Here is a 218,777-nt window from a genome sequence, read left to right as displayed (position 1 = left end):
TTCTGATGCAGCACTGCAATAGTCTTTACTGGTAACACTCAAAGCAAAATCATCCGCATACTGGGATATGAATATGCGTTCGTTAAGACTTTTGCAGATATGGATAGTCGCCACATTAAACAAGAGGGGAGACAGAGGGTCTCCTTGAGCTAAGCCTTGCCCCGTATTTCGACATAACAAATAATTATTATCTACAACAATGTTTAGTCGCCTCTCTTTTAAAAAAATCCATAAATATGTACAGATCTTCGAACCTACTCCTATATTATCTAGTATAGACAAAAGGGCGTTAACATTTACATTATTGTAAGCATCGTTAATATCGATGAAACATCCTAATGTGACAAGACCTTTCGAAAATCCTGTTTGAATCTTTGTTACTAAATTAGATAATCCGTCCAAACAAGATCGACACTTCCGGAAACCAAATGTATTTTGTGACAACATATCGTTCTTTTCTAAATACCACTCCAGTCTCTTGTTCAGAATATTATGGAAGATTTTACAAAAGCAGGACATGAGGGCAATGGGCCGAAGAGATGCGGGAGAATTAAGATCTCGTCCAGGTTTTGGAATTGGGCATATACGAATGTCTCTCCACTGAGTTGGAACAAAACCATGTTTTAAAAAAGAATTATAAAGTGAAACTAAAATATTTTTACCATTATTGGGTAAATTTTTAATCATAGAGAACGATATGTCGTCACAACCGGGTGCCGTGTCAGATTGTTTTATACATTTCTCCATTTCATGTAGCGACATTGGCAACTCCAATTTAAGGTTAAAAGAATTGAATATAGGCTGAGCGGTAATTGCGTGATCTGGAGTTAAATTACGTAATAAATTGTAGGCACTAGTTTTATCCACATGCTTTCTCTGAGCTCTGCGACCTTTCATCCATTTCATGCACTGCCACACTTGACCTGTAGTTGATGCTTTATTTAAAGACGAGCAATAGTTTTTCCATCCTCCCTTTTGAGCAATACGACTTACTCTTTGTGCTTCACTGATTTTTCCTTTGAGAATAGTAAGATTATCCGGCGTTCCATTGCGTCTGAAGTTTCCTAGAGCTAGTCGTCGTTCGGCTACAGCTTTTGAGAGTCTAAAGTTCCAGTAAGGTCTCGGTATAAATTTTGAGCATGGATGGTGGCTAATTTTAATATATGGAATGGATGTACTGGCTGCATTATTTATTTCACTAATAAATGAATCGTAAGCTTCTTGTAGGTTGTCAGATATTATAAAACGTGACAATCTATCCTCGAGTACTTTATAATAAGACTCCCAATCAGCATTTTTCAAATTTCTTTTTTTAATATATGAAGGATTAGAATTAGCAGCGGTAGAGATTTTTAATACAAGATGATCGCTACCAAGGGTATCATTCAAAATGCTCCAATCGTATTCAATTGCCACATCAGATGAAACTACGGTGATATCTGGGGCAGACTGGTGTAAGATACCGTTTACTAATTTGATACGTGTCGGCCGGCCGTCATTTAAGGTAATAAAGTTATAATTAAGCAAGGAATCAAATATTTGGCTGCCTCTGGAGTCTGTTTTATGGGACCAACTACAGTGGTGGCCATTCACGTCTCCAAGTAGGAGGGTTTTTTCCGAGAACATAGAGAAAAGTTCATCCCAATCCTGTTGACAAGTGGTAACGGATGGCGGGCAATAAATTGAAACAATGTTCTCTAAATAATCTAAATTGAATATTTTGACGTAAATTAGTTCGATACCGGTGTTGCGATTTGTTATGTTCTGAACTTGTGCTTTAATTGAATGGTGAGTAATAATTGCAATGCCACCATAACCGTCGCTTCTATCGCTGCGAAATATATTGTACCCTTTAATTCTAAGGTCTGTGTTACTATCCAGCCAGGTTTCGTTAAACGCAGCTATATGGACTTTTTCTATTGTTAATAACTGTTCTAAGGTAATAGTCTTATTTTTTAAACTTTGGCAATTCCATTGGATGATGTTGACTTTTGCTTTTGATAATACTCTATCCATTAACTATTATTGTTAAATATATTTTTAATAAAGTTCAAATCAGGGATAAAGTTAGCAACAAAATCGTACAACCATTTGCAGCACATCTTCAAAACTTCATTAAATTTTTCATGAATGGTACTGTTTTTATTAAGGATGGTATTTCCAATTCTTCTTAGTAATTCATAAAATGAGATATGGCTTTCTTCTCGTTTATGTGTTTTAGAGTTCATATTTCTTGTGCTATTTTCTTCTAGAGATTCTGTATCTGGTACCTGATTTATTACTTCACTCCAGTTAATATCATCATCATCCTCATCTTTGTGTCTCCTTTTATTATTAGATTTCGTAGATTGTTTCTTGCTTACAGGAGTATCTTGTTGCTTACGAGTTAGTTTTGATGCAGTAACAGATGCGTAAGAGGTTGAAATTTTAGGTGAAGTATTCATATTATCACAAATATCTTGACGATCTTCTTGAACTTCGGTGTTAAATTCTTGAGGAGGTGGGGAGTTTGGGGGTACATACATAGTGAGAGCTCTTTTATATGCGCAGTTGAATTCAGCCATTATTTCTCTGATTTTCTTCTCTTTTACGCGTATTGGACAGTCTAAACTCAAGGACATATGGTTACCCCGACAATTCACACATACAAAATTAATTTCAGTAGTCTCACAGTTTTCATGATCTTTGGTACACTTGTTTCTTTCTAGGACAAACTTTTCTAGGATGGCCAAAACGCCAGCAAAAGGAGCATTGAGTTACTGGGAACGTATAAGTTTCAATCTTAGTTCGCACTCCATATACATGAACATACGCAGGTAAAGAGGATCCCTTGAAACACAGACGTATAGTCTCACTTGGTGTCCATCCTTGGATTCCATTGCTGTCTCTGCGGTTAAGCCGTTTTACTGCAATTAACTCAGCCGAGCTAGTAATACTTTCTAAAATATCAGTTTCAGACAAGTCTAATTCCACGTTTTTAATAGTTCCATATGAAACACCAACCTCCAGAGTTCTTTGCAAATTCCATCCCTTATTTTTTATCTCCTGGCATTCCAATAATTTTGTTAGTCCGGATTCATTTTGAAATTGTATTATTAATTTGTAAGCGTTAATATATCTGACTCTAAGGATATTTGGGATATTATTATTCTTAAGTAGACGGGCAAAGGCAAATTGTTTAGGCAAAGGTTCTTTGGATGTGACACTAATCTCAACTTTTTCTTCTGGTATTCTATCATTCTGAGAACTACGAGCGTATCGCTTACCCGATTTGGACACGACGTGCCAAATTTCTGCTTCATCGACATCTCGCATCCTTTTGTTAGAAATGTTAGATTCCCTAGCGCTATAAGACTGCTGTTCATTGATTGGAGGCAAATGAGTAGATTCCAAAATATTCATGTCGAAGTTCTCATTAATAATGTTATTAGGTTGTTCATCGTTTGTAGTAGATGAGTTGATAGGTACATCAGTATTCATATTGAAATTCTCATAAATATCTATATCATCTGACGACGTAGAACGCGCCATACTAAATATATTTCATAGTACGGTCTCGCGTAAGTCACAACTGCGCCGGCGATCGCCAGCCGCACACACACACGCGCGCGCGCGTACGCGCTTATCGATCGCAGGTAAAAAGCAACAACAATAAATCAAGGCGGCACGTCTATCGCACTCAGCGTATGACACTGCACTGTGAATATACTTATTTGCTAAATATTGTTAATAATTTCCAAATCATAACACACTACATCATAAGAACTACTACCAATGAAAATAACCGATTTAAATACTTGAATTTACTCAGTGGTAACTATTGCCGGTACGAGATAACTCCAGATCTTTGGGAGTGCAACTCAGGATAATCACTCGTACCTTCGGAAAATCGTAAAGAAATTGGTACTATGTCTGATTTTTCTCCATTGGTTTGTGATCCCAACAGATTATGAGGATGAGAGATTAGATATGTGCATATGTGTACTACAATCTAGTCTAGTCTCTAAGATCAGAAGTCACGTCAGGGGGATATTGTAATCAAATACGAGCCAGTTCCTTTCACCGTCACTATGGGCACATTTGCGATATAAAGGATAATATTTCTTACTTTACTATTTTACTCTTTAGGGCAAATTTCTATAGTGGTACCAACCAACAGACACTTCATACTTTATTTCCTTATTTTCTTGTACTTACTAAAGTCCAAGGTCCCGTTGTATTAGAAACAAGTGCCATCCCATTTTCCCAAACGCAGTTCTTCTTGTTATTTTTAGCAAAAGCGCAAAAGTAATGTGTAGGTATATTAAGATTGTTTTTAAGCTGAAATATTTAAAAAGAAAAATATTATTGAAATAAAAATAAATTATTTTGATATGAAACCCATATCTTTAGATATCATATCAAGTAATTATAAAATAATAAGCAATCATAATATAATGTAATATATTTTAATTTGGTGACTACGACTATAGTCCGAGAGACAATGACCAAACCTGTGATTGTATTTTTAAGGCACATTATCAACTTCATAGGATATCCACGCAAGTTAGAGTACATATTCGTATTTTACATATTTAATAAATATTAATGCTTCGCATACCCCGATACGATTATAGAACTCATTACATAGTTTCTGCTCAATATATTGTACTTTATAAATTATTTTTTCCAGGAATTGATTTTCTGAAAAAAAATGTTACTGATCAAATATGTAACTTAAATATTTCCACGAAGCATTAACACTTTATTTTGATTTTAAGTATGCACATGAGCTTATCAAATTTATACTGAAATCAAAAAAGTCCCTGAATTAAATAGTCATTTAAAGGTACATTCATACTAGTTCATATTCATATTCTTAATATCTGTTTTGATCTTTTAGTATACATAATTATTAACATAAGAATTAATAACATTAAATGCTTAAAGATATACACATATGAACCTAAACTAGTTACTGAATAAATCTCGGTGGCAAGAATGCTAGCAGCATTTCCCCGTTGAATCGCAATTCCGATACTGGACAAAAAACAAACCAACCCTCCTGTCACCAGTGGAGGCAATGAAGCGAGGTGTTATACTATATATATATTTTATAGATGAATTCGTGAAACATGGTGTATAAATCTACCAAATGTGTCAGCCTGCCATGTCCTAGCCTTGGAATCTTGGTGGAAAACTTCAAACCTTATCGATCCTTACTAAATTTTTTGAAGTCTTTGAAGTGCTCTAGAACAGCATACTAAATATAAAGCAATCAGGACTTACCATCAGTATATCCAACTGCATATAAATTATTTGATGTATTATAATTATATTCAGGCCAGCAGATAGGTTTTAATTCAGCTGAAAAATTAATTCATGCATAATTTGCATTAAGTAAGGTAAATAAATATTTGAATTTATTATAGTACCTTCGTAATGCTCCGCTAATTCTACCAAAGCTATAGTATTGTATGTCGAAAACTCATATTCCGGATGCATCATGTAGCTCAAAACTGCACTGGACCATGTTTCATTATCTTTTATAATAAACATAGCTTTGGTTTCTCTCCTGAAGAAAGAAATAATTTCCTTTTACAATCAGATATCCTCTTATAAAATACTTCTATATTCATTGAGCAAGCCGGCCGTCTGGGTAAGTTCTACCCACTCATCAGATATTTTGACATCAAGCCGCAATACTTGGTATCGTTGGGGTCCGGTTTGAAGAATGAGACAGTTTAACTACAGATACAATTGACATAACATCTTAGTTACCAAAGTTGGTGGTGCATTGGGGAAGTAAGTTATGGTTAATATTTCTAACAGCGCTAATATCTATGGGCGACGGTGACCACTTAATATGAGGTAACCCATTCGCCGGTCCTCATAGAAAAAAAAGTCTCTACAATAGAACGACAACCAAAAAGTTTGGTTAGGAAATGTGATGTATGTATTTAACTTTACCAAATTAAAGACTACAGATGGTCAGGTAAAAATAAACAGCGGTACGATGCTCAATATCAAGATGAAACGTACGTAAACTTTGAATGAGATATCTTGGCGACATCATTAGCGTTGGTTATGCAGTAATTTTCCTTTACCAAAACAATTCCTGTTAGCGCTATTTTAAGGGTATCATCCTCATCTGTAAATATCTTTAATAAGTTTAAAACTTACTCTTATGTAAAATTTATATCTTAAACTAGCTTTTCTCTGCAGTCATTCATTTATTTAAGGAAAATAACTATTAAAATGTGTTGTCATTCAAAATATAATGTATAGAAAATAAAGTGAAATTCTGTCCCCCATTATATTTAATAGTACATGGAAGTAGCAAAATCCTTTCTAAATAATAAAATTACAAAACTATTACAAATAAAAAAAATCCCACTCCCGGACTAAGGCCTCCTCTCCCATTAAGGAGAGGGTTTAGAACATCCATTTCAAATATGAAGCTGTAATGGAAGATATCTAAGACAATAAGATAAATAAGAACTTAAACAAAAAATAACAATAAATTAAATGTATGCATGGACGACGTAGACTATACATATATATCTTACTCTTGGTACGCTTAAAATAAAAAACTGTTACTGTTTTTTATGTTTTAAGTCTTTAATCAAATATAGTATTACTAATTTTTTATCAATCAAAGCAATTTCCGAATATGTGTCTAACATTTAACCGGAGGAAAAATGCTTGAAATATTCAAGAGGCATTTGGAGGAAATTTTCAAATTGTCTCCTGGACTAGAAGCGTACTAATAAAAATGAACCTTACCTTCCTTAACTTACTTACTTGAATATTCTAAATATTCCAGTAAGTAAGGTATAAGGTATAAATAAGATCAGACGTTCATTTGAAAGACTTACGGATATGAAAACGTAGAACGCCTACCCAAGGTAAGGTTTTCTTTTCCCCAACAATGCCTTCTCGTAAATCTGATTTCTTTGTCATGTCACAATGAGACTCTTGTGATGCTTTTCTACCTAAATTAACATTACTGTTTAATAAGTATTTGTTGAATAATACATTGAGGAATATATTACTGTAATTATGTATCTATTGCTTTGATTATTTATTCGTCAAATCTGAGCAATCATCGAAATTAGTAGGGTGCTTGTAAATTAGTGAGGTTTGGTGAGTGTCGAGCATAACTTTCACGCACACTGAGATAAGAAAATAGACTCATTTTTTTTTGATGTGTGAGCTTTATAGATATATATAAGTAATCTAAGACATATTGTTTAATAATAATCTTGATGAAACTAAGTAGTAGATTATGCCCCTTGTGCTTGTTACACTACACTCACCAATCAAACCGGTAAAGTAAAGCAAAGTAACAGCCCGTAAATTTCCCACAGCTGGGCTAAGGCCTCCTCTCCTATTGAGGAGAGAGTTTGGAACATATTTCACCACGCTGTTCCAATGCCTGTTGGTGGAATGAACATGTGGCAGAATTTCGATGAAATTAGAGACATGCCGGTTTCCTCACGATGTTTTCCTTCACCTCCGAGCACGAAATTAATTATAAATACAATTAAGCATATACATATAGTGGTGCTTGCCTGGGTTTGAACCCGAAATCATCGATTATGACGTACGCGTTCAAACCGGCCCACAACAATACTAATTATTGCTATCTGGTGATCAAATACCCAATAAATAGTCCAAAGGGACTAAAGTACCACTTAATATCTACATGGATTTAAAAGTGGCATTGCTTTAAACAACATTTACTATAACACCTCGCCTCATCGCGTCCACTGGTGACAGTTTGGTTCATTTTTTGCCCACAGGAATTACGATTCGAGGGGGTAATGTTGGCAGCATTCTGAACAACATTCCACGCCTTCTTGATTCATACACTAACTATTTTTAAAACACATTTGTATATATTATAGGATTTAATATAAAAAAAATGTAATGTATGTCAACAAACCAGATATAGTTATAAAAAACAAACACAGAACGAAATTAAAAAAAGACATGGCGAGTAATAAAAAGTGATTGAATTAATTATTTTTTTGTTAGTAGCATGAAATACTTAATAATATTTTTGCTACTAAAATCGTCGTAAATGAAATTGATAAAATTTGAATAAGTCTTGGACATTTTATGTGAAATTACTATTAGAAATAACTTCTTTTAAACTTAGTATTAAGCGGACCGTATTTATCAATATATCATTAACCGTTTAAATATGAACTGAGCTAATGAAGTATCTTGTAAATCATAGCCTGGCTGGGTGATAATTAGGTTTGGCGGTCACCTTAACCACGCTAGAAACCCTTGGTTAACCGTTGGTTCCAAAGAGTCCTTGATTCCATTATTTACCGTAAATTCCCACTGCTGGGCAAAAGGCCTCCTCTCCCTTTGAGGAGAAGGTTTGGAACATATTCCACCATGCTGTTCCAATGCGGGTTGGTGGAATATACATGTGGCAGAATTTCTATGAAATTTGTCACATGCAGGTTTCTTCACGATGTTTTCCTTCACCGCTGAGCACGAGATGAATTATAAAGACAAATTAAGCACATGAAACAGCGGTGCTTGCCTGGGTTTGAACCCGCAATCATCGTTTAAGATGCACGCGTTCTAACCACTGGGCCATCTCGACTCTTGTCAATATCCAAATTTAAACATTATAAACTTAATTTTTTTTGAACTTGTAATCTTACTTATAGTGTCGTTTCGGACCGAACTATAAATCACATCAAGATCATAAGAAGAATTGCATGCAAATCGTAGTCTCATAATAAAATTCCACGTTATACGTAACTCAAGGTTAAGAGAGTTTTCTTCGCTCGTAAATCTGTTATTCCCTCAGCGTTGAGCTATAGTTATCTTTATTAATGGCTACGAGTGAAAACAATGCAGGTCCGATTACTAGCACTGAGTTAAAAACTAGAATACGCTCAAAGTGGTATGTTCTACTTACGTTCTTCTAATTTGTTCTTTTTTGTCTCAAAACTTATTTTATAAACATTTTATTTTTACAGCTAGAAATAAAAATATATGATTGTACAAAAGAAATATGTATGTTTATTTACTTGTAAAAAACATTTTGTGGTTTATAAATTTTGCATAAAAATATTGTAAATATTTTTACACGTTGACAGATAAATTAGATCGGTTGTGATTTTTTTTTTTATTTCTTTATTAAAGCTGTTATTATTTTGATATCGACAATACAATTATACAATTTACAAGACAAAAATACAATTATATATGTATTTTATGTATCCTGCCTGGAAGTCAACAGGTTCCACGCTTTTTTATCATATATAAAGTCTTGAATCGAATAATATGCCTTTTTTACCAATGTATTTTTACAAACGATCTGAATTTACGAAGCAGCAAAGTTAAAAATGCCTGTGAAATTTTTTTAGAGAAACGGATGCCCCAAGAAGGTTTTATTGACTTTGCGGAGTCGGGAACTTGGCGTTATAAGCTTATCCATACTTCTTGTACATATTATACAATGATTATCACTGACTTTATAAAAGTGATCAATGTTACTGTGAATATATAGGTATAATATTGTTGTAAGTATATTGCGACGCAACAGTGAGTATTCCTACTTTGTTCAAAACATCCCGAAGAGAGTCTCTACCTCCAAGATTATAAATAGACCGGATTCCTCTATTTTGTAGTTTTGCCAAATACAGAAAATAACATCAGAAACATGAAAACTTAAAGGCATTCACTCCAAAAGAGGTTCTCGGGATACAGAGAACCCAACTAGTCCCAGTAATTGTTACAAAGGGGACAGAGAATATGCCTAGAACTGTCGCACTTGGACCTTCATCCAGCAGTGAACGTGATTAATGCAATACTAGATAATAGGAAATTTCCATCGACTATTTCTACCTTGGCCCCTGAGGTATCCATGTAACATAAAGTGTCAAGCTCTTTTCAGCTGGCCACTGTCACGCTGTCCCGTGCATGTAGTGAACGTCCACAAAAAAGATGAATAATAGCATCCAACCAACTGAAGGTGACGTTACACAAGACTAAACTGAGACCTGACCCTTGCAGGAATCCAGGGTCTAACCGAACCATTTAACCATGTTAGCTATTCTTTGCATGGATTGAAAGGCCTATGGGATCATTTTAACTAACTCTCTACTAAATCTGCTTTTACATATTCAGACATCTGTCTTCCCATCTCCTCCCTGCAGGGAAAAACAAGTAATAATTTATATTGCATAATATGTAATTATTGTTAACATTAAAACGAAGAAAGATAAATCACTTGATTTATGCAAAACAAATATTTAAACTAAATTTACCTCGAGAATAATTATTGTGTAAACAATACATTAAAGACAAGTAATTTATTACTCACGACATTCCCATTAGATAGTCGTAATCAATGTCCAGATTTATTACAATTCGCTGATTACTGACAATCAATACAAAATTACTATAATTATAACAGATATCTGTAAACAGATACATAAATTAAAAATGGTCTTTATTACTTATATGTCATTTATCCTTAAGAAGACATACACCAGACACTAGAATGGCTTGTTCGAGGTACCCCCACTTAGTTGGGCCATACTGGAACATTTAGCGCCGCATTGATGCTGTGGCAATTTTCCACTTATATTTTTTAGAACTTACAGTGAAATTTGTCTTAATAATGAAAGTCAATTAATTCAATTTTGTATGTTATTAATGCATATTACATGTTAAAATAGTCTATATTTCTTGCAGTCCTAACATCTATTTTGGGTATACTAATATGCAGTTAAATGCTTATGATTACGTCATTCTAAATTAGCCTAATTGTTATCATTTCTTAATGTAATAAATTAAATAATTTAATATATTTATTAAAATTGGATTTCTTCTTGTAACATTAAATAATAATAAAAATTATATTAAAATTAAAAAGTAAAACCAAGAATCAAGTAAAAGTTTTTAACTTTTTGTTCATTTTGAATAAAATCCGCAGAATACACTTATTAATTTTTCATAATAAATCAGATACAAAGTGAAATAAACTCTCCCTTATTTCGTCTCTTTCTAACTCAATAAATTGCAAATATGTGACAGAGACAAATATTATTTTATTCATTCGATATCATCACATTTATTAATGAACTAATTTCAAAAGGCGCAAGAAGAACACACATAAGGTCTTATTTACACAATCGGATATCCGATAGTCGCTCGTCGGTACGGACTTGTTTGCATCACGAACTTGTTCAAGCGCGTTATTTGTTTAGTTCGACGAGACAGTGACAAGTGGAACATGCCTTTGTTACTTGAAATTAAAAAAAATAATGTATTTAATTTAATTTTTTGACTATTTTCTTCAAAATTGGAGGTCTCTAGCTCATCCAAGAGTTACTTTTAAATCAATTACTACATTTAATAGACGGGCACTTAATGATTTATTCAAAATCTGAGACGAAATTTATGACGTTATGGAAATAACAGGCCGCTATTTAATTTTCTATGAACATAAAAACTACGTTTTAGAATGAGTTTTATTTCCTAAAATAGTAATTATAGTTATAGACAAATATTAAAATAACATAAAAAATATAATTTAAAAGTTCTGTTCCAAACAAGAGCGAAATTTTACGAACGAATGGTGTTAGGACTTTTTATTAATAGTTAGTATTCCAGTTTGAAGGGTGACTAAGCCAGTGTAACAAAAGGCACAAAGAACGTAACATCTTAGATTAAACTTAAAAAATCGTTTATATTTTGTAAATATCAGTTGTGAGCATTTACCATCAAATAATTATGAATGTGAAATAACTTTGTCTGTCTGTCTGTCTTTTGCTCTTTCACGACCGAACCACTGAACCGAATTTGATGAAATTTGGTGTGAAGCAAACTTGAACTCCAAGGTAAGACATAGGCTACGTTTTTTGCACAACGCATGACAACCAATCTCCTAAAATGCGAACGTAGCCACTGGCAACAACTAGTATCCCATAACATAAAAAAATGTCTTAAAATCTTATTAAAGTATAAAATCTGAATATAATTGTATAGCTATTTAAATTTACGATTCGAAGACTCCCGGGTGTAATATTTTAATATTATATTTATTTCAAATTAATCAATAACAAAATCCCATAACCAATTACCTTTTTTCTCTAATACCTCGAGCGACGCGCCCCCCCGCGTAGTCAACATTTTAATGCAAATACATGTATCCGCGTCAAATTATACCTATTATCAACATCACAAGACACAAAAACCTTACCTTCCACTATATATTTAACACTATAGAAAGCTACCTAAAACTTATAGTCATATAGTTTATTTTACTTTATACTTTATTGTACAGCACACCACAGACAAAATAAATAAATACAACATAGATTTAGCCTTAATAAAAGGGGCGTGCTTTTTATACTTTCATATGTAATTAAATTTGTATATATTTCTAACTTCACTTCAATAATAAATATTTTAATTTTAGAATTTGTTATAAATATAGAATTATATTATATTTTACAAATTAAGCACATATATATGTATAGTGTCGCTTGCCTGGGTTTGAACCCTAAATCATTGGTTAAGATGCACGCGTTCTAACCACTGGGCGATCTCGTCGATATTCTAGTTCTAAGCCAAGAAGGAACCACTTCCTTCTTAGCTTAGAACCCGCATCTACCACTCTAGATACACATTTTCTGGAACTGGACTATCTTAACAATATAAATGAATAAGCGTTAAATATATAGAAATGTTAACTAAGCCTGCGCATAACCACTGGCTATGTACAATCCCAGTACAATGCAGGAGACAGTGCTTGCATTCAGAGGAGTATCGTCCTTATTCAGTTAAGCATGCATTCAACAATATGCAATTTAGTTAAACTCCAAAGATACGCGGGAGATCCTTATCAATAAAGTACGGAGCTAGGAAGTGTCTGACTCTGTTAAAATATAGTATCTTTAATCTATACTGCGATGTCTCAGCTCCACGTAAACTTACAAGTAATTTTATATACAACTAGTGGCCCGCGGATTCGCTCGCTTTTTAGATAAAGTAAAGTAACAGCGTGTACATTTCCCACTGCTGAGATAAGACCTCCTCTTCCTTCCATTAAGGAGAGGGTTTGGATCATATTCTACCACGCTGTTCCAATGCGGGTTGGTGGAATGCACATGTGGCAGAATTTCGATGAAATTAGACACATGCAGGTCTCCTCACGATGTTTTTCTTCACCGCCTAGCACGAGATGAATAAGAAAGACAAATTAAGCACATATATATAGTGGTGCTTGCCTGGTCTTGAACCCGCAATCATCGGTTAAGATGCACGCGTTCTAACCACTGGGCCATCTCAGCTCTCGCTTTTTAGGGATTGGTTGTAATGTGTTAGGCAAAAAAGTAGCCTATGTCCTTTCTTGGAGCTCAAATTTGCTTCATACCAAATTTCATTACTTTCGGTTCAGTATTTTGTTTATGAAAAATCGACAGACATACAGACAAAGTTACTTTCACTTTTATAATATTAATATACAACAGCCTTATACTAAGGATCGTTTTGGTGTTACATTAATATTCTTGTTTAATTAACTTATGTGTCATTTGATTAATGGAAAAGAGTAAAGTCTGCGTTTTTCGTTTATTCTATTTGGTATATTAACTTTAACGTGATGAGTAGTAGTAGCTTAGGTATATATATAATATTGTAAGGCTCCTTATTTATAGGTGGTCGCACAAATGGACCATTTCATAGACATTGGTGCCGTAAGAAATTTTAATCATTCTTTCCTACTCGAATGCACCACATAACATAACTTTGATCGATTTTGATAAAATGGGTAGAGAAACACTTATAATATTAGAAGTTATAAGGTGATGTCTTATATTTTAGGCTTGATTGCACATTGCACCCCTGTAAAGCCGGGGCGGGTTGCTAGTCTATACCTATCTAAACTAATATTATAAATGTAAAAATACCTCTGTCTGTGTGTCGCTCTTTCACGACCAAACCAATGGGCTGAATTTGATGAAATTTGGTGTGACGCAAACTTGAATTTCAATGAAGGACATCGGCTACTTTTTTGCCTGATACTTGACTAACACTATGAAACGCAAGCGAAGCCGAACGCGCCATCTAGTATCACATAAACAAAAATTAAACCACATGAAATCTAGAAATCCGAAATACCTTAGAGCCCAAGAATGGATCATAACTCACGCAATAATGACCACAGTAATCTATTCCCACATAAACCACCATTAAACTCATTACACCGTCTTCGCTTAAACGTTTAGTAGATACGCCCACGAGTGTACATTCATGAGCGATTATCCGGTAATCATTTCTTAGTACACATTATCCTTTCGATAGTTGTAAATAAGAATTTCCCAGTTACATATAAAGTATATTTAATAATATATTCATGTAAGGTATATACAGTATTATCTATGAAATATAAATATAAGAAGTTACAACTTTGGCGTGAGTAATAACTAATTACAATAACAATAATCGACTTCCAATTACATAAATTACAAAATATTCAAAATTAAAATTTTCAGTAAAATAATTAATCGGTGTAATTATTTATTTTGAAATTTTGACATTTCCTTTCACTCGTAATTTTAAAAAATGTAAATTTCATTAAAAAGCAAATGACTACCAAAACACATTCATAGATGCGATGAAATGAAATTAAAAGAAAAGAGTTTGTATATATCTTGAAATAACATCAGCAAGTTACTTGGTGTAATAGGCTCAAGGGACGTAACATCTTGGCACTCAAGGTGGTACACTGGTGATGTATTATTTGGTTAATATTTCTAATTCCGCCAATGTTTGTGAGTTGTGACCTTCTACCAACGTTTTTATAAAAAACATATGTGTACATTGCATGAACAACGTTTAATTTAGAATAATAGAAAATAAAACTTTTTCGTCATTATTATATTTATTTTTGTCATGCTTTAAAATGCTGCAAAATGAATTGTACTGCTGACTTCTGAGTGCTGTAGTGAGGCGATTCGCTTATAGATAAACTTATGTCGACATTATATATATTTTTTATCTTTATCTTTTGTTTAACTGTTTCGGTACATTTAATATAGCTTTTAATTATATCTTGTTTTACAATTAACCTGCATAAAAACCTTTTTCGAGAACCTCTTTGGAAACTGGTTCAAAATACAGTATTCGATACTTGAACATAAAAACAAAGAACCATATAATTCGTACCTATCAAAATATCTAAAAAGCTGTATACAGTTACGAGCTGTCGCAATGCATGTAGGAAAAAAAATGAGGCCTGCTTAAATCATCTTCAAAATTTGTGCTTGTTAAAAGTTTCATATATGGACAGACGGCGCATGCGCGTAACATGCTTACATATACGTGACATCCATCCTAAAACAAAAACGAAATTTATTAAAATATGTTTGAAGTTTTCGGGAACAAATTTTTAAGGTATAATATGAATAACATTAACAAAGCTTACGACAGAGATTTATGTACTGCACTTGAAGTGCTTGCGTTATTTTTTGTGACTTAAATAATTGCATGACAAACGCATACATACATACGCAACTAATTTATCTGTATGGAATTCAAAAAAAGAAACTAAAAATACACAAATAATACATAAAACAAGGCTAAAAAGGTACAGACAATACGATGTCCCTTATAGATCTCTTCACTCAAAAAACTTTTAATTGTTTTTGATTATCGTTGACCTGAGATCCAAATTTGTTTGATTCGATTGTCGCTGTCCTTTTACGCTATGTTGAAACAGTTGATGTAGGTGTTGTTGCTATCTCGTTTGTCTAGAAGGATTACTTAACTTAAGGCTTAGAAGAAGACCAAACCTCGCTATGGAATATGTAGATTTTCTAAAAGCTATATTTATTTAGATGGATGGTCAATTGTTGTCTCATCGTGGCAGAGAGAAGGAGATATTATTTTAGTCTATTAATATGCCGCCATTTTATTACCATTATATTACCGTTGGTTGATTAGCTCAATAGCAAGATGCACCCACCCCGAGGTGCGATCTCTTAGGAGATACTCAGGACGAACGACACTCTCGACCCTGAAAGGGCTGAAACAAAGCTGAGTCTAAATGCTCCAAGGCTCTGGTGACGATGTAAAGGCCAGTAGGGTCAACAGCACAACAACACAAAGATACAAAAAAGTCATTTGGTCGTTAGTCGACTCTCGGTAAGAGTGTGTACCTAAACTAAGTAACAATAAGAAGCAGTTTGTTCCTTTATTATAGTGGGTTTTTGTTTTATTCATGTGTTTTACATTTTGAATATTAATGAAATTAAATTAAATGTTTGTGATAGCTCGAAATTGAATCATAAATTGAATTAATGTTAAAAATTAATATTATTTTTAAATAAGTTAGTTTTTGATTGCTTAAATTGTTTTTTTTTTAAATTATATACTGGTCTTCTTTAAGACTCCCCTGACCGTGGCCAGGCCGACATCGTTATCATCATAACGTATCAATAAATCTTTTGTTTTAGTTAAGTTGCATACTCCGAATGTAACATGGAATTGGAAAGTAACGAAAAATATATCCATGTTATAGATAATGATTTAATACAATGATAAATTAGAGATGATTTTAATGTTGTTTGGTAATGATCTTGAGAGCTCGCAAGATCTGGAGATGGTGTGCTGTGATTAATAACTCTTACAAGGTATTAATAGCCTCGAAGGTAAATACTAATGATAAGGGATTTGTAAAGGAAGGGTCGATTAGGCAGATCAAACTTTGCAAAGAAATGAGCGCTCGTTCGTAAAGGACTTTTTTTAGTATAAAGAAATGAAACATAATAATTGATTTCAACAACAACAGCCTATAAATTTCCCACAGCTGGGTTAAGGCTTCCTCTCCCTTAGAGGAGAAGGTTTGGAAATTATTCCACCACGTTGTTCCAATGCGTGTTGGTGGAATACACATGTGGCTGAATTGATATGAAAGACAAATGCAGGTTTCCTAACGCTGTTTTCCTTCACCGCCGAGCACGGAATGAATTATAAACACAAATTAAGCACATGAATATTCAATGGTGCTTGCCTGGATTTGAACCCGTAATCATCGGTTTTAACCACTGGGTCATCTCGGCGTTTATAAGTATTGATATAAATAAATAAAATTTCAGTGACGTAACCCAACAAGTTAAAATAGGTATCTTATTAAATTACAAAACATTTGTTGAAATGTTTGCCTTCCTTGATTTTCCAATGGTTATTTAAGGAGACTGTGTAGCCGCAAGAAAAGACTAGAAACCTATGATATTAAAATCAAACCGTACATTTGTTATATGTAATATATCCAACCGCAAACATCGACTGATTCTGGTAGAGACCAGTAGAGAGCCTGTGTAAACAGGCTTGAGTTGTTCTAACGCTAATTAGTAACGCATTGTATTATCATTCCGATATCAAGGGTTTACTAATATATACGAGGCTTATAATATTGAATATTAGTTTTTAAACAGCAATTCCACGAGTATTTTTCTTCCTTTCCTCGTTATATGCTAATTTGAAAGTGTTAAATCGATTTAAAATATTATCAAATAAATATTTTTTTTAATTCTTTAAAATTACGAAAGGCTTGTGAGCCAAAATAATATTGTTGTATTTATTTATTTTTTAATATGTCAATATCGCTCGCTTTTTAGATAAAGTAAAGTAACAGCGTGTACATTTCCCACTGCTGAGATAAGACCTCCTCTTCCTTCCATTAAGGAGAGGGTTTGGATCATATTCTACCACGCTGTTCCAATGCGGGTTGGTGGAATGCACATGTGGCAGAATTTCGATGAAATTAGACACATGCAGGTCTCCTCACGATGTTTTTCTTCACCGCCTAGCACGAGATGAATAAGAAAGACAAATTAAGCACATATATATAGTGGTGCTTGCCTGGTCTTGAACCCGCAATCATCGGTTAAGATGCACGCGTTCTAACCACTGGGCCATCTCAGCTCTCGCTTTTTAGGGATTGGTTGTAATGTGTTAGGCAAAAAAGTAGCCTATGTCCTTTCTTGGAGCTCAAATTTGCTTCATACCAAATTTCATTACTTTCGGTTCAGTATTTTGTTTATGAAAAATCGACAGACATACAGACAAAGTTACTTTCACTTTTATAATATTAATATACAACAGCCTTATACTAAGGATCGTTTTGGTGTTACATTAATATTCTTGTTTAATTAACTTATGTGTCATTTGATTAATGGAAAAGAGTAAAGTCTGCGTTTTTCGTTTATTCTATTTGGTATATTAACTTTAACGTGATGAGTAGTAGTAGCTTAGGTATATATATAATATTGTAAGGCTCCTTATTTATAGGTGGTCGCACAAATGGACCATTTCATAGACATTGGTGCCGTAAGAAATTTTAATCATTCTTTCCTACTCGAATGCACCACATAACATAACTTTGATCGATTTTGATAAAATGGGTAGAGAAACACTTATAATATTAGAAGTTATAAGGTGATGTCTTATATTTTAGGCTTGATTGCACATTGCACCCCTGTAAAGCCGGGGCGGGTTGCTAGTCTATACCTATCTAAACTAATATTATAAATGTAAAAATACCTCTGTCTGTGTGTCGCTCTTTCACGACCAAACCAATGGGCTGAATTTGATGAAATTTGGTGTGACGCAAACTTGAATTTCAATGAAGGACATCGGCTACTTTTTTGCCTGATACTTGACTAACACTATGAAACGCAAGCGAAGCCGAACGCGCCATCTAGTATCACATAAACAAAAATTAAACCACATGAAATCTAGAAATCCGAAATACCTTAGAGCCCAAGAATGGATCATAACTCACGCAATAATGACCACAGTAATCTATTCCCACATAAACCACCATTAAACTCATTACACCGTCTTCGCTTAAACGTTTAGTAGATACGCCCACGAGTGTACATTCATGAGCGATTATCCGGTAATCATTTCTTAGTACACATTATCCTTTCGATAGTTGTAAATAAGAATTTCCCAGTTACATATAAAGTATATTTAATAATATATTCATGTAAGGTATATACAGTATTATCTATGAAATATAAATATAAGAAGTTACAACTTTGGCGTGAGTAATAACTAATTACAATAACAATAATCGACTTCCAATTACATAAATTACAAAATATTCAAAATTAAAATTTTCAGTAAAATAATTAATCGGTGTAATTATTTATTTTGAAATTTTGACATTTCCTTTCACTCGTAATTTTAAAAAATGTAAATTTCATTAAAAAGCAAATGACTACCAAAACACATTCATAGATGCGATGAAATGAAATTAAAAGAAAAGAGTTTGTATATATCTTGAAATAACATCAGCAAGTTACTTGGTGTAATAGGCTCAAGGGACGTAACATCTTGGCACTCAAGGTGGTACACTGGTGATGTATTATTTGGTTAATATTTCTAATTCCGCCAATGTTTGTGAGTTGTGACCTTCTACCAACGTTTTTATAAAAAACATATGTGTACATTGCATGAACAACGTTTAATTTAGAATAATAGAAAATAAAACTTTTTCGTCATTATTATATTTATTTTTGTCATGCTTTAAAATGCTGCAAAATGAATTGTACTGCTGACTTCTGAGTGCTGTAGTGAGGCGATTCGCTTATAGATAAACTTATGTCGACATTATATATATTTTTTATCTTTATCTTTTGTTTAACTGTTTCGGTACATTTAATATAGCTTTTAATTATATCTTGTTTTACAATTAACCTGCATAAAAACCTTTTTCGAGAACCTCTTTGGAAACTGGTTCAAAATACAGTATTCGATACTTGAACATAAAAACAAAGAACCATATAATTCGTACCTATCAAAATATCTAAAAAGCTGTATACAGTTACGAGCTGTCGCAATGCATGTAGGAAAAAAAATGAGGCCTGCTTAAATCATCTTCAAAATTTGTGCTTGTTAAAAGTTTCATATATGGACAGACGGCGCATGCGCGTAACATGCTTACATATACGTGACATCCATCCTAAAACAAAAACGAAATTTATTAAAATATGTTTGAAGTTTTCGGGAACAAATTTTTAAGGTATAATATGAATAACATTAACAAAGCTTACGACAGAGATTTATGTACTGCACTTGAAGTGCTTGCGTTATTTTTTGTGACTTAAATAATTGCATGACAAACGCATACATACATACGCAACTAATTTATCTGTATGGAATTCAAAAAAAGAAACTAAAAATACACAAATAATACATAAAACAAGGCTAAAAAGGTACAGACAATACGATGTCCCTTATAGATCTCTTCACTCAAAAAACTTTTAATTGTTTTTGATTATCGTTGACCTGAGATCCAAATTTGTTTGATTCGATTGTCGCTGTCCTTTTACGCTATGTTGAAACAGTTGATGTAGGTGTTGTTGCTATCTCGTTTGTCTAGAAGGATTACTTAACTTAAGGCTTAGAAGAAGACCAAACCTCGCTATGGAATATGTAGATTTTCTAAAAGCTATATTTATTTAGATGGATGGTCAATTGTTGTCTCATCGTGGCAGAGAGAAGGAGATATTATTTTAGTCTATTAATATGCCGCCATTTTATTACCATTATATTACCGTTGGTTGATTAGCTCAATAGCAAGATGCACCCACCCCGAGGTGCGATCTCTTAGGAGATACTCAGGACGAACGACACTCTCGACCCTGAAAGGGCTGAAACAAAGCTGAGTCTAAATGCTCCAAGGCTCTGGTGACGATGTAAAGGCCAGTAGGGTCAACAGCACAACAACACAAAGATACAAAAAAGTCATTTGGTCGTTAGTCGACTCTCGGTAAGAGTGTGTACCTAAACTAAGTAACAATAAGAAGCAGTTTGTTCCTTTATTATAGTGGGTTTTTGTTTTATTCATGTGTTTTACATTTTGAATATTAATGAAATTAAATTAAATGTTTGTGATAGCTCGAAATTGAATCATAAATTGAATTAATGTTAAAAATTAATATTATTTTTAAATAAGTTAGTTTTTGATTGCTTAAATTGTTTTTTTTTTAAATTATATACTGGTCTTCTTTAAGACTCCCCTGACCGTGGCCAGGCCGACATCGTTATCATCATAACGTATCAATAAATCTTTTGTTTTAGTTAAGTTGCATACTCCGAATGTAACATGGAATTGGAAAGTAACGAAAAATATATCCATGTTATAGATAATGATTTAATACAATGATAAATTAGAGATGATTTTAATGTTGTTTGGTAATGATCTTGAGAGCTCGCAAGATCTGGAGATGGTGTGCTGTGATTAATAACTCTTACAAGGTATTAATAGCCTCGAAGGTAAATACTAATGATAAGGGATTTGTAAAGGAAGGGTCGATTAGGCAGATCAAACTTTGCAAAGAAATGAGCGCTCGTTCGTAAAGGACTTTTTTTAGTATAAAGAAATGAAACATAATAATTGATTTCAACAACAACAGCCTATAAATTTCCCACAGCTGGGTTAAGGCTTCCTCTCCCTTAGAGGAGAAGGTTTGGAAATTATTCCACCACGTTGTTCCAATGCGTGTTGGTGGAATACACATGTGGCTGAATTGATATGAAAGACAAATGCAGGTTTCCTAACGCTGTTTTCCTTCACCGCCGAGCACGGAATGAATTATAAACACAAATTAAGCACATGAATATTCAATGGTGCTTGCCTGGATTTGAACCCGTAATCATCGGTTTTAACCACTGGGTCATCTCGGCGTTTATAAGTATTGATATAAATAAATAAAATTTCAGTGACGTAACCCAACAAGTTAAAATAGGTATCTTATTAAATTACAAAACATTTGTTGAAATGTTTGCCTTCCTTGATTTTCCAATGGTTATTTAAGGAGACTGTGTAGCCGCAAGAAAAGACTAGAAACCTATGATATTAAAATCAAACCGTACATTTGTTATATGTAATATATCCAACCGCAAACATCGACTGATTCTGGTAGAGACCAGTAGAGAGCCTGTGTAAACAGGCTTGAGTTGTTCTAACGCTAATTAGTAACGCATTGTATTATCATTCCGATATCAAGGGTTTACTAATATATACGAGGCTTATAATATTGAATATTAGTTTTTAAACAGCAATTCCACGAGTATTTTTCTTCCTTTCCTCGTTATATGCTAATTTGAAAGTGTTAAATCGATTTAAAATATTATCAAATAAATATTTTTTTTAATTCTTTAAAATTACGAAAGGCTTGTGAGCCAAAATAATATTGTTGTATTTATTTATTTTTTAATATGTCAATATCATCAAAAGATATATGAAAAAAGCTAAAACGCCAAGTTAGCACTTTTAAGAAATGACATGATAAAAATTACATTATTCAATAAAAAATAACATATATGTATATGATATGGATACGTCAAATACGTCAAATATTATGAAAATATAAATAATCCTATTTTTAGAATTTATTGTATAGAAATGGGAGCCTAGTTTAATAAAAATAAAACACTTCTTTAAATTCATTCTCTTATGAATCTATACTACTGACATATATATTGGCAAATAAATAATAATGGAAAATAAATTGCCATTTGAGAATGTACGTGTTTTCCCTTTAACAAATAAGTTACATCTAATTATTAAAAAAAATCGTAAAGAACACGGAAATCAATTCAACAAATATCTCATTTCAAATAAAGAACATTAAAATATGAAACAGATCGGCAAAGCGCGAGCTGAACATGATATCATACATTATAGAACACAAAAGATAGACCAACATTCTATTGTGTTGCCATAAATCTCTGTAAATAATATCGAAGCTTTGGGCCGAAGGACGAGCAGGTAGGGTGACCATCGACTAAGCCTATAGTTCGGAGTCGCGTCATGTTAATTGAAGGTCATGAAACTAGACAAATTTTAATTACAAAATAACTTCTACAATATTTGTTAATTTTATTCTATTTTAAAATTATTGAAAGATACTAAAGTGTTTTGCAAAAAAATGTTGGATTCTACATATGACATCTATGATATCTATGACAATATGAAATTTGCAAAGTTTTACGTCGAGTATGCTAGAAAGCGATTGAGGCGGTTCCACTGCATATAAAAAATTGCAACTTTTATAATTTGCAATAGTTTGCTGCAGTTACCAGACACAGTATTTGAATTTGGAATAAGCTATTTATGTTAAAACGTTGTCAATGATCAAGGAATTGTACCTTGATGTTAAAATGTTATATCTTGCTAGCAAGCTAATCCAGTTACGAAAAATATTAATAAAAAAACCGTTATTTTGTGTAAAGTCGTGATACTGGCCACTACTTAGTTTGAATTCCTGCGGTTAGAAATACAGTCCTGAGATATATTTCAAACAAACAGAGCGGTTAGTTTTTATTCTTGTGGTTTTCTACTGTTCTATTCAATTTAATACAGTTTTTAACAAACGATTTTATATTATATTAATAAGTAATCTTTAGCTATATACATTTGTAACCTGATAAAACATTTCGAAGTCAGTACTCCGATATAAGATTAAAAATTAAAGCTTATTATATTTTATTGATTAAAAAGCATTAATAAGCGAGAAATGAAACTATCATATAATCATAAATAAAAATATAAAATACTTTTCAGAATACATCGATTTACATGTAAGAATACAAAACTCATAACGATTTCGTATAAATGAATTCGTCGATATTTATTTCTTTAGAAATTGCGTATACTAGTAAAAGCTGACAGTATAACGGAAAAAAATGTATATGCTGCAATATATTTAATTGCAATTATATTAAAATCAGACAGCTGAAGTTTCTCTCAAATAAATAATTTCAAATAAAATAAATTCGAAATTTCATAAAAACCATCTAATTAATATTTAATACAAAAAAAGTTCTACCATAATAACCCAACAGAGCGCGTAGACATATCTCAAAGAATTATATTTGAGCTACATTACGAATTATAATTATATAAATATAATTAAATTATATTTAATATTCTAGTATTTAAATCGTAAACATGGCAACCCCAGTCGGAATGCTATAATCGGGCCGATGACATGTTTACGAGAGCCGTACCCCCGGATAAGATGTAATAGCCCACGATGCGACAAAAAATAAACCACAAAGACATTTAAATTGTAACCTCCTTAGACTAAGAAGTACTTTGTTCGTGAGATCATAGTCATTTATACGAAGGATTTATCAGAGATCGAACTTCGTTTGTATCCTATTCATAAATCTAAAGGAATTGTAGGTTTTCTTGGTCTGGTAAACCCGTCTGGGTAGGAAACACACACATTCTACCGCGAAACAGCAATAGTTATTATTGTTGTGTTTCGATTTGAAGGATGACTAACTACAAACACAAGGGACATATTAGATCTCAAGGTTGACAGCGCATCGACGTCAGGAATAATTAAACTTTGCATGTCCATGGGATGTGGTATGTACTTACCCAGATGGCCCAACTCCTTGCATATCATAATGCAGATTTACTTCATTACATAGTATTAAATAAAGTCGCTTACCGCTGTCTTTAGATCTTTATAATGATATTTGTTTTTTTTTAATAGAGTGATTTAAGATGAAGGTTTTTGTATATAATACATGGACAATATAGTAAAGAGACAAGAAAAAAATCAGGAGTATATTTAGTATCAGTATTGCAGCCGTGCGAAGCCGGGGTGGCGTTAGTAAAATATATAATCGTTTAGCGGGTGTCTAGTGACATAGTGTTGTCTTCTTCTTTCAAATGTCGAATCAATGATGACAGAAAAAGTGAACTAATTACAACTAATCAGTCGTTACATAAAGTTTTGTGAGCAAGGCCGTTAATATTATCTTCTAAATGAACAGAATGTTACTGATGTTTTTATATCAATTCAATGTGCGATTAAAAGTAGATTACCTGTATTTATTAATGTATGTCATTACTTTCTCATATATATGAGTTTACAAAAAAAACGCTTTCATCGCATTTTTTAAAGTAAATATAACATCTTGTAAATATCCCACGCCTGGGCTAAAGTCGCCTCTCCCTTTACGGAAAAGGTCTCGAGAGAATTCCATAACTTAACTCTAATGCAGATTTGTGGATACCTTTAGCAGAATTTAGTTAAAATAAGACACATGCAGGTTTCCTCACTATTTTCCCTTTCTCTCCAGAGCACAAAATTATTATAATTTATTTCGTGGACTCACACATTAAACACCACCCACTATATTATAGTGATTCTACCGCTTAACAACAGTACGCAGTATTGTTGTGTTCCGGTTTGAAGGGTGAGTGAGCCAGTGTAACTACAGGCACAAGGGACATAGCATTGTTTCCCAAGGTTGGTAGCGCATTGACAATGTAAGGAATAGTTAACATTTCTTACAGCGTCATTGTCTATAGGTGGCCCATACGCTCGTGCGCCAAGCTATTCCATAAAAAAAGCACATGAAAGCTTTGAATTCGCAATCAAAGGTCAAGAAGCACGCTTTCTAACCATTAAATTATATCGACTTACTGGGCCATCTCGGCTCGCATAAACAACAACAATAACCGCCTGTAAATTCCCACTGCTGGGCTAAAGGCCTCCTCTCCCTTTGTGGAGAAGGGATCCTATGTTCCAAAAACATATTCTACGATGTATTCCACCATACACATGTGGCAGAATTTCTATGAAATTTGTCACATGCAGGTTTCCTCACGATGTTTTCCTTCACCGCTGAGCACGAGATGAATTATAAAGACAAATTAAGCACATGAATCAGCGGTGCTTGCCTGGGTTTGAATCCGCAATCATCGGTTAAGATGCACGCGTTCTAACCACTGGGCCATCTCGACTCGGCTCGCATATCTTACGAATAAATAAATCTACTTTTACTGATAAGTATTTGTGCAAAGCCGTCTCACTCCGTACTCAACTCGAATAATTATTTATTCTACTGTGAAATATGTGTTAATAATATAAACGGGTTCTGGTTTCAAGAGTACTCACTGTTACTCCAGAGATATCATATTCACAGGCGTAAGACATATCTCAATAAAAGATCAAATGGTTGGAGCACATTGAAAAATGATTTATATTAAGGTGATGCAACTTACTACGTTACTAAGAGTATATATTTCTTGGGTTTACATCCTTTCGAATGTTATACAGACAATTTTTTGTATGTATCAATTATTCATACAAAAAACAAATTAATATTTGTTACACATTTACGCAACTTATACTGAATGAATATTAGAATACCATATTTTTAATTAATAGAGATATATTATATATTATTTATACATATTTGAAACCCAATAAAATATTTTAAAGTTCTTTCTTGTATATTTTGGTTATAATAAAATCATACATATTTAGTTTTTAAGTAGATTTGCCCGCGATTTCGTGCGTTTGAATTTAACAAAAAGTTATTGTTGTAGCCTAACTTACATAAGTTTTCTACTAGTGAAAGTCCCATCAAAATTGGTCCAACCATTCCAGAGAATAGCTGGAACTAACAGACAGACAAAAATTGAAAAATCTGATATTTTAATATATGTATCGTGTATACATACATGTACTTTTTTAGTGAGAAGCGATTATTTGAATATTACAAACAGACACTCTAATTTTATTATATGTATACGTGTAGAAGCTTAGAAGGTGACAATAGGACTAACAAACAACGTTTCAGATTGACATGATGACATCCATATCGATTTAAGTCACGGCGGCGAATCTCAAGGGAAATCAGCCAATTACGCAGGACATATTATACAACACAAGTGTGTACGAACGGGGAATCCAACCTGACCGGAACCAGGCACAGTACTAAGAGTTTTAAGAGCTTTCCGAGGTGCGAGAGTGTACTAACTTCTATATTCCAGACTTTGGATTGTTGATAAATTATTCGTTAAAAAAATAATAACATTTTTATTTATTAAATAAAAATTTTATTATTTTATAATTACATTAAATGCTTAAATATATACAAATATGAAATAAAACTAGTTACTGTATAAATCTTGACCGCGTGGAATGGTAGCAAGAATGCTAGCAGCATCTTTGCCCTCCTGTCACCAGTGGAGGCAATGAGGCGAGGTGTTATACTTTTGTTGTTATTAATTCTTATTTTAATAAATGTATTATATCTATTTCTATTTAACAATATTTGAACTAATTCTATTTCAGTAAATATATTTTATAGTTGTAAAATTGTATTATTGAAAAACTAGAAGAGATTTGTCTCAGTTAGCTCGTTTTAAAAATATTTTTGTATAATCTGTAATGTTCCGTTTCTAAAATAAAATTTCGCAGACATTTTTAACTTTGTCGTTTCGTAAATTCAAATCGTTTGTAAAAAATACATTGGTAAAAAAGCATATTATTCGATACAAGATTTTATAGATAATAAAAAAACGGGGAGTTAATACCTGTTGACTTCCAAGCAGGATATATAAATTAAAATAAATGTATTAACTAACATGACTTTGTATTTTTTAAATGTTGAAAAAGAGTAACTACTGAGTTTCTTGAGGATTCTCGGTAGAATCTACTTTCCGAACCGGTAGCTTTACTTAATTGTAAAATGACCATCCAAAAGTGCTTGTAAAAGCCTACTTGGATAAAGTTTATTTTGATTTTCGATTTTGTTCAAATCGAGGATGAATAAAAAATTATAATTCGGGGCGGCGACTAGTATATTTATCTATAATGAGGTATGAGTATTATAGAAAGCTTAAAGGGATCACCCATGTGGTTCCAAGTGAACATATTTGTATAGACCATTGTCAAGGTACGAGTGTTTCCATTACACCCTGTATATTTGATATTTAATTAAAATGAAATCGAATGCATTCGAATTTAAATTTTTTAGTCGAATTGGCATTATCAGTCTTTCTGATTTGGTGATAAAGAATTATTAATATATAATAAAATACATTAATTATAGTAGACCGGCTAAATTAACAATGAATAAATATGAAACTGGTGGTAGGGCTTTGTGCAAGGCCGTCTGGGTAGGTACCACCCACTCATCAGTTATTCTACCGCCAAATAACAGTACTCAGTATTGTTGTGTTCCGGTTTGAAGGGTGAGTGAGCCAGTGTAACTACAGGCACAAGGGACATGGCGTCTTAGTTCCCAAGGTTGGTGGCACATTGACGATGTAAGGAATTGTTATATTTCTTACAGCGTCATTGTCTATGGGTGATGGTGACCACTTACCATCAGGTGCTTGTCCGCCAAACTATATCATAAAAAAAATCAACTGAGTAAAAAACTCCGGTTATTATGTAAGGCTTTGAGTGTACGTCAAATCGTGACGTAGAACGTGAAATAATGGAAAAACTCCCAGCGCCCTTCAAACTCGTAACTAATATGTTTGACACTTAATACTTCCTCCGGGTTTTTGAATAATGTGGTAATAATACATTAGTTTGAGTTATCTATTTTTCATGTTTTTTTAAACCGCCTTTGATATCGAACGATGTTTTAATAGTTCTTTGTGGGATTGATGTATGATATCATAATTAACGTGGACAAAAGCTCGGGACCCATTCAAGGTTCTGTATTTAAATTTGTTTTCTTTTTGGCAATACCTGGGTTTTTATGTACACAGGAGATTGGAATGGTTTTTTTTCGCATTAAGGCTTTAGAAAAATGATTTCGAATTGCGGTATTTCTGCAAAGTATATTTGGATTCTTGTTTTAATCGAGTAAGCGAGTTTCGAATTGTTTCATTTACCTAATAGTTGCAATTCAAACTTTTTTTCTGTTATTATGATGATTATATATTATTGAAGTTATTGATTTCGAAATATTTACCATGTTTTTTATTTTTATTCGGTGCAGCTCGATATTTCGACATTATCTACGAATGTCTTGTCACGTTCACAAGATCAATAACTTTAATAATAAAAATAACTTTGCATAATTTACGATCTGAAGGGACCTGCTGAAACCATATTGTTTTGACTTATCTAAACGGGCTCCTCAGCTGGCTCCTATTGCTATACAATAATATATGTGTAATTTAAAATATTCATCATCATCATTATCATCATCATACCGGAAGACCTAAGTATCTCCACATGAACAAATTACTGCGATCGCACCAAATGGAAATTTAAAAAGTAATTTATTTGCATGTGCCAAAAAAGATTTTTTTTTTTAAATGAAAAACACAAACGTAAAAGATATTACAGCCCAAATCACCTGCCTTTGCGGGATTCGAAATAATTGTAATTTATTATAATGTTATGATAATTTTATCCAATGTTTAAAACATACAGAAATCTATATTCAAACGCCCATCATATACAATTCGGTGATAACTTGTCAAGATGACAATAATGGTGCATAATGCGCTTGCGTAGCCAGCCGCTAAATCGCGGAATACTGGCACAGTTGCGATGTTTACGAGACAAAACGCAATAAAAGCAATATTTATACGTGTCTAAAGTGTACACTGTAGTGTTGTGAATGGCAGGCTTTACAGGGATTAGGCGGAAATCGCAAAATTCCGTTTTCCAATAGAATTGTCATGTGGGTAGCACGCTCATGAAAGGCAATCATTTGTTGTAGGTCAGATTTCTTAATCGCAATCAAAAATCAAAATAAACTTTATTCAAGTGGGCTATTACAAGCACTTATGAATCGTCATTTAACAATTAAGTGAAGTTATCACCGTTTCGGAAAGTAGATTCTACCGAGAAGAACCGGCAAAAAATTCAGTAGTTACTCTTCTTCAACATTTAAAAAATACAATCATATTAGTTAAATACAATTGTAATGTATCCTACCTGGAAGTCTACAGGTATTAATTCCAAGCTTTCCTTTCATCTACAAAATCTTATATCGAATAATATGCTTTTTTTAGGAATGTACCTATTTTTTATAAACGATTTGAATTGACGAAACGGTAAAGTTAAAAATGTCTGCGGAATTTTATTACAGAACGGATACCTTGCCCCAAGAAGGATTTAACTTATATCAAGCGAAAAACTTTGATATTTTTATAAAATACTTTTACATAGTATAAAACAAAGTCTATATGTATGCTTGATTTTTTAGTATAGGTTGACGGACGAGCATATGGGCCATCTGATGGTGAGTGGTCACCATTACCCATAGACAATGACGCTGTAAGAAATATTAACTAGTCCTTAAATCGTCAATGCGCCACCAACCTTGGGAACTAAGATATTATGTCCCTTGTGCCTGTAGTTACACTGGCTCACTCACCCTTCAAACCGGAACACAAAAACACTGAATACCGTTGTTTAGCGGTAAAAGTGATTTTAATTATTTTTTTATAGGTAGGTACAATTATTTGGGAGCAAGTTTTTGTATATAAAACATGGACAGTACAGTAAACAAAAGCGGACAATTTTAAAATTCTACAATATGTTTAGTATGAGCATTGCACCCGTGCTAAATCGAAGGAGTCGGTAGTTTTTTTTAACAATTTGCAAAATGATATTTTCATTATTTTCATAACTAACTGACAGTTAAAAAAAATTAATATACACATTCTCTTTTGTTTTTTTTAAATAATCCGTTTGCGCGGGAAAACTTCTTGCATTATTTTATACAGCCATACCAATGACGTTCTAAAATCAATTACACCTTTACGAAAACGGATACACTAAGAAAATATGAGTTTATTAATTATAATATAAATATATTATCTTAAAGAAGTATTTCTAACAATCTTGAACCTGAAACTGCTTGAAATGACAACGTAGTTAGATAATAAATAATCTAAGCGAGTCTTAGTCACGTTGATAATAAGAAACAGTTACATTCTATCGCAATATATTCTCTCGGAAAATGAGTTGGTAGCAACTAAGGGTAAGATCTAGAACCGCGCGGGCTAATTGGTTCATCAAAAGCCCGTGATTTTCAAACTCGTTACACACTTCCGTCCCTTTTTGCAATTACGAGAGAAAGCGAGAGGCAAGATGTTACACGTAAAAAATGTTGATTGTGTGTAGATAATCATACTTGTCACTTGACAGTACTTATTGTAATTATAATATTCGTCCGTATTATTAACAGTTAGAGTTTGTGTTGTTCTTGGTTAAGGTTTAACAAATCGCAAATATGCTAGTCGTTAAAATTTAATTGACCTGTGTCCACAATCGAACCAATCAACCTCTTTCTTGTCTTCTCCATCCTACTTGACATTGACGAAATAGTCTGTTCCCTGTAGGCTCAACTAGAAGTCATTAAACTAAGAATGGAATTGAATAATTATTAATAAAATAATTAATTCGGAGGAACCGAATTATTATTTGTTTGGTTAATTAATATTATGAGATGACTTAACTGATCACCAAAGAAGTTAACATGTATTTTATAAGTATATTTTCTAAAAAAATTTTTAGAGTTTAATACACTATTGTAACTTGTTGTAAGTCACTGCTTTGGTACTGCAGCCTATATCTGTTGTGCTGTTTCTATACCGATCATTTTATTGTGCTCAACCGATCACTGTGGCAATTAATATAAAAACACCTCAATATACAAAATAAATAAGTCTACGTGGATTTTGTTGTAGGTTTATTTTCATAAAAAACAATACAAGGCGAGTAGTTTTTTCAATGACATCTATGAATAAAATTGATTTCGTGTGTTTGTTTGTTGCCCTTACACGTCTTAACTCTTCAATCAAACCTCATGAAATTTTGCGCACACTTCAAGGGTACAAAGGGCTAGAAGGCAGGGCAAAACAAGTTTGTATATAATTTATTGATGAAATAATGTTTAACGTAATATTACGATTTTGCAATCACAATAAAATGTTGCAAACAAATTCCCTTTATTACGTAAATATTTCATTATAAAAGGATTACATTTTAATGGACTGTTTCCAAACAATCCAAATTAATCTCCTTTACTCAATAAATTGTAATCAATTACTTATTTACAGTATTTATATTTACTCGTATTGAAATAAACCGGCACTATGTAATGGTCTTACCTCTAAGCTATTTCAGCTCAGCGAATATGTCTTTTCAAGTGGGCGGTTAATAAAATACCAGCGTTTTATGAGCTTAGTGTTGTTATGATAGAAAAATTGAAAAAAATCGGGACTGATTATTATATTTTAAATTTCGAACTATATTTTTATTTATAACAATAAAGACACCGTCACGATATGACTGATAAGGACTTTGACAATGCCGATATACGATATTGGTCTTAATTATTTTATGTATATCAACTATGCCATTTATTCTGGTAAGTATACTTGTCATTGAGTATTCCACGAATAAGTGGAAGCTTCTCTCATATTTACTTTTTTTTTATGGCATAGGTGGCAAACGAGCAGGAGGCTCACCTGATGGAAAGTGACTACCACCGCCCATGGACATCTGCAACACCAGGGGACTTGCAGGTGCGTTGCCGGCCTTTCAAAAAGGAGTACGCTCTTTTCTTGAAGGTTCCCATGTCGTATCGGTTCGGAAAAACCGAAGGCGAAAGCTGGTTCCACAAAGTGGTTGTGCGAGGCAGAAAATGTCTGAGAAATCGCGCTGTTGTGGATTTTCGGACATCAAGGTGGTGCGGGTGAAACTTAGAATTTTGGCGAGATGTCCGAAGGTGAAATTCAGCAGCCGGGATTAATCCGAACAATTCCTCGGAACATTCCCCGTGAAAAATTCGGTAGAAGATGCAGAGTGATCCGACATCTCTACGCAAAGCCAAAGGATCAAGGAGATCGGAAAGAGCTTGATCGTCGATAACTCGAGCCGCTCTACGTTGGATGCGGTCAAATGGAAGGAGCTGGTACTGGGGAGCACCCGCCCAGAGGTGAGAGCAGTACTCCATGTGAGGCCGAATTTGCGCCTTGTAAAGTTTAAGGCGATGGGCCGACGTGAAATACTGTCTCGCCTTGCTGAGCACGCCCAGCTTTTTTGAAGCCAATTTGGCTTTGCCTTCCAATTTACATATATTTTTAACGATATATATATTTTATATAGAATAGAACGTTATTGCAGATTCTTTTTCGCCATATTTAGTTAGTGACATTACCATGTCGATTTGAGAGATTGAAGAATTAATAACAATTGGCTTATAATAGTTTTAGATAACTTAATAACATGTCAACCTCCATGATAACAAGCAATCAACCATTTATTTTATTCATAAAATAAAAAAACGGGACGCAACTTATCGGGACACAACAATACAGGTACAACACTAAGTTATCGAAGTATTGGTAGAACGGATTGAGACGACTTTATGTTGTTTGACCGATACTTTATATATTTTACTTCTTATTGAAATTAATGGCAGATTGCAGTGATTTAAACTGCAACGGTATTATCTTCATAATTTAGGACTTAGATTGCTCTAGTATTTACATGTTTTGAAATCTCACTTCATTATACAGAGTGTATAAATGTAGAATAATTCTTGTTCATGGAAAGTATTCTTGGTAATGACGTTTCAATTTTATTTCATGTCGTGTTCATTTTTTAATATATATTGTCTTTCCTTCTTTTAGATAACTTAATAAAACATAAGTTAATTTCTGTAATGTTATTTACATTACAGAAATTAACTTATGTTTTCGGTCTGTTTTAATGACTACATAAAACTGTTTTTGATGGATACTATGAACTTAATTGTAATTAGTACATTGGATGTTTCACAAGATCGACAAAAACGCCGGCCAAAGCTGGTTCTACTGAGTGGTGTGTGGTGTGAGGAAGAAAAATTGTTAAATGGCGCCCGTCGTTGTGGATTTTCACATCTAGACAATGCGTGATGATGAAACTTGGAATTTTGACGAGATGTCCGAAGATGAAATTCAGCTGTCCATGCTCCATTCTCCATGAAAAATTTAATATACGATACAATATCTGAAAGTTATTACATCATTTAATAGAAGATTATTAAGGTTTTATAGTCGAATTTTTTTTACAATCAGCCTGGAGAATTGATTTTGGTAGGGTCTATCCCCGTGCCCCGGAGAGCACGTCCAGCTTTTTATATCGAGCCTGAACGTTTTTGTCGTCTCGATATATATCGAGAATGAGGGTATCTCGACTCCACCATAATACAACCTGCCTTGTCTAATCACTTTTGAGATTTATTTATTTATTTAACACTTTTTGTACACCACAATTACAATTACAAACGATTACAGAATACACAAACTAAAAACTAATGGTGAAACAAAGGCGGCCTTATGGCTTACTAGCCATTTCTTCCAGACTACCTTGGGTTAGAAAGTTGTCTGTGGGTCTTCCACAGACAACTTTATAACAAGTATAGGTAAAGTATAGGGTGGTGCAATTATAACAACTCTTAAAATGAATACAAGCTAAACACATACATAAATAAATAACAGTAATAAATATTCAATAATGTGCATACGTACATATATCAATAAATACCTACATACATACTTACATACATACATACATACATACATACATACATACATACATACATACATACATACATACAAGCATACATATAAATAAATACATATATATACATAATACATACATATATGACGTATTAAAATCATGTCGTCATCGTTACTATGATGAGAGATAGTAGTTCTTAACAGCGTTTTTGAATGCATGTAATGTTTTTGACTGTCGAATACTCAATGGCAAGTCGTTCCAAAGAGTTACAGCCTGAACAGTGAACGACTGGCTGTAAAATTTACTGTTATGAGCGGGCATTTTCAGTACGAGCCTACGTGTTGGTCGAATTCTAGGCTGGTCTCCTAAAAATTCAAATTTCTCCTTCAGATAATGAGGAGCCTTTGGATTAAATAACACACAGTACAGAAGAGAAAGAGTATGCAGGTTCCGGCGACGGCGTATAGGAAGCCACTTGAGCTTTGAACGAAACTCTGAAACGTGGTCATACTTTCGGAGGCCGAAAATAAACCGAATAGCTAGATTTTGTAATCGCTCAAGATAATTAAGTTGATCCTCGGTTAGATTAAGATAGCTTGCGTCCGCGTAATCGAGTATTGAAAGAAGGAGAGAGTTTGCAAGCATAGTTTTGGTAGGAATTGGCAGTACATTTTGAAGTCGTCGTAAAGAACTTAAGGAGGCGTATGTTTTTTTTCCAATCTGCTTTAAATGCTCCGACCAGGAGAGAGTACTATCAAGCTGTATGCCAAGGTCTCTAACAGTGGAGCAGTAGGACAAGTTAGTGCCATTGTACACAACACGTGGCATCTCCGCCCAATCAACCCTTGCCATCATGGCCGGACTACCAATAACAATGACCTGTGACTTTGCGGGATTGATGTTGAGCCCATACCGTTGACTCCATTTATGGATAGCCAACAAATCATTGTTAATGGCAGCGACAGCATTTATTTACCACCGTGAACAAATCGACATCATCAGCACAACATAACAGTGAATATGGAATATGTGCTGTGCACACACTTGTGTCTTACAATCATCATCATCATCATCAACAGCCTCTTTTAATTCACTGCTGGACATAGGCCTCTCCAATAGCACGCCACTGTGATCGATCTTCGGCTATTCGCATCCAGCTCCTGTTGCCGCCTTGGGTAAATCGTCACTTTACCGTGCCCGAGGACGTCCTACACTACGTTTGCCGAGACGCAGTCTCCACTCTGGAACACGTTTTACCCGACATTATAATATATTTAATATATTTAACCCTCATGGCAAAATTTCAGTTATGCGAAATCAATATTAATATTATAAATGTGAAAGTAACTCTGTCTGTCTGTCTGTCGATCTTTCAAGAACAAACCAATTGACCGAATTTGATGAAATTTGTTGTGAAAAAGTAGCTATGTATGTATGTACGTATGACCTTCAAGGAAGGGCCGTAAGCTACTTTTTAACCTAACTCATAAAAATCAACCCCCAAAAATGCGAGCAAAGCCGCGCACGATAATAGGTTATCCAATATTTTAACAAAAAGTCCTATTGTAACAACATATTCAAGTAATAATATCCACTAAGGCTTAAGCAATAAAGGTCATAATGCCATGTGGAATATAGTGAACGTCACGTGCAATGGATAAATCGCTGAGTACATGCATGTACTTCTATCAACTCAATAAAGGTTTGAAGCTACTGGCGTTATCTGGTGTATCAAACATAGAACAGTTGTACAGACAACATAAAAAAATTATATAAATTTATTGTATATAAATGATTCATATAAAATAAATTGACTATAGTTGACTTAAATAAATGTTTGCGAAATTATCTGAGTCAGCGCGTATTATCTTAAATTTTGATTTATTAGATAAAGGCTTGTGATATATGATATCAAAAATAAGTAAATTATGAAATATTGATTCTATTTGTTTTAGAATTATAATAGCTAATATTTTGGGGCCGACAAATAACGAACATTAGGTAATGGTTGATATATTGTCGGTTTTCTTCAGTGACGTTTTATCAATTAATTTTAATTTTGTAAAATGGACACACAAAAATGCTTGTCTGTGATTTCTATAATAATATTTAATTAAATTTAATTAAAAATTATATTCGATTATATCAAAACTTAACACTACTTCAAAATGTAATAAAACTTCGATCAAATTAAAGTATAATTAATAGAACGCATTTATTAAAAAAAAAAAAATTATGTAAAAATTATTTTCTAACTGTATTAAACCTCTTTTACAAAATTTTATTGCTACAAAACTATTGACTTGCAGCAAAAACCAATACTCTGATGCGCCGTTAGAAAATAAAAAGTTTTTTGTAGACGTTTTTTGTCGACGGTACCGTATTTTATCGAAGCGGGCTTGGTGTCGAACTTTTTACGATACGTCAAAACATTGCACTGAACTTATTACAAGTGACTGTTTCTTTTTAATGTTTGATACTTATCGAATGCTTTATTTTATACGAACTGACAATGCTTATTAAATTTAACGGCAATAAAAATATGTATTTGAATTTCGAATTTCAATAGAACGAAACAGACTTATATTAAATTGAAATAAAACCTTTTTTGCAAATAACTAAAACCATAATACTAGTAACTCACAATGCTTATTCAAATTAACGCGAATAATATATTTGAATTTAGAATTTGAATAGAACACAACTGATATTTTTTTAAATTATAATAAAACCTATTTTTCAAGAAACTACATAATACTAGAAGCACTATGTAAATACATAATCGTTCGATCGATCGTCTACCACAAATTGATTATGTAAATTAGTCTCTAAATTATAAATCATTCGTTATCTCTCATGTCACGTCTAATTTAAGAAACTATTTGTCGATCTATAACATACACTCAACACTTTAACAAAAAGTATTTCAAAAAGAGTTTTCATGTGAATCAAATAAAATTATCTTTTTAATGACATATGTGTCTAATTAAATCTAATTTAAAGGTTTAGTGGTTAGTTTGTTTGAGGTTACAGATGGTGTGTCTTTACACTGTCTACGAAAGACCTAAATCGCAGTGCATTTCCAAAGGGTTATAAGATTGAGGGAAACTAGAAAGGGATAGATATACATAGATCACTATCGAACTCGTGATAGGCACACACTTGTGCATAACATCCCCTGTACTAGAAGACGTATTCACCCTTCTTCTGCATGTTACTTATTCGTATGCTACCCTCGAAAAGCAAATAATAGTGCAATTTTCACATTTAAGATCGATTTACCAAATAAATTAAATAGATATTATATTTAAATATCAGCTCGCTGTGCACACACACCGTCTTCAACGCGCGGCCATTCTTTTTCAAATCTCTTTTCCCGCGCTTTTGCGATATGTCACTCAAAATGACAGATGCATAATTATACAGATAATATATATATTTATACAAAATATAAACATGTGTACACACGTGTACACTACAATCAATATCTTTTATTTTTTAGTAAATTATTAAACGTAAATATGAATTGTTCAGATTCATTCATACATTAATTCATTCAATTTATATCGTCTCATTTATCGCTTCGAATATTTATGCACTATTTCAACCATTATAAACAATAAAAAACCGGTCTAGCAAAAAAGTGCTAAATACTCGCCATTAAGCGTTCGAAATGTTATCTATTTATTTTATCTTTTAGTTTCAACAAATTAACAATATTGGACATTAAAATTGCATAATGTAGACCCATGCATCAATATAAGCATACGCTTTGCTGTTGAGAGGAGCGATAAGCTGAGCGGAAAATTATAAATTATTGCATAATGTGTAATTTTTTTGTAATAGTCATTAATTGAACTTATACTTATAAACTAATAATGCCTGAGACGTACGAACATACCTAATGGATTCTTGTTAATGATTATGTAATTAATACAAAATATATTTGTACTTCAGGTAACATTTTATTCATTTTAGCGAATTATATTCCTATTGTAGTTCTATATCTATTCGTGTATAAATAAAAACAAAGAGTCGATTTCTTTGTTACAGACCATAAGGTAAGATCAGGATCTCTTATCAGGCGTTATAATTGTCTAACATGATTCGTTTTCTTTTTTACATATTATGTTTACTGACCTATGTTAATTAATTATTTAATTTTTGTAACGTAACAAAAATTCAAAAACAAAAGCTGTAGAAAATCAGTGGATTGTCTAAAATGTCTGTCAATATGTCGAAGTCGATTTTAATGTGACCAACCCCGTTTACAGTCCAACCCCTAGAAAAACTCATCGGCTTTTAAGCGAATTAACGTCGCGCCGAAACCGATAAAACCGTCAGAAGCGATATCGCTCGCAGTAAAGCCTCTGACGGATCGCTACCGTTGACAATGGGGTGACACTATTTTAGAGGTCCGTGGATACAGAACGCGTCTGCATTTGCTAGTTTTGTTAATCTATATTAATATAATATATATGTGTGTGTGTGTGTGTGTGTCTGTAAAGTCTGTCTGTCTGCCGACGTTTCTCGACGAAACCATTGAACCGAATTTCTCCAAGATAGGACATAGGCTACTTTTTTGCCTAACATAAAACCAACTAACCCCAAAAACGGGAAGCAAAGCTGCAGGCGAAGATTGTTGTTATTAATATAATAATGACCAAATATTTTATAGTAGTAGGTATTTTGTGCAAGTAATTCTGCCAAGGTATGGTCCGCTCATATGATATTCCACTGTCATACCGCGTTCCTTAATATTGTTTTATTGTTTATGAACCACAATTAAATGACCCATTTGCCAAAGCTATGTCATCAAAAAATTATATTATTTTTTTTTTTGTTAAAAATGCCGAAACCTGTAAAGCATACATACGTTACAATTACTCTTCAAAATTAATATATTTATTTTTAAATTTATCAGAATTATTCTATTTAATACAGAAAATGGAGGAATGCTACGGACTAAACAAAGACACACTAATTTTACACTCATACATAATATATTGATATTTTTTAAATATCATTGAATGTCAAGATGTAAATATTATTTTATTAATAAATAAATGTATTTATAATATTTATTTTAAAGCTATAATTTTAATGGGCATTCAAAATACATTTTACGATAAGTTATATTTATTGTCAATTCCTAAAATTCTTATCGAAATGGTATATTTTAATGTAATTTTTCAATAAAATACTAAGAAATAAGAAAACAAACTACTCAAATGGTTTAAATATTAATAATATTTAAAACTAAAGATAGAAACGTGACGATATTTATTAAAAAAGGTTATAATATCAGCTCACAAGTTTTTAATGTAGATTCTACACAACAGACAAGACAAGGAACACATTCATAACTTCTAATTAATCATTTACAAAGTACAAAGAAAACTATTTGCTTTTTCAAATATTTGCTAACAATTAATAGGACTATTATATAACTTTAAAATTCATATTTAAGATTAAATACCTTGACCTGAGTTGTACATAATAAACTTTACGACGATTTATGTACTTTTAATATTTTTTTATGTAATTTATAAAAGGAAGTAGTTTCTTCGATTAATACTACTTTATAATTGTAGTGTAGTACTTTTTTTATATACATTTTAAGGTTGTCATGTAACTATATATATTTTATTTTTGTTTATATAAAATTTTATTATGCTAATTACTATTCAGAATTAACGTTTGATAAAGCTTTTTATCAGTTTATAAAATCATAATTTATTTGATACAATACGAATGATTTAAAACTTATAAACTTTTAAGTTTGATTTGATAAGAGCTAATAAATTTTAAGCACGATATTTTAAATAATATGAAATATATTAGTTACACTTTTTTTGTTTTATACATCGTAAATAGATTAATAAGAGATAAATAACAGCTTAGTATTTCAATTTTAATTTTAAATCTCATTTTCCTACTACCAATCCAATTTAAATAGAACAGGGACTCAAACACACAAAAATAATACAGCCATTTAGGAGTTCGCTTACTTATACCCACAAAGAAGAGTTTGTATTCAAAATGTTGATATAAACAAAAATCATTGCGTATAATTCATTCACAGCTACTTTAGCCAATGAAACCTATAGAATGGCAAGCTAAACACAAACAAGTTGTGTGTAAATTGATTATTTTAACATATATTTATATTTATAGAAACATTGATAAATTATTTTATAAATACAAGAAGCAAAACTTCTGTTTCCGCACGTCGACATTCTCTAAAACATATCCTCTTTATAATATAGCAAATACGTTTACCAATTAATAAATTTAATATATAATATTTTTACTAAATGGTAAATGAGTTACTTGATGGTAGGTGGTCACCATCCATAGACATTGGTGCGACCGTCTTTACATGGTCTATCACCAACAGCCTTAAGAATTAAAATGTATTATCCCGTGTGCCTGTAAATAAGTAACAGAACGGTAATACTTGGTGGTCGGGCTTTGTTCAAGCCCGTCTGGGTAGGTACTAGCCACTCATCAGATATTCTACCGCCAAATAACTGTACTCAGTATTGTTATGTTCCGGTTTGAAGGGTGAGTGAGCCAGTGTAACTACAGGCACAAGGGACATAACATCTTAGTTCCCAAGGTTGGTGGCACATTGACGATGTAAGGAATAGTTAATACTTCTTACAGCATCAATGTCTATGGGTGTTGGTGACCACTTACCATTAGTTCATCATAAATAATGGCGTATGTGTCAAAAACAAAATAAAATCTACGGAACCCAATCGCTAGGTGAGAATATAATGCAACAATCGTCACAAAAACGAATCCCATCAGTGCTCTAGTTTTTTAACGGTCGGGTCTTCATTGTTTTTTGGAGACCATTTGTTTACGTATTAATTGGTAACAAGAATCCCTTTGAGTTTTTTTTTATTTGTTGTTTGTCACTGTAACATTAGATCGATCTTAAGATTAATTCCATATTCGAAATTTAAATTCCAAGCTCTTTTAAAGGAAATTCTGTAAACCCAAACAATTTAATAATATATAGTTTTAAAACTGATTATCTCCATTTATTTGACATTCTAGAATAGAAGCATTATTTATAGATATCATTAATTACGAAATCTTACAAACTGCAAGACCTATAAACTTGAAATTTGACAGGTTCCTTATATAAGGCCGGTGTTTTTTTCAATTTAAGTAATTAATACAATCTGAATCAAGTAAATGATTATTTCCATTATTATATTACTTCAATGTTATTAATTGACATTGTGATATTGGTGTATAACTTTCAGTGGCTAGGTCTTATTTGTAAAAAAGGCTTAAAGGATATACGACCCTTTTAAACTTACAACTCTTTAATATTTTTCGTTTACATATTATATCTGGTGCGTAAAATAGTTTTAATTTAATACACTCAAAGGTAACAAACAGTGAAAGTTCCATGTCAATACAAAAAGATTACATCCTTAAATTAAAAAGCAAAGATATTTATTGTGGACCTCTTTATCTACTAAGCTATAAGCGTTAGATCAGCAACATAAGAATAAATAGTATTCTGCCAGAATATCAAGATATCACTTATATTAATTAATGTGTATGTATTTGGTCTTTAGTAGACTGACAGTTGGTATACATATAAATACTTGTAATAATATAATTTTACTTTAAAGAGCTAATTTATATTACAAAACAAACAGCCTGTCAATTTGTCACAGCTGGGCTAAGGCCTTCTCTCCCTTTGAGGAGAAGGTTTGGAACATATTCCACCACGCTGTTCCAATGCGACTTGATGTAATACCCATGTAGCAGTTTTCTATGAAATTAGACACGCAGGACTCTGCAATCAATTAAGCACGCGTTCTAACCACTGGGCCATCTCAGCTTCAATATTTCATATAAAAATACCATTATTTCAATTGAAAGTAAAATAGAGTTGTCAACTGCATTGATAGACACGTGTAATGTAAGAATTATTCAAAAGCACTAGAATTAAATAATAATGACGTCATCAATGTCAACCAAGTACATACGGCTTGTGTTCTACATAATTTACTCTCTTGTCCAGAACATAAAGAACAAAAACATTTTTACCGGCGATAGAATGACCAATACAAGGATAAAACCCAAGAGAATTATTACCAATAACGAGTACAATTATACTGTAAGAACAGACCCAGCTCAACTCGACTCGACTCGGCTCACAGAACACTATCAGATGTCAGAAGACAGTTTATGACATTATACATTGACAATAACATAATTATAGCAAATTCTGTTGATCCTGCTTTTCACCGTGGTTTTTCCGAAAAAATACAAATTTGGAACATTCATTAAAAGAGCGTACATATTTCTTAAAGGCCGGAACAAACATCCAAAACTGGGGGCCTCATCCCCTGTGTTTCAGATAACCATGGATGTTGGTGGACTTTGCATCAAAGGTTATATTTTTTTTATGGTATAGATTGGCGTACGAGCATATGGGCCACCTGATGGTAAGTGGTCACCATCACCCATAGACAATGACGCTGTAAGAAATATTAACTATTCCTTACATCGTCAATGTGCCACCAACCTTGGGAACCAAGATGTTACGTCCCTTGTGCCTGTAGTTACACTGGCTTGCTCACCCTTCAAACCAGAACACAACAATACTGAGTACTGTTATTTGGCGGTAGAATAACTGATGAGTGATGAGTGGGTGGTACCTACTCAGACGGGCTTGCACAAAGCCCTACCACCAAGTGCAATTATATATAGTTATAATTGAGCTTTGTTTGTATTTAGCGTGTAACGATGGGGCCGACATATAGGCTACCTACAAAGGCCCCTGAAAAATACAAGAATAAAAAAAATAGCAACAAAAATGATGCTCATATAAATAAAAAAAAAACGTATCACTCGGTTTTAAACATTACAAATTGGACGAAACGATATAACGAAATGCGTTACGATAACCACTACTAGTCTTGTCCGATTTGAAAGATTTTACTCAAATAGTCAAAATAATTAATTTTATATTCAAATTAATCATTCCATTTTCAGCTATCTCAATAATTTCGCTTAAATGTAATAAAATCCTTGAATCGCTATTAATCAGTCGACCCATTTGGCATCGAATCGTTAACAGTGAGACTCGTAGTATACTTTAATTGAATTAGCCATAAAACCCATCTCGTTAAGGTTCCACTTAAAGGCTTTGACCTAAAATGTTTTAATGTATTAAAAAAACCTTACATTTAATTGAATGGAAAACCATTTTCAGTTTTATCACGTTTTAAATTGATCATGTTGCTTCATATATTTTTATGATGTATATTAAATAATTGGTCTTTGACCAAAATTTCGGTGATACTATTCATATTATCAATACCTTAGCTTACTTGGAATAATAAGTACTCTATTATGTTGATACAGTAGTTATACTAACGTATGTGTGCGTACAAGTTTGTATATGATATAATAGTGCAAAAGTATGTGAACGATCATCGATGTACTCTCAATTTCATAACTAAAGGACAATATTGAAAGACATGAAGAAGATAAAGCAGAAAAGGTAATGTATTATCCTGGTGACTGTACTTTGAATTGTACTGACTTATAATCGGAACTTATTAGGCTTGATATGTTTTATTAGTCCCAGAAGGTATTTCATCAGAGGACTTCACGGTATGCAGCCTTATAATCCATTAGACATTTTTTGTTAATATAGTATGAACTTGTTATAATTTCTGAAGTTCGGACTACTAACAGACTGTAAAATTTTACTTTCACGTACCTGTAGATGAAAAGTCCATTGTAACAGTTTTAGTAGGAATAAGTTCTACCTAATAGGAAATTTCCTAATGGCTAAAAAAAGCAAACATCAACCTTAAGAACCGTTCAAACCTTGAAGTATTACAGCGTTTACAATTCAACTCGTGCTCGATGACAAATAAAAATATTGTAATGCAACGTACATGTATGAAATTATAGTACATTAGTACACATATTATCGGACTAGGCTTATATAATACTTTGAAATTAAATAAAGACTTATTTCTTGATATATAATCAATCGATCTTACAAGCAGATATTGTTATAATCGTTCCAAGAGTTGCGTGCAGACACTTAACAAAACTAAACAAGCTTACAACATAAAATCTTAATGGACGATAATGTCCGTAAGATGTTATAAAAAACAACAATAATGATATGCGTGTTGCTAGCTCATGCCCGCGGCGTTCCCTCTGCCTCATTACGACGCCATTACTGTGTCATTGTATGTCTGGCTGTCACAAAAACATACGTTTAATCGTATCGTTATATGGATGGGAGTTATGATTATTTCTTGTTCCTATGAGAAGTTAAGAATCTTTGAGCCCTCGGGCAGCGAGGCTCTAGGCGAAACGATAATATTTCAATACGACCTTAATAGATTACCGCGTTGAAACCGTTTACCTTATCGATGGATATTTTTTTTAATATCGTTTATATAAACTTTGTTTATGATCTGAATGCTTAATGAATCGTTAGTGATATTAATATTATGTATGTATAAGTTCCACATCTTCGCCTCAAAGGGAGAGGTGGCCTTAGCCCAGTAGTGGGAAATTTAAAAGCTGTTGTTGTTGTTACTGTTGTTGGATGTAATTATATATTGTATGCATTTTGTGATGGTAGCTTTACTTCTATATAATATCTATCTGTCTCTTACGGTTTTACGTCGAAACCGAAGTTAAATTTCTTGAATTTGAGTATGGAACATAAAGCTTGAATCTTATACTATTCTAAATCAATACCCTTCAAACTACCTACCTCTATCTACCCAAAACCGGCAGCCGTGAATGAAATCAAGTTTTATTTAATCCTAGAAATGACATATCATTATTTTAAATAATTTTGGTTGATATCAGACATGAATGTTTTTCATGCGTTATTTTATTTCAAGAATAGTAAATGTATTTTTATAAGACCAAAATCAAAATATTATTTATTCCAATAGGTTTATAAAAGCACTTTTGAATGTTGAATTAAATTTTAAGCTACCTCCGAAAATGACCGGCAAAAAACTCAATAGTTACTGTTTTCCAACATCTTAATTATAGAGTATGTCAATAATATATATTTTTATATATCCTGCTTAGAAATCAATAAATACTAAGTGCACGCATTCTTATCTTTAATGTTATCTTGTATTGAGTAATAATAACATTGATAAATAAGTCATTAGTTATCGATTTTTTTATATGGGATTTAAATTCTTTAATAAGTCAAGTTGATATAAAATTTTATCATACTTTATCTATTTTTGTTTTTTTCAAAGTCAAAAACCTTTATTCAAAAAGAATGGAAGTGTTTACACTTTTTTATTGGTAGTCGAAAATCTACCACCAGTTTGGAGAACAACACCTCAGATCTGAGAAGAACCGGCGAAAGAAACTCAGCGGGATTTATACATATAGTATTTATATATATAAACAGATTCTGTCAGAATGGTTTCTAAATTAAAACATTCTAAATTACAACACAAAACGCAAATGTGTTTATTAAAACTATAAAACAAAACAATGATAGAAGGTATTTCGTAATTTCAAAGTTCAATTTGAGACCGAGCTGCCCGGTTTTGGTTACACACGGTGTAGCTTTGATACATTTCGATAATGTCCGCAAAAACAACAGCATTTAAATATAATTAATTAATTATTTACTAATTAATCTTTTGCTGTTCAAATAAATTATCTAGTTCATATAATATTCACTTGGTGGTAGGGCTTTGTGCAAGCCCGCTTGGGTAAGTACCACCCACTCATCAGATATTCTACCGCTAAGCAACGATACGTAGTATTGTTGTGTTCCGGTTTGAAGGGTGAGTGAGCCAGTGTAACTACAGGCACAAGGGACATAGCATCTTAGTTCCCAAGGTTGGTGGCGCATGACGATGTAAGGAATAGTTAATATTTCTTACAGCGTCATAGTCTATGGGTGATGGTGACCATTTAAATTTATAAAAAAAATTCAACAAACTTCGTCGAAACAAACAAAAGATATAAATATACATATAAATCTAGAAAAAATCGAATTCAAAAGTGACAAACCAAAACAAAGTGATACTTCTTCCATAAGATACTAAAATTACAACAAAAGATTATGAATATAATTGTTACTTTATGTTAATAATAACGGATATTCTCATGAATTAAATTGAATGATTTCAATACATTTCGATAAATAATATTAGTGATTTTTTTATGTTACCTGCCCAATACAGTTAGGCGAAATGAGATGCTAAACTTTGGATGTAATGTTAATATATAGTTAATTAACAAAATATAATAATTACTAGCACCTGTCCCGGCTTCGCACGGGTGGATATATTTTTTTTTAACTTTTATTTATATATTTTTATTGCTTAATTAAACATATTGTAATCATTATCATTGAAATAAAAACTCCCTGGCGGTTTTATTTTTTCCCACATGTTTATCAATTGTTAATAAATAAATTATATACCTAAACCTTTCTCACGCATCACTTTGTCTATTAATGAAAAGCCGCATGAAAATCTGTTCAGTAGTTTTGAAGTTTATCGCGAACATACAGACATACAGACAGACAGACGCGCCCGGGAGACTTTGTTTTATAATACGTAGTGATAATTTAATAAGTGTTCATAATATAAAAATAACTGTATATTTTATAATGTTTTTATTCTTTTGCTGTCCCTACTCTTGATATTAGGGAAATCTGCGGTCTGCGGCTGAAATAGAACCTCACAAGTAACGGGGTGAGCGAGATGAATATATTCATGAGCTCATCGGGACAGACAGACGGATGGCTCCTGTTCATTAACATTTGCATAGATGAATAATTGATACTATTCCATCATACCTCTTATAATATTGGTGTTTATAATTTATAATAATTTTAGTTGTAAATAAATGTGTCGAATGAAAAATTATCTGTGGAAATCAACAACTAAAAGACAGTTCTATTTGTTGATATTGTAATTAGTATATATTTAATTTTTTTATTGCGCTTTCATACTTAATTGTGACATCAGGTTTTATTGATCCCAAATGCTTAATTACTATATACATTTATGTGCCAAACAAGCTTGTTCATATTTTGAGTCATTTGTATATTTTAAAGCTAACACAAATGTATGTTGTCGCCGTATATGTCATTTAATTCAGTTTAAAACAATATATTTTTAACGGTAACGGTGATGAAGCAGTTGTAATATCTTCATTCCTAATTTGTATGTAGGATAGAAAATATATATATAAAAAACAAAATCAATTAAATGTTAAAAAATTCAATGTCTAAGACAAAATTTAAAATAATACAAAATAATTAAGAAATATTAATAATGAAAGTTTTATCATAAATCTGAGAAAGTAAAATATACACTTTATTTCTATGATAAAGAATTATGTTTGATTAATCAAATCTTGTTTTCAAGTAAGACAGCTTACATCACCATCTTTCGAAATTAATAATAGCACAATCATTACGAAATCTGTTATCAAATCAAACAAAATAAATAAATCAGTCACTCGTATATAAATATCAACAAGTACTGTAAGATGAATCGAACCTGCGACCCCCTGTTGTGAAGGAATGCGCTCTGATTACGTTTTACGATTGAACAGTTACAACCAGTTGTAGAAAAGACATCAACGGGCGTCCGTTATTCGCAGGGAGCTATTACTTCAACTTGTTTTCGTTTGTTTTGCTTTTATATTTTTATTTCAACATAACTTTATCAGGAGACACCTTTTAAATGAATATTTTTAATTCCACTTCATATACGAGCAAATTGTACATGTATTTTAAATATTGAAATAAGTGATTATGAAGTTTATTTTTGAGTTTTTCATATTAGAATTTGATGTACCGCTAACTTGGAATGTACATCGAATAAGTTGTATCCTTACAAATTATTTATCATAGATGAAAATTTAAAGACACATTTGAATAAAGCTTTTTTTAAACAGTCAATAAGGTTGGTGGTTGGGCTTTGTGCAAGCCCGTCTGGGTAGGTACCACCCACTCATCAGTTATTCTACCGCCAAATAACTGTACTCAGTATTGTTGTGTTCCGGTTTGAAGGGTGAGTGAGCCAGTGTAACTACAAGGGACATAACATCTTAGTTCCCAAGGTTGGTGGCGCATTGACGATGTAAGGAATAGTTAATATTTCTTACAGCGTTATTGTCTATGGGTGATGGTGACCACTTACCATCGGGTGGCCCATATACTCGTCCACCAATTTATAGAAAGAAGCAAGCAAAGAAGTAACAATCCTAAAATTCTAAAAATATTAATACAACTTTCCCTTTTACATTATGAAATCATATTTCATTGCGTGATAACATTCTTATTATTGAATAAAACAATAATGTGCATATATAATATATATATAATTATATAACTACGGGACTGTAACACTATTTAAGAACCTTTTGAATAACGAGTACATTTTATACCGTAAAGACGATACACACTTGCGTCTCTATAATATAACGCTGAAGTTATGGAGACCACAAACGATGATTACGAGAAAAAAGACGAATTAAAAGACACAATTTTTATCATTGATCATTCCTTATCTATGATCATCTCATTGAAATAAAACTAGTTTTAATGGATTTAAATTTTTACAGCGTTCGTAGTCACGGGTAGACTACCCGTGACCACGAACGCTGTAAAGTGCTCGAAACGTCGGGATGATAAAAATAATTAATATACGCGATTTAAATCCGTTAAAACTAGTTTCATTTCAATGTGTAATAATCGCAATCTAAGACAACATTATATGATCGTCTCCTTTTGAAATACTGGGGTAAGTTCAAAGGAGCTCATTACTTGCAGTCTATTACTTATTGATGCTTTTTGATTTCATTATATTGTTATCGTTGAAAACTGGACTCTTTTTCAGTATCAAATTGGAGGAAATTCTAAGCATTAAACGATAGATTTCTAATAGAATCTGATTCTGTTCATTTGTTTTCAATATATCTTTAAGTCTTAGGAATTAATTCTTGCATTTACATTCGCTATACGATGTTCTGCTAATCGTTGTCTTTATATGGAAAATCATTAACATTTTTAAGCTGTTACTTTATTGTGTCTTAGAAGAAACAACTTTTAAACAAGATTTATAAAAGCTTTATAAGTGGTAACAGCCTTTAAATGTTCCATACATTTGCAAAAGTGTCCTCTTATGTAAAGAAAAGGTTATAGAACTTGCTATGGTATGCTATGGATTAGTACATTGACTGTAATTTGCTTGGCGATTTACCTCGTCTAGTATATAGTGGTTATTTTAGTAATATTATGTCATATGGCATATTAATTTGAAGTCAAGATGCAGATATTGAACCTGTTTTTATTTTACAAAATCAAACAGTCTGATCTATTTATAATCTTGAAGCTAGTGACTCTCTAACGAATTTATTTAACAAAGCAGGATTGCTGACTGTTGCATCACAATATATTTATAACAATATTATGGCATTGTACATACTATCATGGTTTACGGGAACTTTGGCTTTTTGTATCTGTTACTGACTCAGGGCTGGTCCTAAGAATTGCTGTTTAACTTTAAATACGATTTTAAAAGGACCTCAAGCTTAGCTAAGTATGTAGTAAACTAACGTCACAATCAGATCCAGAGACTGTGTTTGGTCAATATTTATGAAGGCATTTCCTACTTACATTAGATTCTATATTCTTGATTTACCTATTAAATATTTATTATATAAGTATTTCATTTTCGTTTGATTTCGACCTCGGCAAGTGGGAGATCAGCCAACTAAGCAGGATATATTATTGTTTAAAAGTGTTTGCGCAACACAAGTGTATTCTATTTCCTCAAGATCGGAATGAGTTCAGGCTTAACATCAACGGTTTTACGTGCTTTCCGAGGCACGGAAGCGTATCCATTTCCTTTCATAATTCGGTTTGTTACTGAGAATATATCAATTCGACCCAACGGATTTAGATTTGAACCTAAAACCTCGGGATTTACGGCCTTATTGAGCCCTACGATTAAGTCAGATGTGGATTCACAAAAGCTACAGTTGTTCTACTTAAAAGGTTATTCAATCGAGCCGCTTCATTATAATTCGATGCCAATATATGTATATGTGTATGGCCAAATTCATTCGACAAAGATAGATTTCCTCACGAACTTTTCGGACGAATACGAGAAAACACAAAACGTATTTTTTCTATATAATTAAAATTAATTTAAAATATATTTCCATAGATATTCCAAGTGTTGAAAAGGACGAATGTTTTATGACCCTTGTGCGTGAACTTCTCAGGGGATAAGCAGCTTATGTAATCGATCACGTGACAACAAAGCATAGAACTCGCTTTCAAGCAACCGTATTTGATTTCTAAGCCACTGAAGGCGCGGATAAATTGTAATTCAATTTTGATTTATGTATAGAAATATATCTCGAACTCTCATCCCTTCATTTTGATATAAAAATCTTAATAAATGTTTAAATTATAACGTAGTATGACGTATTTTAAAAACAAAACAGTCATTGCAACGCAATAAAAAGAAAATTATATAATAATTGTTGATCAATCAAAAGGCCAATCCTATGGATAAAACTACAATATACACAACATAAAACAAAAGAAAAATTATTACAAAGATATAAATATATATGCAAATACAACATATATGTATTTTTTTAATCAAGACTAAATAAACACACCATTAGCATAAATTACACATTCAAAATTTTCAACGCCCTTACAGTAATACCTAGTGCGCTGGCGTACTTCTGGGTACTGTACTAAGCTCAGGGGACCGTTCTCAATCGACGATTCGATTGCGACTATTTCTCACAAAAATAAACCTAGCTTTATATTTAAGGGCACATTCCATTTATTAACTTCAGTCAAATACGATCCTTTTCATATTACGATACAACTTCAGCCGAAAGACTGAAACTGCGTTATTCGAATATGAAAACGGCTGAAGGGCAATGATTTAATTTCGATTCGATTACGATAGCTTCAGTATGTTAATAGAATTGGCTCCCTTTATTTGCTAACTAAAGTCACTCCTACTCTTGGACTCGTATTTATTTTTATACTAGCGACCCGCCTCGGATTAGCACGGGTACTTTGTATGTCAATATATTATAAAAAAAATTACATAAATCATTATAAATAGTAAAGTATAACGGCGTGGTGCAATATGTTCCAAACCTTCTCCTCAAAGGGAGAGAAGGCCTTAGCCCAGCGAGAAAAATTTACAAATTGTTGTTATTATTTTTGTATTATAACTTGTGGGACATGTGTTATTCTGATTTACATATAACCTTTATTACTGTAAAATTTCATCCAAATCTGTAGTAGTGTATGTAAAGAGTAACAAACATAAATACATCTTCAGAAACTTTCGCATTTATAATATTAGTAGGATATTTAGTCTGATCCAAAATAAAAGATAAAAAAAGGAAAATAATCGCATAGAAATTTCCCACTGCTGGGCTAAGGCCTCTTCTCCCATTAAGGACAAGGCTTGGAACATATTCCATCACGCTGTTCCAATACGCGTTGGTGGTATGCATGTGTGGCAGAATTTCTATGAAATTAGACACATGCAGGTTTCCTCACGATGTTTTCCTTCACCGTCGAGCACGAGATGACTTATAACACAAATTAACCACATATGGTATATATGTCAGAGGCACTTGCCTGGATTTGAACCCGAAATCATTGGTTAAGATGCACGCGTCCTAACCACTGCCATCTCTGCTCTCTAAAAAATAATAAGTATTAAAACCTAATTATTTTCCAAATTAATTGGTTGGAAATAACAATTTATCAGTAGTTATTTAATACAACTCGATAATTTCCAACAAATCACATATAGGCTGGACTGTTAAGTCGTACTCGAGCTAAATAATTAGACTTCTGTTTAAGCCGAGCCGCGATCACGTTTACGATGAGAGACTTATTTTCTTGTCGAATAGCGAAATAACTAGATGTTTTTGCGGCTGAGCATTTGTGGAATTATTCTGTCATGCGAATAGTAAAATTATTAGCAACTAAAACAACTTTTCTAGTTGGACAAGATAGTGCAAGTTTATTTAGAACTGTCTATGCCCGCGACATCGTGCGCTTTTGAATTTAATAAAAAGTTATTGTCACAACAATAAGTTACTTTATTACGCTATCTGCCATTGAAATTCTCGTCGAAATTGGTCTATCTGGTTCAGAGATTAGTCAGAACAACAGATAGACAGACAGGCAAAAATTGTTAAAACTCTTATTTTGGTATATATATCATGTACACTTACATACATAGCATTTAGTAAAAAGCATTTATTTTAATATATTTATTTTATGATTGTATAAATTAAATTATAAAGTAGTATGACGTATTTAAAAAACAAAACAATCATTGCAACGCAATAAAAAGGAAATTATATAACAATTGTTGATCAATCAAAAGGCCAATCCTATGGATAATAATACTACAATACACAACATAGATAGTCTTATCTATCGGCCTCTACTTCGCACGAGTAGAGTAAGAGTATATATGTTTGTATCGGTGTAAGTATAACTGGTAACTCCAGTTCGCGTGATTTTCTCTAACTCAACAATCACCATAATTTTTATCCAATGCACTCAAACCTTAATGAATTATAAACCTAAGCCTTCCTTACTAATCAATCCCATGGAAATCCTCTTCAATAGCTTATCAACAGACATACTCTTCCATTTAATATGAAGTCTCGAATTACCTATCTTAATACACGCAGTACAATATCATTTAAAATTTTATACTTGTTTTTCTTTCCAAAAAAAAAATATTGTTATGTATTTATTAATTATGTAACTGTTACTGTAATACTTGGCTGACGCTTGAAGTTATTTTCCATTAATTTATCAATGAATAGACTTAACAAAAATGTCAATTACCAAAAAAAACGGATAGTTTTTAAAATCAACACAATAAAACGTACAAAGTTAGCAATATTAGAACAGACCAGAACATTGATAAACAATTATATTTGAGTATATCAGCAAATAGATCAGTCAGAAATTGCTATACTATTATTTGACAACCCATCATTATATCACAAAAAAAACTTTTACATTTAAAAACACACCTGCTCAGTGTGGATTAATTTACAACCAGTATTTAAAGTATAATGTATAGATACTAACAATATCCCATACAATCAAATTGGTTAAGATGCTTATGAATTAAATAATAAATTCACATACATACATGGACTAAAAACGTTACTCATATTTTGACCATTCGGTTAAAGAAGGATTTTCCTCTGTTCTTAATGTTTTTCTTTTGTTTTCTACTAACTCTAAAATATTAAAGTTACACAACTAATAACTGTACTACTAAATTACCCTTATCTAGACTTCTTGTGTAATAAAGTCTATAAACATACAAGAATTGAATATTTTTAGCTTGAACACAATACTCTGGTTCTGAATTATCAAACAAATAAAACATATTTCTAATTCAAGAACCAACATAGCGAGCAAATGTTAATTATTATCACAAAATCAATTAAAAGAGTAGTCATACATGATACTACTACCAAGATATCAGCATATGACGCCCTAATGAATGCGCGAACTTCATTTAAAATTCACACATGAAAGCCGCCAGCTAAACCATCTCCACATCTCTACTGATGATAATCTTTAACGCCTTGAGCTCATATTTGCATGTAAACTCCTGCAAGAACCAACCAGTTATATTAAATTGATAAGACAAGCTGCTATCCTGTCAGAATCAATCTTGGAATAGAAAAATCAAGCTATTTTAGGATTAATAGCTCATTCTTCATTGTGGTAGTTTTTAAACGATTTCAAAAAAAGAAGGGTTACAAATTTTTTTTATATTTGATACCTCAGTGCTCCGTCATTTATGAACCTTTACTTTTTACTTTACTTTACTTTTTGAAAAAATATTATTTTGTTTGATATTTTTTTTCCCCGATTATATAGTATTATTTTATATTGTGATTATTATATATTTTATTTTACCCGTTTCATCATAGAAGTGCCGAACTACGTCGTTGTCATTTATTTGTACTCCTACGTATAGTTTATTTTATATTTTTAATTTATTAAAAATTATAATTACTCTGTATATTCAATTAACGTGGGCTGATCATTCTGTAAAATGATTTTACAATTATATGAGTGGCATTTAAAAAAAATGTAAATCGATCTGTTGCCATTAAAATAATGCATTATTAAGATAATTATAATATGATTGATTGATGAGCTTAGCGGCGATTTATTAAAATAAACATACATAATATAAACCTAAACGTAGAATTGTTATGAGGCGTAATTTTTGTAGGGTTAACTTTGACAGGCTTGTTGAGGATGTGTCGAATATTGACTGGTCCGGAGTGCTTAATGCTTCATCAATTGATGAGAAATTAAATGCTTTCAATATCCTTTTAACTCAACTTTATGACAAGCATGCTCCTATTCGACCAGTGCTACTGAAGCATCTACCGGCACCATGGTTGACTGACGAAGTGAAATCTTTGCAAAAGAAAAGGGATATAGCCAAAGCTAATTTTAGACTTGATCCCAGTGATGTAAATCGTGAGAAGTACCGGAGAGCTCGGAATCGCTGTAACAGGGTGTGTAGGGATGAACGTCGACGCCACATCTATAAGTCAGTTATTGAGGAAAATGACTCAGCCCGAGTTTGGAATTTCCTCAGATCCCTAGGAGTTGGGAAACAACAACAGGATCTACACTCTGAAAGCATAAATTTAAATCTGCTAAATCAGCATTTTTCCTGCTCTGTCACTATTGATAATACCACAAAATTAAATACAATTTCTCAAATTTCATCTTCCATAACTACTGATCTTCCCTCTTTTCAATTCGGTCAATTCACGTGTAGTGATGTTAAGAAGAATATTCTAGCCGTATCGTCTAACAGTGTTGGTACTGATTGCATTAGTCGTCAAATGGTAATTCCTATTATAGATAATCTAGTCCCTATAATAGCAAATATTTTCAATTCTTCCATTGAGAGTGGCACATTTCCTTCTTGTTGGAAAGATGCTTTAATCATTCCCTTGCCAAAAAAACCCACCTCGACCTCCTTTTCTGATCTACGACCTATTTCTATTCTTCCTTTCCTCTCTAAAGTTCTTGAACGTCTAACTTATAATCAACTTAACCTCTTCCTCTGTAGATACAATCTTTTCAATCCCTTTCAATCCGGATTCCGCTCCGGCCATAGTACGACTACAGCGTTAGTAAAAATCACTGACGATATTCGTATGGCTAAAGACAAGCGCCAACTCACTGTTTTGACGTTACTCGATTTCAGTAATGCTTTCAATAGTGTAGATTTTGACATCTTGCTTGCCGTATTGCGCTCTCTTAACATATCGCCTTTAACGATTGACTGGTTTCATTCTTACTTGCACGGTCGCCGGCATCGAGTGAGACTTAACGATACTTTTTCTGACTGGACTACTGTCAAAGCCGGTGTTCCGCAAGGTGGCGTGATGTCTCCACTCCTATTTTCACTTTTTATCAGATCTATTACTAAACATATTTTTTCTTCCTACCACCTGTATGCTGACGATCTCCAGATTTACATGCACACAAGCTTAGAAGATCTGCCTAGTACAATAGGTACCATAAATAAAGACCTCGAACGTATTAACAGATGGAGCAGAGAGTTTGGTTTGCAGGTTAACCCATCCAAATCGCAAGCTATAATTATCGGAAGTCAACAGCTCAGTTCGCGGATTAATTACTCGAATGTGCCGCAAATTACTTTTGCTGGTGTCATTATCCCCTACAGTGAAACTGTCAAGAACCTGGGTATAATATTTGATAAATTTCTGTCATGGGATCCACAGATATGTGAAGTTAGCAGGAAAATATTTTCATCCATCGGTTCACTACGAAGGTTGCGGAATTTTCTTCCTATTCCTACTAAAGTTGCTCTTGCACGATCTCTTCTTCATCCTATCCTTGATTACGCCGACACCTGCTATCTAGACTTAAGGGAGGATCAGCTGAATAAACTTGAGCGTCTACAAAACCTCTGTATTCGATTCATATTTGGTCTTCGCAAGTATGACCACGTCTCTGAGTTTCGTGAAGGGCTCAAGTGGCTTCCCATACGCCTTCGCAGGAGCACGCACATACTTTCTCTTCTATATTCAATATTATTTAGTCCTATTCTCCCTTCGTATTTGAAGGAAAACTTTGAATTTCTCTGTGACTCCCACAATCGATCGCTTCGTTCCAGTGAACGTCTTACATTGAAAATTCGCAGTCACTCCACTACTTTTTACAGCAAGTCCTTTTGTATTGAAGCAGCACGCTTGTGGAATACCCTTCCGGTTCACATCAGACAAGCGAAATCACTTGAATCTTTTAAAATTAAGGTTAAGCAATACTATTTAGGACTTTAAATGTTCTGTCAATTACATTGCTACTACCTATTCATATGTATTTGTATTCGTCTGTACTCGTACATAAGTTTATGTCATGCTGTCTATATCTGTATGTATGTATGTATGTTTGTATGTATGTATGTATGTATGTATGTATGTATGTATGTATGTATGTATGTATGTATGTATGTATGTATGTATGTTTGTATGTATGTATCTTTATCTTTATTTTTATTTATATATGTTCGGGAGTATTTGTTTATGTATGTATATTTATATGTTTTGATATATATTAAGGTATTTGTGTAGTGTATCTTCCTTGTCTAGTGTAATAATTTGTGTATAAATATAATTTCATATAGTATTTAACCCTGTGCAGTACACCCGCTTTCCGCTTTTTCACATTAACTCCTCCACGCTGGTTGTCTGGAAGAAATCGCTTTTAAGCGATAAGACCGCCTGTTGTACATTTCTTCTTTTTTTCATATATTGTGTTATTGAATGTAAAATTTATTTTTTAGTGTGTGTGTACAATAAAGAGTTATTATTATTATTATTATTATTATACTAAAATCTCCAACATAACTACAGTCCAGCCAGTAATATTACATATAACTTTTTTTAAATAGGAAATTTTTATTTAAAAAATATCGTTCCTATTTTAAATTTTGGAAGAATTTCGTTTTTCGATCAAAAATATTCTTTAAATCAATGTTCTTTATTTAAATAGGCCATTCCATATTTGAATAAGTATGTAATACGATTAAATTGAAGACAATAAAAAGTAGCAGTGAGAATGTCCCAGTGTTGGGCTAAGGAGAAAGTCGGAACTTATTCAGCCCTGCGGTTTCAAAATGGGTTGCTAATTACAAATATTAAAAACAGATACATTCAAGTAACATATTAAAATACAAATTGTATTTGAACCCGCAATCATCGGTTAAAATCCACGCGTTTCAACCATTGGGCCATCGGCTCTTGCATTTAATACTATTACTTTTTATTTATTCTAAAGTTTGATTTATCAAAATGTAGATTATACAGGGAAGAACTATCAAGAAAGTCAATTGTCCTATTTTTCTCAAATGAAATACAAATTCAATATTCAGCTCTCCCTTGGCATTGTAAGCGAGCCATAACTTACGATGTCAATGCGCTGCCAACTATGGAATCTAAGATGTTAAGTCCTTTAAACCGGAATACTATAATACAAACTATTTAAGTTTGGCGGTCGAATAACTCAAGACTGGATGGTTCCAATAATATTGCTTGAAACCAATAGAGCTTAACTTTGTACACATCACAATAAAAATAATTAATTTGCTGGACATGAAACTTTTTTAAAATTAATGTATTGGTGTGTCAAAGAAATAAAATAAGGAGCCTTAAAAATGTCTCAAATATTTTAGAATATAGATTAAGCTATATTCTAAAATATATATTATAAATGTATAAAAAAAATTATATCAAATATTTCATAAAAACATGCTCTGCTCCCGTTAAGGCATTAAACATTTCCCATTCAAAGCAATGGATACCGAAACGTAGTCAGTGGAATGAAATAAATATCGTAGTTCGGTCCATTCCATTTTCCCTTTAGTGGATGCTGAGAAGTCAATCCGAACGCACGTGCAGATGACTCTCCCAAATCCGCGATCGAAATTCGAATCGTGATTTTTATCAAGTGGACGTTTCATATGTGCCAGTGTTAAAAGTGACGTTTGTTTTGGCCAAATAATTAAAAAAGGTTTTATAATATTTGAAAAAAAAAAAAACGATCGACTTTTAAGAAAGTTTACGTAAGTTTTTGGGTAATTTTTTTTTCTGAGAAAATTATTTTTCTTTGTAAGTTTTTTTGTGGTTTGATTTATTAATAAAATAGTAATAAAAACAAATACGTTTAAAATAAACGTTATACTAGAACACATAAAATAAAAATCTAAAAATTCAAAAATAGAAGCTTATTCGAAACGGAATAAAACAATAAAATAAATGCATGACAGATACAAAATACTAGACTATTTATCGCTATCTTATGCATATTTTAAATCGAGAATTAATTTAATAATACGGTAAATTATTTAATGGGTCTATGTTCCAGTTAACACTTCTTTTTCTTTCGATCTGATAAGATATATTTATTGTCAGTTTATCTCACGACATCTTGTTACAAAGAAATACACTTTACCTTATATGGTATTTTTCTAATACTTATACAAAAAAAATGTAAACATTTACGTACTTTAAAAATTAGCGTGAGAGTATTTTATCAAACCATTGAAAGAAATTCGCATTTTTAATCTGTGATACATTATGAACATCTTCTTTTGAATTTTTGAATTTATATTTTCTTTTTCCAATCTGGTGATCAGGCTACGATGTTGAATTTCGAATGCTATTCTAATCGTCGGATCTGTCAGTAGTGCGAGCATCGCTCAAAACTATTGTAAATTTAAAATACTTTTACAATTAAATACGCCATCTTCGCGTAGAGAAATTAAAACAAAATATTTACTCTCATTGAACTATTTATTACCCGCGATTAATTTTCTACTGAAGTCTCTTTAAAGATTTTAATAAATTAATGAAAAAATAAAAAAATAAAAATGACATATAATATTTTTCTTAATCCTTAATATACATAAAAATGTAAGTGACCGCTATTAACCACGCCGTAGTCAAGTTAAACCCCGCAGCTAATCGTCCTATGAGTTTTATATATTAATGATGTTTTATACAAAGTTTGACATAATATTTTATCAACATTAATGATTTGCGAACTCACCATTCTTAGTTACAAATCATGTCTTCCTCGCAAACTTGGTAAGTTATTTAATTAAATATAATTTTAAAAAAATGTTTATACACGAACGTAAATAATTACCGGCGACTTTGAGCAGGATTATCTCTGAGAAACAAAATAAAAATTTCTTCGTTATTTGCATTTGCACGCAGGTAGAAAAACGACAGCTTAAAAAGTATATTTTGTATCTGTAATAAGTCATACGAAGTAGTAATAACTTTTCACGTTTTCGAAGTAAAAATCAAACCGACTTCAATAACATACAGCAATAATATAGCAGAAATAAATATACACAAAAGTTACCATCAGATATTCCTATTCTTTTCATGCTAATAAAAAAATAATTTCGGAACACATATGATAAAGTTATACCCGAACAATCATAAAAATTTTTTTAAATAATAACCTCTTTTGTTGAAATTGGTTAAAAAAAAAACAAAATTAAACGTTTAATAGCTATTTGTATACATGCAAATAGAAATAAATGAATATATTGACATTTTAGTATTTAATTACGTACATAAAACAAAATGATTTTCGACTCTATATTATTTAAATATGTCATGACACGTATTACATATAAGAATTAAAATAATTCAAATCAGTGTTCTAATTATAATGAATTAATTACATAAAACTATTTAAAGTGCAATGGTTTCGTTGTATTTTACATGTGCATAATTAATTTAGAAATAATTTCCAGAGTTATTATAAAATAAGATTTGAATCTATACCCTTAGGGAATCATGTTAAATATAACCTGACAAAGATACTTCCACTATAATACAGATTAATACTAAAATAATAATAATAGGAAAATTGTAATTTAGCAAGTTATTGAGCCGAGATGACCCAGTGGTTAGAACGCGTGCATCTTAACCCATGATTTCGGATTCAAACCCAGGCAAGCACCGCTATATATATATACACTATATTTATAATTCATCTCGTGCTCGGCAGTGTAGGAAAACATCGTGAGGAAACCTGTATGTGTCTAATTTCATTCATCAATGAAATTCTGCCACATGTGCATTCCACCAACCCGCATTGGAACAGCGCGGTGGAATATGTTCCAAACCCTCTCTTTAGTGCGACCTTAGCCCAGCAGTGGGTATTTTACTGTTACTTTACTTTACTTACTTTAAGTTATTGATATTAATTTTGACAAGGGAAACGACATTGATAAAAGTTTTACTGTAACAAAAACTTAAAATATTGCCAGCCTAGATCAAGGTCCAGTGGTTAACGCGTATCTTAATAAAGCATAGTAGGTTTGAGTCCGGATGAACATTTGGTAAAGGGAAATATCATACGGTGAAATTTTGCAACAATCGATCATATGCATCTCAGCAGCATGGTCACAATATATCAAATAATTAAAATAATAAATCTCAATTATAATTAATTATGTAAAATTACTACAATACATCAAATAATTTAAATAAAAAAACTCAATATTAATTAAGCGCCTAAAATAACATTCAAAACATTATAACAATGTTTAAAGTCTTTTGAATATATAATATTTGGATACGTCTTTTCTTTCTAAATTTGTAATTATTCCAAAATTATTTTATACAATACTGATTGTATACACAAAATGACATAATTACATTGATAAGTAATTCACGTCTGATTGTTTATGGATTACACACACAGCCGTACACTCTACACTAACAAGTGTTACCCAAAGAGGTTAAAAAAAAAAGGTTTTATTATATACTATCACGTTGTCCCTTGTGCCCAAGTTACACTAGCTCTCCATTCACAAGAGAACATTATAATAGGTATTGCTGTATAGCGGTAGAATATATGATGAATGAGAAGTACATAGCCAGACGGGCTTGCACGTATTAATACCTCTTAATTTTTTTATGTTAAAACTTGAACTCGTCAATAGCGATCAAATAATAATGGGTAGTCAAACATAAGAAAAAAATTAATTGACTAGTATTCGCCCGCGGCTGCGCTTGCTTTTTTGTGTGCTGGTTGTCATGTCTTAGGCAAATAAATGTCTATGTCCTTTCTTGGAGATCATGTTTGCTATATACCAAATTTCATCAAATTCGGTTCAGGGGTTTGGTCGTGAAAGAGTGATAGAGAAACAAACAGACAGAGTTACTATAAACGTATATAGAAGTATCGGTATAATACATTTTAGTAATTCTATTTCAGATGTTTGTTACAAAATTAAAAAAAAAAAAAACTGACAATTTCAAACTATAAACATAAAACCTTCTTTGTCAAAGAGAACTTTTTTAATAACGTAAATATGCCAAAAATACTGTAACGACGTGTTCTTTACGTCAGATTTTGAAACGGGTTCCGTTAATTAACACCGGCATCTGTCGTCGCGAACTTAATTTTGTTCAATTAACGTTTTTTTTTTTCTTAAATTCCGTTACTTCACGTGAACGAAATGCCGAATTTGTTCACAGTTGCTCCAATAATTGTGAATTTATTATTTTTATTCGATTTCACGATTACGAACAAGATTTAGAAAGTTCAATATTATATAAAGTTTTTTTTATATGTATTTGGAATAAATCTATGTACTAGTGGGTATATCTGATAGTAAGTGATCATCTCGTACAAGATTCATTGGTAATGTATTGAATATTAACTATAGAAACTGTAGTTACATTGGCTTGCATACATAAATAAACTCCTACCTCGAGTATGAAATATATGTAACCAACCGAGCCCCAAGAGGACTAAGATGCTACTAGTGTCTGTAACATCTTAGTTCCCACACTCAACCATCTAACTCGAATTCAACAATAATTAGTATTGCTCTTTTGCGGTAGAATGAGTAAGGGCTAAGGCTTCTTCTCTTTTCGAGGAGAATAATTCCACCACGCTGTTACAATGATGAAACCAATTATGGCATATTTTTATATTATTTCATGTAACTTTAAGTCAGACAAACAGTAAATACTATACACATGAAAAAAAAATGGTATGTCAAAATTGTCTTAAAAATGTTTTACTATTCACAGGTAGTTCACACATAACACAATTTATATTAACAAAATAATTAGATTACATCTATCAAGCACGTTTCAATACATAACTTAGTGAAACCTAAATTAATCACTATTAGTAGTAATAAAAATCTCAATAATATATTATACTACGACACAACTTAGATTTAGCATCGGCAAAGATTTTAAATTAACATGGTTATTTTTATTACTAAAGGTATTAATTTCGGGTTATTTAACATGTTTTTTATTTTTGTTCGGTGGAGCTCGATATTTCGACATTATCTACAAATATCTTGTTCAGTCTCGTGAATCGTCGATGTTAAAAATCCCGAAATCAAAAAGCATCCGCAAAATTCGTAAAACCGATTACACCCGAATTAAGTACGCCATCCCAAATTATCAATATTTGTTTCTTATGTGAATATGATCTTTACACAAACGAAACAACTTGTAATATCATATGACCTAATATACTCGTCAATTTGAAAACAGTTTGAAAAGTTGTGTCGTACTATACGCTATTCTTCAATATTTATATCGCGAATGTGATAAAAATAGACGCAGACAGAAGCTGCCATATTCGTCTAATTGGCGATTAAGAATACACAAAGAATAGCTCATAAAAAATATGTATCGTAAAGTAATAAATCAAGCAAATTAATAATACGAAATCGATTTTACAATCAGACCAAAATAGGTCCATAGGAACATTTTGCCATTTTACCTAATATTTATAAAACTAGCTATCGCTCACAGCTTTACTCGTAGACAGCCATTGCTTTTCTCAAGTCAAGAAAAGTCAAAGTCTTAATCTATACATATGTACATATAATAAATTTGTCTGTTAGCATTATTAAAATAACAGTGTTTTACTATATCTATTTGTTACATTTTTTGTCTGTTTGAATAATCTCTAGAAAGGAAGGATAGAATTTGACAGGACTTTCATTTCACTTTCAGCTATTGTCAGAAGGAGTAACGTAGGCTACAATAATTACTTTTTTGTTAAATTCAAACGCAAAAAAACGCGGGCGCAGCTATATAATAAAACTATATTTAACAGACAACAGCAGTATCTGTATTTTAAATGCTTTATTCAAAACAGATATTAATTGGTAGAACCAGCAAGCAACTCAAATAAGTCACTACATTAATAAAACCATATATTATTTATTAAATTATTACAAACTATTAATAAAATCTTTTGATGCCAAAGACGATTAAAAAACAGCCAAATATGTGGAAAAAAACAATCAATATTTATTATATAATTATTCTTACTTATCAAATATATTTACGATTGAAACAATCTATCGTTAAACGAGGGGGCGTACTAAAGATACAATACTAAATGTATGGGATCGAGAAAGTATGTTATTATATATTTGTCCTTATCCTATCTATAGTGTAAGATAGAGACAATATATTTTTTCCTCTATTTATTGTTTAATTAAAACCGCAGTTACTACTCTTCTAAATGAAATAAACAATTCAATCAATGAATAAATTATATTTTATTTCGTTAAGCAATATTGTATAGATTCAAATGGCGTAAAGAGTGTATTTTTGTCTAATTTTTTTTTCTTATAATCTACATTTCGATGACGGTGTCTCAAATGGTTTTTGTAACAACAGACTAGAATAATACTGATTTAGTAATTTCTAAAAAGTTTATTTGTCTTTCAGGCGTTTTTTCTTCGTCGTCGTACGATACATTATTCCTAAAATTAAACTTTTGATACTTGCAGGAACTTTCCTCATATAGTACCATAAATTTGTAACAGGTGGCGTGCAAGTCATAGCCTTCATCAAAATTAAAAAATTCAAATCATGTTGAGTATAATCTCCACCATCACCCATAGACAATGAAGCTGTAAGAAATAATAACTATTCCTTACATCATCAATGTGCCACCAACCTTGGGAACTAAGATGTTATGACCCTTGTGCCTCTAGTTACACTGGCTCACTCACCCTTCAAAAATTAACAAAGTACAACAAAAATATTTTAATCTTTGATATACAGCACCAATGATAAATTATTTATGTATATAACGTAAATGTTCAGACTATCAATAACATTTATAGAAATAAAAGGATATATTGATTCAAACGATGAATCATTAAACCATCGACGACCATCATTTATGGCACTTCGTTAGACATGGTTGTAAAAACATATCGCCTACTGTGAAACAGACGGATTTATTGTATAAGGAGAAATAAACTTGATTAAAATATTACATATACATATATGCTATAATAAGAATTCTTTAATACTTTGGAAAAAATAAATTGTTAGACATAGAACACATGGCTTTGTATTAACCAAACACTGTGACAAATAATAATAATTGTTATTTGAAATTATATTACTGATAAGAGTCGAGATAGCCCAGTGGTTAGAACGCGTGCATCTTAACCGATGATTGCGGGTTCAAACCCAGGCAAGCACCGCTGATTTATGTGCTTAATTTGTCTTTTTAATTCATCTCGTGCTCAGCGATAAAGGAAAACATAGTGAGGAAACCTGCATGTGACAAAATTTCATAGAAATTCTGCCACATGTGTATTCCACCAACCCGCATTGGAACAACGTGGTGGAATATGTTCCAAACTTTCTCCTCAAAGGGAAAGGAGGCATTTAGCCTAGCAGTGGGAATTTACAGACTGTTGTTGTTGTTGTATTTCAACGATTTTGGAGTAACATACGAGTAGGTATAGCATGAAGAGGTGGCGCCTCCCCTTTGATAATCGTAGACTTACGTCCAATTAAAACATAAAATATACGAAAAAAAAACAAATGAAATATAATGTCATAACATAGACATGTCGTGAACATGTTTAGACATTGTATCTTATATTACTAAGCCGAAATAAGAAAAAAAATAGTATTAAAATATCTTTATAATTGAACAATTAATAGAAGTCATGTAACTTCTTTAGAATTACAAAAAATATTTACGAACACGGATAATTGGATAATAAATCAATCAATTATTTATAAATAAAATCGTTTAAGCATGACTAATGCTTCTCCTTAATGTCTACATTTGATTAATATTGTCGCATACCTAGTAAATAAAAAAATACGTTTGTTGCTCATAATAAATAACTTTAACTAACTGAAATATGGTTAGTGTGAAAGAGGAGACTGCCTACCGCTGCTGTAAGAGAGAAAGGGAAGGAAGATAAGCACAATAACGCGTTACGTAACGCGGTTTATCCTCCCATATGAAGTTATCCCTTTCAAAAACACATGCAACTCAATACATGCTGTCTGTAGGACTGTAGGTAAGTCGTCGGTAGGTACTAGCTAGTCAACGTATTCTACCGATAAATTTAGTATTGTTCTTTTGACTTGAAAGGTGAGAAAGCCAGTGTTACTACGGGCAAAAGGTACATGACATCTCAGTACCCAAAGTTGAAACACATTGATACTATAAAGGATGACTATGTGATATTACTACAGCGCCAATGTCTATGAGAGCTGACCACTTATTATTATTTTTTTTATATATATTTTTATTATTGGCTTTTATTTGTGCCAAGATAGCACAGATTATTTCGCCAATGTCACGTGCAATGGAGAAGACACGATGGAGATTGAACGGTGCGGTCGAGACTGACCACTTATAATCAGATTGTGAAATTTGACAGTTGTAACAGCAGTAATTATTTATCTTGCAATGTTATATACCGATACTTTGCTGTAAATAGGGTCTTGAAATCTTATTTTCTTCAACTCAAATTTTTTTAACTCTAAGCATGAAACTTTAATCGTTTCATTTTTTTAATATTTTTTTTTTAATTTTTTATGAATTTCTTTTAAAGTAATGTATTACGAAAATAATCCTAATCCAAATCCATGGAATATCTGATGATGTCGTCCTGACGAATTTCGACAATGGCAACCTTTCTCAAGGGTGACAAACCTACGAAGATGTACATACTATTCAGTCTCATAATTATGATATAAATATATAGATCCATTAACAAATCTGGCAACGTCAAACAGATTTCCAAGATTCTAAACTCCATACTGCTGTCAAAGTCAAAGTCAAAAACCTTTATTCAAAATAGAAGTGTTTACACTTTCTTATTGATTGTCGAAAATCTACCACCGGTTCGGAATATAATACCTCAGACCTGAGAAGATCCGGCGAAAGAAATTCAGCGGGATTTTTTTTATAATGTCAATTTACAATTTACAGTAATAAACATATTCTTGTTATTTGAAACAGCCAAAAAAAACAGCTGTTGAAAGCTAATCCTAAAAACCAAAGACATATATTGACGTTACCCTGGATTTATGAACCTAGTACCTTGGAATCCTTAGCTTTATATGCCACTAGACCAATGAGCCAGTGATATAAAATCCTTAAAAATTTACATGGAGAAGTTTGCTTACAGTTAAATAAAATGTTTTTCTTAATACCTTTCATAGTTTAAAAAAAAAAGTTGATTTTATTAAAAAAAAAAAAAGGAATCGGTGACTGTGGCTGTGACTCAGTGGGTAACACGTGCTGACTAACCCAGGATTGCGTTTTCAAATCCGGTCGAACAACGTTGAATATTTTATTTATAAATATTTATGAACATTTAATCTTTAATGGTTAATTAAAATCTAAAACTCATTTAATTTTGTGGAACTTTATCATCTGGATTTATTGAAGTTGTTATATCGTTATCTTCTTCTATTATATATCAAATCGCTGATGCTCGAAAGAGAGACCGATACTTTAACTATAATATTAATCCGCAACGTAACGTAAGCCCGTTGGTATGAAAGTACTTGCATGAAAATCTTCCATGTTCTAATAACACTTCTTTCCACAGACACAATGTATTATGTAACTTTGAGTGTTTTGAGTGTTGTGTGAGTCGCCATGTGTTCGACAAAAAAATAGTCTATGTCCATTGTTTGAGTGCAATTTCGCTTCATACCAAATTTCATAAATTCGGTTCAGCGGTTTTATCGCGAAAGAGCGACAGACAGACAGACATACAGAGCTACTTTCACATTTACAATATTAATATAGATATAATTGTACTTGATTCCTATAAAAACAATACGTGTTCCGCTTATTTTTAAATTAAACATACCAGTTTAATATATTGTTGTTTTTTTTAATAAATTTTATCGCAAAGGAAACTCTGACGAATGACACGAGACAAAATAAATTAGCTATAAATAATGAATGAAATATTATAGCGTCAAACATTTATGGCAAGGATTATTATAATTTTGTGAACAGTAATTAATTAATATTGGTAATACTAAATATATTACAATATATTTCCTTAATACCGACGTATGTTATTTTTTATAAATAACAAAATATTCTTCTATCAATCTTTGACATTGCACATATTGATAAAAAAGCTAATAAGTCCATGAAATTTTGAGTATTAAGTTTGGTAGTAATTGTTACATGCTATGATATATTTAATTAGAGTTGGTTCTGTTCAGCTGTGTGGTAGAAGATGCATAGATCAATCAAGTAAAATTCTCCTGAACAATTTCAGATAAGAATGTCTTTTATAATGGAACTGGTGAATTGAAGAGCAGATACTATATCTTCAATGCCATCCCCCGATTGACCGGCAATACGAAACGATCGGTGAGAAATCAGGACCAATTATTTTAAGTGTTTTACGAAGCATGCGATTGTAACACTAACTTCCTGAGTCTCTATTGTAGTTTTTACCGTAGCTGTAATACCCGAAAAATCTAATCTTATTGATATCGTTCAATATTAATCGAGGATATATGAATAGTTTGGTAAGACACAAGAACATTAAAACAGTTTAAAGTTGCAAATACATATATTAGTAATTGATTTGCTTTATATAGGACTTTATGCAGTAGTGCCACAATTTGACTGCCGATTCTCTGATTAATGATGATTCCAGCCGAGACGTGCCAGAACGCAGCATATAACCCACCACTGCCAGTCACCGGACTAGGTCTAACAGCTGGCCTTTTAAACATTGACCCAAATCGATTTATTAACGGTAGCTGTCAAACGGTCGTTATTCCTTGAATATTTTAGTGAACTAAATTTGAAATCTGTCAAAATAAGATAAAATGAAAGCATTTTGCCTGAATCTAGTATTCAAGCAGAGATAAGACTTACAACTGTGAAACAAGTAACCGGTATACGTTGACAGACGGTTGATAATTTATTATACGCAATAATAATGCCAATACCAGACGTTATTACGTTGTTTGATAAAACTTAAGTCGAGACTATTTTTCAAATTGACCGGTTGATATTTGATAGAAGCGATATTATTGGTATACGAGTAGAATAATCTTTCGCCGGTTCTTCTCATAAACAACGAGCTATATTTTTGGAAATATTTACATTTAAAGGCTAATTGTATAATACCTAATAATATATACCAAGTTAAATGAATTATTACAATTTTAATAACCCATACTCAATTGGGCGTAGTTTCTCCACCGCAAAAAGTTAATTTTCAGTTATTCAAGTTTAAAGTTTTACTTGTATTTACTCAGTTTTACTTATTTGTATTTATTCCTTCTTTTGGATGGATTGTTTTTGTTTGCACGTTATCGTGTTGGGCCAGTTACTTCACTGGCTATTTTACAATATGATCCAAATAAAATGATTCTTTTTTTACGAAATTAATATGACTTGGTTGGTTACCTACGTCACATAAATCGTATTTCACTTGAGGTGTTTTTGCTAATCGAAAATACCGACCTTTGCAACTACTGTGGTACACTTAACATATTTTCGATCAGGTTGTGGGTTCGTTGGTCCCTTTTTGAAGCTACCTTAACTACCTAATTTCATTTAAATTGGGCTTAATTTTATTTTAGACGGCAATATTTCCCAAAACGCATTTTCCTTAAGCGATCAAAATTATCATATGAATAATACTCTATCAAATAGATTGCGTCAAATTATACGCAGTGGCGAAACACCGTGACATTATGCTTCTGATTGTAAACGTGCAAGATCATTTACAAGAACAGCTATTTAATAGCTCAATATTAGTTACTTGCAACAGTCACATACGTTAATCTATACTAATATTATAAAGTAACAGCCTGTAAATTTCCCACTGCTGGGATAAGGCCTCCTCTTTCATCAAGGAGAGTTTTTGGAACATATTCCACTACGCTGTTCCAATGCGGGTTGGTGGAATACACATGTGGCAGAATTCTATGAAATTTGTCACATGCAGGTTTCCTCACGATGTTTTCCTTCACCGAGATGAATTATAAAGACAAATTAAGCACATGAAACAGCGGTGCTTGCCTGGTTTTGAACCCGCAATCATCGGTTAAGATGCACGCGTTCCAACCACTGGGCCATCTCGACTCAAAATATTATAAATGTGAAAGTAACTCTGCCTGTCTGTCTGTCGCTCTTTCAAGACCAAACCAATGAACTGAATTTGATGAAATTTGGTATGAAGCTTTTTTTGTCTAACACATGACAATCAACTCTTTAAAATGAGCGAAGCCGAGAGCGACAACTAGAGTAATATAAATTAATCGTAATGATCTAAATTTGCTTTTGTCTCTTTTCCTCAAGTTTCTTACAGTGGGATTTATTTTCTGAAAAGGGACGGAAATATGTAATTCGAAGGTATTGAAGGGTAATAATAATATTCGCTTTCAAAAAGCATGCATCACCCGTGCTGTCCATCAGACGGTAACAACCCAATTTCCGAGAGGATATCCCTTACGTTAACGTTGCTTATTAACAAGGTGATATGTCAAATTACACGTATTATTTGCGACTGTTAGTCTCGTCATTTATTTATTAAAACAGTTCACTAAATATTTACGACTTAGAGTGTTTCTTTGAAGCAAAATCATACGAAAGAAAATCGACAATAAAAAGTGGCTGGGGTTGGAGTAGTAAATAATAAAAATATACATCTATTATATAATTGACTAAAATATATTTAAAAAAAAAACGAATTTAGATGATCCGTCTATTTATTTGATATTCGGCTTCTTATATTCCAGAGAAAACAATATTGGTTTCGATTACAATCTCAAATGGAGCAAAAACTCTTGATAAGAATCGATCCGTATAATTGAGATATCAGTACGTACAATAAGGCACGATTAGTCTGACTGACAGGTAGTCTGGATACACACAATGGTTAGACAACCTTACCTAACATAGGTTCGAACACGAGTTAAAATTCATGAACATTAATCTGTTAACTCGATGTGTGTTGAATAAAAATCTACCAAAACATTTTTGGCGGTATTAACTGCAAACTTTGTCAAAAAGAAGTTGTTACACTCTGACTGCATAATGAAGAATTTATTAAAGAATCAAATCAATGTCTGTTATTATAGGTATACTAGCTATTTATAAATAAATATTTTTATTTTATGGTATAGGTTGGCAGACGAGCCTATGGGCCACCTGATGTTAAGTGGTCACCATCACCGATAGACAATGACGCTGTAAGAAATATTAACTATTCCTTACATCGTCATTGCGCCACCAACCTTGGGAACTAAGATGATATGTCTCTTGTGCCTGTAGTTACACTGGCTCACTCACCCTTCAAACCGGAATAAAACAATACTGAGTATTATTATTTGGCGGTAGAATATCTGATGAGTGGGTGGTACCTACCCAGACGGGCTTGCACAAAGCCCTACCACCAAGTACCTACCAGACTTTACCTCGCAAGGTTAGAATAAATGCTTATTATGCATGCTTATAAAGATTATATTATACACTGTTAATACACTGTTAATGAATTATTCACCTAAACCTTCCTCATGAATCATTACGTTCATTAGTAAAACCATATAAAAATCCATTTGGTGATTTGAGTTGAGTTTATTATAGGCAGGAGGATTTTATTTTATATGTAATGATTTCCTCTTATGACAATTTCTGGAAGCTTTGCCTTAAGGTACAATTTGCTCTGATCCAGTTTCAACCGGTTATTTGTTTTCAAATATAGCGATTTGGCTTCATGACATTTCACGAATTCACTCCTTGTAGTAATATGTGTCATTGTCCTTAATATCCTTACTAATATTATAATTCGCTTGTTGTTCTATAATGCCCAGTAACTGCTTTCGATTCGTTAGGAATATTATGCATGGGACATAACTACCTAAAAGTATAAAAGCTCTATGAACTGTAGTCTATTTTTTTATAATATATCACATTCACACCTTCTCAGAATCATAGAAGATCTGAGCCCAGCATTAGGATATTTACAGAATGTTACTTTACTTATTATTTTAAAGTTAGAAGTTTACTTGGTGGTAATACTTTGTTCAGACCCTGGGTAGGTTGTACCATCTACTTATTATATATTCTACTGCCAAACTTCAATACTGAGTATTGTTGGGTTCCGGTTTGAAGGGTGAAAGAGCCAGTATAACAGGCATTTACATCTTAGTACACGGCGAGGCAATCTACCTACGTCATAAAAAATATGTTCTATTTATATAACGGAGCAAGCACGTCCGAGCGCGTTTTTAAAAAAACATGACGTCAGCATAGCTGACATCACGAGTGTCAGAGTTTCGACCTTTAACCATCTTCGGTGGTATGAAATAAAACTCAGGAAATAATCCTCTCTGATTTATTCCAATATGAGACGGTCCGATCGCTCCGACGGCTCGACCAAGTCTGTCGAAACCGGCGGTCGCTTGATCTTTTATAACAAAAATAGGTGGGTAGACTTATTCACTCAACATAACAATTGTTTACAAACATTAAAATATTTCAGAGTAATTAAACATTTCAAAATTCACTAAAAATTATTCATTTAACAATGAAACAGTTTTAAATTATTAAAATAATTATTTCTGGACACGTGTTTTTCTTAAATTCGTGGTTCCGCGCCGACACGGCCATTCTGACAGGCGGTGCGCGCTCTGCACCTGCCTAACTTGTGCGATTGGAAATCTGTGAATTAAAAATATTTTTGAAGCAGGTATCTGTAAGCAACACATCATGTTGACCTTTGATAATTGTTTTGTAAAACAGTACACAAAGAAATCTCTCATGCACCTTTATTATAATAAATGTGGGCAGATTTTACGCATACTATGCTCATAACTGTTAAAGGTTCTCGTAGATCTGTGGTGTATACATGTCTATACCACGGTCCACAAGGTCTCCCTACGGTATCTCATGGTTCTCTGTGGATACATCAAGGATCCGCGGGTAGCTCGAGGGTAACACGTGGTTAGCTCAGAGGTATCACTCTCCAGATTACGGTACGTAAATGGCTACCAAAGGTTCTCGTAGATCTGTGGTGTATACATGTCTAACCACGGTCCACAAGGTCTCCCTACGGTATCTCATGGTTCTCTGTGGATACATCAAGGATCCGCGGGTAGCTCGAGGGTAACACGTGGTTAGCTCAGAGGTATCACTCTCCAGATTACGGTATATAAATGGCTACCACGGCTCCACAACGCCTCCCAACGGTATCTCATGGTTCACTTTTGGATACATCAAGGATCCGTGAGTAGTACGAGGGTAACACGTGGTTAGCTCAGAGGTATCACTCTCAAACCAGAGTGTACGTGTCTAGTTATGGTTGCATGAGGAATCTCAATGGTAATTCAAATTTTTTTTTTGTTATTGCTCTCTTTTTTATTTATTTTTCTTTTTAGATTTTAAGCTTTTTCTTTTTAGATTATAAGAGGTAAGATAAGTAAATTTTGTCTCACAGTTTTATGCGATGATTAGTTCTCGTCGATGTTGACCACTCGGACTGACTGACCAGCTCGTGATATGGACGGCAACTCCAACTGTCACGGCCATTCTGCGGGACGGTGCGCGCTCTGCACCGGTCGCGTTTCTGGTTGTGGTGCTCGGCGAAGCTGATCACGAGCGCCCTCTGTCGACCACCTTCTCCGCTGTCGTAATTTTTATGAAACCTGTAAATCTCGAAAGGCACACACACTTCATTAGTCATATCAAGTAATAGTGGTTACGTGGACTCTTAATCTTTATGTTGAAAATAATTAATTTTAGTTTTCTGGGAATAGAAAAGATGACTGTTATATTTCGAACAAGAGTCATTCGTTGCTATAGTTGTGTTATTAGTGCCATTCTGCGGGATGGTGCGTGCTCTGCACCAGTCGCATTACTTGGTCGCCCGGCTGCGGTGCACGACGAAGCTGATAACGAGCGCCCTCTGCCGACCACCTTCGCCATGCGATGCGATGTTTTTTTTTTTATGAAACCTGTAAATCTCGAAAGACACAATTAATTAATCACATCAAGTAATGGTGGTTACGTGCACTCTTTAATCTTTATGCTGAAAATAATTAATTTTAGTTTTCTGAGAATAGAAGCGATGACTGTTTTATTCCGCACAAGAGTCACTCGTTGCTGTTGTTGTGTTGTAAGTGTTGCAAAGTCCTCTGGTTATTAATGTCGATCAGGTTTAAGAAGTTCAGGTGGTATGCGATGTTTTCTTTGTTTAATAAGAGAGTGGTGCAACTCCATATACTAGATGCACTGTTCGGTCACGTAGTTCTTGATTATTATTAACTCGTTTTTGAGGGTAGTAATAACTTTTTCCACTTAGCCATATGCTCGGCTGTTTCCTGACGTGTTGATTATCTTAGTGTGTCTCATTTCCCCATGATATCCATGTTTTCCGTGATCCACATGGTCACTTGTTGATTTTTCAGTTAAGATGTTCCACACATATGAACAGCATGGCAAATGAGGATGCCCTTGAAGCGTATTGTTCTTAATTGTAAGAAGTAGCCGCCTCAAGTGTTGACGAAGTGGGTACTCCCGCACGAGTCGTCCTTGGAGCTGATGAATGATTTATTGGATCCACGGTTTGCGGTCCTCCCTCGTAGATGTACCAGGCAGTTAGTATGAAGTGCTTAGAGATCTTCTTATCACTTCGCAATATGGTTATGTCTTGTAGCGATCCTTATGTGACAGGTGGTACCGAAGCTGATGAGGACGTGGCAGAGATCGGAGCTTGTTCCGATCCCGCTTCTGATAACGGAGCAAGCACGTCCGAGCGCGTTTTTAAAAAAACATGACGTCAGCATAGCTGACATCACGAGTGTCAGAGTTTCGACCTTTAACCATCTTCGGTGGTATGAAATAAAACTCAGGAAATAATCCTCTCTGATTTATTCCAATATGAGACGGTCCGATCGCTCCGACGGCTCGACCAAGTCTGTCGAAACCGGCGGTCGCTTGATCTTTTATAACAAAAATAGGTGGGTAGACTTATTCACTCAACATAACAATTGTTTACAAACATTAAAATATTTCAGAGTAATTAAACATTTCAAAATTCACTAAAAATTATTCATTTAACAATGAAACAGTTTTAAATTATTAAAATAATTATTTCTGGACACGTGTTTTTCTTAAATTCGTGGTTCCGCGCCGACATATATCATGTGAATTAAAAATAATTACTATATAAATCTTGACTACGTGGAATGGTGGCAAGAATGCTCGTAACTTTGCCCCGTTGAATCGCAATTCCGATACTCTGGGTAAAAAACGAACCAGCCCTATTACGTATAGATATCATTATTTTCTTAATAAACCAATAAGTTGAAAGAAAGTAATTGCCAGCTCATCAGTTCATTCATCAGTTTTCATTTGATAACTAAAAAAATCTCTGTGTGCACTCTACTTTACAATCTAATAAAATAATTTGCTTACAATCGTTTTCATGTAATACTAACTCCATTATATTGATTTATGTATAATTTATATGAAATGCTTGAACATGTTTAGATTAAATTTAATCATAACAAATGAAAATATCAAATATAATGTAATTTTATATAAACAAAAACAATATTATTTGAATATACCAAAGGTCTATTTATACATTTACTAGAAGGATAATTATAATATTTTGTTAGGATATTTGGTTTAGGAATAATTGGTAGGCAGCCTGGTTAAAATTAAATCCACCTGCAGGTAAATTATTGACTCTGGCCCTGTGATAATTATTAAATATATAACTAGCTAATGAACAACTATGGAAATTCGATGTTATGTCGCTTAAAACTATGAACAAAACACAACAATACTAAAAACTGTTATTCGTAGGTAGATTTTCTAATGAGTAGATGGTACCTACCCAGACGAACGTGTACAAAAGCCTAACAACAAATTCTGTTTCTTTAAGCAACGACATAGGAAAAGATCAACATTTGCTCCATTCAAAATACATTTTATCCCTTCAGCTTCCAGCTGTATTCATGTAACTGAGCCGCATGGGATAGATACACATAAAAAATTAATCAAAATAAATTATAAACAAAAAATTACCACATGCAAACTCATGGGTCCAGTCAAGTTTGTCTAGAACCGACACAACTCAACAAGAATAATCTAACAAGCCCAAACATATATTATTAATAATACGTTATAATCCAATTATAACGATACATTTACTTGATATCAAAATATCTAGGTCCTAGTTTATAAAATGGCAACACAAAAAACCAATCAGCTGTCCATCAGACTTCGGATTAAATAAATTGAACACGCTACTCTGCCATAACTATTTGTATATTACTTTTTGCCTTTATTTCTATTTCATAGGTGGTCTGTATAGAATTGAGTGTGGTTTTAATCCTATTTCAAATGTATGGTAAAGGACTTTTTCATTCTGTCTAGATATTTTTTATGCTGGTATCCCTGTTTTTGATACGTGGCAATAAAGATCACAAATTTAAATTAGCAAAAAATTGCTTGAGATAAATTATTTGAGAGATCTATACAGGCCCGCCGCTAGCTGTTTTGTCGCCCGCGTGCAATACCTATTATACCGCTCTGTTTTTCGCTGCAAAAACGCATACCACTATTCTTCCACATGAGGTGGGGGGCGGGGTATATACCTGCTAAAAAACCAACGTTAGCGACCCACTCTGTCTTTTTGGAGGATGTTACGAAATCTTTTGTGCATACTACCGTGACGTCCTAACGGTAGGCTCACCTCTGCGGAGTTCCACTTCCTAGGGAGTTCTCAGGGTACAGAAACCCTTACCCCGGAACACTTATGGCGGGAGGAGAAGACATCCATAGCGAAGACCCCTTCTACTGGTCTTCTTCGGCGAAGCGGGTCAGGAGCACTGTTACCACGGTCCCGTAAGATAAGAGCCTTGTTACGAGCATTAAGGGAGTCCAACCAAATAGGTGTATTATCCGTCCAAGTACAGAATCAGCAAACAAATCCCATATCATTGCATCAAGGTGTGAGACGAGGGGACGTTATTTCCCCCAAATTGTTTACTAATTCAATGGAGGATATGTTCAAGACGCTGAACTGGAAAGGACATGGCATCAACATTAATGGCGAATACATCTCTCACTTAAGATTTGCAGACGCTTGCTGATTCTTCTATGCGTATCGGCCTACGAATGAACTTGGATAAAACCAAGGTCATGTTCAAGGAACATGTTCTACCGGAACCGATTGCGTTACAAGGTACCGTCCTCGAAGTTTTTCAAAAATATATCTACCATGGGAAGACTTTGCGATTAGGTAGAAACAACCTTGAGGACGAGGTGAATAGAAGAATTCAGCTGGGTTGGGCAGTGTTTGGGAAGTTACGTCGAATCTTTACATCGTCGATCACAGTGCCTTAAGACGAAAGTCTTCAACCAGTGCGTTCTACACGTCATGACATACGAAGCCGAAACGTGGAAACTCACGGCAAGGCCGGTCCACCAGTTTAAAGTCGCTCAGCGTGCTATGGCAAGGGCTATGCTCGGTGTTTCTCTGCGGGATCGCATCAGAAGAAATGAGGCGACAATTGCTCAATTTGCCGCCCCCTGGACGTGCCGCCCGCGTGCGGTGCACGCGTCGCACCCCCGCTTACGGCGGCCCTGGATCTATATTAGTCTTTCGATTAATCTTATTCATTAAAAACTTATATAATATGTCAAGAAATATATATATCAAATATATTTACTTGTTAGAATTAGGAAGAGTTACGTGCAATATTTAATTTATTAATTAAAAAAAAAACATGTATTCAAATAATCTTATCCAAATATTCTTTATTCAAGTAGGCTTTTACCAACACTTTTTAAATGGTCAGTTAACAACTATATTAAGTGAAGCGTTCACCGGTAATAATTAATAAGAATCGGCGAGAAAGTCACTGGTTACTTTTCAATATTTAAAATAACAGTACATGACTGTTATTTTAAATATTTAAAAACAAATAGTTAAAAACAATGATATAAGCATGTGTAGTATTATTTGTTACATAATATGTATTATTTATATTGAATATAATAAAATTTAAAAATAAAAAGCTAGAAATCATATCAATACAGTTTTGACAGCACCAGTTATCCATTATAACGGGCAGTCCCATCAGCGAAATGTATAATTGATTAATACCGTTTATTGACGAAATTGATACGAGCTATCAAAAAAAAACTGTTAAAAATACGCTATAGTATTTAACTACATGAGAACTTATCAATTTGGCTAAAACCTGTTTCAGCGGAGGTATAATAATTATCGTAATTACGATACATATCCGCAATATGAAACGCGCATCCCAAAATATCCTTTACTACCTAGAAAATAAAACTTATAATCCTATAGCCAGATTCGTGTTGTTATTTACCGTATACTGCATTTTTGACTTGTAATATTGTACAGTTTTTTTTTTAAATAGTTATGTATATTTTCGTATCAAATCCTTGGCATTTGGGTCAATCCATAATTACGTGTTATTAAAAGTCCAATTTACATTATTAACTACCCGGTTTTACTCGGAAAGCATTTTGTTACGAAACTGTTACATTGAATGTTATTTTTCTAACATTTCTTAGACCTTACATACTTTTTGATTAGTTGTACGATTTTAACGAATCTTAGCTCTGAGATAGAGTCGAGATGGCTCAGTGGTTGGAAAATGATTCTGCTTAAGTGAGGGTTAGGTGTTGAATCCTGGGCACTTCCGAATTTGTACTTAATTTGGGTTTAGGTATTGTTAATTTAGTGTTGGACCTTGAGGTAAAACATAAAGAATAAGTAACTTTTACGTTCTTATATATTAGCATCGGCCTTTAAACCAACGTATGTTGTCTACATTACTAAGCTTCTTTTTTTATAACCCGAGGAACAGTAAGTTATACTGACAAATTGCAAAGAAAAAAAATATCTTGCCATAAAAAGTAAGGTAAGATAAGGTAAGAAGGTAAGGTGGCAGAATCTCGATGAAATTAGACACATGCAGGTTTCTTCACGATTTTTTCCTTCACCGCCGAGCACGAGATGAAATATAAACACAAATTAAGCACATATGCTTGCTGCACATAAGCCTGGGTTTGAACCCGCCATCATCGGTTAAGATGCACACGTTCTAACAACTGGGCCATCTCGGCTTAAAATCGTCCCATACTCAAATAGATTTGCCTGATGTAGGCTTAAAAACAAATTCACGCGGTCCATTGTACACACTCTTATAGCAATAATCGTACTAAATATAAGCCTTTTTTCAAATCAACTACAAATAATCATCACAACATTTTTTTAAAGCTATTGATTTATTAAACATCCAATAAATTTCGATTTTGCAATCTCACCATCACAAGACTGCTTATTAAGACACGTTAACAAAAATAAAACCTCGTTTAATGTTGATGAAACCCAGAAACAATTTACAGACACGCGTTTCGAATATAAATAAATAAATAATAAAGACGTTAAGATGTTATCTCGAGATACGATTGAAATATTAACCACTTTACAAGTGACTTTTGGCTTGACAAGTGCTACTTAATAGCTAATTAATCCTTTTGATAGCTCACATTCATCTGTCCTATAATTGGCATATTTAGGATTTCACTTGAGTAACGTATAATTAATATAATAATTTAAGCAATAATATTTATTTGATATGTACAGTTTGGCGGTTAGAACTGGTTTCGGAATTCAAATTTGAAAAATAACAATTGAATACTTGGTACCACCAAGGCTTTGTGCACTGGGCTTTGTGCAAGCCCGCCTGGGTAGGTACCACCCACGCGTCAGATATTCTACCGCTAAACAACAGTACGCAGTATTGTTGTGTACCGGTTTGAAGGACGAGTGAGCCAGTGTAACTACAGGCACAAGAGACATAGCATCTTAGTTCTCAAGGTTAGTGGCGCATTGACGATGTAAGGAATAGTTAATATTTCTTACAGCGTCATTGTCTATGGATGATTGTGACCACTTACCATCAGGTGGCCCATATACTCGTCTACCAAGCTATTTCATAAAAAAGTGCCAATACAACTGACAGCTCAGTGATTAGATCACGTGCTTATTAATTGTTGATAGCGCAAGCACAGCTAATTTCAATATGTTTTTTTTTAATTCAACTCTTGATTGGTAGTAAAAGAAAAAATGTTTATCTGCAACGCATTTTATATATCATAAAAATCAAAATCGTGTATCAACATAATAAATAAACTCCATGCCTTTTCTTTAAGACAAGAAGAAGCTTTACTCAAGTAGTAGGATTTTTACTAGTTGTTTATACAACTGTTTGCAAAAAGATCATTTATTTCCTATACGAATTACACACACTAATAAAATTTGTAAAGATTAACGTGAGAAAAATGATGTTAGAAAAGATTATTTTTGACGTATTTAACATTATATTGTTTATTAGCCTTATATTCTCTACTCCAATTTTCATTACTAACCTATATTTATATTATATTATATATTAAATATTTTAAAAAATATATTAGTTTTACTGTTGGTTGGAAAATGTTTGCTCCACAATGTCTAAATATTTTAGGCATTATTCAGTCAACCTCTTTACAGTACTTTAAACACTTTACATTTGCCTAAAGTAAATGGTCATTCGAAATTTAAATACTGGATATAAATTAAAAAAAGTAAAAATATATTGTTACAAAACCGCATTCGCATCCGAAGTTTCGTAGGAACGCGGAAAGTAAAATTACTGAGTTATTATTGAACTGGGTTTATAGTCTGGAAGGTGGTGTTAAAATAGACGCGAAACGGTTTTCGAACGCATATAAATATTATGAATGGACTATGCATCTATGCACGCATAGTCGAAAACAAATTGTATAAATTTCACATATATTTTTCATTCTTAAAGCATAGGTGTCCTGGTAAGTGGTCAACACAGCCCATAGCCATTGGCACTGTACAAAAAAATTAAACATATCTTACATAGTAAATACACGATCAACTTTATTAACTCAGATGTTATATCCATTGTGCCTGTAGTTACACTGGCAAACTTTTTCCTTCAAAACAGAATACAACAGTACAGTAGTATTTCTGTGTGCCAGTAGTATATATGGTATAAATGGTACCACGAAGAATTATTGATATAATGTTTTTAATTTACAATTTCATCTTTACGTTTTGTATATTTTATATAACGAAACAGATTTCACCTACCTTATTATACTAGCCAAAATTATATTTAAATACAAAAGTTTGTTTATTTATTCATTTGTTTCGAACGCTTTAACGTCCCAACTAGTCAAACGGTCATTAAAGAATTAGAGGTACAGAAAAGAAGAGTATGGAGACCAGCTATTGTGATACTATTTAAATACAGCGTTTATTATGTATTATTTATTATAGATTATGTATATATTATTTAATAAAAAAAAGAAAAAACAAGAATGAAATCCAGCAAAGATCTGCCGATGTTTAGTAAAAATATATAATATAAAACGCCAAAATGTAAAAAAAATGGCACGGGCATCTGCGAGCCTGTCGACGTTGTAAACTAAATTTAAAAAAATCAGCGTAACAATATTAAATTAATTTAAAACACGACTTCCGTCTGATGCCATTTTTGAAGTAAACTAAATTCTTTTGAAAAAAATTGGCCTGTCAAAAATTTGACCAATGCTTATAAACTGATCGTTATAGATGGGCAAAGTCGCATTCATGATATAGTCAATATCTATGAACAATCTATAAATAATGATTCCATACGATAAATCCCTCAAAGTCAACAGAACAAAGAAAATAAAGATGTTATCGCTTTGACTGAAAACTTTGTTTCTTTTACGACATAAGATTTCTAAACTTAGATGATAATAACATATCACTTACAGTATATAAAATATTTCCGTAATTCAATAAAACAAACTACAACTTCAATACGAAAATAAACCATAACACATTGTATTACAGTTCAATTTCAAATAACTGTACACCCCACTTATCTTTTGCTCATATGACCATACATAGATGCCAAGTTTTTCTGCGATGTTAAACGAGAATTACTATGGTTTATATGAGCACGTAATACGGGTTCGATTCCCTGTTGAACAACTTAGTTGACGGGTAATTAAACACTAATGATAGCTACGCTATAATTATGTCAGATACTCAGACTCAGTTAATTGAGTGTTTCGTAAAATATTATTTGCGTTATAATAATAAATAACAGCCTAACTAACGTGATACAGAGACGATTAAGTATTGCATTTTCTAATAATATCTAATAGTAAAGTTATTAAGATCTTAAGGGTGTATGTAAAATATATGTACTTGTATAACTTTCGATAAATTTAGAGTATATAATATAATTAATTATAGATATTTGAGTATAAAATCCTCATTTAATTCCGAGTTATTCGTACCGGAAATTGACGAAATCGAACTATATTTTAAAGTATATGTATATCAATGCACGGCAAAAAATTTTTAATTTTTTCACGAAAAATAAACCACTGTTGCCGATGTAGCTATGGAGGTATTTACTCGAGACAGAAATAAATTTATTTGTTTGAATCTTGTACTCAGCCACAAATATCAAATTGCGTATAAATTTGATTGTAAATCATAAATTATATTAATGAAAATAAAGAAAAAATTTCATTGTGATGAACATTACACATTTATTTTTATAATTTGTAAATTATAAAAATGCTAGACATTTAGATGTCTATATGAAAATTAACATTATAAAATAAATAGATGTACTGTGAATTCGACCTTATCCTCAATACATCCTCTCAAATTTTGTGAGAGCAACTTTTAAAAACTAACCAAGCGTGCTATTTTAAATAACTTTATAAGTTAAAAGTCTTTTGTTTTAAGAATTGTTTAAAAAAATCAAATCGCTCTTCAAACATTTCTAATAGACACACTCAAATTAATATTATAATCACAAGACACAAGCCCTTACCATCTGATAAACTCTGAAGAATTGAAGTAATATCTTCACAGTTTTAAGACCAATATAAATTGTACCACAGAGATTATTTGTTTCATTGATCACCTAATCTGTTCGCCTGCTTAATGTAACATTTACTTGGTAATAGGGCTTACTTAACATATGCTGTAACGCAAAACAGCAGTACTTTATATTGTTGTGTTTTCATTTGAACGGTGAATCAGCCAGTATAACTTCAGGTACAAGGGGTCATCTTAATTATCAAGGTTTATCGTACATTGGATATATAAGGGATGTTGCTTATAATACCACTTATTCGGGTAAATCATTCCACAGACAAATAAATAAAAAAAAATGCAAAATAAAATTAATCATAATTCTTTTTGTTTCCCTAATATAAGTCCGTAGCATAATGTGTAACTGCAAATAATTATAGGTTTCATCATTTACTGTACTAAATTTTTAGATTCAATTCCCACTTTATCTCAATCTTAAATCAATTGATAACTACCAAGGAGTTTGTAGTTTGAGGCCAGGAGAATTAAACAATTACACAGTTACTAATTGAATTCAATGAAACGTAGAACGTTTCTGGACGAAAAAAGAGGCGTATAACTAACTCCTAGTATTGCTTCGTAAACGCTGTCTAGAGGAAACTTGTCTGATATTTTATTTCATAATTAAATATATTTATGACGTTCCTTTCAATTTAATTAATGAGAAAGTAAAAAGTAACGTAACAGGCTTTAACCACTCCAATGCAGGCGGTAATTTTTTCTATCATTATATTCTCATACTTTTATCTCCGAGTACAAAATAAACACAAATCAAGTACTTACTTCATCACCTGAAATTGAACTCACATCATCAGGTAAAAATCACCAGAACCACTGAGCCATCTCACTGCTTAATTAAATTAATTTGAATTATCATATCAACAAAAATAATAAATTTTGATAATAAAGATCTGATAGAATAGAATTATGTGGAAGGCGGCTGTCATGGTATGGGCATTTAATGCGGAGGAATGAGGAACACATTGTGACGAAGGCTTTGAGCATGGATGTGGATGGATATAGAGGTAGAGGACGACCAAGGAAACGATGGATGGATTGTGTGAAAGAGGATATGGTTAGAAAGAATGTTACTTGTGAGATGACGTCTGACAGAGAAGTATGGAAGGAGAAGACATGCTGCGCCGACCCCAAATAAAATTGGGATAAGGGCAGGAGGATGATGAATAAAGATCTGAATAGATGCAATATACATATTTATGGAATATAGTAAATACAACATAGTATCAAATATACCGATACCAAAATGTCACACAGTAACACTTACGAAAACATTGTTGAAATGTTATGAATGGTATGTTATGATCGCCTCGTAGGTCTCTGTCTAGTGTGACTGCATGAACTCAACTTCCCACTGTCAAAATTGGAAATAAATTATATTAATTTATATTTCCGACGTTTATTATAAATCAAGATCATTTCTGTGAAATTGACAATAGATTTTGTATTTTTTTTATTTACTTAAGTTTACAACATCCACGCTCACAAATGCCCGAGCCTTTTTTTTACCTCTTTAATACATTTCGACGTTTTCAAGTTTCATTTTATTACTAAATGCATCACAATCGATTTAATATAAATTACTTTTCTTGCTGACTGTACCGAATTCGTCTTCGTCTATTTCAATTACATAAGACAAACCTCAAAACATAGGTAGCATTTGTACAACAATACTAAACTTTCGTTCGATAAACCCAATACTATTTCCAATACGAATCAAAGTTTATTACCCAACAAAATTAAAATGTCACAACAGCTCCGATTGTATTTCAAACCGACGTGCGTATGTAAACTCGTCACCTTATCACGTCCGCATCGGATCTCATAATCACGAACATAACTCAAAGTAAATCCGTATCGACACTTTACTCGACCGGGAAATCGAACCACGAGCTAACGAAGCCAGACCACTATAAATCGGATTAGTATTTATAATCATGGCACTTCTAACGAGATAACGTTGAACGTGATATCTTTGACTTGAAAATAAAGCTATAGGATTACTAATTTAAAAAGCATCTGAGATCATAACATCTGTTTGTTTTCCAATGCGTTTTAATTTTAGTTACTTATTCATTATGACCATTGACGATTTTATGGAAAAGTTGTATTGATATCTGAAATAGTACTGTAATTTTTTTTTATTTTAGTTACAGTCAATCAATATTTCGCCACCATTAATAAGCGTGCATAAATACTTTTTTTCTATTTAACTCTAACAAATATTTAGTAGAGTTCTTCAACGGTATGTTTTTTTACTTTTCTTATACTTATAAAATCGTGTACCGTGACTGTTTATGAACGCATAGCGAAATTTAATAGATATAGATAAAGCATCCTAAAAAACAAATTTTATATAAATCACTAATAATATTTTAGATAATTCAATACATGGTGTGAATTTTACACGTAAGATGTCGGGCGGACTGTTATCCTATTTCACTGATCAGAAAATAGTTCTCAATCAATTGCAAAGCGCGTGCAATTCGGTAAGCGCTGTAATGTCTGTCGTCGTACAACGATAAGATCTACACTAAAGCCGAGTTCAGCCGCTGAAAGGGTTATTCGCTCAGTTATTTATCAGGGTATAAAATTTACGTCTCAAATAAAACGTAGGAGGTTACTTTTACCACGTCTCAGCCCAATTACTCGAACAGCAAATTGAGATACTTAGGCCGTTAATATCGTGGGTGTCAAATTGCGGTAATGAGATGTGCCGTAACATTATAAATTACACGTACTAAATCCCGATCATAGAATAATTCATCGCAAGTAATTCATCAATATCGTACTCGTTACAAACTGCTTAGATTAACAGAGATTGAGTAAATGACAGATTTTAATTAGAAAATCTCGCCTTTCTCTATGTTTCATTTCCCACTATTTATCTACTTTAGCAATCCTGTAATTACAGTAGTATCGTATTATTATATTGGCTGTAAAACGTCACATGACGTCACGACTTCTCTACTCTACCATACACGCTAATCTCTTGTGTGTGTGACGTGTATCTGCACTAATCTGTCTTTGTATGTGTGTGTACTAATCTGAACCTCATTGTGTGTGTGTGTGTGTGTGTGTGTGTGTGTGTGTGTGCGTACCAATCCGTCTCTGCCTGTTACGCTTTCACGATCAAACCACTGAACTTAATTTGATGAAATTTATTTCATACTAAATTTCTTGCTTGGACTCCAAGGAAAGGATAGGATATTATTTTATACTTCCACCTGCACTCCCCGCTATTCATTCAATACGTATTAATTTAGATATTTGTTTTTTTTAAATTTACATTTACCACTTTGGATTCAGTCTAAAATAATTCTGACATTTTCAAAGTTAGTAATAATTGTATTAGCAAATAATTATTATGCTTAGTAGTAATACGAAGTTCCCGAATAGGTTTTGACAATAGTAATACATATTTTTACTTATTTATTTTCATTTTAAAAGTTTAATAAATACTTTTATTACCTGCCTGTTAAATACACTAACAATTGCAAGATTTTCGAAACAATTGAAAGCCTATTTAAACAAAATATAAAGATTATCGATTTCCTTAATATATTATTTTGTATCTATAAAGAATTTAAAACAGCGGCTCCTAAAGCGCTCCAACCTCTGACAGATTGACTGACAGTTCAATAACATAGACAATTCAGATACCATTTATAGTATTAAGTATGTATTATAAAACATATTTTATATTTATAAGATAAATTGCAAAACTATGAACAATAAATAATTAAAGAATGATCTAAGGTCAGGTGCTCACTGTATACTTATTACATATATAAATTTATCGAAACGTGGACACTCAAGACAACGCTGGTCCACCAGTTTAAAGTCGCTCAGCGTGCTATGGAAAGGGCTTTGCTCGGCGTTTCTCTAAAGGATCTCATCAGAAATGAGGTGATCCGTCGAAGAACTAAAGTCATCGACATAGCCCACCGGATTAGTAAGCTGAAGTGGCAGTGGGCTGGTCATATTTGTCGCAGAACCGACAACCGTTGGGGAAAACGCGTTCTAGAGTGGAGACCGCGTCTCGGCAAACGTAGTGTAGGACGTCTTTAGGCACGGTGGAGTGACGACTTACGCAAGGCGGCAGGCAGGAGCTGGATGCGAGTAGCCGGAGAAAGACCACAGTGGCGTGCACTGGGAGAGGCCTATGTCCAGCAGTGGACGGGTACGGGCTGATGATGATGATGATGATGATATAAATTTAACAATATGTGCTCATTGAGCTGAATTTATAAATGTATACTAATATAAAAGTGAAAGTCACTCTGTCTATCTGTCGCCCTTTCACGACCAAGCCAATGAACCGAATTCGATGAAACTTGGTGTGAAGTAAACTTGAACTCCAAAGAAGGACATACTTTTTAGGGTTCCGCAGTCTACTAAGAACCCTTATAGTTTCGTCATGTCTGTCCGTCTGTCTGTCCTGGCTCGTTCTCCGCCGTTTCTGCACCGATTGCCACGAAAATTGTTGGAGAGATGTATACTGATAATCCAAAAATTGGTTTTTAAAATTATCGAAAAATAGTTATTTTTTAAAAAATGTGCTGTGTACCTCCAAATAAGTACTTTCAACGAAAACTATAGTGGACTCTATATCATGCATAGTTATTTTTATACAACTCGACCAAATTATAACGTGCAGTTGCCCTGATTAAATGGTAATGTATGGAAATAACTACCTACAAACTGTGAAAATAAGTAGGAATGTTACATACCTACATACAGAAGTGGGCCAGGGTACAAATAGAGATTGCTAAATTTCTATCTTATGGCTACGGAACCCTTTCATGTGCGTGTCCGACAAGCTCTTGGCCGATTTTTTTGCCTAGCACTTAACAACTAACACCCTAAAACGCGAGCGACAACTAATTAAATACAATTTGAAAAGAAACATTGTGGATTTTACATTTGACTTATAAAAGTCAACAGGTTATTAAGATAAATGCTCGACTTCGCGAACAGAGACATTGCAAGATGTGTAAACCTATCTTTATATCGTAAATACACTGTAAATAATAAATAAATATGAGACAACATCACATACATTGCTCTGATCCCAATGTAAGTAATGTAAATCAAAGTAAGTAAATCAGAAGCAACGACGGTACCACAAACACCCAGACCCAAGACAACATAGAAAACTAATGATAATCTACATTGATTCGGCCGGGAATCGAACCCAGGACCTCGGAGTGGCGTACCCATGAAGACCGGTGTATACACCATTCGACCACGGAGGTCGTCAAACCGTCAACCAAAGGATTAGAGAAATACCCTATAAAGACGAGTAAACTTTAAAGCATTGTACCATCTGTAGTCTTCTTGGAATAGACCACTAAAATGTATTACTATACACGTATGTATGTAGGTATGCATTACTGTATTCAATTAATAATATTATTTAATTTACGTTGATTATCTTATAGAAAATTTAAGCCTAAGCGTAAGTATAGCGGACAAAACGCTGCAGTACTATTCTGTGAAACCTCACTTAGAATCTTACTCGTGTATATTATGATGAGTGTACTATTTAAAATGTAATTAAATTACTATAGACATATTGCATATTACTTTCTTACATGTTACGAACATAAATTGCGAATACTCACAGAATAACTCCTTAATATCATCGTAATATTTTTTTAATACCCAATTAAAAGCTATGGTATTTATTTACACAGCCGCGCTGTATTCATAAATTTATTAACCCGTTTCGACACATCTAGAAACAAGTTACAGATCTCTATCGGTCCCATCACTAAAATTCTAGACTTGAAAAAATGTATATAAAACGTACACGTCAAGATTTATAACTAATGTTCTACTTTTAGTTTTTTTTTTTTTTTTTATTTATAAATTCGAAGTAACTCGTGTAACTGATAATTACTTAAATGATTCGATTTAATAAAAAATGGATTGGTGGATAGAGCGGAAATGGCCAAATTGTTAGCACACGTGAACCATTGATTGCGGGTTAAAACCCAGGCAAGCACCACTGAATATTCATGTGCAGTGAAGAAAAACATCGTGAGGAAACATGCATGTGTCTAATTTCATAGAAATTCTGCCATCTGTGTATTCCACTAACCCGCTTTGGAACAGCGTGGTGGAATATTTTGCAAACCTTCTCCTCAAAGATAGAGCAGACTTTGCCTTTGCCCAGCAGTGGGAAATTTACAGGCTGTTGTTTGTAGATTGGTTTTCGGAAACTGTGCAAACTCGTCTAAGATAACCCATCATCAGGTATTAACCAGACAGAAATACTTTGTATTTTAATGTTCCGGTTTCGAGGATAAGTGAGTTAGTTACAGGCACATCTTAGTTCCCAAGGTCGACGGTTCAATGGCGATGTATGTAATGATTACTATTTCTAACAGTGATAATGTTTATGGTCGTGACCGTTTACCATCAAGCGGACTATTTACATGTCAGCTTAGTATTTTTATAAAACAATATGCCAGTAAACTTACGGCAAGACATTTTAAAACATTAATGATTTATCAAGTCCCATATAACTAAGAATCTTGTACTCAGTTGCCAATAAATATTACCTAGTATCACTACTGATACACAGTATTTTATATACTTCGAATACATAGTATATAAAAATCTGAGAAAAAAATCTGTTTCGCTTAAAAATCTCAGAAAAAAATCAAAAAGTATATGTTTCTCTTTCACAGCTAAGTCACAGAGGCGATTTTGATAAAACGTGATATGAAACAGACTTGAAACTCTAGAGAGGACACTCCTTTTTTATACCTATAAACATTCAACTCCTTATGACATGGACAAAGCTGCAAGCGATAGTGTAATGTAAATATCTTCTATATACCATGACAAAAACACGTCAATTTAAATATTTAAATATTGGACAACATCACATACATTACTCTGATCCCAATGTAAGTAGCTAAAGCACTTGCATTATGGAAAATTAGAAGTAACGACGGTACCACAAACACCCAGACCCATAACGACATAGAAGAATAATAAGCCTTCTACATCGACTCGGAAATCAAACCCGCGACCTCAGAGTGGCGTTCAAATAAATAATATAATTACACCACTCGACCACGGTTGTCGTCTTCGTAATATATGCAAACGTTTATTTTAACGTCCTAAGTAATTTCTTTACTATTAATACAAATCATGAAGTAACTATTGTTCAGAGTTTTATCATCAGACGTCAAAATGTCACTAATCACAGATTTAACGTCTTACTTATACCCACGTTCTGTATATAATTAAATTATCTATAAAGCCTTAATCCTATACTGCATATATCAATGTAAGATGCATTATTACTAAGATAAGCACTATTATACGACTGTGAATATATATTTTAGTATAACTTTCCAGTGGACAAGGAACGCTATGCCAGATATTATCGTCTCTTAAATAATATTAATAGGATTTATCTTGTTAAATTTATGTCAATAATGATTTTGTTCTGTGATAATACCCTTAAAATACATAAATATGGTCATTAGAAGCTGTAATATATATTACGATATATATGTACTTTAGTTATGTTTTATTAAAAAACAATAAATAGCAACTAATATAAACTTCTGCATATATCTTTATTTTGATTGAAAATAATTTGTGGTTTATTTTTTGTATTGTGAATCAAAGTTTTGATTGGCTGAAGATTTTTTTTTTTAATTTTATCATATAATTACAATTAAAATACAATCTGAGTCTTAAACACAGATTCATTAAAAATTTTTGAAGATATCGAGAAACATAAATAACCATAATACAAGGAAAAAATATCTCTAAAATATAAATCATTTGCCACAAAAAAAATAGAGATTAAAAAAAAAAGAAAACCGTACTGTAGCTAAAAGTAAGAACCATTATGTAACACTATGATTAATGTATATACTAAGCTTTATTATTAAGTACGTACATTTGTCTGTTTATTAATAAACGTAATAGTAATATATTAGTTACAGTGCTTAACCTCACACACATGAGGTAATTGATTAAGAGAGAAAAGAACAAAGCCTTAGGTCATATGCCGCACACATATTCTCAGTAATTTGAAATCGTCTTTATATAAACGTAATGGATAGCGCCAAAGTAATTTATTACACGGAAAGACATCATGTATAGTTTATAACTTAACTAACAATATTAAGAAAATATTATTAATTACATTTGTTTATTTGTTTGAAACACCATCGACAATTACAAAACTGTCACACTACAGGTATTTCAACAAATCTTTTTTTTATGGTATATGTTAGCGGACAAGCATATAGGCCACCTGATGTTAAGTAGTCAACATCACCCGTAGACAATGACGCTGTAAGAAATATTAACTATTCCTTACATCGTCAATGTGCCACCAACCTTGGGAACTAAGATGTTATGTCCCTTGTGCCGGTAGTTACACTGACTCACTCACCCTTCAAACCGGAACACAACAATACTGACTACTGTTATTTGGCGGTAGAATAACTGATGAATGGGTGTTACCTACCCAGACGGGCTAGCACAAAGCCAAGTAGAAATTGATCACAATAAAACAGTAATATACTATTAAATAATAACTTAAACTATCATTTAGACAAGGATACAGCTTACACAACAACAAAAACAACAACAACAGCCTGTAAATTCCCACTGCTGGGCTAAAGGCCTCCTCTCCCTTTGAGGACAAGGCTTGGAACATATTCCACCACGCTGTTCCAATGCGGGTTGGTGGAAAGGATACAGCTTAAGGCTTATAAATCTTTACCTTTAGTACACAAAGGATCAATTCTCATTTTACCCCCTATAGTACTAGCCTATGTCATTCTCCTGGACTATATATCATCAAATTAAATCTAAATCGGTTCAGCGCTTTTAGAGTGAAGAGACGACCGACATAGATACTTTCGCATTTACACTCTTAGGATAGAAGTATTAATAAAAATATTTATTTGTATTATAAAACAACATTCCATAATTAAAAATGTTTGTCTTTTAATTATATAATTGAAAAAAAGAATTGCTATATTTCACACATTGATAGTATATGGGTTCTATTTTTAATCAAATGTGACTGTTGTTTACTTCAAATATTTGCCATACGCTCATAAACTATAAATGTTTTTTACCAGTATGTAACAGAAAACAAATATTGGACTACTAGGCTTATTATTTGCATGCATTTTTTTCTTAAAAAATTAAATATTTTGTTAAAAAATTTTATGCGTCAAATGTTTTTGTTTACTTTGTTGAAGCCTTAATACTAATTATAAATAATTATAATTCAGCACGCCTATCTGCTGCGCTGTCACAACCAAACCTTTGAGTCAAATTTGATGAAAGCTAGCTTGGAACCGACCAACGACCAACACTGAATAGAGTATTTTCGTCAGTGTAAAATAAATCATGAATTTTGATAAAAAATAAAACATTTATATAAATATACTTAAGCTTTTTGATTTGGAACCACAAAAGCGCATTATTATTCTATTATATTAAAATCAAAATCAAAATAAACTTTATTCAAGTACGCTTTTACAAGCACTTTTGAATCGTCATTTTACAATTAACTGAAGCTACAATCGGTTCGAAAAGTAGATTCTACCGAAAAGAACCGGCAAGAAACTCAGTAGTTACTATTTTTCAACATTTAAAAAATACAAAGTCATGTTTGGTAATACTATTATTTAAATTAATATATCCTGCTTGGAAGTCAACAGGTATAAGCTAAAATTAAAAGTCGTAATTTTTAAGTCATGTGTGACCTAAAACAAATATTACGTTTGTGACTTTTTATTAGGAAAATCAAAATTTTGAAATACTTCTTTACGGCATAGTTTTACATTAATTAGCGATTAGTAGGTTATAATTTTTATTAAATAAGATGTAGATTAGAGATTAGTTTAATTAGTAATCAATTAATTAAAGATAAAATAAAAATTAATGACGGAAATGACAGCCATTTTAGATTTCTAATGACGTCATAATATAGACTATATTATACATAACATTAAAGTATTTCAATGATCATATCAGTATCTTATTCACTAAGCCGGTTTAAGGGAAAATCTTGGTAGTTAGGTGTAGTAATAAAACTAATTTATTTACTATAATATATTATGTATATAGTAATGCTCCTTCTTCAATTAGAATTATGTATTTTATGATAATAACTAGGTATCTCTTATATAATAAAGGGTCTACATTAAATATATATTTTAACGAACAAATATACAAAGAAAAAAATGACGCGTGGTAATCATCAATGATTACGCAAGTAAATGAAAAACTCATAAATTTATTTCTTAATTATATCGACCACCTAACAGTTAGTGGCATTGTATGAAATTTTAATCATGCCAATGTGCCACCAACCTTGGGTATTATGATGTTATGTCCCTTGTGCCCTTAGTTGTACTGGCTTACTTACTTCAAACCGGAACACAACAATACTAAATATTATTGCTTTGTAGTAGTAGAATATATAAGAAGTGGGTGGTACCGACCCAGACGGGCACATATAAAAGGACCTCGGAACACGTCAATTGTTCAAAACTAAAATTTGAAATATATTGATAAAAAAGCATCTGTTGTAATACCTATTACTATAAGGCTAATATATATTTATATTATAAATGTAAAGTAAACTCCGCCTATCTGTCTGTCTGACGCTCTTTCACGACCAAACCGCTGAACCGAATTTAATGAAATTTGATACGAAGTAAATTTGAACTCCAAGAAAGGACATACATACTTTTTTACCTAAAACATGACAGCAAACATACTAAAAAGCAAGCGAAGCCTCGGGCGACTTCTAGTATGTAATATTTTATTTCCAAGAAGCAAAAGCGAGGTAAGATTTATAAGCACTAGCGCGCACTGGTAACTTTTGTCACGGTGACTGTTTCGTCACTCTTGTCAAATCCGTGAATATGTACAGATGCAGACACAAATGTTACCCAATTGTTACGTCGTAAAGTGCACGCACCCCCATACATATTCATGGACTCGACAAGAGTGACGAAACAGACACCGTGACAAAAGTTACCAGTGCGCGCTAGTTCTAAGAGTATTGAGTCTGAGAGGAGGTTTTTGCCCAGCAGTGGGACTGGCTGTTAACAACGTAAAAAGTGCAAACATAAAATTATATATTTTTCTATAAGATTATTATCAAAACGGCAAATCTCGCTATTCGCCGAATCTAACGGAACGGTGTACAAGCGCGGCCATACTTCAGGTTATAGTTGAAAATGTTTACGAGTATCGTTTGTACGAGGTGATAGTAAGCTGATATACGCGCCGATATACTGTTACCTCACACCAACCGTGTGTCCGTATTTCATTTCAAATATAAACGCGCGAAGTTAGTTTGTTTAAAACCAGTTATTCATTTTTGATGTTTATCTTATATTGGCACTTAGTTGATTTTAATTAAAACAGTGAAATAACTGTCTGAGAACTTCACTTCGAAATAGGAATGTTTACGTAATGAACCTCTTTGATGGAATCTATTTTATTGATGGTATACCATCTAGATTGTTTACACTTAAAGCAAAGAAGTTTAAATATGTATCATCATCATTATCATTACATAGTATAAAACAAAGTCGCTTACCGCAGTCTGTCTATATGTATGCTTAGATCTTTAAAATTACGCAACGAATTTTGATGCGGTTTTTTTTATAGATAGAGCGATTCGAGAGGAATATTTTTGTATATATCACGTGAACAATATAGCAAAGAAACCCTGATAATTTAGACATTCTCTACTATATTTAATATCAGGATTGTGGCCGAGTCGGTATAGTAGGATATATATTTAAACTTCTTTCCACACAAATACAATACAATATAAAAGCACAGATTAAACAGCGGAAAATAAGCGAGCAAGCGCTTATAACGCTATAGCGATTTCGATTAAAATTTGTCCAATGACATTAAAAAAAATTAAGTATATATGATAATGGTGATATTTTTACCCACTTAGGGCACGGCGGGCAATTAAATTTAATGCTATATGGACATAGAAATATTACACTAATGCATGTGTGAATTTCTAACAAATTCCGTGCAATCATATTGTCACTAATTGAATTATAATATCACGACTTTTATTACTTATAAGAAACTTAGATGGATCTCCAATTGAAAGTTATATGTAAAAATCCTTTTTTAAGCGGTTTTATAAAGCAAACGTTAGTTCGAAATTTCTTTCTTAAGTTAGTAGTTTCATTTAGATGTTAATATATATGTATGTATAAGATAAAATACGAGATGGAAAAACTAAATAAATCCATATTATCTGATGGAAAAAAACAGATTAAAATGTTATGGAATTTTTCCTTCAGAAGTTGTATATTATATTTAATTGTTATAACAAATTGATGTTACATAGTTAAGACCTTGATTATAAGATTTAATTTCCATTATATATATTGAGATGTGTATGTCACATGGTTAATCTGGCATACAATAAAAATGAAGTGTCTCTTTGTAATATTAATATTATATACCCATCTTTTACTAAAAGCATATGCTATGTATACGCGGTACAATTACCAAAATCCGTGTGTCTGTCGGTCTTTTTCTTCCGATTCATCTCTGGAACTTCATAAATTATATAAATAATTTATAATTCTAAAAAGCTTACTTCTCATTAAATCAGCTATCTTCCAGTGAAAGTCCTGTCAAAATCGGACCAGCCGTTTCAAAGATTAGCCGAAACACATAGACAGACAGTCCAATTTTATTATACATCTAGATAAAGTACCAAATGTACATAACAATAACTGCGATTTGTTATATTTTGTGTCAGAGAATAATAAATTATACATAAATACATAAATGTATATAATATATAATTGAGTAATTGATAAACAATAGATAGAATGTCATAAAATGTATAAATTATGACAAAATTATACAACAATATTAATGTAAATATACATAAATTGTACAATGTTAGTGGGTGATGATTGTAAATTCTTTATAATAAGACGATTAAGAAACAAAGTGCATATAACAATAACAGCATTTTGTAGTTAACGCTAATATATGACCTATATGTCTGACTGACTGACCTTTAGCTTTAGAGATCCGTAATGAAGTCATAAAAACCTTCTTTCTTAAAAAGAAGAAAGAGGTAAAGTATAACACTGACAAATTAAGATATATGTTATTCTTACTGTCTATTACTTAGACACTGGAGTCCGAACTTAATTAATCGAACTCAATTAAAACAATAAATTGCTTTAAAAACTAGTTTTTATTAATAATTCTAGTAAAATAATTATACATTGTTTCGTTGCAAATAATAGTTAGTAAGTGAATAGAAAAACAAAAGAAGATCACAGAACATTCGATTTTACACACTACTTTTTCTATTTAAATATTGTAAAAAAAAAGGTTTTATATATAATTAAATAATATTAATTAAAATTTAATATATAGATATAGATAGTATTAAAATAAAAATCGCAGGCGCGAACACTTACTTAACATTCTTAATTTGATAGGATTGCTTTATTTGCAATTAATACCTTCATTTTTTTTTAACTTATCATATTACACACACGCTCCATTGGTCAAGGAGCTACTGTATATAGATAGAACTTTGTTTTACTTATTAAGAATCGAAATACATCGGAATTTATTGTCAAATTTTGTAATCTATATACATATAATAGAGCAAAGATATTTGAGTGTCTGTTTGTAATATTAAAATGGCCCTTTTTTACTCAATACATATGTACATATGTATACACGGTACATATACCAAAATTTTTTTTACCATACCATTTTTGTCTGGCTAATCCCTGGAACGGCTGCACCGATTTTGACGGGACTTTCATTGGCAGATAACTGATATAATAAGGAGTAACTTAGGCTACAATAATATTTTTTTTGTTGAATTCAGACGCCTACAAGGTCGGAGGCACGATCGTTAAATTCCCAAGGAATTATTATTCAATGTTTTTTTAATACTGAGTTTTAAATAGTTGATATAAATTATCACATACTCAATATAATATAGAGAAGTTTATGTAAAACAATATATACAGAGCCTTAACCCATATACCATTTTAGTTAATTTGTTTGTAATTTAATTAAAAAAAAAAAAAAAAAAAAAAAAAACAAGTTTTAAAATTACCTTACGTAACTTTTTGTATATTTATATTGGCGACACTGACCATTTAACTCTCTGGTTTTGTATTAAAAAATTAAGACATGACGTATCTTTGACGTTGCACGAGTAACAGAATATAAAACTACTTAGGTTCTATGTGAAAAAAAAAGTCTACTACTAATAAGCCTTCAAATTAAATTGAGCCTGTAATTTTCAAACCGTTCAATCACCATTGCGTGTAACAATAGCGAAATAATCTTTGCCCTCTTTGCACGAATGAAAGCCACATAAAAAAAATATAAAACCTCATTTAAATAAAGAACCATAAACCACAAACTGAAAATCAATTACATTTCACAGTACACGATAATTTTAAACAATTTATGCACTTTAAATACTACGTAACCTTTCCAGACTTACGAGCTTGAGAGTCATGTGTTGACCGCTTCGTATCGCATCGAAACTGATATATCTGTTGTTTATTATACGAGTCCTCTTAATCTTGTATTCGACTATTGATAAGGAGATGTGAACATTTCGACATTGTACAATTAATGAACATACGCGACGGACTGTGGAGGTTTAAGTATTTTGTATTGTATCTTAAGCCATATATAGGATGTTTTGAGAAGAAATCTTTTTTTTTTAGTGGAACAGCTGAGATGGCCCAGTGGTTAGAACGCGTGCATCTTAACCGATGATAGCGGATTAAAACCCTGGCAAGTACAACTATATATATGTGCTTAATTTGTGTTTACAATTCATCTCGAGCTCGGTGAAAGAAAACATCGTAAGGAAACCTGCATGTGTCTAATTTCATCGAAATTCTGCCACATGTGCATTCCACCAAACCGCATTGAAACAGCGTGGTGGAATATGTTCCAAACCCTCTCCTTAATGGAAGACGAGGCCTTATCCCAGCAAAGGGAAATTTACAAGCTGTTACTTTACTTCATTAGAACAAAGCAAAGATATTCTGTTTAAATTATTAATTTATTTAATTAAGTTATCAATACAGAATAAATTAGAATACATTGAATATAATGTTTCTTATTTTATTATACAAATAGGAAGGCTTTGTCCAAGACCGTCTGGATTGGTTACGCCCACTCATCATTAATTATTAAGTTAAGCATCAGCATTGTGTATTATTGTCAGGTTCTGGTCAAGGATTACTGAGTTAAAGTAGTATGAGTTACAAACACAACAGACACATCTTAGATACCGTGACTGACGTTATATATGATGACCTCCATGGTCGAGTGGTATGTACACCGATTTTCATGGGTACGCCACTCTGAGGTCCCGGGTTCGATTCCCGGCCGAGTCGATGTAGATTACCATTAGTTTTCTATGTTGTCTTGGGTCTGGGTGTTTGTGGTACCGTCGTTACTTCTGATTGCCATAACACAAGTGCTTCAGCTACTTACATTGGGATCAGAGTAATGTATGTGATGTTGTCTCATATTTATTTATTTATTTATTTATTTATAGATCACCAACTTTGGTCAAATGATATGCTCTTAGACTCTTAACGGACTAGCGTATACAACCTAACAGTAAATGGTCACTTGATGGCACTTTGTACAAGCCCGTTTGGCTAGATACCACCCACTCATCAGATATTCTACCGCCAACCAGCAGTACTCAGTATTTTTGTGCTCCAGTTTGAAGGGTGAGTGAGCCAGTGTGAATCAAGAACAAGGGACATAACATCTTAGTTCCCATTTATGATGAGCGCTCACCATCTGGTGGCCCATTTGCTCTTTTGTCTACCGGTGTCATATAAAAAAACCAGCCATCATAAACATTAACCAACCAACAAATATTAACCATCCCATATATTAACTTTGGTCTGTAATTAAATTTGAAATATATTTATTTACTTAAAACCAATAAGCATACTAACAATGATGATATATGGTCATCATCAGACACAGACTCTTCAACAAATATTGACAATAGACTATATCGCCAATACGCTGCCAATAACAACTCAGCGGTTATATGTTTGTAGTTACACTCACATACACTTAAAACTAAAATACAACAGTAGTAAATATTGCTCTCTGTAATCTATTCGGAGAGAATTATACAACCCTGTCCAAGTAAAAGATTCTACTGAGAAAGCTGACACTAAACTCGGTAGGATATATTTCACCAATTGTGTTATTTAACTACTACTAACAATTATGTTATTTAACTAATATTTAACTATTACTAGCGACCCGCCACGACTTTACACGAGTGCAATGCTTATACTAAATATACAGAATATCTTAAAACGGTCACAGTTTTCGTAAGTAAAGTTTTAAACAAGAGTAAAAATTGTGTTTATTTATGAAATCTTTTCTAAAATAATCAGTGTTAATCGTCTGTATTATGCGTGTATTACACATATAAACTAAAATCAATCTTACTATTAACAAAAACCGCATAAAAATTAGTTGTGTTATTTTAAAGATCAAAGGAAACATAGACAGCGGTAAGCGACTTTGTTTTATACTATACTAGTAGTCACCCGCGGCTTCGCACGCTATTTAGGTTGTTGGTTCTCACGTGTCAGGCAAAAAAGTAGCCAATGTCCTTTCTCAGAGTTTAAATTTGCTTCATACCAAATTTCATTAAAATCGGTTGAGCAGTTTGAAAGAACGACAAACAGACAGAGTCACTTTCTCATTTACAATAATAATATAGATAATGATATTCACTAGCACGTACGTATTTTTAATCTACTTATTTCATTGGTCAAACAATCTTACGAATGCCTATAATATAGGCCTCAGACAGACCTACGTAACATGACACGCAACTCAGTGCTAACAATCGCTAATAAAATAAGCAAATATTGCACTTAGGACACTACTGTGCTGTAATCTTCAAGTGAAAACTTAATATAATATCCTTCACATAGGTATATTTTGCGATACAAATAAGCAAGTCGAACAGTAACATCATAAGTCACAGCTTACCAAAACGATATTGGACTCTAAAATACTTTTAAACAACGTTCAATTTAGTTTGAATGACAATAAAGATATTTAAGAAATTGATGGCTGATTAATTGTGAAAGATGCAACTGTTCTAACTCTTAGCCCATCTCGTCTCGTGATTAGAACGCTTGCACATAAAATGATGATTGCAGGTTCAATCCCAAGCCAGCACCATTGAATTCTCCTGCTTAATTTCCGTTTATAATTCATCTCTTGCTCAGCAGTAAAGGAAAATCGTGAGGAATCCTGCATATGTCAAATCACAATAAAATTCAGTCACATGTGTATCCACCAACCCGTATAGGAACGGCTTCATGGAACGCTCCAGACATTTTCCTCAAAGTGAGAGGATGCCTTCCTTTACTTTAATTAAGCATTCATTAACAGCTTTTGCCTGATATGTGACAATGTTATCGCCGGCTCAAGGTAGAATTTCACCCTACACATATAGGTTTCCTGACGATATTATCCTTCACCGTTACACACTATTATAAAAACGAAATAGTCACATACAAATCCGTGCTTACCAGATTTGATCCCACAGTGTTCGTTTATATTTTATTATGCTAAAAAAAAAAAAATTATTGTATAGGTTGGCGGACGAACATGATGGTAAGTGGTCACCATCACCCATAGCCAATGACGCTGTAAGAAATATCAACTATTCCTTACATCGTCAATGCGCCACCAATCTTGGGAACGAAGATGTTATGTCCCTTGTGCCTGTAGGTACACTGGCTCACTCACCCTTCAAACCGGAACACAACAATACTGAGTACTGTTATTTGGCGGCAGAATAAATGATGAGTGGGTGGTACCTACCCAGACGGGCTAGCACAAAGCCCTACCACCAAGTAAAAATATATCAGAGATTACTACAGTGTATCCATTTTTTCAACAATGTTCCTAGATTTGTCTTTTTTGTCTAACACGACACAGTATTTTCATCTAATGTTTTTATGAATATTTTTTTAATTAATTTGTAGTAAGTAAGTTTTTGGATCTACGATACACAAATTAATAAAAAGCAAACGCTATTACTGTACAGGAGAACTTTATCAGAAACAAGATCGCGTCATGTAAAAATATAATTTGTTTTAAAACGTTTTTGATTTATGACAAGACCTTACCTTACCAAGAATCACGACTATTACTTTACGACCATTGCTATTAGTATAATAAATAATTTTACAGTCGCCATTCGATACAACATTGTTTCTATTTCAAATGATACTTGACACTCGATATTGTGTTTGTATTATTTAATTTCGAATGAAACTAATAGCAATCATGCTGCAAGTCATGTAAAAGGGACCGCCTTTGAGAGAAAATGACCACGACGAGTAATCGCGTTGTGTTAAATGAAATCAATATTATACTGTCCAATTAAAACGACCTTAAATTTAACATTACAAGTCAGTTTTTCGGTCATCTTTTAATCATTGGGTTAATAAACTACAACAACAACAGCCTGTAATTTCCCACTGCTGGGCTAAGGCCTCCTCTCCTTTAGAGGAGAAAGTTTGGAACATATCCTATCAACCACGCTGCTCCAATGCGGGTTGGTGGAATACACATGTGGCAGAATTTCTATGAAATTTGACACATGCAGGTTTCCTCACGATGTTTTCCTTCACCGCCGAGTACGAGATGAATTATAAAGACAAATTAAGCACATGAATCAGCGGTGCTTGCCTGGGTTTGAACCCGCAATCATCGGTTAAGATGCACGCGTTCTAGCCACTGGGCCATCTCGACTCAATATCTACTGTAGCTACTATTAGTAATTACTCTTTATAACTATAAAGGATAAACTACTAAACATATGAAAGAAAAAATCAAATAATTAATTTTATGTCGAAACCCATAATCCTCTATAAAAGTCACATGTTCTAGCAGCTGGACTGAATCAATAAATGAATAAATCAAAACAATTGTACGGAAAAATTGTAATAATTATAGTCATTACCTGTGATAATACATGCTTTTTCACAGCACGCGTGGGTTTCATAAAACTCGTTTCATTGAGATAAGACCTTAATGCGTCTTAATAACTCAATCTTTGTATCTCACACAGATATCAAATGCAAATCATCAGCGGCGCTTAAGCTTTTCTTTATTTCCGACACAAAATTATCTTTGAATGCTTAGTTACAATATTGGAAGAAATAACAGTTTTGCTTACTCCTTGGTCAATAAGAAGAAAATCAAATAGATAATTCTTCAATTCAATGTGTAGACTAAACGATTTTTTTATATAGAAACTGAAATGTTTACTGTGTAGAAATAACGTCATATTAATGTTAAGTAATAGTATGTACAGTCAAAGTAAGAAAACCTTCGTCAGTTTTCAAATTCATTCCTCTAGCAAGTCTTAAAGTCTTAGTACCTTTTGAATTTAAACATCAAATTATTGCGACGCAATTTGTCGTTTGTCACACGAAAATAAATCTTAAGGTGACGAATCTTTTCTTACCCCGACTGTACATCATCATCATCATCATCATCATCATCATCATCATCATCATTTCAGCCGTGAGACGTCCACTGCTGGACATAGGCCTCCCCCAAAGATCGCCACGACTACCGGTCTCGTGCAGCCCGCAACCAGCGTTTTCCCGCGACCTTCACCAGGTCGTCGGACCACCTCGTGGGGGCCTACCCACGCTGCGTCTTCCGGTCCGTGGTCGCCACTCGCCAGTTAGCTAAGGCCTCCCCTCCCTTAGAGGAGAATGTTTATAACATACTCCATCTGACAGAATTTATATGAAACACACATGCAGGTTTTCTCACTATATTTTCCTTCACCGCCGAGAACTAGAAGAATTATAAACACAAATTAAGTTCACGACTATTCAGTGATGCTTGCCTGGGTTTGAACCCGCAATCTTCGATTAAGATTCACTCGTTCTAACCACATCCACTAACCATATAAAGTTATATTTTATAATTTTAAATGTTAGAAGTAAGTGAAAAAAAGGCTTCGTAAATAATCTTTTTCTGTGTACACATGTATATAATATTAATCAATTATTCAAATCTCTAACTAAATAAGCGCCTAATTATGTACAAATATTAAATCAAACCACAAAGTATTAGCAATCGACTAAGCACTCATTTAAACAAATATATTACTTCTCAGAAAAAAAAAAACAAAACCAGTGTTAAAAAATCAATTAAAACCTTCACAGATAAACCTTTTTCGATTCGCTCAATAAACCACGACAGTGTTTTTGTGAGCGACAAAAAAATAATGTTAAATGCGCAGTGGTTAAAAACAAAAAGGATCTCGACTAAAAAGTGTCAGTGAATATGTGTTTAAGGAGATAAAATCGAAACAAATAATTAGGATGTGAAACCATGTTGGAATGCGTGCGTCGCGCGGGCCCAGTTGTACGCGCGTCGACTAAAACTGGACAAAACTTCCTGATAACAACGAGACTTGTGTTTTTTCTTGTGCCGTTCATTATACTCCTGTCTGTAAGGTAAGTCGATTATTTCTAAGGATAATTAATTATATATTTGGTAAAAACTGCAAGAAATCTTAAATGGTTATGTATTTTGTACTTTAAAACATCTATGACTGCTTTAATATTATCATCGAATACTTTTTAATTTACCACTACTTTAGACGATAGTGGCCAGCGCTACGTAAGATATATAACCATTTCTTACATTACCAATTAGCCAACAGTCAACACCCCTGGGAAGATTCCTTACATCGTCAATGTGCCACCAACCTTGGGAAATAAGATGTAATGTCCCTTGTGCCTGTACACTGGCTTACACACCATTTAAACCAGTACATAGCAATACTGAGTACTATTGTTTGGCGGTACAATAACTGATGAGTGAATAGTACCTACCCAGACTGTCTTGCAAAGCCCTACCTACAAAGTAAGTTAATATTCATATATCATAGATACTAATCAAACAGCAATACTTTGTATTGTATTTTTCCAATTTAAATAATGTTGCCAGTAATTTAAACAATACCTGGAAAGTGAATTTGTTTTGATTTACACGCATTTTTTTTCGACTCCATTTGATTTGGTTTAATCAATTAAAATAAATGTCTGAGATTTGTCTTTTGATATAATAAGATAAGATGTATGTATGTTTGTCCAACTGTTTCCATATTCAATTTTTACACCTTGTTTTGTATCTACATAATTGATGCAAATATATTAACCCAGTAAACCAATCAGGGGGCCATTCTAGTATCAAATTATCTAAACTTTACAGCAATCGAATCAAGATGTAATCCTAGTTGTTCAGTCATTTTCCTATTGTACTAACATTAATCTAGTTGTGTTATCGTAACTGATCGTAGTTGGAATACTCGGGAAGGAAATTAAAAATGTTATATATTAGTCGAATTACCCAGCACTCTGTATTGAGATTTATTTTCAATAAATATTTTACATAAAAAATAGAACCCGTTACGTTCTTTGACTTGAAAAAGTTAACTCGTGTTCTAAAATTACTGTACTCTCATAATTTTCAGAAATGTTAAAAATACGAACTAATTTATACTTACTTAATATATATATATATATATATATATATATATATATATATATATATACATTTTAAATGTATTTGTAATTAAAGATAGTTTATTTTAGATATAAGTAATGATATATATAAAAGTAATATATTGTCAGCGCGTCTTAGAAGATGGACAGACGCACAAAATGTACATAAAAAAACATAAGAATTATAAAGATACAAGTTGCAAATTTTATAATATTTTATGTATACTAGACAGTGTTGCCACCAGCCAAAACTGTGTGCAAAATTTTACCTCAATCGGTCAGGCGGAACGTGTTTAAAAGCATGGTTGCATGACCCACACATACCGAGACGTGAAAATAAATAAATGGTCGTAGTAAACAAATTCAAACAGACGATTAACTGGGTTTACTGGAGAACTATTTAAACACATACTCGAAACTCACCGCTGAACCCAATCTGTTTCGAAATGATATGTGATTTGTGATGATATGCCATTGACTAAAATAACTAAAAAAAAAAAATCATTCCCTGGAATTCGATATTTCACTTATGAGATATGAGAGTAAGTTCAAACGAAGTAACACCGCATTAAATGATTGCAGCGTAGTTAGTATACCAATTCATGAGGAAAATTAATGGAGCATATGTAAAAAATGAATCATATTTTATTAAAACAGCAAACATATCTAAAGCATTAATTGCAATGCCAGTTTAATAAAATGATGCCAGAAATCTTTACGCCAACAATAATTACTGTTTTAAATCAATTCCATAAATTATATCAAAGATATATTGCAATATAGAATATAGAAATAAAAAAATCTCGCTTCTTATCATTTGCCTTTTTGCTCCTCCATTTTCAGAAAAAAACTAATTCCGCGTAAGCGAACATAAATATTTTTTTATTAAAAATGCGAAATAAACTAGTTCTTATCTCATCTCTATAAAATAACTAGCAACAGTAATAGCACATAAAGTTAATATATACATAGGTTTATGCTTAAATTTAGCGAAAAATTTAATATTTATTAAAATAAAATTATCTTTTCCGGGACAGCAGTAGATATCTAGAACTTGATCGAAAATTGTAGATTAAATCTGCACAAGCGCTTTTAAGCATTCATACATCTAATGTTCAGCGCTGACAGAAAACTTGATATAATTCTGCTACATGCTCTAGAAATCCGCAACTTGTGCAAGCATAGTTAGAGCTCAAAATATTTAGTACAGAAGACACAGAAGGTTTTTATCAAGAAGTAAGAATTGAGCTGTCACTTACTTATATAATAATAAATTACAGGTTTATTATTGAGGAAAAAAATATAATGATCATATAATGCAAACATCATTACAAGGAGGAAGGTTGGATCGATATTTCATGTTGAAATTAATGAATGCGCTACCAAAGCACCAATATAATATATTATAGCGTATCAAACATAAATGCCAAATTATCGTACCGTACATCATATTAAAACACGGCGAAGATTGACGCAAAATAAAAATGAGGCGGTTTTTTTTCAACAAGACTTTATGATATGATAATAACAGGTACCCCGTAATTATGTTCAATAAATCGAAAATATAAGGTGAACTGAACAAAACCAATTTTCAATACAAACAAAAAACAAACATGCAATCAAAATGCTTATGAACATCAAAACCTATTAACCTTACATGCGACTTGAATGGTAATAAACGCATTGACGTTCTTAAATGGGCTTAACGTAAACGAGTCGGTTTTTGATTCGCGTTAAGACTTGATACGAGGCGGCCAATTATGATTTTTTATCGACGCTTGAAGGTTCCACGGTCCTGGGTTTAAACACAACATCGAGCCACTAAAAAGTTTTTCTGTGAAGTTCCCAGAAGCTGCCCGAAGCTTAGAAGTTGAACACTCACGAACCTCGACACCATTAAGACATTAGTTCTGCTCATGAACTAGAGTTAGAACTGGTCGTAGCAGATAGTCAATAGGATGATGAAAGTGAAGTGGTGGATTACACTTATGTTACTAAAATACACCTTCATCATTATGAACATACTTCAGATGACTTTTTTTATGGAATAGGTTGGTGGACAAACATATGGACCGCCTGATGGTAGGTAGTCATCACCCATAGACAATGACGCTGTAAGAAATATTAACTATTCCTCACATCGTCCGTGCGCCTCCAACCTTGGGAACTAAGATGCTATGTCCCTTTTGCCTGAGTTACACTGGCTCACTCACCCTTCAAACCGGAACACAACAACACTGATTACTGTTGTTTAACGGTAGAATATCTGATGAGTGGGTGGTATCTACCCAGGCGGGCTTGCACAAAGCCCTACCACCAAGTAAATGACTGTGTATTCTCCGTTTGACTGTGTGATCGAAATCCTTAGGGTCATTATATATATCCAAAAAACATTATTTTGATTTCGAAACCCGTTGCCTATAGATGTATTCCCTAATACGATCAAATTCCATTACAATTTTTATCTAATTTGTGAACTCAGAAAGTACATTCAAATGTTTAAAATTTAATTATTATATTTGTTTTTTAAATTTTCGACAGGTGTTAGGTAAAAATAATCTATATCTTTCGTTGTAGTTCAATCTTACTTTATACCAAATTTGATCTAATTCGGTTGAGTGGTTAAGCTGTGAAAAAGCAAACAGACAAGCGACTTCATTATTATTAAAATTAAAATAGATCTAACGTAGCAATACATAGTAAGAAGTATTTACTTTATTTCACAATATAATCGATGCGTCAATAGCAAAATAAACAGTGATACCGTGTTATTTCTGAACGTAACTTGATGCGATCAAACCCATTATTACTGCCAATCCTTTAAAGCTGCCATAACCACTTAATGTGAAATTACCTTCCATCCTCCTTCACAATACAAATTAAACCCAATACCCTTGACTTAAAGTACAATTTGCAATAACAATCGTTTAGGAAATGACAACTGATCACTTCGATTCGGAACTCAACTCCTCCCATCAACCCACGTCTATAAGTTTATTTTCGGTAAACGTCAGCGTTAACGTTTAATTCAGTACATCATTTATTGACGTGATTAACGTAAACGCGAAGTTATATGTAAATGGATGTTCAGCTTGATTAGTGCTGTCAGTCAAGTATCGATATTGATGGCGTGTGAATGACGCGCTAGATATATCCAGGCATGATAGTTACATTACTATCTGTGATGAAATTCATATGCATCGTAAGTAGGTACTTACGAATATGGAACGCTATTCAATGAATAATTTGAATCGATAATTGTAACTATAAAAAGTATTTTATCATGAATTTAAAATGTTTTCCATAATGTTAAATGCTTGTAACCTGTACAGTGTCCTTTCTTATAGCTTATGCTCTTTTTTTGTCTTTAATAAAAACTAATAAAATACGAATTCGTAAGTACAACCAACAAAATTTTTTTTTAATATTCTAAAAAGATCGGTGAGCAAATAGGTCATTTAATACTTGTAAGATATATGAGATATAAGATCTTCCTAACTTGAGCCTTTTTAGATAAAACTAACCGTAATTTTAAAGAAACGGCGCCATAATATTTAAAAACATCCTTAACCCGACTATTTCTTATTAAAATCTCAGTTTTCTAAGAACCCATTAAACCTTGCCGAGCGAAAAAATAATTTGGACCAAAATTCCTAAAGCTATTCTGACTCATATAACGTAGACAGACATATGTTTATCGTACCTAAATTTTAATATATTATTATTTTATCTACACTTTAAGAAAACAAAGGCTTGTATGGTTTGACTTTTTATTTATTGATTTAAATACTTTATTGATCACCACAAAGTTTATGGGACAAAAGGCGGACTTAATGCCTGAAGGCATTCTCTGCCAGTCAACCTTTAGGTTAATAAGAAAAGCATGAAGGCGGTAATTAATAAAGAATTAACAATATCTGTTTTATATGACTATACTCCTGACTATAGGCAACACAATGGTAAGTGGTCTGCGCTGCCTATACACATTTGGGTCGTATTAAATTTGACCATTCGTGCCAATATGGCCAACCTTGTGAACTAATATGTTAAGTTACCCGTAGTTACACTGGCTCACTCACATTACAATCCAGAACATGACAAAATCAAAATATACTTTACTATAGTAGGTTAGTCTAGTCTTATCATTTAACAAAATCTACAATAAGTTAAGCTGACACAGCAATTCTACTAAAAAAAACGGACAAGAAACACAGTAGTACGTAGTATATTAAGTATTACATTCGTTAATGATTTTTTATGCACCCTTGTTGCCTTACTTCAATTTTTTGTATACTCCATCTGCATTTCGTTTAATTATCTAAGCTTTCAATGACAAAAATAACATAATTATAAAAAAAATATGAAAAATATGATTAAATATCTATATAGGATTTTAAATTAACATGGTTATTTTTATTATTAAAGTTATTAATTTCGGGATATTTACCATGTTTTTTATTTTTGTTCGGTGGAGCTCGATATTTCGACATTGTCTACGAATGTCTTGTTCACGAGACTGAAATATGGTAAATATCCCGAAATTAATAACTTTAATAATAAATATCTATATTAATATTATTAATGTGAAAGTAACTCTGTCTGTCTGTCTGTTGCTCATTCACGACCAAACTGCTAAACCGAATTTGAGTCCAAGAAAGGAGATAGGCTACTTTTTGCCTGATACATGACAACCAACTCCCTAACACGCGCTCGAAGCCACTGGCGACTACTAGTTATATCATAAAAGTGTCACCAACGTAAGTCTCACTACAAAGACATATCACAAGAAGTAACATAAAACATAAAGCACTCATAATCCTGCCCTACATCCTTGAATAGAATAATGATTCCAATATTCGACTTTCTTTAGTTCCTTCCAGTTAAATAAGCTGAGGAGTTCCAGAGTTAATCGGTCGGCACCAACCGTTTGACATTTTACGACGCATTTAAAATAAATTAAACGCGTTCAAATTTAAATGTAAATTTAACCGTAAGCATTGTTAACGCACAGCGTTTAAGCGAAAACGATTAGTTTTACTTTATTGTTTCACAAGCTTATTATCTTAATCTAAATGTTTCTTAACAATATTAAGCGATTTAATAGCGACCATTACAATTATCAAAGCTTATTTGAATGAATGAACGAATGAACGATCATTATTATGGAAAATTAATCCACTAACTTAAACCATTCAAATTTAAAACATGTAAAACTATGTACAGAAAGAAAAGGTTCGGTTCGGGGTAAGAAAAGGTTCGTCACATTAAGATCTATTTTCGTGTGCTCAGTATGAGTGATAATCTGCGTTACCGATCAAGAATGACATATTGTGTCGCAATGATTTGATGTTTAGATGCATGTGGTAACTACCTGTAAATATTAGAACTTTTATTTTGATAATTTTGAAATGTTATTTATTTTTCATGTGATATTGTATTTACTGTTGGTTGTCCTAATAAAAATAAAATAAAATAAATTAATGAATTTGAAAACTAACGAAAGTTTTCTTACTCTGTCTGTACATGTGTAATTTTTGTTTATGTAATATCTATGTATTGGATGTAATTTTTACATATATGGTAGAATAACTTCCGTATAGTACTTACGATATTTCTCCTGTGAGGAGTAAGGTTGGAGCCTCTTCCACCACGCAGCTCCGATAAGGATCACATGGTCACATATGTCGATTACAATTTCATTGAAATTAGACACATGAAGTTTTCCTCACAACCTATTATTTCAACGCACAAATTATAAACACAAATTGAGCGCATGAAAATGGTGATTGTCTGGGTTTCAACCTATAACAATTGGTTAAGTTAAGCTCCCAAGAAGACGACAATAATGAAATCCAGCGAAGATCTGCTGATGTTTAGTAAAAAATATAAAATATAAAACATCAAAATGTTTAGAGCAATTTTTTTTTATTTAATTTACAACTTCCATGAGCCTGTGGATGTTGTAAATTAAATAAAAAATAAATAATTGATTAAGATAGAAGAGGAAGGATCTACATAAAACATATTTCATAATACTCTGTTGGTGTAAGTATATTCATTTATACATATAAATCTTGTTCATGAATCTTTAATCATTGATTACCGTACAATCATTTTTAAGTTTATTCCAACAGAGGCGGAAGATCTCGTTTTATAATTCATAGTAATATATTATTACTGAAATAAAATCACTTAAGTCCCTTCTAAAGTCAAGACATTTTAAAAGTCCATAAACCCAACTGATACAAATGCTTAAACAAAACGGATACTAAAACAAGTAATACAAAACGAAACAAAACAATTAATTATATTTATAGTGATAAATAAAATTATTAAAGCAATTAATCTTACATTTTATTGTCTCTGTATTGGCATTTGATCGCTGAACGTGAGAACAGAATCGTTACAATAATTTACACCTGACGAATATATTAACTTTATTAAAACTATTAATATTGCATGAATTCAATACATCCATTGTTTTGTCTTACTGGCGATATAGATTGCTTAGTTTATTTGAATTATATGTATATATGTATGATTCATATTTCATACAAAGAAGAGTTTTTCTTTAGGGATTTTTTCGTTTAAGAATCTGTCTATTTCCACGCCCTCCGCGATAGTAGCCCCAATTAACCTATATATTTGGGAACAGTGAATGCGCCATTGTAGCACACGCAAGAGATCTGTAAATTTCCCACTGCTGGGCTAAGGCCTCTTTTCACATTAAGGAGAGGGTTTGGAACATATTCCACCGCGCTGTTCTAATGAGGGTTGGTGGAATGCACATGTGGCAGAATTTCGATGAAATAAGACACATGCGGTTTCCTTCGCTGAGCACGAGATGAATTATAAACACAAATTAAGCACATATATATAGTGATGCCAGTCTATTGTATAAAACAGTCGCTTACCGCTGTCTGTCCCTATGTTTGCTTATCTTTAAAATTACGCAATGGATTTTGATGCGGATTTTTTTAATAGGTGTAGTGATTCGAGAGTACGGTTTTTGTATATCATCGACAATATAGTAAAAAGATATTGATAATTTTAGAAGTTTCTAATAAAATAGACAAATTCTGTAGTATTTTTAGTATCAGCATTGGACCAGAGGCGGGTCGCTAGGATATAAATATAAGTATGAATATACATATCTATCTCAGTATGAAAATAAAATATATTTTATTACCAGACGTATTTTTTTATTCTTGTTCTTAATAAAAAAAAATAGTGGATTCAAAATAAGAACTACAGAAACACATATCAAGAACTCTCAGTTAAACTTTGTACTCTATAAAAGAAGTTTAATGTGTCATAAACAGTACGTGCTTATAATAAAAACATTTTTCGGTTCATTAATTTCAAAATAAAGTCATTGATCTTATCAAATGTTATAGCCTGTAATCAACATTACTCTCAGAACAATGCAAGGTCTAGACAAGGCTAACATATAATTACACTTATATAATAAAATAGTTATTTTATTAAACGTCAAATATAACATAACATATGTTGAGTCATACGCTTTACTTAGAATTCAATTCTTTTAAATAATACAAGTATACTTATAATTTTCACTTGTTGGTAGGGCTTCCTCTCATCAGATATTCTACCGCCAAACAACATTACCTAGTATAGTTGTGTTCCGGTTTGAAGGGTGAGTAAGCCAGTGTAACTACAGGCACAGGGGACATAACATCTTAGTTCCTAAGGTTGGCCACCAACCTATAAGCGGTGTAAAGAATAGTATATATTTCTTATTGTTTATAGCCGGTGGTGACCACTTACCGTCAGGTGATCCATATGCTCGTCCGCCAACCTATACCATAAAAATAAAAAATAATTATGTGTGTATGTATATAAATATAAAAATATAAAAAGAATAATATAATAATCATCTTATTTATTCTCAATTAATGCAGTCTTTCGATATTCAAATATATTCGTTAGATCTCAATTTCAATAAAAACAAAAAATAGCGCAAAGACGTAACCATGGAATACCTTAACAACTATATTAATAGAATACCCGGAATATAAATGAACACACCAACTAATCCCTTTTAATATAATAAAATAAATGTCTCGTCTCTGATTCATTAATAAATCCTGTCCTCTGTAATCTTTTCATAATTATCACGCTCTCAAAATCAGAAGCCAACGTTATACTTGGATTCACGTAATAAGCTTAAAACGATTTCAATTTCGTTCCTTTAAAGCACAGATAATAACATGTAATCTTATAAATAATGTCTCAATAGAACCTTTAATTTATATAATCTGTGGAATTTGGATTCAAAAGTTATGTAATACCATTTTTTATCCAGGATGAACGGGTTTTAATTATTAATAAATTTGGAGACTGTTTCGTTAGTTTAATATTAATTTAATAACCTTATGAAAATTAGGTATCATTTCATTGTATACGTAAAAATTATAATTTTAGAAAGTTTTAATTAACGATTGTAACAGACTATGCCCATATTAGACACTGTTTTTTCTCATTCGCCAAGACTATAATGATACCATGACAATTTTTGCCCAGTACCGTAAATGACTTAGTTACAAATTAAAGACAAAATTAAATAAAAAAGTTTGTCTATTAGATAGTATGTTCTGATACAACTTGGTATTTGAGTATTTGAGTGTTTACTTTTTTGGGCATTCTCCTTCATACAAGGAATATAACTTTATGCTTTTCTATACAAATATAATTGAAATAGACAAAAGCACCCCCCTTAACATTATAATACAATATTAATGATAAAAATAAAAATAAATTTTACAATCTTTTTCATCTTCAAATCATCAACATTTTTTTTAACTCATCGTAAAACATTAGTTACTAAGTAACTAGCATTACAGACCTTATAAAAGTATCCGAACTCGTTACAAAATATAAAAAAAAAGTTAACGGTGACATCTGACTGACACGAGTAAAAATGTCGCTTATTACTTTACAAAAAGTAGTCGGTAACTGGATACAAGATAATAGTATATCATTACTGGCCGGATGGACATACGTACAATGCGACACGGTCTGGGGATCGTGGACAGAGCATCATTACGTTATTATATGTGTATTCTTTGTAGTTATGAGGTCGTATATCTTTTCATATGAAAAATTACTTTTATAGACAATTAATTAATTATAATTGTACTCTTTTATACATTTTACACTTAAAAAATAGGTTGAGCATGGAGTTTCTATGTCAAAATATTTGCACTCGTGTGCTTAACAAGTATGGACTGTATAGTATTACTGTTATTGAAACAAAGAAATACTATGCGAACACTATTGATATATCAAATTTTTGGTCTCGTCATTTATATTGCCTTATATTTATTATGAGTAATTGGATTGATTTGGTATTGGTAGAATATCTGATGAGTGGGTAATATCAAAGTCTCTAACATCTATAGTGACTATAGATGTAGAAGCAATGAAGGTACTTAATTATGCTTGCTCGAAATAATAAAAAAGGTCAATCTCTTAACAATTCCTATTAATTAAAATATTTGAAATAAGAAGGCCACTTGTAAATTCTAGACTAAATAACGCAGGGCCATTAAATTTTACGACCACATTATCAAAAAACTGATCTGTCATATGAAAAATACCGTTCGAGATTCCAAATTCAATCGGTTTAGACAAAGAGAATATTTTTATAGTCGTAGTCGTCCAGAAATTCCTCGCGGTCGCCGGGCGTAAGCATGCAAATAATCCAATCTTCAAAGAATTCATCCTTCGATAAATAAAATAAATAAGACGTATTAGCTGGAACGGAGATGCGGTGGTCTCGAATACGAAACACGTGAAAAGAAATTCCTGATAGCATATTACATGAAATAAAAGTTTATTCCACTTTGAAACACACAAATAATAATAATTGCTATTAATGAATAATTTCATGATTATGATACTTTAATTCATTAGAAAATACGTAAAAATGTATGTTTTTTTAATTTATACTAATATTTTGAATGTTATTTTTTTTTTATAAATGTCAAACCACTGAATGGAATACCATCCATCAAAATAAAATTTAATGAAACTCTGTATTAAGCAAGCCTGAATATCAAGAGATAATTTTATGCCTAAAATTCAAGCGAAACCAGTGACAACAATTAATCTTTAATATTATAATATTAACGTTTTTGATTTTATTTTTTGGAGAAAAAATGCTTAAACCTCTTTTATATTTAACCTCACTTAAATATTCAAAAAAGTATGTCGTACTTCATATTTAGCCTATAACCCCATTATTTATTATAAATAATAAATTGGTTAAATAATTAATTTATATATTTAAACAAATTTCAATATAAAACCGCATTCGAATCAAAGAACCAAGTGGAATTATACAATGGAATGTATCTGTTTCGAACGCACGATATATTATCATTAGAACGATATATGGTATTATCGAATCTCATTAAAATAGCTCCCTTGATTTATGTAAACAAGACTTAGGCTTGTAATACTACAAATTACCAGAACATTAGGGTAATTTTACGATAATACAGTCATACTTGTTGTTACGGGCGACTGGAGGCCGTGAATTAATATTGTTAGTCGTCATGACTTATTCAGTTGAGATTATTTGATATAAATTTAGTAATGTATAGATTTAAAACTTATATACGTTATGAAACTTATTCTCTTAGTTATATATAATACTAACTATTGCTCACAACTTCGTCCGCGTATAGGAAATATAGTAATATATATTATTGAGTATGATGTAAATACACCCTTAGGAGATACATCAGTAATAAAATTTCTATTATAAATTCCACCCCCTTTCTGTGATAAAAACTATCTTATATTCCCGGGTTCATTTAAATTGGTTCATCCGTATACCTATTATAACGCCAAATAACAGTACACAGTATTGTTGAGTTCCGGTCTGAAGGGTGAGTGAGCCAGTGTAGCTACAGGCACAAGGGACATAACATCTTAGTTCCCAAGGTTGGTGGCACATTGACGATGTAAAGAATAGTTGAGATTTCTTACAGCGTCATTGTCTATGGATGTGGGTGACCACTTACCATCAGGTGGCCCATATGCTCGTCCGCCAAACTATTCCATAAAAAAAATTAAAAGATCCATATACATAAGTACACTACGCATTCAATAAAGATAAAAAAATGCCAGAGGGCTATGGATATTAGCAATCTCTCTTTATATTATAGCCCTAATATTATGTTGGTGTTATCAGTATTATAGTATATTGTAAAGTTTCATTCAAATCTATTCAGTAGTTTTGGTGTAAAAGACTAAAAAGCCTCCTTAAATAATTTCGCATTTATAATATTAGTTAGATACCTAGTTGTTTTTGTGATCGTAGTCAAAATCAAATAAATCGCATATTTTTTAGCATTGATTTAAATAATATTTTTCCTTGAGTCTCTCTCAAGTGAAGTAGTTTTCTATCAATAAAAAGTACGATATTCTATAAATATATATAGATAGATAATCTTTGCCTCTCGCGTGAGCCTAATCAGAGCTATAACCAGAAATAGTACGGATAAATGTCAGAGTTTTAAGAAATATGAACAGCTCAGCGCTTTTTAACGTGATTTATATATTAATACGCCACCTATGACGAACGCGATCACGATCGTGATTGTAAGGGGAAATTCAACTGATGTCAGCAAATTGTTACCTATAAATGAATAAAAGAAACATCCTACTAAATAAATGCGAAAGGATGGATGTATATTTGCTACTCTTTTACTACAAAAATACTTAACGAATTTGGATGAAATTTGACAGTATCATAGGTATTTCCAAATAATAACTCTCCTTTCAGGGATTTCTACGTGAGAATAATAATAGGAATAGCATCCTGCTCTGTGCAATTTAGAACATGCTTTGTATGCTCTGTTTATGCTATGTTTTTAAAATAATAATCTGCAGAACAAGTTTCATAATGTTGTTTTTATTTTTTTTGCATTTTTAAAATATTAAAAAAAATTACGATCAATTTCGTACAATATTTGATGAATTATTTATATGAATATTATGCAATGACATTAGTTCATATGCTTATACATGTTCTTAATTACTTGACTTCCTCGTTAGTCATGTGACTATTTTAAAGGACGTCGAAACAAAACATTTTTTTAAATCTATTTGTCAAATAAATCTAGTTGCAGTCTGTAACTTAAAGCCATTAGCTCTGCACTTGAACACTCCAATCGCGTCACATCACACTAAGCGCACATTGGAGAAGATTACGAAGATTGTCCGAGCTGAGACTGACTCTGTATTTTTGCACACTCTATGCATTATATACCCTGGATTTAGTATCCTTTTTAACGTTTCGTCAGCAACTACATGACCGAATAGAATCGCATATAATACAGTTTGTTATTCCTAACAACATTTTTAAACCATTTGAAGGATTTATCACAAATGTTTATAGTTACAGTTTCTTTATATATTTAAAATTGTTGTGTGCCAGCCAGTGTAACTACAGGCACAAGGGACATAACATAGTTAGATAGATAGATAAACTTAATAGTTCCCAAGATTGGTGGCACATTGACGATATAAGGAATAGTTACTATATCTTTTAACATCATTGTATTGGGTGATGGTGACCACTTACCATCAGGTACCAAATCCAATACGAAGATTTAACCCAGTCAATATATTTGTTTGATTCGTCATTCGTGGATGGAATAGAGTTATCGTTTATATATTAAAATTTACGCAATAACTAATCAAAGCTGGAACCAATTAAAATTTCCTCTCATAGAAGTTAATTGTGTGTCTGTTTTGCATAAGATAAATCGTCTAAAATCGTATATGATAAATTATGAACATTATTGGAAGATAATTAATTAATGATTTATGGTTATAGTCATTTAGAAATTAGGTCAGGCTGCTTAAGGCAGTGAACTACTATTGGGGTCAGGTAGACCCCCTGCTGGGCATAAAACAGAGGCATAGACAAGGTAGATGAATTTATGTAACGAGGTGTCATGACGAATGTACAGTCAGAATCTATTAATCTAGATTCGAGAAATTAATTTTAGACAATTCACCGATCATTTCACATAAAGTGGTGTCACCACGTGGTGGGGGTTTGTAATAGAGAGATGATGTTACTCGCTACGTATTTAATAAGCTTAATTTTAATGACAAATGACGTATTAAGAAGCTACCTTCGATATATGTATAAGTATGTTTTATTTAACTTTTTTTATATAATTTTTAATGAAAATTTTAATGGAAAAAAGGAAAATTAATGAAGCGATCAGAATAAAAATTTGTAAAAAATATTATAATATAAATTTTAATATTACTTGCTGACGGTACCTTATTGATATATATATTTATTTTTTTAATTTTGACCATTATTCTTAATTAATAGAATGAATTGCGTTTTAACTGTAACATTTAATTTATTTTTCTTAAATAATGAATATGAAATCCAGCGCAATGGCGTTGAGGACGTGTTTTGACCGAAGAATTACAAGTTAAATCGGGACAGTTACCACTGATCCTAAATGTGATAATTTTTTGTGTATAACAAGAACACTTCACATACGTGTAAATATTTTTGTATCACATCCTTGTTCGGCTATTCTTTTAAAATAACGTAAGTAATTTGGAACGCAACACTATTTTTTATTTTAATTAATCTCGTTCGGCTTCAAGGAACCTGTTGACTTCCAGGCAGGATATATTGACTAACAGGACTGTATTTTTTTAAATGTTGAAAAAGAGTAACTACTGAGTTTCTTGCCGGTTCTTCTCGGTAGAATCTACTTTCCGAACCGGTGGTAGCTTCACTTAATTGTTAAATGACGATTCAAAAGTGCTTGTAAAAGCCCATTTGACTAAGTTTATTTTGATTTTGATTTTTGGAAAACATAATAAGGTCTTTTTCGTGAGATGAATTTTCACAATACGAGCCCACCTGCTGCGAAAGTTCGTTGTGAAATAATCTAATTACGCATATAAATATTTAAGCTTGTCTTTATATAGATTAACATTATAAATATGAAAGTAACTAAGTATGTCTGTCGTTCTTTCATGGCCAAACCTCTGAACCAAATTTGGTGAAATTTGATATGAGCCGAGAGCCGAGACGGCCCAGTGGTTAGAACGCGTGCAACTTAACCGATGATTGCGGGTTCGAACCCAGGCAAGCACCGCTGATTCATGTGCTTAATTTGTCTTTATAATTCATCTCGTGCTCAGCGGTGAAGGAAAACATCGTGAGGAAACCTGCACGTGACAAATTTCATAGAAATTCTGCCGCATGAGTATTCCACCAACCCGCATTGGAACAGCGTGGTGGAATATGTTCCATACCTTCTCCTCAAAGGGAGAGGAGGCCTTTAGCCCAGCAGTTGGAATTTACAGGCTGTTGTTGTTGTTGTTGGTATGAAGCAAACTTGAGCTCCAAGAAAGGACATAGGCTACTTTTTTTGCCTGATACATGACCAACGCACTAAATCGCGAGCGCCTACTAGTATTCTATATAACCTCGCATCGTTTGTGACATAATTATATCAACATACAATAAAGTAGATTACGAGCGAGTCATACCAGATGATTGTTTACAAAAAGTTACTTGACATTGCTAAGTCGAAGGGCATTGGTAATATTTTGACCAAATATTTCGGCCATTCAATTACGTACCGAAACCGTAAAGAATTCAACGCGTGTAAAGCTACTACCAAAATAATATTATATGAATTATTGCGAAGATATTATAATCATGCTTATATAATTCTATTCTATAAATCTAAATTAAATATTTGGTCTGTTCACTCTGCCTCATAATCAAAATATACTTTATTTGAGTAAGCAGCGACCACTTGTAAATCGTCATTTTACATGATTCAATCAATTAATTTGATTGAATCATGTAAAATGTCCATGTCATGTAAAATCCACCACCGTTTCAGAATGTACATTCTCTGAGATTTAACGGCTTGAAAATCAGTAGTTACTCTATTCCGAGACATAATCCTTTATGTAATTAGTAATTTACCTTATTAATCAAAATCATTGTAACATGTAATTTAAATTTATTAATTGGCAAAGCTAAAAATATTTGATCAATTTAATTATAAAAAAAATATCTTGACTAATGAAGGATAAATTGACTTTGCGGGTATGTAAGAAATTTGTTAATTTTTCTTTACTTCTCGTGTTTCAACAAAACAATCAGAATTATTATGAACTAGTATAATCTAATTAATATATGCTTAAATATACAAATATGAACTAAAACTAGTTACTGTATAAATCTTGACCGCGTGGAATGGTGGCAAGAATGCTAGCAGCATTTCCCCGTTGAATCGCAATGCCGATCCTCTGGGCAAAAACGAACCAGCCCTCCTGTCACCAGTGGAGGCAATGAGGTATGGTGAGATGTACTTAATTATTATGTTAATAAGAGTTAGTTTAGAAGATTAATATATTTTAATTTTGCTAAACATTAAGTTTCATCATGTTAGATATTTTTTTCTAGTAAATGAGGATACTAATACAACATTTATTACAAGTCCTTCATTATCGAACATTTAAAACTTCGAGATAATTTAAAATCGAAGAACATCGGTTAGAAGTCTTAAGACCACACACAGACATAACGTTAAGAAAACATTTTTTTTTTATTAAAACTTTTTTAAATATCTGTAAAATGTTAAAATATTAAATAATTTAATTCTAATAAGTGCAATAAGATATACGGTACGTTATTCTCTTTTATATTTAAATTTACACCAAATTAGGTATGCAAATATCGTCGAATAACATAACGTATATAATACGAGTATAATTATAGATTTATGAAAAGACTTCCATAACTTCCCTGATTACTAGTGTTTTCTTAGTGTTAGAAATGCATAATATTTATTTTGAATTTCATAATTGTAACAGTAAAACTCGTCATTAAAAAAAGAAAGTCAGTTGACTAACAGTGGACGTAAAATACTGTTATTTTTGTTTATGTAGCTCCGTGACCGTAGTTGTGACTGTCGGTTATCCAAAATAAAACCTATAAATAAAATTTTTGTTATAATTTTGTTTCATTAAGACTTTTTTTCTGTAATAATATACAATAATAGCCAAATAAACAAATACATTCAAATTGCTAACTTATAATTTTTTGAAAATAAAACTATCCGATATCAAATAATACGAAATAATTTCGTTTCCTAAGCCGTATCTGAAACCGGTAAAATGTTATCGTATCCCAACCCACATCCAAAATAAATCCACGAAATCCCTTCTAGCATACATAGTTTGACAAACTTAGAAGCCGTGTGTAGTTCTCGAGAAGATAAATGCGTTATTTAGATCGAGAGTATCTATAGCGCAAGTTGTTTATTGTCAACTATTTGTTTGTCGGTGTGTTTTTAATTGATTTAAATCTAGTAAAGAAGTTTATGGTTGTGTATAAAACTTAAATTAAAAAAACCTGTACTTACGATGTTACGATAATTAATGTCTTTGATTAATTATATTTGTTTATTCAACAAATTAAAAATAGGAAGACAGAAATAAAAGGATTTTTATACTGTTCGATTAGTTTACTTTGGTAGTTTTGTTTTCATAGTATTATGTGTTACGGCGTTTTGCTTTAAAGTAACTAGATTCTACAAAAAAAGAACAATCCGTTCGATTGATCGAAAAAAACTTACTTGAATAAACATTTGAATAGGTAGCGCCTCGAACATCAGATATTTTTATTCTTATCTATTATATAGATAAGATATTATTATCGTTTTTACGCACTCAGCTAATTTTATTAGAGACAGAATGTTCATGTTTAAGATTATATCGTAACTTACATTGTAACGTTGGTCCGAGATGGCCCAGTGGTTTAAACGTACGTACGTACATTTTAACCGATGATCGCGGATTCAAACCCTTTCAAGCACCACTGAATTGTCATCTGCTTAATATTTGTTTAAATTCAACTCGTGCTCGGTGTTGAAGAAAAACAATGAAGACGCATAGCATGTGTCTAATTTCAAAGTAATCCTGCCACTTTTGAATCCACCAACCCTGTTTAATAGTGATATGCTAACCGTCTCCTTAAATGAAAAAGGAGTGATAAATTTACAGGATGTACATGTTACACTGTAACCCTATAAATAAGTTTATATAATTTTTTTGTTCTTCTAGCAGTGTCGTTCTTTAAGGACAACAATTTTCATATCGGTCTTTCAATTTAATAAAAATTCATAGCATCATCAGCTTAACAAAAACATATACAAATTTTGCTACGTACAATTTCTCGCTAAAATTGTAAGGTAATTTAATCAAGTCTACGTAACAAACTGTGCATTAACAATTTAAATATATAAAACAAATTACTAATATTACTGAGTCAATAAAACATGATCTTTTTGATTACACTGTAAGCTATATTTAAGTTAAACATAAATCAAAACAAGTTCGATAAATGATACCAAAGGCTCTTTATTAATTGGAACAAATTTATTAAAGCATATCTTTGGCGTAATCTTTTCTGAAGCAAATATTTTACCATTAATTATTACTAAAAGTTGAACGAACTTATATTAAGACTGCTATTAATATGTATTGTAGAAAATTCGGTTCCGGGATAAAATACTTTTAGTGTAATATTTTTGTAAATAAAATACTTTTAGTGTAATATTTTTTATTGGATTAATATTAATTCTAAAAGAGAACGCTTAAGAGCTTTTAAATTAACATAATATATTAAATATATTATCTTGTGAGTGTATGCAATGTAAAGCATGATAATTAAAAAAAAAATCTAAAGTTGAATATTTTTCAAACTGTTTATTTTTTATTTTATAATGAATTAAGGTGTTTAGTATCTCTTTCGATTATCGTAGTTAACTATATTTATGGTAACTACTACCCTTTGTCCTTTGACGCAATTTGTATACACTGGTAAATTGTTATTAACTATAACTGTTTCTCTTGTTGGTTAGGTTACAGGTAAGGTCCTAAATAAATAAATGGAGGACTCTACCATTCAATTGTATCGCATAATATATTTTCTTTGCCAGCATTAATGAGATTGGCGAAATAATCTGTAATAATCAAGAGTCACAAAAAAAAATTAGATTAATGTAATGATAATATACTAAAATATTAAAATAATCCTAAAAAATAAAAAATATATACGTTTTACAATGGGCCAAAAATTGATTATTTGACTAAAACTATGACTTCTACACATATCATCATCTGCAACTTGATTTCGAAGACCTCATCCACAATTTGGAAGGCTTTGGAATCTTATCTGTGTCGATTCTGCACTAGCCTTAACCAGCTACGGTCTGCAACGTCGACATTGTAAGTGCCGTCTTACACTGGACAATAAACGTTACTGTATCAAGTTCATTGGCGTTTTGCTGTAACTGCCACCTTTTATAAGTACCCAGGCGATATAATAACTTCTTAGATCCTAAAGTTGACACTGTATCGGTTCGTTAAAACTTCTTACTGTCCTAATAATTAATGACCTCCGTCGTCGCGTGGTGTGTACACCGGTTTTCATGGGTACGCCACTCCGAGGTCCCGGGTTCGATTCCCGGCCCAGTCCATGTAGATTATAATTATTTCTCTATATTGTCTTGGGTGTTTGTGGAATCGTCGTTTCTTCTGATTTTCCATAACACAAGTGTAAGTAATGTATATGATGTTATCTCATATTTATTTATTTATTATTTAATGTTCAAAAACCAGGGAACCATCAGGTGACCATTTGCTTCTCAGTCATTTAGAAATATTCAGCCATTTTATAAGTCACATGCTCAACCATTTTATATTGAATAGTCATAACCGCCTTAAATATATATCTATCGGTTAAACGATTCCCAGATCAAAACCATGTACATCCATGGACATTTTATTGAATATTATTCAAAACTAAATTCAATTAAGACTACAAAATATTCAGTACAAACTAAAATGTAAACTTGTCCGGTCTCCTTAACCATTTAATGTTAATGTAATTTTCTAACTTTCGTATCAACAACAATAACCATTCAGCTAGAGCGTTAAGGAGAAGGCTTTTATCCTGGAACATCTTACAAGTTAAATAGGACGTCGGAACGAATAGTCCGTACTATTGTAATGTAACAATGTTATGGTATGGAGTACGCTCATTGTGATAAGCGAAGCGGATAATAGATTACGAATGAATAATTCAATCGCTAACAAGATGAATAAAAATTGTATCGTCTCGAACTGGTGATATTTATTTGTGCACGAATTAAACGCTTAATAGACATGGTACCAAAAATATTGATAATTCTAAAATTTATCATTTAATTTAAAATTAAATTATTAAATTGAAATTTATGCGAAACATCTAAGCAACAATAAACAACTAACTAATATTTTCAAAATGTATTAACGTAACCTCAATCATTAACACAGATTCACCGGATATACTGATGTTTTCAATATAAATATATATATACAATATATTTTATTACTATGAAAAATGCATACAATCGAAATGAAAATTTTAATTTGAGTGCAAAATTTAACATTTTTCTTCGTAGGTATATTTGAACTTATTGATGATTTACTTCATATTCAAAACGTTTTACGTAGACCTCATCTCTATACTTCCGAAGCCGGGACGAATATCCAGTATTATTTCAAACCATTTATCTATAAAACAATCATTTTGCTCCACGAATTTCGCCATTGATGAGAACGACTACAAACAGAACACATCTATTTTGTCAATGAGTATGGCACTCTACTGCTTGCCCTGTTTTTATTATATCAAAATAATGCGTTATGAGCTGTGCAAAGCTTAAAAAAATATTATGCGATATTCTGACATGATCACAGCGTTTTCTTTATTTTATACTCTAATACATAACCCTTAACATGCATTTTGTAAAATGCTTAAAGTATGTACTAGCAATCCTTACGAAGTTCAATATGTCGACATACGTCTTATATAAAAAAACATAGGTTTAACTCCTATTTATAGATACATAAATATGAAAATGTATGTGATTTACTCATAGTAATATTGACTTTAAAATCAAGAGCTGTCATCCAACAATTACAATTCAAATTGAATTAACCTAACTTTGGTCACAATTTCAGCAGTTGAAAGTATACAAATTAGATGGAATAAAATAGATACTCAAAAGCCTATAAATCCAACTCATTACATTCGACCGTCAAGGGTAATTGAGTTGATACACAACGCATATGACAGACAAGACAATTTAGATTCCACGGTTCGTAGATCATTTACAATTGGTGACACAGATAGGTGCTGTTTAAAATCAGGTGGTATTTTCATTAACAAACAATGTTTAATAGGTTAAACCAGATTCCATTTTTTATTAATATTTGGCTCACTCGTTTTGTGTGGAGTCAGTACTTTATTTTACATCGTAGTTTTTATACTTGTGCGTGCGTTTCGTGGGCGTTTGAATTAAAAAAAAAAGTTAATGTTGTAGTCTATGATACCCTGTGTTATCTGACAGTGAAAGTCCCGTCAAATTTTAGATTAGCCGGAACAAACATACGACAGAAAAAATTGTAAAAAAAAATATGTAACGTAACTCTGGAACGGCTGGACCGATTTTGACGGGACTTTCACTGACAGATAACTAATATAATGAGGAGTAACTTAGGCTAAAATGATTTTTTTTTCAACCGACTTCAAAAAGGAGGAGGAGGTTATCAATTCGTCTGTATTTTTGTTTTTTTTATGTTTGTTACCTCATAACTTTTCACTGGGTGGACCAATTTTGATACTTTTTTTTTAGTTTGAAAGGTAGTGCTTCCTGTGGGGTCCCATTTTAATAAACCAAGGTGTAGTTTGGTGAAAGTTTGGTAAGGTTCTGAGTATAGGATCCATGACAAAGTAACGGAACGGAAGGGAACGGAACAATTCTGAGGAGCACGTTAGCGATACTCGGTCGAATCTTTTATTTATAGGTTATTTGGATATTTGAGTCACCTTCCGTAATGTGGTTATGTTTATGTAATTATCATAGTCAAATATTATAATTATCGTATCGCTTCTTTCTTTTGATTGTTGGGGCAAGGGCACCGTGGCTGACACTGGCTCCAAATATACCAATAACTATAACTACGTTATTTATATAAGTTAGTTATATAAGTTAGTTATATAAGTCGTAAATCGACTTTTAAGTAGTCTAATATTTTTATTTCATTTTTCTTAGGAGGACTCTAAAAAATATGTTGAATACGCAATTATTTTTATTACTTTTGAGTGCATATTCATTTGTTTTAAAATTGTGTTTTGTTTGAAGTCGGTTTTTCTTTTTGTTAAAGTTTTATTTATGTTAAATTCAAACGCGTACGAGGTCGCGGGCACAGCTAGTTATTTATAAAAAGTAATGCAAAGTCCAGACATGCAAGTACAAGGGTACTTAAATCATTTTTATAATTTAGTTAATTTCAAAATCTGTGCGTAAAAAATAATTAAATCGATTATGATAACAATAAAAACGCTACAATACCCACTAAGACCACACCCAGCCGCTGTCAAACGGCCACTATCTCCCGCCCAGTAACGACATATTATTTTATAACGTCCAGTTTACCTTTATCGTACACGGATAAACGTAAATTGTAGACCATTAGAGAAATGAATATTAATGTCACAGATTATATTAACTCAATATGTGTCAAAGATGTCGATTAGATTCCGGTATCTCGTCTTTATGGATATTCGTATGAACATCGATGTTAAAATATTTATGTATCCCATCGAGTTGCATAAATGTAATCGTACGTGTAATCTGTGTTATGTATTGTTTATCTCGATTTATTTTAAGACGATATATTGATATCGAAATAACATTTTATTTACATATTATGTTAATTTAAAGTCGGAGATTTTGTTTTGAACTTACTAAAATACTATAATATTATTATTCAATGTAAATTATGAAACTACCTACAATTAGATACTACAGATCAGTGGTACGAAACGGTTGATGAATGGTAACAATGCCCCACATTGATTAATAACTTATTCCTATTTAGACACCCTTCCCTTCCCCTGCACCCCCTTAAGCTTATCACTTGTGTTAGGAATGGGGACGATACTAGACCAAAGAGTTAGGATCGATCCTGTAACATGAACATTACAAGGCGGCCAATGAACACGGCCAGAATATGATTTAAAAGTCCTCATAGAAGCCTTCCTCAAGATGCAGTATTTGATGTAAAACATCGAAAGGTATTTGACATCTATCAATAAATAGCTATTCCGATGTGTCGTGTATGTGATGTGTGTGTGATGTGGGTAGGTACCTCACACTAATCAGATATTCTACCGCTAAACAACAGTACGCAGTATTGTTGTGTTCCGGTTTGAAGGGTGAGTGAACCAGTGTAACTACAGGCACAAGGGACATAGCATAGTTCCCAAGGTTGGTGGCGCATTGACGATGTAAAGAATAGTTAATATTTCTTACAGCGTCTTTGTCTATGGGTGATGGTGACCACTTACCATCAGGTGGGCCAACTCGCAACTCGCCAACCTATCGACATTTGGTTAGCGAAGCGTGTTTGACGTAAAGTCATCAGTAATAAATATGAGATAAAAAATAGACGATGACCACATGGGTATTTGTTGTATCTAATCTATACTAATTTTATAAATACGAATGGGACTTTGTAAGTTTGCTATCTCAAAACGACTTGAGCCACTGAATTAGAACCTAGTTATAAAAAATAAGGTGTATTCAAAACATATACTCATTCTAAAATTTTGTTTCCGACATAAATAAATGTCCTACAAATATCTGAAAAGTACGTCTGTTTTCTTTTACGAACTAATGTATTATAACAATGATGTTTTACTGATCCATTTCGCTTACAAAAGTGTATTTATTTTACTTTTAGGGCTGATTTTTCAATCCTCAGATAAACAGACAGATAGCGTTTATTCGACCGATAGCCAAAAAACCAGTTGTTCAATGGTCAGATAGACTTTATTTGACGAGTAATTCCATTATCGAAGGAATAAATCTATCTGACCCTTTAACGGCCCGATAACCGCTATTCCATAGATAAACGTTGAAAAAGACGTTGATTTTTAATTGTTGAAAGTTTGACGTTAGGTTTTCATATTTTAGAAAAAAGTTACAAATGCAATAATTAAAAATGGATATTTTTGATAGCATGCATTAGAAGAAGCCATAATAAATTTATATATTAACCGTAATTCAAATGAAAGAAAGGAAAGAATTATAAGATTTTTTTAATTTGAATTTGAATTTTAAGGTTTTCCACGAGCGGAAACTTGTTGTAATTCCGCATGAGTTAAAACCATCCTCAATTTTCTTCCATGCGGCCTTTTTATCTTTATTAGAAACTGCATCGGTCTTTTTATTTTCAATTATCACTTTATATTTGTTGACTAAACTTATGAGTAGCTGAACTTCTGCCTCATTATAGTTCACCGAACGCTCTCTTTTTTTAGACTCCATTATATGTACACCAAGTATACCTATTCCAAAAAAAATACTTTTAATTAAACACCACATCCAACCAAACGACAAAACTAAAAATAATAGACACGGCGTGTGACATGACAGTGACGTTATTGATAGAAATTGTGAAAAACATCTGTCTTGCTCTAATGCTTGTCTAAGCAATATATTTGTCTCGCTTCTTTGAAGTTGGCGTTGCCAGAGTTCAATTATTATGTCAGGTAGTTATCAATGGAATAAATAGCAGTCGAAAAACCGGTGAGCATTTATTCATCTGATAAACAGCCAAATAATTTTATTCTTTAGATAGTTATTGCACCTATTAACTGAGGATTGAAAAATCGGCCCTTAATAACTTGAACTTAATAAAAGTAAAGGTAAAGTGACAGCCTGTAAACTTCCCACTGCTGGGATAAGGCCTCCTCTTCCATTAAGGAGAGGGTTTGGAACATATTTCACCACCACGCTGTTCCAATGGTTGGTGAAATGTACATGTGGCAGAATTTCGATGAAATTAGACACATGCAGGTTTCCTCACGATGTTTTCTTTCATCGTCGAGCAAGAGATGAATTAAAAACACAAATTAAACACATATATATAGTGGTGCTTGCCTGGGTTTGAACTCGCAACCATCGGTATAGATGCACGCGTTCTAACCACTGTTTCTGTGAATAATTTTAATCGGTATATAATAAAAAAAATCTCGAAATCGATTAAAATACATTGTTTGTTGCTCATAGTAATAACACGCTGATAGATAAAGCGCTTGATTTGATATTAAAGTTACTAGTATATCACATGCTCATGTCATTATTCAAATTACTTTATTGGTCTAATAACTTGCTTTATGCATCCATAGCTAGACGAGACCAACGAGTACCACCTCACAAAATAAACGGTATTTCCCTCAGTAATACCTCAACGTTCGGAAGTTAGCAGTATTATATGCCTCGGAGAAAAGGCCTGTAACTAAATCTTCAGTAATAAACTTTGCGATTGAGAAGGAGAAAATAGTCACTATCTTTCATCTCTACTACGCCACCAAGCTTGGGAACTAAGTTTTCAACCGACTTCCAAAAGGAGGAGGTTATCAATTCGTCTGTATTTTTTTTTTTTATGTTTGTTACCTCAAAACTTTGCACTGGGTGGACCGATTTTGATAATTTTTTTTTTGTTTGAAAGGTAGTGCTTCCCGTGGGGTCCCATTTTTTTTATTTTTTTTTTCGATGATTTTTTTCCATGTGAAAACGACATAAGTCTTAAATTTGCATTATGTATATGCGCGACAAATAGGTGAATAACTGAAAATCACGTTAACCAATTTTGATAATTCTTTTTTTATTATAAAATATATACTTCAAGGGTAATTTGGTTAAAGTTTGGTAAGGTTCTGAGCACAGGATCCATGACAAAGTAACGGAACGGAACAATTCTGAGGAGCACGTTAGCGATACTCGGTCGAATCTTTTATTTATAGGTTATTTGGATATTTGAGTCACCTTCCGTAATGTGGTTATGTTTATGTGATGATCATAGTCGAATATTATAATCAACTAGCTACCCACCCCGGCTTCGCACGGGTGCAATACTGATACTAAATATACTACAGAATTTGTTTATACACGACATCACATCGCAAACTTCTGAAATTATCAGTGTTTCTTTACTATATTGTTCATGTATTATATACACAAACCTTTCCCTTGAATCACACTATCTTTTAAAAAAAACTGCATCAAAATCCGTGGCGTAGATTTAAAGATATAGGGACAGAGAAAGCGACTTTGTTTTATACTATGTAGTGATGGAACTCCTATACGGCTCGCAGTTAGGGTGCGATATGGGGCAGAATTTCTTACTATCTTTAATCAAATTTTGTATATGTGATGTAATGTCATATGATGTACGAAATATAGTTGGTCTTTTTCAAAGTTTTTTTGCTGAGTTCGATTACAGCTCTTTCGAGGGATCCTTGTAGTTTACGCCGCGTGACGTATTAAATCCGCATTTTCGAAAGTCTATTTTTGCTTTATTCGCAAGTTTCCTTCGAAATTGTCCTCGAAGTAGTTTCTGACTCATATAAATGGAACGCTTAATCTATCCATATTAAAAAAAATTAGTTAGTCAACATCAGCTTCACTTAAAATCAAAAAATAAATAAAATTTTAACAAAAAGAAAAACCGACTTCAAACAAAACACTATTTTAAAACAAATGAATATGCACGAAAAAGTAATTAAAATAATTGCGTATTCAACATATTTTTTAGAGTCTTCCTAAGTTAAATGAAATGAAAAATATAAGACTACTTAAAAGTCGATTAACGATTATATCATGTAGTTATAATTATTGTTATATTTGGAGTCGGTGTCAGCCAATAAAACCCTACAGTATATCTTTCAAAAAACAATACGAGAATACTTTAACAAATATGTTTTTTACAAATTACCTTTTACACAATAATATACTGGATCAATCAATCGTATCGCTTCTTTCTTTTGATTGTTGGGGCAAGGGCACCGTTGCTGACACCGGCTCCAAATATACCAATAACTATAACTACATGATATAATCGTTAATCGACTTTAAAGTAGTCTTATATTTTTCATTTCATTTAACTTAGGAAGACTCTAAAAAATATGTTGAATACGCAATTATTTTTATTACTTTTTCGTGCATATTAATTTGTTTTAAAATAGTGTTTTGTTTGAAGTCGGTTTTTCTTTTTGTTAAAATTTTATACTATGTAGTGATGGAACTCCTATACGGCTCGCAGTTACGGTGCGATATGGGGCAGAATTTCTTACTATCTAACTACTAGAAGTACTAATACAACAAATTTTGTGTATGTGATGTGATGTCATATGATGCACGAAATATAGTTGGTCTTTTTCAAAGTTTTTTTGCTGAGTTCGATTACAGCTCTTTCGAGGGATCCTTGTAGTTTACGCCGCGTGACGTATTAAATCCGCATTTTCGAAAGTCTATTTTTGCTTTATTCGCAAGTTTCCTTTGAAATTGTCCTCGAAGTAGTTTCTGACTCATATAAACGGGACGCTTAATCTATCCATATTAAAAAAAATTAGTTAGTCAACATCAGCTTCACTTAAAATCAAAAAATAAATAAAAATTTTAACAAAAAGAAAAACCGACTTCAAACAAAACACTATTTTAAAAAAAAACAAATGAATATGCACGAAAAAGTAATAAAAATAATTGCGTATTCAACATATTTTTTAGAGTCTTCCTAAGTTAAATGAAATGAAAAATATTAGACTACTTAAAAGTCGATTAACGATTATATCATGTAGGTATAATCATTGTTATATTTGGAGTCGGTGTCAGCCAATAAAACCCTACAGTATATCTATCAAAAAAAAAATCCGAGAATACTTTAACAAATATGTTTTTTACAAATTACCTTTTACACAATAATATACTGGATCAATCAAGGGGCTCGTATCGCTTCTTTCTTTTGATTGTTGGGGCAAGGGCACCGTGGCTGACACCGGCTCCAAATATACCAATAATTATAACTACATGATATAATCGTTAATCGACTTTTAAGTAGTCTTATATTTTTCATTTCATTTAACTTAGGAAGACTCTAAAAAATATGTTGAATACGCAATTATTTTTATTACTTTTTCGTGCATATTCATTTGTTTGTTTTAAAATAGGGTTTTGTTTGAAGTCGGTTTTTCTTTTTGTTAAAATTTTTATTTATTATTTCCCATGTGACTATTTCACTAATCCTTCAAACAGGACAAAACTTAGCTGAGAATAGGTATATAAATTATGTTACCTACCCTACCTGGGAAGATAGCAAGTCTCCAATGAGGCTTTGCGGCTGAAATCAGTCCGGAAGCTGTTAACAAATTTCATTACATATCTATTAAATCCGCCCAACTGGTTGGTACATCACACATATTCTTAAACGAAAAAATGAAATATATATATATGTATATATTTTATTCAAGAACGCTCTTCTGAACACTTTGCATCTATATATTACAAGATAAAATTAAAAAAAACAATAAATAAGTTACATAAGTACAGATATAAAGCTTAGATATAAATAATGAAATACTCAGGCCATATTGATCCGTAATTTTTTTAATCAAATCAATTTAATTATTTGTATTAATAGGAATTGCTTTTAGTTTATAAATATTCAGCTTTCTCATTCAATTTTCACCTTTAATTAAATCGATAAATAAATGAGTCTCTGAGGAATAAATCACAAATTAATTGGCTCGCGTGGGATCAACTTCAGTGTTTTATCTTTAAACCTACATATTATTTATATACGCTTCGATACCAATTTGTTATTACGTAAATGAGAACTATGATCATGTCTAAAGGATATTGTCAAGCTAAAGAGACACGTATTCCTAATAATAACAAAGTATATTTTGCTTAAAACAAAAAGAGGACTAAAAAATGTATGAATACCAATATCTCATCTTGCTTGGAAAAGTAACTCATAAGTCCCTTTTAATAAAATGAAAAATTCACATATCTCATTCAAAATATATCGATTAAACAATAACCTTTCGTGAAATATATAATTGTTGGTAGAATGAAAAGCTTGTTTGGGCTACCACACACTTATCAAATATTCTGTTACCAAACAGCAATACTTAATATTGTTATGTTCCAGTTTAGAGGATGAGGTAGCCTGTGTGTACAGGCACAAAAGCCAAGATTGGTGGGACATTGGTATTGTAAGGAATGGTTAATATTTCTAACAGCACCATTGTCCATTTGCTCGTCCATCAATCTATTAGTTTACTATAAAAAAAAGACTATCAAATCGGGTCGCTTTGTGAACTACGACGGTATTGTTGAGGTGTGCTAATGGAGATTTAAAAGTCAAACTTGAATAAAATAGTATAATACCATCGATCTATACTAATATTTAAATGCGAAAATAAAACTTCCTGTCTAAGTGTGTATCTGCTACGATTACTACCGAACCTAGCTTGATAAAATTTGGTGATGAAACTCCTAAAACACGATCGAAGCTGCATGGAAAACTAGTATAGTATAATATAAATTTAACAAAAGAATAACTTACTTTTACGTTTAAAACATTTAAGTAATAAATTACCAACTTTTAAGGTAAGATTATAAATAAAATTAGAAATACCTTTCGTAAATGATAAAACAACATAATAATGTTTGTCCAATTTATCTAATCCGGTTAAGTGTTCCACAATTCATACAATTATTGCGGACAGACAGACGAGTGGGTAACACCGGTTCGTTATATAGATTTCGTTATGATAGGGAGAAATTATGTTTCCCGCCTCATAATCCATAGTTTTATGATAAGTTGATAAGAGAAATCCAGTCTATAGAGGTGTGGAAAACTTCATTCATATTTATTATATTTTTTTTAAACATCAATGAAGGTAAAGTTGAATAAGGTTTTATATATTTTTAATTTTTTTTAAAAGGTAATACAGTAATAATGTATAGTTAATCTGTTGTCTGTTATTGTTAAATAATAATCATTCAAATATATTATTCTTAGTATCACTATTGAAATCTCGTTATACCTCTCTTTAGCTTTATTAAAATCTGAGTTGACATATCGTAAACAAAAGGCCTTAAGTGTTATAATAATAATTACACTTAAGCCCTTTTGTTAATAAATAAGGCGTAACATCTGATAGTATAAAAGTATAATGCGAATATTTATTATGTCTATTTAAAAACATTATCATATATCCAGACTTATGTTTATAAAATACTAACAGAAACTACTCAATTTATACGGTAATGCAATAAAGAGAAATTAAGCAAGTGTTTTATATTAGACATATATTTACAGAATTATATTAATAAATGATTAGTATGTATACCAGAGTGTATTTATTTACTGATTTATACTTTATGACACTCCAATTAATAAAATATTTACATAATAAATTATTGAATGTTCAAAGTTGTATTCAGTGTAACTGGTGGCCTTATCGCTATAACAGCGATGTGTTCCAGGCAACCTTTGGACAGAAAAAAAACATTCTTGTACTAATCTTTTCTAATGTAGACACTAATCAAAACAAATTCTTGAAGGGCGCTAAAACTACATAATCATATATATTACAGGTAATAGCTAATTAAAAAAATATATAAAACCTTTTTGTAAAAAATAACAAGCTTAGTTTCTTTAACATGTCTCTACTAGTATTGCGATTGAATGATGAATGAATGAAATGAATTTGTTCTTTAGATCAAACATTTTTTTCGTGGCTTGTAAAAGAAAATCTCTTATTCTCTTACTTTTCCTAATGTAAACGATTTTATATAAAATAATTTGAACTTGTTATTGTTAATGTTTTAAGTCACATTAAATTTTTATTAACAAATTGTTTGTAAATATTTGTATTTTCTTTCATTATGTATGTTATTTAGTACATAATATAAAACCAAAGCTAAGTTTCAACCGGATTTCCTCACTCACACACCTAACTTTTTTTTCATTCTATTTAGACTTAATATCAAAGTCTCGCTTACATTTTTGACCTTGTTTTTACTCAACAAAACATAAACATAGATCACGAATTTTACATTTTAGTTCGTTTTCCAACTATAATAACCATCAGAAATGGGACTCGAGCATCGATAGAGTCCATTGTATGCAAATCTGCTCCCTCTAGGATCGATACCGTTTTAGTTTTATTACAATCCTTATCTCGGACACAATTATAAATAACAATATTAAGATTATTAACAAAACTACTTACGAAAGCTAAACTATTCTGAACTCTATTAAATATATTTGTAAGCAATTTGATTAAAATCAAATAAAGAAAAAGAAATAGATTCATTCTTCTGATTCTTGATATAGACATCCGCTAAGAACGGCTTTTACGAAACTACTCCCCTAAGGGGGTAAAACGGGGATTGGAAGTTTCTGTTAGTATCTAGCCGCAGCTTCAGCTAGTATCTATTTAAGACAGATTAAGCACAACAAAAAGTTGTAATAAATAATATAACAAAATATTTGAGAATTATCTTTGGTCCACTAAGATAAAAACCTCGGGCAATTGTTAGTGTAATGGTAAATTAAATTTACAAATTTAGCATACCAATATTTAAAGGTTGCAATTTGAACTCTATTCCTTCAACATAGGATCTATAAATAATGCTTGCTATATTATTGAAATTTGTACCTTAGTTGAGTTAGAAACAGGAGCTATTTTCATATATCTTACAATAGTGGACAGTAAAGCTATCGTCTCATTAATACATCGACGGTAATGACATGTACCAATTAACGGTGAGCCGTGACAGACCGAAAGGCAATTCACAACTCCTACACACTAAGAGATAAAAGGCTAGCCACACAACATTTTACTTGTAAAATAACATTAAATTAAGAGAAGTAAGCTTTATTGATACTAAAAAGGAAATTTTGTTAGTTGTAATTTGTTCATTGGGACAAAACAGTACATTTATATTATACGCTTAAAGTAAAATTGGAAATTCGTTTTAGTAATAGACTATGATTGAATTTATCTGATAACATTCTGCAATATGTTAGCAGCAAAATACTATCGGGCTGATTTAAACAGACGCTTAGACGGTACGCCACAATACTTAGACATTACCTTTTAATGTGAAACACCAATTGGCGCGCTGTGGGAGTTAAACCAACCCATATCCCTTGACAACAAACGACACAGAACCCTCATATGCCATTATTACCCCCACTTCTCTACCACTCTCTATTCCTTAGTGGTAGTACGACATATATACATATACATATTTGTACGGGTTTATATATATTTTATGACCATCATATTTATTATATAAATTCTTACAATTAATATCTATTTTGAAGTATTACATCTGATGAGACAGTTGGTAACTGCCCATTATATATTGAAACTAAATTATTTTAGCAATTTAATCTATTGACAATTTCAGTCCCGTGCCCTTCTTAAAACACGTACATATATTCTGAAGAGTGTGTACTTGTATACGTGCATAAAATTTTGCCTTATAATATATCCAGTGCATTGGTCAGGTCTATTTTGAAGACCCTTACAGTCGAAATCTATGTGGACACCGTAATATGTACGCATGTTTTCAGATGTAATATTACTGTCTTATGTACTTACATGATAATGTATTTTTGATCGAATCTATCACGGTGAATATTCTCAAGAGAATATTCGAATCTATCTTCCAAAAAACTAACATTTTTTTTGTTTTCAACCGGTTATTTTACCATGCATACTTGGACGTTTTAATTTAGCATTAAACAAACGAGGCAAACTTTAAAATACATGTGAATAATGAAGAAATTCTGATAAAACAAGAGCAACAAAATGCACAAGGAAAATAACATCTTAGTTCCTGATATTGGTTATTTAGTGGTCATTAATATTTGAAACATATTCCATAGCAGAACTATCCAAATCAAAGCAAAATAAACTTTATTCATGTGGGCTTTTACAAGCACTTTTGAATCGTCAATTAACAATTAAGTGAAGCTACCACCGGTTCGGAAAGTAGAATCTACTGAGAAGAACCGGCAAGAAACTCAGTAGTTACTCTTTTTCAACATTTAAAAAATACAAAATCATGTTAGTTAATACAATTATTTTAATTAATATATCCTGCGTGGAAGTCAACAGGTATTAATTCCACGCTTTTTTATCATCTACAAAATCTTGTATCGAGTAATACGCCTCCCTACCAATGTATTTTTTATATACCCAAATTAAGCAACTCAAATAGCCTATATTTCACTTGAACCATATACCTAACCAACCGTTTAAATAAGCCAGAGCCTTCCAACCCAATGTATTCTTTAATTTGCCAGTCATTAAACACAATTGTCCGGCAAACAATACTAAACAATCCGTCATAGTTCCGTTGCGCGCTAAATTTTTGTGACAATATGTTTCCCTTCCGTTCATTTTGGGTGCTAATGAATGAAGTTTAATCTTTTTGTTACGTAACTTATGGTGCGTTACCATTGAAATACTTGTTGACACAAGCCATTGGACTTTTCAAAACGTCAACGCATAAAATTAATAAATAGCCAGTGTAACTACCGGCACAAGGGACATAGCATCTTAGTTCCCAAAGTTTGTGGCACATTGACGATGTAAGGAATAGTTAATATTTTTACAGCGTTATTGTCTAGGGATGATGATGACCACTTACCATCAGGTGGCCCATATGCTTGTCCGCCAACCTATACTATAAAAAAAAATCTCCAAGTATTACACAATATTGTTGCACACCTTGTGTTTTCCACTGAAGTAGGTTGCTTATGTGCAACTTCTGTGTGTGCCTGATCACAATTCTCTAGATTTTAACCAACTTCTGTAACTATTTTGGCTTTGCAGCTTAAGATAGTTATCGATCAGTTCCGTGGAGGTTGAGCTGCATAAATTAATTTTGATTTCATAACAAATTATTGCATTACAAGCAATTTGATAATCTTCCACAGCACGCAATATCATTCCTTTCACAGACAGATTATTTTGTTGTGTGTTTCATTTTAATACTGAAATATTTCCCAATTATCAACGACTAAATTAGTTTATAAGGAAGTAATTGCTTTAAATATAGACAGCAAATCAGATAATGATGAATACCATTCTCAAGACAATTTGTCTCAACTGTGTGAATCATACAGTTCACTAGCGTTCTTAATCGACCAGAAGCAGTTCACAACCGACAACCTTTCGTGCTTTTGCCAAGCACAGAAATATAAAAATGATCATTTTCTAGCCTTCGAGCTAGCACAGAGAGCTACGTATAGCCTGAACCAGGTCTCATACGAAGACCTCGGCATCTGCAGTCTGTCAAACTGCCCACTATATCAACAAACAGAAGATATTGACATGAGTTATTAACAAAGTTTGTGAAATTAATACGTCTAATTACTCTCCAATTAGTGGACCGACGTTAAATAAATCCAAGGAAGTGACGTCTTCACAAATGAAAATAATAACAATGACGCAATTTACGTTAATAATGAAAATTTACTTTGTTATTAATAACATTTATTTACATAACTTTGTTGCGTGCATTGTTATATAAGCACGTGGATAATAATATTTACATAATAATACACACTCTATAGATTACATTAACAGCCTGTAAATTTCCCACTGCTGGGCCTGTTTGGAGTTTATTATTGTATTTTTTTTTTATGGTATAGGTTGGCGGACGAGCATATGGGCCACCTGATGGTAAGTGGTCACCATCGCCCATAGACAATGACGCTGTAAGAATTATTAACTATTCCTTACATCGTCAATGTGCCATCAACCTTGGGAACTAAGATGTTATGTCCCTTGTGCCTGTAGTTACACTGGCTCACTCACCCTTCAGACTGGAATACAACAATACTGAGTACTGTTGTTTGGCGGTAGAATAACTGATGAGTGGGTGGTACCTACCCAGACGGGCTTTTGTATATTGTAAATGGACATTATAAGAAAAAGAAAAAGAAATAGATCCTGCTGAGTTTCTTCCGAATATTCTGAACCGGTGGTAGATTTTCGACAATCAATAAGAAAGAGTAAACACTTCCATTTTGAATAAAGATTTTTTACTTTGAGTTTTACTTGACTTTGGATACACATGTGGCAGACTTTCGTTGAAATTAGACACATTTAAGTTTCCATGCGATGTTTTCCTTTAAACCGAGTATGAGATGAATTATAAACGCAAATTAAGCACATGAAAATTTAGTTCTGTTTGCCTGGGAGTGATTTTGCAATAATCGTTTAAGGTGCACGCGTTCGCATATAAGCCATTTATTGACTGGAGCTACTGTAAGCGCTAACTAGCTATCATCAGATGTATCATTTGTCTGCCGCTTATTAATAAAAATAAAAACGTTAGTTGAGACTTCTTTGTGTGCAATGACAACATCTCAAGGTCGAATTTCCTACTATAAATTTTCATGGAAATTGTTACAACAATTGTTGAACATCTGTTATATATCCACGAAAATTTATAGTTTTGCTCGTTACATAAAAGCACTAATTACTGGTGTAATTTCAAATACTATAGATACTAACTAATCAATGACGATTTTATGATATCAATATTCCCAATTTTTAAGTAGTTAAAATTATTCCCAAAATGAAACATCAAACATTGTTATACCGAAAGTAGTTTCACTTCTCCCAAGCTCTTTAATTTATGTATCTATTAAAATCTATTAACCTTACAATTTAAAAGACATAAATACATTATTAAAATTCTTAAATTGGGTAATGCTTTTCTAGGGACAGCGTATCCGGCGCTGTGTCGCTCGGCGCCCACCTCGTGTGCGCACGTGTCGCCGGCCTCACTGACAAGCAACGCGCCATGTGTCGATCGTCGCCCGCCGCTATCGCCGCCGTGGGGGACGGTTTAAGGTAACTTTTTTTTTATGTTATAGATTCACCATCATCACCCATAGACAATGACGCTGTAAGAAATATCAACTATTCCTTACATCGCCAACGTGCCACCAACCTTGGGAACTAAGATGTTATGTCCCTTGTGCCTGTAGTTACACTGGCTCACTCACCCTTCAAACCGGAACACAACAATACTGAGTACTGTTATTTGGCGGTAGAATAACTGATGAGTGGGTGGTACCTACCCAGATGGGCTTGCACAAAGCCCTACGACCAAGTAAACTGTTGCCATATTTACCGACGTTGAATGCACACGTTATTACTCCCTCCAATCCATGGCGTCCTAAGCCGAGGTCCGGCCTCACAGGATCGCCCTTAGGACGCATCTATTCTGAGTCCTTAAGATGGTTCTCATCTCAAGGCTAGATTAACTTAGCTCGCCTACCCTGCCCGGTGACCCTGTAGAGGCCGTTAGAGCCAACAGCAAAAATCAGCCGGAAAAATTTTTCGGTGTCATCACTTTTAAGTATTTTTATTGAAGCCATTTGCAACCATTTTTCATCTACATAATATGAAATCTCATTTCGATTTTTGGATAAAATGTACTGTATATATCCTTGAAAACTATTGGATATAATTATACTTACTTGACCATCAACAACCAATTATTTAATAACTTGTAACACCGCAGATGAAGAATAAATTGTCTATTTTTTTGTCCTTTATACTTCTTCTGAAATTATTTGTAAGATTTAAAATAGTAGAGTCAAGGACTGTATGACGTTAGAAATAGTTATATGACGGATTCATTTATTACAAATGCTCAATGGAATATAATGTAATGTTACGATCAGATTGGCGTACGCTGAATGTCGGACGCAGCTTGGCGGATACAGGTGGAACTGTTCCGGTATTGGTGATGGAAATGATTTTGGACACGTCATGCCATTGGGTGAGTTACCACATATACACACACGCGCACACACACACAGACACGCATACAGAAAGAGATGAAGAGAGACACTGGCGGATAGGCTAGTAGACTATTCAATGTTTGCTAAATTTGGGCTGAATTTGCCACCCCTCTAATTCTGCCGCCCTAGGCTCCTTAGTCTACTCTACTTAGCCTATTGGTAAATCCGCCACGGAAGAGAGAAAGACATAAGCGTTATAGTAGACGAAGCAGTTTTGTGATTCACAAAGTTAATGCTTGTATATCTACGAAAAACCAATACCTTCGAGAGTCTTGAGATTGCTTGAACATGTTACCGTAATGCCCGATTATTAAAACTAATTAAGCCTAAATTCTAATAATGTAAAATCATTATTGTTATTTGATGATTATTGTGATTGTATTGGATTTGATTATATTTTCTTATACACATTTTGATTCGTCAAGAGTGGTCAGTTTTGTAAGACAGGTAAGCTCATGGTTAATTGGGCCACCTAATAATGGGGAGAGGGGAGGTGGTATACTTTTGATGAAGCGTTTTGCACCACTACTCCAAGGGCCAAGCGTTTCTTTTTTTAACCAGGAGTGGTTCATCTCTTGGAAACTAAGATGTGATGTCCCTTGTGTCCGTAGCTACACTGGCTCAATGACCATTCTGACTGGAATACAACAATACTGAGTATTTGTGCTTAGCACTATACATGATTAGTGATACTTATCTATGTGGGCTTGCACAAAGCCCTACCACCATATAAACACAGCGTTGCATTTAGACGTCAAAGCATTTAGACCATCTTGTAAGATATATGTATGTGTATACTAATTGTTAACCTGAAAGATATCTATTATATATTATTATGAACGCCTTTGAACATTTAAAGAGCATATATAACGAACGATATTTCAAATTCATCACAGTTGTAAGAACACATGAATAGATGAATGAATGAATGGTTGTGATTGATTAAATTACTTAATAAATACCAGATTTAAATCATTCTCCTTAGTGTCTTGACATAAAAGTCGTTAATGCTATATGTTCATAAATATCCTTTAATAACTTTTTATATTCAATATGAATATTTTTAAGCAGCGATACTGTTTTACAAATTAGAACTATGTATATGTGATGGAAGACATTTTAAGACTTTAATATATGCATATTTTATTGTTTTTGATCGTCCGTCGTGGGTAGTTCGGCTATTTCCAAAGTCTACATCACATATTATAATTTTACGAGCTTCAAACTCAGTAGGCAATCCCATAATTGATTAAAACGACAGTTAAAATGTTTAAACATATGTAAAGTGCACAATAAAGTATGCATTAAGATAGGGCTGCCACACGGACAAAACATGCCATATTATTATTAAAACACATGCAGAAGAAAAATCGATAGTATTATGAATATATCTTATCTGTGGATTTCTTTTTTAATGGCAATGGTATAAATTTATTCATCCAGAAAACTAATATGAATGTTAGTGAATTCGAATTTCGAACGAATTAAATGTCAGACGTGTCCTGGGATAAAAACATGATTGGTAACCTTACATTAATAAGATGTGGGATAAAAACAATAAATGTTTACCATTCGTGAGCACGGCCCACAAAATCGTGATCGAGTAATAATGTACTGTTGATCTTTGTACAGTGTGATATATATTCTGTATGTTTACAAATATAACAGATAATAAATACGTTAGCATTATTGTGATCGATTTACTGGAAAAGGAAGTAAGACTAACGAATCACTTTCATTTCGCTGATTATTTACAACAGCAACACTATTTAAATAAAAAAATAGCATTTAATTATAGGTTGATACACAACGGTACTAGTATTTTTAATATCTATATAATATATAATTTATTACATATTTAATAATATATGATGCGTTGGGTATAATCCAGTTAATTCGAGATATTTTTTATATATTTTTTTTTAATTTATACACATATAAATTTAAGAAAAATGTAATTTATATTCACTGCAGAATTTATAATATTTTTTTGAAACTAAAACCAACTAAAATTACTTAATAAAAATATTTCATATATTAATATATATCTTTTTTAATCATTCATTTTTTTGCTTACACTGACAATTTCATTCGAAACTGCCTTAGTATCTAATAAAAGCCTTTATACGCTACACAACTAGGTCTACCTTATCAAAAATTTTATCAAGAATTCTACCGATACTTACGCAAATGATAAAATTATTCTGCCTAAAAATATAACCTTATCTAGCTAATAAATATAATTACACCTAATTATTTAATATTAACCAATAACATCCTGTGTATATTCAGTAGCAGGTTTTTATAGAGCGAATGCCAAGGTAAATGACCTTTATAGATTATTTCGTATAGCAATACTTTGTTCTGCATTTTTTTTCTTAATCCGCTAATGGCTGAAACTAATAAATCCTTCACTATTAAATTCGTAAAAAAAAGTATAGTATTATATCACATCTATCATCAATTAGTTAATCATTAAAGATATACATAATATGTATATTTATATTTAATTTGAGTATGAAACAAATGCTTTATAAAATATTATTTGAACATTTGTTCGACTCAATAATAAATTTACATTTCCCATTTATCACTTTTGTATTTAAATAAAAAAAATGTCTTTTTTTATTTCAGAAACACATTTATTGGTGCGTTATTAAAAAAATTGTTTTTTTTATGCGCGGATAGTGTGACATTTAATCTTTTTAATGAAGTTGCTCGCTAAACCGCCATTTAATGTCACTCATTTCAAGTCACTCGAAAAAGACAACTTAACGGCTTATTTTACGTTTAAATATTATGTATTGTGAAATTTAAAGTGTTATTCTTAGTGAGCGGAGGTTCAATTTATTAAATAATTAAAATATACTTATTATTTTATTACTGAATAATAACTAGGTTTCTTTGTAATTGGAATACAGTTAAAATTTAAGGGCGTTAAGCAACTCTTTTAATTCCATTCATATATTGTGACAGATACAATATCGATCAATCAATCAAATAAATCATCCATTCACGTTTCTCGTCATCTAAAAATTCATTCGAATGAATATTTTGTTAGGACCAGTAAAATAGGCATAAACAAAAATAAACCGCATACCAATTGTAGTAATTATCATAATAAATAAAGTGTTTATTGTATATTTATGATATAAAGGTTCCCATACACAGTTATACAAATAGGTAATCAAGAAAAAAGAACGTAATCCGAACATTGGAAAGCAGTATCACACCCACATTGACACCGTGATTTATACTCCACGGCTAATTGACTTGTGTTTGTTTAGTGCTTCGCGCTTCCCATTTATACGTCACGACTTCTTAATAACAAAACAAATTTATTTATATTTATTTATAAATAAATTTTGCTACCTATGAAACAATTCAAATTTTAATAACTACACACTTTTACACGAGGCTTTGCTCGCATAGCGTAACCGCCTGGCCAAGCGTGAACATTGCTATACGTTTGTTTCATTCCCAAGACGCTTCGGCGCCGTTCGCACCGCGCGAATATTCGCGTCCGTGAATTTCCCGTGGCCAGGCGGTTATATCCTTCCTAAGGCTCTAGATTATTGTACAAAATTTCATTTTAATCGATTCAGTAGTTTAGCCGTGAATTTGAGACAGATAGTCAAACAGACAGAGTTACTTTCGCATTTATAATATTAATATGGAAATATCGATAATTAAACTAAGAGAGATGTTTATCAGCAGATATTTATATAATGTTTTTATGTCCTCATTATTTGATGATTTTAATTATTCAATAAATAATCTAATAAATGTTACAGTTCATATTTGGGGATGGAATAACCATCAATCTACCTAAATACTTCATAATAGTGCCAAGAAATTAAAAAATAAATCTCATTTTATAATATACCTTCACAAACAAATTTTATGAACTTTTGACACAATTGGAGTATATGACTTCCTTCTTTTAACTTATATGAAATACTATCTCCCAGGCCTAGCTTTTGTTTTATGTATCACAAAAGCATTTTTGCCATAATGGCTAAGAAGAATGCCCCATATTCGTTACAATAAATACATATTTTAAATAATAAATATACACTCGCATAAAATAGTCACGATCCACTACGAATCCTTAGTAATCCTATCCTTGTTTATTTTCTTTAGTTCATTCAATAATTACCTATTTGCATATAATGTACCAAGAAATTGAAACTGCCACATAAAATCGTGCACTTGTAAAACGACCACGACTACGACACGAGCACGACATCTTTGTCCCCGACCTGTCACGTCATGTTTATTGAAGTTTATTTATTTTATTCATAGCGATGTTAATTGAGAGACAGGTCCGAATGACTTTTGAATGGTCGCCATTTTGTTTACATTCGAACGTTTTACGATGACAGATTGATTTGGCGGCAAATTAATTTGAGGTTATAAAAGTTGAAAATGAAAATGTTTATGTAAATTAATGTCTCAGAATGATTATTTATAACATTTTTATGGTTTTGTTGCAATTAATATGTTGTTTTGTTTTCTCTAGAGACTCATCAAAGTATTTTAGGACATGATAAATTATTTAAATACAAATTATCGTTGATTGTTGATTTCAAAATTTTAAACAGGTAACTGTAACTTTTTTTGATTGCCCGTTTCGTATTTACATTAACAATGAGGAAATTAGTTAAAAAAAAAATCCTTAACAATATACTTTTTAAACCATTCTTTAGTTCATAAATTAGTATGTATAATTATTGTATATATTTGTCTTATTTTATTAACTCTTAATTTTCCTAATTAATAATAAGATTTGATGGACAGATATAAAAGTAAAAACAAATGGAATTACAAACACAGATAATATATTTTTTACAAAATAATGTTTTATAGCATAAAGCTTATCAAGATTTTTTTTAAAGATTGCTGATGATAAATACTTTTGGTGCATTTTTTTTTTTTTGAATTAGAAAAAATTAAATATTATATTTCACAAATCAACTGAAATTATTGTAATTTCATTTAATACTCAAAATATTTAATCAAATCAAAAATGTTGTTAGTTTCAATTTAATAATAGAACAATACAATAATTTCCAAGCATTCCGTTTTTTCAAGGAAACACACAATAAATCGTTCGTACAATAAATATAATTCAGAAACCTTCACATCCCTAATAAGGCGGCTTCTCGTCGTGGTTTTCAATCGAGATAATTTAAATATTAGACATTATCGTCGCTTTGCGGCACGATCGCTAATAGACTTATTAGCCTGACGCGATGGATTTGACACGAGATATATAACAAAACTGAATAAGGTCGCTCTTGTAATGACGCTTGAATAGACAATAACAACATTGTCATTATTTAATGCGCTTTTGATGTGAAATTTCTGACGTTGATATTTTTCAACAATTGAACGCAACGTCTGTTAGTAAGGTAATAAAATTTTTTTAAGTATAGATTTTTGTTGTGTTACATACAAAAATGAATGCATCTTATTTTTCATTAAATATGTATAAGCACTGCTCGCTCTACATATAAAAATGAATGGTTTTGAATGAAAGTCACCAAAACAGTAGACAAGTAATATTAATTATAGTTTTTTCGATATATAGAAATAAAAAAAAAAATGTTTAACATTTTTTATCGTTATTCGGAAATTAGGACTTATGAACCTAACCTTTATATATGTATATAAAAAAAAGTAAAATTTATCAAAATAAACAGAACTCTATGGTAAACACAAATTCCAGTACTAATTAAAATGTTCCCTTATAGTTCTTAAGATGGTTTTCCATTGCAGCTACTCGCGAAGCAGCGTTCACTTACGCGATAACGTCAGCAGGAGTCACGCACGCCCTGAGCACGGCCTGTGCGCGCGGAGACTTACCCGCGTGTGGGTGTTCCTCGAACAGGTAAAGATTCCACACAGATGAATGAATAAAACTTACTTTATTCTTTTTTTAGTACAACAAAATTGTTTTCTTTTTTATTAATTAACATAAGAATTAACAAGTTTTAATGCTTAAATATATAATATATACGAATACGAACTAAAACTAGTTAGGTACTGTATAAATCTTGACCGCGTGGAATGGTGGCAAGAATGCTAGCAGCATTTCACCGTTGAATCGCAATTCCGATCCTCTGGGCAAAAAACGAACCAGCCCTCCTGGAGTGGAGGCAATGAGGCGAGGTGTTATACTTTTGATGAAATAATACAAAAAATAGGTTTAAAATCTAATTCGACCTGAAAAGTTCGACTCAAAAATATGCTTTTTCGATATACAGTGAAACTTGGTTAAGTGGGACCTGGATAAGTGAAATACCTCCATAACTGGAACTCATGCTGCGGTCCCATCACTTTGGCATTGAATTACCTCTGTTAGTGGGACGAAGCAAACCTTTGTTTATCATCACAGTTACCTCTATAAATGAGACAGCAAGTAAATTTTATGTGCATAAACCTCTATAACTGATATAACATCGGTTGTTTGTTCGCTAACTTAGTCTTTTTCTATATTTTCATATCACATTATTTTATTTTATGATCATGCCTCTGTAACTGAGACAGATATTTATTTACACCTGGGTATCTGAGACACCGGGTTAGTGGAATACTCTATAAGTAAAACAGCATTGCAAGTCCCTTTAAGTCTCACTTAACCAGGTTTCACTATTTAAGCAGATAAGTCTTATATTTCAATTTAACAAAGCCGTGGCCTATAGCACTCGTTTCAAACCTTATCCTCAAAGGGAGCGGCCTTAGCCCAGCAGTGAGAAATTTACAGGCTGTTATTGTTGTTGTTGTGACCTTTAGCATCTTGCCTTAAGCTATGTATCTTTAGCACAACAAATTAAAGGTAATTAGAATTATTAGGGCATTATTTCATTCAAACTTCGTCCAGCATTTCTTATTAGTAGTATTTACAAAAATATCAATATACACTACAATACGCTTTAAAGCGGTTTGTAGTAATTGTGTAAGCCCGTGAATGTTGACAAAAGTAAAAGTTTTGAAGTAGAACTGCGAATATTTGACAGAATATGCGATCCTTGCAGATTTTCTCCTACGCAAAGCATGGAATGAATGTCAATCACAAATTAAGCATATTACCTGTTGCAATTCAAACCAATGATCAACGGGTACACCTCGACTTTTGCTAATGTTTGTTTCGCCATGAAACGAAATTAATAAATATCTCATATATTTGGGAGCGTTCAAGTATTACCCCCGATTGTATTAGTCCGGCCGCCATTTTTAAATTGTAATAAATAAACAAAATACGCAGTGTTGATTAAAATCTCTTGTTTTATTTATAATTACTACCGCGAAATCAAATAAAACTGTACCAAAGATAGTAACTGTAAGCGCGCATTGCTATGAAAAAACGTAAAGACGCTGACAGTTTCGTCACGGGCTTGTTCGCCGGTCGGCGGACACAAATGTCACCCAATTGTCACGTTGTAACGTGCACGCAGCTCCATACATATTCACGGACTTGACAAGAGTGACGAAACAGTCACCATGACAAAAATCACCGGTGCGCGCTAGTTCTAACATAACTTTTTGCGACTTTAGGGTAAAAATGGTCATTTGGGTGTTAACATTTAGAGTCGGGTACAGTAAAATGTTGCGGTGCATTAAAAGGGGAAGGGGGTGTCAAAAGTCTTCAAAAATTGCATGACGTAATACTTGAACGCTCCCTTTTCCAATTTATGTGTAGATATATAATTGTATGTAGAGTTGAGATGGCCCAGTGGTTAGAACGCGTGCAATTTAACCGATGATTGCGAGTTCAAACCCCGGCAAGTGCCGCTGATTCATGTGCTTAATTTGTCTTTATAATTCATCTCGTGCTCGGCGGTGAAGGAAAACATCGTGAGGAAACCTGCATGTGACAAATTTCATAGAAATTCTGCCACATGTGTATTCCACCAACCCGCATTGGAACAGCGTGGTGGAATATGTTCCAAATCTTCTCCTCAAAGGGAGAGGAGGCCTTTAGCCCATCAGTGGGAATTTACAGGCTGTTGTTGTTATTTAATTGTATAGTTTTTATTTGGATTTTAAGCAGACGGCGCTCGCCGAGTCCTTCAGAGCAGTTCCAATGGGGCGGCTGCGGGGAGGCGGCTTACGGGGCGAGGTTCGCTCGGCGGTTCCTCGACTCGAGAGAAATGGAAGCTGATGCCAGAAGCCTGATGAATTTGCACAACAATCGAGTGGGGCGGAAGGTGAGCGAGGTATCTACACATGTCCTACGATAGGATCTTAAAATCGTTTAAAATAAGTTACATATTTACTTGGTGGTAGGGTTTTGTGCAAGCCAGTCTGGGTAGGTACCACCCACTCATCAGTTATTCTACCGCCAAATAACAGTACTCAGTATTGTTGTGTTCCGGTCTAAAGGGTGAGTGAGCTAGTGTAACTACAGACACAAGGGACATAACATCTTAGTTCCAAAGGTTGGTGGCACATTGACGATGTAAGGAATAGTTAATATTTCTTACAGCGTCATTGTCTATGGGCGATGGTGACCACTTACCATCAGGTGGCTCATATGCTCGTCCGACAAACTATACTATAAAAAAAAAAAGAATGCACAAACGATCCCGTGATGCCCCCCGTAGAGACGGAGTGGGTACCACAGGTTTTTTAGTGGGTATTCCGGTACCAGCGCCGGTGAGCCCCACATACCCTCCCACAATACAACATAATGTGAGGAAAACGCGTAATGCGTTTTTTCAGCGAAAAAAAAAAGGTTACATATACAATATTTAGTAATGAGTAAGAAGTATTTTCGAATTAACTCATTTTACGAAAATTTAATTCATCCGAATGAATTAATCATTAATCTGAGCTAAAGTATTTTCTTTTCTTGAAAAGAAGGTTTATAGCTTATTTCCTTTAGCTACATTTTATTCTTTAGCAATAAATAATATATTTATACTATTTTTTGTCTTCTGCTTTCGAATATCAAATTATTGATAACAGAAAGAAAGAACTGTCATCAAGTGACTACGCTACAAAATTCATAATATATTCATAGTACCATAATATTAATTAGTAATTTTAATATAGTTATTAAGACACGAACACTACACTACACTCTGCGTGAGTGTCTGTTAGTGTGTTAAAAATGTGTTTTAATTTATATACGTAAATAAAATTACTTTTCTAAGGTTCTGTGATTAATACAATTGACGACCTCCATGGTCGATTAGTGTACACCGGTTTTCTGGGGTTCGATTTCCGGCCGAGTCGATGTAGAAAATTCATTAATTTTCTATGTTGTCTTGGGTCTGGGTGTTTGTGGTACCGTCGTTACTTCCATTTTTGGATTTGATTTTGACATGACATTGACATGATTTTCCATAACAAAAGTGCTTTAGCTCCTTACATTGGGATCTGAGTAATGTATGTGATGTTTTCCAATATTTATTTATTTAAATAAACCAAATTGGCTTTTATTTTAAAAATACAGTACTAAATTAAAATGTATGTTTATAACTGGTTCAATTTAGGCAAAACAATACAATTTTAATTTTGTATCGTACGCGATTTTTGTTTTTTTTTTTATCTTTTAAATATAGAACATGTCAAGTAACGTTAAATCTCGAAGTCCGCCAAAGGATTTCATGACAATTACGATGATGTATCTACTAAGAGAGAATTACTGTCATTTGTTATTATGTCTTCTAACTAAATATAGGTTGCAAGTGCAAGATAAGAATCAAATCTCAGTAAATAGAACATTCTAAGCTTAGATTTCGAATCTAGGCGAGAACCTCTTAGATTGTTTGAGATCAATTTGTTTATAAATCATGACCCGCTCCGAACCAAAAGTAGCGTGGTAAGTTAAACTCTAAAACCTTCCCCTTAAGAGGACAGGACACTTTTCCTTATCAGTAAAACATTTACATATATATTTAAAATGAATACTTACAATACAGCTCATACAAATCCTCTATTTAATATTGATGAGCAATCTTTTCTAACTGAGTAAATTCCAATCGAATGGTAGAGATACAATCATGCATTTCGTATTAGCATAATTTCTAGAGTCGTAATGCTTGGCAATTTCTTCAAATGTATCCTTAATGTTATGTGATTGCTTTAACGTGTATCAGTAATACTGGCAAATCAGCGTGGAGGTACAATTAAGGCATCCATAATATGTCGTACTCGAAAGTAGGTACACATTCATACGTGCAAGTTCGGATTTATTCGGATTTGTTCGGATTTGTTCGGATTTGTTCGGATTAAGCGCACGTTTTTGTTTTATTTTGTAGCGAGTTGTTTTCTTATAAATAGTTTTCTATTTAAAATGCTAAGTGTTTTTTCTTGTTTTGTAGTTGATTTAAAAATAAAGATGTTCCTTACACACATTAGCATGCGTATGTATTAAAATATTGATTATTTTATTAATATATTTGTAACATTGTCAGCGATATGTGTAGTTATTTAAAAAGTACAAAGTGCCAATGGAATTAATTTAATGACTTTAAAAAGGAAATATATATATTCAAAACAGTTAACGTGATGTATGAAATTTAACTTTTTTTATGCAAAAAAATCATGCCCGTTATTAAGCAAAGAGGTTTTATACAATCGCTGAAACCGATCAAATGTGAACAGTCCCTAATCAAACATAATATCTCGTGTTTTCTTCAACTTTCCTCGAAGCGAGCCAGGGGGTCCAATTAGGTATTGTGCGAAACGATAGTCCGCTTTCAAAGGCTACAATTACCCCTCGAGCTAAACCGGCGAACTCGGATACTGTTTCCCATTTTACTCGGATTTTAAAATAACTTAGTAAAATTAAACTAAATTGTATATTATTTTAACGGACTACCGATAAAAATTATTGGGTAATAGGGGTTCCAAATTTAAATGGATATAATTTTAAGACTAAGCTTACGTTCTTATTCGATTTTTAATATTTATAAGCGTTAATAGCTCAACCCATCGTGGTGCCTTTTGTAGTGTTTATGATACGTTCTCGATTCTAATCTGATCCAACAAAATCAAAATCAAAATAAACTTTATTCAATTGGGCTTTAACAACACTTTTGAATCGTCGTTTAACAATTACGTGAAGCTACCACCGGTTCGGAAAGTAGATTCTACCGAGAAGAACCGGCTAGAAACTCAGTAGTTACTCTTTTTCAACATTTTAAAAAATACAAAGTCATGTTATTTTATACAATTATTTAAATTAATATATCCTGCCTGGAAGTCAACAGGTATTAATTCCACGCTTTTTTATTTTCTACAAAATCTTGTATCGAATAATATGCCTTTTTACCAATGTATTTTATAAACGATTTGAACGAAACGGCAAAGTTAAAAATGTCTGCGGAATTTTATTATAAATTTCAATGGAACCCCAACTGAACTGTTTTATTAATAAAAAAGGAAAACTGTAAAATGGCAAAGATTACATATCGATTCGATTGCAATAAACTGACAATACAAAAATAGAATTGAGATCAAATTCATTTATGACAGCTATTCTCAACTGATATATATTGTACATGTGTGCGTGTACCAACACAACTGTAGTCACATACTGTCTTAATCTCTTCGGAAAATAATCCGACACGATTAAAGAGTGAGATTAGGCGTAGGACTATTTTATGATTTCCGGTACACGGGAGTGTAACAATGTCAACTTTCTAACTCTGAAACATAATATCTTGAAAGATAAACTCAATTGTTGCAATCTGGCGAATGGTTTGACCGATGGTCACCACTGTCTATAGACATTTGCACTGTAAGCCATAGCATATCTTATCCGTCTATCAAACAATGTCAATGTGCTGCTAGGCTTAAGAATTTAAAAGTCATCTTGTATAGCTTTTTTTTGGTTACTCATTCAAACTCAAATAACATTATTCAATATAGAAGTATTACACTTTATTGATGGGCAATTGAAACAGTACCACCGGTTCGGAAAAGAAAATACCCTGACCTGAGAAAAACCGTCGAAAGAAACTCAGTGGTTCTTTTTTGTCTCATATAAACAATTTAATATGAAATGAAATAGCCAGGAGTTGATCGTCTCATTCCCAAGGTGTGCTATCGATCATAAACTCATTAACTGTATTATAACCTTTTGCACACAAGCGTTACTTAATATTTTTTTTTTAATTTGGCAACAGTCAATTAGGTCACTTGCCCATCAAATCGAAGCACCGCATTCAATGATATCTTGATATATATTTGTTTGTAACAACTGTTGTATATAAGTTTTAAATAATATTAACAAATTTAAATATTCGATGAATAAAAATAAACATGTCCTTTAGTTAAGTTACAATAATTTAAAAAAATAAATAAATATAAATAATTATTATTTATAAAAATATACGACTACGTTTACTGTTCCAATGGAAGTAGGGAAAAAGATACACAAATCTCAGATTTACGTACTTTATGCGATTTGCTATTAACTCAGCAACATTGTGCATTACTTAGAGTTCATGATATATTTTATTAGTTAAAATACACAAGTATTAACATTTAATTACTTTTTCAACTTTATTTCATTTCTAAAATTCCCTTAACAGTATTGTCAACGCCATTTTTACACAAATCCATAGATTAATCAAGCTTTCAACCAATGCTCTCAAACGTTGCTCATTTTTCCTAATATTGGAACAGATTATATTTACGTATGCAATGCCTAATATTTTGGCGGACAAGTTGTATTACACGTAGTGTATTACGTCTAGCAGTTAAGTCGTGTAGCCTGAAGACAACTTCGCTACACTTACACTATTACTGATCACTAGCACTCATCGCTATGATATATTACAGAAAATACCAGGTACTTTACGTATAAATGCTAAACAATACACGCTATATATATAATCAAATTGACTTTATTATATTATTGTGAATATTTTCAAAAAAAAACGAATGCAATTATAACTATAGTAGGTAGCGGCACGCTATGAGAAGTTTCGTATTTAATAAATAATTACATCAAAGGAGCAAATTGTTGTTCTTTATTGTCAATAGTGACGTGCAGTTAGTCATAAAATTTATCGAATATTATTTCTAAACTATAAATATTAGATTAGAGATTTTTTTTTTTTGCGTAAAGTCACACTCTCACACTCGACCTCGTAGTCGGTGTTATATTTGTGTTGACAGTAAATATTTTATCTATTTTAATTCCAATTTTTGATTTAAATTGATTTCGTTCGAATATATTACTTAAACTTATTTTATATATTTTTTATGAAACCTTTTTAATCAGATACTACTTGCAACAAAAACTTGAATTAAATTACTCGCAGAAAAACAAAGATTTGAAAATATTATATCGATAATACATCTACATTTCACATCACTTTTTTAATGTGTCAAAACGGCCATCGTATCTTGCCGCTAGTATAATAAGTCTCAAAAATTTAAGGAGAATTTAATTCATGAATAGCTTGACAGTTGCCAAAAGTCAGTCAGCAGAATTTATTATTTATTTATTTATAATGCAAAGCTTCATATAATTACAGGACGTTGTCCCAAATCGATATTACCGCACGTTAAACAAATATATTTAATATATCTATCTATAAAATAATACTATCTATGATATTTTATATCTGTGTCCTTCGGTCACGGTCGGTTGAGTCGAGATGGCCCAGTGGTTAGAACGCGTGCATCTTAACCGATGATTGCGGGTTCAAACCCAGGCAAGCACCGCTGATTCATGTGCTTAATTTGTCTTTATAATTCATCTCGTACTCAGCGGTGAAGGAAAACATCGTGAGGAAACCTGCATGTGACAAATTTCATAGAAATTCTGCCACATGTGTATTCCACCAACCCGCATTGGAACAGCGTGGTGGAATATGTTCCAAACCTTCTCCTCAAAGGGAGAGGAGGCCTTTAGCCCAGCAGTGGGAATTTACAGGCTGTTGTTGTTGTGTCCTTCGGTATGACACTACTGGCAGAGAAAAAATAAATTATATAAATAAAATAACGTCAAGTTTCTATTTTAAATCATGAATGATTGTTATTATAAAAAAATAAGCTATTATTAAATACTAGTTAACTTTTGCTTTCACGCGAAAAAACGTGTTTTTCCAAAATATTTTAAAATTTTTAACTTTAACATAAACGATGGTACAGATAAAAAATATATTTAATAAAGCCACGCAGATGCAAAGCCGCACGCAATCCTGACCCTAATAGCAGATAAAAATGGTTGCATTTTAAAATAATTACAACCATTTCCTTTATATTTGCATAATTGCATAATGTTCACATAATCGTCTCAAGTAGCTTGCAATTTGTACTTGACATTCTTGGCAATAAAAAAAATAAAACAAGTTCAATGAACTAATGACGCTTCACCAAACGATGGCTCTCACAGATAATGCAAAAGTTCTTTGCGATGACGCAAGCATCTTATACCTTTTCATAAATAGTAGAAAGGCAAAGGTCACTCAATCATCTGCCTGTATGATGTTATAATAATTACCGTACTTAAGTCCCTAAAATAAATCTTTGTCATGCTTTACCATAGCACAATTCCACAGTGCAGCGTTATCACGACCATACACACAACCTACAAAATAATGGTGGTGCATTTAATGCAATTTAATAGGTAGCGACTGTGAACTCTTTAAATGTATTATAAATAAAAAAAAACATTCAACATTCGGATCTGGGAAAATTATTTTTGAGAATGTCGATAGAACTGTTAAATATAATTATTTAAACATATATACAGCATTCACAAGACCAGTTCAGTTATGTCTTATATTACGTGTTTACAATGATACATTAATTTATATTACCAGGACTACGATATATATAAGCTTAAATAAACTTTTTAATGTCATAATAAAGACGAGTGGCGTCTGGACTGTCTAGGACTAACATACTCTTCTACACCACAGACTAATCCTTGATTTTATCACAACCAACTCAATAAAAAAAACATTTGATAGAATTGTACTGCCACAGATTATAAAATATTATTAAGTAATTTAAAAAAGTAACTAATTTTAATTTAATACTAAATTTTGAAAATGGAAAAAAATTTAATTCTTAAATATACATTTTTAATTGTCTTTCAAGATATAATGATATAATTTAAATACTTACTTTTTATATATTTGATATACAATTATGACTATTAAAAATAATTGTTTAGAAATGGCGCTTATGGCGAAATCTTATTTGAATAATTTTCTGAACCACCAGATAAGATAGTCGTGACCGTTGTACACTGACTTACGAAAATCACGAATTTTATGATATATATGAGTACATTTAAGATTCATTTGTTTCATTTAAATTATATTCTACATATTTATGTAGTAGACACAACAAAACCATATAAAGAATTTTGATAAAATATTTAAGTGAGCCAGACATTATGACAAATTTTATGTTTAGTACAATTTAAAGCTATTTTTTAATATAGGTAGACGAACGAGCAAAAAGGCCTGTAGTCAGTGGTCACCACCACCCAAAGAAATTTTCTGAATAATAAATATTAACCATTCCTTACAACGCCAATACACATACATTGTGCTTTAGTTACACTGGGTCACTGTCCCTACAAAAGTGGACACAACAATACTGGGTACTGCTTTTTAGCGGTAGAATATCTGATGAGTTCCTAAACAAGCTAGAACAAAACCCTAACACTAACTCATCAATAAGAATTTCAATTAACCACTGACTAAGTTTAAGTGAAGGCAACTAACATAACATTGAAAGAATATATTTTCATGAATTTCAACAGGTTGTAAAAGATTTGGTTAGACGCGAATGTAAATGCCACGGCGTGTCCGGTTCCTGCGCCCTCCGCACGTGTTGGCGAGCGCTACCACCCTTCCGAGCGGTAGGTGCTGCCTTACGGGAGAAGTACCACAGAGCTAGACTCGTGGCACCACATCCGCCACCGGCCACGCATGCGCCGCAGACTCATCTTGTTATACGAAGGTGAGTTAATACATTTGTTACCTAAAACTGTTAAAAAGACCAAAAGTGATAGTTTGTCAAAGTAAAAAATCTCTTTGTCTTAGCCTATCAATACCTATATCATAAAAGCGCAAGTAACTTTGCCTAATTGTCTGTTATTATGATAACGCATTTAATTCTGTCTGTCTGACTATCTGCTAATCTTTCACGACAAAACTTTGATATGAAGCAACCTTGAACCTCGAAAAAGGACCACTAACTTATACCTTATACCTAACCTACCCCTAACGCAAGCAAAGCCGGGACCGAACTTATTTATATCCAAGTAAATTACAACTTTATCCATAACGCATAATGTGAGAAATTCGCCACAATCGTAAAGATCATGAATGTTAAATTATTTTGCAACTTTGACCTTAACTCGTAACCGGATGGGGACAGTCTGACTCACATTCTCACCTGTTACCCATTCTGATTATTAATGTATAAACTAGTCATGCGACTTCTCTCACTTTGTAAAATAAAGGCTCTTAATCAAAGATGAAAAACTGCGTTTTGTTTGTTCTCCATAACAACGGAAAAGTAACCAATAATCTCTCACCCTCGCGCTGATAGGACTGACAAAATAAATAGCACAATAGATAGATCTATGGTAACTAATAACGGAAATCTCCGAAACTCGTTTAACTCCTAGATTGCACTAACGATACTTGCGAAAATGACATGCGACGTGACGTTTTAAAAATAAAACTGTAACGCTAATAAGTACTATAAATTCGAAAGTGAAATATAACAATAATTGCAACTACATTATATAATCGAAAATCGACTTTTAAATAGTCTAATATTTTTCATTACTTTTTACCGAGGAGAACTCTAAAAAAATATTGTCTAGCTGTGTAAGCCTAATTTGATGAAAGGTTATGCAAGCAAACTTGAACTATAAAAAAGGACATGGCTACTTTGTATTTATAATTATGTCTAACCCCTTCAAAGACGCACACGATATCTAGTAGATATATTTATATATTCACTTCACATGTAAGACCTCCTTCATTTGTGACCATTTCGTAGAAATATTTATAAATTAAAATATTATTTTTAAGCATTAAAGTTTATTGAATACAATTGTGTAATAATCTTATTCTGCCAATATATTATAAAAAATACAGTTTCTTTCAGTTCAAAAAGAACTCCTATTATGTTCAGATAAAGAACTGAATCGACAATCATTCGTTTTCCTTAACCATTATTAATTATTGAAAAAAAAAAAAAACAAATAAAATTTTTAAAAAGTATTAAAGTCGCCGTGCCATAAAAAAATTAACAAACTGTACCTAAATCAAACTTATAAACCAAAAAAAATTATTTGTTTTCAAACTAAATACAAAAATGTTAACATTATCAACATATTTCTACATATTTCACAATAATTACTATAATTATACTATCCTTAATGATAATTAACTGCCAACGGTTTGATTTTGACGAGTAAGTATGTCTACCAGACAAATGTCAGTGAACAACTTCACAGATAATACATTTTACATAATCTGGGCACAATAAAATTCCAATTACCGTATTACGTACACATTAATTAGCTTTTCTTTTTTATTTGGTTGTGTAATAATTGCTACCTCATGACTATTCAATGCCCCTTGTAGTTGTTAACACCAAACCGCGTAGGACTTGATTTATATCCCTTTTACATAAATAATGCAATTTTGTCTTAAATTAGTATAGTTTGTATTTTATTTGTTTTTTATTACTTTCGTAACAAGTCTTCTTAGACTACGTGAAGTAGATTAAGTTATTAATAATAATTATTAGTTTTTCGTATGAAAAATGATGAACCATTATACATAAAACTTACACCAAAAGATGCAGCGTGCTTCGGAGAAGCTTTTAGAGATAAAAAATGACTGATAAGGTCTGGGAAGTTTTATGTAATTTTACTTAAGAAATTTTTAATTTTGATATTATTAAAAGAATTGTTTCCATATGCCTCAAATCTACGGATTTTAATATTTAAATTTGACTTTAAAACAATATGTCCTAATCCTACAGGTCACGACAGAACGCCGGCGTAGGCAGGCAACCTCGCAAGTCTGAATTAGTTTACCTAGAACCGTCCCCATCTTACTGCGAGGCGGACCCCGCTACTGGTTCTCTGGGAACACACGGACGGCATTGCAACAGAACGTCTAGAGGTAAATAATTTTAATATATTTAATTTTGAATTTCGAATCACGATTTAAGGCGAAACTGTGAGTGTAAGTTAAACACATATATAATATAGAACAAAATACTATTTTAATTTTAGAATAGATTTCCGTATAATGTATTTCAATATCAAATTTCTATTTTTTAAAAAAAGAATGATAATGTTACATCTGCATTAGCTAACTTTATTTTTTATAAGATTCAAGATAGGCAAAGGACGTGTGAGAAACAAACAAGCATAAAACATTTATTATTTTCAGGCGAAGAAGGTTGCGAAACTCTCTGCTGTGGTCGCGGGTACAACACAGTGCGTACGGAGGAAGAGACTAAGTGCAACTGTCGCTTTCACTGGTGCTGCCGTGTGTCCTGCGACAAGTGCGTCACACGCAGTGAAGTCCACATCTGCAAGTGAACGACATCTAGCGAAGAGTAGCGACATTACGTTGTATAATTTTAAATTTGACAAATAAAACTGACGGCAGTATGAATTATGTATCAATTATTGCTTCTTTATTTCGAGTGACTTTTGTTTTGTGAATATATTGTGACTAATTACAAAATTATTATAGTTATTTAATATATCTTATCAAGTGGAATACAAACCATACTATATTTCTTAGTGATTAAAACGAATGATGTAAAATTATATGAATGTAACATATTTTTATTGCATCAAATACATTTCAAAGATCAATACTACTACTGTCTATCAATTCTTAAAAAAATCTGCTGATGACCGAAAACAAATGTCAATTAGCTCAGTTTTATATCAAACATATCAAGTATTTTCAAACAAAAACAAATATTTGTTGATAATAACAATTATTGACCACAGAATTACAAATTCTATTATACATATATATTTATATTCTGTACTCGTTTTGTTTTTTTTTATATTGTGTATTTTTCACCAGTATTTTCCACAATTAACTTTTCTTAATTTTCATTTAGATTTAGATGCAACGGCTTTAAAATTATATATAAGTTACATTAGTGTCTATTTGGATTTATAAAGCGTCATCTAGCGGAGAATAGTGTCAATAAGAGACCATATTATTAAGAAAATAACTGTATGATATTTTGCATTTATTAAGCTTATTTGTATTGGCTTATAGAAATTAATGTTTCTAAAAATGCTTTTTAATAAATCAATTGTAATATAACATGAAACAAGCCTTCTAAAATAAGCCATTGTATTTATAAAGCGTCGAATAAAATGTCTTTCATTTATATTTAGTAAGGCAAAGGCAAATGACTCTACAGCAATTACTTAAAATATAAAATAGATCATTACATAGCGATAATACTAATAAGGTATGCAATAAAATGGACATAAATCATAATATCATAAGTACTTATAAAATCATTCCGTTTAGCTTAAGGTCTAACTTATTCATATCACAATACGATTTTAAATAAACTTTTTTCACGTCTATTTTGTTTTCTTTTTTTTTTTAAATAAATCCTTTTTTGATATAAACCGAACTCATAACAAATATGTGTAACTTATTCCCAGATTCATATCAGTACTTTGTATTAGTACCTATTGGAATTTATGGCACAATAAACTTAATCCGTGATAAATGACGCATTGACTATTGGCAGGAGAGGAAAAATTTGCTCGGTTATTCTTCTTCTGAAAACAATGAAGAATTCTACTGAAAACAGTTAAAAATGATTGTATAGTGTGTAAACGTATTTCATACCCTAGAAATTTAATAAATTGTAAATCTTTTTATTGGTTCTCTTTCATGAAAATCTTGCGCATTTTTCGGGTTTCTTTTGAATTCATGACCGTACCTGTACCGTGTTATAGAAATGTCATTTAATATTCTTCTGGCTTATAGCCACAGATAATAACAGCAACGTTATAATTTAAAAAATAAAATATCCCATAACGTAAGACACTATCGATGGTCCATCTTTTATCCAACTTCTCTACATAACCTTTAAAATAAAGTAGCATCGATGTATCTCTTACACGGATGCGAATAAATACTTATTTGGATCGCATTATGCATCAGAATGATAATATGAATTTTGAAATTATCAAATGAATTTAAAAATTTCGAAACAATCCGTTCAATCTTAAAGATACAAAAATTATCGCCAATCATTTTATGTATGTACACAAACAATGAGTAATTTATACAGAAATGTTGACTTACTGTTAACATAATGAGCATAAACTTATGACTTCTATTACCCGATTACAAAAGGATAGTAACAACAACAAAAAACAACAACAGCCTGTAAATTCCCACTGCTGGGCTAAAGGCCTCCTCTCCCTTTGAGGAGAAGGTTTGGAACATATTCCACCACGCTTTTCCAATGCGGGTTGGTGGAATACACATGTGGCAGAATTTATATGAAATTTGTCACATGCAAGTTTCCTCACGATGTTTTCCTTCAACGCTGAGCACGAGATGAATTATAAAGATAAATTAACATGCTTGCCCGGGTTTGAACTCGCAATCATTGGTTAAGATGCACGCGTTCTAACCACTGGGCCATCATCTTGACTCATAGTAGTAACTATCGTGGAACAAATACAACAGGTTTTAAAAACAATAAAAATATTCAATAATAGTTATGAAACAATAATTAAGGAACGTTTGATTGCCGAAGCAATAACGATGATGATGACCATTTATTTATTTCTGTGTAATAATCACTATAGATTTCTTAGTCTTACTTTATCACTTTTTACACTACACCCTCGAAACGGATCGGAGAGGATGATAATTCGTGCTGATATCTGCAACGACTCCCTTGCAATGCTACGCTGGTGGCTAGGTGGAGGTCACATCCGAGAGATGGTCTCATCCCCCACGTTCCTCGTTAGTGCGTATAAGAGGTCATACCGATTGTCGTCTTCCTCAAGTCTCTCTGAAATACGGCACGCAAGATTCCCACCTCACACGTCCACAACCAAAACATCAATTCTTACCTTTGTCCCGGTCTACATATATTCTTCTGGCGTACTTTCTAATTTAATTTAATTTAAAAGCGTGGAGATAATACCTGTTGACTTCCAAGCAGGATATATTAATTTAAATAATTGTATTTAACTAACATGACTTTGTATATTTTAGATGTTAAAAAGAGTAGGTAACTACTGAGTTTCTTGCCGGTTCTTCTCGGTAGAATCTACTTTCCGAACCGGTGGTAGCTTCACTTAATTGTAAAATCACGATTCAAAAGTGCTTGTAAAAGCCTACTTGAATAAAGTTTATTTTGATTTCATTTCATTTGATACTACTTTTAACTAATAAGTATAATATATTCATAACCGTAAATCAAATAAAAGTTTCATGTATCAATTTTATTAACCTTTTTGTAACGCATATAATTGTTCTAATAATGTTTTAATAATATAATAATTATGGAATCTTGTCTTTACCGGTTGTTCCCAGGTCGGGAGTAATCAAATAGAATCGGCGCAATATTGACTTTAAATAAAGTGACTTGAAAATTGAGTGTAACACTAAATTGAAGTTCTAGATCTAGTCTATAATAACGTAGGCTGTCTTAATATTAAACAACATAACTTCTTGTCTTTCTGGGGGACATGTATTATTCTTTCTTTGTCTTGATTAATTTAAGCTTTGTTAATCTAAAAGAGGTAACTTATCTTTCTAGCATATGAGAGAAACTACTTAGACTGGTACTGTAAGTATACACCATTTTTTTTTAATTAAACGAAGATTGATGGACTCGAACTTTTTTTGAAATTTTTATACAATGTGCGCCAATATATTGTATCAAAATATTAAAAAGCTAGATTTATTTAAATTGCAGTTAACCATGACTAATGTCCCAACTTTATTTGGACACCAAAGTTACACTAGTTCAACAGACCGTAGCTTCGTTATAAGGCTTCGTAGGAAATTTGCTATGAACTTCAATTGTGTCACTAACTTTTAATGATGACATCAGTGTCGCCGAATTATATATGACGTTTATAATCGTCTTCTGGAGAAAGAAAATAAAAGTGTTATTAAAGGTAATTTATATTATTCACGGCATTTCACAACGACTGTTTTTACCTTTGGTGCCTTATATTTCGTTTGACAATCAGCGTTGGTACATAAATTCACGTTGTCCGAAATCATGAAATAAATCTCTACAGCGATAGTTTGTACGTTATAAATTAAACTAGACAACGTCGCCATAAACCATGCGGTAAAATAAATTCACTGGACATGTAATCAGATATAGACCGTAATTTACCAAAACGAGATTTATATGCAAATCAAATGTAAGCTGGGCAGATTTCCGTTGATTTATATTTTTGCTTAATTTCATTGTTAATTACCATTTTTACTACTTGACGCTAGGTGGCGACTGAGTATAAGTTAAAAACACGCAATAATTATTAAGGAATAATGTTGGATTCACAATAATGTAGAAAATTATTCATAAATTTTATCCTAATTCTATGCTTAAAAATTTTAAAGTATTGTCACGTTTAAAAACCACAATCGCAGTGGATAATGTATGTATCTGTCTAACACCTATCTGACAAGTGGATACAACTTCAGATTGTCAAACTCCAAACTTTGACTATATTTTTGTTTATGTCGCTTATTGAATATTTTTAAATTAAAATAATAAAGTTACAGATATCCACTTAGATGAAAATTATCAAAAATGCCAAAGCCGACATGTGTTCAATGCAATACAAACGATTCATTGCTCTGGCGGAGTGCAGAAACCGGTCAAATATGCAACGAATGTCACCTTACAAACACTGCAAATAAGGAAGCTAAAACCGAAGCCAACTTTATTAAAACCGAAGGAGACGATAAGAGGGAGGAGAAAGATGATGTTGATGGTAAAAATGTGAAGACAGAAGGGGAAACAACGCCAGCAAAGGCTACTGGAAAAGGTACTCGAAAAAGTACGCGGTCGACTAGATACAAAGCGAAAACGCCAGCCCCTGCGCCATCAAAGCCCGCAGCGCCCCGCGGACGAGGTCGAAGGAGTATTTTTAAAAGGCAACCATTAAAAGCGCCCACAGCAACAGCTACAGTTGTTACAAGTGAATCTTTATTTTTTAAGGTGAATCTTTTAATAAGTTGTTTGAAACATCTTTTCTGATTAAAAAATTATCTTTAAATTCCAATCTTTTATAGTTATGTAAGTTAAGTGATTTGTGCCATTGTAGATCTGTTAAGCATTTAAATGGACTGTTTTATATATTATATATATTATTAGTTTTTGTAATTATAAAATTAATATCATCCATATAACAATTTTTATTACACTTACACTTTCTTATTGATGGTCAATTGAAACACTACCACTGGTTTTTTTGCTAATATATAATAAAATTAGTAATTTAAACATATCAATTTATATTAAAAAATTTCAGGGTACATATATGCAAGTTGGTGATATTGTGTCAATGATAGATATTGACGGCGGTACATACTATGCTCAAATCCGTGGTTTCCTTACTGACCAGTATTGTGAAAAGAGTGCTGTCGTCACTTGGTTGCTGCCGACAAAAGCAAGTCCACCTCCAGAGAAAGGATTTGATCCGGCTACCTACATTATAGGTACATCTTAGATATTAATTAAACTATTAACATATTGGTTATACATTTTAAGGATACAAACAATATGATTTATTCCATATAATGGAATATCGAAAATTTTAATTTATTTAATGTTAATTGCATAAAAAAAGATTTATGTAAATCTCATACAATATTTAAGGGTAATAATATCAAAAGTTGCTTTGCGATTATACCATCTTTATTATTATTTTAAATTTAATAATCCTGTTTAATAAACAAAACTTCTATTAAAACTTTTTTATTTTCAGGACCTGAGGAAGAGTTGCCTCGCAAATTAGAATACATGGAGTTTGTAATGCATGCCCCATCAGACTACTATAAAGCAAGCAACAGTCCATATCCTTTAACTGACAATGAATTGAACAATTACTCTGGATTTATTTGGACGACGCTTGAGCCTAAAGAAAAAACATAAAAGTTTATATTCTTTATTTAGGGTTATGTAGCCATTTAAGGTGTTTAATAAATGATTGTGTTTATTTTTATTTTTTACCATAGCTGTTAAACCTAATTGATTTTAAATTATGTGTCTGAATTTTTTTTAGCAATTATTACAGTATTTATTTTAGAATTAAACAGACCATTTTTTTATTATTTGTGATAATTTTTCGACAAATATAATTTTAATGAATACTGATTAATACCGGTTGGATATCAAAATTTGTATACTGTTACTGACTATTCTCTAAAGCTCTAGATCAAGAATTTAAATAATTTGTTTATGACATCTGACCTTAGTTATTGGTTAATTCACACAACAGAACAGCATATCTTCACTAAATCAGAATAAACGTCCTGTGTGTTTAAAACATTCTATGAACTTAGTTTTTTGGTTAATGGTATACATTTTATTCTTAAAAGTATTTTTAAATCATATTAAATAGAATCAGATAGTTAATTTCTAACGTTTCGTACGGAACTTCAAAACGAATTGGAATTCATCTGGCAATTCTTAGTTTATTATAACTCAGATTGACATTGACAGATTCATTGTTTATGGCGGTATTTTTATTTTCATTTCATGTTGTGTCGACTATTAAAATAAAAGTAAACAAGTTCCATTAAAAATATTTATATTTAAAAAACAATACAGCAATCTTTCATAAATATGAGTCGTAAAGAAGCACTTTCTTCCTTTATCCAGCAAATCCATGGTCGCCCGGTGGTAGTGAAACTTAACAGCGGCGTCGATTATAGAGGTAATAATTATTGTAACCTCGACTTTGATTGGCTTCCGGTAAAATAATGAATATGATAAATACTAAAATATTAATTTTAATTCTCTTTGTTTATTTTTGCTTACGTTTTTTTTGTTCTCGGACATTACAGGTTAGATTGGTCAAGTGTGTAAATAATCAAAAGTAATTGTTCTCAATGTAACCTCTAAATAACTTCAACTTAAGTAATGATCAAATAATAAGCTAGTTGTTATATCCAAATAATAATCAGTTAAAAAATATCTATATCTTAAAACAGCTATGAGCTAATCTTTGTATTATTATTTGTACGAGTAATACAATCATAGTATAGCTTCTGAGTTAATATAGTATAAGTTTATAGGCAAAATATTGCATCAAAATGCTTGTCAATATTTATTCTGTTCAATGTTGAGTTTACTCATTACTGTAGTAGGAAGGTCATTGTTCATGCCATTTAATTTTATGAGATCGTAAATAACTTCAATGTTGTGTGACAATGGTTGATTTAAATGTAAACATAAGTAAATTTGTAGTACATTACATAATGTGGTTACTCATAATATTATAAAAATAATATAATAAATAATTACTTTAACATATAATTTCCAAACAAAATGGGTAGGTGTATCGTCTGACCATTTTTGTTAAAATTTGTTTTGATTATGATATTAGGTTTTGGAAATTGACAAATCTGAATTATTTGCATTATACTTAAATAAAAATCATCATAAAATATATGTTATGTGTTTTTTATTTGTAGTTTGTATTTTACATCACAAAATAAGTTATAAAGGAATAAAATATTGTTCCCAAAAATTTTTATAATATTTATTTATTTTTCAATGATAATCAAAATCAGTGTTTTGTTACTTGAAAGACTATGTTGTTCTGACATTTCTTTTTTTTAAATATATTTTTAATCCTGAGAAACACTTGGCAGTCAATATGAAATAGGTATTGATGACGAGTGTTAAGTTTTATGAGCATAACAAAAACTAATAAGGCTTTATTCTGATTCCAGGAGTTCTTGCATGTCTGGATGGATACATGAACATAGCATTGGAGCAAACTGAAGAATATGTTAACGGCCAGCTTAAGAACAAATACGGGGATGCTTTCATTAGAGGGAACAATGTTCTTTACATAAGCACACAAAAAAGAAGAATATAGATGTTTTTATTACATAAAAATTATAAATAAGTCTTTATTTTTAAAAAAGCTGCGCTTTGATATTTGAATAAAATATGATGTACAGCAATAACTTTGGCTTTTTTTCATAGTTACTATACAATACAGAATATTTAAACTATACACAAACAAATTATTTTTTTTATCTTGTATCTATATAATACAAAATAATCACCTTATTATATATGTTTTAAATTAAGTTAGCTTAACATATTTTAATTTTCAGAATTTTATTCTAACAGTTATATGTAGTATTTTAACTTCTTCAATATTTTTTATTAGTATCCTTATATGTATAGTAAACCTTCACTTCTCCATAATCCTAAAAAATTTAAACATTTTAATATACATTAGTTATTAATATACATTAATTTTACTTCACCTCAAAACTTACCTTAGAATCTCTCTGTGGTCCATTTCCATTCCCTAAATCAGCTATCAACTTTTCACCGTTAACGCCATATTTGTTTTTATATTCTTCCCTAGCATTTTTTCCTGCTTCTGGATCAAATGGTATATCAACTTTATATCCTAAAATTCGCGGATTAAATAATGGCGCCCAAAAACTCGATTGCAACAAGCACTCGTAACAAAACAATGTAGCCAGGATAAAAAATAATTTTAAATTCATTGTCACCGGAACGGTTTTTCTTTTATGAGAAGCAAAATGCGAATGATTCGATGTAGGAAATATACGCGTAGACGATAAACGTATAATAAGTATATAGTTTACAACGAACAGTTTTGTTGACTGTGCTAACAGATCTCAAGGATTAATTTGAATTTGTCGTTTTAAGGTGAAGCCAATTTATAACGTTATTATCAATTAATTATAATGCCCAACTGCACTGAGTATTTTTATAATCATTACGTAGCATAAAATAAACTCCTATTTGTTTAGATCTTTAAAATTACGCAATGGATCTTGAAGTGGTTTTTTTTTAATATATAGAGTGGTTCGGGAGGATGTTTTTTGTATATAGTACATGGACTAGTAAAGAAACAGAAATAATTTTAGAAGTTTCTAATATGATGTCGTAAATTAACAAATTCTTTAGAATATTTAGTATCAGTATTGCACCCGTGCGAAGCCGGTGTAGGTCGCTAGTTGTTGATATTATGTATTATTTATTAACGTCATTCACCATAGAATATCAGTTTGTAGGTCATTGTTACTACAAAAGTCCTACTGCAAAGTTTGTAGTTCTTTCATTAAACTGGATATATAACTGGTAGAATGTATATCCAAAATATATTTAGGTAGGTTGTCTTACAATGTTTTCCTTCAACACGATAACGGGATGATTTATAAACAAATTAAAAACTATAAAAAATGAATAGTAATATTCTTAATTTAAATATGCAATCTTCGTTTTCTACTGAAAAATTAAGATACAAATTGAACATTCACGTTATATTTCGTTATAAAATATTTTAAGTAACGTGTATTGGCCTTAAGACAAAATAATATACATTTACAAAGGAACAGGAAGACAATTTCATTAAAAACTGCTTTTTATTTACAATACAATCTATAAATGTTGTTTTTTTTTTCTTTCAATGCCATTTATTTTAATTACTAAAATTGTAACAAAGTAAAAGCCAGCTTAGTGTTATAATTATTTATTTTTAAAATTTCATTGAAATATAACAATATTTGATATTTAACTATCAGCATTTGCACAAAGTTTTTCAACATTTATTAAACAATGTTGAATTTTTTTGCATATAAAACATCATTAAATTATCTTAAGTATTTTATTATATCCGTATACATACACGTTGCAATGTAAATATTTAATACATTTTAGTGAATGCCTTCGAGTGGCGAATATGATTTGTATTGATATAATTCTGGTCCTCCATAGCCGTATAGTAGCTTCCCTTTGCCATTTTCGTCATAATATGGATACCGGTATTTTGGCCTGAAAATAAAGAGCTTTAATAGATAACAAATAATTTAATCCACATGTTATATACTGATATTCAACTCATGCAACGTTTCCTCATAATATAGATGATCCTCCGTTGCAAAATATGATATTAATTAGCGGAGCGGTGCTCTATTTAGGGAATAATAATTATAAATGTTCTATCGCAACATATCCCAGTAATTTCCCAATGTTTGATGAAGCTGTAAAATTCCTTCTGCCTTTCAGTACCACGTTGTGTGTGGCGGGTTTTTCAGTTAATTGATGTTAAAAAAGATACTTTATAAATAGAAACTATTCCATAAACTAGAAGTAAATTTATCTTCTAAAGTCATAAATAAAGATTGGTATTCTCATTCTCACAGTTATTGTCCTGTTTTCTTATGAAAACAAAATAATTCCCGAATGTGGAAGGTTTTGTTAGTTACGTCGTTAGCTATTACTATTACTTTTAAGTAAAAGCATAAGCCTCAACATCCATATTTACATATATCATAATATTATTATGTCTAAAATTAAATAATATATATGTAATATATATACGGAACTCTTGTGCAAAATTTAAAGCTTCTGTTTCGGTACCCACCGGCTGTACATTGTATGTCAGTGGGTCATTGTTAGGATTTTAATAAATACTTATAGCTATAAATTTATCTTTGCATATTTTTATTAAATATTTTATCTTTTCGAGGAAATCCTTCAGTTGTTGAGTTCTTAGTTTCGCTTGGAATATTAAACAGTCATTACCTTTCGAAATATTGGAAATTTGGCGCTCGTGGTTGTGGAACCGTAGATTCCGTGGTGATCACCATTGATAAACCCACGAAAAGCTAAAAATTAAAAGAAACATTGAAAGTTAGTCACCATTTTTATCTTACGTGATACATTTTTGACTATAAGATAAATAAGATAAATATACTTTATTGTACACCGAAACAAAAAAATACAAGAAATAACACAACAAAATAGAAAACACGGTACAAAAGGCGGTCTTATCGCTAAAAGAGCGATCTCTTCCAGACAACCTTTGGATAGAGGACATTGAATACTCTAAGAAAGGGGACTATCAATAAGCAAGTGTAATCACTTCTATATTGAACAAAGATTTTTGACTTTGACTTTATTTACATCTATCAAAAAATTTAGACTACTTGAAGTAACCGGTGCTAGCTATCCTTCACGGATTCGCAACTTCAAGCTTTGTTACGACAGGATTTCAATTTACTAATATATGTATATACAATTTATTCGTATATTAGAATAAAACAATAAAAAAATCTAGCAGCCTGCAAATTTCTCACAGCTGGGCTAAGGCTATGGGAATAAAGGAGAAAGTTTGGAACATATTCCACCACGCTGTTCCTATGCGGGTTGATGGAATGCACGTGTAGCCGAATTTCTATGAAATTATGAAGTTTTCCTTCACTGCCGAGCACGAGATGAATTATAAACACAAATTAAGCACATATATATAGTGGCGCTTGCCTCGGTTTGAACCCGACATCGGTTAAGATGCACGCGTTCTAACCTCTGGGACATCTCTCAAACAATAAAATTGCACTAAACTTATACATTAAAATGAATGAATGATTGAATGAGAAACTTTAGGTTTGAAAGGAATTAATAGTAATAAATAATAATGTTCAGCTTGCTCCCATCCGTTGCTGTTTCAGCGAAGAAAAAAGTTTTAGCATTCCCACCAGCCAGTCACATATTACGTTACTGAACCTGGATTTAAGAATATCGCAAAATTTGTAAACATTCGCCTGTGTCGAGATTATTCGTTTTAATAATATATTTTAGTAACTCCTTTATCAAGAACAGTCATGCTAATGGCTGCAACCATTAATAGTCAAGAACAGTATATATGTATTATCTATGGTCAAGAACGTCGAAAGGACTTATTACGTACGTACTGACGACTGGATGAGGATTAATGCTACGAAGGTCTAGTCAAAAACATACCCTGCCATCTATCGGCGAGTAGTATTATTTTTTTCGTATTATTATTACAAATCAAATATTTACACATACATTTTTAGTTCAACTAATTATTCTTATGCAAAACTATAACATTTGTATTATAATGTAGACATTTCTTATAACTTCACTGTTGCTTAATAAGGTGGAACTTTGACATTTAACATACAAAAATATATGTTAATTACCATTAAAATGAAAAACCTCCAACACTTTTCCATTTTTGAAGTATAAAAATGCACTAGCACAAAATCGTTCACTTTTTAAAATAGTTTTAAATCAAACACCCAAACTTAAACAGCGTACGTGCGCCTCTCAGTGTAACGGTTTAAAAACTAGTCAGCTGCCTCGAGAAAGTGTGTCTCGAATGCTAATGATTCTCCACTTAGTCCAGGGACTTTGTTGCTGTGACCTTGAAAGAGAATACATAATAACTTTTGAATAAGATGAAACCTTTTGTCTTGTCACTTTTTAACCTGTTTGACGAGGTCGCTGAACTTTAAGGTTGGTAGGTTCAGTAGCTATAGTGTACCTAGATAATGTTGATAATTGTAATTGCACAAAATAAAGAGTTGTATTTATGTTACATAATAAAATATTTGGTTAAATTAATTATTAAACATATTTGCATTAATTACACCAACTTTTAATCTGGTATTTTTCTACTTCTTTTTATAGTATGATATAATAATATTGAATCATAGTTAATGCGAGTAAGACTACAAGGATCATGCTTTTTTAATCCAACTATACTAAAGAAGTGAAAGTCACAGCACCGTAATGAGTTCTTACGTCAGACATGCGTTTCTAGAATGCTTCTCATATTTTCATTACATTAGTCGATCCGATTACATCGCAAAAAAGGAAGATAATGTATACGTTAACGGAAGATTTGAGCGGTCTGCGTATCGATTCCACTAACACTTTGTCATAATCGAAATCGAATCGTAATCGATAAACATTTAGCCATTTCCACTAAAAAAAATCCAATCCAATTTTAAACCACTATAGAATACCTATTCCGTTATATTAAGAACGTTTTTATCGTATATCTTTACATAGTTGTGTAATAGTTGTCGCAAATAAATCGGTGGGTCAGCCTTTACATGTTTTACATAATGAAGAAACGTCATACGTATGGCATAATCGATTAAACAATAATTGCGTAATTTGTTTTTTTTTTTACGAAAATGGCGCCCTCTGTGTAGTGGCTGGCATAACAATGGTACTGTTTAGTTTTCTTTTTAAATATCCTGGCACTCAAACAGGTCTTCCAATTGGGATAGCGTTTAACTCATGAAGCTGTAAGCCCCATAGTCGTGGTTTGAACCAGACATAGGCTTAGAATTGCACATAGAATACATAAACTTTACCAACAATGGTTCAAACACAAGCAAGCACTTCAATTTAGTGAAATTAAACTTGTACGTCATATATCATCCGGCTGTCGGTGGTGAAAAAATGAGTCGTCAAGATACCTGTGTCTAAAAAAAAATCTGCCACTTTTTAATTTTTATCCTCAAAACAAATGGTATAACAGCGTGGCAGAATTGTTTTATTAAAGGAGTCTACTCCATAATCCATATTCATATAGCCAAAATCTTTTTTGGTCATGATGTTCTTATCATAATATATTCAGCAATACTTAGTATTATCGGCTTCCGGTTTCAAGGGAGGGTGAGCAATTGTAACATCTCAGTTCCCCAAGTTTGGTGACTCTTTGATTATGTAAGAAATTGTTAAAAATTCATATGGTACAAATGCCTAGTACTTACTTTACTTACTTACCATCATAAAAAAAAAATGATATTCACCTTATACATAATTAATATTACAGATTTATTCAGCTGATGCCCTAAGCTAATGGCAATTGTTACCAAAATGTTTTTATCAAATATATAAATAAAAAAACTTACCGAGTATGTATTTATATATTTTATTTATTTAAGAAATTACAAATGACTAGAAAACAATTTACTAAACTTCTACAATAGCGTTTTATCGCCATTAACATTAAATATTAACAACAAATTATATTTAACATAGATAAAATGCATTTTAAGATTATAATTAAACAAAACTTAAAATTCATCAACTAAGAATGATATGATTGGTATTTTTCTTTAATATTAAAAAAAAAAAGGTTTTATAACATAATTACTTAGTTAGATATTTTCAAACCAAAAAAAAACTGTCAGTGTATTTGACAGCATTTTTTTAAAAAAAAAAAGGTAATATATTTATTATTTTACAGCAAGAACAATCATTATAGTGTCTGTAATACTTTATAATGTAGGTACAATTTGTGTATAATAGTGGAGAATACAATAAGCGGGTTTAATGTCATAAGACAAGCTATTATATAGCATAACTAAGCTAATCTATTTATATAAACAATATTATTTATTGCGTTTAATATTCGTTTTATTTTTTTATTTAATCTACGGAATAATATATTTTACAATTCAATTTATTCATAATTAATATTCGATAAACAAAGTCATTATATTGCATTCAAGATTGTTTTATAGAAACATGCATTTAATGCATTTATTATTAGGTGTACAAGTATATTATTTACAATATTTTTGTTTGATATACACCCCTGTTATTCTTTTTTTTCTCCTTCTCCATGTGTCAAAGGTAATTATAGTGTTTCACACAATATTTAAAGTCCATATTTGAATATAGAAGCATAATGACTGACTGTGTATAAAAAAAAATATTTGGTCATACCTAAGGCTGTCTGGAAGAGATCGCTGCCTATGTGCAATATTATATATATATGTGCAATAATATTGACATGCAAAAAAAGTATTTGTATAGTATTTTATTCCGTAAGATTATTTAATAATTTATATTCTAATTTAATATTTTAATAATATCTTCGACATAATTATCACAATTCACTTAATATCTATACAAAAACTTTCAAATATACATGTTGCGATACATTTATAATTTGCTTATAATATAAGTTTCATAAATGCAAACTATGTTTCTCAGTATATGTTTGACAATAAAACACTAATTATAGTTTTTAGACATTACACAGTAATATCTGTATTATTGTTGCATGCATAGCCAAGCTATAATAGGCAACATATATAGGACAGTGCAATATTTATCAAACATTTTACTATAATACATCGATTTTGAAGTTTGAATATAGAATGTTATGTTTTAAATCTAATATAATATACAGGACCTAAGCTTTTTCTTTGCTTTTAGCATATTTTAATTTTATTAAAAAAGTTTTTTTATTCAACATCATTACTGACTAGTTTCTATCGAATACAGATAATATTCTTTAAATTGAAATTAATTAAATTTTTAAAAAAAAATCTGTATTAAATTCTTCACTATACTAAATTTTAGACTCCCAATATTTCAAGAATATTATTGTAATTAAATGTATAAAAAAACTACGTATTGACGTTACAAGCTGGCTCATGACTTCTAGCCTAAGCATTTATTAGCTCCAAATAGCGATATGCAGTTACAAATGACTACTTATATTCTTAGATAGCAGTAATTGCTACGTTGAAATTTTTTTTTAATATTAAATATTTATATATTATTTTCTCTGGTATATTAGAAATGGGACTTTTCTGTAAACATATATTAACAGGATAAATGCATTACCCTTCTTGGATCATTATCAACTCGTGAACTTTATTCACATTACAATGATTGGTTATCAATCATTCCATTCACTCTTTCCATTCAGCAAGTTTCATATTCTTGCTGGTTCCTTGACCGTCAGTTGGCATGGGATATACCCATCAACTGGCTCCTGTGATGCACATAATCCATTACCCTTTGGGTCACCGTTCGTTTCCTTACCAACATGGCAGCGGCTTGTTCAAACTTATGCTGATTCCGCCTGATATACGCCATCGTGTCTGTGATCATGTTTTGAAGTTTTTCAGGATTGATTTCGTCCATTGCGCACTCTTCCATTAGTGGGGGGTTGAATCGGTAATAGTTGCCAGGTGGTAACAGATCATTTAGTACTAGATGAACACCTGCAAAGAAAAATAGGTTCTATTTAGCTTTCAACAACAACAACAACAGCCTGTAAATTCCCACTGCTGGGCCAAAGGCCTCCTCTCCCTTTGAGGAGAAGGTTTGGAACATATTCCACCACGCTGTTCCAATGGGGTTAGTGGAATTCACATGTGGCAGAATTTCTATGAAATTTGTCACATGCAGGTTTCCTCATGATGTTTTCCTTCACCGCTGAGCATGAGATGAATTATAAAGACAAATTAAGCTAATGAATCAGCGGTGCTTGTCAGGGTTTGAACCCGCAATCATCGGTTAAGTTGCATGCGTTCTAACCACTGGGCCATCTCGACTCATTTATTCATTTAGCTTTCAATACATTAAAATGTTATTTTGACTTGAAGTAAAGTTTAACACAATTATAAATTGCTAATCATATTAATACAACTCTACTTTCTGAAAACTCTTCATATAAAAGAAAAAAAAGTGTTTTGATTGTGAGTGATAGAATTGAATTTGAGGAGTAATTCAAAATCATTTCATAAGTGTCAAAATCGCATGGATGTATTTTAAAATACTCATAAGAATTACTCGAAAACATTTGATTATTGATATCCAATAATAATTCATAACGTAATTTAACATTAAACAATTCATATCCATGTAAAAAAAATCCTGGCAATTTTATAATATTAAAACCTTTTTTGTTACCTTCGGTATCAGTAGCCGAGTCCAGAATCTTATTGAACTTGTCCTTCCAGCTGGTTCCAGAAGTTTCCTTTGCTAGTCCCTTGCTCATTAGCTCGTAGTCCAAATGCTTGTTCAGAGCCTTTCCCGTACCCACTGATATTACTGTGCTATTCTTCATATTGTTCGGACCAAACAACAACTTAGCTTCATGCAGACCCACACCGGTTGGGTTGTTGACCATTATGCCACCATCCTGTAAAACATTAAAATATTATTTATTTTATAGTTAGGTAAAAAATAATAATAATAAGATCCGAGATGGTCCTGTGGTTAGAAAGCGTGCATCTTAACCGATGATTGTGAGTTCAAACCCAGGCGAGCTGGGTCAACCACTGAACATTCATGTACTTAATTTATGTTTATAGGTCATTTTGTGCTCAGTGGTGAAGGAAAACATCGTGAGGGAGAGTTGGCTGTTGGTGAGGTGTTGTTGTTAAAAGAGTATTTAATCAATAATTTCTATCGATAATATCGATATCGATAGTAGTGTTGGTTACCTGATGCAGAAGCCCCTGCAGACGGAACTCCGTGAAGTATGTGGGCGCGGCTGCGGAGGCGCGAACGGCGTGCCAGAGCTTGGCACGCGAACTGCCAGCGAAAACCGAGCGAACCCGGAATCCGCACTCGTACGTGCGGAACAGGAACGGAGCCAGGCGAGACCCTGAGTTAACAACGCACGACACCAGCGCCATCTGTAACCAGTTTTAATACATTTCAATATATTTGATATGACATGTGCATCAGATTATTAATTTTTGGGGATGCATTTGCAATGTTTTTTTTTTTATAAGTAAACTCTTGAAATTAATTTTACTATCCTAACATAATTTGTTTTAGGTTATGGGTCCCCAATTTGTCTAGTGCTATTATGCCTTCGAAATTAATTTGAGCATGTAATCTCGACCGAACCGATCAATCTCCATCGTGTCTTCTCCATCGCACGTGACATTGGTGAAATAATCTGTGCCTTTTTGGCACAAAAAAAAGCCACAAAAACTAAAAATTAATCTCACAAGCCAATCCATCAGCAGACATTGAGTGCCATATCTATATTAAAACTTCCTCTATAAGATGTTAAATCGTGTAGTATAATAAGTGTCATATATTAATTTAATAATTTATTTTTCAGTTACTTAAAAAAAATGAAATTCCCTTATTAATTAATATGGATTATATTATATATTTATAGCAATCAAAGATATATATTTTACCTTAGGTGTGTTATGTCTGTTACACTCAGTAAGAGTGCAATCCTGTAGGTTCTCTTTTAGCAACTTCTCCCAGGCATCTGTGTCATAGTATGAGTGACTCCATACCAGCCGAGACGTTCCTAAAACAGAAAAATTATAATGAGAATCTCATCTTAATTCTTTACTCGATTTTAAAACTGTTACATTATAATGCAATTAAATGAATATCATTGAAAATAAATATATAGAGATGGCCCAGAGGTTGAAACGCATGCATCTTAACCAATGACTTTGGGTCCAAATCCAGGCAAACAGCAAAGGCCAACTATATATATGAGCTTCATTTGTGTTTATAATTCATCTCGTGTTCAGCGGTGAAGGAAAACATCGTGAGGAAACCTGCATGTGTCTAATTTCATCGAAATTCTGCAACATGTGCATTCCACCGACCCGCATATATAAACATATGTAACAATTTTAAGAGTGAATGCTTTGTGAAGTAATCATAATAAGAATTACTTACCACCGATAAGAGATGTGTTTCCAAACATTTGTTTTGATAAGGTGTGGTACATTTGATTAGCAGTTTCCAAGTTACCTGCGCCGCTAGCTGTAATATAAAACAAAATTACCATTATTATTTAATATATATTCTGGACTTCTATTAGGATAATCCATGATGTTATCAGGATCTTACCAATGACAGCAGCAATGATAGCTCCTGTACTGACACCGATGATATAGTCAAACATTTCCTGCACCCTCCTGCCCGTTAATCTTTCCAAATGCCTTAATATCTCTATCGCTATAATTCCTCTGATGCCTCCACCGTCTATTGACAGAATGTTTGGACCACGATTCTTTGTTGGACCAGTGTAACCCATTAGGGCTAAAGCCTAAAAAAAAAATTTAATTTAAATTGACATTCTGAATTTGAAAATTTTTTTTTTTTTAATTTATGTCAAGCGTTATTAAGCATGTTTTGTTTATACATTTGAACTGACCTCATTGACAAGACCGTTGACTTTCTTGTTTATAGCTACATCGTCATTTTTCTTCAATTTATGTTGTACCCTTAATAATGCTCTGACTGCTCCTTCCTGTAATAGACAATTCTTTTTTTTTTGAAAAGATACATTAATAACCATATTTAAGAACCGCAATGGGACAGTGGCATCTTAGTTAAAGATTTTAATTATTAAAAAAAAAAAGCAAATGAATGTTTATTTTTGAGTCCATTATTAAGTCAAATTATTCAAAATTAAATGCTTTTAGGAATCTATGTAATTTTTTACCTTAATAGCATAGTCTCTAGACTCGGGGTATTGTTGAAGATGTTCTATGAAATGTTCAGTTCTTTTTAGGAGACATTCAGGTGTTTCTGCTGTCACAATCGCTGATATCACATAGGCTGTCCGGGAATGGATTGAAGTCTGCAAACAAATTCATTATCATATTTAAAAAATATGTACAACATAACTTAGGTTTTGCAATCTTAGGTTTAGCAATGATGTTCCATAAAATATTTATAAATTAGTGTAATTAAATCAATAAATGCAGAATTGGTTTCTTTTGGAAAAAAAATAAATTCAATAGGTTTATAAAGTTGAGGACTTTGTCTAATTATCATCATTACAAACAGCTATCCTAAATTCCCATACTAGTACAAATAGGAAAGTTTTTGCTAGTACGCCCCTAAATCACAGAAAAAAATGATCTGAATGGTTGAATGATTAACTAAATAATAACATATTAGTCATTTTAATCTGTGAAAAACTCATACAAGAGTGTAAAGCTTTGTTTTATACCTCAGTCATTACGACTTTACAATTTGAGGTAGAATATTAATATTTAACAAAATTATTGTTATCAATTACGTTGCCTATATAAATGCTAAGATAAAAATTGAATACAGATAAGAAATCACAGAGAGATAAATATGTTTACCATGTAGTGGGCTGATCATACTTGCCTACTTTCATTTACTGACGCTATCTATGATAATTCGTCATTGTTATTGAATGATCACGACTTATTATTATGCTGATTATGTGAGAAGTGCATGACAGATAGAGGTTTTAGGTCAATAGATAATAAAAATTGTTATTAAAATCTTTATCGTTGCGAAGTCGGATTAATAATAAATGAGTAACACTTTGATTAAATATAAAACTGTTATTTTTAAGTTAGTATTTTATGTGTCGTTAGAATTCTTGTAATTTTATATAATTAATATCTTATAATTTCACAAGTAAGCTTAGTTATACTGTGATTACGTCAAATAATAGTCTTTGTTTTAAAGTTGAATTGAGTTGATATAAGCAAACAATATGTTTGAAAAACATGCTTTATTTCTTTTATATAAACAAAGGTATTAATGGAACATACCTTTGTTATGATAGGTTTGTTTGTCTTCCAGGTGGGTTCGGATATCTTGCCAAAATGAAGATCCTTTTTCAGTTTAAGTCCTTGCCAAAGACCCTCGAAGGTGATTTCTTTAGCATCTGACCCTATGGTCAGACCCTCCTGGCTGATCTTGTCCTCTTTATCATTTTTCTCTTTTATATTCTGTACCTTTGCCTCGGTTTCAATTGTTGTTGCATTTACTTTATTCTGACTAGCTATTTGTTCAATATTTTTCACATCAACGGATTGGCCTATTCTGACTGATACAGCTCTTTCGAACTTTTTAATCAAACCTACGACAAAGGAAGGACAGATTGATGACTTGATTATTTTATTATAAATATCTACTTAATAAAATTCTTCAAAACAATAAACATGAGTAACAAACACTCTGGATTCCTTTTTTGTTTTATTGACTTTTGTTAAAAATGTTATATTGATAAAAAAGAAAAATTGTTGAATATTTTATAACAAAACAAAGTATAACGATTCACATGAAACGTTTCAAATCATGAATCCAATTAGCAAATATAATTAATATAACAACAACAACAACAACAGCCTGTAGCCTGTATTAATATAAAATTTATTTGAAAACACCTAGTCTGTTGAGTTAAGTTGAGTATTTAAATTCATATAGAAATAAATTTACAAATTTACGGTATTGTAAAAGTAAAACGTATAACTTACTTTCCCATTGTTCGGGTGAAGCAGGTTTAATTTTCTGCACTAATTTTTCAACTTCAGTATTTAAGTTACTTATAGAAAGGTAGTGCCTTATAATCCGCCACTGTCCTCCTAACGACGACATTTTCACAAATTGTTTTATTGAAACTGTTCTTAACAAACTGTCCACGTATAAATAACACTTTAATCAACTTGTGCTTTAGTGTTTCGATAATATTAGTACAAATGATTCGATGCACATACACTGATCACGTACACAACTTATGTTGTGGATAACTTCGAGTAGACTGTTCGAAGAAAAATCTTAATTACACACGTAATAACGCAAAAATCAAAATTATTTGTTAAGATCTGCAAAACGTCTTAGTTTCGCATTAAACCTTGGCAAATAAATTAAAATATCGCTAATAATATATCACAAATAGATCAATGACAGCAAGCGCAATGACGTCAGATCGCGCGATCACTGATCAGTGCTACCAATATGAGCTAATCAAAACAAAGTTCTTAATATTCGCTCTCTTTCGGTTTGATTCTATTAACACTTCCTGGTATATAATATTATTCACAAGGTGATATTTATTTTATTTATCTTGTATTCTCCGCAAAAGAAAATTGTAGACTGAATCAACGCGTGCAATAACAAGTAGTTTTATACTTGTGTAAAAACATGTTTGTGTTCACGTTTAGATCACGAATCATGATAGCAAAAATTGTGACGATGTTTGGGTGTTCGACACACCTCTAGTCTGGGTCAATGAAAATGCTCTAAATTGTAAATAAACATCGTATGATCGTATTTGTATCGGTTCCAAAAGTTACGACGAATAATTTGCGAGACTGTTTACTATAATCACTAGTCTATTTATGTGTATCGCATATGTAACTTACACTAGCTCTAGCTAGTTATGTAATTACTGTGACTCGAAATCGGTAACGATATAAAACTATAATCGTAGACATTTAGCTCAGACCAATTCTACTAAAATATCCATAGTTTAAAATATTAAAATGCAATATTAAAATTAATGAAGATATTCAAATAGCACTCACAAACAACAATTCATTAAAATAATTATTTTTAAATGTCGCGTTATACTGTGGTTTATTGTTATCCATTGCTTATGTTTAAACATAGAAATGGAATCGGAAGGATAATCATGTTCTTCACAACTCTGTTTACTTATTTCTCTTTTCTTTCAAAATCCTTTGAATTATATACAAATGCATATTCCTTATTATTCCTTTATCTTTTATCCCATATTCTTTATTCAGGTGTTCTAGGTCTGGCTTTTAATGTATAAAGATTACGTCTATATTAGCCAAATAAGATCGGTTCAGTGTTTTAGTTGTGTTGATAAATACCTATTTTTAAATGAACACCATTGAGAATCAACTACTGAGCATAATAATTAACAGTTTTTACAGTGTGTTGTTACACGGTTTAATGAAGTGCGGCAAGTATTGCGTACTTTGTTTATCAATCTAAAATAAAACTATAAATACATTCAGCTGACTTATCAGATATCAATGTAAATATTATTACAAATATATCATGTAGTTTTACCACTTCAGTTTGAACGCAGTAAGTAGGTACCTGAATCCTCATTGCAGTGAATATGCTCAACATAATATTTAATTTAAAAATATTTTATAAAATGCATACCTACCGATACGTCCATTTATAAAATACAATTATACCTCATTTATTGGGTTATTAGTTTTTGTTAAAGTGCAAGTGGTGTCGTTTAATAGCATAAAAAAAAATTAACAAAAAGAAAAACCGACTTCAAACAAAACACTATTTCAACACAAATGAATATGCGCCAAAAAGTAATAAAAAAAATTGTTTATTGTTGATTAAGATCATATTTTTTAGAGTCCTCCTAAGTAAAATGAAATGAAAAATATTGGACTACTTAAAAGTCTATTTACGATTATATAACGTAGGTAGTTATAGTAATTGGTATATTTGCAGCCGGTGTCAGCCAAGAAAACCGTGCCTTTAAAGCTTAATTTTATCTGTATTTAGGAAGTACCTTAAGGCAAATGAGCCATCTTATAATTAGGGGTCACCATGGTTCATATACTGTATTATTATCACCATTAAGCTCATAAATCTTGCTTCACTATTATTTACTATATAAGCGTAAATATTATAACCTACTATATAATACCTGCTAATTAACAGACTAAAACAATGAGATTTAGGCATATATACATTACATACAATTTTATTACTTTTAATCATTTTAGATACTCTCAAGTCTTAACGCTAAAGTAACAAATAATAATCGTAGTATAGTATCTAACATCGCAAGTGCGGCGCTGACCTTGGAGGCGAATATGTGTTTTGCATACTTAAGTCCCGCGCCAATTTTGCAAAAATATTCTTCAATTAACAGAATATTATGCCGACGACTTGCGTACAATGGCGTAGATTATTGATATTTTATCCAATCCCTTTGCAAAGTTTATTATGAATTAAAGATTCTTAATGATAAATTTGTCATTTTTATTTTTTGCATTATATTTAATTAGTTTTGTTGTATGTAGGTACATAGTTTAGGGTAAGTTTCTACTCAAATACTGACTTATAAAAAATACATTCAGAAACTATTGAGTATAATGCTATTTATTACCTACAAAATATTTTTATCAAGCATTTGCATATTTTTTATAAATATTATGAATGTCACTGGTTAGGAACTAAGAAGTGTTCAATACAATACAGCGTGAGAAGGTATCAATTACATAACATAATAATATATTGAATGTTATGTACTGTAAATGATACAATCTCAAAAAAATAGTTACGTCCTTCGTTTTTGTATTTAAACTGACTCACTCACTTCAAATCGAATAAAACTATACTAAGTGTTTTCAGTAAAAAAAAGTGGTAAAATATACTAGCAGGTCACAGGTGGTACCTACGCAAACTCGCACAAAGGCTTATCAAGTATGATTTTTTTACCAGACTTTATAATAAGTAGTTAATAAGGTATAAATTAATGAAGATTACGACAATTTTCATTCGGAGGAAAATAGTGCGTGGACAGATTTTCTACGTTGATTGATGAGTTGTTTTGTTGTTTGTTCCTAAAGTTGCTTATTTGTTAGTTTGTTATTCGGAGTTTGCACATGCACGTGAGGGAAATGCGATGTAAGCGTTGTTATTCTACGAATCTTCGGGTTGTTTTGATATCGAAAACGTAGGTGGCAAGGTTTATTAATAATTTGATATTGTTTTTTACCATTAGTTTTAATGATGCTCCGTTATTGTATCTATATAATTTGGCTTTGTTTCAATACAGTCAATGTGTCATTTCTTATTTAAGATTGTAATACTAAATTGGTACAAACGTACTGAGAAATATTGAGACATTATATCGCAGTGATTAATAGAGGTTTAAAAAGGGGAAAAACTGATAATTTGGTCGAAAAATATTTATCAGTTTTTCCCCTTTTAAACCTCTATCATCACTACAGTGGAGGGCAAGTTATTGGTTAAATTATGAATCAAGTCATGATTTCGTCGCATGGTTCTCACCCTTCAAAACGACACAATACGAAGTATTGCTGATTTTTAGTATAATATTTTGTCATTGGGTGGTACCTACTCAGATGCACTTGTACAAAGTAACTCTATTGTAATCGTAGATTAAGTTTTATAATGTTGAAAACGATTTTGTCATTCCAACACATACATTTGATACAATTAATAATTTTATGCTGGTTTTTGCACGAGAAGGTTAGCATTTAATATTGTTTGTTGATAGTAAACAGAAGAGAACGAGTTGTGTAATCTCGTTATGTAAATATTTATTGCAAAAAATATGCGTCGTAAGAATTCGTTATTTCAAGGTTACATTTATCAAGACACAGATAATATCATTGGATTAATCAGAGTTGCCAACTTTAAGACATGGAGGGTAAAAGCCCACTATTTCAGCAACGTTTTGTCGATCAGAATAATAAAACACGATGCAACGGAATAAGAAGGAATGAAACGAGAGTCTTAAACACTTCACAAATTATAAAATATTTATATCAAAAGCGATTTATTGTGTGGAGGATTTTGCTGCGAATCCTTTAGATTCTCAAATTAATAAGCAGAGTTTAAATAATTTCAATTATAAAAAACATCCTAATAATAGTTTTTTATTATTAATTATTATCCTAAAATTGAAATGGTATAATTAGGATAAAATTTTCACTTATATAATAATTTTGAGCATTATCCTATACTCTTGTATTCTATCTTAATGCTTTTGGATATCAGGGATATCATGTACGTTATTTCGGACTAATTCAAACTCAAACTCAAACTCAAAATTATTTGTCAGCTATTATTCGGTATTATTTATAGGTAGATAAATTTTTAAGTCAGATATCCGATAGTTTCATACACGGCATACATTATTAATATTTAACACCCTGGTACACATTATTATGTATGCCATATTAGTTCATTTCTAAAGTTCTAAAGTTTCGTCTATAGTTTCAAGTGAACTAACTATTGGACTAATTGAACGAAACTGTTATCGGAATTTTGAAAGTAAAATTAAAGTGAAAATAGGTGGTAAAGTGTAAGAGTGTGGCATTATAAATAAAGGTTGTTTTGCAGTTTTGTGTGTACGATTGGCACTCATTCAATGTTAACATCTTTAAATATTTGGTGTTTGCTGGGAAAATAATGAATTACAAAAAAATATTGAAATGTACAAATACTGAAATGACAGTTCTTGCCTGTCTGATGCCACACAATGGCGGGTTGTGTTATAGGTCACGTCTTTTACTTACTATAGATAATTATGATTTTATTTTAATATTAAACTAAACATATGTGGTAAAATAAAAATTAAAATATATGTAGAAGTATACTTAACATTTCTACATATATTTTATTTATTTTACCAAAAGTAATGATCTTGATTGTAATTTACCCTGAAATTGATAAATCATTATTGAACTAGCAACATTATTGTTGGCGCGTTGGGGCAGAACGGTATGCCCAGGTGACAGGTGTTTTGATATTGAATATATGACTGAATGTGTCTGCTGATTGCAACAATACATTGATGCTATTAATACAAAGCAATGTGCGATTTTAAATAAAGTACTCCTGTACCTGTATATTCCATGTGTGAGATACAGCATTGTTATTTTATTATCTTCATATTTTTTAAAATAAGTTTTGAAAGGAGTATTTTATCTTAAAACAATAAATATATAAATGATTATTTATATTTTGTTATAAATTCAGTGGATATAAATGTATGTGAAAATAAAAACTATAATACCAACAAATTCCTTTATTATCTTGTATAAAGTATAAACATATTAATATATGAATAACTTGTCCTTAAAATTAGCGATTAAATATTACAAAAAAAAAAAAGTTAAACATATTAAATATATCGATGTCAAACTGGTTCGTAATTTAAAATTGCGATCAATTTTATTTATTCTACTTAGCGATAACTCTTTCGTAATAAAAATGTATAAATAACTTAGTTTATATTGTGCAGGTACTTTTGTCATGCTTTTGCTACCATTTAATTAGACTGTATTTTTATATTATGATTTTATATAAAACTGTTATACAGTATATTTGAATATAAAAATATAAATTTTGTCCCATAACAATAAATATGCAAGAACATATCAAGTGCGATAAGATAAAAATGTATAGTGTAATTATCTTAAATATGTTCTGTATAGCTATATGAAATACAAAGGATTATACATTATACCGCTCCTAGGCGGTGAGAGCGAGACAATACTATCGTAACGCGTGAAATCCAAAACGATCTTACTTATGTGTGCTTTGTATAGTTCCAATAGTTCACCATTCAGAGTTGTGTTGTACGTCTGTCCCGCTCGCTCCTAGGCGGTGAGAGCGAGACAATACTATCGTAGCGCGTGAAATCCGAAATGCTCTTACTCATGTGTGCTTTGTATAGTTCCAATAGTTCACCGTTCAGAGTTGTTCTATATATCTGTCTCGCTCGTTCCTAGGCGGTGAGAGCGAGGCAGTAGTCGGCGAGCGCGCGCAGGCCGCTGCGGCCCTGTTCTATACGTCTGTCTCGCTCGTTCCTAGGCGGTGAGAGCGAGGCAGTAGTCGGCGAGCGCGCGCAGGCCGCTGCGGCCCGCGACGCGCACGCCGCGCGCGCTCACGGCGGGGTTGACGTGCGCGTTGTGCAGCTCCGACACCTGCGTCGAGCACGCCGCCGCCGGGTCGCCTGACGAGTGTAGACTGCCAAACCTGAATTTGTAATTAATAAATCGGCAAACATCTTCAAGTAGCAATATTGGTCGGTATATATTATTTATTATAGTTTATATATTATTTATTATAGTTTATATATTATTTATTATACATTAGTATATATTATTTAATAATAAATAAAAGAAAAAAAAATCAGTGTGGGCCACGTCTCCCAAGAAGACGACAAAAATGATTTCCAGCGAAGATCTGCTGCTGTTTAGTATAAATATAAAACGTCAAAATGTAATTGAATATAAAATGTAAAAAAAGGCACGGGCATCTGCGAGCCTGTGGATGTTGTATTTTAAATAAAAAAAAATAAAAAAAATATTGGTCGGTCACGTAATTCTCTAAAGAGATAAACTGCACAGGATAAATCGTCATTACATAGTATAAAACAGTCGCTTACTGCTGTATGTCCCTATTTATGCTTGGATCTTTAAGATTACGCAACGGATTTTCACGCGTTTTTTTTTTTGCGCGTTGCAGTCCCAAGGTTGCCATGTTTGACAAAAAAAAAGACCCGCTGAGTTTCTTTCGACGGTTCTTCTCAGGTCAGGGTGTTCCTTTTTCCGAATCGATGGTAGTGTTTATTTGACAATCAATAAGTAAGTGTGATGCTTCTATATTGAATAAAGGAATTTGAGTAATAAGATTAAGTTGTAAATTATTTTGTGATTGTTGTTATGCATTTTAATAGTAGTTGCCTTATTTTATCAACTTTTTATGTAATTATTATTGTTGTGTTGTTTTAGGTTATGGGTCTCCAATTCGTCTAGTGCTATTATGCCTTCAAAATTAATTTGAGCATGTAATCTCGACCGAACCGATCAACCTACATCGTGTCTTCTCCATCGCACGTGACATTGGCGAAATAATCTGTGTCTTTTCGGCACTAATAAAAGCCACAAAAAAAAAGGAATTTGAGTTTGAGTTTGGAAAGGGTACGCTTGTACCAGCTTGTAATGGTGTGTCTCACCAGAACTCGTTCCCCGGATGTGCGTTGCTGTCCCAAGGGTACGTGAGCACCAGTAGCTTGCCTGCGTGCTCGCCGGTCAGGCGTGAAGACGGTTCACGATTTTCAAGCTGCACGTTGATACCACCTGGTGATGTGTTGAAGGAAACATTACAACCAAATTGATATTAATATATTCTTTCTTACCACTGGGCCATCTCAGCTCGAGCTGTGAGCGTGCATCTTAATCGATGATTGCGGGTTCAAACCCAGGCAAGCACCGCTGTTTCATGTGCTTAATTTGTCATAATTCATCTCGTACTCTGCGGTGAAGGAAAACATCGTGAGGAAACCTGCATGTGACAAATTTCATAGAAATTCTGCCACATGTGTATTCCACCAACCCGCATTGGAACAGCGTGGTGGAATATGTTCCAAACCTTCTCCTCAAAGGGAGAGGAGGCCTTTAGCCCAGCAGTGGGAATTTACAGGCTGTTGTTGTTGTTGTTGTATATTCTTTCTACCTCATAATACATTATATTTCTAAATTCAACCCTCATTGGAATAGCGTGGTGGAATATGTTCCAAATCTTCTTCTCAAAGAGAGAGGAGGAGTTAGCCCAGCAGTGGGCAATTTACAAGATGCTGCTGTTGTTGTTGTGGAATGTTTAGGTATAATATCATGAGGATCGGTTGAATAGTTAGGATGTGTAATCGTACTAAACATAAACACTTTCGCTTTTTAGCCCAGTCTTTTTTTATTTAACTTTTATTGTAACTCTATATACAATAAATATCATAATTGAGGAGTTATTTAGCAAAAATCATAAAAGTGCACCTTTTTTCAAGATGGCGGCGTTTTCGTAGCTTCAATTGTTCATGACTTTTAACCCGTTCATTAATAAGCCAGAATGAACATTGTAACCAAATTTCAAAACTTTCGTATTTAATTTAAATACTGCATTTATGTTATTAGTCAGGATTTGATGATATAATCTATTTATACTTAATAATAATAACAGTAGTTATTTCTTTAATTTCTGATTTTAAATGATATTTAGTTCATTGATCGTATTTGATAAAATTAATATTTCAAACTAGATTTGGAGTTTTGAGTCATATACTCTATAACATATAACAATACATAAAAATTAATGTAATGGCAGAAAATAATTTCAAAAAAGAAAATTGAAAATCTTACCTTTTGGATGTGTTTTGCTTTCCAGAAAAAGTTTTTTCACACCTTCTTGTTCATTAAATAAAACTGAAAATAAATGAATATTATGTAATTATTAATTAAATAACTTAGAATTCATAAGTAAAACTTGCCTACAATTGTGTTATAAAAATTACCATAAATATGAAAAATTCATTTTAAACTTTATTGAAAGAAAATTGACCGAAGATTTGAAAAAGTCACCTGTAGTAACCAAGACCAATGTGTACAAGATAATCTACATTCCAAATGTGAATAAATACATAAAAATGTGTTTGTTTTTAAAATCCCAACCCTTTCAATCATTCACTAGATTCATTCACTCACCTTCAACATCAGGGCTGCAATCGATATATCCAAAATTGATATCAGTGACATGATTTAACTTGTCATTCATAAGGAATGTATTGATCCTCTCCAAGAATGTGAGAATGTAAACATCTGGTTGATGCTTTGATATCATCCATACACCGAGCCCTGAAAATGAAAAATAAATTATTCAATTTTCTATTTGACATTCATTGAAAAATATATCTGTGTATTAATGTTTAGTCTGAAATGTTTTTGTAAAGAAATTACTCAATAAATTTGGTTTTATTATAAACTGGTTTTGTATTTTTGAATGTTGAAAAAGAGTAACTACTGTGTTTCTTGCAATCTTCTTGATAGAAACTACATTCCGAACCAGTGGTAGCTTCGCCATATAAGAATATGGTTGTTAAATGACGATTCAAAAGTGCTTGTAATAGCCTTCTTGAATAAAGTATATTTTGATCTCGTATTTTTTTTTTGAGGGAGGATTAAGCCGTTGTGGCAGTGTTACTTATCCCTTTCTTTCATCAGCATGATAAAATTATTTACCGCCTAAGTAATTGTATATTGTTTTACAACGTAAATAAATTTAATCAAAATTCAATGCTCAATATGATTTTTACTATGAAAAGGTCGTATAATCAAAACTTAACCCATGTGAAGTACAACTGTACCCAACCGGTACAGTTAGAATAAAAATAAAATTACCACATCCAACGACATTCACAAATGCATTTCTGCCGCTCTCCTCAGCCCTGGCATCAGCTTCTATGAGAGTAACTTCAGCTAGTATACATATCCTCTTGTAGTATACTTCGTTGTCAAATATACAACTATACTTTTTCCCGCTTATGATGTGTTTGTATCTGTCTGTGTGCTCATTTTTGCTTTTTATTTCTTTAAGCAATGTTTCGCTGTATACAGATGTGGGTGCCTATAAATAACAATTTGATTTAGAGAAAGTCTTAAAGTGTGTGAAATTTAAATTAAAAAAAATAAAATAAAATTCAGTTTATAAAACAAAAAGCATACGAAACGCCAGGATCTTTATAGCATCAAAAGCCAGAGGCGGTTCTAGCTCCTTGGGGCGCCTGTCAAACAGTACCTTGGCGCTTTCTAGTAGGAGCGGGTCAAAGAGCATACTTACAATTATAGTTTCAATTGGAAATTAGCAATTAAGGACAAAGTATAGTACGACACAACTTAGATGTCGCATCGGCAAAATTCGTAAAACCGATCACATCCGAATTGAGTACGCTATTCCTAATTATCAATATTTATTTCTCATCCGAATATGATCTTTGCACAAACGTAATAACTTGTAATATCATATGACCTAATATATTCGTCAATTTGTCACGTGGATTTAAATACATTTGTTTTCTCTGACGCGTGAATCTATAGCGACGAATAGCGTCGAATGGCGCGATAGGGAGCTATTTCTATTGTTTGTGTAAATCGGCCGTAATCGGTTTTATTTTCATTCCATTGCATTTTCCGATGCTACATCTAATTTGTGTCCTACTATACACACAAACACACAGACACGGACACGGACACACACAGCCACGCACGCAAGCACGCACGCACACACACACACATACACACACAAGAACACACAAACACATACACACACCTCTCACTACAACAATAGACGCCTCAGGGACTAGAGGGGTTCTCACTCGGGAATACTCCTGCAGTTAGAGCACACACGGACTGAAGGTTGAAAGGCGTCATTCGCGATTCTGTACGTTGTTTAAATAGGTAATGTCATGCAAGTAATAGATAACCTTTCAGAGCCACTTTGAGCGAGGTTTTTGTTTCTTGGAAAAATACCTTTATTTACATTGCCAATGTTATAACATTTTAAGCGCTCAGTTGGAAATTTAAAATATGAGTTTACTGCTCCTTTTTTGTAATTATTTTTTTGAATCAATAATGTTACCAGACATAAAGCCATATAATATAGCCATGTTCAGTTAGAACCTGTTTCTAAACTCAGACTAAATTTTACCTTTACTTATAACATAAAAACCGTTATGCCTATTCCATCCCTATTAAATCCTTTTGGAACGTTATTAAAACTGCATGTTTTCCCAGAACTCAAACTATCTCCGTACCAAATTTCATCAAAATCGGTTCAGTGGTCAAGAGGAAACAGACATGAACTCTGTTTTTTTATATTATGTATATCTATATTATTATAGTATCCTACAAATATTATCTATAGATATGTCATTATATTATTATACCTCATAGAAGTCAGACCACATTTCTCTCATAGCGTGCTTGGATGCCTGATTTTTTTGTGAAGTTTCATCGACAGTTTTAAACATTTTGAAAAAACTTTTCCACTTCTGTCCCTCCCATCCATACCCATTCTCTGGACAATTCTGATCTTTCGTTATGAGGATATCCTCATAGTCCATCTTACCGCGACGAGCAAAGCGTGGACCAATCAAGCCTAAAATATTAAATTTTGGTTTCATATTGTTTAAAAAATATTAAAAATTAGTAGATGGATATCCTTGGATATCCATCTTGGATATTCTTCTTGGATATCCTTGGATTGCCTGGGTCAATGTCAACCAACATTTGATCTGTCATACAACTTTTAAACATATTTTTTTTGTTCGATGCATTTATAGGCAAAGATGCCTGTGCCTGATGCCAAGGCATTAAATGGCAAAAATGACATTTAATGCCTTGTTAACCTCTAATTGTCACTCATTTTTTTTAGATAATTATAATCACTAATAAACAAATTATTTAAATTTTGAAATATGCAGGTTGTAAAAATTATGTTAAATTAGTTGTTTTCTTTAAATTGTTATTTAGGGTTTCGCTTGCGTTAGTGTTGGTAACTCACGTGTTAAGATATTTTGAGTGTTTACGTTTAGTTCTGTAGCGTATTTTATTGTTAATAGTACTATTAGTTGATATTTGGGTTTAGTGGTGTTACTAACATTTATACATGTTGTGAGAATTTACTGTATTTTAATATTCTGTAGTTTTTAAATTTTATAATGGAGGTTGATCCTCCTCCCGAACCCCCTGATCCAGGTGGTTCAATAGATTTAATTCCCGACAATTGTTCTCCTCCTTCTCTACTTGTTTCCCGTAAACTTCAAAGCGGTAATGATTCCATTAATGCCGACTCCAACATAAAGAAAACAGTAATTCATCCTACAACCGCAACTCCCTCCATCCAAACGAAATACACCCATCCTTCCTACTCTGAAGGCCCTAAGAGTTATTCAGACAGTGACAAAAGCCCTTTCATTGTTCATGTGTCCCGGGAAGTCTCTGATCCTGCTTCAGGAACTATATACGGGCTATCAATACATATACATAGTCACACAATTAGTGGCATTATTAATGATGGACTTAAGAATGTAGGACGTAATAAAATATCTGTTGAGTTTTCGACGAGCAACGCAGCAAACTCAAACCTTAACAGGAAAACTTTTACTGATGGTTTTATCACATGGGTCCCAACCCAATCTGTGGTTATCACATTGAGGGGGAAAATGCTTCCCAATAAAGTGTTTTCCTATCATACTTCCCCTCCTGTAGAAACTTATAAACTTTCCACGATCTAATGCCTGAACTACTGCCGTTATGGTCATATAAAAACTCAGTGTCGATCACAACCTAGATGTTTTAAGTGCTCTAAATCCCATACAGGTGAGTCTTGTGATGTAAGTAAAAATACGCCACTTGCTTACATTGCTTAAGGTGTTCATTTTACGACGGATAAAGGACTGTCCTGAATTTTCACGTCAACAATCCATAAAAATTGTTATGTCCCAAGATAATGTGTCGTGTATAGAAGCATCCTCATGGTTCCTTCCTGTAAATAGATCCTATGTTGAGATTGTAAAAGAGATTTTTACTTCTCCTATATATTCTCCAACTATCCCAAACAAACCTATCTCTTCATCTATCAGATCCTATCGTAAGACTGTTAAAAGTACTCCTCGCCCAAGATCACCGCTTGGAAAAGGATATGATAAACAGGCTCACCAATCCATCATTGGTAATTTTCCCTCTACAGCTCCCAATGGTTGTGCTCTCAACCAAAATACTCCTCTCCCCGTAATATACTTCTTAGAATTATCTCAACCTGTAATGATATCCCTTTACCGTCCAACGTTGCTCTAGACTTAGGTCAACTATTCTCTATCATTAAAAATGGCCCCAATCAGCTTGCAAGAATGCAGAATGCAAACGATTAACTGAACAGACTAGAGGCTGAAGAAACATACACACTGTGTATGTCTATGGATAATTTTTATCAGAGAATCGACACCAAATTAAAACGACTGATCTCTAAAAAGAAAAAGTCAGTTGGAATCAATTTTGTGAATCCCTGAGCCCTCGTTCCTCTTCCTCTGCAGTCTGGTCCCAACTTAAAAAAATCCGCCGTTGTCTTAACTCTGACAATCCTACCTCAAATACTCCTTCCGAGTGGCGTAACAATTTCGCTGAGAAGCTTGCCCCCCCTTTGTCCCTTATGAGGACAGTTTTCTAATTTCTACGCCAGCATCTACTTTGGATTAAATGGATACCCCCTTCTCTTTTTTCCGAACTTCAAAAGTGCGTTAAATGGTTTATCCGATTCTACACAAGACTGCGTTTCTTACTCTTTTGTTTCCAAATTAAATGATAAAGCTAAACATTGTTTTTTAAATATTATTAACTCGGTTTTTATCAAAAGAATCATCCCGCAATCTTTGAAGTCACAGCTTGTTATTCCCATTTGTTATACCGGGTAAGAACCCTTCCGATTGTAATTCTTATAGGCCTATAGCTTTATCATCTACTTTGGCAAAGATTACTGAACATCTTTTGAAGAATCGCCTGGAATGGTTAATGGAAAGGAGAAACATACTTGCTCCCTCTCAATTTGGCTTTCGGAAGGGGTCGAGCATTATTGATAGCCTAAGCATATGTACAAAAGACATTCGGATTGCCTTTGCTAAAGAAGAGTACCTGAGTACCTTGTGAGAGTACCTTGTGGGAATATTTCTAGACATATCTTCTACATCTAATAATGTCCTTCTTCTGTTGCTCTGACAGAAAATGCATTAGCTGAGTATTCCACCGAGAATAGTTCATTAAAAATAGTAATTTGTTAACTTGCAGACCAATAACGGTAAGACACCAACATCTCTCACTTCCTCCTAGATTCGTCTGGAAAGGTCTTCCTCAAGGCTCAGACCTCTGCTTCATAGCCTATACACTCATGACCTTGATTTGGTTGTTAACAATTTTTGTAACATCTCCCAGTATGCTGATGACATAGTTTCATATCATAGATCTAGATCCGTTGAAAATTTTAACATTTCGATTAAACTCTGCTTTGCATTACCTATCCCAATGGCTCTCTGACCATGGCTTGTCGCTGTCGATAGCCTAAAGTCAAGCAGTGATTTTTACGAAAAAAAGACGTATACCTTTGATCTGTTTTATGTTTCTCGCCCTATAAATGTTGGACGTTTGTTGACGCTTTTGTTTAGTGCATTTTGTTAATTTTTATGTAAATATATCAAATTTAATAATTTATCAAATTTCATATTTTATTAAATATATAGTTTAGAATACTAATTTTAAACTTCCTATTTTTAAATATCCTATTACTAACTCTTAATGTTCGTGTTGTTCTAGGTTAAGGATTAACAAGGAAATTACTACTACCATTCTTGGCCATTAAATTCAATTGAGCTTATTATCTCAACCGTACCGATCTATCTCATTCGTGTCTTCTCCATCCTACGTGACATTGGCGAAATAATCTCTGCCCTGCCAGTACAACTAAAACCCATTAAACTAAGAATTTAAATAAAATTGTTATTTATTATAGTCGAATTTCAAATAGGGTGAAGCCAATGATGTTATAGTAATAGGATATGTAATTAACGCGCAAAAAGTGAAGACTAGAAAACGTCCTAATTGGGACGTTTGCCTTTAGTTGTTTTACGTAATAATACGTTATAATACATCATAATTACGTAGAAATACGTTTTGCGTAATTAAAACATCTAGTTATCTCTTTTACTTATTGTTTTTATCAAGCTATCCTTTTTACTTTTAACGAAATGTAAAAATAAATTAAACGGTCCCCGACCCGGCACACTTTTTTCTGTTGTTTAGTATGGATATAACATATCTGTTTATTAGAATATCATTGGGTGAAGCATTATTAAACACTATTATTAAATAAATAGATTCACCAATTATAATAGCTTCTTCTTCCGCATCATTGTTGACAACACCATCATTGTGTCTTGCACCATCATTGATACATTCAGTGTAACCACTGACGTACACCATGGAAGAGAGTTTCATTTCGTCATAGCTCAAACAATTTTCCAATACAAGTGGTGGAGTTTCCTTTGATGTACCTACTTCTTCCCATCCCTCTGTACTGAAATAAGTTTTAAATTATATGTCATTAGCGATCCGCCCCGGCCACTGGTGCAATATTGATACTAAATATATTAAAGAATTTGTTTATTTACATCATCACATTAGAAACTTCTACAAATTATCAGTGATTCTTTACTATATTGTTCATGTACTATTTATAAGAAAACCTTCCTCTAGAATCATTTTATCTATTAAAAAAACCGCATCCAAATTTGTTGCATTATTTTAAAGATCTAAGTATACATAGGGACAAACAGTGTTAAGCGACTTTGTTTTATACTATGTAAAGACGATGAAATCAAAATCACTAGTCATTGTGTGATGTGGGGTAGTATCAACATTAAAATAGAAATTGACAGAGACAGACATAGTGTTTTTTTACCAATTTATCTTTATATACTTATTATCAAACTAGTTTTAACCGCATGTGAGAGATTGGAGAAGATACTAAATTGCATTAATACTTGTCAGTTAAATCATTTATGAGGGAGTTGTACTCACAGATACAGGTCAGTTTGTAAAAAAAAGAAAAAGTAATTACCCTTCTTCATTACTAAGAAGTTTATATTTGTCATGCGGCCCAACGAAACATACAGCTCTTTTTTTTAAAATCCTGTCTATAAGTTCTGGGACTGTCATGTCCACATATAGAGACTTTTCAACATCTGAACCAAATTCTCTGAAATATAATTAGGATACAGTGTCTCAGTTTAATTTAATTTACAAAATTTTATATATTTATATGGAATGTTTATTGATTGTATCATGAAAATATTTAATATTTTAAAAATTTTTGATATGCTTACCGTTTGTAGTTTAAAAATTTTGACATCAAAATTATAACTCTTTCATGTACTACTGGATATGTTGATGCAATATTTCTTTTTAATCTTTGTATTGGTCTGAGTGTTTTTAAATATTCCAATCTAGATTTAAAATAAAAAAAAAAATCTTAACGATTTTATCAAAATAATATTAAAGCAATAAATTTTAATATAAAAAATTTTATGTGTGAGATTATTTCATGGTTTATAAATATGAATTATATTCATAGATTAAATGTTTTTCGTGGTACTAATATGGTTCTGTAAGTATATTAGTTATTTACAAACAAATATGTAAGTGTTATTTGTTATAGCAGACATTAAATATCAAGAATTAAAACAATGTCATAAATATATGCAATTAATATTTATAATGTAATGAGTTCGAACCTAACAGTTTCTATCGGGAATGGTATTGAGAAAGCATGACTATTTGCTATGATCTCTTCTACATCATTCAATTGGTCCATTGTAGGTAAATTTGTACATTGATGAAGCAATATCTTATCTTGTTCAGTAATACTAGGAAAGTTCCAGTTAGATCTGCACCTGTATTATTTTAAATAAAGAAAAAAATTATGATAATTTAATTTAAAAAATGATTTTTAAATAAAATTGAATTGTACTCATTAAATACTACATGCATGCATAATACTGGGTTACAAAGTTTAAATTTATTTATTACTGCTATTTGTTTAAACAATCCATGGGGATTTTGCGTACTATAATCATCCATACTAAATGTTCATTATTATGCGAAAGGAACATAATTTGTTTGTGTATTTAAATATACGAGAACGATAAAACTTACCAAGATATATTTTGAAAATTATCCATTACTATAGTGAAATATCTTCTTCTGCAACTAAATTTATAGTAAAAACTATTTGTTTTAATAATTACACCTCAATTCAGAAAAGTAAAGAGTAAATGCAAAATTTATTTCATCTAAACAACACTCATTAAATTGTTATGAACCAATTGGAAAAACCCAGAACAGGTTTAAACTATTGCATAGTGCATACTTTCCGTAGCTTCTGCTTATATACAAAGTTTCAAACAAACAGCTGTTTAATGTTTTGACTACTTTTGACTTTAAGAATAATGTCAAGTCATGAACATTTAAATTTTTTGAAAAATTTAATAACAATGTAATTAACGTATTATTTGCAAAAAACTCATTTTTGAATTGTGTCCGATAATGATTTCGTGAATTTATAGATTAATCATTATTAAAAAAATTCTTATATTTTTGACATGCTGTAATATTGAATTATCGTACAATAATATTTTTTATTATTACAGCCTAAAATTGTCCATGGAAGTATCCTGATAAGTTCACTATATCAGTATCTTGACAAATGTCAATCATTATAATCTGTAAATGACAGTGACAGTTTGAATTATTATTCGCCGATTTGCAATTTGTGAATTGCGTCTAAGTTATATGCGCTATAAAATAATATACAGAGAATATTTGCAATTACATGAACCGCCTGCAAATGACTACTAGTGCTTATACATTTCATGCGTTTCTTTAATTTTTTGCCAATTTCATATTGCATAATTTTGAAACAAGTGGTCAGTGCATTGTAATACAATATATAATAAAAACATATACCAAACCACTGATAAAGGTTTTTTTTAAAACTATTATAACTATTTAGGATGTTGTTGTAGGTCCAATCAAAGAAAATGGATATTTTACGACATTTCCAGAACATATCTTGGTAAGTGGAAATATATCCTTTTTCAATTATCTCCAAATTTTCAACCCACTAGAAGTCACTAGAAATTCATTCAGTAAAATAACTTTTTAAACTACACTATTAATTTTAATTATTATTAATAATCATGACTATAGTTTTCTAAAAAGAAGAGTTTGTACAAGATTATAAGTGTTTACTATATAATTGTTCCATAGTAAAGGCATTTAAAGGGACTCCAAATTATTTTGTTATTAATAATGTATAGGATGGTTATTTGGTAAAACAGGTAAAAAACCAAAACAAATGACATGACATGCACAATTAACATTTATTAAGTTAACTGTTTTAAACTTAAAAATGAATTGAATGAAAAATATTAAAGGACTTTTTTCATCTTTAATATATATTGAAGAAGTTATTTTATGTATAAAAATATTGCTGATTTATAACCTGCAATATGTTCCTGTTGTAAATCTCTTTATATGTATATGTATATTACAATACAAAAATACCTACAGATACAAAACAATATTGATAAAATAAAATTAACATAATGAGAAACTTTATGTTTGAAAAACATAACAGGTTAAATATGAAATAGCTAAAAAATTTTTCACTTATCACAAATAAATATTTGTGAGTTTGCCAATGTACAGGCAACAAAACAAAAACATAAAAACATGTCTCAAATGACCAGGGGTATTGATGTTGTAAGGAATTTTTATACTATCAATATTTATAGGCAAAGCTGTCTGATTATCAATTACCAATTACTTTTTAATTAAAAAAAAAAAAAACAGATATTGTATATACAAATATTTAAAGGAGCAAAAAAGTGTTTTGTTCATACATAACTTTTAATAGTGTATTTACCTCTAGGACATTTGTTAAATTTTTATAACTGTTGTCAAGTCTGTCTATAGCTATAACAATAGACTGAATTTCCTATTATTACATTTCATTACTTTGTTCAAATTGGCCCTAGTAAATTTATTTAAAAAACATATTACAACTTTTGCAAAAATGTTGTGCTAAAACAATATTTATGTTACATTACCCTTACTTTTTCACATCCTTTTGTGAATATATTTATAACATTATATTGGCTTGTACACTCTTTTGTCAATATTTGTGTATAAAGATATTATGAAGCTTTAAATTTCTAGAATACCCCTAATGGTCCCTATTAGTTTTTCTTTGCATCATGTCCCAGCTAGTCTGTAATCTGTGATCTGTAATATGTGATTTTGTAGTTCTTTTATGTGTGATGTATGATAAGAGTATCAATCTTTAAAAAATATAAAGTGAGTTATCTAATTCAATCCATTTAATAAAAATAGAAACATGACTGATTGCTTTTGTGTGGTCACTTGGGATGTAAGGAATGATGAATATTTCTTACATCTTGTACACATCATAAAATGGCCCATTTGTCCATAACTCATAATCTAGTTATGGCAATCTAAAGGTGGAATTAAACAATGGATTATATAACTTTGCTTTAATTTTTAAATTTCATCTTTAGTAGTTATTTAAACATCCTGCTATCCTTATGTCTAACATGTTATGTCCCTTGTATCTACAGTTATACTGGCTAACTCACCCTTCAAACTGGAACAAGACAATATTGAATATTGCTGTTAGGCTGTTAAATATCTAAGTAGTGGGTGGTACCTACCCATACAAGTTTTCACAAAGCTCAACCACTAAGTAAAATTGTATTATTTCAGGTGCAAACCAGACTGGTGCTACCCAAGTATGAGCAAAGAAACAAATGAATTGCTACGGCAATGTATCGACTTACCAGCATTAAAATTGACGGATGATGTTGAGGAAATCATAAAGAAGAGTAAAGCATTTCCTATTCCGTTTCCCATTGAAACTGTCAGGTATTTCATAATTTTTTTTCTCTATTAATAATTTGATAAATATTATGATTATGATCTTTGACCATTAATCATACTCTAAGGAGATTAGAGAATAGCAAAGCTGATATTATAGCGCACAGGAGTAGGTTCCAATGTAGCCTTGACTTAGCCGTATTCCCTTAATTGCAACATTTATTAATTAGTGAGAAAAATTATGAGTGATTTTAGATGCTTTAAGGGGTTTGAGTCGAGATGGCCCAGTGGTTAGAACGCGTGCATCCTAACCGATGATTGCGGGTTCAAACCCAGGCAAGCACCGCTGATTCATGTGCTTAATTTGTCTTTATAATTCATCTCGTGCTCAGCGGTGAAGGAAAAAATCGTGAGGAAATCTGCATGTGATAAATTTCATAGAAATTCTGCCACACGTGCATTCCACCAACCTGCATTGGAACAGCGTGGTCGAATATGTTCCAAACCTTCTCCTTAAAGGGAGAGGAGGCCTTTAGCCCAGCAGTGGGAATTTACTGGCTGGTGTTGTTGTTGTTGTTGAAGGGGTTTGACATTGTTCAAGAAGACTCTATAGCCTAGAGGAGAAGATGTTAAGTGCAATAACTATGTTTTAATATTATTTTCAGATTAGAAAAATTGAAAGTGCGGAAACCAATAGAAAAGTTGAAGAGAAATATTGTATCGACCTATCCAATAATACACGAGAGAGTTTTACTCTTAATGACGCATTTTCTTATTTATAAGAGGTAATAAAAATCAGACATTTTTAACTTTGCCGTTTCGTAAATTCAAATCGTTTATAAAAAATACATTGGTAAAAAAGGCGTATTACTCGATACAAGATTTCGTAGATAGTAAAAAAGCGTGGAATTAATACTTAACTATAAATAATTGTATTAACTAACATGACTGTACTTTTTTTTAAATGTTGAAAAAGAGTAACTACTGAGTTTCTAGCCGGTTCTTCTCGGTAGAATCTACTTTTCGAACCGGTGGTAGCTTTACTTAATTGTTAAATGACGATTCAAAAGTGCTTGTAAAAGCCCACTTGAATAAAGTTTATTTTGATTTTGATATAATAATTTAATAAAACAAAAGACCCTCAATACATCATGTAACAGAACAATATGTACCCTAAATGTATAATTAATAAGTACCATAATTAAACAACACTGCCCTGACAGACAGACCTTTAAAAATCGAATTTTGAGCCGTATTGCCACCATTTTGTTGTTTTCAAACATATATCAACTACTGTCATTTACAATGTTGAAAGTATTATCGTAATATCCCATAAAAAAATAATAATTATGGCTCATATAAAAATATAATCGTAATCATACTCTATCCGTAATCGTAATCATACGTGCAATCCGTGCATATTATGAGTTTAAAAATGGTTATTTACTAATGAAACGTAAATAATACATAATTTATTCATAAATCAATAAATAAAAATGCATTTTTTCCTACGTTTGTCACGTGACACAAAACGCTCCTGATTGGCCGGGCTTATGATGAAGTCATTTTCTTGTAAACCTTGCTTTTCTACTATATGTACCACAGATTAAAATACAGAAAAGTGACGGAAGGAGCGTTTTCGCGCGTTATTAATTATGGATTTTTTAATATGATATTTTTCGGCAAATATGTACTAGAAATAAACTAATCAACTTTTACTGGGTTCCTTAACCTCTACTAAATAATATAAAATGGATTTTAAAAAACCAGTCAAATGGCCTATGGTGTGAGTTTTGTGGCAGAAAATTTTGTGATGTTTTTTTTTTAATTTTACTTTTTTTTTAGGGAATTTGGGTCAAACATCGAAAAAGCATTATACAAAGATATGACAGTTCCAGATTTAATAGAAAGAATATTAAAGAAGCGAGCTGTGTCATTTATGAACCCGAATGATAGTTATCTGCTCATAACTGGGGAACAGGAGTGAGTTTTTTTTTTTAATTATATTAAAAAGTTAATTTACAAAAAAGGTTGTAAGCACTTGAATTAAAATATGATTTATATTTTAGTGAAGAAGGTTGGGAGCAAGTAGGTTCAATACATCAAAAACCACCTCTAATCCTCGAGAACTGTTTAAGCTATGATGAAATGAAACTATCCGCCATGGTATACATAAGTGGATACACTGAATGCATAAACGATGGTGACAGACAAAACTCTGGTGTCATCAGGGAAGATGTCGCTGAAGAGGAGGCTGTTATTATTGGTAAGTGTATCATATATATGTTATATTATACTAGGTATAGTACGACACAAATAAGTTGTATCATCGGAAAATGCAATGGAATGAAAATAATACCGATTACTGCCGATTTACACGAACAATATAAATAGCTCCCTATCGCGCCATTCGACGCTATTCGTCGCTATAGATTCTCGCGTCAGAGAAAGCAAGTGCATGTAAATCGACGTGTCAAATTAACGAATATATTAGGTCATGTGATATTACAAGTTATTACGTTTGTGCAAAGATCATATTCGCATGAGAAATAAATATTGATAATTTGGGATAGCGTACTCAATTCGGATGTGATCGGTTTAACGAATTTTGACGATGCGACATCTAAGTTGTGTCGTACTATACGCTATCCCAAATTATCAGTATTTATTTCTTATGTGAATATGATCTTTACACAAACGCAATAAATTGTAATATAATACGACCTAATATATTCGTTATTTTGACACGTCGATTTAAATGCTTTCTCGGGTTGAACTGACGCGAGAATCTGTAGCGACGAATAGCGTCGAATGGCGCGATAGTGAGCTATTTCTATTGGTTTTATAAATCGGATAAAATCTATATATAATTCGGATACATTCTGACATATCCAAGTGATCTCTACTTCATGTCAACTAGAGATCAAAGTCAATCTTCCATACTTCATCTTGAATTATTTATAGTAATAATACTTTAAAAGCATTACACAAAATCTTATCTATATTAATGATACCTCATAAAAAAAAATTTGCTACTGATATTTTTCCATTCCAGGCTTAATAGGTCCACGTTTTGAACGGCGAGGTAAAATGGACTATGAGGATATTGTCATAACAGAACAGCAGAATTGTTTAGAGCACGGCTACGGCGAGGAAGTGACTCCTACGACTTGTTTGAACGTTTTGAAGACGACGTATGTGAGGAATAACCAGTCTGCCAAGCATATGTGGAGACAGATATGGTCGGAGTTCTACCAGGTAAGTCATTTATATGTTACCGGCCAAATCAGGACAAACTAGTTGATCCTACGAGTCGAGATGGCCCAGTGGTTAGAACGCGTGCATCTTAACCGATGATTGCGGGTTCAAACCCAGGCGAGCACCGCTGATTCATGTGCTTAATTTGTCTTTATAATTCATCTCGTGCTCAGCGGTGAAGGAAAACATCGTGAGGAAACATGCATGTGACAGACTTCATAGAAATTCTGCCACATGTGTATTCCACCAACCCGTATTGGAACAGCGTGGTGGAATATGTTCCAAACCTTCTCCTCAAACGGAGAGGAGGCCTTTAGCCCAGCAGTGGGAATTTACAGGCTGTGTTGTTGTTGTTGTAGTTGATCCTGATATAAATAGACTGGTATGGCCTAGTCTAAACCTTATAGTATATCTAGAAAGTCAAAAAAAAAAAAATTACCTAAATAAAATACTCCGTAATTTGGAAAATTTTCATTTTATTAAAGCATAATTATTCGTCGCTACAAATGACAATCATACTATAACAAATAATACTGTTTTTTTTTTTAATAGAATTAATAATCATATCTCAATTATTTATTATATTATAAACTACCTCCAATTACCTATTACCAACTATAGGGTCTATGAACATTTTTTAGATTAAATAGCTTTTACCAGGGTAGAAAGTTGTAGCTCGACTATACTCTACTATCATTTGTGTACATAAAAAAACCTTCCTCTCGAATCTGTCTGTTTATTTATAAAAACTGCATTTATATCCGTGACGTAGTTTAAAAGATCCAAGTGTACAGTGGAAAGTGACTTTATTTTATACTATGTCGAGAAGTAGTAATTTATATTTCTCGTTTATTACGTTCGGCTTGGTCGCTCGGATTCAGCCAACATTGAGCCAACTATCAGCCAACTTGTTGGGTTTTTCTTTATAGTAATTTTTTTGCTGTCTCTGACATTAATGTTGCCAGTTTTTAACTTCTAATACTCGGAAAGAAAGTAAGCTACATTGGTAGGTTGGTGCTGCGCCTGGATTCTTTCCGATCGTGTTGGATTACCTAATCGATATATGAGAGAGACAGGAATAGAGATTGCATCTGTGCTAGTCACACATTTGTAAATTTATATTATTATCCTGTCATTTGCCTAGTATTATGCGTGTGGATATCGTAGGCGAATTCTGGTATCCATAATGAAAACAATTGCAAAGATTATGTTTTACGAAATGAATCAACTTAAAAGGTTTTTTGAAATAAGTAATTGGTGGTCTACTTGTAGAATGTGTCTAATTTAAACGAAATGCTGCCACATATGCATTTCACCAACCCGCATTGTAAAGTAATTGGAACAGCGTGGTGGAATATGTTTCAAACCCTCTCCTTAATGGAAGAGGAGACCATAGCCCAGCTGTGGGATATTTACAGGCTGTTACTTTACTTTCTTACCATAAACATCACTTATACTTTTTCTTGTATACCTTTATAATTTATATCACTCGTTTCTTCGTCATTTTGAGTGTGTCATAAATTTGTGAATGTTTTGGTTAATTCGTTGCTCGACATCACACGCAAAGTTTAAAAAAGAAAAACAATAAAGACAATGTTGCCATAATAAATAATAAAATTCCATACTCAAGTTTAGCTAGCATTCAATTTTTTTCTAGTTCTTTATTAACCACCGATAAACTTTTGATAGTCAATATCTAATTTTTGACGATCGCCCTAATTTTTTTGGCGAAAATTAAAAAAAACTTACTGCCGTTACTTAGGTTCATAGCTACACATACGAAGAATTATCATCGTATATAAACATACAAGATAAGGACGAAGATAAAAGATACATGGATCGGTACATCAAACGGCCGGGCTCGGAAGATATATTCGACAACGAGGTTTATTACAAGAGAATAAGTGTGCTGGCTGAGAGCACACTCTTGGAAGCTGAACACAGGGCGAACGAAGCTGGGAAGAACGCCTTCGTCAATGTTATTGGATGTGGTGAGTGGATCAGTGTACTGAATCTTTTATAATATAAATTCGTTCATAGTTATTAAATAATGAAATCACATAATTATTCTCTTGTATTTTTGGTATTATTATTTTATTTGAGCATAGACATTAAATTAGTTTTTATATTATATTAATAGGCTATTTGACAATGTGAAAAATAAATTGTGTATTATTGTAATCAGTATATATTATGAGTTTAAAAATGGTCATTTATTGAGGAAAGTTGAAAATAATACTTAATTTATTCAAAAATCCATAAAGAAAAATGTATTTTTTTTAATGTTTGTCACGTGACACAAAACGCTCCTGATTGGCCGGGCTTATGATCAAGTCACTTCTTCAAGTCTTGTAAACTTTGCTTTTCTACTATATGTACCACAGATTAAAATACAGCAAATTGACGTCACCGACCCCATTGCAGCGCCATATTGTCCAAGTAGCGTTTTCGTGCGTTATTTAAATATGGAATTTTTAATGATATGAAATGATATTATTCGGCAAATATGTACTAGAAATAAAAAAATCAACTTTTACTGGGTTCCTTAACTTGTACTAAATAATATAAAATGTATTTTAAAAACCAGTCAAATAGCCTATTTATGTGTTATGAAGTTATAGTCGAAATAAATAAAATAATTCATTATTCGTCTAAGGAATATGTTCTAAACCTTCTCCTCAAAGGGACACCTTAGCCCAGCTGAGGGAAATTTACAGGCTGTTGTTGTTGTTGTTGTTGTTGTTGTTGTCGTCTTCTAAGTGAGTTCGTCGTTTGTTCCTTAGGTCTCGGCGTATGGAAAATATCTCCACATCAGCCAGACGTATACGTTTTGACATTTCTGGAGAGGATACGCGCGTTCCTCAGGAAGGATCTTTTGAATCATGTAACTGACGTCAATTTCGCATTCATTAAAACTAGTCCTGGAATAACAGGTAAGGAAATGATTACTTTTTTTTTTATTTTATAGTTTGGCGGACGAGCATATGGGCCACCTGATGGAAAGTGGTCACCATCACCCATAGACAATGACACTGTAATATATATTACCTTAATGGGCCACCAACCTTGGGAACTAAGATGTTATGTCCCTTGTGCCTGTAGTTACACTGGCTCACTCACCCTTCAAACCGGAACACAACAATACTGAGTACTGTTATTTGGCGGTAGAATGACTGATGAGTGGGTGGTACCTACCCAGACGGGCTTGCACAAAGCCCTACCACCAAGTGATACTATACTTTTTATCTATTGAATGAATGAATGTATTGTATATCCATTCACTCCATTTATGTGTAACAATTATGATAATAATTCTTTTTATGTATTTTAGCGTTGTTCACAAATTCAACGGAGCAGACCGAGTCGCCTGTTGAAAAACGTATTTTCTTCGAAAGTAAACGGCATCCCAAAGGTAAGTTATAGTTAGTGATTGAATAAAGTATAATTTTATTTCACTGCTTTAAAAATCATCAATGATTGATTTGTAATTTTTTTTGTTAGAACTTTATATATTCTCGTAAATTCAAATCGTTTATAAAAAATACATTGGTGAAAAAGGCGTATTATTCGATACAATATTTTATAGATTTGTTGACTTCCAGGCAGGATATATTAATTTAATAATTGTAGTAACTTAAAAATTAACTAACATGAATGTATTTTTTTAAATGTTGAAAAAGAGTAACTACTGAGTTTCTTGCCGGTTCTTCTCGGTAGAATCTACTTTCCGAACCGGTGGTAGCTTCACTTAATTGTTAAATGACGATTCAAAAGTGCTTGTAAAAGCCCGCTTGAATAAAGTATACTTTGATTTTGATTTTGATTTTGATTTTTGATAACAAATACCACAAAGGTAATGTGCGTTGTCGTTTTATTATGTACAATAAGTAATCGGCGTATACTCACACATAAAGAATATTGACTCATTACATACTTTTAAAAAACAATTATCAGATTATTTATTGAATAATAAGTAGATCTAATTTGTAATATAACAATTAAATTTAATTTGAGTGTATGAGTTGGGACCGAGTTAATGGATAAATTACCGTACCTACAATAATACATATATGTTATATATATAATATTAAATATAATGGCAACGACGTAAGTGAAGGCTACTTTAATTTATTGTTATCACATAAGTGACAATGTATGTCTTTGTTGATAATAAATTCTTTAAACTTTTTGTATACTGCGATCCGATATCACTAGAGACTTTTTAATTTTTTATTAAGTGTTATTTTTATTTATTTAAAAAAAAATAGGTATAGTACGACACAACTTAGATGTCGCATCGGCAAAATTCGTAAAACCGATCACATCTGAATGGAGTACGCTATCCCAAATTATCAATATTCATTTCTTATGTGAATATGATCTTTGCACAAACGTAATATCATATGACCTAATATATTCGTCCATTTGACGCGTCGCTTTACACGCACTCGCTGTCTCGGGTCGATGTCGGAATCTATAGCGACGAATAGCGTCGAATGGCGCGATAGGGAGCTATTTCTATTGGTCGTGTAAATCGGCAGTAATCGGTTTTAATTTCATTCCACTGCATTTTCCGATGTTACATCTAATTTGTGTCCTACTATACAATGCTACGTTATAAGAATATTAAATCGTTATCTGATTGAATAGCAGAGGGTCAAGTCACCTTACATTTCCAGGTGGTATAAATGTACAAGTCGAGAACCGCTCGCCTTCAGCTCGCCTGACCGGCGAGCACGCAGGCAAGCTACTGGTCCTCACGTACCCTTGGGACAGCAACGCGCATCCGGGCAACGAGTTCTGGTGAGACAACAACAACAACAACCGCCTGTAAATTCCCACTGCTGGGCTAAAGGCCTCCTCTCCCTTTGAGGAGAAGGTTTCGAACATATTCCACCACGCTGTTCCAATGCGGGTTGTTGGAATACACATGTGGCGGAATTTCTATGAAATTTGTAACATGCAGGTTTCCTCACGATGTTTTTTCACCGCTGAGCACGAGATGAATCATGAAGACAAATTAAGCACATGAATCAGCGGTGCTTTGAATCCGCAATCATCGGTTAAGATGCACGCGTTCTAACCACTGGGCCGTCTTTACCCGTGACTTCAGTGTCCCCTCCAATAACAATGAACACAGGTTACAGGTGAGTATAAAGCTGAAACCGCACTTTAGAGGCGCGGAGCGGAGCGGCGCGTTGCGGCTTTTTCACTAGTCAGTGCGTAGCTGGACGACATTGAAGATGGACGAAACTTTTGAAAAAGTGATCGCAGTGCCTTTACTATGTGAAGAGGCAGAAAAATTAGAGAAAAGGAAATGTATGAAATCTACATGGATACATGACATCCCACGTTCTCGCTACAAAGAGGGAGAATACCACAAACTTTTTCCACGACTCTTGAAAGACACCGTTCGTTTTCATACTAATTTGAGAATGTCAAAAGAAAAATTTATATCGATATCAATTTCTCGTCGTCCATCGTGCGTCGTCTTGTTTGGCTGCTAGTTGAACTCGAACTGAGTATATTACATTCGGCCGCGCCGCGCCGCTAGCTATACCGCACTAGCGGCAGCGGAGCGGCAAAATATTCTTTGGTGGCCAAACAAGCCGCGCTGCGTCGCTTCACGCCGCGCCGCGCCGCTGTGGTGCGGTTTGAATCATATTATTATTTAGATATAATATTAATCGACGCCGCTCCTCTCCGCGCCTCTCCGCTCCGCGCCGCTAAGGTGCGGTTTCAGCTTAATCCCTGTATAGGTTGGGCAGCTTGACCGGTTCGGGTGACCCGGCGGCGGCGTGCTCGACGCAGGTGTCGGAGCTGCATAACGCGCACGTCAACCCCGCCGTGAGCGCGCGCGGCGTGCGCGTCGCGGGCCGCAGCGGCCTCCGCGCGCTCGCCGACTACTGCCTCGCTCTCACCGCCTAGGAACGAGCGAGACGGACGTATAGAACAGGGCCGCAGCGGCCTGCGCGCGCTCGCCGACTACTGCCTCGCTCTCACCGCCTAGGAACGAGCGAGACAGACGGAGCTGCACAACGCGCACGTCAACCCCGCCGTGAGCGCGCGCGGCGTGCGCGTCGCGGGCCGCAGCGGCCTCCGCGCGCTCGCCGACTACTGCCTCGCTCTCACCGCCTAGGAACGAGCGAGACGGACGTATAGAACAGGGCCGCAGCGGCCTGCGCGCGCTCGCCGACTACTGCCTCGCTCTCACCGCCTAGGAACGAGCGAGACAGACGGAGCTGCACAACGCGCACGTCAACCCCGCCGTGAGCGCGCGCGGCGTGCGCGTCGCGGGCCGCAGCGGCCTGTGCGCGCTCGCCGACTACTGCCTCGCTCTCACCGCCTAGGAACGAGCGAGACGGACGTATAGAACAGGGCCGCAGCGGCCTGCGCGCGCTCGCCGACTACTGCCTCGCTCTCACCGCCTAGGAACGAGCGAGACAGACGGAGCTGCACAACGCGCACGTCAACCCCGCCGTGAGCGCGCGCGGCGTGCGCGTCGCGGGCCGCAGCGGCCTGTGCGCGCTCGCCGACTACTGCCTCGCTCTCACCGCCTAGGAGCGAGCGAGACGGACGTATAGAACAACTCTGAATGGTGAACTATTGGAACTATACAAAGCACACATAAGTAAGAACATTTTGGATTTCTCGCGTTACGATAGTATTCTCTCGCTCTTAGCGTACAAGCAGGAACGAGAGAAAACATATATAGTAGACTTGATAATTAAAAATATGTACACAGATCTCGCTTAGCAATACCTAGTTCTCGTTTATAAGATGAGATGGAAATATATTTAATGCTATCTCGCTCTAACTTTGTATTATCTCAACGTGCACGAATATAAACATAGACTAAGATTTTTTTTTTGTAGATAATTATGAAAATCAACAATAAACAAAGACAATGATGGACTGTATTCGAATAATTAGGTAAGATTTATTAGATTAACTTAGAAATCAAAAGCTCTTCGTATAGAAGGTATAATAACTATATTTATAAAAATAATAAGAAGGATGGTGATGACGTAAAAAAATTAATAAATTTCAATGTTGCCAACAAATAAAATTAAATTGAATAAGGTTTTATATCGAAGCCATTTAAATATGTAGACAATAGATTATCGAAATTACAACGCACATTTAAATCAATATAGACTTAATAGAAACTGAAAATGTATTGTTTGATGTATGTATGGAACCGTAGCCTTCTTCGCTCTGATAGTTTAACTTTAAACCTTTAGTGTAGGAGTTACGGCGATGAATTTATAAAACTGTGATGGATGTAAATATAAATAGAAAATGTCTGTGGAGGTAACTAAAGCGTATTTAGATAAATATTCTTGCCTTATTTATAGTTAAATATAGTAATTAGGTGGCTGGCGTTCTGGTAAAGCCTATTCCAAGCTCAGACACAGACGTAAACAAACCTTCAGTTTTACGTATTATATGTTATTTTATTATAACTCACATGTACTATGTACGTTATTTAAATTAATATATCTTTGTGTATAATACAACACTATTCCCGTTCATTGCGTTTGTCTATTTTAAGTTCCCATAATTTCGGAACTAAATCGATATTTTTTTTTTACAGATCCATAATTAAGACCATAGACAATAAAAGATCTCGACCAATGGTATCACGTCAGTGTAATGTCAATGTTTTTTAATGTTCTGGTGTTTGAAACAGGCAATGTATTTATAATTTGGTTCTGTTTCGATATTTATAAAAGTATTTTAAAGTTTTTTTTTTATTAAAGTTAAGTTTTAGGCATTTTCGAACCAATGTAATATGATAAATGCCTAGAAGCTTTTCTTATAAAAACTTATAAACGAATATTTCTTTTAAAATAACGGTTTTTGTCATAATGCATGTCAACTATATACTGAAATTTCGATTATAGTGTTGCCTGGAAAGAAAAAAACTACAAAGTATATAGTCAGAGTAGATAAAAAAAAACTGTCATGAAACGAAGTCACTTTCGCTAAAAATTCTGCATTAATATAATAACTGGCAAAATATTAAATAATTAAATTCCAATAGAAAAATCCTGAGAGAATTGAAATAATAGCAAAAAATAAGTTTGAAAAATTTTAATTAAAGAGAAAGTGACGCTTGAATGGAGGGAGGGTCGTCATAACGTGTTTTTCTTACGCGACGATGTTTGCCTGTTTACTCCACTGTGAAACGCGTTATAGAACTTCGTTTAAATAAATATACTCCAAATAAGTAAGATATATAAGAAATCGCGTTCGCCAGCTCATAGGCTTCATTCTACACAATACCAATTGAACCTCCGTTTTAAATAATAATACTTCGTTTACATATTAAAAATATATGTTATATATATATATACACGCGTGTAATTATGAAACCATTGGCATAATTTTAAAGCTAGATTCTTCTAAGATAAGTGTTCAAAAAAAGCGCATAAGAACTTATGATTTAGTAATTAAAACGTCTATTAAATGCATTTCATGATAATAATATCTATTACAAATAATATAATATGTATAAATTTCAAGTATCAAAATTGCAACGATGCAATATAGGAAATTTAATTTGAAATAATAATATCTCCTATGACGTAAGTAAATCAAATCAATCCTGTTCGCCAAGTGTTTCTTGTCTGTGGTCGTGTGGTTACTCCGCCATTTGCATATCGCAAAATAAAATACCAAATCGAATTTCATTATTTGTGGAATAGTTTCAGGCGTTCCTGAAAATTAAAAGAAGAATATTTATTTCCAAATATGTATATTATTAAACAACAACAAATTAAATGTACAGCTTAATTTTGTTGTTGTACAGGTATAATAAAAAAAGTAAGCAATGTAGGTAAGGCATGTGCTGTGTAAAATGACATTAACAGCAGCAGTTAAATCATTTTTAAAATATTATATTTTACATTCTTTTAAAGTTTTGAGTACCTTCATAATTTTAATTTTGTTTAAATTTTAAGAAAATTTATTTTATTGTTTTGTCTAGTAATGAATTAAAGGCTGTTAGCTATTTGTTTTTCGTTCGTTAGATGTGACATTAATAATAACTATATTAATTATTTTAGCTTTAGAAATGTATTATTAAAATATCTTAGATATAAATCTAATCAAATTATGACACATATACGCTCAGCATTTAAAAAATTCAAACAAAGTACAGCAGCAAATAACTTGTAAATGCCGTTAGATTATAATCTATGCGACGAGATTGTAAACTATCGAAACTTTTTGAAGTGCAAAATACTGCTGACAAAATTTAAAACAATATTATTATAGAGTGAATTTCTGTTGAATTTCCCATTGTTATGAAAATAGTATATATTTTTTGTAAGTTATATATCACGATATGCATACGTAGGCTTAATTAAAATTAACCGCAGTCTTAAGATATGTTTTATTGGCGTAACTATTATTTTGATCCCATCGCAAATGATCACCTAGATTTTAAAAAGAAAGATATAACTATTTGGTTTATATGTAACAAAAATATATTTATTATTTTATATTGCCACAGTTTATTTACGAACTTTTTTAGATTTCTAATATGTTTGTTTTCCGTTTTACGCTAAGAACTCACGGAGCGGTTTTCAGCCCGCGCCCGCCGCGGTGGCGGAATGGAGTTTATTTTCAAAACTCACGAGACCGCAGTTTTGTGCGATAACGCAGCCGCCGCGGTTGCGATTATCACCCGCAAACGTAGCGGTTGATTATCGCAGGACGGGCGGTTGCAAGACGGGCGGTTAAACGATCAGTTCAGTTCCAGACCGTCATGGATACACACCAGAAACGAGCTGTTGCGTTATATTTACTTCACAGAAGAATTAAAAAAAGAAGGCCTAAAAGATTCTGGATACATCCACTAATTGCGGAAAGAAATCGTTATGGATTATTTGTTACTCTTATTAATGAGTTAAAGAAGGATGAGGAGAAGTTCTTTAATTATTTCCGAATGTCCATAAGTAGTTATTTAGAACTTAAAAAAAAAACAGAAACTGCTCTTCAAAAACAACATACTAATATGCGAGATCCCATATCACCAGAGGAAATGTTGGCAGTCACATTAAGGTATGTAAGTTTCTTTTAACAACTCGCACGCACGCACGCACATACGCACTCACACACGCACACACACACACATAAATGTTGTTCTTGGAAATCTTTACACAGCGCCATCTAGTCCCAAACTAAGCACGAGGCTTATACTATAGATACCAGACAACGGATACAACATACTTATATACTTTTTGCGTCAGGTGTTAATGAAACTAGTGGTAATATTTAAAAATTTTTTTTATTGAAAATACACATCATCTGACAAATTAGTATTGACTGAAGAAACTGATGGAATATTTTGTGGACTTTGGGTATTGCTTTCAGAAGTAGAATAGGTACGATAGCCGATATTTTCTTGACTGCCGATATTTTCTTGACTGTAATTATATGGTGGATATTGATAAGAAAATGCTGGAAGATTATTATCAAGATTATCAATAATTTGTAGAACTGCTATTTGAAATCGTCTTGTTTTTGCTTCATCAAAATTTTGCAATGAAGGCAGTATTCCTCGAAAAAATGACAAATGTCTATCTTCGCGTTGAGACAACATCTCTATTAATGCTTTGTCGGCGTCGTCTTTTCTTTTTCTTTTAACACCAGTTTGAGAAGATACTGAGGTGATAGGCGTAGCAAAAGCTTCTGATGTTGATGCAACAGTAGTAGTAGTGTTAGTAGTAGTAGTAGTTTGTTCAGTTGTAGCATCGCTCGTTAAGGTTGAGGAGGTATTTTCAATAGGTATATTTTTCTTCAAAAACTGTAACTGATCATCATAAATGTACTTTTTAGTTTTTTTAGCTCCCGATCCAGATTTTGTTTCCGTTTCAACTTTTTTGTTTGTTTTCATCCAGCAATCTTTAATATTTTTCCATTTTTTTATAATCATGTTACCTAAAAAAAAATATACGTAATTAAGTAAATTTATTTATTTCAGATACCTAGCAAGTGGGACTTCAATGCACGATTTGCACTACATATTCAGAATTGGGCACACAACTATATCAGCAATTATAAGAACGACATGTGAAAAATTATGGGAGGTGTTAATGTCTGAATGTTTTCCGGTAATCACTACAGAACTTTTAGAAGAAATCAGCCAAAAATTTTACAAGTACGCAAATTTTCCCCACTGTGTCGGAGCAATAGACGGCAAACATATAAGAATAACTAAACCAGATAACAGTGCTTCAATTTACTACAATTATAAGGATTTTTTTTCATTTGTATTAATGGCCGTAGTTGATGCGGATTACTGCTTCGTTTTTGTAGACATTGGAGCCCCGGGAAGTAATGCTGATTCAACCATTTTTAAAAATACTACTTTTTGCAATGCGCTTAATAGCAATTCTATCAAACTACCTAATGAAAAAATACTACCCGGATCTACTTTGCCACCTGTCCCGTATGTATTCGTAGCCGATGAGGCATTTGGTTTGCATCAACACATTATGAGACCTTATGGTGGTCAATTTTTGAGTGTACAAAAAAGGGTATTTAATTATCGCCTATCGAGAGCACGAAGATACGTAGAATGTGCATTTGGCATTTTATCAAACAAATGGCGAATTTTAAATCGTGCATTGGATGTATCAATACCTTTATCAATTAATATTGTGAAGGCATGTTGCATACTTCACAATTTTGTACGAAAACGAGACGGCCATCACATTAGAGAAGAAGATTTTACTCATAATCTTGAGAGTATACAAACACCTCCATCAATACGCAGTGGAAGACAAGCCAACAACATAAGAGATATTTTTCAACAATATTTTATGAGTGACAGCGGAGCTTTAAGCTGGCAATTGTCAAAAATTTAATAACGTTAATTATTATTCTTTTTACGACCCGCTACTACACAGCTCAATTATTAATTATTATTGTAGGTTAAAAATAAACTTATATAATACTAACCATATTTTTTTTTATTTGTCTCATCCAAATTTTCAAAATCTTTATTTAAAATACCGCAGATTTCTTCCCATGCTTTGAGTGTCAAGTTTTTGTACTTATATTCTTCTAAGCTCTTATCCCATATAACTGGCCTATCTTGAACCAAAGTAATTAGTAGATCGACTTCAATATCAGTATCCATTTTGTTGACAAACGTGCGCGTGCGTGCTTGAACGCGTCACTACGGAACAAGGAGTTATCACTGCCTACCAGCAAAATGGCGCGATTTCCCCCCCGCTGCCAACGCGGTCGCCCGCCAACCGACCGCAGAGCGCGCGGGTGCAAATCGCCGCGGCTGCGGGACCGCGACCCGCGCCCGCCGGTAGAAGATGAACCGCCAGTGCAGCGGGACCCGCAAACAACCGCGCACACCGCGGGCGTAAAACGCGTCGTGAAATGTGCTTTAATTTTTTACACATATATCTGCATTCTACAGAAGCTGCGGGCCCGCACCCGCGGCGGGTGCGGGTGAAAACCGCTCCGTGAGTTCTTAGCCTTACAGTATTTTGCCATTACAAGACTTCAATAACACTAAAAGCAGTTTTTGTTTCTTTTTATCTGTGATTTTTTTTTGCATTTCTAATAGAACATTATGATAAATTTATAAAAAATACATGCTCTATTAAAAACTAATATTTATTTTATATTGGGCTTAATAATTTTCATAAATATACATTCTTAGGTATGATATAATGTTTTAAATCAATTTATTGAATTGTAGTAGAAATTAGTAGCTAATTATTATTCGAAATGTTTTCTTGGAATTACTAGACTTTAATTTTATTTATTTATCTATGGACAATCTAATATAGGCTATGTTATAAAGTAAGACTAGAATAAAATTGTAATCTATGCTTTTAATATACGGTTCGGTATCATTGTGATAAGTTTAGTAATAACGTATGCCTAAAACCTTTGTATTGTATTAGATTTGGCTAATACTCAAACGATTGTTATGTTTAATTTCGTAAGAAATATATGCTGTTTTATACTACACGGTGTTTTATTTTCGTGCCTCTTTATTGAAATAGTTGGATGTTTCTGTGTTTGCTATATTTGTCAATTGCAAAAAATGTCACCAAGTTAAAACAAAAAAAAATCTCCGGAAGACCAGATAACTCGCTAGAACTTGACCCAAGATTGCAAAGTATGTAGTTAAAACTACTATTATATAAATACTTTAATGTATTTTTATTTTTAACTCAGTTTAAAAAATCGTGTTGAACAATCTTTTTTTTCCTAAATTTCTATAAAATAGTTGTATTTTAACTAATCAGACTCACCAACAAAAGAAGAATGCAGCCGAGTCTAAATAAAAAACTTATCCCACTAGCAACTTTATGTGAATAGTAATAGTGTTTTTATTATACTAAATAATTATTAGAAATAGAATTCTTACTAGTAAAATTTCAAATTGATATTGGTCAATTTAAAGAAGTTGTATAATTAGATAAATGTATAGTATGAAACAGAGATGGCCCAGTGGTTAGAACGCGTGCATCTTAACCGATGATTGCGGGTTCAAACCCAGTTGTGTTTATAATTCATCTCGTGCTCGGCGATGAAGGAAAACATCGTGAGGAAACCTGCATGTGTCTAATTTCATTGAAATTCTGCCACATGTGCATTCCACCAACCCGCATTGGAACATCGTAGTGGAATATGTTCCAAACCCTCTCCTTAATGTAAGAGGAGGCCTTATCCCAGCAGTGGGAAATTTACAGGCTGTTACTTTACTTTACTTTATAGTATGAAACATGCTTGTATCAATGACACGATTTTTTTTATCCATATATAAGAAATTCCCTAACGGTCAAGACTAGGGAATTATACATATTTCTATTTTATAATTATATAACTAGGGAAATAAGGTTGGGGATTTCTTCGACGGAAACCAATCCGCTTTTTATAGTATGACCTAATATTAAAATTGCTCACATCAAGAATTGTGTTCTCATCGGAACTGTGCAAACATGTCCAATTTCAATCGGATTACAGGCAATGGTACTTATTTAGATTGCAAGAATTGATCTAAACCAACTAGCATTGCAAGTTATACAAACATTAGTAAAATTATGATTAAGTTAGATAAAGTTAGATATGAACAGTATATTGGCAAATAATAATTAAATAAATCAACTGTAAACATATTTTATATTTCAGATGTAAAATAATATTATTAATGTTACTGTTGTACTTGAGAGATACAATTACTCTTCAGTTTTCATTATGAGATTTTAGACGCAATCACCAGTGTTACTTAATTGTGGGAATAAATTTTGATTTAATATTGGCGGAATAATTGCGTGCTGAAACCTAAGTATCAAAAGCTATAAAAAAAAACTGACAGTGACAAATGACACTGTCAACATTTTGTTTTGTAGTTTCGCGGGTTTTACATTTAACTCTTGCGAAGTAACTTTAAAAACGGATTTGTCTCGCAAAAATCATAAAATAAACATGATAGTGTCTCTTGTTTGACTATAAGTGAAATGACGGAACTACAGCAAATACGATTAGAAATAAACAATGCCTTCAAACTTAGTGGTTTTACTATTCGCAGAGAAGCAAGTACATTCTTAGCGGAACAGTTATCTACTTCATCGCAACAGGAAAGAAAAAAGTTGATTGATAAGTTACTTGCACATATTTTACATCAATGTCTATCACACCCAGTGCTAGAAAAACACCATTTAGAGGTAGCGTTTAGAGAATGTTCATCGTCAGGCCTAGAAGAAAGTGAAACTGTCTTGAATGTTATTGATGCATTCAGTGTTCCAAAACTGAACTATGACAACGATAGAAAGAAATTCGTAAAAGACGTAAATGCTAGCAATAATCTGTATCCAGAACCAAAATGGAAAGCTCAATATTTAAATGATCGATATACAATGATCTGGCAGAGAACTATAAGAAATAAATTATTCGCTAAAGAAACCTTACCGTCGATGGAAAGCGAGAATCGTTTTCAATTGCGTAAAATTGAGGTACTACAAAGTTCTTCAAGTAGAGTTGATAATGTAATAGTATTAGGGCTCTTAACACAACTGACGGAAGGTAAATATTACTTAGAAGATCCAACCGGTAGTGTCCCATTAGACATGACACAAACAAGATATCATTCAGGCCTGTTCACTGAAAGCAGCTTTGTTTTAGCCGAAGGTTATTATGATGACAAAGTATTAAACGTAATGGGCTTAGTTTTACCTCCGTCAGAAAGCCGAGCCATATCATTACCATTCTTTGGCAGCTTAAATACCTTTGGAGGCAAATCAAAGACATTGCTTAAGAATTCACAAAATCTATTAAAAATTGAACAAGATAATGAGGACGGAATGATTGTTTTCATCTCAGATGTCTGGTTTGATAATTTGAAGGTTATATCGAAGTTGAAAGCATTGTTTGCGGGGTATAATGACTTCCCACCAATAGCAATAGTCTTTATGGGTGAATTTTTATCATGCCCCTATGGATATGAGCACAGTACACAACTAAAAGCAGCCTTAATAAATCTATGCGATATTATTATTCCATTTACGAAACTAAGACAGTCATGTAAATTTATCTTTGTCCCTGGTCGAGGAGATCCGATCGCTCCCAATATATTACCACGACCAGCAATACCAAACTCTGTTACAAAGGAAATAAGAGATAAGTTAGGCGAATCAGTAATATTCACGACAAATCCATGTAGAATCCAATACTGTACGCAGGAATTGGTTATAATAAGGCAAGATTTAGTTACAAAGATGTGTCGAAACTCCATCCATTTCCCTGATACTGGTGACATACCAGATCATTTGACGAAAACTCTTTTGAGTCAGTGTACTTTGTCTCCACTATCATTGGGAGTGCAACCTGTATTCTGGAAACATGCAGATGCTTTAAGTCTTTACCCTATGCCTGATTTAGTTGTTGTTGCAGACCATTTTCAGCCCTATACAAGATCATATCAGAATTGTCAAGTTATTAATCCAGGATCATTTCCGAGAACTGAGTTTTCATTTAAAGTATACGTGCCTGCTTCGAGAACCGTTGAAGATTCACAAATTCCAAATGATGATACTTGAAATTGTATATTTATTATAGCAAACAATTCTACCAAGCGTCAGTTTTGGCTATATGAGTCTATTCTAGAAGGAAATGAAATTGTTTATCCTGTAATAAAAATTTAACAATGATTTTATAAACATATTTGTAAAAATTGTATTTGTCAATTTATAGTTTTTATTTTTATAATACAAGGATGAAATAAAAAATAAAACTGTTATTCTATTTCTTTATTTAATCTGTATTTACACAACAACATTTAAATCTTAGTTTTATGTCTATTGCTGATTAGTGGGTGTAAACCTAAATTAGTAGCCATGTTGTTACTTAACCACTAAACACTAATATACTGTTTTCCTTACTAACAAATGTTCTATAGCGATTGTAAAGTTACAAAACACTTTCGTCTTTCTTTTTCGAATGTCAAATTACTGTTGACAGAAAGAGACAATTGATTGTCTAACTATTCACTCGCTAAACAATGTTTATTAGTAAGGTTGTGTATCAATAAATATTAATACAATA

The 218,777-nt window shown here is 32.4% G+C and overlaps 10 protein-coding genes across 16 annotated transcripts in view; 6 read left to right on the top strand and 4 right to left on the bottom strand.

Annotated features, from left to right (window-relative positions):
* The window catches only part of LOC124539381 (probable threonine protease PRSS50), a 9,495-nt gene extending 2,525 nt beyond the window's left edge, over positions 1-6,970 (bottom strand). The window contains exons 1-6 of the mRNA XM_047116769.1: positions 6,858-6,970; positions 6,022-6,130; positions 5,415-5,554; positions 5,269-5,346; positions 4,601-4,683; positions 4,198-4,320 (exon numbers count right to left, since the gene is read on the bottom strand). Coding sequence (XP_046972725.1) covers positions 4,198-4,320; positions 4,601-4,683; positions 5,269-5,346; positions 5,415-5,554; positions 6,022-6,130; positions 6,858-6,942 — 618 coding nt within the window. The 5' untranslated portion in view covers positions 6,943-6,970. The remainder of the gene's footprint in view (positions 1-4,197; positions 4,321-4,600; positions 4,684-5,268; positions 5,347-5,414; positions 5,555-6,021; positions 6,131-6,857) is intronic.
* A 51,370-nt stretch (positions 6,971-58,340) lies between these two features.
* On the top strand, positions 58,341-159,883 carry LOC124539432 (protein Wnt-7b-like). 5 transcript variants are annotated; one of them, XM_047116826.1, is made up of 9 exons: positions 58,341-58,509; positions 103,105-103,398; positions 139,208-139,339; positions 140,179-140,276; positions 146,080-146,191; positions 148,352-148,520; positions 156,047-156,246; positions 158,293-158,435; positions 158,709-159,883. In XM_047116826.1, the coding sequence occupies exons 2-9, from the start codon at positions 103,274-103,276 to the stop codon at positions 158,858-158,860; spliced, it is 1,131 nt and encodes a 376-aa protein (XP_046972782.1). In that variant the 5' UTR covers positions 58,341-58,509; positions 103,105-103,273; the 3' UTR covers positions 158,861-159,883. The 5 variants fall into 5 exon arrangements, with proteins under 5 accessions (XP_046972782.1, XP_046972784.1, XP_046972781.1 ...); XM_047116828.1 differs by having other exon boundaries at positions 58,341-58,561; positions 148,355-148,520; XM_047116825.1 differs by having other exon boundaries at positions 58,341-58,561.
* A 3,101-nt stretch (positions 159,884-162,984) lies between these two features.
* LOC124539420 (GATA zinc finger domain-containing protein 1) lies at positions 162,985-164,512 on the top strand. Its single transcript, XM_047116813.1, has 3 exons — positions 162,985-163,512; positions 163,826-164,012; positions 164,282-164,512. Exons 1-3 carry the CDS (start codon positions 163,102-163,104, stop codon positions 164,446-164,448), a joined length of 765 nt encoding a protein of 254 aa, XP_046972769.1. The 5' UTR covers positions 162,985-163,101; the 3' UTR covers positions 164,449-164,512.
* A 356-nt stretch (positions 164,513-164,868) lies between these two features.
* Positions 164,869-166,470, top strand: LOC124539421 (U6 snRNA-associated Sm-like protein LSm6). Its single transcript, XM_047116814.1, has 2 exons — positions 164,869-165,232; positions 166,254-166,470. The coding sequence occupies exons 1-2, from the start codon at positions 165,142-165,144 to the stop codon at positions 166,400-166,402; spliced, it is 240 nt and encodes a 79-aa protein (XP_046972770.1). The 5' UTR covers positions 164,869-165,141; the 3' UTR covers positions 166,403-166,470.
* A 1,636-nt stretch (positions 166,471-168,106) lies between these two features.
* Positions 168,107-170,678, bottom strand: LOC124539367. The gene is made up of 3 exons (XM_047116738.1): positions 170,520-170,678; positions 169,099-169,181; positions 168,107-168,345 (listed from the first exon to the last, which is right to left on the bottom strand). The coding sequence occupies exons 1-3, from the start codon at positions 170,550-170,552 to the stop codon at positions 168,228-168,230; spliced, it is 234 nt and encodes a 77-aa protein (XP_046972694.1). The 5' UTR covers positions 170,553-170,678; the 3' UTR covers positions 168,107-168,227.
* Positions 170,679-172,554: 1,876 nt separating this feature from the next.
* On the bottom strand, positions 172,555-180,000 carry LOC124539284 (calcium-independent phospholipase A2-gamma-like). Of its 2 annotated transcripts, none has more exons than XM_047116619.1 (10): positions 179,376-180,000; positions 178,668-178,978; positions 177,575-177,712; positions 177,284-177,394; positions 176,977-177,175; positions 176,803-176,889; positions 176,301-176,419; positions 175,587-175,781; positions 175,051-175,282; positions 172,555-174,359 (listed from the first exon to the last, which is right to left on the bottom strand). In XM_047116619.1, the coding sequence occupies exons 1-10, from the start codon at positions 179,494-179,496 to the stop codon at positions 174,094-174,096; spliced, it is 1,779 nt and encodes a 592-aa protein (XP_046972575.1). In that variant the 5' UTR covers positions 179,497-180,000; the 3' UTR covers positions 172,555-174,093. The 2 variants fall into 2 exon arrangements, with proteins under 2 accessions (XP_046972575.1, XP_046972576.1); XM_047116620.1 differs by having other exon boundaries at positions 177,284-177,379; positions 179,376-179,999.
* A 5,430-nt stretch (positions 180,001-185,430) lies between these two features.
* Positions 185,431-196,471, bottom strand: LOC124539227. Its single transcript, XM_047116524.1, has 11 exons — positions 196,194-196,471; positions 195,773-195,931; positions 195,365-195,484; positions 195,100-195,237; positions 194,363-194,556; positions 190,379-190,590; positions 188,835-189,060; positions 188,142-188,291; positions 187,800-187,862; positions 186,623-186,746; positions 185,431-185,640 (listed from the first exon to the last, which is right to left on the bottom strand). Exons 1-11 carry the CDS (start codon positions 196,217-196,219, stop codon positions 185,472-185,474), a joined length of 1,581 nt encoding a protein of 526 aa, XP_046972480.1. The 5' UTR covers positions 196,220-196,471; the 3' UTR covers positions 185,431-185,471.
* A 247-nt stretch (positions 196,472-196,718) lies between these two features.
* On the top strand, positions 196,719-208,640 carry LOC124539225. Of its 2 annotated transcripts, XM_047116522.1 has the most exons (12): positions 196,719-196,963; positions 197,063-197,112; positions 198,822-198,980; positions 199,598-199,717; positions 200,778-200,915; positions 201,002-201,198; positions 201,988-202,190; positions 203,953-204,181; positions 204,974-205,123; positions 205,522-205,602; positions 206,870-206,993; positions 207,950-208,640. In XM_047116522.1, the coding sequence occupies exons 1-12, from the start codon at positions 196,910-196,912 to the stop codon at positions 208,116-208,118; spliced, it is 1,674 nt and encodes a 557-aa protein (XP_046972478.1). In that variant the 5' UTR covers positions 196,719-196,909; the 3' UTR covers positions 208,119-208,640. The 2 variants fall into 2 exon arrangements, with proteins under 2 accessions (XP_046972478.1, XP_046972479.1); XM_047116523.1 differs by having other exon boundaries at positions 196,719-197,112.
* Positions 208,641-211,749: 3,109 nt separating this feature from the next.
* Positions 211,750-214,684, top strand: LOC124539287 (protein ALP1-like). Its single transcript, XM_047116623.1, has 2 exons — positions 211,750-212,261; positions 213,184-214,684. Exons 1-2 carry the CDS (start codon positions 211,966-211,968, stop codon positions 214,067-214,069), a joined length of 1,182 nt encoding a protein of 393 aa, XP_046972579.1. The 5' UTR covers positions 211,750-211,965; the 3' UTR covers positions 214,070-214,684.
* Positions 214,685-216,646: 1,962 nt separating this feature from the next.
* On the top strand, positions 216,647-218,342 carry LOC124539416 (DNA polymerase epsilon subunit 2). Its single transcript, XM_047116807.1, has one exon. The coding sequence runs from the start codon at positions 216,695-216,697 to the stop codon at positions 218,270-218,272; it is 1,578 nt and encodes a 525-aa protein (XP_046972763.1). The 5' UTR covers positions 216,647-216,694; the 3' UTR covers positions 218,273-218,342.
* Positions 218,343-218,777: the final 435 nt, after the last annotated feature.

This window comes from Vanessa cardui, chromosome 22 (genome assembly GCF_905220365.1).
Source record: "Vanessa cardui chromosome 22, ilVanCard2.1, whole genome shotgun sequence".
Classification (NCBI taxonomy): domain Eukaryota; kingdom Metazoa; phylum Arthropoda; class Insecta; order Lepidoptera; family Nymphalidae; genus Vanessa; species Vanessa cardui.
This window is presented reverse-complemented; position numbering and strand designations above follow the sequence as displayed.

Bases quoted from the DNA above. Each gene is read 5' to 3' on its own strand.
- LOC124539432 (XM_047116826.1), top strand. From the start codon at position 103,274: ATGTTGGAATGCGTGCGTCGCGCGGGCCCAGTTGTACGCGCGTCGACT. The intron at 148,521-156,046 runs GTATCTACACAT...GAATTTCAACAG, and splicing joins TGGGGCGGAAGGTGAGCGAG to GTTGTAAAAGATTTGGTTAG. The intron at 158,436-158,708 runs GTAAATAATTTT...TATTATTTTCAG, and splicing joins TTGCAACAGAACGTCTAGAG to GCGAAGAAGGTTGCGAAACT.
- LOC124539420 (XM_047116813.1), top strand. From the start codon at position 163,102: ATGCCAAAGCCGACATGTGTTCAATGCAATACAAACGATTCATTGCTC. The intron at 163,513-163,825 runs GTGAATCTTTTA...AAAAAATTTCAG, and splicing joins GTGAATCTTTATTTTTTAAG to GGTACATATATGCAAGTTGG. The intron at 164,013-164,281 runs GTACATCTTAGA...TTTTATTTTCAG, and splicing joins TCCGGCTACCTACATTATAG to GACCTGAGGAAGAGTTGCCT.
- LOC124539421 (XM_047116814.1), top strand. From the start codon at position 165,142: ATGAGTCGTAAAGAAGCACTTTCTTCCTTTATCCAGCAAATCCATGGT. The intron at 165,233-166,253 runs GTAATAATTATT...TTCTGATTCCAG, and splicing joins CAGCGGCGTCGATTATAGAG to GAGTTCTTGCATGTCTGGAT.
- LOC124539367 (XM_047116738.1), bottom strand. From the start codon at position 170,552: ATGGAAAAGTGTTGGAGGTTTTTCATTTTAATG. The intron at 169,182-170,519 runs GTAATTAACATA...TTTAATTTTTAG, and splicing joins GGAGGTTTTTCATTTTAATG to CTTTTCGTGGGTTTATCAAT. The intron at 168,346-169,098 runs GTAATGACTGTT...CTTTATTTTCAG, and splicing joins AATTTCCAATATTTCGAAAG to GCCAAAATACCGGTATCCAT.
- LOC124539284 (XM_047116619.1), bottom strand. From the start codon at position 179,496: ATGTCGTCGTTAGGAGGACAGTGGCGGATTATAAGGCACTACCTTTCT. The intron at 177,395-177,574 runs GTAAAAAATTAC...CAAAAAAAAAAG, and splicing joins CTAGAGACTATGCTATTAAG to AATTGTCTATTACAGGAAGG. The intron at 175,283-175,586 runs GTAACCAACACT...AATGTTTTACAG, and splicing joins TGCAGGGGCTTCTGCATCAG to GATGGTGGCATAATGGTCAA.
- LOC124539227 (XM_047116524.1), bottom strand. From the start codon at position 196,219: ATGGATAATTTTCAAAATATATCTTG. The intron at 194,557-195,099 runs GTAATTACTTTT...AACTTATTTCAG, and splicing joins CTTCTTAGTAATGAAGAAGG to TACAGAGGGATGGGAAGAAG. The intron at 188,292-188,834 runs GTAATTTTATTT...TTTCATTTTCAG, and splicing joins TGTGAATGTCGTTGGATGTG to GGCTCGGTGTATGGATGATA.
- LOC124539225 (XM_047116522.1), top strand. From the start codon at position 196,910: ATGCGTTTCTTTAATTTTTTGCCAATTTCATATTGCATAATTTTGAAA. The intron at 200,916-201,001 runs GTGAGTTTTTTT...TTTATATTTTAG, and splicing joins CTCATAACTGGGGAACAGGA to TGAAGAAGGTTGGGAGCAAG. The intron at 205,603-206,869 runs GTAAGTTATAGT...TTACATTTCCAG, and splicing joins AAGTAAACGGCATCCCAAAG to GTGGTATAAATGTACAAGTC.
- LOC124539287 (XM_047116623.1), top strand. From the start codon at position 211,966: ATGGATACACACCAGAAACGAGCTGTTGCGTTATATTTACTTCACAGA. The intron at 212,262-213,183 runs GTATGTAAGTTT...TATTTATTTCAG, and splicing joins ATGTTGGCAGTCACATTAAG to ATACCTAGCAAGTGGGACTT.
- LOC124539416 (XM_047116807.1), top strand. From the start codon at position 216,695: ATGACGGAACTACAGCAAATACGATTAGAAATAAACAATGCCTTCAAA.